Consider the following 288,358-nt stretch of genomic DNA (forward strand, 5'->3'; position numbering starts at 1 on the left):
TGGATGTTTCTTGAGAGAGGTAGAATGGTGTATTAGTTTATAAGCAGTGTTGTAACAAAGTACCACAGACTAGATTAAACAACAGAAATTTATTGTCTAACACTTCGGGAGGTTAAAGTCCAAGATCAAAGTGTTGCCAGAGTTTGTGTCCCTAAGGGCACTGGGGAGAATCTGTTCCTTGCCTGTGTCCTGGCTGCTGGTGATTTGCTGGTAACCTGTAGTGTTCCTTAGATTGTAAACACATCACTCTAATCTCTTCCTTCATGTTCAAATGGCATCTCCATGCATGTGTGTCTGTGTCCAAATGTCTTCTTTTATAAAAGACCAGTCATATTAGATCAGGGTTTGCCCTAAGGATGACTTTATCCTTATTTAACAAATTACTTCTGTAACAACTCTATTCCAAATAAAGTCACATTCTGAAGTACTGCAGCTTTAGGACTTCAACATATGAATTTTGAGGGATATTATTCAATCCATAACAAATTATATAGTAGAAAGAACTTATATTTTGGAGTCAGACAGACTGGGTTTGAGCCTTGCTTCTGCCACTGCTTTTCTGATGCAGTTTGATTTTATTATCTGCAAAAGGAGGATGATAAATTTAATAGAATCATTTGTAAAGTGATAAATCAGTGATAAAATGAAGTACTTTCTTATATCACCAGTTAAGAAAAAATGCTTCCAATTAAACAATGCCATATCATCAATTATAGCATGCATTCCAAGTTTAAATATGTTACATTATGAAATAAAAGTATCTTTTAAAATCAGTGAAGGTAGGGGCACCTGGGTGGCTCAGTCAGTTAAATGTCTGACTCGTGATACTGACTGAGGTCATGATCTCAGGGTCATGAGATCGAGCCCCATATTAGGCTCAGAGCTGGGTAGTACTGGGTGTGGAGCCTGTTTAAGATTCTCTCTCCTCCTCTGCGCCCCCCCTCAAAAAAAATCATAAAATGATATCAATGCAGGTAAAGACTGAAGATGACATATAAAGTGCCTCCTGTGGAAAGGTAAGAAGGTGTGCAATTAGGTGCGTCATTTTTTATTCGCATCCCTTCCTTTGCCTGAGCAGAAAAGTTGTCATCACCATTGGTCACCACCCAACTTGCCATCCATTTTGAGAAGGAATGAGATAATTTACTGGGCAGGGGTCAAAAGAATTCCCTAAGGAGTTAGCTTTTATGAAGTGTGCTACTTCCACAAAATTTTTATGATTGCTTCAAATAGGAGGTATCTTCCAGAATTTCTCTGTAGGACCCCACTCTGTATTCCTATGTTGGCTCATAAGTACATTCATGTGGATGGTTCTGAGAACCAGAAAGATAAGTTTCTCTATTTGTTTAGTTAGGGTGGGGGCAATCCTTGCATCTCTCTTGGGCCCATGATATCTTTCTTCTCCAGTAGCTGTTATCTTTGGGATAAGGGCTGTACTTCTCCAGAAACCTTAGAGCACTCAGTGACTGGCATCAGTTTGGGCTCCTGCCTTTACCTTCCCCCACTAATAACATCACATTGTTTAACCTTCACAGCTCCCACCTCTTTTCCAGCCCTTGGAACCCCAAGGGGGCAGACAGCCATTCTGTGCAGAGTCTTGAACTGTTATGTTTTATTTTTTTAAGATTTATTTATTTATTTGAGAGAGAGAGAGAGAGAGAGAGGGAGGAGGGGCAAAGGGAGAGAAAGAATCTTAAGCAGGCTCCATGCCCAGATGCCCTTTGAACTGTTTCTTGATGACATACTGACTTTGTCCCTTGCACAATCCAGTCTCTATGGGTGGTGTTCAGGGCCCCCATTCTATCCCTAATATGCCCAGTGGACAAACCAGATCTACAGAGGCACAACCACAACGTCACTCACTGACTTCCCCCCTACTTCCACATTTTACATTTGTCATCTGGCTTATGCATTACTCCAAGCAACAGGGTTTAGATGGGAAAGCTTCAAATCTGCATGACTAGCATAAATGTGAAACACAGACTTAGGAGCTTGACTACCTAGGGTTCAAATCCTACCTCTTTCTTGCAAGCTGTGTGAAATTAGGAAAGTTATAGGGTCTTTTTACCTTCTGGTAAGAGGGGATAATAATAGTACTCACTTCATAATGTTGTCATAAGGATGAAAAGAGAATGCCTGTCAAATTATCTGAACAGATACTTCATCAAAGGAGATATACAGATGGCAAATAAGCATATAAAAAGATGTTGAACATCATTAGTTATTAGGAAAATGCAAATTAACATCACAATGAGATACCACTACATACCTATTAGAATATTGAAAGTTAAATATAATGTGTATTTCAATCCTAGGTATTTACCAAAAAAAGAAATATATGTCCATACAAATGCTTGTACATGAATAGTTAATGGCAGTTTTATGTGTAATAGCCAAACTGGAAACAATCCAAATGGCCATCTATGAAATATTACTGAGCAATGAAAAAGATGAACCACTCATGCACATAACAATGAATAAATCTCAGAATAATTATACTTGAATGAAAGAATAAAGACAAGAAGACTATATACTGTATACTATAAGTTTATAGAGGATACAAACTGATCTATTATGACAGAAAGTGGATCAGTGGTTTCTTGGGAATGGGGTGGGGAGGGAGGGGTAAGAGGAAGGAGTTACAGAGGGGCATGAAGAAATTTGGAGGGGCAATGGCTATGTTCACTATCTTGATTGTGGTCATGATTTCACAAGTAGGTACATATGTCAGAATTTATTGAATTGCATAATTTAAATAGATGTGACTTATTATATGTCAATTATACCTGGATAATGCATTTTTTAAGTAAGTGCCTATGACAGAGCAGACTTTTTATTAGTGTTGTATTATACACTTTAATATCATACTCAAAAATGTTTTAGATGAAATTTTTAAAGGGGCATCTCATCAAAAGCAGTACTCAATAATTGACTCTATCACCATCATACCATACCTAGCTGCATTTTCCATTTCTTTCAAGGAATTCTCACAAATAAACTTGAATTAAGGAAAATAGTCCAGGCTGTGAGGTCAGAAGGCATGAGTTCAAGTGCTCATTCTATCATCCAGTACCTTGTGCTGATATTTGTCCTTGATTTTTCTCATATACAAAATACTACAAAGTCACATCACATAATTGCTATAAGAATCAAATAAAAAACTGGACCTAAGCATGTTCTGCAAATTATAAAGCAACATGACTATATCAGTTATTACAACTAGGAAAGAAAGGAGATAAGTGGACTTTTAGAAGACTGAGTGACAGAAGACCACCAAGGTTAAAATAAACCTTGACCAAAAAACCTCACAGAAGAGCAAGGGATAGACCCTACATCTCTGAAATTCCCTTATGCTGATATTCCTACGTCAGAATTGACCGGGACGCTCTTAAAAATGGAGGCTTCTGGGTCCCGCCTTATACTTGCTTAGTCAGAATCACTGGTGGTAGAGTTTTTAAAAAAAGCTGCCTGATGGATTCTGATGCAGCTGGTAGCACCAGTCAGTGGATGGTCTTTTGGAAACAATCACCTTGATCTTCATGCCTCTCAGTGAGGAACATGAGCTATTATTCTAGGCTCTATTGCTCAGATTAAAACTGGCTTCAGTTTCCGGAAAAGATAATGCATCTCCCATAATGGCTGGGAATGCAAACATCTTCTAAATAGGCATTTGGTATTGCAAGCACTTCCTCTACTAGTATCATTCTTATTTTTCTGAGCTTCTCTATGCTCTTAGGATTCTTACTGGCTCTGAGATTATCTTTGGAAATTATCTATCTTGGTAACACAATTGTGTATTTCTTACTTTCTTTCCAACCAGTCATTTCCCTGAAAAAACCAAGTCATTCCATGTTGCATGTTGACAGCTTGCCTTGGATAGACTGTCTGAGGTCAGTGGCTTGATGCCAACATGAACTTATATCTATATGGGATTGTCATCTGAAAATCAAGAACCGATAAGAAAAGCAAAAGGATCGGTGCATATCAGCCCCTTGTGCCATCTGGGGTGGTTAAAGCAGAGGAACAAAGACTGGAATTGGATGGAATTTCCATCTCCTATCTTATCTCAACCCACCTACGACTCTATTGTTACACACATAAGGAGGGAATATTCCTTCTCTGTGTCTTGAGGATGTCAAATCCATCTAGAAGTTAGTTCTTGGGGGCTATTTCAAAATCCTCTCTCAAAAGTCACCCCATGAATATAATTAAATCTCTTATATGGCTCTTTATTCTGTGAATTTGGGCCAGATGTTGCAAAAATGCCTCTAGGAGTCAGGGAAACTCACTGAGGCAGAAGAGCTTGGACAGTGAGTGCCCCATCTGAATGGGGCAGTCCCCAGTTGTTGCCATGTATGAGTGTGGCCCCACATTGCCAGATATTCTTATTTTTTTCCAAAGGTGGGAGGGGCAATAGAATGTATGGGACTATTTTATTTTATTTATTGTTGCCTTTTATGTTGGCAAATTAAGGGGGAAAGTACTTTCAAACGGGACCATAAAACACCTCCAAGTCAGCTTGAACTTGCAGACTGCCAGTTTGTGACCTCTAATTTATACTATTATTCAAAATGATGATCTTTTAACAACTGAAAAAAATTATATCAATATAGTAAATCCTTGTACGTATACAACCAGCCAGTGACACATTCAGTCCTATCCCACAGAATGAATATTATATAAAAATGTAAAATTCTGGCAAACCACAAGAAACTTTAAAAAAAAAGATTTATTTATTTATTTTGAGAGAGAGTGAGAGAGTGAGCATGGGGAAGAGGGAAGAAGGGGAGAGGGAGAGAGAGAATCTCAAGCAGACTCCCTGCTGAGTGTGGAACCCTTCACAGGGCTCTATCTCATGTCCCTGAGATCATGACTTGAGCTGAAACCAAGAGTCAGATGCTCAACTGACTAAGCCACCCAGGCACCCCAAACCATAAGAGACTCTTACTATAGAGAATAAACTGAGGGCTGCTGGAGGGGAGCCAGGTGGGGGGATGGGGTAAATGGGTGATAGGCATTAAGAAGAGCACATATTGGGATGAGTGCTGTGTTTTATGTAAGTGATAAATCACTAAATTCTACTCCCGAAACCAATACTACACTATATGTTAACTAACTTGAATTTAAATTTTAAAAATGTAAAATTTAGTTCAAATAGAAGCTAAGCCTTAAGGAGAAGCCAGAAGAGTCAAATAACCATTGGTCTGAACAATAGCTTATTGTAAAATGCTAATCAACAGTAGGTTGGGATTTGGTTTTCTGTCTGTTGGACAGGGACCTAACCAGAATCATATTCTCCTCCTCACAACCTGTATTGTCCATCCCCTCAGGAGTAGCAGGTGATGTTTCTTACAGGACAACTCTCTCACACATATGGCCCATAGGGACGGTTGGACCAGGGACAAAACACTGAATGCAAGAATGTCAAGGGACTCTGCAGCAAGAATTTTTTCTTTGCTGGATAACATGTATGTGCATGATATGGTTAAAGACAGTCTTCCCTTCAGTTTTTGAGAGAATGTTTCTCTGTACTCTAATGAAAGTGCAGGAAATGTTTTTCCCAGTTTGTGCTAATGAACAACATTTGGGAAGTATCCAATAGACAATGTTTCTATCTGAAAGCCAAAAGTACATGTAGGCTCCAGTTGATTTGTAAAATATGAGTAATGGATATCCCCAGTTAGGAGATACTGTAAGATCTTGGGTGAGCTATAATTTGGGTTAGCTGTCATTAAGATCTTGGGTTAGCTTTCCAGAATATAAATAGTGTTGTAAATGGTGTTTTGACATGTGACAGACATAGAAGAAAAGAACCTTAGTGGTAAGGGTACCAGTAAAAACAGATGGCATACCCAGAGAGTTTCATCTAAAGGGCTAAACTCTTTATAGAGGGACCCTTTCTGGGGGCATGGGCAGGGATAAGGGAGCCAACAAAGGATGGTGATTAGGGATAGCAACAGCAGAAAGTCATTACCACCCCATGGTCTGAAGAGTCTAGAGAAGGAGGGGGCATTGTGTTATCAGAACCCGCAAAAACTCCCTCTGTGGAAGGGAGTCTACTAGCAGGCTGTGTGTGTGCAGAGGCATGGTACTCCTGCCAGTACCTCTCTATCCTCCCACCATCTGATCTCCTGCTAAGTCCTCCCTTTGGCTGATTCAAACCAGAACCTAGAGGGCAAGGAAGTCCAGGGAATTCCATCCATAGAGGTCAGCCTCCAGGGTCAAGAGTAGGGTGGAGAGTAGGAGATATGGATCTGAGAGAGAGGGGCAAATGGAGAGTTATTATCACAGAAAGCAAGGGGAGTCATAACTCATGGACTGTTAGAGCAGGAAGGGGCTTTTCATCTTCCAATCCTCGAATCTTCATTTTGTTGATGAGGAAACTGAGGCCCAGGGAATTGAAATGACTGAGTAACCATTATAAACCCAATAAAAGAAAAGCTGTAGTTGAGACCAAAGGCAGTCATTTTCATCCCCATTCTCATGGCCTTTCCACTTCATTATGCTAGGAATCAGGTGTTGCAAAACTCATGTTAGAGTAGGGTTGGCTAAAATGGGGTGCCTACAAGGTCTTTTGCCATTACTGTGCCCATCAGACATCACTAATCTATTACAGATTTCTTTCCTCCCGAGCCCAGATGTGCTTTCAGACTCCTTTTCATCCTAACGCTCCAGGTAGTCACTAATAATTGATCCGTCTTGTTGCCTTATTACCTAACAATAGAACATGCTCTAAATCTTTAAATGCAAAGCTTCAGATTATTCTGAAAGATTTCCCACCTTGAAACGTGGCTCATTCTCTGAGGGTGCCTCCTTGCAGGCTTTCAAACAGCTAGCTCTGGTGACTCAATGGAGGGCATTTATGGTTTGGAAGCAGGGAAGCACCATAAGATTATTTCACCTAAAGGGTAATAATAAGAAGCCCTAATCCCTGGTGGGGTTTTCTCTTCTTCTCTCCTTGCAGGTTGACAGAACAGAGGTGATTCGCACCTGCATAAACCCAGTGTATTCAAAACTGTTCACTGTGGACTTTTACTTTGAAGAGGTGCAGCGTCTGCGGTTTGAAGTTCATGACATCAGCAGCAACCACAATGGGCTGAAGGAGGCCGACTTCCTGGGTGGCATGGAGTGCACACTTGGCCAGGTGGGTCCACAGAGGTCCTTTCCCACTCCTTGCCTCCTTGAGGCCTCTCTTCCTCCCCTTTTTCCTCTCTCCTAGCATTCTTTCTCCTTTGGTTTTATTTTTCCTTTACATGTAGCATTTTATGAGTTCCCATACACTGTCATATCCATTATTGCTAACAGTTATATTTACATAAGGATGATGTGGCAAATATGGGAAGACCTACTTACTTTGCAAAATTAACCATTTTCTCTTCTGAATTCCTTCATTGTGTCAGTTATTTCACAACTATTTATTGAGCATTTACTACGCTCTGATTGTGTGTGCTACAGTCTTATTCTGTTACATTATAAATTTCCATCTCCCAAATCAACTATGAGAACCCTCATACAGAGAGTATTGCTCAGTTACATGTATTCCAAGCTTCTGGTACCAGAAATAGCCCAAGAGAGGAGCTAAATAGGTATTTGGTGAATGAATAAATGCTTTTACTTAATCCTTACAATGATGTGAAATAAACATCATGATTATATCAATTTATCATTGAGAAAACTAAGACTCAGAATGGTTAAGCCTAAAGCCACAGACTAATAAGTGGCAGAACTAGAACTCAAACCAAGTTAGCTCCACTCCAAACCCCATAATTCTTCTTCATGACACCTTTCCTTTTTCCTTCCCTTACTGCCGTACCCAGAACTTTAGTAGGTGCTGAGGAGAGATCTAAATGAAGAAATAGTCCCTATGCCCAAGAAGTGGACATTCTAATTGGAGAAGGCACACTGTATGTACCTAAAATAGATAATGCAATTTAAGCCATGATGAGATAGAATGTCCTGGGCTTATTTCATAGGATGTGGGCCTTCAGGAAGGGAGAGCTTCCTGCTAGGTAGAATCAAAGAAGGTATTGTGGATTCAAACTTGGGGGGAAAAAAAAAAAAAAATATATATATATATATATATATATATATATATTGTCCACAAATTGAAAAACGAAGGGGAAGGACTTTCAAGTAAGAAATCAATATAAACAAGGCATAGAGGTCAGAACAACCATGGCAGGGGTAAGGGGCAGAGGAGAGCAGATTCATTGAATCAAGGTCCAATGCTGATTTACTGCAAAACCAGTGAAGCTTGAACTTCAGAGCCCCTCACTTGGGTAGACTGCTTCCAAAGATCTGTGTTACATTTTTATTTGTAGTCTTACACTTTTTTCTCAAAGGATTCCAAATTATATAAACCTCAAGCTCCATAAAACCTGCATCAATCCCATGCAGAGACAAGGGTCTGGTTTAGGGATTAGTAAGAAAGAGCCTGCCTGGCAAAAAGATGACAAGCATGCATGTCTGTTTGTTTTTACTGTGCCTCATGTCACTTATCACTAACTTTTCCCATGTGAGCACTGAGTGACAGAACAGACAATGTCCTCAGATACCTTTTTCAGCAGATATAGTGATTACTTTCATTAGATTGTTCTTTGTTCTTTTAATGAAAGCCAAAAGCCTAATGTAGAAGGATGGTGAGGGGAGGCAGAGAAGGAATCTGGGATTTTCTCCATCAATATAATCTCTCTCATGACTTTTGAAAATAGTTGATGGCAGATAGTGCAAGTGCCAGGTACAATGCCTAATAGGTAGTAGGCATTCAATGAATGAATGGTGGATTTGAGGTAGAATTCTGTAATGTATAAATACAGTAAGGTGATTAGAGTGGCATCTCTCATAGATATAAATGAGCCACTCCAAGATTCTCTTTCAGAGGGCGCCTGAGTGGCTCAGTTGGTTAAGCGACTGCCTTCGGCTCAGGTCATGATCCCAGAGTCCTGGGATCGAGTCCCACACATTGGGCTCCCCCTTCTCTGTGGGGAGCCTGCTTCTCCCTCTGCCTCTGCCTGCTACTCCCCCTGCTTGTGCTCACTCTCTCTCTCTCTCTGTGTCAAATAAATAAATAAAATCTTAAAAAAAAAAAAAGATTCTCTTTTAGATTACGGACATCCCCTCATGTATAAAAGTTATATTCTGCCCTAAGAAACAAATGTAGATCCATGTAGGAGTCATGTGAATCAAAGATCTTTTCCATAAAGATTGATCATTTTGTCCTTGTGAATGACCCTCAAACTTGCATCTTTAGTCTCTCACAACCCTCATCTTTCCAGCGGGCAGTAAGTCCTTGACCCTCTACTTTGTGCCAGGCGTTGTACTGGAGGTCAGTCTTTAGTGTTGAGCCAAAAACATTGTCCCTACCTTCAAGCAGCTCACAGTCTAGTTGTGGATAAATATGGGAAGCAAATAATTAATTAAATTACACAAACAATTAAATTATTGTAATTATTGTTAAGGAGAAGTATGGAATAGGAGAGCAAAGACTGAGAGAATGTTGTCAGGTGGAGAGGCGATCAAAGAAGGATTCCGAAGGGAAGTGACATTTACACCAAGACTTGGAGAGTGAGTGCATCAGGTGAGAAGAAAGAGGAAACACGTTCCGTGCAGATGAGAAAATTATATACAAAGACTGTGGATTCAGGAAGAAGTTTGGCATATGGTACATAGTATCTTCATTTGGGTTTCCCAAGAAGCTAACTCTGAGACAGGAAGTCAAAGGAGGTGAAGGAGATGCCATAGCAGAATGAGAAAGTAAGACAGGAAAAGGAAGGCAGCCTGTAAGAGTGTTGTCAAGCCAGCTACCACTGTGGCCTACTGGAACTTAATTCTGCTGGGGAAATTCTGGAAGCCAGTATAGAGCAAACACCACAGAGTTATCTTACCCCAGAGATGATGGAACTTGGGTATTTATATACTTGGAGTATATAGTTCATCAGGCATTGAGGGCTGTTTCCAGGGTTGATTGAACATCAATCCCCCAGTATTTCTGGCTTATTGCATGGGCAGCAGTGCAGGCTCCAAGTAGCCCAAGAAGCTTACAAGCAAAGAAATACAGGCACTGGTGGTCAGAAGTTAGTGATGTGCACTGAAGTCATAGGCCCCGGGAAATGAGCAGGGCATTGATAGCGTCTGTGACACAGAAGCTCTCAGCTGCCTACCCAACAGCCAATCACTCCACTCTTTAGCCATTAGGCCCTGATCATTTTCAGATCATTTCCTGTCATCTGTCCATGTAGAAAATAGCCCTATCTCTAGCTCAGGGGTGAGTCCTGAGTAATCTCAGCTAATCATATGAATCCCATTCCCTTTTGCCAGAGATTGGTTTAGGGGTGGGCTTGTGGCCAGTTCTGATCAGTAAGACATGACAGTTTTTCTTGGAAAGCTGTTCTAGCCTAAAAGAGAGAGAGAGAGACATCCACATATGAAGAAAGAGTTGTCTGCCTGTGATTGCTGGAACCACTGTAGCCACTTTGTAGCAAGGGTGAGGATGAGAGCAGCCCGAAGGTGAAGTCAGAGCCAGAAGAGGTGGAGGCACTGGCTGACATACTGCACCTGGAGCCCACCCTATCTGTGGACTCCTTATCATGAGATAATAAAGTGTCCGATTGTTAAAGTTGTTTGGGGTAGGGTTTTCCATTCCTTGAGCTAAAAGCATCATGATTGATATAGAGTATACCAATGAAAGCATATCAGTGAAAAATGGATGGACTGTCTGGAGAGGGGTGAAGAAAGGGAAACTGGGGGAGTGCATTGGCTTAATTTTTTTAAGCCCTCAAGATGAGGAATATATGGAAATGAGCACTGAGCGTAAGATTACCAATAGTACTTTCTAAATATATCTTGATACTTTTGAAAGAGCTTCCATACTGACCATTTCATTTGATCCTCTTGACAATGCTGGGAAGACAGGTGGCATCATCTGCATTTTATAGTTGAGAAAACTGAGGATCAGAAAGATTTAGTGTCCTGACAGAGCCAATACCAGAAGTCAAGATCTTTTGGTCCCCAGTCCAAAGCTCTTTCTTCTGCCATGATTTAAAGAAGGATAATGGGGAGAGGCCACATGTTCTGAGATCTCTTTCAATGTCTGGCTTAGGTGAAGCAAATGAGAAACAAGTCAAACTTTTCAGTGTAGCCCTAAGCCATGTTTCCCAAGCCACACTGCTTTCCCGCCCACCCCAGGTGACACACTAGCCTCTCTGGGTATCGTGTATATTCATGGGCAACCACCCTTTTATATTATCAGCCATATGATAGGTATGATTGACTTTTCCATACTTTTGGGGTGGGCACTAATTTGCTGAAATCAATCAGATTATCCCATTTTTGTGGCCACAGTGATTAGTTCAGTGAAGGTATATAACTAATCAGAGAGTGAAATGTAAATACTTATTTGCTAGAGCCTTCTGAGAAAGATAAGGTGAGCCTGTAAGGTCTGGAAATGGTACTCTTCAAAGGGAGAACATGGTGCTGCTGGTGGAGGAAAAGGAAGGGTGATAACATGACAAAATGTGGGTGAAAAGGAAAGAGGCTGGCACCTCGAAGGGAAGAACAGAGAAATAGAAATCAGGTCATATTACTTGCATACTAGATGGTGTCCTGTCTGAAGCCAGTCGTTCCTGGGAATTTTGGCCAATAGCTACCCTTTATTATTTAAATCATTATGGGCTAATTCTTTTTGCCACTTGCAACATGGAGTTCTAAGTAATCAAGTCATATCCCGTAGAACCTCTTCTCTAGGCCGTAGAGACCTAAAACCCATCTCCTCTTCACTCATTTAGTAACTTCCTTGAGAAGTTCCTTTTTCTATCATTTCTTTCTTTTTTTTTTTCAGACCTGAGAAGTATATTTTTATTGTTTTAAATTTCTATTTCCCTGCTGACTTATGATATTGAGCATTTTTTGTGTGTGTTTATTTGCCTTTCAGATTTAGTTTTCTACAAATTGCCAGTTTATAAATTTCCCCTAGTTTCTTTTTTTTTTTTGATTTTTTTTTTTATTCTTATGTTAATCCCCATACATTACATCATTAGTTTTAGATGTAGTGTTCCATGATTCATTGTTTGTGCATAACACCCAATGCTCCATGCAGGATGTGCCCTCCTCAATACCCACCACCAGGCTAACCCATCCTCCCACCCTCCTCCCCTCTAGAACCCTCAGTTTGTTTTTCAGAGTCCATCATCTCTCATGGTTCGTCTACCCCTCCGATTTCCCCCGCTTCATTCTTCCCCTCCTGCTACCTTCTTCTTCTTCTTCTTTTTTTTTTCTTAACATATATTGCATTATTTGTTTCAGAGGTACAGATCTGAGATTCAACAGTCTTGCACAATTCACAGCGCTTACCAGAGCACATACCCTCCCCAGTGTCTATCACCCAGTCACCCCATCCCTCCCACCCCACCCCCCACTCCAGCAACCCTCAGTTTGTTTCCTGTGATTAAGAATTCCTCATATCAGTGAGGTCATAGGATACATGTCTTTCTCTGTTTGACTTATTTCACTCAACATAATACCCTCCAGTTCCATCCACGTCGTTGCAAATGGCAAGATCTCATTCCTTTTGATGGCTGCATAATATTCCATTGTATATATATACCACTTCTTCTTTATCCATTCATCTGTCGATGGACATCTGGGCTCTTTCCACAGTTTGGCTATTGTGGACATTGCTGCTATAAACATCGGGGTGCACGTACCCTTTCGGATCCCTACTTTTGTATCTTTGGGGTAAATACCCAGTAGTGCAATTGCTGGATCATATGGTAGCTCTATTTTCAACTTTTTGAGGAACCTCCATACTGTTTTCCAGAGTGGCTGCTCCAGCTTGCATTCCCACCAACAGTGGAGGAGGGTTCCCCTTTCTCCGCATCCCCGCCAACATCTGTTGTTTCCTGACTTGTTAATTTTAGCCATTCTGACTGGTGTGAGGTGGTATCTCATTGAGGTTTTGATTTGGATTTCCCTGATGCCGAGCGATATTGAGCACTTTTTCATGTGTCTGTTGGCCATTTGGATGTCTTCTTTGGAAAAATGTCTGTTCATGTCTTCTGCCCATTTCTTGATTGGATTCTTTGTTCTTTGGGTGTTGAGTTTGATGAGTTCTTTATAGATTTTGGATACTAGCCCTTTCTATCATTTCTTTCTTAATTAACATTTATTTTTATATATATCATCTGGGCCCCCAGCTAGATTACAAGTTTCTTAGGGCAGAGGCCATAATCGGTACTTCATGTCTAATGCAATACCATGCTTTATATATCACACATGCTCAAGCCACATTTATTGATTAGCTTATTTTGAAAATTTTAGATCAGTATGAACTTTTATTTTAAGATGGTAAGTTCCATTCAATCACGTATTCATATATCAACAAGCATTTAGCAAGTGCCCCAGTTATACCAAGTACCCTGGTAGGTGCTAGAGATACAAAAATGAACAAGACAGAGGCCTGTCCCCAGAAGAGCTTAAAATTAGCTGGGAGACACAGACTGGTAAATAAATAATTAAAATGCATGTTACTTTGTGCTACAACAGAGATGCGTGCCAGGGGCTACAGGGGAAAGACTTACCTCTACCTAGAGGGAATCAGGGGCGTCTCATAAGAAAGATGACTCTGGACCTGAATCTCAAAGGATGAGTAGGAATTCACCAGCAGAGAAAAGAAATAAGGACTCTGGGCAAAATGACCAGGACACACAAAGGCATGGCAGCACAAGAATAACAAAGAACTCCTAAGTGACTCAACAGGCCAGATGGTCAAGGAAGGGTGGAAAACAGATAGGGGAGGCTGGAAAGGAGAAGAAGAGTCAGATCAGGAGGATTTAAGTGCCTTTCTCTAAAGTTTGGAGAGCTTGGATGTGCTGCACTGGAGGTCCTGAAGGGTTTTGACTAGGGAGAACAAGATTGGATGTGTGTATCGGAAAGATCACTTTCAGCGTTCCTGTGAAGTCTGGGTGAGAGGGAGTGGATGTGGAGCCAGGGAAACCAGTGAGGAAGCTCCATGCCATAAGAGAAAGAGATGAGAGGGCAGTGGTGATGAAAGTTGAGGAGGCCCAGGAAAGAGTTTGGCCAAGAGCAGCATCAGCAAGCCTTGGTGTGCAGGTAGCTGGCTGTGGTTAGAGGAGGAGTGATTTGCCTCTCTTTCAGGAGAATCAGATTGAGCAGTGGAGTGGGGAATAAAATGTGCTGGCATGTTAAGCCCTTGATGACTGTGGAGAATCCAGAGGAGGTTGCCAGTTGGCACCCAACCACATGGATCTGGAACTGATACAAATTTGAGAGTGGACTCCCTATAGCACAGGGAGCCTGCAAGTTGGTGAGATCCCTCAAAGAGACTGTTTGTTTTTATTTTTAGAAGGAAATTCATTGAACATTCCATATGTGAACAAATCATAAAGGATTTTTTTTTATTATTATGTTCAGTTAGCCAACATATAGTGCATCATTAGTGCAGAGGACCATAGGAGAAGGGAGGGAAAACTGAATGGGAAGAAATCAGAGAGGGAGACAAACCATGAGAGACTCTCGACTCCAGGAAACAAACTGAGGGTTACAGAAGGGAGGGGGCTGGGAGGATGGGGTAATCGGGTGATGGGTGTTAAGGAGGGCACGTGTCGTGATGAGCACTGGGTGTTATATGCAACTAATGAACCGTAAAGGATTTTTTTAAAAACTGTTGAGTATGTGAGGACATCGCTCCACAATCTTTCCGATAAAAGTGTGAACTTGATGTTAAATTTTGGTGTGAATGGGAGCTTTCTCTTTTTTCTAAACTGTTCTCTCTAGGTATGATCCAGCAAACAAACAAACAAACAAACAAAAAACCACCACAAAACACAAAAAGACCAAAAAACATTAGTACTTTACTTCTTCATCACTTCAGTGGTTCAAGATTTTTTTTCCTTGTACTGCTTAGTTAGGCAGGGAAATGGCTGGATCCAGGAGCTGCTGAGCTGCTGGAGGAATGGCACATTCAGGGTCTGAAGCACTGTTTCATAATGCTTAAATGCACCTGCTCTGGAGCCTCATGGGCTAGAGTCAAATCCCAGCTCAGCTGCTCTCAAGTTGTATGTCCACAGGCAAGTTCTTGCAGCCACTTAAGCCTCAGCCTCTTCATATGCAAAGTAGAGATAATAATCGAGCTGGCCTCAAGAAATATTGTGAGGACCAAGTGAGAAAACACATATAAGGTGCTTAGCAGAGTCCCCAGCACAGAAAGAGCATTCAGGATATGGAAGCTGTGATTCAGGATGTGAGAATCTAGGAAATGATGGGGAAGAATCAACATATCTAGGGGCAAGCTTTGTTTTAGGAGTGAAGGTGGAAGCGAAAAGGGTGCAAACGTTATGACAGAACACCCATGTTCTGGGCAATTAGTAAAACCAAACTTAGGATTTTGCCTCAAGTTTGGTGAAAACTATTTAGTCAAAGGAGTCAGTGTGTGTGTGATGTGTGTAATATTTACTTTACTCAGACTATTCTTAAATAAAATTGGTTTCAACTCAGATCTCTGAAATAATTGGAGGTAGGTATTCCAATTCCTGTCTTAGCACAACTAAGGCCCAGAAGGAGAGATAAAGTGACATCCCAAAACCCATGCTGGAAGTCACACATTCAGAGCTGTCTCCTCAAGGCCGTCTACAGGTACTTGCCCTGTCCACGTGAGTTGGCCACATTCTCACTCTGCCATGTGAAATAGAGGGACTCGTGGCTTATAGGAAAGGAAACTAGCAACCCTCAGCATGCTAGAAACTGGCATTGGCCATGAAATTGAGGATAAGCACAGCCAGTGACTTAGCACTGAGCAGTAATGCCAAATGAAGGATCATGTCCTCCAAGAGTACTCCAGGCAGAACTGTGTGTTCTCAGCAGATGGATGAGGGGGGCGAATCACAGAGATGCAGGGTGCCGAGAAGGCTGTGTACTCCTTCTGGGTGAGCTTGGAGACCGTCCTTGGATTTCTGTTGGTGGAAAGGAGACCAGGAGCTAAGCCCCTCTCCTGCTGCACCCAATAGAGGGCATGCCAAGGAGAGCTGAGATGATCCCTCACCATCTAGAACAGCAAGCAGACCTTCTTTTTTTTTTTTTTTTAAGATTTTATTTATTTATTTGACAGAGAGAAACACAGCGAGAGAGGGAACACAAGCAGGGGGAGTGGGAGAGGGAGAAGTAGGCTTCCTGCCGAGCAGGGAGCCCGATGTGGGTCTCGAACCCAGGACCGTGGGATCATGACCTGAGTCAAAGGCAGATGCTTAACGACTGAGCCACCCAGGTGCCCCAAGCAGACCTTCTTTAATGTGGTGCCTTCAGTTTCTTTCATTGCTTACTAACTAGTCCAGTCATCCTTGAAGTCTTCCACTTCTTCATGCACCAAATGCAGTGGGGACACTGAGTCAGAAATAACGAGAACAGTAAATGTAGCACAGTTAACTTTCTCGAGGTACTTGTATTTACCAGTCACTGGGCTGGGCATTTGCTATACCGCACTTAAGTTAATCAGCTGGACATCCCTGGGAAGTAGGCACTACCATTATCCTCATTTACATTTGAGGAAAGACACTGAATAAAGCTGGGGAACTTACTTAAGGCCACACAGCTAGTAAATGGTGTAGCTGGAACTCAAATGCAGATCTGTTTGGCTCCAAAGCCCCTCATAGCTCATCACTAACTAGTATAAATTGGAGTGTAGTATCTATTAATGCAAAGCCAAGTCAGAGTTGACCTTGCTAAGATTTTATTTGGGTTATTTTTAAGTTTGTTTGTTTGTCTTATGCGACGCTGATAGGAATCCTCTTGCAAAAAAGAAAAACCGCCTTGGTCATTTTTCCTCCAAGTTTGCATACTGAATTACTCTAAATACAGCATGGTTTCTTAAATAGTATCAATGTCTCAATCTCCCAAAACCAGAACCTTATAAACTTGATGACTGTGGATCCCAGGTGATGAGGATGCTGCTGGTCAGGGGCCACAGTTTGAGAACCACCCCCCCAGAATCTTGGGGGAGGAATACTAGTAAGTCTTGGGCACTGAATTACTAGTTTGAATTATGAAAGAACTAACATTCAGGGCAATTATCTGGAGAAATTAGAAGGACAAAGAAGACATCTAGAGAGCAGGAAAAAAAGTTGCTTCATAAAGTTTACAGTCCCACAAAGGATCATGTACAGGAATTTGGAATTTACATTCTTGGTGAAGATCCTAACTCCCCTCCACTAAGTATAATTCAATGGACCTATTAGCCAGGCTGTTGGTTCCTTTCCTGACACAGGTGAATGTTAGGATTACATCAACCATGGTGGCCCCTGAAAGGACTGGCAGACCACAAGCTGTCAGTGGTCAATGGGAATTTGGTCTCAGGTGGGTTGGACCCAATTGGTTGACACTGGGGGTATGACGATGCCGAGGGTGCTATCCAAACTCAATGTAGTGCTCACACTGAGATTCCACAGTTTGATATTTTGTTGTGTAACATCTAATATCCTCGTGGCATAAAATTGATGGCCCAGGGAAGTCAAATTTATACGTTACAGCAAGCAACTCATTTCCCTTCTGCTTCTCACGTGAAAAGTTTTCTCTAACTTTGCAGAATTACTGCAAGCAGAAGCTACACAAGTGATAAATGAGGTCATAAATAAATACCATCATCTCATCTATCCTGGACTGGCTGAGAAGTCCCAGGAAGTGGTCTCCCCATGCTGACTGTCTGTTCTACAGAGGCAGGTGGGATTCACATAGGGTGATGGTGGGTAAGCAAGCCCTCTGTTCTCCAAGGAAAATAAAATTAATTCTTGCCTTTTTCTTTGCTGTTTTTGCCAGGCAAGTAATCTCCTTAAATTCAGATCCTAGGAAAATCCTTCTGCTTTCTCTGGAGTCTTCCTTTTGTACTTTTACATTCCTTTATGGTGCCCTACCCTGGAATCTGAGCCCTAGGTTCTGGACCTGCCACCAACTCTTTGTGTCATATTGGGCAGTTTGCTGAGCCTCTTGGTGATGTGGTGACCTCATCTATAAAGGGAAGGTTTTGTACTGATTAATCTCTAAATTGCTTCCAGTTCTAATTGTCAGTAATTCTTATTCATCTCTTTCTTCCCCTTGTCTCTGAACGTAAGCATCCCTTCCTGCATTCTCATCTCTCTTCAGGACAATCTCTGTCCCCTTCTACCCTGCCCCCAGACCCTTCTCACATCATCTGTTAGCATGAAGTGTTTCCCTCATGCTAAGTCAGAGATATCATTCAGCCACAGATTGTGTTCCTACCTAAGTGCCCTGCAGGAAAGCATCTCCTCATGTCTACTTAATGTCAAAGATAGTTTTTAAAAGATATATCTAGTGGCAATTAAAATGGGCCTGTGTTTACAAGCCCTGTTCCACATATTGACAGTAACATGGTACTTCTACTGGCTCCAAATGAGTAAGGGGAGAAGAACAAGAGATCTGGAACTGAGTGAGAATTTGTAAGAACTGATGTGTCACTGCTGAAAGCATCTCTAGGTGTTTGTCCTGGTCCCAACTCTTTAAGCCAGGCTGGTGTGGGGTGCTCAGCCCCCAGCCCACCCCACCAGTTTCCCCTGGGCCTGTTTCCCCACACAGGGAGCCATATAAGCCAACCAACTTGAAGGCCACCTAGGACCTCTACCACAGCACCCACTCTTGCATGTTTCCAGCCAACTTTGATTCCAATCCTTTTCGCTCCCAACTAGAACCAATGACCTACAGAAATCCAAGCTGAACCCTGTCTCCATGGTGTTTACAATGCTCTCCCTACCATCTGGCCCTTGCCTTTCCCCTATAAAATTTGTCTTGCTGTACCTTCTTAACTTACCAGCACCTAAGTGCCTTAAATAAAAATGTCCTGTACTTGTCTCAGCCCTGAAGCATGAGGCACTATAGCACATGAACTGCATTATCAATATGCCAAACAGCCAATTTGCTGACGTCAAATTACCAAAAATCTGATTCACCAAATAATACATAGCACAAATATTCTTTGGTAAATATTTTTATTTACCAAAACTGAGGTCTTCAAACTAATTATGAAGTGTGCTACCATTATTTTAAAACTTGTGAAGATTTCTGCTTTTTTTTTCCATTTAGGCTACTTAGGAAATTTAGTTACTGATTATCATAAACTTTTCTGAATATCAAATGTAAACATAAGAAGACTGAATTCTCTTTTGTCTTCTCTGCTGAAGGTGAGAAAAAATTTGGTACTAGCTCTTAAAGTACCCATTTCTTCCCAGGCCAAAACACTAGGAAAATATATTTTTAAATGACAACAATGATGACAGGGAGATGGGATTATGGGTGATTTTTAGTGTCACCTCCATGTTTTTCCAAAAACGTCAGAGTAAGGCCTATTTACTGACTCCAAAGAACTCATATTCATGTAGGGGAATATGACCCATAAGTATTATATAGATCAACTTCTGAAAAACTTTAGAATGTATAAGGAATTCTACTTTGGGAAGTGTGAGGGCAAGGTATTGGCTGAGGCTGTGCTCTCTGTCAGGTTTTTGAGAGAGCATTCTGTAGATGCTGCAAGTAAAGCCTTAGTTCCCACCCCCCACCCCATTGCCCAGGGAGGAAGGTTGGCTTGGGTAATCTGATTCTGATCTTTTGTAATACCACTTTTGATTACAGGAGAGACCATGGGGGGCTTGAAGCATTAATAAGGAATAAGTTTAGGACGCATCACTGGAACTGCCAAGAGGTTCTGACATTCCCCCAAAGCCTAGAATCTCCAGTTCAAGTCTAATTTAGGAAAGAGAATATTTTTATTTTGAATTAGCCTGATAAAGTTTAAGGGGAGAAGAAACAGTAACTGCTTGGGTTACAAAATCACTTCCAGGAGTCTTGGTTTCAGATTCAAGGACAAAATGAGGCCGGTATGAACTCATTAACTTTGTTTTGGATGGAATATGAGCCTTTGGGGCTTCTCCATACACGAGGGCAGGTCAGGGGAGGCCGTGAGTGCACTGATTCATGTGCTTCACCCACCCTTCCTTGGCATGCCCACAGGAGACTGAGATCAGCACATATTCCCAAACCAGTTATTAGAAACAAGGGAGCAGAATTCCTCCAAACCTCTCTCCCCCCAGTGAGAATCAAACCCAGAAAATGAATATTACAGTAAATTTGCAGACAGAACTCCAGTAGAATCAGCAAAGCTTGAAACGGGGAGGAAAACAAAAGCAATGTTGAGTCTAGCCAGATCAGTGGCTCCTAGCCTCTGCTTAACTACTTCCAAGGAGGGGGAGTTCATCCTTACATATCAGGTATCCTGATAACCTTAGGGTAACTTATGACTGCATTTGCCCCAGGCCATCCTAGTTTTTACCTATTGTGGTGATTTAATTGTTAACACTGTCCCCTTTCATTTTCAAAAGTGTGTCAGTTTAGACAATAGAGTTTATGGTGCCTTTATGATAACAAATCGCTTTCATAGCTAACATTTACTAAGTGCTGATCATGTGCCAGGCATTCCTGAGCTTGGTGCTCTTGACCTTAGCACCATCATCATTGTTAATATCATCACAGGGCCAAGATTACACACGTGTCCTAAGGGGCAAAGTCAAGATTTTGGATTCACATTCGGAGTACTCAACAGTTCCTCCCGTACCCCTAAGCTACACTACCTCTGGGCTTCCATTTGACAAACTCAGGAAGAAGAAGATCCATATCCCTTTACAGACCTCCCAAATCTTCCTGCTGATTTTCTCATAAGCGGTCAGTTGCAGGAGGAGACTGATATTCTGGGGGCCTTTTTATATCCCAGGTATCGTGTTACGTGAGGCCAGGATCTTCCCCACTTGATAGATCAAGAACTAGGCTGGAAGATCTCAACTAATTCATCCAAGATCATGCTGACAGCAAGTTGTGGAGCTAAGATTCACACCTGAGTTGATCTGATTTCAGTACTTTCCTTCCCATTATACCACATTGCCTACCACACTGCATTCAATTTCTACAACCCTTTGCAGATTGGAAAAAGTGGATTAACAATTCTCCCTAAATATTATCACCATAAGACTGCTAACCAAGGTCAAGAAGGAAGCAACCTTTTTCACGAGTTGATGAATTGACTCCTATATCTAAACAGTCTCTTTTTCCCAGCTCAGGAAGACCTGTGACATCCATGTGCAAATAGGCACCCTACTCGTGAGTATTTATCTGAAATACTCCTGGACCAAAGGGTCTGAGCGACTTGCAGCGTTTAGGCCTTATCCTTCCCTTGGCATGGACCTATTGTTCATATACCAATTAAGGATAACAATCAGATTTAAATAACTGGTATGTATTCATTCATGTGTTCGTTCATTCATTCATTCATTCATTATTCATTCACTCAATGAATAATGCACTTAATGCTAGCAGTGATCATTTAAAAGCTTATATACATTTATTCCCTCATCCAAATAATGATGAATCATTCATTCATTTACTGGCCGCTCACTGCATGCCAGATACTCTTCTAGACACTAGGGCATCAGCTGTGAACAAAGGGAACAAAGCTCCATTCTCATGGAGCTTATCTATTCCTACATAATATAATAACAGACAGTAATAGTACTATGAAGGAAAACCCAATAGGATAAGGACTAGAGAGTGGTAGGTAGCAAGGGTGTGGATGCTAATTTAGATAGGAGAGTCAGGGAGGGCCATTTCTGAGCAGAGGCCAGAATGATGTGTGGGTATAAGCCATGTAAAGAAATCTAGAAAAGTGTTTCAGGCAGAGATCAGAGCAACTGTTCTTACTGTACTGCCAGACCCTACGCTGAAAACTTTGCACGCATTATCTCATTTCATCCTCAAAAATCCCTGAGGGGAATGTGTCATTATTTCCTCATTTTCTGTTAACCTCCTGAACCTTGAAGTAACTTGCTTAAGTGCACACCCATTTTTAAGTGCAGGAGCCGTGAATTGAACCCAGGCCTCCTGACTCCCAGACAATATCCCCACTACAACTACTGAGCAGTTGTGTGCCTTGGCCAGTCTGCAACACTTGCCTGCACTTTTTTTTTTTTAGGTAGGCACCATGCCCAGTGTGGAGCCTAGTGCAGGGCCTGAACTCACGACCCTGAGATCAAGACCTAAGCTGAGATCAAGAGTCGGACTCAACCGACTAAGCCACCCAGGTGCCCCTGCCTAAACTTTTAATGCAAGATTGAGAGAATGACTGATCCCTAAGAAACATCTGCAAAGCCTGCCTCATCCCTCTGATTTTGTATCTGATTCTGGTCCTTTGTAATGCTTTTGATTACAGAGGAGACCCGAGAGGGTTTGGCGCACTACTAACCAGCAAGTTCAGGACACCCATGGGTCCACAAGGATGGGGAGTTTAAATCTTTGTGTCCCCAGGTGCACCAGATATTGAACTGTAACAACTTCTAGAGGCTTTTGCTCCCGAGACCCTCCCTCAGCTCTGTTGCAGGGCCCACATCTCTGGCTCCTCCTCCAGACATGCAACAACTTTTTCCATGTGATATCCTTGTAAACCAAGCAAGAGGGCGCCTGGGTGGCTCAGTCGGTTGAGCATCTGCCTTCAGCTCAGGTCGTGACCTCAGAGTCCTGGGATCGAGCCCCCGTCAGGCTCCCTACTCAGTGGGGAGTCTGCTTCTCCATCTACCCTTCCACCTTGCTCGTGATCTTTCTCTCTCTCAAATAAATAAATTTTTTTAAAAAGCAAGATTTTCCATCCCTCCACCCTATTATTTGTAGGGAATGGTTTCATTGTTTTTCTGTACATAAAGGCAAGACAAGCCATTTTTAAAACTACTCAGAAATACACAAAAATACTAAAATCATCCTTCATCGCAACATTGAGAGATAGCTAGTAAACATTCTGGTGCATATTCTTCCAAATTTTTTCTATGTATGCACAAACATACAGTTCTTTTTTTAAATAACCATTTGGTCATTTATACATGCCTTTTGTTGCTTGCTTTTTTCTCATAAAAATATATCATGAACACCTTTCCATGTTAATGTATGTATTTCTACATCATCTATTTTAAGGGCTACACAGTATTCCATGATAGCAAAAATCATGTAAGGTGTCCCATATGGTGGGTATTAAGACTGTTTCTGGTTTTCCACAATTATAAACAACACTTGAATGAGCATTGTATTATATATATCTTCATGCCCTCTGATACTGATTTTTTTAGACTAAATTAATAACTGTGGACTATTCGGGCACGCATTTTAAGGTCCTTGATACAAATCACCAGGTATGTGTGTAGAAACATGGCAGCGACTCCCACTGCCCCATACAGCCCACAAAGGTATTCTTTTTCGTGCATCCTCCATAACACCTCCCACTTTTAATCTTGTTCCTTTTGAAGCCTCAAACAGCACAGGGAAAAGAAGGCCACTGCCCTAAACTGGATGTCACCCCCTGTAGAGGCTCCCTAGCCCCAACCCGAGCAGGGAGGACACAGAGGAGTGTGACCCCTCAGCTCCCTCATGGTCCTGGAGGTGGGGCCCCCACAGGGTTTGTCCAGAGGCTACAGGTAGAATGAGGAAAGGGACATCACCCTGAGTCTCAGCCTGGGAAGGTTGCCTTACTCTCAGACTGTATCCTTTCTCTCCTTCATAGATCCCCCAGCAGCTCCTGCCCTCCCATTTCTCATCCACACACTGGAGACTCCCAGCTCAGGCCTCTCCCTTGAAGCCCAGACTCATGTGTTCAACCCTATCTAGATAGTAATTCCACTCAGATGACTTACAGACAGCTCAGACTCCACAGCTCCAACCAAGTTCACCACCTCCTTTTGCTCTCCCTGCCCCTCCTCCACTGTGCCCCACTCAGGGAATGGCACCTCCATCCTCCCAGATGGGGAGACCCCAAACCTGGGAGTCTTCCCTCATGCCACTCACTCTCTGTGCCCCACAGCCTTCCCATCAATTAATCACAAATCCCCATCAATTCAGTGTGTTAAGTATCTTTATTATCCACCCCCTTCTCTGTCTACTGCCACGACCCCTGTCTAAGCCAGTTAATGACTATAATTATCTCTACGTGGAGATTGATAGGATAGGAGAGCAAAGAGGAGAAAGGAACATTTTCTAAGCACCAGTACTTGCCTGATGCTGAGAGGTTGTTAATACTCATTATGTACATGATAAGCTAACAGAGTAGATAATATCACCATTTTACGGAAAAGGAAACTGAGGCTCAGAGAGGTTAACCTGCCTGGTCCCACACCAGACTCAGCCATCGGAGCCTCATGTGTGATTATATAGCAAAAACGAAGCTAGGGGACCAGTTGAGTGGCTCTTGCAGTGGTTGAGAGGGAACTCCCTCCATGGTAAGCTCCTTGAGGGAAAGGAGTGAGTATGAATCACTTTGCCTATCTGGTAGGGTTTAGCACAGGGCCTGCTTCTGTCATTTTTGGGAGGCAGAAGAGTGTAGCAGTTAAGGGAATGGAATTGGACTGACTAGATTCAAATCCCAGCTCTGTTGCTTCCTGGCTCTGAGACCTTGAGCAGGTTACCTAGCCTCTCTGTACTGGGCTAAATGGTGGCCCCCCAGAAGATATGTCTACATCCTAACTCCATAACCTGTGAATGTGACCTTATTTAGACAAAGAGTCTTTGCAGATCTAATTAAGTAAAGGATCTCAAGATGAGGAGATCATCGTGGATTATCCAGGTGGGCCCTAAATCCAATAACAAGTGTCCTCATAAAATAACTCCAGAGGAGAGACATAGATGGGGAAGGAGAGCACCACATGAAGGAATGGAGTGATGTAGCCACAAATCGAGGAACAATGAATGGCAGATACCAGAAGCTGGAAGAGACAAGCTTTGGAAATCTCCCTTTGAGCCTCCAGGAGGAGTATGGCTCTGTAGACAGCTTGATTTCAGACCTCCGCCCTCCAGAACCAGGAGATAATACATTTCTGTTGTTTTACACCACCAAGTTTGTGATGATTTGTTACAGCAGCACTACATACTAACACTCTCTATACTCAGTGTTCTCATCCATAACTGCGTGTATGATAATACTTCGTAGGGCTGTCGTGAGAATGAAATCAAGACACATAAGGCAACTTAGAACAGTAGCTGGCACATATTAAGACTCTTGAAGTAGTATTTATTGTGACTCTTTAATAGTTGTGTGACCTTAGTTATCTTTGATCCTCTGGTTCCTTCACCTGGTTGAATGGTAATAAAAATACTTACTCTGACAACCTCAAAGTTGGGAGTTTGCTTCCTTAACTTAGAAATGGTCAAAGAGGGATGCCTGGGTGGCTCAGATGGTTAAGCATCTGCCTTCAGCTCAGGTCATGATCCCAGGGTCCTGGGATCGAGCCCCACATCGGGCTCTGTGCTCAGCGGGGAGCCTGCTTCTCCCTCTGCCTGCCTGTCTGCCTACTTGTGATCTCTCTCTCTCTCTCTGTCAAATAAATAAATAAAATCTTTAAAAAAAAAAAAAGAAATGAGCAAAGAATTTCTCTAATCTTCTTCTGTCCTATGAACTACTAATTTGATTGCATGCCTCACTGGAGAGAAGTCACAGACTGCCAAAGGTGCCTTGTGGAAAAGGTGCCTTGTACCCTTGACCTGACAAAATGTTCTATCCTGGGCACTGGGCTGCTTGGGGAAAGCAGCTCTTTCTCTTTCTCCTGATTGCCATGTAGTATGGTTGCAGGCTGGGGAGGGTGGCCACTGAGCCAGGTCATTTGTGATGAGGAGGAGACCTAACCACCATCATCAGAGGCAAAGGTGGATAATTAATACACAAGCAGTCGTTAAATCCCTCTCTGAAACTCTCTCCACTCCATCCCTTGCTAATGAAGTCAGAGAAAGGGTAAAGCCTGTAATTACATTTGAAGCAATTAGAACCCTGCTTAATAGAAAGCTTAAGACAGGAAGCCCAGCCCAGTAGATCATCCATTGCTCCTGTCATTCTGAATCATTCTCCCCAGTGTTCCTTTTGTAGATCTCCACTGGGGAAGCAAGGGCTGTACTGAATTTACATAAAATGTATGAACACATGTGTGTCACATGTCCTCTCCCCTGAATGGCTGAGAAAGCTTCAGCATATACCTTTCTTAGTTCCTACAACTTTACCCATTAATGAAAGTCTAAATCTGCAGAATGGATATATTTAAAAGCCCTTTTCTAGAAATCTTTAAAATCTGATCCTATCATACTAAAATTGCCTACATTCAATTCTCGCTTTCTAGCTCAGTGCTTCTCAACTTTCATGTGCATGCAAATCACCTGAAGATCTCGTTGAAATTCAGATTCTGATTCAGTAGGTCTGGGGTGGGTCCTGAGATTCCGCACTTCTGACAAATTCTCAGGCCATGCTGCTGATGGTGCTGCTGGAGGGAGCCAGATAGGGTAAGTTAGGGAGGATACCCATAAGGAGCAAAGGAAAAGTTCTTATATGTCCCGCAGGTGACCACTTTCCTCCTACACAGCAACTATTGAAAGCTTCTAATGTGGATCTTGAGAAATGAATAAAATTTGCCAACTGAGGAGAGAGGGTATGAGTCATCCTAGGCAGAAGTATGCTCTTTAATATACTCTTTAAAATATTTTTAAAGCTTCCATTTAGTGTTTAGTGCACAGGAGAGGCCAAAGATCTCAGGAGTTACTCTGTGTTCGGACAAGATTGTGGGTCCTTAGGTCAGCAGCGGGAGCAAGGCAACCAGGAAATAGAGGGAAAGCAGCAAGAGAAAGCTCTTCTAGCATAATCTGTATCTTGAGCAGGTCTAATTTCTACCAGGTGTAGTGATATTGCCCAGAAGTCCTAGGAAGGGAAATGGAAAGGTAGGGATTTCCCTAAAATCAGTCATCACTGAGGCATCATTGCATCCTTTCCTGGATTTTGAACCTGATCATGGGCTAACTGAGTCTATTAGTTCCCTGTGTTTACAGTTATAAATTATCACAAACATGGTGGCTTAAAATAACACATATTTATTCTCTCACGGTTCTAGGGGGCAAAAGTCTGAAATCAAGGTGTCAGCGGGGCCATGCTTTTTCTGAAGGCTATAGGGGAAAATCCATTCCTTGCCTCTCCCAACCTCTGGTGGCTGCCAGCATCCCTTAGCTTGTGGCCACATCACTCCAAATGTCCATTGCCTTCAACTCTCTCTGCTCCATCTTCATGTTTTCTTCTCTTCTGAGTGTGTGCTATCATATTCCCCACCCCTGATTCTCTCTTAAAAGGACACTGGGATTGCCAAATAATCTCTCTTAAAAGGACACCAGGATTGCCACTGGGTCCACCCAAATAATCCAGGATAATCTCCCCATTTTAAGATCCTTAATTACAACTGCAAAGACTTTTTTGTCATATAAGGCAATATACAGAGGTTTTAGGCATTAGGATATGAATATCTTTTGAGGGGGGGATCATTTTTTACCTACCATAAGCCAACATTGCTAAAGCACCTTGTGTCAGAGTGCAAAGCCCCCAAGAGCCTAGTCTCTCTAAATTAAAGGTCTTCTTTCTGTCTTCATACTCACCCTCCTCCTCATACTCATTTTATGCCCTTCTGACCTACAGTGCTCTCCACTTGGAGTATCATCCCTCCCCTCTTTGACTATTCAGTTTTCTTCCAGAAGCTTTCAGGTCAGAAGTAGTTTCTTCAGAAATGCCTTGCCTGACCTCCTGGACCAGGCCAGTCTTCCTTCATGGCATGACTGTGCTTCTCCTTGCAGAGTTGGAATTTGACCTGTGTATTGTGTGGCTATTTCTGGGAGGGCAGTGCCCCTGCCTGCATTGTATCTTCACTATATTTTCAATGCCCAGCACATAATATTCAATACATATTTATTCAATGAAGGAATGAATCCTGGCTTCAGTTCTTATAAAGTATGTGTATTAGCTTGTTAGGGCTGCCATAACAGAATACCACAGACTGGTGGCTTAAACAACAGACATTTATTTTATCATAATTCTGGAGACTGGAATTCCAAGATCAAGGTGACAGCAGGGTTGGTTTGTGGTGAAGCTTCTTTTGCTGACTTGCAGACAGCTGTGCTCACTATGTCCTCACATAGCCTTTCTTCTGAGTACATATGCAGAGAAAAAAAGCTCTCTGATGTATCCTCCTCTTCTTATAAGGACACTAGTGCTATAGGATTGGGAGCACCCCCTAAATGAGGGGGGCCTCCACCCTCATTTAACCTTAATTATCTCCTTAAAGTCCCTACCTCCAAATACAAGCACTTTGTGGTTTAGGGCTTGAACATATGAATTTGGGGAGGACACAGTTTAGTTCATAATGTTATGTGACCTTAGATAAACTCCTTATTTTCTCCAAGTCTTGCCTCTCTTGTTCCAATTGCTTGGGGGGAAGAAAGAGTGTTGATCATTAAATGAAAGCAAAGAGATAACATATGTGAAGCACTCAACAGAGGAAAAGTTGTGGTTGTTTTTCCTAGAAGCAGACAAAGACTGGAGAGCAAGTAGAGAATTTGGGAGGTGAAGGAAAAACCAAAAGGGGAGTGGAGATATGAGACGAGACAGGGAAAGTAGCCAACAAAGTAAAGGGTGCATTGTCTAATAAATCACCACTGGAACAACTAGAGCTTCATCCCACTGAGGAAACCCTGGTGCCTCTGTAGAACATATACCACAGAGTCACCCCTGTCCTGGGGCAAAAGACTGGGGGATTTCTGTACCAAAGTCCATCAGTCATTGGTTGATGTTCACTGCCAAGGGTGTTACTTTCAGCCTACTGCACCTGTAGACAACAGGCAAGCATACCAGAGAAAATCTTTAGGTAACGAGATGCCAATGCCAGTGGTTGGAAGCCCAGCCAGCTCTGCAGTAGTAAAACCTGAGGAGATCTGGGCATGTCTTCCTCTCTCTCTGCTACAGTGAGCCATCAGGAAACCTTGGTTGTTCTCTGTAGTGGTGGTCATAGTAATTGCTAGTTTGCAAAACTAGAGATGCTCCTTGACAAAAGGTTCTGGGGCCAAACAAGTGTAAAGAATGCTTCTTAAACATGGTTGTACTCAGGGGGACTCACAAATAAAGCTGTGTTGATGTCTTGCAGTTGAGCTATGGAACTTCTTCTGATCCTGTGATTTCCAGATTTATTTCCACAGTTTTTTCATGCGTTATATACTTACCTTTTAAAAAATAAAAATTCTCTGATACATGCTTTGGGAGTAATCAATTCTGACTTAGACCAGAGATGTGACTGTCAAATATTATAAAGAAGTTTCTCGTCTGCTCACCACAATAGCCTCAGAACAGTGCCTGGCACAGAGAAGTTGTTCAATAAATGTTTTTTGTTACAATAGAGTCTTAAAGAAATTTCAAAAAAGAATCTGAAGACATTTTCAATGAAAATAATCTCATGAAAAACGACTATCTGATCTCCAGAATGACTGTTTTGAAAGACTTTGAAAGAAAGTTCAGCTGAATGTACACTTGTTGAAATATTGGCCAAAGCATTTTTTATTCTCCTGGCTTTCTTACCGTTAATCCAAATGGAACAGTGTACTTTCCTGAAAAATGAGGACCCATGCTGTTAGAATATTTTCCATTTCAAAGGAACGAAGTGCTTCCTCCCCTGATCCATCTGTAAATACAGATCATGCATGGCACTGATGTCCTTCTGGTCCAACTTTGCTAAAAAAGAGTGTTTCAGGGGCGCCTGGGTGGCTCAGTCGTTAAGTGCCTGCCTTCGGCTCAGGTCATGATTCCAGGGTCCTGGGATCGAGCCCCGCATCGGGCTCCCTGCTCGGCGGGAAGCCTGCTTCTCCCTCTCCCACTCCGCCTGCTTGTGTTCCCTCTCTAGCTGTCTCTCTCTCTGTCAAATAAATAAATAAAATCTTTAAAAAAAAAAAAGTGTTTCAACTTCTATTTCCTCCCCCTGTACTTCACCATTTTATTGAATGGTAAGGATTGCAGTTATGACCCCACTGTAGTGTAGAAAAGAATCAAATTAGAGGACTTCTATCTTTAGGTCTAAAATGAATCTCTGATAGGCAGCATATAGATGGGCTTGTTTTTTTATCCATTCTGTCACCCTATGTCTTTTGATTGGTGTGTTTAGTCCATTTACGTCAAAGTAATTACTGATAGATATGTAGTTATTGCCATTTTATTACTTGTTTTGTGGTTGTCTCTGAAGATTTACTCTGATCCTTTCTTGTCTTTCTTTCATGTTTTGCTGATTTTCTTTAGTGATATACCTGGATTTCTTTCTCTTTGTTCTTTGAATATTTATTAGTGGTTTTTGATATATGGTTACCATTATGTTTGTATATAACCTCTTCTGCAAATAGCAGTCTATATTAGGTTGATGGTTGTTTAAGTTTGAATCCATTCTTTCACCTCTCCTCCTGACATTTTAGATATATGTTATTATATTTTATATCCTTTTTTTGTGAGTTCCTTGACTGATATGTTTTACAGAAATATTCATTTTTACTGCTTTTGTGTTTCCTGCCTTTATACTGTCACTTTTTTTTTCTCCTTTCCACTCAGAGTCCCCTTTAATGTTTCTTGTAGGGCTGGTTTAGTGGTCATGAATTCCTTTAGTTTTTGTTTTTCTGGGAAACTCTTTATCTCTCCTTCTATTCTGAATGATAGTCTTAATGGATGGAGTATTCTTGGCTGCAAATTTTTCCCATTCAACACTTCGAATATATCATGCCACTGTCTTCTGGCTTGCAAAGTTTCTGTTGAAAAATATCCCACTAGCCTTACGGGTTTTCCTTTGTAAGTTACTGACTTCTGTAGTCTTGCTGCTTTTAAATTTTTTTCTTTATCACTACATTTTGTAAATTTAATTACAATATGTCTTGGTGTGGGTCTGCTTTTGTTGTTTTTTTGTTGGAGTTCTCTGTGCCTCTTGAATCTGGATATCTGTTTCCTTCCCCAGATTAGGGAAGTTTTCAGCTATTGTTTCTCCAAATAAATTTTTTGACCCCTTTTCTCTATCTTCTCCTTCTGGGACTCCTAGAATATGAATGTTATTACATTTGATGGAATCACTGAGTTCTCTAAGTCTGTTCTCATTTTGTATAATTCTTTTCTCTCTCTTTTTTTTTTTTAGTCTGATTACTTTCCATTACTCTGTCTTCTAGGTCACTAATTCATTCCTCTGCTTCTTCCATCCTGCTGTTAATTCCATCAAGCATGTTTCTCATTTCATTTATTGAGCCCTTTATCTTTGCTATGTTATTCCTTATCTCTGTGTTAAGGGTCTCACTCATGCCTTCCATTCTTTTCTCAAGTCCAATGAGTAATCCTTATGATCATTGCTTTAAATTCTCTATCAGGCATGTTACTTAAATTAGAGGACTTCTAACAAGTGTATCCTCTTGCCAGGCAGTGCTGGTTGGTTTGTTTTGTTTTTTGTTTTGTTTTATTTTGTTTTTTGCCTCAAATGTCCTCTGACAAGACCTAAGGCCTTCCTGAGCCTAATGCAGTTGCTTCAGCTGCAAGAAAGCCTACATGACAAGTGAGATTTGCAACAAATAGCCTTTTCTCTATAGATCACTGGTCCAGCTGGCCATCTCCACCACTTTTGCCCAACAGTCCTAAGAATGGCAACATCATTGTTTGTTGATCTTTATTACAATGAAAAGTTTGAAACCCTAATTATTACTCATTCTTTGGAGCTGAGATGGAGGCGGGGGAGCTGTAAAATAAGTTTGTTTGATTGCCTGCTTGATTAGTCATTTGTATACCCAAATGCTCACTTATTAAACAGGAATATTTCTGGGGAGATTGTTTATCTTCCTAGCATTAGCAAAAGACAGGAGTTGGAACATAATAGCATTCTCCTCACACCCAACAAATGGGAATGTTGGCATTTCTAGATAAGAGTGAGGAAAGAGAATGTGACCATCCAACATCTTGTAAGTTAAGTCTCCCTTGGTCTTGCTTGAAGAATGAAAATGTGGATCTGGGAAGACACAGTCTGTAAAGACAGCATACCCAGGGCGCCTGGGTGGCTCAGATGGTTAAGAGTCTGCCTTTGGCTCAGGTCATGATCCTAGGGTCCTGGGATCGAGTCCCGCATTGGGCTCCCTGCTAGGCGAGGAGACTGCTTCTCCCTCTGCCTCTGCCTCTGCCTCTGCCTCTCTCTCTCTTTCTCTCTCTCTGACTCTCATGAATAAATAAATAAAACATTAAAAAAAGAAAAAGAAAGTGTACCCATACCCACACCTGGTAATCCAGTGGGTTTTTACAATGCTGAGAGGATGGTTGGGGTCACTTGAAGCCATAGGGGTAGGACACCCATGTGGATGAAGCGATGACAATGGACAATAGTATTTCTGGGGCCAAATTTATTTGAGAAACAGGATATGTTGCCTTTCTTTAGTCAGATGTTGGCCTGGATGCTGCTTACCAGTGACCCTTGTTTTGTCATTGATTCATGTGTTTTCCCTATTCCTCCTTGCTGAAAACCCCTGGAGAGAAACTATAAAATCTTCCTAATGTCCCTTTCCTGTTTGTTTCCTGTGTTTCCTCTGTGTTTTGGTTCATCTCAAGTTCAAGAATGATGTCTACATTTTTCTAGGAAATGGTAGCTTTTCTAAAACCTGTGATAATCTGTGAATTGGAAGGGAGAGGGGATAATGATTCTGACTACAGGAGAAGAACCACTTGAACCTTCTTAATGAGTAGGGTGGGAAATATGAGTAATTTAGATTCAGACGTAACTATAGGAAGGGATGCCAATTCCTTTATCATCTGAAATTTTTTCATGTCATTTTATTGATAGCCAGCTGTGAATAAAAAAAAAAACAACTATGTTCTTAATCATTATGCTACACTGCCCTTAACCAAAGCCAGTGTCTTCAGATTACTCCATTCTTGAGGTTTAACTTGATCATTTCTCTTCAGTCTTCTTCATATTTACATATTGAGGGTTAAGCACACAAACATAAGATCCAGGGCTTAAAAGCAAACACATAGAGTCCAAATCCAGCAGTGAAAATTTTCTGAATCTGTTTCATGAGTTCATATACCAGTCAAATGTAGCCAGAGATCAGTTTCTGGAGTCAGACCCATGTTCAAATCTCTGCCACTTCCTCTTAGCCTTGGGGCTTTGGAAAATTACTTAAAATCTCTGTGTCCTATTTCTGTCATCTATAAAAGGAAATTAACAATACCAAATTTGTGGGGAAATAAAATTAGCAATAAAGTGACCACTAAAACAACTTTACTCAATTTCTCATTTCCTTCATATTCTGTGTTCTCTACCTCATTTTATAGCCAAACTTATTGAAATAATTGTCTTCTTGTGTTTGCTCTGTTTCCTTCCCTCTTTCTCTCTTCTTCAACCTACTCCAATCTGCTTTCTGCCCCAAACCTGAATATGTGTTCTTTGCTCCCCAAATTTAATATCCTCTTTCAGTGTCCCTTATCTCAATGAATGGCACAACCATCTGATCCAATGATGCATTTATCATTTATCATACCTCCTGCTCTCTTCATTTTTAATCCATTTCCAAATTCCTTCCTCTTCTCTCCATTTCCACGACCACCACCACCTCTTGCCTGGACTACTGCAAAAGATTCTGAAGTGGTCTACTCTCATCCACCCCACCACCTATCCATTTATTGTTCCCATCACAGCCAATGCATCTCTCTTTTTTTTTTTTTAATTTAAAATTTTAATGGAAAAAAGGCAATAAATCTCAAAAGACAAACAGTAGATTGTGAAAAAGTGTTTCTGAACCATCTAAAAAAAAGGGGGGGGGGACCTTGTACAAACTTATAAACCAAAAGAATTTCCAAAGGATATTGGTTACTAGGCAAGTCACACGGCTAACAGATATAAGATCAACCCCACTTGAAGTCCAGGAGAGAAAAAGTAAAGAAACTGATTATAATCTTTTCATTCAGATTAGCAAAGAAAATGAGGGCAGTAATATCCAATGCTGGTGAGGATAATGGTAAAGTGGTACTTTCAGACTCCTAGGAATGTGACCTGCTCTAAAGTTTTTTGGAAAAGTCATTTGGTACCTCCTATTAAAATAAAAATTACTCCCTTTGACTGTAACTTCTGACCCAGCAACCCTATTTTAGAAGCTCTACTCTTTAGAAATAGCAGCACAGTTATGTAAGGCTATATACACAGTATATTTACTGCAGCTTTGTTCAGTAGAGAAAGACTGGAATTAACTGAATCAATAGGGGATTATATAAATCATGATACATCTGTTCTAAGGAATGTTGTGCAGCCTTTTAAAAAAGAAATGAATCATGTAATGAGCACTGGGTATTCCGTAAGACTAACGAATCACTGACCTCTACCTCTGAAACCAATAATACGTTATATACTAATTGAATTTAAATTAAAAAAATACAAAAAATGAATCCATCTATATCCATCTAAAGACCTAGACAGATGGTCCTGATGCCAATGCATCTCTCTTTTGTGCTGAGTTATATTGGTTTATTTGACCATTTGGTTAATGCCTTTCTCTGCCACAGAATGTAAGTTCCATTAGGTCAGATATTGCGTCTGACTTTGCTTACCACTCTATTCTTAGTGCCTAACACTGAGGCTGGAACGATGAAAGCTAAGTAAATATTTTGGGAATGTGTACTCCTTAAATGGGAGTTCCCATTGCTGTCATTATCATCATTATCTTCGTTGTCGTCATTATCATCATCCATCACCAGGTGATTTCTTACAGAAATACTCTTTTCTCTTCAGATAGCCAATTGAGCATCAGGATCTTTAAATCTGCTTGGCCTAGGAAAGTTCTATGAACTTTTTGCATTTGACACTAGCATAGACAAAATATTTTCATTGCTCTAACACAGAGACAAAAAGATATAAGGATGTCAGAGAATGGGTTTGTATCCTTGCTTTTTACAGTGATCTCCTTTCCTATTCTATAAATCATATGTATGTTGTTACCTGAGCTGCTATATAGGGCTACTCACAACATTGCAACTTGCTCCCTTCAGCACAAGGGCTCTGAGAGAGAAGAATAAGATGGTGATCAAGAAGGAAGTTACATTCGTTTTGTAACTTAATCTCAGAAAAGATACTCCACCACTTTTGTGGTATTCTATTCATTAGAAGCAAGTTATTAGATCCATCCCACACTCAAGGAGAGAGAATTGCACAATGGCATGAATAGGACCAGTGGGAGCCATCTTATATAGAAGCTGTCTACTGCAAGGTATGACTTTGTTCTCCCTCAGCAAGAGCACAGCTGTCATTTGATTAAATCTTTTCTCCTTTGAAAATCATGGATTGCATATCCATCAGGGCCCCAATACCTTGCCATACATTTCTTTCAAAAATGGGCAGGAAGAGCAGGGTGGGGCAAGTTCTGCTAAGAATAGCTCCCAATATAATAGCAACTTTAGTTGTCATTGCATGTTGTGCATTGACACTGAATCATGAAGAGGACCCCAATTACTTCTTTTTGCTTGTCTGGGCATCAGTTTTCTAATAACTGACTTTATAGCTCCCTAATGAATATGTTAAAAACAGAACTCTAGAGATTATAGATATAGAAAGTGTATATTTAGACCTTGGGTTTCTTTTCCTTCCTGTAGCCCACCCCCACTTTGCACAGAGGTTTTAGGGCTAATTTGAGATCATTCTGAAACTTTATCTGTTTTATCAGAAGGTACATATCCAACATTTTCCATCTAATTTTGTTGTAGATGCTTCAGATTGAGTCACCTCCTAATTGACTGACTCATCTATAATTTCTCATGCCCTCACTCTCTTACACCACATGCCATAAGAAGAAAGAAGGAAATAACCTGTATTTAGGAGAGTTTCATGGAAAAAACCTTAGAAAATAAATAGACATAGTGTTATAATTTCCAGTTGAGTTGTGAATACAGAATTTTGTAAAGAAAAAATTAAAAAGTAGATCTACAGTCATATAACTAGTATCTCCACCTTTTGTTTCCTTTTGTGCAGATTGTTTCCCAGAGAAAACTGTCTAAATCCTTGTTGAAGCATGGGAACACAGCAGGGAAATCCTCCATCACGGTAAGCCCTTCCTTAGCAGCCCTCTGTCCAGATGCCCAGATGGAGCATCTGGTCCAAACCTTACAGTAGGAAGCAAACCCTCTGACTATTGGGAGTTGATGCCACAACTGCTTAGTTATCCAAATTACTCCTACCCCTCTTGTTCCTTTTTCCTTTTTGCCAATACAATTTTGACCCTTCTACCCCTAGGGAAAAGGAATAGAAAAAGGATTTGAAAGTGAGGCCATTCACTTCTACTAAGCACTTCTGCAGTTAATATGTAGGTTTTAGTGGGGGACAAAGATGGAGTTGTCAAGAACATTAAGAATGTAAAATTTCAAATCATCAAGCTACCTATCCCTGCCTCTCATTTTTTTGAGAATTAAAAATCTGCTCTAATAGCAGTTGGTCCAAGGTTAGGTTTGTTTCCTAAGGACCAGATAGCTCAGCATTTAACTATCCTCTTTAATATATTAGTTTGGAGTTATGTTATTGTATTTAGTAGCCACTACCCACATGTGATTATTTAAACTTAAATAAAATTATTCAAAATTAAATAAAAGAAAATATCTATACCTTACACTAGCCATATATCAAGTGTTCAGTAGTTACATGTGGCTATGAATGTGGGGAGGGAACCAGAAATCCAGATTCAGGAAGCAGAGAAATCCCCCAACAAATAACCCAAGGAGGTCCACACCAAGACACCTAGTAATTAAATGGCAAAACATAGTGGTAAAGAAGGAATGTTAAAGGTTGCAAGAGAAAACTAGGCAGTTACATACAAAGGAAACTCCATAAGGCTATCAGCTGATTTTCCAGCAGAAACTTTGCAGGCCAGTAGAGAGTGGCACAATATATTCAAAGTGCTGAAAGGGAAAAAATTGCAGTCAAGAATCCTCTATCCAGCAAGGCTATCATTCAGAATAGGAGAAATAGTTTCCCAGATAAACAAAAATTAAAAGAATTCATGACCACTAAACCAGCCTTACAAAAAATGTTAAGGGGGACTGTGTGAGTAGAAAACAAATACCACAAGTAAGAGTAAGAAAAACAGGAAGCACAAAAGCAAAAAAAAAAAAAAAAAGTTTATCCTTAAAAATCAGTCAAGAGAAGCACAAAATAAAAGGATGTAAAATGTGATACCAAACATCTGAAACATAAACAGGAGAGGAGTAAAGAATGAGTTCAAAATTAAGCAACCATCAGCTTAACAGAGACTGCTATAAGCAGAAGACATTATATATAAACCGAATGGTAACCAAAAATCAAAAAACAGTAATAGATATGCATAAAATAAAGAGTAAAGAATCCAAATATTTTACTAAAGAAAGTCAACTTTCTTCAAGGGAAGAAAGGAACAGAGAAGAACTACAAAAACAACCATAAAATAAGTAACAAAATGGCAATAAATACACACATATCAATAATTACTTTGAATGTAAATGGACTAAATGCTCCAATCAAAAGACATAGGGTGATGGAGTAGATTTAAAAAAAAATAAAGGTTCATCTATAGGCTGCCTGTAAAAAACTTATTTCAGATCTAAAGACACATACAGACTGAAAGTGAAAGGACAGAGAAACATTTATCATTCAAATGGAAGTAAAATGAAAGGCAAAGTGACAATACTTATATTGGGCAAAACAGACATTAAAACAAAGGCTGTAACAAGGGACAAAGAAAGACACTATATAATCATAAACAGTACAATCCAACAGGAAGATATAAGAATTATAAATATGTATACACCCAAGATGGGAGCACCCAGATACATAAAGCAGTTAATAACAAACATAAAGGAACTAATCAATAGTAATACAATAATAGTAGGGGGGGGTTAACACTCTACTTACATCAATGGATAGATCATCCAAACAGAAAATCAACAAGGAAACAGTGGCTTTGAATGACACACTGGACCAGATGGATCTAACAGACATATTCAGAGCATTCCATCCTAAAACAGCAGGATGCACATTCTTTTCAGGTGCATATGGCCCGTACTCCAGAATAGATAATCTATTAGGCCATAAAACAAGTCTCAACATATTAAAAAAAGATGGACATCATACCATGCATCTTTTCTGAAACTGGAAATCAACCACAAGAAAAAACATGGAATGCACACAAATACACAGAGGTTAAATAACATGCTACTGAACAATGAATGGGCCAACCAAGAAATCAAAAACAAAATAAAAAAATACATGGAGACAAATGAAAATGAAAATGCAATGGTCCAAAATCTGTGGGACACAGCAAAGGCTGTTCTAAGAGGGAAGTTTATAGCAATATAGGCCCACCTCAAGAAGCAAGAAAAGTCCCAAATAAACAACCTAAACTTATATCTAAAGGAACTAGAAATAACAACTGATACCACAGAAATACACAAGATTATAAGAGAATATTATGAAAAATCCTATACCAGCAAATTAGACAACCTAGTAGAAATGGATAAATTCCTAGAAACATATAACCTCCCAAAATTGAATCAGGAAGAAATAAAAAATTTGAACAGACCAATTACCAGCAATGAAATTGAATTAGTAATGAAAAAACTCCCAGCAAACAAAAGTCCAGGGCCAGATGACTTCACAGGTGAACTCTACCAAACATCTAAAGAAGAATTAATACCTATTCTTCTCAAACTATTCCAAAAAATAGAAGAGGAGGGAGAACTTCCTAATATCACTGATACCAAAACCAGAGAAACACATTGCAAAAAAACAGAACTACAGGCCAGTATCTCTGATGAATGTAGGTGCCAAAAATCCTCAACAAAATACTAGCGAACAGAATCTAACAATACGTTTAAAAAATCATTCACCACAATCAGGTGGGATTTATTTCTGGGATGCAAGCATGGTTCAATATTTGCAAATCGATGTGATACATCACATCAATAAAAGAAGGGATAAAAATCATATGATCACATTGATAGATGCCAAAAAAGCGTTTGACAAAGTATAACATCCATTCATGATAAAATCCCTCAAAAAACAGGATTATAGGAAACATACTTCACATAATATACAAAAAACCTACAGCTAACATTATACTCAATGGTGAAAAATTGAGAGCATTTTCTCTAAGGTCAGGAACAAGACGGGGATGCCCACTCTCACCACTGTTATTTGACATTGTACTGGACTTCCTAGCCCCATCATCAGCCAAGAGGAATGAATAAAAGGCGTCCAAATTGGTACGGAAGAAGTAAAACTTTCCCTATTTGCAGATGACATGATACTATATAGAGAAACCCTAAACACTCCACCAAAAAACTACTGGAACTGGGGTGCCTGGGTGGCTCAGTCAGTTAAGCATCTGCCTTTGGCTCAGGTCATGATCTCAGGGTGCTGGGATTGAGCCCCACATAAGGCGCACTGCTCAGTGGGGAGCCTGCTTCTCCCTCTTCCTCTGCCTGCCACTCCCCCTGCTTATGTGTGTGTGCTCTCTCTCTCTCTGTCAAATAAATAAATAAAATCTTTAAAAAAAATTACTAGAACTGATAAATGAATTTAGTAGGGTTGCAGGATAACAAAATCAACATACAAAAATCCATGGCATTTTTATATACTAAAAATGAAGCAACAGAAAGAGAAATTAAGAAAGCAATCTCATTTATTATTTCACCAAAGAAAATTAAATACCTAGGAAAAATTTAACCAAGGACCTGAAAGACCTGTACTCTGGATATTGAAGATGACACAAACAAGTGGAAAGATACTCCAAGCTCATGGTTTGGTAGAACAAATATTGTTAAAATGTCCATACTACCCAAAGCATTCTGCACACTCAATGCACTTCTTATCAAAATACCAACAACATTTTTCACAGAACTAGAATAGACAATCCTAAAACTTGTATGGAACCACAGAAGACCCCAAATAGCCAAAACAACTTTGAAAAAGAAAAACAAAGCTGGAGGTATCACAATTCCAGATTTCAGTTTGTAAAGTGAAGTTGTAGTAATCAAAACAGTATGGGACTGGCACAAAAATAGGTACATAGATCAATGGAATAGAATAGAAAGCCCAGAAATAAACCCACATTTATATGGTCAATTTATCTTTGACACAGGAGGAAAGAATATGCAATGGGAAAAAGACAGCCTCTTCAACAAATGGTGTTGGGAAAACTGGATGGCTAAATGTAAAAGAATGAAACTGGACCACTGGCTTACACTATGCACAAAGATAAACTCAAAATGGATTAAGGACCTAAATGTGAGACCTAAAACTGTAAAAATCCTAGATGAGAGCATAGGCAGTAATTTCTCTGACATTGGACAATAGCAGCTTTTTTCTAGATATGTCTCCTGAGGCGAAGGAAACAAAAGCAAAAATAAACTATTGGGGCTTCATCAAAATAAAAAGTTTCTGCACAGCAAAGGAAATGATCAACAAAACTAAAAGGCAACCTACTGAATGGGAGAAGATATTTGCAAATGACATTTCTGATAAAGAGTTGATATCCAAAATATATAGGGAACTTACACAACTCCACATCCCAAAAACAAATAATCCCATTAAAAATGGGCAAAAGACACTTCTCCAAAGAAGACATACAGGTGGCCAACAGACACATGAAAAGATGTTCAGTGTCACTCATCATCAGGGAAATACAAATCAAAACTACAATGAGATATCACCTCACCTGTCAGAATGGCTAACATCAAAAACACATGAAACAACCAGTGTTGGTGAAGATGTGGAGAAAAAGGAACTCTCTTGCACTGTTGGTGCGAATGCAAACTGGTGTAACCACTGTGGAAAACAGAATGGCGGTTCCTCAAAAAGTTAAAGACAGAACTACTCTATGATCCAGTAATTGCACTATTGGGTATTTACCCAAAGAATACAGAAACACTAATTTGAAGGGATACATGAACCCCTATGTTTATTGCAGTGTTATTTACAATAGTGAAATTATGGAAACAGCCCAAGGGTCCATGGATAAATGAATGGATAAAGAAGATGTGATACACACACACACACACACACACACATATATGCCTGGAATATTATTCAGCCATAAAAAACAATGAAATCTTGCCATTGGCAATGACATGGATGGAGCTACAGAGTATTACGCTAAGTGAAATAAGCCAGGCAGAGAAAGACAAATACCATATGATTTCACTCATATGTGGAATTTAAGAAACAAAACAAACAAAGGAAAAGATTTTTAAAAAGGAGAGACAAACCAAGCATAGACTCTTAACTGTAGAGAAAAAACTGATGATTACCAGAGGGGAGGTGGGGATGGGGCTGAAATAGGGGATGGGGATTAAAGAATACAGTTACCATGATGAGCACTGAGTAATGTAGAGAATTGTTGTATTACTATATTGTACACCTGAAACTATTATAATATTATATGTTAACTAACTGGAATTTTTAAAAATTAATAAAAAAGTAATTACATGTGGCTAGCAGCTACTGTATTGGATAGTGCAGATTATAATACATTTCTGTCATCACATAATGTTCCATTGGGCAATACTGGAAGTATTTCTAAATAAAACCTTAAAATTTCAAGTAAAACTCCAGTACTTGAAACTTTGGCATCTCGTTTTAGAGCCTGTGAGAAAGGTAGAGAAAGTGGTCTCATCGTTGTGTAGACAAGAGAAAAAAAAAGGTAGAAAAATGTACCAGGAAAATCTGAATTGCTAGGGGGGTAAATTGCCAGGCAGCAAACCTCCTGAGGTCCTTTGAACATTCCTTTTTAACTTGAAAGTGACCGATTCGTTTTTTTAAAAAAAGTTAAAGTCATTTTTAAGTGAAAAATGCAAAAAGATTCCCTGTGGTGTAAGTTATGACCACTCTCACAAGCACTTACCTGAGTTTGTTGCTTGAATATTTTAAATGATGCATTCATATCAAGCTTTTTCTTTTTTTACTTCCACGTTCAATCCATACAAACGATTCCAAAGAATCTTTGAAGACCCCACTGGTGCTCTATAAAGCCGTGGATCCCAAGGCTCACTCCCAAAGTGCACAAACCCAGAGAAGCTTTGGGATGGTGAATCCAGGTTTGAGGTTTGCCTTTGGCCTTTGTTCTTTCCCAGAAGAACAGTACCTCATCTTGCCACCTGTACTGTAAGACTGGAGATTTTGCTTCTCCACACATCCCAGAAAAATTTAATCTCCTTCCTCATTTTAAATATTTAAATACTTCTTTTAATCTTGGGTCCTTGGATCAGAACAGTGGGTTCAAAAGCTTCTGGAAAACACTTGAAAATATTTGAAAATTTTTTTCTTTAGGTGATTGCAGAAGAATTATCTGGCAATGATGACTACGTTGAACTTGCATTCAATGCACGGAAATTGGATGACAAGGTAAAGTGTTTGGCATTAACCTTACTGAAGGAAGTAATAAAGCTAGCACACAAAGTTTAATCAGATTTCCCCCTGCAGCTGTTTTTTCCCTTTCAATCCACATTATTAAACAGATCAAAGATTTCAGAGAGGTCTGCAAAGTAAGACTTTCCCCAAATTGAGAAGCAGTTGATGAGAAGGGGGAGTGACTATAATTAAAAAAAGACAATTTTGTTACACCAAGGCTTCATTTATTCCCAAATGCCCAGGTCAATATGGTTTAACCCCATTGCTAGGGACATTTCATAAGAAAACAAATGACATGAAAGGGAGAAGTGACATTTATGAAGCACCTATATTTTCCAAGCACAGGGTTAAGAGCTTTTCATGCGTTATCACATTTAATCATTCTTACAATTCCCACCTAGCAGGCATTATTAACTTTGTTTTGCCGATGAGGAAATAGATTCAAAGATGAAGTAACTTGTCTAAGGTCACTCCACGTGTTAGTCCAGATAATCCTAGAAACAGGATTAAATATGCAAGGATTTTATTAGGAACATAGGGCGGAAATCTGCAGACCGCAATGCAAATCTGACCATGAGTAAAGGAGAGAGGGAGAAAGGGGTGGGCAGCAATGTCCTGGAATGCCATTCGTCTAAGGAAGGTTAAGCAAGGCCATCAGGGAGTCCTAAGGGCCAATATTGGCCAGCAGGAAAGTTTCATGTCCCCCATGCCTGCCTTAATATCCCCTACACATGCAGACACTGGGAGCCTGGCCTCAGTGCAAGTATGTAAAATAAGGGATGTATTTCAGGGCACAGCAGCTGGGGATCTTGGTCAGTTACACTCCCTGTAGTGGGAGGTCTGCAAGGCGGTTTTCTTGGCTACCATATCCTGCTAGTAAATGGTTAAAACGGAGGATTCATTTCCATGTCAGTTCCAGGGGAATCTGGCTCCCAGCTGTATTCTTTCTATTATATCTGACAACTTCCACCCAATCACAGGCCATGTTAGTCTTGTATATACAGAAAAAGCTCCTCAGTCTCTACCCCTTAAAAAAGGGGGGCGAGTGTCCTTTCCAACCTCACCATATATTTCTGATTTCCCTCCAACCATATCCTTAAGTCAAAAACACATCACATGAATAAGTGTATTCACAAAGGACTCTATCTTCCTAGAGCACAACTAGAGAACAGGGGATTTTTGGAGGTGGTACCACATTTTCAAACAATTGCTGACAGGCATTAGGCTGAAAAAGATAAAGTGATGTATCAGGCAGTTCCCTAAAGTCTTAGGCAGCCGTTTATAGCCTGGTATATCTCATTCCCTTTCACCTATGAACAGTACTCAGACCATTTATGTCTTCATTAATTCATTCTTTTATTTGTTCATTCATTCTTCATTCATCGTTCATTCACTGAACCTTTGTGGCATGCTTGTTATGCATCAGGTGGTGGGGTAAAGACATATTTTAAACCATTCTCACAGCTACAACCTGTAATTCACTGCCTAACTAAGTGAAACATAAATTTAAACTACAAATGATATAAATAATGTCATAGCCATGATGGGATGTGATAAGTGATGTATAACCGCTATCTGGAGAAGGTAAATTCATTCTGCCTGGGGACATCAGGAAAGACTTTATCCTTATGAATAAATTATATTTGGATTTTTTTAGTATCCTGAGTAGATTGTGTGAAACTTTCATGAACTGCTTACCTTTTGCCATTAGCATGAGCTAGGTGTTGAGAACTGCGGTGTGCACTGATGTCAGTTGGATGTAAGCTTTTAACCCTCACTTCCTGATGGCTGTTATGTTCTTTCTCTCCCATCATCTCCCCCAGTTTTGGAATAAGTCACCAAACTGCTTTGTAGTCTCTTTCCTGGTGCCATTATAAGCCATTGGGTCAGTGTGTAGCAGTTTTAAGCTGCTCAGTTAATGGCTTATAATGGCTTCTTTCTACTTCATACTCTCTTAAGCACTTCTAATCTGCCCTCTAACTGACTTCTGTTACAGTGCAAGAGGACTTGGGGGTTTGTTAGAGGGCCCATTAGCTCTGACGTGTTTGAACAGTTTCCCTTCATTCCAGGGAGCACTTGCTCACAAAGCTGAAAAACCCTCATGCAGCACTTAATATGGCTCTAGGCGACCATTCTCACCTTTGTCTGGGTTGATTATCCAAGGCCCTGGTCACTGCTGAGCCTCACTGCCCCAAAGCTGTAGACTCCAGGTCATTCATACTGTGGGGATCTTGCCCAGTCTCCTTAGTAACCCAGAGAGGAGCAGGTCCTGTTCAGCACAAAGCAGAGGCCATTGTTCCTCTTTGGACTGAAAGATAAATGGTCTCAGGTGGAAAAAGGGAAAAGCAGCATTAGGGAGCAAGATGATACCATGAAGATCACCTCAAACAAGTTCTTCAGGAAACCAAGGCTCAGCAAAGTCTGATGACTTACTCAGATACTACTACTGCTGATAGTACTAGTTACTAGGCAATACTGGTTATCTATTGCTGCTAGGAAACCATCTCAATGCCTAGTGACTTAACTATGCTATTACATGTCATGGTTTTGAGGGTCAGAAATTGAGGCAAGATTCAATGAGGCAATTCTGCTTCTTATGATGTTGACAGAAGTCACTCCGTGATACTCAGCTGGGGGAGGAGCTTGTTTTGAGAGTTCAGTCTAGCTTTGCTCACGTGCCTGGCACATGGGATGGCTGAAAGGCTGGGCTCAGCTTGGTTGGTCAACCAGAGTGCCTACATAGTGGTCTTGGGTTAGTCACATTTCCCACACAGTGGCTGGCTTTTCCCAGAGAAAGCATCCCAAAAGTACAGAGAAGCTGTGTGGCCTGTTCTGACCTAGCCTTGGAAGTCATGGAGCATCAGTTCTGCTGCATTGTGTTAGTTACATGTAAGTCATAAAGCCAGCTCAGAGTCAAGGAGAGGGGAGTTAAACTCCACACCTTGATGGGGGAGTGGCAAAGTCATATTATAGAAAAGCATGTGGACAATGGACATGGTGGTTGTGGACCCCCACAGTTTTTTTGTGATCAGAATCAGAATAAGATAGTACAATATTTCATGTCACAGCTGGAAAAATAGTTCTGAGTTTATTAAGGAGGACCTCTTTCTAGCTTTTAGCATTCGATGGAATTATAGCTACCTATGTGTTAGCAGTTGGACTTATATCTATTAATTAAGAATATATATCATGACTAAAAGTGACTGAGATAAAGATCTTAATTTTCTAAATTTTGTTACTTAGTATCATGAGACTAATTTCGATATACATTTGAAAACTTTCAGTATGAATATGTGGGGAAAATACGTTATATCCAATTCAGACAATGGTTATAGGACATCAGGATCCCCAGTCCCCTTGTTATCATTCTGGTAACCTTTAGATATCCGAATATGTCAGGTATAAAACCCCTGGTCTAATGCCATTGCCTTCTTTTACAGATGGGAACATTGAGGTTCACAGATGTGAAATGACTTACCCAAGGCCACACATAAACACACACATACACACACACACACAATCAGTGACAGAATGGACTTAATTGGGTTGCCTTACTAAAATGTAAATTTTTCTTCAGGGCAAAGGGTTAATGAATACATGTTGAATTGGACTCCAGACGTGGAGGACTTGGTAATATTCCCATGTATTTCAGGGAAATAGGAAGCCAGGGAGGAAGGAGGTGAGTAGTCCAGCAGTCCTTCAAGTGTTGTCCAAGGTCCCAAGACCCTTTCAGGGGACTACATGAGGTCAAAACTGTTTTCATAATAATACTAAGATATTATTTTCTTAATTCACTCTCATTCTCTCACATGTGTACAATGGTTTTCTGGAAGTGGCATGATGCCTAATATCACAACAGATTAAATGCAGAAACAGATATGAGAATCCTGCTGCCTCCTATTAAGCCATTAAGTTATTAAACTGATTGTCAAAAATGTAAAGGAATGTCATTTTTCTGGCTATTTTTTACAGTTGTCTTCCATTAAAATGCTATTTTTGTTATGATGTACTGGGTTTGTTTTTATATTTTTAAAATGATATAACAAATGAATGTTTTTTAAATTTCATTTTCAGTTTATATTGGGTAAATATTGATAGATAAAATCTACATAAACAAAAGCTCCTTGGGCCCCTCAGGAATGTTTAAGAGTGTAAAGGAGTTTTAAGACCAAAGAGTTTGAGAACTGCTGTTGTGGGTATACCAGGTGGTACTAAGTACCTTGCAAACCACAGTGAGAGAGAAATACCCCTTTTCTTGTGATAGAAATAGTCATTTTTAACTTGCCTTTCCAATGTTGTCACCAGACCAGCAGCCATCTGCCTAAGATGGAAATCCAGAGTCCTTAAAATCTGAGACATAGTCTTCAATGGCAGGTACAAATAAAATAGATTCGGTTTGCAAGAAATAACTTATTTATCTAATGTTAATGCAGTTCACTTAATGGGGAGGTGGACTTTCTGATTTCTAAAGCACATTTATTACATTAGCAGCTAGCTGGCAATTAATCTAATAAGTAAGTAGAGATATGAATGTTATCATTTAGAACATTCAAGCTAACAAAGAGTACTCTGTCTCCTCTCTTTCCTGAGGAAGTATTCATGTTGGTATGCTGGAACTGATTTTCACACTGATGGTCACCACATCTGTAGCAGTATCATTATAAAGTACATTTTTAGTGTTCCCACAATTCTAGATTGATGGGGTGCTGAATAAACAAACAAATATGTCTCTAAAGCAGAGGTCAGGGGCGCCTGGGTGGCTCAGTCGTTAAGCGTCTGCCTTTGGCTCCGGTCATGATCTCAGGGTGCTGGGATCGAGTCCCGCGTCAGGCTCCCTGCTCAGCAGCAGAGTCTGCTTCTCCCCCTCCCCCTGCTCATGCTATCTCTCTCTTTCTTTCAAATAAATAAATAAAAGTCTTTAAAAAAATAAAATAAAATAAAAAATAAAGCAGAGGTCAGCAAACCTTTACTATAAAGGACCAGATGGTAAATATTTAAGGCTTTGCAGACCATATAGTCTCTGTCCTGGCTACTCTGCTCTGCCTTTGGAACATGAAAACAACCATAGGCAATACGTAAATGAATGAGTGTGGCAGTGTTCCAATAAAACTTTATTCACAAAAACAAGCAGTGAGCAGGAGTTAGGCCACACACCATAGTTTGCCAACCCCTGTTCCAAAGCAACATTGAATCTCTACCTGCTGGGCTGTGATTTTATTATGTTCAAGTATGCCTGCCTAAAAACTAATCTAAGCTGGGTTGATGATAGCAAGTTATAATTAATGAGCATGTACAGTGTACAAGGTGTCAGGTGTCTAACCTGCATTATCCCCAAAACTCAAAACCATATTCCCAAAGGTGGAAATTATTATTTGCATTTTACAGATGAAGCATAGTAAGGTTAAATAAACAGTTTGCCCAAAGTCACAAGGGTAGGAAGCTATAGAGTTTGGGCATGAACCCAAATCTTTCACATAGTCTTTTCTTATTCCAATATTCCATTTTCAAGATCACTGTTATAGAAATGCACTGCTTCCTTTTCTATTCCAAACCTCAGCTGATTGCTTATTGCCCTCTTGCATGACTAAATTTCTTTCATATTGGACTAAAAGGGCAGAGTGATTTGGCCTCCAAGTTATTAAAAATTTCACCATAGCAAAACTTCAGTAAAATGCCTGTATCATTAACCTTGCTTGCACTGAGGGGCCAAGGGCCATCTTAATGCTGAGAGTCCAGCAAAAACAGCCAAAAACTCCAGATTGTGTCACATAACCATACAGTTAGACCAGAGTTGTTTTTAAGCTACAAATTTCTTAGTGTACATTTAGGATATTTTTGAGCTGCTTATGAATCGTTTTTTTTCCAAGAATCAGATGCCTTCTTAGTAGTAATCATCCCTGATAGTTATGTAGTGCTTTACAAAGTGTCTTCATACACTTATATTGATAAGGATCATGGCAGCAACACTTTTTGAGTGCTTATGATTGCCAGGTGCTAGACTCCACATACTGTATGGATCACCTCCTTTAACTCTTCCACAGTGCCAGGAGGCAAAAGGTGACATTCACTCCAATGACTGACCAGAAAACTGAGACCTGAGGAAGTTAAATATCTTGCCCCAGATCATGTAGATTGCATACAGTGGAATCAGGATTTAAAGCAGTTCTAAAGGCAGTGTGCCCATATTAGATTTTCAGTTACTTGAGGGCAGAGATTGCATCTGATCCTACCTTCCTTGATTTATAGTATGTCTTCCTGACAACATCTCTGTGCTAACCCTAAATAGTATTTTAAAAGGATATAAAATAAAATAGAAAGAGCATTGCAATATACTACCAGGAGGAAAAAAAAAAGGTATTAAAGTGTATGTAAAGTATGATTACAAATATATTTTTAAAAGAAAGAAAAGAAAATTATGTCTAGATTCTAGAAAAATATTTACCAGAATGTTATTGATAGTTGTGGAATTATGGGTAAGAGTATGGGCTGGGTCTTTTTTCCTTCCTTTTTTTTATATTTTCTATTTTTAAGAAAAAAATAACAAAAGTTTAAAATTATCAATGAAAGGAAAAAGAAAAATAACCGATAGAGTTCGTCCAGTGTGGTCAGCAATTTTAAGTGCAGTTCACCAACACATTCCCTGAGGGAGCAACAATCTATTTAATGAAACAAAGCCTAAAGTTCCTAGAGAGGAGACCAAAGGCATCTAGGAATAAGCTCATGCAGCTCGCATCCATTATCAAAGGGAGGTAAGAGGGAGGTTCCAATTTTTTAAGGTGAGTGTTGAAGCAGAAATAAGGGAGGTGGGGTGTGAATGTCTTGAGTTAATGTGTAGAGGTAGGAATCAGCTAGCAGTGTGTCTGGAAAGGAAAAGGGCCGTTTTGGTAGACAGACAAGGTTGCAGGACAGGCTTAGTGACAAAAGCAGCCACTGTGGGCTCTTGACAAGATGAAGGCTGTGGTAATTTGGTACCTTCAAAAATAGAGCGGAAGTGTATATTCTGGACTCCGGGTGTTGTGGCACATGGTGTTTAGCTCTGGGTTAGGGTGGGAGGACCACAAAGGGGAAGACAGATATATACCTCCCATCTTTTTTCTTTCTAAGGTGCCCTACTAAGTTTCTAGGCTGATATTCTTTTTTTATATAATATTTTATTTTAAAGTAATCTTTACACCCAAGGTCGGGCTCAAACTTACAACTCCAAGATCAAGAGTCACATGCTCTGCTGACTGAGCCAGTCAAACACCTCAGGCTGATATTCTTTTTTTTTTTTTTTTAAAGATTTTATTTATTTATTTAACACAGAGAGAGACACAGTGAGAGAGGGAACACAAGCAGGGGGAGTGGGAGAGGGAGAAGCAGGCTTCCCGCCGAGCAGGGAGCCCAATGCGGGGCTCGACCCCAGGACCCTGGGATCATGACCTGAGCCGAAGACAGACGCTTAACAACTGAGCCATCCAGGAGCCCCTGATATTCTTTACTATATAGAGCCAGTCGTATTATTTTCCAACTCAAAATCCATCATTGGTTGCCAACTGCTTCCCAAGGCAGGTACAAAGCCTTTAGATAAGCATTTAACGCCCTTGACATCATGGAGCTGACTTGCCAGGGTTGTCTCAAAACCCTCTCCTACACATCCTTAGGCTGCAGTGGAATTAACCTGCCTAGTGTGCCCCTCTGTTTACTCTTTCACACTTCATGCAGTCTGTTTCCTCCCTAGAAATATCCTCCTTACAACCATATTTTCCAGTGCAAATCCATCAACTCCCTCTCTTGTCTGTTGTACATTCATTCATTCATTATTAGCCTTGGGTTATATTTATTTATGTACTTGTCTTACCACCAAACCAGATGGTACTTTGGAGGACTGAGACCAAGTTTTATCCTTCCTTGAATATTAACATCAAGCACAAGACTCTATGATCAGTATATTTCCTGAGAATATTTTGTTGAGCTGAAGACTAGGATGACTATGGGCTTCATTTTGCTTTGCTGCAGGCTAGAATTCTGGGGGGAAAAAAATCACCTGATGAAATACATAATAAGAGTGTGGTAACTAAAGCTGCTGCTCAGATAGCCTCCTATTCTATACCAGGTATTCATGTCATTCATTCATGTATATGTGCATTCATTCATACATTCAGTAAACACTATGTACCACTAAAGCCTAGACATTATGGAAGTTGAGGAAATGGTAGAGATATAAAAGAAAATCAGACATAGTTCCTCCTTCTGAAAGTTTATAATCCAGTGGAGTAAAAAATAAGTTTAAAGGAAGGATATGGATATGATTACTTCCAGTAATGAAGTACTTGCTTGTTTTACATTATTCTCCCACTGAAAGTGACTAGAAACACTGGATAAGGAACAAGAGACATCTGTTTGGGGATCCGAAGGCAGCCAAGTTTTGAGGGGCCAAAAAAGGAGAGGAGAGAAATCCACCGCAGTGATTCAGACATTCTATCCAGATTTTCCACTCAAGTCAATTCCTCAAGCCTGATTCATAAAACACCATGGGTAGAGAGGCTAAGGAACCTAGCAGAAAATAGTTCTAAGAATAAAGAAACTGAGAAGAGGTCTTTGTTGTCTCATGGGCCTAAAGAAGCAAAACTGAAGTTCAGGGATACTGAGAGCTAGGGTTCAGGATTCAGAGATGCTTCAGAAAAACAGTCTGAGTGTCTTTTCCTCCCAAGATTATCACTAATTAGCAAATAGCAGCATAAAGAGAAACTGAACAAAAAGCCAGAGTCAAGAGATTATGGAGATAAATAGAGCCTTTGAGAGTCTCACAAAAATTAACATTGAGGGCATGTCAAGGAACAACAGCCCTTACAAACACAAATCCTTTCAGTTAGAGCCCTTTATTTATTTTTTATTTTTTTTATTGTTATATTAATCACCATACATTACATCATTAGTTTTCGATGTAGTATTCCATGATTCATTGTTTGCATATATCACCCAGTGCTCCATTCAGTACGTGCCCTCTTTAATACCCATCACCAGGCTAACCCATCCCCTCACCCCCCTCCCCTCTAGAACCCTCAGTTTGTTTCTCAGAATCCATAGTCTCTCATGGTTCGTCTCCCCCTCCGATTTCTCCCCCTTCATTTTTCCCTTCCTGCTATGTTCTTCTTCTTTTATTTTTTTTAACATATAATGTATTATTTGTTTCAGAGGTACAGGTCTGTGATTCAACAGTCTTACACAATTCACAGCACTCACCAAAACACATACCTTCCCCAACGTCTATCACCCAGCCACCCATCCCTCCCACCCCCCCCCACTCCAGCAACCCTCAGTTTGTTTCCTGAGATTAAGAATTCCTCATATCAGTGAGGTCATATGATACATGTCTTTCTCTGACTGACTTATTTCCCTCAGCATAATACCCTCCAGTTCCATCCACGTCATTGCAAATGGCAAGATCTCATTCCTTTTGATGGCTGCATAATATTCCATTGTATATATATACCACTTCTTCTTTATCCATTCATCTGTTGATGGACATCTGGGCTCTTTCCACAGTTTGGCTATTGTGGACATTGCTGCTGTAAACATCGGGGTGCACGTACCCTTTCGGATCCCTACATTTGTATCTTTGGAATAAATACCCAGGAGTGCAATTGCTGGGTCATATGGTAGCTCTATTTTCAACTTTTTGAGGAACCTCCATACTGTTTTCCAGAGTGGCTGCACCAGCTTGCATTCCCACCAACAGTGTAGGAGGGTTCCCCTTTCTCCGCATCCCCGCCTACATCTGTCGTTTCCTGACTTGTTAATTTTAGACATTCTGACTACTGTGAGGTGGTATCTCATTGAGGTTTTGATTTGGATTTCCCTGATGCCGAGCGATGTTGAGCACTTTTTCATGAGGTCGAAGACGTTGCTGCCTGTGTTCTCCTTTAGGATTTTGATGGGCTCCTGTCTCATATTTAGGTCCTTCAACCATTTTGAGTCTATTTTTGTGTGTGGTGTTAAGGAAATGGTCCAGTTTCGTTCTTCTGCATGTGGCTATCCAATTTTCCCAACACCATTTGTTGAAGAGACTGTCTTTTTTCCATTGGACATTCTTTCCTGCTTTGTCGAAGATTAGTTGACCATAGAGTTGAGGGTCCATTTCTGGGCTCTCTATTCTGTTCCATTGATCTATGTGTCTTGTTTTTGTGCCATACCATGCTGTCTTGATGATGACAGCTTTGTAATAGAGTCTGAAGTCTGGAATTGTGATGCCACCAGCTTTGCTTTTCTTTTTCAACATTCCTCTGGCTATTCGGGGTCTTTTCTGGTTCCTTATGAATTTTAGGATGATTTGTTCCATTTCTTTGAAAAAAGTGGATGGTATTTTGATGGGGATTGCATTGAATGTGTAGACTGCTCTAGGTAGCATTGACATCTTCACAATATTTGTTCTTCCAATCCATGAGCATGGAACGTTTTTCCGTTTCTTTGTGTCTTCCTCAATTTCTTTCATGAGTATTTTATAGTTTTCTGAGTACAGATCCTTTGTCTCTTTGGTTAGATTTATTCCTAGGTATCTTATGGTTTGGGGTGCAATTGTAAATGGGATCGACTCCTTAATTTCTCTTTCTTCTGTCTTGTTGTTGGTGTATAGGAATGCCACCGATTTCTGTGTATTGATTTTATGTCCTGCCACTTTACTGAATTCCTGTATGAGTTCTAGCAGTTTTGGGGTGGAGTCTTTGGGGTTTTCCACATAAAGTATCCTATCATCTGCAAAGAGTGAGAGTTTGACTTCTTCTTTGCCAATTCAGATGCCTTTTATTTCTTTTTGTTGTCTGATTGCTGTGGCTAGGAATTTTAATACTATGTTGAATAGCAGTGGTGATAGTGGACATCCCTGCTGTGTTCCTGACCTTAGAGGGAAAGCTCTCAGTTTTTCCCCATTGAGAATGATATTCACTGTGGGTTTTTCATAGATGGCTTTTATGATATTGAGGTATGTACCCTCTATCTCTATACTCTGAAGAGTTTTGATCAAGAAAGCATGCTGTACTTTGTCAAATGCTTTTTCTGCATCTATTGAGAGGATCATATGGTTCTTGTTCTTTCTTTTACTAATGTGTTGTATCACATTGATTGATTTGTGGATGTTGAACCAACCTTGCAGCCCAGCAATAAATCCCACTTGGTCGTGGTGAATAATCCTTTTAATGTACTGTTGGGTCCTATTGGCTAGTATTTTGGTGAGAATTTTTGCATCCATGTTCATCCAGGATATTGGTCTGTAATTCTCCTTTTTGGTGGGGTCTTTGTCTGGTTTTGGAATCAAGGTAATGGTGGCCTCATAAATCGAGTTTGGAAGTTTTCCTTCCATTTCTATTTTTTGGAACAGTTTCAGAAGAATAGGTATTAATTCTTCTTTAAATGTTTGGTAGAATTCCCCTGGGAAGCCATCTGGCCCTGGGCTTTTGTTTATTGGGAGATTTTTGATGACTGCTTCAATTTCCTTAGTAGTTATAGGTCTGTTCAGGTTTTCTGTTTCTTCCTGATTCAGTTTTGGTAGTTAACACATCTCTAGGAATGCATCCATTTCTTCCAGATTATCTAATTTGCTGGCATAGAGTTGCTCATAATATGTTCTTATGGTTGTTTGTATTTCTTTGGTGTTGATTGTGATCTCTCCTCTTTCATTCATGATTTTATTTATTTGGGTCATTTCTCTTTTCATTTTGATAAGTCTGGCCAGGGGTTTATCAATCTTGTTAATTCTTTCAAAGAACCAGCTCCTAGTTTCTTTGATCAGTTCTACTGTTCTTTTGGTTTCTATTTCATTGATTTCTGCTCTGATCCTTCTTATTTCTCTTCTCCTGCTGGGTTTAGGCTTTATTTGCTGTTCTTTCTCCAGCTCCTTTAGGTGTAGGGTTAGGTAGTGTACTTGAGACCTTTCTTGTTTCTTGAGAAAGGCTTGTATTGCTATATACTTTCCTCTTAGGACTGCCTTTGCTGCATCCCAAAGATTTTGAACAGTTGTGTTTTCATTTTCATTTGTTTCCATAAATTTTTTTAATTCTTCTTTAATTTCCTGGTTGACCCATTCATTCTTCAGTAGGATGCTCTATAGCCTCCATGTATTTGAGTTCTTTCCAACTTTCCTCTTGTGATTGAGTTCTAGTTTCAAAGCATTGTGGTCTGAAAATATGCAGGGAATGATCCCAATCTTTTGGTACTGGTTGAGACCTGATTTGTGATCTAGGATGTGATCTATCTTACTAATGTCCATATTGATTAGGTCCCTGGCAGTTGGTACTGCCCCTTATTCTTTTTTTTTTTTAAGGTGATTTTTTCCATCTTGTCATTTTGTCCAGAGGAGAATAGATGAATGAAAGAACAAAATGCTAACAGGATAACAACAACCCCAGAAAAATATATACTAAACAAATCAGAAGAGCCCTGAAACCAGGGGAAAAGAAAGGGAAAGAAAGAAAAAAAGAGAAAAAGATAAAAACAAACAAACAAAAAGACTGTATGATCAAATATGATCAGGCTGGTGCATAGATCAGTGCCACACACTAGATTTTGGGTGTATTTTGGTCTCTTAGAAGAAAATGCCTCCCAAAATTTTGAAGAAAGAAAAACTTATATATGTACAAAAATAAGGGTAAATACGATGAAGGGATGGAATATGACTGCAAAGATGAAAATTATAAAAGATTTTATAAAAGGAATTGATAAGATTAGAAGTTGGTTGAAAAAAGAAAGAAAAGGATTTAAAAAAGAAAAGGGAGAGAATGTGATTAGGCAGGAGACTAGAACAAAGCCATACACTAGAGATTTAGGGTATATTTTGATCTGTTAGAAGAAACTGTATCCCAAAATTTTAAAGAGAGAACAACTTATATATATGTACCAAAAATAAGGTTAACTACTATGAAGGGATCTACTACTAAGAATATGACTCTAAAATGAAAAATAAAAAAGATTTTTTAAAAAAGGGATCGATAAGATGTTGGTTGAAAAAGGGAAAAAGAAAAATTCAAAAAAAAAAAAAGAAAAGAAAAAGAAAGTTAAAAAAAATTAACTTTGAAAGACTAAAGAATCATGGTAAAAAAAGCCATGGATTCTATGTGCAGTAGTCCCCTAGCGCTGGAGTTCTGCCGTTCTCATTGATCAGTAAACTTGGTCTTGGCTGGCGGTTCTTGCTGATCTTCTGGGGGAGGGGCCTGTTGCTGTGGTTCCCAAATGTCTTTCCTGGAGGCGGAATTGTCCCGCCCTTGCCGGCTCCAGGCTAAGTAATCTGCTCAGCTTTGCTCTCGGGAGCTTTTGTTCCCTGCAAGCTTTTGGTACAGCTTTGGAGGCGGAGAGTGAAAATGGCGGCCTCCCAATCTCCACCCCCGGAGGAGCCAAGAACTCGGGGCCGCTCCTCAGTGCGCCCCCAGAGAAAAGCAGTCAGTCACTCCCGGCTCCCTGGTCTCCGGCCGCACTCCGTGCTCACCTGGCCTGTGTCCGAGCATTTCTATCTCTGGCACCCGACCCGGTGTGGAGTCTCCAAACCCAGCAGATCCCTGCGGAGCGCTCCTGCGCCACTTCTCCCCGGGGAGGAAGGGGAGTCTCCCCGGATCTGCCCCTTGTTGGGTCCCTGCTGGAGGAGCAGGGGCCCGACTGTGCCCCGGATCATGGGTTATGGCAACCCCGAGCTGAGAGCCCGCTCCTTGGCTCTGTCTCTGCAGCCGGCTTCCCCGCTCCGATACCTGGGAGCTCTGCCACACTCAGGCACCCCCGGTCTTTCTGTGACCCCGAGGGTCCTGAGACCACACTCTCCTGCGAGGGTTCCATGCCCCGCTTAGCCACTGAAGTGACGTCCCTCAGCGGAGCAGACTTCTAAAAGTTCTGATTTTGTGCTCTGAGGCTGTATCACTTGCCAGAAGCGGCCGACGGAGGCCCCTCCGCTGCCATCTATCCTCCCGAATATTGCCTCGGATTCACTTCTCCACACATCCTACCTTCCAGAAAGTGGTTGCTTTTCTGTTCAGAGAGCTGTTGCTGTTCTTTTCTTCAGTCTCCTGTTGAGTTCATAGGTGTTCAGAATGGTTTGATCCCTATCCAGCTGAATTCCTGGGACCTGATGAAATTTAGGGCTCCTACACCTCCGCCATCTTGCTCCTCCCCTCCAGTTAGAGCCCTTTAAAGATAATATTCAAAGAATAAATGAATCAAAAATATATTGTGCCTATAAAGATTTTTGAAGAAACCAATCTCTAAATAGCTCAATGCTAATTGGATTCAGGTAAGTTCCCCCATTCTAACTGCTTACCAGAAGCTAAAGACTCATCTGAAGCCTTTATAGTCTTTCTTACAGTGTCTGGTATACCAAGAGGCAGAACCAAGAAACAGATAATAAAAACAGATCCATAGGTGATCCAGATACTATAGTCATCAGACAGAGGCTTTAATGATAACTATAATTAATATGTTTAAGACAACAGATACATTGCTTTTCAAACATGATCATTGGAATTGATCTTTGAAGAATACTTCGGATTTTACTCAACCAAGAATGTACTTCTCCAAGGACTTGGAGTTCAGATGCAGTTCATTCTAGCCAAGGGTGGATCACAGAGATGAAGAACAAAGCAGGGAAGGGTCAAATCCAGTGGCATTTGATTCAAGGCAGGATCAAATATGTATAGGTGGGGAATAACTGATTTTTGTTTCTCTATTTTAGGATTTCTTCAGTAAATCTGACCCATTTCTGGAAATTTTTCGTATGAATGATGATGCAACCCAGCAGCTTGTACATCGAACTGAGGTGAGAAGAGTCATCTTCAGCTTTGCCATCTTATCTGCTAAGATAATAAATTGACCTGTTTCAAGAAGCCCCTTACATTTCTTGATGTCTGTAGTCTGGAGTCTTCACTGTCTTTAAGAGGACTCTCTGCCTTTTGTAGCTTTTTTAATTCTCAGTTTAGTTATATTACAAGACCCTCTCTCACCCAAATTTTCCAGTGTTGACCTTCAATACATTCAGTCAGCAATTTATTAGTAATAAAAATATGAATATTAGCTAACATTTAATGAGAGTGATTAAGTGCCAAGCATTGTGCTAAGTGATTTATATGCATTACTTTATTTTCTTCTCACAACAATCCCTTGACATGATTATTATTACCCCCATTTTATAGTTGATTAACTGAACCTTTGGGAAGTCAAATGACTTTCCAAGTTCTCATAGTTAGCAAGGGGTAGAGCAGAGGTTTGAACCAAGTTTGTTTGGCCTGAGCTTCACTATAATTTGGGAAGCCATTCTGCCTCCCCAGTAAAAGTTCATACACTGGGCTGATGTCAGGCCTATCATATGAACACCTGCCCTGTCTCAGCTGCCACTTGGTCTAGCTGCATCTCCTTCTTGAGCCCCCTCCTCTTTCTCCCTGGGGCTCCAAACCTTATCCCTTATTAACCCCACCACCACCCAGTACCACACACCCATTCAACGACCAACCCCAATCTCCACTTTTTATTTTATTTTATTTACAAGCTAGTCCAAGAGAGTCTGTAGGGATGAGAAGTACATTGATAAGGGGGATGTGGGGTGATTGTGATGAATAACAGAGCTGAGAGAAGACTGTTGTATACACACACACACACACACACACACACACCACCACCACCACCACCAGTGGTGGAGTAAATGAAGAAGAAACCCTCATGACTTTCATAGGACTATAGTGGGGGTGCCATGTTCCCACTACCTCACATTAGAAATCCATTTCCATTTTCCTAAAGTAATAGAGTTGCAAGTAGCATGAGGGGAACTTTTTGTGATATATTTAAGGTAGACAAGAATTAAATAGTCTTGAATGGGCAAAGTCTATGGATATGGTACATAGTTGGCATTTAATAAAATGTGCTGAATAAAAGAATGGATAATGAATGGAGTTGAGTATAGATAATATGTCTACTACATGTTATAGTACAATGTGATTATCTGGAATTTAATCCCTGGGGAGTAGATTGAGGTGCAATAGTTTCCCTGAGTGGCACCAAATTGCCACCATCAAATAGAGTCCTTTTCACAGATACAGATTCCTTTGGTGGGACAGACTTCTTCCAGGAGAAGTAAATAAACTTTGGTGAGAATTAGACGTGTTGTGTCCATTCATGCTTTTGCTCCGGTCAGTGAATGAGGGCTTTAATGTGCAGACAGAAAGGAGATGAGAGTTGTATTATTAGACTTCTCTCACAAGATCCCCCTCTCCTCTGCTCCTGACAGCAGTCCTTTTCTCATTATTGGTATTGGTAAATTCTCCTATTCCCAAGAATCTCTAGAACTCCTCCCATACCTCCATCCTGAGGGGCTTTTGGAGTCTCACAAGAAATGTGATTGTAAAGTTTTCCAATGAGTCAGCAACATGACATCGATTTTTTTCCTTTCTTATTCAACAGATATGAAATAAATACTAAGAATACTGTTCTCTTAGGGGAAGTGCATACACACACACACACGCAAATTCTAATTTCATAGGAATTTCTAGTTGAAACTTTGATCTGCTATTCAGTTTTTCAAAACTGTTGCAATGAAATATCATCACTTCTTAGTGTTTTTATATAAAGGTGAGAACTTTAAATTAACCCAAACCCTTTTATCAAACTTTTCTTCTCACTATCACTTTGATCATCTCCAGGGTATCAGGGCACAAGACAAAGCCCCACAGGAGCATTATTTTTTGTACCTTAATGCAATCAAAGAAATTTAATAATTAGAGTCCATGATACAATCAATAATTCATAGTTATATTAAGGAATCCAGTATAAGAGAGAATCACCTATAAAATAATTATGTTATTTAGATAGAGAATTAATTTTTTTATAATGCTAAGACTTCTGCTAACTAAAAATTTCATAGGAAGAAAAATCGATATGACAGAATTCTATTTGACTTCAGTTGTATATACCCTAGAGCAGTAGTTCTTGAATTTCATGCATCAGAATCATATAGGCGGCCCACCTCCAGAGTTTCTGTCAGTAGGTCTGGGTACAACCTACAAATCTGCACTTTTAACAAGTTCCTAGGTGATGCTGGTTCTCCTGCTGTTCTAAGGACCACACTTTGGGAACCCCTATCCTAAAGTACACAGTACAATCCTAGGCACAGAGCAAATACTCATACATTCTAAGCCCAGTTGACTTATTTGAATCATAGTGATGGCAGACTAAGATGACTCGTATGGATTCTTGGACAGGATTAATTAGCAAGCTGCTTCCAAAAGGATTTCACTGTTATAGACTTAGTTTGTGACACTGAAGATTTGAAGCTCTGCCCTATTATGCCTTCCTAGGATAGCTGGTATAAGTATACTCCTGGGGTTTTTCTTTTAAAAGAAACTTCTCCTCTGACTTGCAATCTGCTCTGACTCGAGGTCATGAGTTACCAAAAACCATTCAATTCTTTAGCAGTAGAAATGACCTGCTAACAATCTCTACACCAACCAAGGGTCTTTACTTACACTGCATAGGAATGACAGTCCTATAGAACTGGAGATCCTTTATCAGAGGCCAGAGGTAGGCCTGCCTCCTCAATCCTAGCTCCATTTGATATAGAGGGGTCATCCCCAGCATCTACATGCTGGAATATATTACTGTCATTATTTATGAGACAACAGCCAGGCCAGTGGCCACAGGAGTTCTGCCCATAATGACCCACTTAATGGGAACCCTTAAAAGATTTTCTACTCCATGTTTTCATTAAGACATCTATTCCAGGCAATTGTCCTTTTCATAAGCGCCACAATGTTTCTCTAACAGTTTTTATGTTGAAATGTGAAAATGTCAAGCATTTCTTCCCCAACCCACCACTCCTCTTCCTCTCTTTCTTTCCTCAGGTTGTTATGAATAACTTAAGCCCAGCCTGGAAATCATTCAAAGTATCAGTCAATTCTCTATGCAGTGGAGATCCAGACCGCCGGCTGAAGGTCAGAAATCTATTTCCGAGAAATGCAATTGTTTATGTATTTAACTCTCCTCTTTCTCCTCATGTGAATGTTGGCAAACCCAACATTTTCTGTACCACTTAGGCAAATCTCTTAGCATCTTGATGGAAGATGCAGGGGCTATTTCCTCTGCAGGAGCCATTGAAGCTCATGAGATAGTCCAAGATAAATCCTGACTGTGTTATGTCAAGAGGCAAAATCCGTGGCTTCTCAGAGACAAACTGTGGCAATAAGTTCATGGTGCAATTGGGAGATATTAAAAATACAAACACTGTATCAGTTATCTGCTGTTGCATAACAGACAATCCAAAATTTAGTAGCTTAAGACAATAATCATTTATTTAGCTTATGACCCTATGCATCAGCAAATTGAGTTAATCTAGGAGGTTCTTCTCTTGGTCTTGCTTGGACTCTCATGTATTTGCAAGGTGACTCTGCTTCTGGGGCTTGACTAGCTATCATCTGGAATGATTGGGTATTTGAGCCATTTATCTCTCATCATCCAGAAGGCTAGCTTGGAGACTTGTACACATAGTGACCTTAGAGTTCTGAAAGAGCAAGAACAAAAGCTGTAAACAAAGTCTCTTAAGGTCTAGTCACAGAACTCATATGAGGTCACTTCCTCCATATTCTACTGGCCAGAGCAAGTCACATGGCCATCCCAGACTCAAGGGGTGAGGAAATAGACTGCCTCTTGGTGAGAAGAGCTGCCAAGTATGGTGGCCATTTTTTTCAATCTACCATAAATGCTTTTTGGGTATCATGGGAATATATATGTTGGAAGAAAAGACACCTTGTGAGATTGACCAAAGAAAAACAAGAGGTAGAATGCCGGGAGCAGACTCCAGGAAGCATTTTTTATGGTCTAAGCTCTGACCCTCCTTCTGCCTTGGGAGTCCAGAAACTCCATGTTATCCATGCCCCAGAGTTGATTCTACCAACTCAGGATGACTAAGTAAATTCAGTAGAGACCGGAACCTATAAACTGAAAGGCCGATTAATTCATTTTCAGTGAGAAACATGCCCATCAAGCAACCTCAGCATTCACATCAGCTTAATCAAGACACTGTCTCTCTGTGGGCCAGCCATAGGAAAGACAGCTATCAGAAGGCTGCTATAATAGTCTGACAGCAGAGCCAGGGGTGCTGAATAACAGGGATGGTGAATGGCTTCAGACTCCGAAAGCCTAGGGCCTCTACCTCCCTAAGGGAAGATAGGTCCATGAGGCAGACTAACCATTCATGTTGATCTTTCAGCACACCTAATCCCCTGGAAACTGTTAGATGGGCTTTGCCAGTGTTTGTCTTTGTAACTTTACATTGTCTTCACCCTTTTTGCCCCACAAGCCTTCTTCTGATAGAGTTTTTTTGATTTGACAGTATTGTCAGATTAGAATCCTGTCTGGTTGGTTAGTCCCAGCTTCTTTAATGTGACCTTGTATATCTTTGCTTCATACTGTTCTGTGTGGACTCTGTGCTTGAACTCTCAGCAGATACGCTTCTCTCCATGTTCTTGAGGAGCAACTCAGAGTTGTCCCGAATATCTTGTCTCTGATAAGAGCTAAGATATTTCAAGCCTCACTTGCCATCAAGACTGTCTTTCATGTCAAAATCAGGACTCCTGGCTGTTTGGGACTTCATGTGTCAGTTCATATGCAGAATGCCAAGAGCTTCAGCTTCAGGCCTAGGGTGGTGATTGCTGCCTGTATTCTGGGCAACCCCCATTCCATTCCCAGCGAGATAATTGGCCCTACGTGGGGCAGAAATCAAATAATATGTCCATTAGCTGTAGATCAACTTTGTCATAGGGAGTTACGAATTGAATAAAAGGAGAGGGTTGTCTGAAATGGTATAAACAAAAATTCACAAAAGAAGCCCTCTATGGTCCTGTGAGTGTTCTGCTGTCTGTAGAGGAACAAGTGGGAAAAAAGGAGATAGATAATGGGTGATAGATAGATGAGAAAGAAAGATATAGGGAGTTGGAGAGGGAGCGGGAGAAAGGGAAGAAGGAAGGATCAGGGCTTCTCAACAGCTGCACCATTAACATTTGGATTTTGTTGTGGGGGCTTGTCCTATGCGTTCTACAATGTTTAGCAGCATCCCTGGTTACTAGATGCTAATAGTACTCCAGCCCCATCAGTCTTAGAGCCAAAGGTCTATTCAGATATTGCTAGATGTTTCCTGGAAGGTAAAATTGCTCCCGATTGAGAACCAATGGTTTCAAACTTAGCGTGCATCAGAATCACGTAGAAAACTTGCTAAAATGCAGACTGCTGAACCCCATCCTCAGAGTTTCTGATACAGGAGGTCTACAGTGGGCCTGAGAAGTTCCTGGGTGATGTTGCTGCTGCTGGTTTCAGTCCACACTTGAAGGACCCTGGTATAGACATTTACTTCTCTCTCTCTTTTTTTTTTTTAAGACTTATTTATTTATTTGAGAGAGAGCATGAGTGAGAGGGGCAGAGGGAAGGGGAGAGAGAATCTCAAGCAGACTCTGTGCTGAGCATGGAGCCCAACACAGGGCTTGATCTCATGACCCTGAGATCATGACCTGAGCTGAAACCAAGAGTTGGACGCTCAACCAACTGTGCCACCCAGGCGCCCTGACATGTGCTTCTTCATGACCACTTCCCCATGGCCTAGTGTCTTCATAGCATTTTCCAGCACCCAGTCTCCCCTTTATCACCGCTTTTCTGCCTGGCATACATACCTATCTGCACTGTCCCAGCCTTCTCAGCTTTGCACACACCTCTCTCTCTGCCCAGAATGCATTCCTCAGTCTGCTTTTCTTGAAACATGCTACTTCCCTTCAGGTCTCTTAAATTTCCCTCTGCTTCCAGAAAACTTTCCTCTTTCACTTCTGTGGGATGCCTTCTAACCCTCTCCACCTACCCCATTAAAATACCTCTCAAGCTGTGGGATGCCTGGGTGGCTCAGTCGGGTAAGCAGCTGCCTTTGGCTCAGGTCATGATCTCAGGGTCCTGGGATAGAGTCCTGCATGGGGATCCTTGCTCAGTGGGGAGCCTGCTTCTCCCTCTCCCCTCCCCCCCACCTCCCGCTCATGCCCTCTCTCTCTGACAAATAAAGAAAATCTTAAAATAAAATGCCTGTCAACTTGTTTTGAAAGTTTCCATTTACATCTCTGTCTCCTCAGTAGCTGACTTGTCCTTTCCAGTTTGCTCCTTCAGGGTGAGAGCCAGGTTTTGTTCACTCTGTATACAGGTGTCGAGCACAGTGCTTGGCACAGAAATGTCCAGTACCTTTTTGCAGAGTGAATGGATAGAGGAGAGAGGGAAGTACTGAGAGGTCAGCAGGGGGTGTCTAACCTTACTGGGGCGGGGGTTGGGGTGAGGTGGAGAATTGCCCACACCAATATTTGGTATACTGGAGTTTACTCTGTCACAAAGCCTATATTGCACTCACCTGCTCACAATATCCAAATGCAGCTTTTCTGAAAGGCAGGATAGACTTCCTGTATTGCCCTTCATTTGTATTCATTATTTTGTCACAAAGGCCACTGTGAAATTCTCATAATGCTGTCCCTAGCCAGCTTGCTCCAAAATAAAATGGTTCCCTATTGGTAGGCAGCATTTTCATCCATATGGGTGTCATTCTTCCTACCATCAAAAAACTAGAAAGCAAATTAAAAATTTTTTAATTTTACAAACACTCTCAGGTTAGATTTTAAATCTTAGCAAAATTTTAACAATTGGGTCTTTGTGTCAAATGAGGCTTGATATCTTTGATTCTTATTTATTCAGGACCCACATGAACACGAAGTTCAAATAACCAGCTTTTTATTTTGCTTTTATTTATTCTGTACTGTTCCTTTGTGTAAAAAATAAAAACATTCAAAGAAGCCTTTTTTTCAGAAACTGATGCTTTAACTTATTGTGGAAATGTTCAAACATACATAAAAGGAGAAAGATGATATGATAATTCCCCATGCCCAGGCACACAACTTCAACAATTACTGTCTCATGGCCAATTTTCCTTCACACACACCCCTAATATCCATTTCCCTTCCTCTCCCCACTGGATTGTTTTGAAGCAAATCCCAGACCAGGGCAAACACATCCATTAAGCACGGTGCCAGGGCCCAGCAGACTTTCAGGAGTCCACGAAGATGTTTTCATTTCTTTTAAGATTAGAAAGGAAAAAATGAACTTGTAAGACTGAATAAAATGTTTTAATTTTTTCTCACCTCAGAAAGCAATGATATTTTTAGGATCCCAAAAATCTACTATGGTGGGAGGGGACCCATGAAGGCAAAAGTGCTGAGGGCCAATGAAGGTCATGATGTGGCCTTGTCCCTGATATCATTTCACCCCAAAATGCTTCAGTATGTATCTCTAAAGAGTAAGGAATCATTCTATAAACATAACCATAAACCATTATATGATATCTAATTATATTATATATCTAAGAATATTAACTAAGCCTCCTTAATATCATCAAATATTCTGCCACTATTCATATTTGACTGACAGCCTGCCTCATTTATTAAGATATATATATTTTTTTTTTTTTGCTTTTCTTTTTTTTTCAAATTGGGGTCTAAATAAGGTCCAAGCATTGCATTAGACCAAAATATCTCTGAAGTTTCTTTTAATCTGTTAGTTCCTTCTTTTTTTTCCTTGCAATTTACTTATTGAAGAAACCATATTGGTTTATCCTGTGGCATTTCTCACATTCTGTGTTCCCTATAAGTGAGTAGTTGGACTTGATCATATTTGAGATCTGTTTTCTAGCAAGAATGCTTTTTATAAGTGATGCAGCTTTCTTAGGGCGTGAACAGTCATTTGAGGAACATTGCCTACATTCGTTAGTTTGTTAGGGTTTTCAAAATGGTAACTTTCCAATTCTATCATTACTTCTTTATTTATTGTTTAATGTCTTCTGTAAAGAAAAACTTTCCCTTTAATTACTATTTGATTCCCTGAGGTGTGATTCATATAAGAAAGATAGGAAAAATGTTTTATCTTTCCTTCTTTTTAAACCAATTTTCAGAATAATAAATTAATTCTCTTGCATCCTCCATAGGTGACTAGTGAAGTCCCCCAGTATTATTAAGAATTTATGGATTTGGGGGTGCCTGGGTGGCTCAGTGGGTTAAGTGTCTGCCTTCAGCTCAGGTCATGATCCCAGGGTCCCGGGATTGAGCCCCATGCAGGGAGTCCGCTTCTCCCTCTCCCTCTGCCCCTGCCCCTGCTCTCTCTTTTGCTCACTCTCAAATAAATAAAATCTTTTTAAAAAAATTTGTAAATTTTAAAAAATATATCTGAGAGTTTCAGTCTATTTCAGTTATTATTCCTTTGAAATCTTGAATTGCTGCATGTTTAACCAATGAAAATTGCTTTAAGTTAACTCGAGTTCTTTTTATTTTATTTTATTTTATTATGTTATGTTAATCACCTTAACTCGAGTTCTTTTGACATAACTTAATAGTAATTAATAGTTTCCTTGCTTTCTGGTATACATTTCAAAATTCATGAATTTTGAAATTTTGAAATTCTTTTTCACCATTGGATCCATCTTGCAGATGCTGAGTTGTATATTAAAAGTCTTCTTGAAACAGTTCCTCTCCATAGCTAAACCTCGATCCCATAGAACTCTCAGTTCATTTGTTTCATTTTGCGTTCAGTTTCTAGGAATTTTTTTTACAAATTTAATTTTGCTCTATAACTATGTAAAATCTTTACATGATTCTCAAGTCAAAACTACAGAACAAGTAGGGCGCCTGGGTGGCTCAGTCATTAAGCGTCTGCCTTTGGCTCAGGTCATGGTCCCAGGGTCCTGGGATTGAGTCCCACATCGGGCTCCCTGCTCGGCAGGAAGCCTGCTTCTCGCTCTCCCACTCCCCCTGCTTGTGTTCCTGCTCTCGCTATCTCTCTCTCTGTCAAATAAATAAATAAATAATCTTAAAAAAAAACAAAAACAAAAAAACTACAGAACAAGTATATTCAGAAAAATGTAGCTTCCTTTCCTGTCCCTATACCACTTTTTACCATCTTCTCTTACAGGCATTTTGTAGTACACTTTAATACTTGGCAGAGCTAGCTCCTTCCACTTCTGTATTCTTTGTCTCTTTAAGGGTTTTTCTGGACATTTTGCTTGTTTTTTTTCTGTCCATTTAGCTTTACAAACAACTAGTACCAGGGGAAAAAAAAAACCTTGATGGTATTTTTATTGATATTGCAGAGGAAACCTCTTTAATATCGAATCTTCCTATCCTAGAATATGGAATGTCTTCCCATTTGTTCAAGTCTTCTTTTATGTCTACAGGAGTGCTTAATGTTTTTCTCTTATACGTTTCCAATATTTATATTTCAATTTATGCCTAGTTTTTATTTGTTTCTTTGACTCTTATAAAGGGAATCCTCCATTATGCCTTCTATCATTTGTCAATATAAAGTTATTGAATTTTGTTTGTTTTCTTTTTTTCAAAGATTTTATTTATTTATTTGAGAGAGTGAGTGAGAGAGAGAGAGAGCCCACAAACAGGGGCAGGGGCAGAGGGAGAGGGAGAAGCAGGCTCCCACTGAGCAAGGAGCCCGACGCGGGGTTTGATTCCAGGACCCTGGGATCATGACCTGAGCCGAAGGCAGACACTTAACCGACTGAGCCACCCGGGTGCCCTGAATTTTGTTTGTTTTCTTAAACTGCAATTTTATTAAGTTCTATTATTGTTTATAGTAATTTTCTATTACTTTTTCAGCATTTTCCAACTGTATAATTATATCATCTGAAAATAGAGAGCTTTTACCCATACTTACTATCCTGATGGCTCTAGTTATTGCTCTTCTTTATTTTCATGGACTAATACTCCCAATACAGTGTTGAATAGTAAAGGAAAAAGAAGACATCTTTGTCTTATTCATCACCATAGTAGAAAATTCTATAGTGCTTTTCCCTTCATTCTCACTGAAATTAATTTTTGAAGTGATTATGAAGGTGTCAGAGGCTTAGTGCTTTCTTAGCCACATGTACTGAGCCTCAAAGACCTGTGCTGGCATTCAGAGAAGATTCTTGTTTGTTTTGGCAACCCTAGAGACAAAAGACATTGCTCTACTTCCTGAATAGATGTAGACTTGTATTTAATATTAGCTGTTTAATTAATTTATCCATGATTTCTATGATATATTACAGTCCCTATCAAAATCCTAGTTTCATTTACTTCCAAACATACAGTGAGGTAGCTTCATCTTCATTTTACAGATGAAAAAACTGAGGCTTAACACCCCCATGCAATCAAATGTGAATTTTAATGCTCTTTTTATTGAGTTGTACTGTCTCTATTTTGTTATCTTTCTTAGAAAATAAATCATCTTGATAAAGCATATCACTTAACCCTGAACCAACCAGAATGTTTTATTTACCATCATTCTAACAGTTAACAGAAACAAGACTTGTCTGTATATAACATATTTCATGAAGACTGAGAAACTACCAGTTATATAAATCACCACTGAGGGGGAAAAAAGTTCTTAATGAAGTTATAATGCAATGTTTTCTTACCAATGTGTGGTTAGAAGAAAATGTGTGCCTCTTAAATTCCATGAAATGTGATATTAATAATTTCTTTTGATTTCATCAATGCATTATGAATATCCAGTATATATTCTTTAGAAGGCAATGCTAGTATTCAGAATAGATTCTACCAGACAAGGGTCTTAGAGAAGAGGGTGAGAAGGCACTATCACCAGGCATTATTAACACATTGTTAACACCCTAACTGTACCTCATACTATGGGAAGATGCCATGACAGAAAAGTCTAGAAAAACACCATATAGGGGCACCTGGGTGGCTCAATAGGTTAACTGTCTGCCTTCAGCTCAAGTCATGATCCCAGGGTCCTGAGATCGAGCCCTGTATTAGGCTCCCTGCTCAGCGGGAAATCTGCTTCTCCCTATCCCTGTGCCCTTCCCCCCTACTCATGTTTAGTCTCTCTCTGTGTCTCTCTCAAATAAACAAATAAAATCTTAAGAAAAGAAAGAAAGAAAGACACTATATAAGCACCTCAAGGCCATTTCCTATCTCCTTCTCTAATTCTCAAACCACACAGGTAACCTGAACACTTTCTCCATGCAGAGTTCATTAGGTATTTTCTGAGTATGGTTGCCTTGGAGAGGTATCTAGGGTGATCTCTGTATCAACCTGTCCCCACGCCTATGCAAGAGAGAGGCCCAGTTTTTCACTGAGGGCATGGTGCAATGGGCACAAGCAAGAAAACAGGCAGAAGGAAGTAACAGAAAAAAAGGAGAAGCAGGTCCCCAAAGTCAAAGCAGAGGTTATAGGACTCAAGAGCCCATGACAGCATGAGAGGAGGCCCAAAGTCCAAAGCAACTAACAAATGACATTTTTACCCACGATTCATCTTACTCACCCTTTATGCCCTCTCTTTTCTGTAGCCATGCATGACTGATTTAGAATAGCCATGTTCATGAGCCCCCATATGATACCCCCAAAGTTGGATTTCTGGCCAATCAGAAAGGTGCTGATCCTGAACCAGGATCCTAGACCCCAGTGGTCCTGGAATCTTCACTTTAGCAACTTTCCTAAACAATGTTGGTACAAGCCATTTCCCAACCACACATTGAGAAACACTGTCCTCCTACTGATTCTCCAAACCTAGCTGACTTGCTGGTACTTCTCTTAGGTAGGTCAGTATTTTTATTGCAAAGCTGAGTGCATATGTATGCATACGTTCTGCTCTTCCTCCTATATGAAATCCTTACCATTTGTCCTTTGGTTAGAGAGAACTAATGGTATCTCTCCCTTTCTCAAGTGTGACCAGGCCATCTTGAATGGAAATTGTATTTTCACCACAAATTCATTGTCTTTGCTTTGTACTCTCTGAGCCAGACTGACTCACAAGTGCCAAATGGACTGGACTCTAGGAGTATGTTTTTGAGTTTGCCTTGGACCTTCCCCCTTTATTCCCAACACCATGTGACTCCTAACGCCTGGATTCCTAAGTGCCTCTTATTTTTCTTCTGTTTCTTTGGGCTTAGTTGCCAAACTTGTTTTCTTTCTGCTGCATCCTGTTTTTCTCTAACAAACCTTCTGACTCTTAATGCTTGAAAAGGAAAACAAAAAAACAAACAAAAAAACATCTCAGTTCTAACCCCCAGATCTCAGTCCTTGACAATGGCCCCAATTCAGCCCCATAATTCCCCCAAACCCATAGATTCGATTATTAGGTACCCCATGCATTACACCAACATTTTCTGATTCTTGGTGCAAAACACAGGAAGGTGGAAGGAATTAAGAGGTCCATCAATAACTATATTTGGCATTATTGGAAACCCCTATAATAAAGACAGTCTCAGGCCGTTGAAAGCAAATTCACTTCCTTCTCTATCTACCTTACAACTGAAAGGGGGAAAAAGAGCCTGAATGGCCCATGGACTTGTTTTGTTCTCTTGAGATCTGTTAAAATCCAAGTGCTTTTTTTATGGCCTTCTGGGCTCAAGGGCTTCTGGGTTTGTGCCTGTCAATAGTTCACTCAGCCTAAATGTCCTACAATTACCAGAGGATTGCAGACATATAGGTGTCTCTGTATTGGATCGGCATGGCACAGGAATTCTTAACTCCACTTAAGTAAATGGCATCCCAGCCCCAGCAGGCTGCCTCTACTGAGACCTGTAATCAATACTGTGGCATGGGAAAGCAATAACCAGCTTAAATAGTGTGAAATCATGCAGGAATAAAGGGGGCTTCTAAATTAAAGAAAAGTTACATACTCTCTCAACTTTAATAATTCTTTCACTTTTCATTAATATTCCCTCTTTTTTACAGATTGGGAATTCAATATGTGTAAGCAAATTGCTTAAGATTACACAGCTAAGTAGTGCAGCCTAATTTAAACCCAGGTCTCTCATGCTCTGTGGCCCTTGCTCTTCACTACAGAAAGACAGCTAACATTTACTGAGCATTCACCAGCTACCCGGTACTATACTGGACACTTTGCTTAAATTATCTCATTCAACTCTATACTTACCTTAGGTGAAATGATACTGCAGTAACCAAGAACACCCATGCAGTAGAAGTTTATTTCTAGCTCACATAATAATCAAAGATAAATCTTCCCAATCAGTGTTGTTTCTCCTTCATGCAGTGATTGGAGAACCCAGTTGCTTCTCTCTTGTGGTTCATCCATACCTTGGGGCTTCATTGCTATTTTCATTAGCATGCAGAAGGGAAAAGATGTGGAGAGGACTCTCTCCAGAAGTTTTAGCTGAAAACAGCACTTGGCATTGCTTGCCTATATTCCAATGACTAGAACTTAGTCATATGACCACACTGAACTGCAAAGGAGGCTGTGAAATGTGATCTTGTTGGGGCCTAGAAAAGAAAACAAATGTTTGGTGCCCAACTAGCTGGTTCTTCCACTGGAAGATATTGTTATTGTCCCCATTTTGCAGATGAGAAAACTGAGGCTTGAAAAGATAAAATAACGTGCTTAAATTCACAGAGCTTGCATGCTACATAGGCAGGATCAAGCCCATCTAACTCTGGAAACTATACTTTATAGCTGCCCTATCTTTTTTTTTTTTTTTTTTTTTTTAAAGATTTTATTTATTTATTTTGAGAGAGAGAATGAGAGACAGAGAGCATGAGAGGGAGGAGGGTCAGAGGGAGAAGCAGACTCCCTGCCAAGCAGGGAGCCCGATGCGGGACTCGATCCCGGGACTCCAGGATCATGACCTGAGCCGAAGGCAGTCGCTTAACCAACTGAGCCACCCAGGCGCCCTATAGCTGCCCTATCTAATAAAACTTTCTGATAATAGAAATATTCCACATGTGTGCTATCCAGAAGAGTAGCCGCTACCCACATACGGCCAGAGCAATTCTCTCCCAACCTCTCATCTCTCTTTTCCTTTAAGCCTTTTTTTCTATTTTCAGTCCCCTTATGTTAGGATCCCATCCCTTTTTTCCTTTTTCAATCAACACCATCCAAGGAGAAAATTCTACCCCTTTATGTGTCAGGCTTCTGCTGCGAATGGGAGCCCTCCTCTGCCCAGTCTTTAATGATTCCAAAGGAGAAGGAATGGGTCTCCTTCAAACGGGGTCAATGGTAGGTTCTTCAATGCCAAGATAATGTTTCATCAGTGAGAATTAGATCTGATTTCCTTAATATCTATCTGGGAAGAGAGCACACCTTGCTAAAGCAAGTATTCTGGGTTTTGGGTGTTTTTTTTTAAACCAGGAAACCACACAATCTGGTCTTAAATTTTTTTAAAAACGAATCGTGGGAGTTAGTGTTTAATGGATATAGAGTTTCAGTGGGAAGATGGAAAAGTACTGGAGACAGACGGTAGTGCTGGTTGCACAACAATGTGCACTTAATGCCACAGAGCTCTACACTTAAAATGATTTTATGTTACATATCTTTTACCACAATAAAAAAATTTATTACCAAAAGAACCTCCTTCCTGTTACCATTACTTTGAACTTCCCATTGTGAAACAACTACTAGGTATTATTGTCCTAGGAGTGTTTGACATCTGCCTACACCCGGCATACTTTACCTGATGATGGCTCTTGTCTCAGCAATCTGGGATGAGGGTGTGACAGCTTCTAAGAGCTTTCTCACCCCCAGATTCCCCCCTCTCAGAAATCCTTCTAAGGCGGGAGGGGTGGTCCTTCTTTTCACCACCGTTGTGAACAAAGAACATAAAAAAGGTGATGTAACCTGGTCAAACTATTTTGCTGGGACAGTTGTCCCAACAGTTGCTCTGTCGTTGACTAACCCCAAATATGTTTTTGAAGAAATCACCTTTGGAAGATACTTTGACATTCTGAACTAAGAGCACCAAATAAACACTCATCAGTGCCCTGGTGAAATCATTTAAGGTGCAGAGGGAGCCCTCTTGTCACCCAAAGAGGACATTTCTCCACTAGAGAGAACTTCCATCTCAACAAATCACAGATTCCACATTATTTAACCCATCTATGTCCACTTCTGTACTAAAACTTAAGATAGCTAATCAGCTACTGGAAGGATGCTTGAATAAAACTAGGAAGCTAGACAAAGTTGCTGAATGATGAAGTGGAAGGAGTATTCTAAGCAAAAAGTTTGAGAATCTCCTGATGCAACTTTGTGGCATAATTCAAACTGGTGGGGTCCCTGCTCTGTCCAAATGATGCTGTATGCTGGTGACCAAGACATTCATTTCTGCTAGTTATTCTTGGTTGCTGCTTGTATTCACTTGTTTACTTATTTGTTTATTAACGGGAACCACTTCATCGTTCATTGCACCACTTTGTTAATATTGAAGCTGAAAAACTTGCCTCAAGAGCTCAATTTTTATTTTTGCACTTTTGGAAATGTTGTTTTTAAACCTAGCCTTGTCAATAGGAAGGCTTCCACAAACTAAGTTGACATCCAAAGAGGCCATTGCATTGAGTCAGTTTCTGTAGGACATTCAGCTACTCTGCCACATTTCAAACATTAAACAGGAAAATTTTTTAAAGTATTGCAATCTGCAGCCATCCTGGGCATTTCTCTCTGTAAAGTCTTTTCAATAGAATTACCAAACAAAATAGTAAGAGAGCTATCTCTTAGGAAGTATAGCTTTTATAAAGAGAGAGCCCTTGAGCCCAAGAGAAATGACCCATTTTTAGGTACTTGGCAGAATGCCACAGTCCCTCTTTCTCAGGAGCTGGAGGAGGTATCAGCATCTCCTTATGGAGATGTTGCCTGTGAGATCCCAGCTGTCTGCAAAAGTGCTTGGATTTCCAGAAAAGTCTTGGGGAAAGCCAGGGTTTCGTCTGTGGGGAGCACATGAAATTAACGTCAGGGGACAACAGGTTGACTTCATAAGAAATGAATTATTTATTCCCTGAGAGCATATAAATTACCTTTCTTCCAGTGTCCTTTGACTCATTGCAGAAAGGACACAAATGCTTTTGTGCCACACCAATAAGGAGAAGAAAGTTAGAATGATCATCTCCCCTGCCTCCACCCTATAGAGTTAGAAAGAAACGAGATGGAGACACCTCTTCATGATGCCTACAGAGGATGCTCAGGCTGGACTGCTCCAGCCAGAGTTCCATCTCCCCTGGTGTGGTCTGCAGCTTCTTTGCTTGTATAGGAACTCAGCTTAGTCCAATCACCCCAACTTGATGAGACCTGGAAAAATTGATTCATAGTAGAGGTAGATGCGTAAGTCAAGAAGCCAATATATTAAATTACAAAACTTTCAATACAATTTTAATAAATTAATTTAACAAGAACTATAATCCTTCTGCTCCACACAAGGTTCTCCTTTCCTGATATCTGAATACTCATGAAGCAAAATTATCAATCAGAAAGTGACTTGGCAAAAAGATGGAAAAAATCAAGGCAAGGGTGGGTGAGGAGTCTTGAGAGATTCTACTTTGGTTAGCCGTTTGACACGAAGACCCTCTGGAGAGTCTGATTAAGTTAATAGGATATTTGCTTTTAAAATGCATACAATTCTAGGGCTTTGTAAATTCATTAAAGCTGATCTCTGGACTCCAGACCTCTGAGCTAAGCCATGGTGAGTCTTGTCAAAGTATAATTTTCAAAAAGTTAAAAGTATGACATTCATCCAACTATCAAATGAACATATGTCAAAGATTTTATTCACCTCATTCATTAATGAGGAAACCAATAGATGATCAGACTGTTCTCCAAGAGCATTTTGAAGAATCGGGTTTACATAGTCTTTTTCTTTAAACAGGACTAAGAGAGTTCTAGAGATAAAATGGGTTAATGTCCTTCACAGCAATAAATCATAAACTTCAGGGTTATCTTTGCTACCAGACAGAAATCACTGTATCATATACAAGTTTACCATGTATAACTTCACAGAGTCTGAGCTCTTAGTTCATAGATAATAAAGAGGAAAATCAAGCAATGGTATATTCATGTAGAAAAATAAAGCATCCTTGGGCGGGCCTGTTAAAGCTTCAGCATGCCATTGAAAGGACTCGCAGTCACACTTTTGGTTACGTTATGGATATTTTTTTTCTTAGTAGGCTCAGATAGCCCCCGAGTTCACATTTCTAGAACCTGATATATGCCTGAAATCCCTAGGTGTCCCCCTTCACCCCCTCTCCACCTCTGAATGGCTGGCCCATTCTTTTTTTTTTTTTTTAATTTTATTTATTTATTTGACACAGAGAGAGAAAGTACAAGCAGGGGGAGTGGCAGGCAGAGGGAGAGGGAGAAGCAGGCTCCCCCGCTGAGCAGGGAGCCTGAGGCAGGGCTCGATCCCAGGACCCGGGGATCATGACCAGAGCCGAAGGCAGACGCTTAACCGACTGAGCCACCCAGGTGCCCCTGGCTGGCCCATTCTTAACCTTCAGGTGTCGGCTCCAAACTCAGCCACTCAGAGACGCCTTCCAGGCTTCATTGTTTGTACATGCATTCCTCAAGTTAGAATCCATCTTACCACCTTATCAGTCTTCCTCATGGCATCTACACATCATCCATAATCATGTCTATTTGTTTATGTGGTTACTGTTGTGCAAATACCAAGGTCTGAAGGAAAGGAACTGGCTATCTAATTCACCTCTGTCTCCTCAGCCCCTAAAAGAGTGCTTGCATATAGTTATAGCTTGCATATAGTGCTTAATAAATATCAGCTTAATGGACAGAAGCATGGATGAATGTATATGTGTATATATATAGATGCCCATATATACATTAACTAGATCCTATGAAGACATTCTGCCAAGTTTGTGCTATTTGGTCTGCCCTTTTAAAGGCTCTAAGAAAAACAGTCCTCTCATCCATTTATTCTTATCCTCACGTCTATTGACACTACTGATTAATTTATTAGTGTCATCACATCACTTTTGACCTGTGACACTTCCTTTCAAGGCAAGTCTAAATTCATTATGGAAGCTCTCTTTCCTTATTGTTAGTGTCTTAGAGAATCCCCAAATGCAGTCCATTTATCATTATATCCCCCTCCCATAGTTTTTCTATCAAATTTAAGCACATCTTTCCCTCTACCAGCCTCAGAATTGTAAGAAGGAAAAAAAGGAAGGGAAGAGTCTGGATGAGGAGGAAACCAGCAGGGAAAGACTCTCCTTCAGGGGGGAGGGGCTGGAATGAAAGTCACAGAAAGAAGGAACAGTGTCTTGGCCTCACCTGGCTCTCACAGCAGAGCTCTTGGAGGATAAGGGGACCTAAATTCTCAGAAAAGGAATGGGAAGGAAAGCAGCCTGGTAGATTTTCCAAAAATCAGGTCTCTCATTTCACTGGCATAGTTCCCGGTCAGGTACATTACTTCCTTCAAACCATCTCTGAAATAGCAGGGACTAAGACTCCTAGTAGGAATGATGAATGCTGGTTTACCTTTAAGCCATGAGATTTGGAGGGGAGGTGGGAGAGTGATGGGGTGGGTGAGACAAGCAGAATTCAATTAAGTCTTGGAGTGGCTGAGAAAAGAAAGGGCCATTCTCTATGTTCTGATTCTCAGAACCTTTTCTGTAATTTACTTATCTTTTTTTTCTCTCCTTTCCTTCTCCCTGGCAGTTAAACATCTACCCAAATATTATTGTTATTGACCACCTGCATGCCTGGTTGAACTGTCATTTAAAACATTTTATGACAGCTATCCCATGAAAGAGTAAAAATCACTAAATGGACTTGTCAGGAAGCATTACCTCCAGCTCATCTCCCCTGCAGACCAGCTGGCCCTCTTCATAAGCACTCTTGCAATTCACTCACCCCTGCCACTCCCAGTAATGAAACCCACTCTTGAAGGCATACAATGTACCAAACCGCAGCAGACCTTATGACAGGTCAACGTATGATCTAGAACAATGTTGTCAAACTTGAGCATGCATCAGAATCTCCTGGAGAGCTTGTTAAAATACAGAATTCTGGGCCCAAACCCCAGAGTTTTTGATTCAGTAGGTCTGGGGTGAGGCCTGAGAATTTGCATTTCTCACAACTTCCTAGGGGATGCTGATGCTGCTGGTCCAGAGTTCACATGGGGAGAATCACTGATATTGAAGAAATAGTCAAGAGACAATCTCACTATCATGTTTCCCTCAAGTCACCCATCTCCACCTTAAAACTACTCTATATCTGCATCCATTGTTTCCTTCTTTCTGAAACTAGCTTATTCCTTTGCCCATTTCACTCTAGTTCTTCACAATACTCAAAGGCTCTTCCACAGCTGGTCAATGATACAAAGCCAGTAGGAAGTGTTGAGATCATCTAGTCTCTCAATCGGGGTTCCTCAGCTTCAACAATACTGACATTTGAGCCAGATCATTCTTTGCTCCAGGGGGCTGTCCCATGCATTGTAGAACATTTAACAGCATCCCTGGCCTGCACTAACTAGATGCCAGTAACACAACCTCATACCCCAAGTTGTGACAACCAAAACTATCTCCAGACATTGCCAAATTTCCCCTTGGGGGCAAAATTGCCCCTGCTTGAGAACTACTCTAGTCAAATGTATCTCTAATCGCTCCCTCTCTGGTGGGGTTTAAGAATGAAAATTCATGGCATCCCTTCCTGAGTTCGGTCCAACTGAGAAATAAAGATGGAATTCAACAACTTGGAAATCAAACCAGCACTTCATTGCTGCTAAAGCAAGGAATGCTTCCTCTGGGGGAGGTTTGGGTTGTGACTAACAATAGCCGAGGAAGCCCACAGTTAATCTTAGGATGGGCAGAAAACAACCATGTCAATGCCAGGCGGCACTGCAGTAGCATAACTATGGCAGGGGTTCTCAACCTTGGACACGTATGGGAATCACCTGGGGAGCTTTAAAAATTATTGATTCCTAGATCCCCATCTCAGATCGATTAAATAATTTCTGGGCATGAGGCCAAAGCATCAGCAATTTTGATAGGCTGCCAAAATGATTCTAATATGCACACATGGTGGGGAACCACTGCTCAACTCAATAGACTGAGAGGATGGAGCCCCTTGTTGGATTTCTCTGATGGGTACTGAGGGGAAAGCAGTCTGATGCAAGAACTCCCAGCAAGTTTCTTAAGACTCAATGCGTCTTCAAAATTCTGCTGACATGTACATTATGTAAACTCACTACTATAAAGAATACAACATATTTACAGGCTTCAGAGGAGGCTTCCTGGGAGAACATAGCATCTAATCCTGGACCTTGAAAGTATGTAAAAAGGCCCAGAAGTGTGTGATTAATAGACCCAGTGCTGCCACATTTTAACATGTTGGGACAGAGGCCCCAGGGCAGGATAAAAGTTGGCAAAGCTACTGAAGTAATAAACAGCATCTTGTGGGTCATGCTAAGGAGTTACGATTTTTTCCTGAGAGCAATGGTAGGCACTGAGTGTTCTATGCAGTAGAGTGACTTGGTCGTGTTTGTATTCTTGGGATTAGTATTCTGCCTTTTTTGTGGAATTTTGATTGAATGGGGTGAGGCTGGAAGCAGAATATCTGGTTAGAAGTCATAGGACTTTCGGGCGCCTGGGTGGCTCAGATGGTTAAGCATCTGCCTTCGGCTCGGGTCATGATCCCAGGGTCCTGGGATCAAGTCCCGCATCGGGCTCCCTGCTGGGCGGGGAGCCTGCTTCTCCCTCTGCCTCTGCCTCTCTCTCTCTCTCTGACTCTCATGAATAAATAAATAAAACATTTAAAAAAAAAAAAGAAGTCATAGGACTTTCATACAAATTTTAGGATTGTTTGTTCCAGCACTTTGAAAAATGTCATTGGAATTTTGATCGGGATGGCGTTGAAGGTATAGATTGCTCTGGGGCACGTACTGCATAGAGCACTGGGTGTTATAAGAAGACAATGAATCGTGGAACTCTACATCAAAAACTAATGATGTACTGTATGGTGACTAACATAACATAATAAAATTAAATTAAATTTAAAAAAAAAAGAAGTCATAGGAGTAATCCCAAGTAAGAGTTACCAGACGGGGATAACCAAACTCGGTACCAGAGTGGCTATTGGATAGAGAGAGAAGAGGAATGCCTCGAGAATTCGTCCCTAATTCCTGGCATGGTCACATGGATAGAAAATGGCACCATTCCTTAAGATCAGACCATTGAAGGAGCAGGAGTTTTGGGGTGGGAATGATGAATTCAATTTTGTACTTGCTAAGTTTAAGGTGTCTATGGGCCCTCCAGTGGGCTGTTTGGCCCAGGATTGTCTCAGTTTTATCACTGAAAGTTCCGCATCCTAGGAAACCATCAGTCTTGGGCAGACCAGGACAGTTGAATAATCTGGCAACTGATTGTTCAGACACTTTGAGTCTGACTCTCAGAAGAGAGAGCTGGGCTGGGGCATAAATGTAAGAATTGTCAATAAATGGATGGTGTGTGTGTATGTGTGTGCACACGTGTGTGTTTGAACGTGCATGCAAGTGCACATGTATATATGACTAGAGGGAAACACACCAAAATGATAACTGTTAACAGTGCACATTTCTTAGTGGCTAAATAATGAAGCTATTTTTTTTTTATTTTAATTCTGCTTTTCAAATTTTTCTACCTCAAGCCATGTATTACTTTTGCCACAAGGAAAAAGAAAACACTAGTTTAAAATACACAATTTAAACACTAAATAATTAAAAATAAAATGCACAATTGTTAATACCAACACCAATTTTCTATATTTGCTTAGACCTTTTTAGTTCATATTTTAAAATTCAGAATTGAAATTATTTTTCAAAGTCCCAGAGGGTTTTCCTGATGATAGGCAAACACATCCTAATTTTGTATAGTAACATGATACAAAGTTAAGAAATAGACCATGGATCAATTTGGCTTATCTCCCCTTAAACTCCCCCCAAGAAGATCTTAGGGGTAAATAACCTGGCAATAGAGCAATTGCTTGGTGAGGCCGTCAAACAATCAGAGAAGGCTGCTGTCCTTCTATATACTTTCACTGGCTTCCTAAAATGAGTATCATATACCACATTTCTTCATTGTTCATCCTACAATTACAACCTTTATTACGCATTAAGTATATAAGACAGTAAGCCATTATTGTGTGCCTACTGTGTGCTGGGAACTATGCTGGGTACTTTCCCATATTCCATCTACTGTAATCCACACAACAAAATCGTAAGGTTAACAAAGAAGGAAACTGAAGCTCAGCAACCCAGAACTTTCAGAGCCATCTCAGTTTCAATTATTTAAACCATTTATTCCTTAAAAGTGATAACTGTTTGCTGAATATCTTTTAAGAAGCAGCTCCCTTAACTACATTAAATATGTAATCATTCATTCAGTCATGTATAAATCTCTCTTTAAGATCTACTCTCTATGAAGCACAATGCTAGGTTCTGGAGGCACAAAGATGAACGTCTCCCCCATCAGGACATTCAAAGTATAAGCAAAGTATAAGGAGGAAGGCTGATGTCAATGCATAAGCAGAGAGATGTTTTTTGAAGTGTAGTAATACCAACGAAAGAAAAATTCATAGGGTATCTGGGGTGTCAGAGAAGAAAGATACGGTCAGACTTGAATCTCTAATAGTTAATCTGGCTTCATGGTTCTGAATGAGGAAGAGAAGCAGTTAAGGTGCTACTGTGGTGTGTGCACAAGAGATTATGAGGCCCTGAAGTGCAGTGATTTTGAGGGCAAGAGAGCAAAGGAGTCATCTGGAGACCTATTTAGGCAACAAATTTGGCAGGAAATGCTGACTGCCTAGATACCAACTGGGGAAGGGGAGAAGGGAAATGGAGGAATGAAGAGTCTTCTCCAACTTCTAGCTTGAGTCATCTTATTAATTCCTCTCATCAGCCCTGCAGGGTGCCATTTCACTCAGAGAGCCTCAGGATCAAGTATCTAGTAAGGTCTGAGCCAAGATTCAAACCCAGGCCAGCTTGACTCCAAAGCCCATGCTTTTCTACTAGAAACCAAGCCTCTTCCAGGATCTTCATATGAGTGTGACCATGGACCCCTCTTCTTAGATCCAAAAACCCACTCCCAGAACATTAAATGGGAGAAGGGAAAAGAGGGACGTGGCAGGATTGGAGATGGTGGAGGACAGGTAAAGGGTGGGGCCTGACAACCAGACATCCCATTCTTCCAGCATCAGCATCCCTTTCCCAGGGCTCTTCTCCACCAGTAGGTGCATGGTTCTCAAGGTCCACCAGGTAACGGTCCTATCTGTAGGAATCAGCACAGGCAGTGTCTGCAGTGATTGCTGGCAGGCAGATTTACTGGGATTGCTCATGGCATTTCCAGGTTTGGGGAGGTATCGGATGTGCTGCAAAGGGAATCGCCTAAGAGATGAGAGTCCAGGAACTCCAGTTTGCTGTTTGCTTGCCAGCATTCTCGGGCTCCACCCTTCACTCCACCATCATTGGCAGTGCAGAACTTCTCTGTCTGGCCAAAACAGTATCCACACAGTGGAAGGGAGCTATTTTACCCACTCAGAGTTTCCTCTGGATTGGCACAACAGTTATGAGACAGCTGGGGGAAAGTAGAAAACCCTCTTCCCCCATCTCTTCTGAGACTCCGCTCCAACTTCAGCTGGTGGTTCAGATGACAGAATGGTGCCACCTGTGGACCAAAGCTCTGCATCATCAGTGGTTTCGAGTTTTGTTCTCTAGCAGCCAGGAGCCCAGAGATGGTACCCACCTGTCCTCGCTAGCTGCCCAGGCTTTTCCTCATCCTGAAATGCTTGCGTATCTCTTTTTCTTCAACTTACCCATTTACTGCCTGCTCCAAATTGCAGAAAGAAATTTTTCAAGAATCTAATGACCCAGAGTTGAGATGGTTTCCTAGCACTGGATATGTTGTGACTGTCCTCAACAGGACTCACTCTCTGAATTTAGCCCTGTGACATCTGTTTTACCCTGGAGACATAAGAGAGTTTTATGAGGAAGTTTCCTGAGGACAGAATTTAACCTGAGTTTTTCTGCTGTCGTAATATGTAGGGGAAAGAATTTTCATAGGTTGTTTCAGTTAAGCCAATAAAACTACCTAAAGCCAATTTTGTTTTCCTGTTGATTACATTTTGTAATAAGAAACATATGGGACAGGGAGCCCTTTGGCCTCTTTTTTTTTTTTTTTGAGAGCGAGAGAGAGAAAATGAGCATGAGCAGGGTGAGGGGCAGAGGGAGAAGCAGACTCCCCACTTAGCAGGGAGCCTGATTCGGGGTTCAATCCTGGGACTCCCGGATCAGGACCTGTGCTGAAGGCAGACACTTAACCGTCTGAGCCACCCAGACGCCCCTGGCCTGACTTTTAATTCTTGGGGCATTGTATGTTTTGAGAGAAATGTAACGAGGACCCTTCAGTATCCTGCCTGATATGCAATGAGAGGTTTTCTATTATTTTCCTTCTATTTGTGTATAGTTTGTTACCTTTTTTCAGTAAAGTTTGTGTCCTTAGTGACTCTCAAAGAGTGAGATTCCGAGGCTTTCTGTACAAAGTAACCCCTGCATTAGAAATTGGATACTCTGCAGCTGTTGTAAAGAGAGGCTTTTCATGGGCAGGTTCTTGGGCTTCCTGAGTCTTTCTCCAAGGTCAAGGTCTGAGTTCTACTCAAATTTCTGAAACTCTTCTTTGTGACTTTGGATAGATAACCCTCCTGTACTTTAAATTGCATTATCTACAAAACAAAGACTGTAATGCCTGCCCCCACTCACTTCTCAGTGACATTATTTTGCATCAGTGAGAAAGTCAGCACTTTGGGTTGCTCTCAGGGACCTGCTATTTTAGATATGCCTTCTTAGCAGTCAGGGCCACACAGGGCAGCCAGACATATGCCACAAAGGCTCTGAAGGTTGAGACTTCAAAGAAAAAAATCCACTTATTGCTTACTTTCTCAAGACTCTATATTTGAAACTTTGGATCTTGTTTACTTTATATGACAAGGTAAGATACTTCTCTGGACCTCTGGCATAAAATAGTACCTGCTTCATAGCTCTGCAGTAAGAATTAAAGGAGGAAATGCACGCAACACACCCAGCATGGAATAAGGGGTCAAGAAGCATGGGCTAAGTGACCTGTGTTAGATGTTATGATAGATCATTCATTCAGATGTTTTATTGGCCAGGAACCCAATGAAATTAAATGTACACGAGGTACCAGCCACTCCTATAAAAAGCGTCAGGATTTCCAAGGAAAAATGGCTAAAGCTGAAAGATGCGGAGATACTATCTGTAATTAGTAACCAAAAGGATTTTAGCATAGGTGATAACTCTCGCTCTTAGTGCTGAAGGCCTGGTCTCATTTCAGGATAGGCACAAAGTTAGTGTAACATTGCAGATGGATAGTGGATGGATGGCAATAAAGGAAATGTAATTTAAGCTATCCCGTGTCCTTTAAGTTTGGAGAATTTCTCCCCAGCACGATTTCAGTCTTCTGGCTTTTTCCTGTTTCCTCCTCTAGGCAGTGATGGTTTGGTACTTCCAGGATCTGTCTTGGCAATTGATTCCCAGGCCCAGTTCATCAGAGGCTTTTTGTTAGGACAACATCACTCTCAGTCTCTTCCTCCTTATCTGTAAACTGCTTTTTATTGAGCTGCAGCTGAATTATCTAAAGCTAGAATAATTGCTTGCTGTTTCTCTGCTTCTGTCCATTACTGGAAAACCACTGGAACTTTCAACTGTGCCCAGTTTTTCTTCACCTGCCTTGATTATGCCCCTCCTATATTCCTGCTAATTTCATCTGGAGTCCATAGCAACCTTGGACCTTTTTCATTTTCTAAGGTCCAGAGGATGGTACCCCTTGCTTGAGGCTGCAGATACTCAAGCAGTGAGCTTAGACAAGAAACAAGGTCTCCTGACTCCTTATTTTGGGATATTTTCACTTCCCTTGCAGATGGCCTCTTCTGTGGAAGAGGAAATGGTGATTCACATTTCCATGTGGACATGAAAAATGGCCCAAACTGTAAAGAACTATTAGCAAGTACTTAAACTAGTGTTTCTCAAAGTGTGGTCCTCTAACCAGTAGCACCAGCATCACCAAGGAACTTGTTAGAAAGACAAAATCTTAGACTGTACCCGAGACCTAATGAAGCAGAAATTCAGGCCCCACAGGTGACTCTAATATGCATTCAAGTTCGAGAACCATAACCATATACCTTGATTATATATGGCCATTAAATAGCCACTGATACATGAAATTGTGTTTGGATTTCACAAGTAGGTTTGAATTTCAAGTCTGTTGTTTTACCTGGAAGACAAGGCAAACTAATATGTTTAAAGGTCTGAGGTTCTGCTGAAATTAGCAGATGTGTTCTCACAGCCCCATGGGATCACAGACCTATCTGAAAAAAAAGCAGGATTCAGGGTGGAAGGCAGATATTTCTCTGGCTGGAGCATATACACTGTACTGTTCAATTCAACAGAGATATTAAATCTCTCTCTAGTCTTAATTATGTTGCTTTAATGATATATTTTATCTTCCTGGTCTCTGAAGACATTTGAGTTTGCCACCAAACCTTATTTACTTTGTATGCAGGGTATTAGATAGATGCGTCAGCTAGCACTGTCAGGTAGAACTTTCTGTGATGTTCTATTCTGTGTTCAATAGAATGTTCAATATCACTGCTGTCCAATAGGGTAAGCACTAGCCATGTATAGCTATTGAGCACTTAAAATGTGCTTTGGGGCAATAGAGGAACTGAGTTTTTAGTTTTATTGAATTGTAATGAATTTATACTTAGGGGCACCTGAGTGGCACAGTCAGTTAAAGCCTCTAACTATTGTTACCCCATCCCTCCCACCCCCCACCACTCCAGCAACCCTCAGTTTGTTTCCTGAGATTAAGAATTCCTCATATCAGTGAGGTCATATGATACATGTCTTTCTCTGATTGACTTATTTCACTCAGCATAATGGGAGGGATGGGGTAGCTAGGTAATAGACACTGGGGGGTATGGGCTCTGGTGAGCGCTGTGAATTGTGTAAGACTGTTGAATCACAGACCTGTACCTCTGAAACAAATAATACATTATATGTTAAAAAAAAAAAGAAGAAGAAGAAGAAGATAACAGGAAGGGAAGAATAAAGGGGGGAAATCGGAGGGGGAGACAAACCATGAGATACTACGGACTCTGAGAAACAAACTGAGGGTTCTAGAGGGAAGGGTGGTGGGGGGATGGGTTAGCCTGGTGATGGGTATTAGAGAGGGCACGTACTGCATGGAGCACTGGGTGTTATACGCAAACAATGAATCAGGGAACACTACTACATCAAAAACTAATGAGGTAATGTATGGTGATTAACATAACATAACATAACATAACATAAATAAATAAATAAATAAAATTAAAATTTTTTTTAAAAAGCCCCTAACTATTGGTTTGGGCTCAGGTCTTGATCTTAGGGTCCTGGGAATCAAGCCCCACATTGGACTCCACACTCAGTGCAGAGGCTGCTTGAGATTCTCTCTCCCTCTCCTGCCCTCCCACTCATGCTCTTTCTCTCTCAAATAAATAAATAAATCTTTTAAAAATTTTACACTTAGGGGCACCTGGGTGGCTCAGTCGTTAAGCGTCTGCCTTCGGCTCAGGTCATGGTCCCAGGGTCCTGGGATCGAGCCCTGCATCGGGCTCCCTGCTCCATGGGAAGCCTGCTTCTCCCTCTCCCACTCCCCCTGCTTGTGTTCCCTCTCTCGCTGTGTCTCTCTCTGTCAAATAAATAAAAATTTTTTTTAAAATAAAAAAATACAAATACAAATAAAAATAAAAATTTTACACTTAAATCACCACATGTGGCTAATAGCTACCCTACTGGAAATGCAAATCCAGATGTGTCAATCTGATATCTCACAAAATAGTTGATTAAATAGAAAGGTAAGTATACACTTTTCAAGACTATTTAGAAAACTTACAAATTGATCATCTACAATACCCTTTTTAAAAATTGGGGGCCCACTTCTAGGGCCAGTCCAAAAGTGATTATGTCTAAATCATTTATTAGGACAGTTTGATAAAGTTAGGAGTCTTTCATTCATGATAGGGACTAAAGAATTCTAGGACCAGCAAGTTTTCTGAGACTTTTCATAACTTCAGTTCTTTGATAATCTATTTTAAGTGGGAAAATGTTGCTAGATTCAAATTTGAAAGAAATCATAGAATGTGCAAATGACAGTTCTTCAACAGAAATCATACAGAAGTGTTTTAAAAATCTAAATTCGTTTTTGATCCTGAGTAATGTCACCCATTAAAAAGCTGTCATTATCAAGTTTTGCAAAAGGTTATATATCAGTAAAAAAAAATGAAGTTTAAAAGTTCATATGTGACTGAATTTGAGTACTATTTGATGTATTGTCAAGTTCATGTTTCCAGATATTTTTAAGTGTTTAGAAATTTCCTCTCCCAAGAAAAATAATGCCCATTCCCTTTATTTTCCACTTAGGATGATTTCAGTTTATGAAGTAATGATACAAAGCCAAGGAATAGTCTTTCTTAAAACATAGTTAGAATTTTTTTAAACCTTAGTCTCACTTGAATTCAGAAAGAACATTGATTCAACATTACCTTATTCTCTAGTCTCCCTTCCAGTTATAGGGCATTGTCAGGCTTAAGAACAATACTGAAGGTCAGAGTAGGTTTAAGGTAGAAGTAATCATATTTACCCAATCTAAAACATTCACTTCAAGAATGGAGATGAGCAAATAAGGACTGACTATGAAATTATTCAATATTACTAGTCCCTTAACTAGAAACCCAGGTTTAATTGTCCCTAGAATGGCTTTGCTAGCTGAAGTTCAGCCAAATTGGATTGGGATAATAAGTGAGTTTGATTACTTACTTCCTTCATTGGCTCTGACAGCTCTACCTGGGGAAATGATCCAAAGTGAAGCACTCTTTCTAGTCTGGATTTCCTATGGATAAAGCCTTGGCAAAATGTTTGCCAATCGTGGCATTCATATCTTCTAAACTTATTAAGTCAGTTAATGGATGCTCAAGTATGCAAAATTCAAGAGATTATTAAATGTGTTTCCAATACCTGAGGGATAAATATGCCTGTTGATAGGGAGGATACACTGTGATACCTCAAAAAGAGCAAGATCAAGAATAGGAGGAGTATATTGTTATTAAATTTATCAAGAGTCGTGGTATAGCCTGCAACGTTAATTGAGGTCATTGTGGCTAACCATAACAATCCCCAAATGTATCTAAGACCTTAAACGTGTGCAGTTTTTAGCCTCACAGTTCTATTTTTAAAAAGTTATTCTATATAAATCATCATGGATTTCATATTTATAAATGAAATGTTTAACATAGACGAATGGTAATATGAACAATATAACAATACACACAATGGAATCTTCTTGACCCTTTAAAAATAATGTTGCAAAACAGAGTTCCTAGATAGGGCATGCGGGGTTGGAGGGTGGTAATGGAAGGGTAAAGGTTAAACCAAAATCATTTACAAATTGTTTTCCTTCCTTCTACTTTCTCTTGGTTTATTCTATTCTTTTTTTTTTTTTAAGTTGAACATTTGGCTTGTCAGATTTTAAAATTTATTTTTTATTTATTTTTTTAATTCAAGTATAATGAACATCCAATGTTATATTAGTTTCAGGTGTACAATACAATGAGACAAGTCCATACAGTTTTTAGCCTTTCTTCGTTACTAATATAAACATTTAAGGCTTTAGCTTTTTATTGAAGGATCATCTTAACCACATCATACAAATTCTGATATGTAGTATCTTCATTGTCATCTAGTTCCAGGTTATGTTCAATTTCCATTACTATTTCTTTTTTATGAGTGATTTAGATTAGTGAAATTTTTTTAAATTAGATATATGGAGTTGTAATTGTTTGGGTTTTTTTAAGATTTATTTACTTATTTGAGAGAGAGAGCATGAGTGGGAGGGGCAGAGGGAGAGGGAGAGAGAATCTCAAACAGCATCCCTGCAGAGTGCAGAGCCTGATGCGGGACTCGATCTCAGGACCATGAGATCAAAACCTGAGCCAAAACCAAGAGTCAGCCACTTAATCAACTGTACCACCAAGGTGCCCCTGTAGTTGTTTTTTAAAATCAATTTTTTTTAAAGATTTTATTTATTTATTTGACAGAGAGAGACACAGCGAGAGAGGAACACAAGCAGGGGGAGTGGGAGAGGGAGCAGCAGGCTCCCTGCAGAGCAGGGAGCCCGATGTGGGACTCGATCCCAGGACCCTGGGATCATGACCTGAGCTGAAGGCAGTCGCTTAACCAACTGAGCCACCCAGGCGCCCTAAAATCAATTTTTAACTTAGGAGTAGTCACAGAACATGATCTTATACTGATTCTTTGACTTTTCTGAGACTCAGTTTAGGACCTAGCCTTAGTCAGAGGTCAGTTTTCATTAAGATTTCATATGCACTAAGAAGAATATGTTTCCTGAGTGGATTGGCAGTGGGGAGGTGAATGGAATTACTATAGAGGGGCAAGAGTGGAAGCAAAGACACCAGTTAGGAGGCTGTTAATTTAGGCAAGAGATGGTGGCATGGACCAGGTAGATAATAGTGGGGAAGCGATGAGATCGAGTGGGATTATGGATATATTTTTAAAGTAAAACCACATAATTTCCTAAAGGATTGAATGTGGAATGTGAGAGAAGAATTGCCTGAGCAATTGGAAGAGAGGGATGTCATTAACTGAGCTGGGGAGGACCACAGGTGGAGCAAATTTGGGGCAGGAGACTCGAATGGTGTTAGACACCCAAATGGAGAGGTAGAGTAGGCAGGGGAAAGGTCTGAACTGAAGAAATAAGTTTGGGATATAAACTTGGGAATTTGGGACTTATTGGTGGTTTTTAAAGCCATAAAAATTGATGAGCTCACCTAAAGCAATGGTTCTTAACTGGGGCTGACTGGGATGGATGCTACTGGCACCTAGTAGGTAGAGACCAGAGATGCTGCTAAACATGCTATAATGCACAGGATTGTTCTATCACAACAAAGAATTACCCGGTTTAAAATGTCAATAGTGCTAAGATTGATAAAACCTGACCTAGGGCACCAGGATAGCTAGAGAAGAGAATGTGCTCCAGGACTTAGCTCTGGGGCACTCTTTACTGGGAGTTCAAGGAGATGAGGAGAAATAATCAAAGGAATCTGAGGGTGTATGTCTAGTAATACTGGAAGGAATCCAAGAGAGTATTGTATACTAAAAAGCCAAGTACAGAAAGTCTATGGAGGAGGAGAAAGTGATTGGCTATGTCAAATGCTGCTGATAGGTCAAGATAGGACTGAAAACTGATCATTGGAATTTGCCTTGTGGGGTCATTGTCAAGACCCTCACATTGACAAGAGCAGTTTTAGCAGAGTGGTGTTGGCAAAAGGTCACTGGGTGGCCTTGGGCAAGACACTTGGCATCTCTGAGTTTTAGTTTCCTCATTCATAAGATGAAGATCATAATCAACTTGATGGAGTTGAATGAGATAATGTGAATAATGTTTGTAAAGCACCTAGCAGGGAACTGGCACATAGTAGGCACTCATATAAGTAAGGTCTCCTTCCACAACTGTTCCATTCATTTCCAACTTCTCTCCTCCTATACCCCTCCCCCCAAACACAAAACTACTGCTTCAGTGCTTTATCACACTCTAGGTATTATTTAGTATTATATGACGCAACTCTTTCATTAAAACACACTTTATGTTGGGCACCATATCTCAATTATCCCTTATTATGAACTGAAGAAAACGAAATGTGTTAATAATTTGAGTTTTTCTGTATTAGGTGATAGATTTGACTGGGAGAGAAATAGTGGCAATTTGAAAATATACAGAATCATAAAGTAATTTCTCATGAAGTTAAATTTTATATTAAGTTGCATTATGTATTAAGTCTTTCTACAGTTTTGGAATGGTGCAAATCTAAAACAATAGCTCCATTTGCTAGATTTATTATTGCTCTGAATATTTTCCCCACATTAAACTGTTATACTTCAAACTCTCAGTTAAAGCCAAAGTCCTCAGAGAGCCATGTCAAAGTATGAAATGGTTGGAAATCTAGAGAGGTGGAAATTCACTCTTTAAAACCTTTTACTCTGGAATCTTCCACTCATCCTGTATTCTTTGGGGACTCAGGAAAATGATTATATATTACTCTAATGATTGCATAGTAACTTTATAAAAATGAATTTAATTTCAAAAGGTCAAAGGTAACCAAATTATGGAAAAAAGCTGTCCGAAAACATGTCATGCTATGTTCAATTCTAATTTCCACAGAACTGGGGGTCCTGGAAGTTCATCCAAGTAATGAGATTTTGTGCTAATTGCTCAGTTAGTCACACAGGAGCTCTTGGTCCAAGTGGCTCCTGACTGCTCTAAATGCTCAGAAAGCCAAAGAGGAATTCTCCATGATATAGAACTCCTAGATGTTCTGACTCAGTACCAAGTGATTCTCGGGCAGCCTGATTCTCACATGTGCCAAGTCCTCAAAGAGAGGTTTAATTTATCCCCCTACCTCTGCATCTCTTGTATTTCAGTGAGTCTAAGAAATGCATTTTGCTTAAATTCTTATGTCTCAGAAATCAGGTCACAACATACAATCAATGGCATGTTACTCTAGCTGTTGGTCAGCACTATCTAAAAGAATACTTTGTTTCATAGTTCCCTGATGCCGAGTGATGTTGAGCATTTTTTCATGTGTCTATTGGTCATTTGTATGTCATCTTTGGAGAAATGTCTGTTCATGTCTTCTGCCCATTTCTTGACTGGATTTTTTGCTTTTTGAGTGTTGATTTTGGTAAGTTCTTATAGATTTTGGATACTAGCCCTTTATCTGATAAGACATTTACAAATATCTCCTCCCATTCCATAGGTTGCCTTTTAGTTTTGTTGACTGTTTCCTTTGCTATGCAAAAGCTTTTTTTTTCCTTCAACACCACTCTTCATTTTTTTTATAACTTTTTTTATTATGTTCAATTAGCCACTGTATAGTACATCATTAGTTTTTGATGTAGTGTTCAGTGATTCATTAGTTGCTTATAACACCCAGTGCTCATCACAACACGTGCCATCCTCAATACCCATCACCTGGCTATCCTATCCCCTTACCCCCCCACCCCTCTGAAACCCTCAGTTTGTTTCCCAGAATCCACAGTCTCATGGTTCATCTCCCTCTGATTTCTCCCCCTTCAGTTTTCCCTCCCTTCCTCTATGGTCCTCCATGCTATTCCTTATGTCCCACATATGAGTGAAGCCATATGATAATTGTCTTTCTCTGCTTGACTTACTTCACTTAGCATAATCCCCTCCAGTTCCATCCATGTTGATGCAAATGGTGGGTATTCATCCTTTCTGATGGCTGAGTAATATTCCATTGTATATATGTACCACATCTTCTTTATCCATTCATCTGTTGAAGGGCATCTCAGCTCCTTCCACAGTTTGGCTATTGCTGATATGAACATTGGGGTGCATGTGGCCCTTCTTTTCACTACATCTGCATCTTCGGGGTAAATACCCAGTAGTGCAATTGCTGGGTCATAAGGTAGCTCTGGTTTTAATTTTTTGAGGAACCTCCACACTGTTTTCCAAAGTGGCTGTACCAACTTGCATTCCCACCAACAGTGTAAGAGGGTTCCCCTTTCTCTACAACCTCTCCAACATTTGTTGTTTCTTGCCTCGTCAATTTTTGCCATTCTAACTGGTGTAAGGTGGTATATCAATGTGGTTTTGATTTGAATTTCCCTGATGGCTAATGATGTTGAGCATTTTTTCATGTGTCTGTTAGCCATTTGTGTATCTTCTTTGGAGAAGTGTCTGTTCATGTCTTCTGCCCATTTTTTGGTGTTGAGTTTGAGAAGTTCTTTATAGATCTTGGATACCAGCCCTTTATCTGTAGTGTCATTTGCAAATACTTCTCCCATTCCATGGGTTTCCTCTTTGTTTTGTTGACTATTTCCTTTGCTGTGCAGAGCTTTTTATCTTGAAGAAGTCCCAAAAGTTCATTTTTGCTTTTGTTTCCCTTGCCTTTGGAGACGTGTCATGAAAGAAGTTGATGTGGCCGATGTCAAAGAGGTTACTGCCTATGTTCTCCTCTAGGATTTTGATGGATTCCTGTCTCACATTGAGGTCTTTCATCCATTTAGAGTTTATCTTTGTGAATGGTGTAAGAGAATGGTCGAGTTTCATTCTTCTGTATATAGCTGTCCAATTTTCCCAGCACGATTTATTGAAGAGACTGTCTTTTTTCCATTGGATATTTTTTCTTGCTTTGTCAAAGATTAGTGGACCATAGAGTTGAGGGTCCATATCTGGGCTCTCTATTCTCTTCCACTGATCCATGCATCTGTCTGTCTTGGTGATCACTGCTTTGTAATATAGCTTGAAATCAGGCAATGTGATGCACCCAGCTTTGTTTTTCTTTTTCAACATTTCCTTGGTGATTTGGGGTCTTTTCTGATTGCATACAAATTTTAGGATTGTTTGTTCCAACACTTTGAAAAATGCCATTGGTATTTTGATCAGGATGGCGTTGAAAGTATAGATTGCTCTGGACAGCATAGACATTTTAACAATGTTTATTCTTCCGATCCATGAGCATGGAATGTTTTTTCATCTTTTTGTGCCTTCTTCAATTTCTTTCATAAGTGTTCTGTAGTTTCTAGAGTATAGATCCTTTATTAGGTTAGGTTTATTCCAAGATATCTTATGGTTTTTGGTGCTATTGTAAATGGAATCGATTCCCTAATTGCTCTTTCTACAGTTACATTGTTAGTGTATAGGAAAGCAACTGATTTCTGTGCATTGTTTATCCTGCCACATTACTGAATTGCTGTATGAGTTCTAGTAATTTGGGGGTGGAGTCTTTTGGATTTTCCACATAAAGTATCATGTCATCTGCGAAGAGAGAGAGTTTGACTTCTTCTTTGCCAATATGAGTATCTTTTATTTCTTTTTGTTGGCTGATTGCTGTTGCTAGGACTTCCAGTACTCTGTTGAACAATAGTGGCAAGAGTGGGCATCCTTGTTGTGTTCCTCATCTTAAGGCAAAAGCTTTTTATCTTGATGTAGTCCCAATAGTTCATTTTTGTTTTTGTTTCTCTTGCCTTTGAAGACATGTCTAGCAAGAAGTTGCTGTGGCTTAGGTCAAAGAGATTGCTGCCTGTGTTCTCCTCTAGGATTTTAATGGATTCCTGTCTCACATTTAAGTCTTCCATCCATTTTGAGTTTATTTTTGTGTATGGTGTAAGGAAGTGGTCCAGCTTGGAAGAGCTAAAATTAACAACTCAGGAGAGAACAGATGTTGGTAAGGATGCAGAGAAAAGAGAACCCTCTTATACTGTTGGTGGAAATGCAAACTGGTGCAGCCACTCTGGAAAACAGTGTGGAGGTTCCTCAAAAAGTTAAAAATAGGGGTGCCTAGATGGCTCAGTTGGTTAAGCATCTGCCTTTGGCTCAGGTCATGATCCCAAGGTCCTAGGATCAAGCCCCTGTCTGCCTCCCTCCTCAGCGGGAGGCCTGATTCTCCTTCTCCCTCTACCCTTCCCCCTGCTTGTGCTCTCTCTCTCTCAAATAAATAAATAAAATCTTTTTAAAAAAGTTAAAAATAGAGCTACCCTATGACCCAGCAATTGCACTACTAGGTATTTATCCGAAGGATACAAACATAGTGATTCAAAGGGGCACATGCACCCCAATGTTTATAGCAGCAATGTCCACAGTAGCCAAAATATGAGAGCCCAGATGTCCATTAACAGATGAATGGATAAAGAAGATGTGGTGTGTATATACAATGGAATATTACTTGGCCATCAAAAAATGAAATCTTGCCATTTGCAACAATGTGGATGGAACTAGTGGGTATTATGCTAAGTGAAATAAGTCAGTCAGAGAAAGACAAATACCATACAGTTTCATTCATATGTAGAATTTAAGAAACAAAACAGATGAACATAGGGGAAGGGAAGGAAAAATAAAATAAGAGGAAAACAGAGAGGGAGACAAACCATAAGAGACTCTTAACTATAGAGAACAAACTGAGGGTTGCTGGAGGTGAGGTGGGTGGTGGGTGGGGTGACTGGGTGTTGGGCATTAAGGAGGGCACTTGATGTAATGAGCACTGGGTGTTGTATGCAAATGATGAATCACTAAATGCTACCTCTGAAACTAATAATACAGTATGTGTTAATTAAATGGAATTTAAATTTTTAAAAAATGTTTTTTAATTTTTTATTTTATTATGTTATGTTAATCACCATACATTACATCATTAGTTTTTGATGTAGTGTTCCATGATTCATTGTTTGCATATAACACCCAGTGCTCCATGCAGTACGTGCCCTCTTTAATACCCATCACCAGGCTAACCCATCCTCCCACCCCCCTCCCCTCTAGAACCCTCAGTTTGTTTCTCAGAGTCCGTAGTCTCTCATGGTTCATCTCCCCCTCCGATTTCCCCCCTTCACTCTTCCCTTCCTTCTATCTTCTTCTTTTTTTTTTTTTTAACATATAATGTATTATTTGTTTCAGAGGTACAGGTCTGTGATTCAACAGTCTTACAAATTCAAAAGAATACTTTGTGATGACGGAAATGTTCTGTATCTGTTCTGCCCAATACAGGCACCGTCCAGCCACATGGCTCTTGTGCACTTGAAATGTGGCTGGTGCAACCAAATAAGTGAATTTCTCATTTTATTTAATTTTCATTGTTCTAAATTTAAATAGCCATATGTGGCTAGTGGCTACCACATTGGACAACACAGGTACAAGTTGAATTCTTCCAGAAAGGATTTACATTTGTTTCTTCCACTCATCTGAGAAATGACAAACTTGAGACTCCCTTAAATTAAATTCTTTGCTTGAGGCTTGTTTGGATGCTCTGGTAGTATGATTTCAGACCAGAGACCTGAGTGAATACCAGCTTTGGCTCAGATTCTCAGAAGAGGTTTTCCTCCCTCAACCAGTGGCAAGACTGAGATATGTGAATGTTCCTGCTGTCCCTTCCTGCATGATGGGTGTTTTTTTTTTTTTTTCTCATTTGCTCTTACCCCTAAGGGTAACTCTATGGAGTACCAGCATTATGCAGTGCAGAAGTGTCCTATTAAACTCTTCATCTTGAATGTTTTTTATTTTCATATGAAAACCTAAAACAATTATGCCTTCTTCAATCAGTAATAACTTAGAGCCAATGAAATATTATGTTAATGTAATTTTTGATGGATAGTAGAAGTTTAATAAATGTTGAAAGAGAGAGGAGGGAGGGAAGGCCAAATAGGGCCATATAGTTTGAGTGTTTCTTAAAATAATGGTCCTATGACCCCTTAGATGTTTGGGGGAGGGGGAGTGGGTGGTTAAATGCATACTAACTTTTGTTTGAGTGGAAGAAGAAAGGAATTGGAGAGGAAATATACATATGAGACCCTGGTAGAGTACAGGGAGAAAGAAAGGCATAATAATTAGTGTATCGGTCAGAGTCCAGGCAGAAAAAAAACGGCAAGCCATAGATGGATGGAATGGCATCTCCTTTGGCCTGGCTTTTTGAACTGGGCTAGAGCCCTGTTTGCATAGGTGAGATGAGAAGCTAACAACACTGTTTCATGAACATCTTTATGAGCTTCTGTGCATTAGTGCAGCTTTGGGGTTCAGGTAACAATGCAGGACATGCACAGAAGATCCTTCTCTTTAGTTCTACAAAACTCAGTCCTGCTGTGGACCCTGCATCTTGAGGCTTTGAGAGCTTTGAAGGTCACTTTCCTCAGTGCAGGTGTCATCTTGGACACCAATGGCAGCTCCAATCATGAGGCATGCTTAAGTGGCTAAGGAAGGGCTAAGAAAAGTGACTGTGCCCCATGGTGATGAAACTGGACAGGTTGGTTTCTGAGTACAATCAGAGACTCTCTAAGATATTTGGGATATAAAGATGACTCTGGAAATCTGCAAATGACCATTCATTTCTGCTTGAATACGTGGAGCTCAGCTCTAGCAACATTTTAGTAATAGTATTTGTGGGACCTCACTTCAGTTGAAGAGAAGATGAGAACTGGGATATTCAGATCATCGGGGGGCGGGGAGAGGGAATGAAGAAATTGAGTTAGTTCTTCCCAAAACTGAAACTTAAATTATGGAGGAAAGTAACTATAAATATCCCTTTTCATCTAATCCATACAGATTTTATCCAGAAGATGTAAATAAAAACTGTTAATTTCTGGAAAGCTATAAGCCTATTGGACCCAAGACATAAAGCTGGGATTGTGCATAGTCCATTTTTGGCCTCTGGATTATTGGACACCAAAATGTGAGAGGAGTATTTGGCATTATAAAGAGAGTGCCCTGGTCTTGGGTGAGAAAGCATGGGTTTCAGTCAATTCTGGCAAAGCTTCACCACCTTGGTGAATTCACTTAACTTGCCAAGCACAGTATCCTTGCCTGAAAATGGGATATGATACACTTCCTGACCTCAAAGAATTTTTGTATCATCAAGTGAGAGAATAGTAACCAAGTGTTATAGGACTGTAGGGGGTGAACATACTTTAAATAGGGCCAATCTAAGGCAAAACATAATCCCACTGAAGAAAGAAGAAAGCACAAATGATGTTCACCTACTAAAAAATTACCCAAAATTAAGAGCTCTAGGTTCCAGTCTATATCTTTCAACATAATTGAATCTACTTGGATTTGGGGTTGAATTGAACATACAGTAAGCTCTATCAGTGATAAAAGAGAATGGAATGAATATGTAAAGTTAATAGGCTTTCTAAAAAATGTACCCATTTGTTATTCCAGTTTTGTTTCCTTACTCTACTATTACACTTAAACTGAGGAAGAGACAAAAAGAAGCTCTAGAGGAAGGGATCTCCTATGTATGGTGAGAAAATAAGACCTTTTATTTTCCTATGCAAGAGCAAATTACTTCTCTCCAAAGTATAACCCTGGAAATCTCTAGGGGCCGCAACAATTCCTAGAAATTTGGACCCAAGTCGCAGCAGCAGCTAGGATAGTACCCCATGGTTAAAATGAGAAAGCTATATTCCAAGGTCATATATAACAATGGGACATGGTCATGGGGCAGAGAGCCTCTGAAAACTTGATAAATAAAGTGGGAAATGGTGGCCAGAAAGATGTCTCAAGTCAAAATGAGACTCCAGATGGATTCATGATGACACAAAAGATACCAAAATGACATGAAAAACTCAGAAAGACACTCAGAATAGAGCAAAGGCAGGCACCCAAAATTAAGGAGGATGGTGAGAAAGGGTCAGGCCTGCCAGAGTTAAAGGGCAGGACAAGGTGGTGAACAAACGTTGTGGCAAATAGAAAGAAAAGGAGCTATACCCTCTTTATCTTTTATCCACAGAACCTAGGGCAGTGTCTAATACAGAGTAGATGCCCATTAACTTTTGAATGAATGCATAAGCCCATCAGACAGATTTAGGATATTGGAAACTGGTCTTTCTAATTCAACCAACTGATAGCCTAAACCAGCACTTCTCAAACATTAATATGCTCATAAATCACCAGAGGATCTTGTTTAAATGCAGGTTTTGGTTCAGTAGGTCTGGGGAGGGGGCTGAGAGTCTGCGTTTCTAATACACCTGTAATCACAATGCTGTTGATCCACAGATACACTGATCTACACCACTATTTGAGTAACAAATACTCAGACTCAGCAGCTTGTAACAGCTTTTTGTTAAGGTGGAAATCAATTCCAAGAGGGAGGACTGTAAGTGGAAATAAGGAAAGCATCTTTCAGGAGTAAGGAAGTAAAGTTTGGGCAAGAATGCCAGTTCTTGAGAGAAGTGATTTGGAGAACTTTCCTGGGACAGAAGCCGCAACAGCCCCATGGCCAGCAGGAGGAAACCATGATGATCTAGAATTGTACATGTAGATTGGGGGACGATAGCAATTTGGCAGTTCGTAAAATGGTTTTCCACAGGAGCCATCATAACTTTAATGACCTGAATAAAAATCATTACCCAGTAATGGACTTTATTTCAGTACACTCCATCGGTCTTGTTGCATAAAAATAAAAGTTCAAGTTTATTTTTTTTAGTTTGACTATAGAGTTTAGTGATATAGAAAGCTGAATAAAAATAGAGTTGATGGCATGGCAAAAAGATAGAAATGGGAACTCTGTAGACAGAATTATCATATTAACTCTATAGTCTCCCATTAACTACTCAGTCCTTCCTCTATCGTTGTACCTATTGTCTTCTGTGAACTGTAGCATGTGGTCTGGATTTAAAGCATACTTGTGGATTTGAGCATACTTCTATCTCTTCTAGGTGCCCCTAGGTGTAGCCACCCAGTAACAGGCCAAGATAGTGATGCAGAATCAACCCCAACTTGAGTGTGAGGAGATTGTGTTCTAGGACCAGCACCAACACCTTCAGCACCACAGACAAAGGCAAATCCCTGTGGAGGCATATCTCTGACTTCATTATGGTCTTCGCAGATGATCTTCCCCTCGCCACTGTGCACAAGACAGTCATTTCTAACCTGCCCTATCAAGTGCCCACCTTGCCTGCCAATTGTGCCCCCTTTCCTTATGTTATAGGACTATTTCCTAGCGTGTATATACAGGACACCATACTCCTTTTTCATAGGCAGGTGCTGCCATATATATTCCTGGAATTTGACATCCATATATCAAAGAAGTTACTCAGGATGCATCTCTCTTATCATGTCTCCAGGAGTAGGAGGTGGCCTTTAAGACTTAAAGGAGGCATACTTTAGGACAAGAATTCATGCAAATGTAAGGTCATGTGTGGTGACTTTGCTGAGCAAGGTCAAGCTGCCACTCTTCCTTATTATAGTATAGCAAGTCAAACTCCCTTCATAGCAGCAGATCAACTGTACTCCCTGAGACCAAACTTGGGAGCAAGAAAGTAAAATTACAAGAGGTTCCTGACAGTGGTGAAACCAGATAGTAGACAGCAACCAGACCTAGGGCTGATGCCTACAAATAAGAAACTTTCTCTGAGGTACAAAGAGTCATAAGACATGGGGCTCAGCTTAGGAAGACAGTTGATTATCATTGGGAAAGAACACATTGGAATGTGACATGCCATTTAATGGACATATTTCTAGCAAACATTATCATAATTTCCTCAGAATGAGATTTAGACTGTAAGAGTCAATGGGGAAGATTCTCTGAAGCTGGCCATGAGAGCTGCAGTTTCTGATGGATAATGGCCTAGAGGCCACCTGAAGTGATAACACCAGAAGTGAGAGCAGATGCCCCTAGCAAAGGCATTGAGATGGGGCACTGTCACTGGCAATTACAAGGCATAGAAACTCCAGGGATCTCATAGTTGCAGGGATCTCTCAGTTCCTGTCAACATGGAAATAACACAAAACTGATCGCTTTATTATGTTACAGTTCTGGAGGTCAGAAATCCAAAATGAATCTCTTTAGTCTAAAATAAAATATAAGCAGAGCTCCATTCCTTCTGGAGGTTCTAGGGGAGAATCACTTTCCTTGCCTTTTCCAGCTTCTAGAGGCTGCCTGCATTCCTTAGCTTATGACTGCTTTCCATTACTCTGACCTCTGCTTCCCTCATCATATCTCCTTCTTTTTGACATCTGCCTCCTTCTTATAAAGACCCTTGTGATTACATCAGGCCCACCTGATAATCCAGGTTAATCTTCCTATCTCAAGATCTAATCATATCTGCAAAGTCCCTATTGCCTTGTAAAGTAACATATTCACAGGTTATAGGAATTAGGATGTGGACATCTTTGAAGAACGATTATTCTGCCTACCATAGGTAGTATCTTCATTGAAGGCCAAAAAAAAAATATATAGCATTTATGTGGCCTAGTGGTGGCAGGCAACTCTGGAGCCATTGATTTCTGCCTACCATGTCTCCAAGACTCCTCCTTCCTTGTAAGTGGTGACAAAACTCTGGCCACCAGGGACCCCTGACTAGGGTCCACTTGTAACCTCAGCCTGCTGAGAAGCAAATCTGTCATGCTTCTTTTTCTTGTAGAATAAAAGTCAAGCTTTTCCTGGACGCACTTCAATTTTGAGACTTGCCTTATCTCCAGTTTTATACCTAAAATCTCCAATGAGTTGAGCAAACCTGGAGATAATCAGCTTTTGAGTTATGTTAGTATTTTGCCCTACTAGTGGTTGATGTTTATTGGCCACCCCTAGCATTCAAATCATGTTAGAAAATTTAAATTTATTCAAGACTCTTAGTTAGAAGGCTCAGTTCATAGTTTATTCACACCAGAAAGAATTTTAAATGTTGCTTAATTTAAAATTGCTGTCCAGAGCAAATGGACATTTACCTTATGAGAATGTTTGGTTTAGGCTTAAACAAACTGTATATATATTCATTCTAGATTTCAACTCTTGCCAAAACCTGACTGCTGAAGTTTGTTGGGAATGGGTTGCCAGTGAGCAAGAACTTCTGCCATTGCAGTGAACAAATGGTTCTTCAAAATAAATGGATAATAGTTTCATTAAAAAACCATTTTCTGATTTCTAAAGATTACTTGTATTAATTGGAAGGTGACGTCTTAGCCAGCACATTGGTAGCTGTTTAGTTGCCTAGCTGTCAGTGGGAGTGTGCAGAATTGAGCACTGGGACAGCATAGTGGTTAAAAGCCCATTTGAGGCATGATCTGAACAACCGCTGCTGGACAAACAGCCCAAATTCAAAGATTTGGAGGAGTTCTAAGATACAGTGGTTGTTTGCTTAAAATGCAAATGTCTCCAAGGCTAAGGAGCTAGGAGATATTTACTTAAAATGCAAATGTGTGGATTTTCCTTGTCAATCTTTCTTACTATGTAAAAGTGAATGTGCCTTTCTTACTTTTTCTTTCCTTCTTTTCTCTCCTCTTCCCTCCCTTCCCTTCTCCCTCCCATCCTTCCTTCCTTCCAAAATGCTTTCTCTGACTCCTCATTCTGACTTAGAACCTTCTTCTCTGTTTCCACAGCATTCTGTCCTCATCTTTATCATAGCAAGTTCTCAATTCTATCATAACTGTTGGCGTATTTGCCTGTCTTTCCTCTTTACCACTCCTCTGCCCAGCACCTCAACTCCCTACACACACTAAACTATAAGCTCTGGAAAAACAGGTACCATGCCTTTTTATCTTTGTATCTTTAATCTCTAACAGAGAATCTGACACATAATAGTTGCCCAGGAAATAGTGAATGAATGAATGAATGGCTTCAGTGGTAGTAGGTTAATGTTGGTGTCTCACAGAAGCCTTGGAAGAAGATGGTCACAGTGATTAGGCAAAGGCTCAGAATGGTTTGTTGGGAATCAAATAAAGTTACCACCATTCAAAAGGATCCTGTTTATAATCCAGTGGAGATTCTGACTTAATTTGAGGAGAATTCCTATAATTGCAAAGTGTTGCACAGAAAACCAAAGATACAAAGAAGATACTTAAGGATGGACCTTTGTTATAGTCCAGGAAAGGTGGCATTGGGATGAAGTTGAGGGTTATAATAAAGAGCAGCATTTCTATTTCAAACTTTAGCTTACAAATTGTTATCAAGTATACTATCTAGAAAGAAGGCATAGGTGTTAGAAGCCAGAGGATCTGGGTTTCCAAAAAGTGGCCTAGCCTCACTGAGTTTTAGCTTCTTCATCTGTAAAATGAAAATGATAGCTCTGCCCATTTCAAAGGGTTGTTGAGAGGCTCAGTATGTGATAGCAGTGGGACTATTATAAATAGTCCCATGAAATAAGTGATTGAACAGGTTGGTAAGATCAAGTTTTACTGCCTCTGAGCTAAAAGCAAGTAGAGCAAGGCTTTAAAAGCAACACTATCGTGAGTGAATTTTGTGCTGTTCGTCCTCCTACAACCTGCTTTCTTATCCTTAAAATTAGAGTGTCAGAGTGAAATGATCCCCAAATTGCCAATGAATCTAAGATACTAAGATTTCTACGACCAACTTGAGGCAAGGCATGGTGAGTTAAGTTCCCATTTAATGAATCTAAAGATACCAGCGCTCATCAGAAAAGTCCTCAGACCCTATAAATCTACAGCACACAGGGTGCAGGGTGAGTATCTGAAGCACATTGTCCTCTTACAGCTGAGCTTGTTGGCAGTATGTCCCTAGTCCTCATTATCCCTAGTGGACCTGGACCAATTGGCCAAAACCGTACACATATTGGCAGAGATAATTATTGATGTAGCGCATCAAATGCTTTGCACCTTCCTTTGTGGTAAGTGCTGATTTCCCTGACTCTCATTCTCCTTTTTCTCTTTTATGTATTGTCTGTTCCTTAATTCCTTGCATTTTTATGTGTCTTTGGTTCTGATTAACTCAAAGCTGTAAAGATATTAACTTACTAATCCATCAGTTGGGAGTGATCAGGAGGGAGAGGAGAGAAATACTATCCCAATTCTGCAAATAGAAAACCTGAGCCCAGAGACTTAAAATGAAGATTGGAGAGTAAGCATCAGCTATGTGTCAAATCCATCACTAGAGGATTTCCATAGGACTTTATGTTGGTTAGGCTATATTTATTTAAAGGAATTTTGGTGACCTTTAGTTGGGGTGAGTTGTGTAAGAATTCATCTTAAAAAAAAGGAAGATTAAAAAAAAGATTTGCTACAGACCCAGGATTCCAGGAACAGCTGAACTGCCAGTTCTCACAGAGCTTATTAAGTAGTTCAATACTCAATAAATCATTCAGAATTGAGAGCAGTACCAGTGACTGGGTCATCTGGTCCATCTCCAAAACAGCAAGGATTCACAAATATTGATTCTTATGCTCTACCATTATGGCAACTCAACTATTCTTCCTGTGTCCATCAGCTACTATTTCCAAAACCTACTGCTTCTTTCTTTTTCTCTGTCTGAAGTTCTGATTGGTCTAGTTTGTCCCTTTGTCCATGATAAGCAAAAATTCCAAACCAGGTCATCTATAAAGTCCTAGCCAACATACAGACTGGCCATCCTTAAACAAGGTACCCATTTTAGGGGAGGATGGGCATGAGGCACCATTATGGCAAATTATATGAAGACAAAACTTCAGAAGAGGAATGTGGGAATAGATGTTCTGAAGCCTAGCCTGTTCAGCAAAGGGTTCAAAGTCAGTGCCATAACAGAGGCTGAGATGCCTATATAAACCAAATTTTCTTTCCTATAAGTAACTATGATTTATAAAAAACAAACAAACAAACAACTCCAACTTAAAAAGCAGAAAGATTTTGAGAATTCCTTTATCTATCATTTCATTATTTTAAAATTCATTCTATGCTACTCTCTTCTTTGATTAAAGATCATTCAATTAGTGAGGTCTTAATGTGCTAAAATATAATTTTAATTTTCAAAATTTAATGGTCATGTAACTTCTAAGGATCATTTATTGAACAAAGTGAAGCACACATGTTCAAGGCTGTGTTAGGTTTAACTAGAAGTATTGCCGTGGTGTTATTTTCTGTGATTATCTATTGCAGAACTGAGTGCATTAGATTTATTCCAGGTGACCTAGGCTTTTGTGGTGAGCTGGAGACCTCAACTATTTACAACTTTGTTACAGGAAAATAATGTTTTGAGTTCTAAACATTCATTTGACAGTGGGAACTCCCAGAGTATAATCATTTCTAAGTTGGAAATTAATGCAGTTTTATTCCAGAAATCTTATATCAAGCATCTTTGAAGTAGCCACTTTCAGCAAACATTTTTAAAAGGGCTCTGCTCATCACAACCATCTTATGACATTTTAATTCTTTCCATGTCTTGGGAAGTGGTGCAAATATGAGGAGGGAAAGGGAACTGTATATTTCTCTAAGACAGTGGTTCTCAAACTATGGTCACAGAACTGGCATATTGCCATCACCAGAGAATATGTTACAAGTATGAACCCTGAAGCCTTACCTCAAATCCACTGAATCAGAAACTTTGCAGATGGGGCCCAGAAATCTGTGTTTTAACAAGCCTTCTGGGAGATTCTTGTGCATGCTAAAGTACTTCTGTGGGCTTCAGAAACCCCAGGAATCTCCATTTCTCATGAGAACAGTGCAGTATCCCCATGACTTGGTTAGGAACAAGAGGCTATATTATATTCCTAGTTACTTCTGAGTGGGGGTTAAATCTGGGAGGAAGCCCAAAGTAAGGATGAATGTGATCAATTTACACTGGACCTGTTTGACTCTTCTCTGTGCCCTTCTGCTTCAGCAGGCTGCTGCCTACTGTTTCTAAGCTCCTTCAATTTCCTATGTAGAATTTATTCCTACTTCCTCTCTGTCAACCCAAACTCCATTATTTCCTTCCAGATTTGCTTCAAAAATTACTTCCTTCAAGACACTTTCCATATTCCCTCTCAGTTGCATTCATCAAGCATTTATCTAGCACTTACTTTTTTCCTGGCACAAGTTACAAAGACAAATAAGACTCTATCCCTGTTCTCATGTCCAATAAGAGCACACAACAGATCACTCTTCTCCTTTGCTTTTACTCAGACCTTTCTTATAGTTCCTAATAAATCATCACCCAACTTCACTTTGCTTTTAGGTTACTTTCAGTACATGTTTATTTTCCCTACTAGGTGGCAAGTAGGGCAGTGACCCATGTTTTAAACTCACATTGTGTATGGCATGTTTCCTGGCAGCCTACTGAGCACATATTGGGGGCATGCTGTTGGGCTGAATGAATAAGATTATGATTGAAACAATAGTATAGACATGTACAGAATGGAATCGATGCTTTCAGAGTAAGTTTCTCTGTATTTTCTTCCTCTGACCTTTGATCCATCCTTACCCACCAACCTAGGGTATAAAACCAATAAAATCCTAATGACAACTCATTTGAAAAAAAAGTAGGTTCATGTTTCTCTATGCTGGGCTGGAAAGAAATCCAAACAAGTGTTAGGCCAACTACCAGGTCAAATGCCAATCCACAAAATTCTTCATTAAATTTAAAAATAAATCTGAAATATTGTGCCTTATTTTCCTCTTACTTTTGGTTGGACTTTGAAAAAAAATTTTTGTAGAATCCTGACTCAGGGCCAAAAGGACCAAGTAGATGCCATAAATTAGTGAAATTGCAAAGAACCTGCCAAATGAATGATTTGTACATGACCAGAGAGACATAGAGGAGAGCAGTGGTCTGTTTAGCAGTGATTTTATATCTAAATCTTTCAACTGAACTAGATTACATGCCAAGCTGAATTCTCTAAGAGCAGCTGTCTATTGCTTACAAATTCTTTTTGACTCACATGTCAAAGCAATACTTAGGTCTATAAAGCACATACCTGCTTGCCAAGGTGATTGTTTGCAAATCTGAATAATAATATATTAGAAGCTCCATGTTTGTTCATTTGTTCACCTCTTCATATATCAGAGCTCCAGAGAGTATCTTAAAAGCTAAGCTTCTAAGTAAGGACAGAATTAGAAGAAGGCAATGTTCCTGTGGCTCTCTTAGAAACTCATGCTGGGGAAATCATCAACATCATCATTATATCCATGGGATATTGGGCTCTTCAGTCATCAGATTTTGATATTTGCTGTCTGATCATGTGGCTTTAGTGACATACAAAACTGGAAGGACTTGCCATGGAAAACACATGGCTTTGTGACAAGGATAGGTGGGAGGAAGAGAGATGGAATGATAATTTCTGTGAATGAAGTAATTTCTTGCTACCTCATTGTGAGTTCTTGATAGTCTTTTCAAGGTGGCAAAAAAATGAAAGGTACCTTTTTTAATAAAATAACACTCAGGATCACTAAGGCTGTCAGTAGGAGAAAGAATCTCAGAGTAAGGAAAAGCAGCTGAATTAAAAAACCTACACTTCCCACGAGCATTCACTAATTAGCAGTCTCAGATGTACTCTGGCCTCCAGATAGCCCAGCTTTCTATTTAACTCTGTCCTTATCATGGACACATCATTCTCCTTTGGCTAGTCTGTGGCCCAGCTATGACGAGGCCAGACCATTCAAATCAAATGTCACTGAATGAAAGGTGAAAACAAAGAGAAAATAAACCTGAGAAGTAGTATTACATGAAAATTATCTGGTTTACAAGATATGACTCATTCTCCAGGGCTCACAGTCCTGCTCCAATGGATAAGGTGATGATCTTCAGGTAGTTCTTTCCCTCCTAGCACCCACCCATCAGTATAGACTAGATGTATGTACATCCTGACACATCAGACTTGAAAACAACACTAGGAAATAGGTTTTAATCTTATATTCCACCTCTGCTCTATAGACAGTGACCAACTAGGATGCTGGATTGAGGAGGGTTCCAAATTTTTATCCCTATTCAATGAGGAAAGTATAATGATTGATTGGTGATATCTGTAATGGATGAGGATAAGAGGATGGGTAGGGAGTAGTGGGAGGGATGGATGATAATGCCTATGCTGGGTATTTGCCACCCTGGTCCATACCTAAGAGGGTAATTCCAAGAGACAGGTACAGAATCCTCTCTTTCACTGCTCTAAGGACCTCTTCTTCCATGGCTGATACTTGAAATAATGCCTTCCCATTTCAGGGAAGACCCCACCTAACCACAAGGTCTAATTAGCCTCAATACTCACACAGAAGAAACTCATGTTAATGGGCAAGTCCTATCTTTCCATTAACCATTTTTCTTTCTGGAAAAGAAGGCTTCCTTTTGGCCACACAGAACCTGGGGTTTCTGGAAGTTACAAGTAGCTATCACAGGGAGAGAGTCTGACCCTTTTGGATGACTAAAATTTACAAAATGGCCCATAAGTGAGAGGAAAACTCTGACTTGGTCCCACCTACCCAGGCTCATAGTGAATTTAATAGGTATTTTCATTCCTGGTCAGCTCAAAAAGGAGAACGAGTTATAAAATGGCCTTATGGGGGAGGCGGGGTGGTGGTGGAGAGCTACTGCAGAAGAGTGTAAATTGCTTCTTTTCAAGGCAAATGGCAGAAGGAAAACTAAGTGAAAGGAGGGACTAGTGGGCAAAGAAATAAGTCATAGTAGGAGAGACCTAAAAAGAGAAACCATTCCAGATAAAGAAGAGCTGAATGCTTCTCAATATTGGTTACCCTCCCAAAGGGCATCAGTTAAAAATCAAGCTAAGCAGCAGGACTGGACTGAATATAGAGGTGCAGCAACCAGCTTTAAATCTGGATCTTGAAAAAAAGCCCCTATCAGCATTAAGCCTCACAATAAATAGCCCAGAACAACAATTTAGACAGGGAAGCGCCAAAACATCACAAGTCAACCTTCACATCCCATATGTGGCCCGGTGACAAGTGTTTATGCAATAGGATTGATTACCCTGCAATTTACTTTGTCAATCAGTCATGGAGTTAATTACATGTTACTCTTGGGCACTATTATAAATAATGGTATGGCAAACAGTGCTAGATTTAATGGTCCTTAGCGTTCAGCTATTAAATTGATGACACAGCAACATCAGTATTGATGAACAAGGACCTTTTCCATCAAGGATAATTTATATCACTAAACGTAATGGGCTATCCTGCTCCCAGTTTTGCCAAGACATTATTCACACTGATACAAGCAATGAATCCATCAATAAAGGAGAAACAAATAGTATTTTGTTTTCTGGAGTTTTTTTTAAATCCCCTGATAAATACTGATCATGAGGAAATGGGGACTTTGTATCACTGACATAGAACTTAGGGAAATTTGAGATCACCACAAAACTTGCCAAAATGGGAAAGTCAGATGGATTCAGGAGGAATAATTTGCATACAAACACAGACTCCAGGAGGAGTCTTTGAATGTGCTGTCCACCCTGACTAGAACATCCTTCTTTTCCACCTACTCCCCATATACCTGCTTGAATCTACTCATCCATTAGACATCATCTTAAGTCGCACATTGTCCAAGAAGTCTTCTCTGACTTTCTGAACTGGATTAGATGCCCATCATAGTCTGGGTCATCCAGAAATTGACTCTGAGACAAGAATTCATGTAAATGTGTTCCCAGGATTAGCTAATAGGTGAGTGGGCAAATGGGATCAGAGAAGGAAAGGAGGCAAATAAGGATAGGATATCAAGCAGAGTCTCAAAGAGGGGGATTTTTGGCTCAATCCTGCTAGGAATGAATGAATGAATGAATGAATGAATGAAATGTAGAGTTGTCTCAGTCAAGGATAGCACTTAAATCTCTGCATGTGTCAGTCACTGGTTAAGGGCTACCCTGAGAACTCTGAGTACTACACAAACAGGAAAAACAGTCTGGCAGCTTGAGGACAATCCTCTAACAAAGACATAAGTGCTGATGTTGGGAGAGAAAGGATATCAGGAGTTGGTGTGTCCCAAAATGGTAAAGGGATCCAATGTGACATGGGCGGAACACATGTCTGCTGTAGTGGCCTTGCAAAATGTTTCCATAGCACGCTGTACACTCTGTAAGATAGCGTTTATCATGCTGCATTGCAGTTGCTTAGTTAATCGTCTGTATTACCTGTTAGCTCATAAGCTCTATAATGGCAGAAGTCATGACTGTCTTGTTCCACATTTTATCACCAGTGACTAGCACAGTAGCTGGCCCACAGTTAGTCCTCAAACAGTATTTATGAAAGGAGCAAAGAAAGGGAGGGCAGGAGCAAAGTTTGTTTAATGGAAGGATTACACTAGTATAATGTATCACACATTCGAGCAAAGACAAATTGTAATAAAACAGCATTCTTACAGGGGCACCTGGGTGGCTCAGTCGTTAAGAGTCTGCCTTCGGCTCAGGTCGTGGTCCCAGGGTCCTGGGATTGAGCCCCGCATCGGGCTCCCTGCTCCACGGGAAGCCTGCTTCTCCCTCTCCCACTCCCCCTGCTTGTGTTCCCTCTCTCACTGTGTCTCTCTGTCAAATAAATAAATAAAATCTTTAATAAAAAAAAAAACAGCATTCTTACAGGGATTATGTTGATGTAATTTCACTCATTCTGAGCATGAGAATCTTGGTTCTAAAAGTCAGGTTTTGTCCATCCAGCCAGGAGTTCATTTGTAACAGTCCAGGAGGGGCTCTTAACTGGATGAGGGGAAAATAATCAGGTCCATGGTCTGAAATTAAGGCTGTGATCATTTTACTACACTGTCAATCTGAACAAACATAAATATGACAACAGTAGGATTTCTGTTAATTCCTAGCTCCTTTTCATTAAATGTTGAAAATCCTTAGGTAATATGGGCCAGAGATCCAGCTCTATTCTGACCACATCTGGATTGCTTTTTAACCTTTCATTCATTCTTTTACATGTATTATTTACATGTATTCTTTAAAAACTGACTTCTAAGTGGCTTAGCAAAATGGAAGTTTATTTCTCAGTTAAGGAAAATCCAATCAGTGTTCCATGGGCAGCTTCATACAGTAATCCAGAGATCCAGGCTCCATCCACCTTGTGGCTTCGCCATCCTCTGAAACCTTAAAGTCCTTCCCTTTCAGCCAGTGGAAAAGAAAAGAGAGCAAGAAAGCACACCCCCTTCTTAACCTTCAGCCTAGAGGTGAAACACATCACATTCTCTTGCTGGTGACCAGTCACTGGCTGGGAAAGGTAGCCCATCCAGCAACAGCTCTACACTGGGCTCGGTAGCTAACCTACTCTGCCACACAGTCATTCAACAAATAGTTACTAAGCACCTAAAGTACACAAAGTTCTGTGTTCACTGTTGGGAATAAAATGGTAAATGAAACAGGAGTGCTTGCTGCCCCTGGAGCTAATTTACAGTTCATCGGGAAGATAGAAATTAATCAGGTAATCATGAAAAACAAATAATCCCAAATGTGCAGGGAAGAAAAAGTACAGGGACAGAAGAAAGTTTAAAACAAGCTAGATCTAGTTTGAATGCCTGAGGAAGGAATATTTAAGCTGACACCTGAAATTTAAACAGAGCTGTCTAGAAAAAGTTGGAGAGAAAAACATTTTGGTTAGAGGGAACAGCAGGTGTCAACATCCTGATAGAAGAAGGATATTTAACTTCTATTATCCCAGGGTAACCCAGACTTATTTGAGGATCAGCCCTTTTTTATTTTTCACTATACCTATTAACCTCCCATGCAACTGGTGCTCTGTAAAATGAACTTTTAAAATGCTTTGCTACTTAATAAATTTTTATTTCTGTTCTTTCAAATGATAACCTTAATGTAGAATTTAGTTGAATACTTGGGTCTATATATCAAAAACCACCATTGAAAATATAATGACTGGGGAGGGGCGGAGCAAGATGGCAGAGGAGTAGGAGACCTGGATTTCGTCTCCTCTCAGGAATTCAGCTGGATAGGGATCAAACCATTCTGAACACCTACAAACTCAACAGGAGATCGAAGAAAAGAAGAGCAACAACTCTCTCATCAGAAAAGCGACCACTTTCTGGAAGGTAGGACGTGCAGAGAAGTGAATCCGAGGAGATATTCAGGAGGATAGACGGCGGGGGAGGGGCCTCCGTTGGCCACTTCTGGCAACTGATAGAACCACGGAGCACAAAATCGGAACTTTTAGAAGTCTGCTCCACCGAGGGACGTCACTCTGGTGGCTAAGCGGGGGGTGGAACCCTCCGGGACAGTGTGCTCTCAGGACCCTCGGGGTCACAGAAAGACCGTGGGTCCCTGAGTGTGGCAGAGCTCCCAGGTAACGGAGCCGGGAAGCCGGCTGCAGAGGCGGAGCCCAGGCGCGGGCTGTCAGCTCGGGGTGGCCATAAACCGTGATCCGCGGCACAGTCGGGCCCCTGCTCCTCCAGCAGGGACCCAACAAGCGGCAGATCCGGGGAGACTCACCTTCCTCCCCCGGGAGGAGCCACGCGGGAGTGCACCGCAGGGATCTGCTGGGTTTGGAGACTCCACCCGGGGTCGGGTGCCAGAGATAGAAACGCGCGGTCACAGGCCGGGTGAGCACGGAGTGCGGCTGGAGACCGGGGAGATGGGAGAGACTGACGGCTTTTCTCTGGGGGCGCACTGAGGAGCGGGGCCCCAAGTTCTCGGCTCCTCCGGGGTGGAGATTGGGAGGCCGCCACTTTCACTCTCCGCCTCCAAAGCTGTACAGAAAGCTCGCAGGGAACGGAAGCTCCAGAGAGCAAACCCAAGCAGATTACTTAGCCTGGAGGGGGCAAGGGCGGGGCAATTCCGCCTCCAGCAAAGACATTTGGAAACCACAGCAACAAGCCCCTCCCCAGAAGATGAGCGAGAACAGCCAGCCAAGACCAAGTTTACCGATCAATGAGAATGGCAGAACTCCAGCGCTAGGGGAATACTGCACATAGAATTCATGGCTTTTTTACCATGATTCTTTAGTCTTTCAAAGTTAAGTTTTTTTTAACTGTCTTTTTTTCTTTTTTTTTTTTTTGAATTTTTCTTTATCCCTTTTTCAACCAACATCTTATCAATCCCTTTTTTTAAAAAAACATTTTTATTTTTCATTTTTAGAGTCATATTCTATCCCTTCATAGTAGTTACCCATATTTTTGGCATATATATATATAAGTTGTTCTCCCTTTAAAATTTTGAGATAGTGTCTTCTAACAGATTAAAATATACCCTAAATCTCTAGTATATGGTTTTTTCTACTCCCCTGCCTGATCACATTCTCTTCCTTTTTTTTCTTTTTTCTTTTTTCTCTTTTTTGAAATCCTCTTCTTTCTCTTTTCAAACAACTTCTTATCAAGTCCTTTTATAAAATTTTTTATAATTTCCATCTTTACAGTCATATTCCATCCCTTCATCATATCAACCCTTATTTTTGTACATATATAAGTTTTTCTTTCTTTAAAATTTTGGGAGGCACTTTCTTCTAACAGACCAAAATACACCCCAAATCTAGTGTGTGGCACTGATCTATATACCAGCCTGATCATATTTGATCACATTCTGTTTTTTGTTGTTGTTGTTGTTTTGTTTGTTTTTATCTGTTTCTTTTTCTTTTTTTTTCTTTTTCTTTTTTCTCTCTTTCCGTTTCTTTTTCCACTGCTTCAGGTCTTTTCTGATTTCTTTAGAGTATATTTTCTGGGGATGGTGTTACTCTGCTAGCGTTCTGTTCTCTCATTAATCTATTCTCCTCTGCACAAAATGACAAGACAGAAAAAATCACCTCAACAAAAAGAACAAGAGGTAGTACCGACTGCCAGGGACCTACTCAATACGGACATTAGTACGATGTCTGATCTAGAGTTCAGAATCATCACTTTAAAGATACTAGCTGGGCTTGAAAAAAATATGGAAGTTATTAGAGAAACCCTTTCTGGAGAAGTAAAAGAACTAAAATCTAACCAAGTAGAAATCAAAAAGGCTATTAATGAAGTGCAATCAAAAATGGGGGCGATAACTGCTAGGATAAATGAGGCAGAAGAGAGAATCAGTAATATAGAAGACCAAATGATGGAAAATAAAGAAGCTGAGAAAAAGAGAGATAAACAACTACTGGATCACGAGGGCAGAATTTGAGAGATAAGCGATACCATAAGACGAAACAACATTAGAATAATTGGGATCCCAGAAGAAGAAGAAAGAGAGAGAGGGGCAGAAGGTATAATGGAGCAAATTATAGCAGAGAACTTCCCTAATTTGGGGAAGGAAACAGGCATCAAAATCCAGGAAGCATAGAGAACCCCCCTCAAAATCAATAAAAATAGGTCAACACCCCAACATCTAATAGTAAAACTTACGAGTCTCATAGACAAAGAGAAAATCCTGAAAGCAGCTCAAGAGAAGAGATATGTAACCTACAAGGGTAGAAACATTAGATTGGCAACAGACCTATCCACAGAGACCTGGCAGGCCAGAAAGGACTGGCAGGATATATTCAGAGCACTAAATGAGAAAAATATGCAGCCAAGAATCCTATATCCAGCTAGGCTGTCATTGAAAATTGAAGGAGAGATAAAAAGCTTCCAGGACAAACAAAAACTAAAGGAATTTGCAAACACAAAACCAGCCCTACAAGAAATCTTGAAAGGGGTCCTCTAAGCAAAGAGAGAGCCTAAAAGCAACATAGACCAGAAAGGAACACAGACAATATATGGTAACAGTCACCTTACAGGCAATACAATGGCACTAAATTCCTATCTTTCAATAGTTACCCTGAATGTAAATGGGCTCAATGCCCCAATCAAAAGACACAGGCTATCAGACTGGATTAAAAAACAAGAACCATCGATATGCTGTCTGCAAGAGACTCATTTTAGACCCAAAGACACCCCCAGATTGAAAGTGAGGGGTTGGAAAACCATTTACCATGCTAATGGACACCAAAAGAAAGGTGGGGTGGCAATCCTTATATCAGACAAATTAGATTTTAAACCAAAGACTGTAATAAGAGATGAGGAAGGACATTATATCCTACTTAAAGGGTCTATCCAACAAGAAGATCTAACAAACAATTGTAAATATCTATGCCCCTAACATGGGAGCAGCCAATTATATAAGGCAATTAATAACAAAAGCAAAGAAACACATCGACAACAATACAATAATAGTGGGGGACTTTAACACCCCCCTCACTGAAATGGACAGATCGTCTAAGCAAAAGATCAACAAGGATATAAAGACTTTAAATGACACACTGGACCAAATGGACTTCACAGACCTATTCAGAGCATTCCATCCCAAAGCAACGGAATACACATTCTTCTCTAGTGCCCATGGAACATTCTCCAGAATAGATCACATCCTAGGTCATAAATCAGGTCTCAACCGGTAACAAAAGATTGGGATCATTCCTTGCCTATTTTCAGACCACAATGCTTTGAACCTAGAACTCAATCACAAGAGGAAAGTCGGGAAGAACTCAAATACATGGAGGCTAAAGAGCATCCTACTGAAGAATGAATGGGCCAACCAGGAAATTAAAGAAGAATTAAAAAAATACATGGAAACCAATGAAAATGAAAACACAACTATTCAAAATCTTTGGGATGCAGCAAAGGCAGTCCTAAGAGGAAAGTATATAGCAATACAAGCCTTTCTCAAGAAACAAGAAAGGTCTCAAGTACACAACCTAACCCTACACCTAAAGGAGCTGGAGAAAGAACAGCAAATAAAGCCTAAACCCAGCAGGAGAAGAGAAATAAGAAGGATCAGAGCAGAAATCAATGAAATAGAAACTAAAAGAACAGTAGAACAGATCAATGAAACTAGGAGCTGGTTCTTTGAAAGAATTAACAAGATTGATAAACCCCTGGCCAGACTTATCAAAAAGAAAAGAGAAATGACCCAAATCAACAAAATCATGAATGAAAGAGGAGCGATCACAACCAACACCAAAGAAATACAAACAATTATAAGAACATATTATGAGCAACTCTATGCCAGCAAATTAGATAACCTGGAAGAAATGGATGCATTCCTAGAGATGTATCAACTACCAAAACTGAACCAGGAAGAAATAGAAAGCCTGAACAGACCTATAACTACTAAGGAAATTGAAGCAGTCATCAAAAATCTCCCAACAAACAAAAGCCCAGGGCCAGATGGCTTCCCAGGGGAACTTTACCAAACATTTAAAGAAGAATTAATACCTATTCTTCTGAAACTGTTCCAAAAAATAGAAATGGAAGGAAAACTTCCAAACTTATTTTATGAGGCCAGCATTACCTTGATCCCAAAAGCAGACAAGGACCCCATCAAAAAGGAGAATTACAGACCAATATCCCTGGTGAACATGGATGCAAAAATTCTCACCAAAATACTAGCCAATAGGATCCAACAGTACATTAAAAGGATTATTCACCACGACCAAGTGGGATTTATCCCTGGGCTGCAAGGTTGGTTCAACATCCACAAATCAATCAATGTGATACAATACATTAACAAAAGAAAGAACAAGAATCATATAATCCTCTCAATAGATGCAGAAAAAGCTTTTGACAAAGTACAGCATCCTTTCTTGATCAAAACTCTTCAGAGTATAGGGATCGAGGGTACATACCTCAATATCATAAAAGCCATCTTTAAAAATCCTACAGCGAATATCATTCTCAATGGGGAAAAACTGAGAGCTTTCCCCCTAAGGTCAGGAACGCGGCAGGGATGTCCATTCTCACCACTGCTATTCAACATAGTATTGGAAGTCCTAGCCACAGCAATCAGACAACAAAAAGAAATAAAAGGCATCCAAATCGGCAAAGAAGAAGTCAAACTCTCACTCCTTGCAGATGATATGATACTTTATGTGGAAAACCCCAAAGACTCCACCCCAAAACTGCTAGAACTCATACAGGAATTCAATCAAGTGGCAGGATATAAAATCAATGCACAGAAATCAGTGGCATTCCTATACACCAACAACAAGACAGAAGAAAGAGAAATTAAGGAGTCGATCCCATTTACAATTGCACCCAAAACCATAAGATACCTAGGAATAAATCTAACCAAAGAGACAAAGGATCTGTACTCAGAAAACTATAAAATACTCATGAAAGAAATTGAGGATGACACAAAGAAATGGAAAAACGTTCCATGCTCATGGATTGGAAGAAAAAATATTGTGAAGATGTCAATGCTACCTAGAGCAATCTACACATTCAATGCAATCCCCATCAAAATACCATCCACTTTTTTCAAAGAAATGGAACAAATAATCCTAAAATTTGTATGGAACCAGAAAAGATCCCGCATAGCCAGAGGAATGTTGAAAAAGAAAAACAAAGCCGGCGGCATCACAATTCCGGACTTCCAGCTCTATTACAAAGCTGTCATCATCAAGACAGCGTGGTACTGGCACAAAAACAGACACATAGATCAATGGAACAGAATAGAGAGCCCAGAAATGGACCCTCAACTCTATGGACAACTCATCTTTGACAAAGCAGGGAAGAATGTCTGATGGAACAAAGACAGTCTCTTCAACAAATGGTGTTGGGAAAATTGGATAGCCACATGCAGAAGAATGAAACTGGACCATTTCCTTACACCACACACAAAAATAGACTCCAAATGGTTGAAAGACCTCAATGTGAGACAGGAGTCCATCAAAATCCTAAAGGAGAACACAGGCAGCAACCTCTTTGACCTCAGCCGAAGCAACTTCTTCCTAGAAACATCGCCAAAGGCAAGGGAAGCAAGGGCAAAAATGAACTTTTGGGACTTTATCAAGATAAAAAGCTTTTGCAAAGCAAAGGAAACAGTCAACAAAACCAAAAGACAACCGACAGAATGGGAGAAGATATTTGCAAATGACATATCAAATAAAGGGCTAATATCCAAAATCTATAAAGAACTCATCAAACTCAACACCCAAAGAACAAAGAATCCAATCAAGAAATGGGCAGAAGACATGAACAGACATTTTTCCAAAGAAGACATCCAAATGGCCAACAGACACATGAAAAAGTGCTCAATATCGCTCGGCATCAGGGAAATCCAAATCAAAACCTCAATGAGATACCACCTCACACCAGTCAGAATGGCTAAAATTAACAAGTCAGGAAACGACAGATGTTGGCGGGGATGCGGAGAAAGGGGAACCCTCCTCCACTGTTGGTGGGAATGCAAGCTGGAGCAGCCACTCTGGAAAACAGTATGGAGGTTCCTCAAAAAGTTGAAAATAGAGCTACCATATGATCCAGCAATTGCACTACTGGGTATTTACCCCAAAGATACAAAAGTAGGGATCCGAAAGGGTACGTGCACCCCGATGTTTATAGCCGCAATGTCCACAATAGCCAAACTGTGGAAAGAGCCCAGATGTCCATCGACAGATGAATGGATAAAGAAGAAGTGGTATATATATACAATGGAATATTATGCAGCCATCAAAAGGAATGAGATTTTGCCATTTGCAACGACGTGGATGGAACTGGAGGGTATTATGTTGAGCGAAATAAGTCAAACAGAGAAAGACGTGTATCATATGATCTCACTGATATGAGAAATTCTTAATCGCAGGAAACAAACTGAGGGTTGCTGGAGTGGGGGTGGGGTGGGAGGGATGGGGTGACTGGGTGATAGACACTGGGGAGGGTATGTGCTCTGGTAGGCGCTGTGAATTGTGCAAGACTGTTGAATCTCAGATCTGTACCTCTGAAACAAATAATGCAATATATGTTAAGAAAAAAAAAAGAAGAAGAAGGTAGCAGGAGGGGAAGAATGAAGCGGGGGAAATCGGAGGGGTAGACGAACCATGAGAGATGATGGACTCTGAAAAACAAACTGAGGGTTCTAGAGGGGAGGGGGATGGGAGGATGGGTTACCCTGTTGGTGGATATTGAGGAGGGCACATTCTGCATGGAGCACTGGGTGTTATGCACAAACAATGAATCATGGAACACTACATCTATAACTAATGATGTAATGTATGGGGATTAACATAAGAATAAAAAATATATATATAATGACTGCTAGGTTAACCAGAAGAATTTCTAATTAGTTTCCACTACTTTTTCTGGCCTCCCAAAGTAGTTATTGATGAAGCTGTTACTGGGAGGGCCATTCCCATCAGTGAATGGATGGGTTTATACCTCCAGGTAAAGAAGTTCTGTTTCATCTCCCCGGAGACAAATATAGCAATTGGTCTGTCCAGTGATAGAAATGGAATGAGAAGAAAGGTTCAATTACTTGGGTAATAAGGCTGATAAGATAGGTCAGTGGCCCTGCTTACCATTGTCAAAATCTCAGCTCTCTGCTTGTCCATCTTGCAAATGTGTGCCTGGCTCCATCCAGATGAAAAGAATAGGGTGTCTTCCTGGCTAACTCATACAACCAAGTCCTATCTCTCAGGAAATGTTCTATTCAAAAGTCTGTCTATAATAATTATTGTTTAGAAGAGGAGAAATGAGTCTCTTTGACAAATAGAGTTTCACCAGTAGCAATTTTAGGCTAACAACATAGTCCAAACTCTTGGTTTTCTCATTTTATCTAGGAAATTCCAAAGTCTTATTTTCACACTATCTAAGTAAGCATCATAACTCAGTGAGTCACAGATTGACCATGAATGGCCAAGTCTATGGAGGAAGGCTAAGTGACATAGAGACCTTTTCACACATACATACACACAAGAAGATGAAATTTCAAAAAATAAGTATTGAATTTGCCTGAATTTGGCTGGAGTAAGTCCACACAAGCCTCCAGTCAGAAGCTAATTCCTAAATGAGGACTCAAGATCCAGACCTGGGTCAGACATGATAGTTTCCCAAAAGAGTCATGAGTGAGAGGATCCCAAGGATTAGGTAGACCCTAAAGAGTCCTGAACATCAAAGGTTGTATTCAGAGAATAAGCTAGACACCCAAGCAAATCAAAGAAACATTACAGACACTAGAACAGAGCAAGGACAAAGATCAACGGTAGTGATGAGGCGAGAGGATCCAGAGCAATTTTTGTGAATCTGACTGGAATGCCTGAGTTTGTTTTATATTGTCTTACGGATAGATGGTAAATCCGATCTAAATACCCAGAATTGGTTTGGATATGTCAGCAGCAAAACTGTTTTCTGATGATCATTTCATGTGATTGATTAGGAGTGGCTCATTTCTGCATGCTTTTAGGGTCTGTTTTGTTCCCTTGTTTTAAAACTTCAAGGGTTGAACACCTAGGATGGTTGCATAGGCAATAATTAAACAAGAGTAGCAAGTAAATGAGCTTATGTTGGGAATACACAATAATCAGGTTCCCTGGCTGTGCCAAGACTTCCTCCTGGCTGTCAGTGAGTCCTCCATTGCCAGCTTGTGGTTTCCAGACCCATTAAGCCACACAAATAGAGTCATCTCTTCTTTTCCGGTCTTCAAGTGCCTTTTCCTCCTCAGGGACCCAGCAGGAGGTTGTCTGTAGGCATCAAATCATAGCAATCAATAAACCACGAGCAGCATGGCTTATTTAGAAACAGAGACACAGGCATTTTGCTGGAAGAAACAGTGATTACTTACCACAGGTCCAGAGAATCATGGTGTTTATTAGAGGTCAAAAATGTGGGATTCAGCATGGCCCAATACTAAACTATCCCTTGGCCCTCAAACTTGTTTTTCTGTGATTCCTGTCTAGGTGAATCGTACACCAAAATACCTAAGCCAGAAGTTTGGGAACAATTCTAATTTTTTCTTCCTCCTTTTCGTCTCTCTCGACCCCAACATCTACTTAGAGATTGAGACCTATAGTTGCCATTTCCTTACTATCTACATGATCTTCCCAATTTCACAGGTTAAGTTCAGGCCCTCATTGGACTTCTGTTTCTCCCTTTTGTTCATTCTCCACTTGGCAGCCAGAGTGATCTCTCTATATTGCCTGCAGAGGACTAATCCAACCAAGGAATTCTATAGAGTATTCTGCCACTTGATAAATACTGGGGTGAAATGACTTCATAAAAACAGTGAAATAGCACCCTATTCCAATGGTCATGTAATCAGTGCCCAGAGTATCTGCACATGAAACATAGTAGATATTCAGTAAATATTCATTCAATGATGAGTAAATAGGCAGTATGGTATACAGAAGAGCACAGACTCCCCCAAGAGACCAAGGTTCAAATCCCAACTTTACCACTTTCTAACTGAGTAACCTCAAGAAAGTTACCTAACATCCCTGGGCTTCAATTTCTTTCAAAATATTGTTATCAGTACCTACCTAGCAGGTTTGTTGTGAGGATTAAGTGAGATGTGCTTAGAGAACTTGGCAAACAAAAATAACTCAAATGCTAACTGTATTAAAAACAAATAACTTGACAGAACAGAAAACATGTAATTATTAGGCACCACCTATACAGGGTACTTTACAAGGAAAATTGATGATTTGTGACGTCTGACCTCCGGAACTTAAAGCCTACATTGCACATCTCACCCCAGTTCAGTCAGTCAAAGAACATTTACCCCAGGCTCATCACTCAACTGGAATTCAAAAACTTGCCAAAAATCTAACATGGGAATCTAATAGGGAATTTAACACGGGGATACCCCAATGTCAATTTAGTTTGATAACGTCAATACCTATTGGAGTTAGATCTGTATTGGGTAAAAATCAAATGGAAGATTTTAGAATTTGCCTTCCAACTTTGGTGAGTCATTACTATCTAGAATGGAGGCAATGGCACAGGACGCATGATACAATCATTCTTCCCAGAGTTGATCAAGTATGATCCCGCTGGTGGGTGGGAATGACACTAGTGAAGGAGAAGGAATCACTTAATTTTTCAATCGTTTTAAGAGTAGGACAGAAACTTAAGGACATTGAGTCTAATCCTTTCTTTCTCCAGATGATAGCCTTGAGCCCCTGAGAAACAAAGTATCCTGCTTAAAAAGGTAACAGCCATTCTGAGACCAAGAGCACTCATTTCCTGACTCTGTCCAGTACTCCTCCCACTGAGAGCTGTGCTGAGCATTTGTTTCTGTGACTCGGTGAAAAGCAAATCTTTATTCAGAATGTTGAGATTTCCCCCCCAAAGTGCCTCTCTCCCTAGTATCTCTCTAACATGAGATGTAGGTGGGCTTCTATTTCTTTTCATGGCACATATTGTGGATACAGTGTCTCAGACTCTTGAGTCCTGAAACGGCCTTTCTGTCTTACAACTCTGAGGTTATAAAGTTATGACGTTATAGGTTATATAACTAATCTAAATTCTAAATGAAATAGATTATATTCCTAATCTAAAGTCTAAATTCTATATCAGTTCCTACAGATCCTCCAAAACATTAGGAGGGAATTGTTGCTTACCATTTGTGAAAAGTCCTCCAAGATTCTTGTATGAAAGATGCCATTCACATGTTTGTTTCATTCACTCATTCATTTACCCAACTGAGTCCTTAATTTTACACTTTTTCCATATGGGATTAATGTCTGTTTTTATGACTAGACTGTAAGCTTTATGCAAGTAAAAATTAATTCATCTATCTTTACCATTCATTGCTCTATGTATTGCACCTAGCTCATTTCCTGACAGTGTAGATACTCAGTAAAGGTGTGATAATGAACCAAAAAAAATAATAATAAAATAGGAAAAACAAAACCCATAGTCACTTTTTCAATCTCCTATTATCAAATATATCAGATTCATCTGCAATATGCTTCAGGAAATATACAGAGGAGATAAAGATATAGAAAAGAGAGAGACCGGGAGCCAAGAGAGTGCGAAAGAGGTCCTTAGAACTCCTCAAGGAGAACCATACTTCATTATATGTTAAGGATAGTATTCATCATACCCCAACAGCCTACTAGACTGACTTATATTATTGAATATCTGTGCATTGAGTAGAGATTGTGTTCATATTTGCAATTCACATAAGGAAGTTTCCTGAGTCCAACACCCATCAGCCCCTGATTGACTATCAGCTTCTCAGATGGATCTTACACCTGTAAACTTGGTAGAAAAGAGTGGTACAGTTTGAACCAATTCAGAGTGACTTTGATCATGAAGATAGAGCTCTTGTTGAAAGCTTGAGGCATCAGTCACTGTCAAAGCCTGCCTCTTCACTGTGCCCACACAACCACGGGAGCTTCAATCTTCCTAAAGAGTAGCGAGGTGTGAAGTTAAAGAGGTTTGGACAAGCATTTGGGAGCCTCTGAAGCTTATCTGAACTAACCAAGCCTCCCAAAGCCATAAATCTCCAATGAAAGCTTCCAAGAGTGACATACTTCGTTGTGGAATGTCTCAGGGATTGGCTGCAGTCCAGAAAAGGAGATGTGTGAGCTGCAAGATAAAGCCGACGTGCACATCACCCTTCCCTCCTGGGAATCTCTCAGTCCAACTCTCATGAGGGTAACCTTTGAGAATGTTGCTTGCCTGCTTAGAGCAGTGCTGCATTGCATGATCATTAAGGAGTCAGGATGGCTCTTGAATGTTACTTTCTGTTTGTGGTCAGGTTTCTCATTGGATTGAAAAAGACAGTGTGAGCCAGGATGTAAATATAACTATTGCCACTGTCATCCCAGACTCCTGGATTTTCTGTCTATTGCTTCTCAAAGTGTCCAGAGGCCACGTGCATGGAAACTGGCAACATGCTTGTTTCGAAGGCAGATTCTTGGGACTCTCCCCAGAAAACTGAATCAGAATCTCTGATAGGGCCTGGGAATCTGAAATTTAACAAGCTTTCCTTAGGCATACTAAATCCTTAGGCATAACATTTTCTTATCACTGTTCCTTTAATGCAAGCCAGTCACTTTGCAGAAGACGACTGAGGCCCAGAGAGGTAGAATGACCTGCTTAATGTCTCCTAGCTGGTTAGCATCAGAGGCCACGCCAGGACCCACCTCTGTGCTTTCCCAAATCTGTCCTTTTTCACCACCACATCTCCGTCATCATATCCTGGAGCATTCATCATGGCATAGCACAAGTTCCTGCAGGGAAGTGCTCTGAGATGCTTGCAGTGTCTCTGGAGCATGTAACATGAGGGAGACAAGAGACTCAACTGGGCAGATTACATTCCAGTCCCGTGCAGGCTCAAGGGTAAACAAGAGGATGGAGAAAGTAGCTCTGTGTCCTCCAGTTGTCCCTGCAGGCACCCAGAGTGCTCTTCTGCTCTATCTGTCCTTACTTTATGCTCAGAAGAGGATCTGCTTTTAGCCATTTATCCTTCTATATAAATAAATTAAAGAGCTCTTATACTTGCATATGCCGCTTGGCAGGTGCTATTTTCTTATTTGCCCTTAGAAGCCTTCCTGACTGTCCATGGTGACAATCCTTGGCACAACCCCCCAGTTTTGACATGTCCACTGTATTATCTATTTGCAAGTGCATCTCCTGTGCTAAATTGTCAGCATCTTGAGGGTAGGAGATAGTCTTTCATCTCTTTATACCCATTGCCAGCATAATCTCTCGTCCATGGTAGGTGATAAATAATATATATGTGTCAAATAAATTCTTGCAAAAACCTAGTGAATAGAGAGGACTTATCATCCCTACCTTACAGATGAATAGACTAGGTAGGAAAAGGCAAAGTGATTTGGGGATGATTACACAGCTGTCCAGGGAGAGGGAAGAGATTTGAATCAAATTATGAATGACTCCAAGCGTGCTGCCATTTCTCCCCTTATTAAACCACTAGCATGTTACCCCCAAGGTCAAGGTATTCCCTCCCCTGGGGGTCACTACATCTTCAACCAGCTCTCTAGTTTTGGAAAAGGCAGTTTGGCCTGATTACTAGAAATGTAGTGAGACAAATGCAAAGTATAAATTGAGAGCAGATTTGGAAGAAAAAGCAGCAGTTGACAGCAAGAGAGTCGAGAACCAAAAAAGCAGATTGAGTTAAATGGCACTGACCCGAGTCTACAAGGGGAATTCATGCTTTGGGATCTTCCTCCCACTAAGCACCTGGTCTAAATTTCAGGATTAGAGGAAGCTGCATCATTCTGGACATATAGTACTGAAAAGGAACAGAGTACTCCCCCACTGTATCTAGACTTCATGTCCCAGATGCTCTGTTCCTCTTGAGGTGGGGATCAGTGAGTGAGGGCAGGCCAGGCAGGGAAAACAGATGGTGGATGACTATGCACAGCCTCATTTATAGGGTCCACACTGGAATTAAAACATGCCGGCATACCCAATATTTAGTATAGATTTTTTTTTTAAAGACGGGTGCTAGGACCTACATTTTACAAGGTCTTGCTTCATCAACTAAGGCAAGACCTCTGACCTCGCTCCCCTCTACTTTAAAGTTCACTCTTCAATTATTTCTTTGAAAATTTCAAGCAGGTTCTTGCATCCCTCACCCACAAGTCATTTCAGCTACCTCACGGCATGGGCCATGCCCTCCACCCTCCTTTTGTGCATTTTCTCCTGCTTCTGCTACCCCTGAAGCCAGCTGAAGGCCCTTCTCCACTTTCACTGGATCAGAAGCATTAACCCCAAGCCAAGGCACATCATATTCCATGGATCCCAGAGATTCCAGCACCATTTTCTCTCTGCTGCTGTTGCTGCTCCCATTATCCCTCCTCCCCCAGCCCCCAAGCAATACCTCCCCAGCGTGGAGGTGCACCTGAGTCCCTGTGACTGCATTCTGGTACTCTCAGTGCATCAGAACCACTCTCTCTGTTCTCTTGGCCTACATGGACCCTGCTATTTTGTGAAAACTGCTCTTTCAGGCTACCTTTTTACTGAAAGCCCCCTCCCTGGGAGAACTCAGACATGAATCCTCAGGGGCAAAGCCTGTGGAAAAACCTGAGTGATTGTCACCAGACTCTACTTAGCCTTGCCCCACTCCTGTAAAATCCAATTCTTTGTTCCTGGACCCATCTCTCTCTCCTCACCTTAGATTGAGTCCCTCAGATTGAGAGACCCAGCCTACTCCCTCCTCACCTTAGATTGAGTCCCTCAGAAGATACTTGGACTGTCATACAGACAAATTTCCACTAGTCCTGCCCACCATTCCAGCAAAGGTGGCTCCTAGAGATGGACATGGTTGAGGCCTCTCCCCTCCATCTAGATCCTACATATAACCATCCAACTGGATCCAGCTTCAGGCTCTGCTCTGCTGTGAAGCTCTCTGTCTTTACTCCATGTAGCACTCTGCCCTGCCAAACTCAGAAGTCCAAATCAGAGTATTCATGTCACAATGGAGGAACTACTTTTAACTCTTATCCTAACAGCTGGGTCAGTCAGATAGTTATTGCCAGATCTGCAGTGAGCAATCAAAATAAAGTGATTAAAAGATAACCAAGGGAGCTTGGATCCTCTCCCCATGGACATACCCAGCCAAGGTCTGCCTGTGCAAGTCACAACCATCAAATAAACAAATATATATTTGATATTCTTTTTGTAGATATTTAGAGTGCTATATAAACCACTAAACCAATTTTGTGTTAAGGGTTGTCATTGCATTTTTACAAAAAAGAAGTCAACCCAAATACTAAATTATGGGTGAAATTCTCACAAATCCCTAATCATGGCTGTCTTGAAATATGATTGCATGTATTTGCCTAAAAGCCCCATAAAATGATAGAATATTGCCTGATTTCCTAAAAGTTGCAGTTAGAAAACTGATCTAGACTGAGTGATATGAGAACACAGTCTGGTTTCTACATTGTTAGCGTTTAATCTCGATGGTCTCAATTTAAAATTCGACCTTTAAATGAACCCAGTAAGACCCCTCCTGGGTTAATCATTCTGGGCAATTTTAAAGAGTTCTTATTATCAAAGAGAACATTAAAAATGTATATAAGTGTATTCTTCCCTGAGAGAGGTCAGATATCATGAATTAGTTGATTATTTAAAAAAAGAAAGAAAGAAAGAAAGAAGGAAAGAAAAGAAAAGAAAGGAAAAATAAGCTGTCCATTGGAAAGGCACCCGGCAGAAGTATATTGTGAAGCGATGTGGTATAATGACAAGGGCCCTGGATGTAGAGAAATGAAGCCAGGTTCAGGGTCTCATTCAACTCTTGCTAGCTCTGCACTTGGGAATAAGTCACCTTCAGTTGCTTTATTATATTTTAGGATCATCATCTGTAAAAAATGAACCCGTTTTCTCCCAGGGGCTGGGTGGCTTTTGTGAGGATCACCATGAGACAATGAACAATGGACTTTTAGCTCTCCAAGGTGTATAAAGATACCTAGCAAAAGAGAGCAAAGAGAGTATTGTTGAATTAGCCAGGTATTAATAGTTAAATAAGAATTGTATTGCTTTAATATGATAGTCTCAGACTTTGGAACAGAAGGTTGAAAAAGGAATAAAGATGCAATGTCATGTAACTAGGGAATTCTGGATTGGAAAGGAACTTCACATTCCTTCCAATTCTCGTTCCCCAGACACCCATTTTATAGATAAGGAAACCAAGGCACAGAGGTTGAGAAGCCTTCCCGAGGTCTCACGGCACTACCCGCAGAGGTCAGACTAGAATTTAGCTCTCCTGCTTCCCAGCCCCTAGCACCTGTGACTACAATCCTTAAATTATGTCCATAATCCCATTTCTGCATTCCTACACCTACAACCACCAAGGCTTATTTTCTGGTTCAGTTGTCTCCTTTAGTAAAAATCAACGAGATGAATGCAATATCTTCCTTTCCCTTTCCAGTGTAGACAGGACCAAACACTCAGAGAACGCCATCAACTTGACTCAGGGAGAGAGACCTTTTTCATTCACTTATCAAATATTTATCTGAGTTTTTACTTGCGCCCAAGAATTGTGCTAAACCCTGATAAAAAATCTGAGTGTTCAGAGGTTTCCTTCAAGTCGTGGATATAGGCCAGTGATGACCATGTAGCTGGAGATGTTAGAGCAGTTATAAATAGATTGCAATGGAAGCTTAAGGGGATGGTATGACTATGGAGCCAGGAGAAACGTGACAGCAAATTCTGCTTCACCTAAACAAATTAAAGGAGACACAAATAAATGGAAAGACATTCCGTGTTCATGTATTGGGAGACTTAATATCATTCAAAATATCCATACTCCTCCAAGTGGTCTACAGATTCAGTGTTCTCTCCATCAAAATCCCAATGGCATTTTTTTTACAGAAATAGAAAAACAATCCTAAAATTCATATGGAACCACAAAATCTCCTTTATTTTAAAGTCAACTGATTATTAACTGATCAACTGTGTCTATAAAATAATTTCACTGCAACACCTAAATTAGTGTTTGATTAAATAACAGTACTGTAGGGGCACCTGGGTGGCTCAGTTGGTTAAGCGACTGCCTTCGGCTCAGGTCATGATCCTGGAGTCCCGGGATCGAGTCCCGCGTCAGGCTCCCTGCTCAGCAGGGAGTCTGCTTCTCCCTCTCCCGCTCCCCCCTCTCGTGCTCTCTCTCTCTCTCTATCTCAAATAAATAAATAAAATCTTTAAAAAATATAACAGTACTGTAGCCTAGCCAAGGTGACACATAAAACTGAACATCACAAAAGGCTAATGAACAGTAAGTTGGCATACCTTTCTTATAATGGGTTCCATGCAAATATAAAATAAGAACAGGGTGGAGTAATGCAAACTCTCAAGACACACCTATCTATGCAATTCACAGACAGAGCTAAAGACCCCAGAGAGCATGCACACACTGCTGTCTGTGCAGCCTCTTGCATGGGTACAGTGAACATTTTCTCTCTGTTGCTTGGTGCGTTCATTGAGCTTCAGGGAATCTTAATAGTTTATAGTTTCAATCACAGAATGGGTTTTTTTACACAGAGCAAATTAAGAAGACCTCGATTCTGAATTTCTGCTTCCATTAAGAGGCAATATGGTATATTTGAAAATATATCAGCTATGGCACCAGACGCCTGGATTCAAATCCATCTTTGTCACTTTCTAGGTGTCCAGTCAAGTCATTTAATCTCTCTAAGCCTGTGAATGGCAATTACCTATGAATGGTAATAATAGTATTGTCGTTTCAAGGTTACTGTAAAGGATTAAAGACCATAAACCAAATGGCAACGGATTCAGAAAAGATGATCAGTTAAGACAAGCTATGAACTTCTTTTAGTTCAAAGATTATCTAATGTTAGCTGAGTGGTCTTGGGAAACTTACTTTACTTCTCCCTGCCTCTTGTTTCCTTATCCACAAAATGAGCATAACAGTAAATTGTTCTGGGGATTAAATGAGTTGATATATATTTTTTTATATATAAAGTAAATATATATATATATAATAAATGCTCAGAACAACATCTGGTACACAGTAAGCACTATATATGGTTTAATTATGATAATTTGCTATTTGTGTGGTAGCTGTGAAATCAGGGATGTGGGAAACCTGGATTTTAGTCGTAGCCCCGCACTGGGTGAACTCATAGAAGCCACTTCACGTCCCTGCCATAATGGCCTTCTCTGTAAAATGAGGGAGTTGTTTGGACCCCCTGTGGAGCTCAGACATGGTAAGACTGCATACTACACTCTGCTGCGAGACGCAGGAACGTGAGAAGACTTCTGGCTCACAGAGAATTTCCAGCTGCTGATCTCTCACAGGTCGGTCAAGGCTTCCTTATTGATTCACACCAAGAACCCTGCCTCGGTCTCAGTTTTTCTACAGGGCAGCCGATCTGTTTACTTTTCACCAAAATGCGTTCCTCTCTCAACCACATCAGAGCTGTCACAAGCCAGCTTCATGGCACAGAGAGATGGAAAAAGTGTTTTTGTTTTTCTGCTTCACTGTGTCTTCCTTCCTTTAAGGTCCCTTCTGAGAAAGGTCAAAGCAGACTTCTGCATCTGCCGTAATGAGAAATGCTAGCCAATCGAAGAAGCAGGGCCCATGTGAGCGACAGGGCCTGCCCCCCCCCGGGGGGGGGGGGGCGGGCAGGATTAGAGTCCTGTCAAACCTGACTCCTCCTCTCCAACCCGTGGAGGGTCCATGGTCACTCTCTCTCTGCCCCTGAGAGATAGCACATTACAAATGTCCTGAATGCTGTGCATGGAGGGGAGAAGGAGGGAAAGTTACTAACTACAGCATGAGGGGATATCTAATAGTGGGCAAAAAAGGAGTAATGTGGTTTTTGCCTAAGATTTCATGACAAGATGAAGTACTCTGTACATCCCCTCTTGCTTTTTCTATATCCCACTAGGACTAGGGAGGCAGGAGGAAAGGGATTCAACCTCTTCTCCAATGCAGAAGTGTTGAAAAGGCTGCTTCCACTTCTTTTCTCTCCTGTGCTTCTGCCCCCTTTGTCTCTTTATCTGCTCCTCAAGGTAGAAGAGTATCTGAGCGTCAGCCTCAGGTGTCTCAGGGCTGTATTTACTACCAGGCAAAGTTAGGAGCCTTAAGGACAGGGTCCTGAGAACCACCCTTCTTTCTTTCTGTGTCCAGTCCCAGGTCATACATGTGTAAAGAGGGAGAGGCAGTAAGGAGAGACTGGCAAACAAAGAGAAAAACCCCTGTTTATTAGTGACTGCAGATCAATGCACAGTGTTCAACAATGTCATATTTACAATGCACACTCTGAGCCATTTTTCCAAGTGGATGAATCATTGATTGGTTCCACCGTCCATTGGAATAAATGAGGAAGAACTTCGTCCTACTTTGAATTAAAAAGGGGGTTCTCGTCATTCCTACCAAATATTGCAGTGCTTAGCATTGCAACCAGAAAGAGCTAAGCCTTTCATTGACGTTATTTTGCAACCTATACAACTCCAACTAATCTTAGCATCTCCAAGTTAGAGGAAAATTCAAAGAACATCCCACCAAATCCTCTATAACATTGTCTACTTGACTTTCTCTACCACATTTTTGGGGCATAGTCCTGCAGTTTCTTCTTAAACATTTCCAACAATGAAACACTCACTCTTACACAAACAGATGACTATTTCTGGACAGGTGTAATTCCTAAGAAATACTTTTTTTTGTTATTTCTTTGTAACTTCCTCACAAAATTTGTTCTCCTCCTTTTGGAGTCAAACAAAGTAAATTGAAATACCTTTTCCTATGACAGCACTTTAAGGACTTAAATGGTTCTCAGACTGGGTTATGTGGTAGCAATCTCAGTGGCTGAGAACGGCAGTGATTTATTTCTTATACATACAAATGTCCATCCTGGGTCACCTGGGGACTCTGCTGCGCATTTCGCTCACTTAGAGACTCAGACTGATGTAACGGATCCTATTAGTAGTTTACTTTTAGCATCTACCAATTGAGTAAACATGTAATGACCAAAAAGCATAAATTGAATGGTTTCAAACTGAATGTTAATTGTAATTCTCCAACTTCCTGGGGACAAAGATTCATTTCAAAATCTAGATAAGATATCTTGAGTTCTACTTCCATGTACTGCAGAAGTTGACACCCTCCCCAGTGTTTCTGTGGGGTTCCATTCCTAGGAGTCATCTGTCCAGCTCTCTTTCCGCAGCCCTGCTCCCTCAGTTTTTAATCCCTACGGGCCATATCACACTGCTGTCCTATCTGCTTGTCCCAAAACATGGACATAGCCCCTCACCTTTATTCTCCGAGTCACAACAAGCAAAATGTTGTTATGGGTGGCAGATTTACTAGAGTATCAAGGATAACAGGAGAGGAGGAAGTAGAGAAGACACATGAGGGGAGAGATATCCAAATGACTTGACCTTGAAATTTAGACCTCACAGTTTCCAAAGTTCCTTACTTGTCTCTCACCTCTTCCTACTCCAGTATCAGGCCCATCTTCAGCCCTCTGATGAATCCTTGCCAAACTTCTTCTCAACCCACAGCCCTGGTTTATGTATCTAGTTGCAAAGGGAAAACTCAGCTTGACATTACTTTATTCAGCAGAGCAGTGGAGCTCCCTTTGTCTTAACCTCCTCCACTTTGATTTATTCTGATACAATCTCCTTCATAACCAAAGGAGTTATTAATATGTTTTCCAAGCAAAAGAATTATCTACCATAGCTTCCACATTGAAAGAGAAAGCAAAAGTTGAGAAATTCGTTTTTCTTCGAGATGCCTTCAAAAAGAGGCGCCTGGGTGGCTCAGTTGGTTAAGTGTTTGCCTCCGTCTCAGGTCATGAACTCTGGGTCTTGGGATTGAGCCCCCACCCCTGTTGGCCTCCCTGCTTAGAGGGGAGTCTGCTTCTCCCTTTCCCTCTGCCCCTCCCCACTGGTCATGCTTGTGCTCTCTCTCTGTCAAATAAATAAATAAAATTTTTTAAAAATTAAAAAATTAAATTTAAAACTTAATAAAAAAAAAAAAACTATAGAAACCAAAGGCATACTACATCCCACATGCCACACTCTAGGATTGTGGCATCTAGACCAGGCATCTCTCATCAGTTCTTCCTCATAAAGTTCACAATGCCGTCAGCTACTGTGGATGCATTCTTGATTTTTTTTTTTATAAGCTACTTCTTTCCTCTTGCAGTGCATAGTGTGGGACTGGGACTCCAATGGCAAACACGACTTCATTGGAGAATTCACCTCGACATTCAAGGAGATGAGAGGAGCGATGGAAGGGAAACAGGTAGGTGGTAAACCACACATGATATTTCACCCAGACACTTCTCTCATGATGCAACCTTAGCACCCACTACACATGGAACGCCTAGAGAAGAGATATCAATATTTGATTAAATGTGACAAGTAGGAAGCGTGGTGGGATTTGAGTACCTAGATTCTACTACTAACCCAACCAAAGCACCCAGTATGACCTTGGAGATGACACTGCACCCGTGTGGTGCGGTTTCTCTATCAGTAAAACAGAGAGGTCAGAGGAGAATATTTCTAATTTCCTTTAGCTGTGTAGCCCTGGATTAAGTGGCTTAACTTCTCTGTGGCTCAATTTTCTCACTTAAAAAATGAAGGTGGTAAGTGTACCTACCTAATAGAACTTTGAGAAGATTAAATGAGATGATCCATGGTAGGCACTGAGCAGAGTGTCTAGCATGTAGCTAGCACTTCCCAAATACCTGCTTATGGTAGTACTATTCTTTCCATGACTTGGTGACATTAATTACACATTCACTGCTTTGGAAAAATTATTGGATTCCTCCAAATATTCATTATGGCCACTAGATTTTAATTTGGCTCCACCATTTCACTCAACGCACTGGATACTGAGACATGGACCCAAACACTAGCACGTAACAGGGGCATATAGGGATTTCATAGCATCACACAGAAACCTAAACCTCCTCTCCATTTCTCTCAGACACACATACATTCACATATCTATAAATTTATAGACATGGACATGGACCCTAACCATGTAACTGCTGTTCTTACCTGTTCATTGTTCACCTGCCCAATTTCTAGCCATAAAACCTGTATCTCTTTGCCTATGGGCTTTCTCTGGTGATTGGAGCCTGTTCTGCCTATGCCCACAGCAGGCTGAAGTATGAGGGGAGGTGTAGCTCCTTCTAGGGAGCAGCCCTCAACAAGTAACTAATAGGGAGTGAAGTATAAGTATTCCAGCTCTCTTGCCACACAGGGGGCAGAACTCTGAGTGTGTCCTCTATGCAGTTTCCTAGAGCTCCCCAGCAGGAATCGGCCCTGGTTGCCCACAGTGGTAACTGACTTGCACAGCTCTTTGACAGCCTCCACATCTCAATTCCCCACTCCTCAAATGGTGCTTCCTGGTATTACCTCCCAAATGAACTACTTACTTGCCTCAGGGGAACTCAAAACCAAAATACCTGACCTTCTTACTCTGGGACCCACTGTCCCCATGGAACAGAAAAGAGTGACAGCTGAGCATTCAGTGGCTTTGAGAAAGGTCTTTCCCTTAGAGATAATATCCTATACCTGACCTGGTCAGAAGTGCTGATTACAGAGGATGTCCAACAAATCATTTTTCATGTCTCTTCTTTCAGTTATAAGGTCAAGATATACCTAGACTGGATGGGAATAAACATTCTTTAGAACTGGAAGCTTAATCTGAATCAGACCATTTGTCAAGTACTTATATTTGGTCTAGAAAATCAAGGGCAACTTTCCATGTAGTTCCCACAAAACCTGTTGTACATGCTCTGTTAAATATTCAGGATTCCAAACAACTTGTGTAACATGGAAAGACATTCACCACGAGCAAGCATGCAGCAGTTCAGGGCCACAGTCAAAACCAAAACTGAATTGGGACGCCTGGGTGGCTCTGTTGGTTAAGTGTCTGCCTTTGACTCAGGTCATGATCCCAGGGATTTGACCACATCTCATGTGGTCCTGGGATCGAACCCCACATCAGGCTCCCTGCCCAGCGAGGAGTCTGCTTCTCCCTCTCCCTCTTCCATTCTCTTGTGCTCTCTCTCTCTCTCAAATAAATAAAATCTTAAAAAAAAAAAAACCAACACTAAATTGTAAGTGAAGTCACACCCAGGATAGCAAGATAGCCAGAGAAGTTATTGTTCTGTTGAACCAGACCCTACTGGGCTAATAAATTAATGAGTTATCAATACCACGTATTAGAGTTCTAAAAAGTTTCACAAAGTTGTGCCTTATTCTCCTCTACAAGAAGAAAGAGCCAAATCAATAAATGTGGGAAACATTTCATCTTTAGGTTCCTAAGAGGGTAGTACAAGTAAAATTATAGCATATATTATAAGTGAAGAACACCAAAGTCTAATGCTTTCAAACAGAAATGAATCTTTTAAGTTCCACTGAGGAAATGAATCATATGCTATGTACTTTTCTGTATCACCGAGATACCAGAAAGATTTTATTTAGTCCAATCACTCAGCCCCGTATGGGCACATATGCACTATGGGAAATGTTCTCTTATTTATTGATTCTACTAGTATTTATTACAGAACACCTACTAAGTGCCAAGTTCTACGTGTGTCATGACTGTGCATCAGAGTAGAATATTAACATGAATCAAATAAACAAAAAATAAAAATGTAATTACAGCTTTTGACAAATGCTATAAAAAAACTGAACAAGTTTTGGGATGCCTGGGTGGCTCAGTCGGTTAAGTGTCTGCCTTCAGCTCAGGTCATGATCCCAGGGTCCTGGGTTCGAGTCCCACATCGGGCTCCTTGCTCAGCGGGGAGCCTGCTTCTCCCTCTGCCTGCCACTCCCCCTGCTTATGCGCTCTCTCTCACACACAAATAAATAAATAAAATCTTTAAAAAAAAAATGAACAAGTTTAGTATAAAGGTGTGGTATTGGAAAGATAATCTGAAAAGGCAGCATTTAAGTTGAAGTCCCTTAACGATGAAAAAAAGCCAGCCATGTAACAAGCAAGGGAAAAGCCTGCAGGCTGAGGGAATAGCATTGCTCAGTCCTGAGTGAGGAAAGAGCTTGGTGTGATTAAGGATGTGGAGAGAGACCAGTGTATCTGGATCAGAGAGGGTGGATGGGATGTGCTCAAAGACAGAGGCAGGGGCCAGGAAAAGCACATTCTAATAGCTCGAAGAAAGGAATTTGGATTTTCTTCTAAATGTGATAAGAGACAGCTTTGTGCTCACCAGGACAGGAGCCACTAGCTACATGTGAGCGTTTTAGTCTTACTTTTTTTTTTCTTTAAAGATTTTATTTATTCATTTGAGACACAGAGATACAGAGAGAGAGAGAGCATGAGCAGTGGGAGAGGCAGAGGGAGAGGGAGAAGCAGGCTCCCTGCTGAGCCAGGAGCCCGATGTGGGGCTTGATCCCAGGACCCTGGGATCATGACCCGAGCCGAAGGCAGACGCTTAACCATCTGAGCCACCCAGGCGCCCCTAGTCTTACTTTTAATTAATTAAAATTAAGTTTCAATTTCAATTCCTCAGCCACACAAGCCACACTCCAAGTGCTCCTTAGCCTCATGCGGCTTCAATATTGGTTGGTACAGATATAGAATATTTCTATCATTGCAGAAAGTTCTCCTGGACAATGGTACAAAGAGGTCCAAGCCAGAGAATAACATGACTGGTTTGAACTTTTTAAAAAATGACTCTGGCCACTGTGTAGATAATTCGTTATAGTGAGCGAAGACAGTGAAGCAGATCTGTCAGGAAGCTACTACTGTAGGCAAGACAAGAGGCGATAATGACTTAGGTTCAAAAAGTGATGGTGGAGATGGAGAGAAGTGGAGTGATTTAAGATGGATTTTGGACACAAGAGCTACAAGCCGTGTTGAGGGTTTGGATGTGAGGGGGGTAGATGAGTAAACATTGGTGCCATTTCTTGAGTAAGGAAGTCTGGTTTCAGGGAGGTCCAGTTTGTGAGGAAAGTTCAAGAGTGGGGCTGGGGCAACTGGAAGAGAGGCCTACCTAGGGGTGTATTTTAGAGCCATCAGCAAACAGGTAGTTAATGTCAAGAGAATGGGGGATAGGGAGGGAGGATAGAGGAAGTTGGAACTGAGGAAACTCAGTAAGGAGAAACAGAGACAAAAAGAGGAGCCATCCTCTTTAAGCTCCTTCCTGTGAGAGTCATGGTTCTGCAGGGTAAATTCTTGATTAACTTGGGTTAATTCTCGGGGGCCTTCATGAACAACTTTAGTTTGAGGTGGCCAAAAGGAAACTTGCAAGAACAAATAGGAGAGCCCCTCCAAGGCCCTTCTAGGGGAAGCACTATGTTAATAGGCCAGGTTTTGAAGTGAGACTGATGTGGTAAATCCCATCTCCACCAGTTGCCACCCATAAGACCTGAGTGTCATCTTTCACCTCTAAAAGGGAGTTGGGGGAGAGTTAAATGGGATTGTAGATGTAAAGCAAATAACCTATAATAACATTTATCCCAACACAGATGCAGAATACTTAGACCTGGTTCATCAGCACCCCCCTCCCACCCAACAGGCATAAAAGCCCCAAGTACCTGCAGGTTCTGATTCAGCTTCCTTAGAGCCCTTGTCTGGCTGTACCAACCCTCCCCTACTGGTTTGCCTTAGCCTAAGATGGAAATGAGTAGACTTTTCATGGATTATCACTATAATTCTTCAGATAACTTGAAATCTAACTCATTCGAAGTTTCATTTGTTATGTCCCGCTTGATCGAAGAAATTGAGGTTAATAGAAATTATTGAAAATGACAAAGGAATCATCACAGCTAATTTTGCATCTTTTCTTTCCAATTGTAAGGTAAATCCCTATGCTACTTGTTCATATGGTGATATTAGAGGAAGATTTGGGGGAAAGGCAATTTCAGTTTTGATGGGTTTGGGAGGGACTTGGGGTGCTTTGTCTGAAAATACTAGATCTACTTTGAGACAAGCTAGAATTCTTGTTTATCAAGCACTACCCACATGGAGAGCTAATGAGAAGAGAACCTAAGAGAGGGAAAAAAGACAACCATCATCATGATGAAAAGATTAGGCCTTTAAAAAAAAAAAAAACAGGGTTGGAAATGTCTTGATTTCAGATTCAATTTGACTCTTCTTTCTTCCTCTCCTCTCCTCCCACCCTCCCTCCCTCCCTTCCTATCTTCCTTCCTTCCTTCCTTCCTCTTTTTTGTTCCTTCCTCTTATGAAAAGAGTTTTAGAGGACCCTTAGCCAGTACAGGATTCCTTTCTTCCCAACACTTATGTGGTTGCCCAGCCCCTACTGGACCTTCCCCAGTATTGAGAAACTACTGTTCTCAGTTATCTGTTGCTGAGGAACAAATTACCCCCAAACTTCCTAGCTGAAAACAACAATCATTATTTACTCACAGTTCCCTGGGTTGGCAATTTAGGCTGAGTTCACCTGGGGCAGCTCCTCTCTGTTCTACATGATGCCAACTGAACTCACTCATGCATTTGTGCCTCAGCAACTGGGATGGCCGGGACATTTCTCCATATACTCTTTTATTCTCCAGATCAGATATCAGCTTTTTTACATGATAGTAAAAACTCCCCAGCAGCAGGAAGAAGGCAAGCCCCAATGCACAGGCACTTTTTAGTCCTCTGCTCATATCACTTTTGCTAATCTCCCATTGGCCAAAACAAGTCACATGACTAAGCTCATCATCATTGTGGAGGGACCTGCACAAATGGATGAACACTGAGAGGAATGGAGCAATGGGGGTCAAAGCTGTATCAGTCTACCCCACTCACATCTGCCTCAGAAACTGCTTTATTTTCAGATACTCCTAACTGTCAGAGAGAAAGTGAAAATTTGTCTCCTGAGTGGAAATTCAAGGATCTGGCTCCCACAGAATGGTGGGCAGGAGCATTCAGTGGCTCTTGGATGTTTGACTTGTAGTTGGTTTTATCACATGAAGTCTTCTGTGGGCTGAAAAGGTTGATATCTCTTCCCCTAGACACTCCCTTAGTTCCCAGCTACCTCCTCAGTTCCAAGCCACTCCTGCAGCTCTCATACTATCCCCTTTGGAGATCTATTGTGTCACCGTTGTGTTATGTATCACTTCATTATTTCAGTTCTCAGCGAGGGTCTATGCAAACTCGTCATTATTCCCACTAACTTCCTGTAGCCAGCATTCAATGTCTCTCAGTGTTCTGACCTTTTAAGCCATTTCCTAGGCACTAAGACTCAACACTTGTGTTAGGAATGTGTCTACAGACATCTCCTTCCCTCTGTTGCTTGATTTGACCCTATTTAATAGAAAGCATTCATAAGTGCCAGGCACTGTTTTATTTATTTATTTATTTATTTATTTATTTGTAGTTTTTAATTTTATTATGTTAGTCACCATACAATACATCATTAGTTTTTGATGTAGTGATCCACGATCCATTGTTTTCATATAACACCCAGTGCTCCATGCAGTACGTGCCCTCCTTAATACCCATCACCGGGCTAACCAATCCCCCCTCCCCCCTCTCCTCTAAAACCCTGTTTGTTTCTCAGGTCCATAGTCTCTCATGGTTCATCTCTCCCTCCAATTCCCCCCGCCCATTTTTCCCTTCCTTCTCCTAATGTCCTCCATGTTATTCCTTATGTTCCACAAATAAATGAAACCATATGATAATTGACTTCCTCTGCTTGACTTATTTCACTTAGCATAATCTCCTCCAGTCCCATCCATGTTGATGTAAAAGTTGGGTATTCATCTTTTCTGATGGCTGAGTAATATTCCATTGTATATATGGGACCACATCTTCTTTATCCATTCATCTGTTGAAGGGCATCTCGGCTCTTTCCACAGTTTGGCTATTGTGGACATTGCTGCTATGAACATTGGGGTGCATATGGCCCTTCTTTTCACTACATCTGTGTCTTTGGGGTAAATACCCAGGAGTGCAATTGCTGGGTCATAGGGTAGCTCTATTTTTAAATTTTTGAGGCACCTCCACACTGTTTTCCAAAGTGGATGTACCAACTTGCATTCCCACCAACAGTGTAAGAGGGTTCCCCTTTCTCCACAACCTCTCCAACATTTGTTATTTCTTTCCCTGTCCATTTATGCCATTCTAACTGGTGTAAGGTGGTATCTCAGTGTGGTTTTGATTTGGATTTCCCTGATGGCTAATGATGATGAACATTTTTTCATGTGTCTGTTAGCCATTTGTATGTCTTCTTCAGAGAAGTGTCTGTTCATCTCTTCTGCCCACTTTTTGACTTGATTATTTGTTTTTTGGGTGTTGAGTTTGAGAAGTTCTTTATAGATCTTGGATACCAGCCCTTTATCTGTAGTGTCAGTTGCAAATATCTTCTTCCATTCTGTGGGTTGCCTCTTTGTTTTGTTGACTGTTTCCTTTGCTGTGCAGAAGCTTTTTATCTTGATGAAGTCCCAAAAGTTCATTTTTGCTTTTGTTTCACTAGCTTTTGGAGATGTATCTTGAAAGAAGTTGCTGTGGGCGATGTCAAAGAGGTTACTGCCTATGTTCTCCTCTAGGGTTTTGATGGATTCCTGTCTCACATTGAGGTCTTTTATCCACTTTGAGTTTATCTTTGTGAATGGTGTAAGAGAATGGTCGAGTTTCATTCTTCTGCATGTGGCTGTCCAATTTTCCCAGCACCATTTATTGAAGAGACTGTCTTTTTTCCATTGCATGTTTTTTCCTGCTTTGTCAAAGATTATTTGAACATAGAGTTGAGGGTCCATATCTGGGTTCTCTATTCTGTTCCCTTGGTCTATATGTCTGTTTTTGTGCCAGTACCATGCTGTCTTGGTGATCACAGCTTTGTAATATAGCTTGAAATCGGGCAACGTGATGCCCCCAGCTTTGTTTTTCTTTTTCAACATCTCCTTGGTGATTCGGGGTCTTTTCTGATTCCATACAAATTTTAGGATTGTTTGTTCCAGCACTTTGAAAAATTTCATTGGAATTTTGATCGGGATGGCATTGAAAGTATAGATTGCTCTGGGTAGCATAGACATTTTAACAATGTTTATTCTTCCGATCCATGAGCATGGAATATTTTTCCAACTTTTTGTGTCTTCTTCAATTTCTTTCATGAGTTTTTTATAGTTCCTAGAGTATAGATCCTTTACCTCTTTGGTTAGGTTTATTCCGAAGCATCTTATGGTTTTTGGTGCTATTGTAAATGGAATCATTTCTTTAATTTCTCTTTCTACAGTTGCGTTGTTAGTGTATAAGAAAGCAACTGATTTCTGTGCATTGATTTTGTATCCTGCCACATTACTGAACTGCTGGATGACTTCTAGTAATTTGGGGGTGGAGTCTTTTGGGTTTTCCACATAAAGTATCATGTCATCTGCGAAAAGAGAGTGTTTGACTTCTTCTTTGCCTATTTCAATACCTTTTATTTCTTTTTGTTGTCTGATTGCTGTTGCTAGGACTTCTAGTACTATTTTGAACAACAGTGGTGAGAGCGGGCACCCTTGATGTGTTCCTGATCTTAAGGGAAAGGCTCTCAGCTTTTCCCCATCGAGGATGCTATTCGCTGTGGGTTTTTCATAGATGGATTTTATGAGCTTGAGGAATGTTCCCTCTATCCCTGTACTCTGGAGAGTTTTAATCAGGAAAGGATGTTGTATTTTGTCAAATGCTTTTTCTGCATCAATTGAGAGGACCATATGGTTCTTCTCCCTCCTCTTATTAATGTGTTCTATCACATTGATTGATTTGCGAATGTTGAACCACCCTTGCATCCTGGGGATAAATCCCACTTGGACGTGGTGGATGATCCTTTTAATGTATTGGTGGATCCTATTAGCTAGGATTTTGTTGAGGATTTTGGAATCCATATTCATCAGGGATATCAGTCTGAAATTCTCCTTTTTGATGGGGTCTTTGCCTCGTTTGGGGATTAAGGTAATGCTGGCCTCATAGAATGAGTTTGGAAGTTTTCCTTCTGTTTCTATTTTTTAAAACAGCTTCAGTAGAATAGGTATTATTTCTTCTTTGAATGTTTGGTAGAATTCCCCAGAGAATCCATCAGGCCCTGGACTCTTGTTTTTGGGGGAGGTTTTTGATCACTGCTTCAATCTCGTTTCTGGTTATTGGCCTATTCAGGTTGTCAATTTCTTCCTGTTTCCGTCTTGGCAGCTTATAGGTTCCAGGAAGGCCTCCATTTCATCCAGATTGCTCAGTTTATTGGCATATAGTTGTTGATAATAATTTCTAATAATTGTTTCTATTTCCTTGGTGTTAGTCGTGATCTCTCCCCTTTCATTCATAATTTTATTAATTTGGGTCCTTTCTCTCTTCTTTTGGATAAGTCTGGCCAGTGGTTTATCAATCTTATTAATTCTTTCAAAGAACCAACTTCTAGTTTCGTTGATCTGATCTACTGTGTTTCTGGCTTCTAATTCATTGATCTCTGCTCTAATTTTAATTATTTCTCTTCTAATGCGTGGCTTAGGCATCGTTTGTTGCTTTTTCTCTAGTTCTTTAAGGTGTAGAGTTAGTTGGTGAATTCGGGATTTTTCTATTTTTTTGAGTGAGGCTTGGATGGCTATGTATTTCCCCCTTAGGACCGCCTTTGCAGTATCCCATAGGTTTTGGACCGATGTGTTTTCATTCTCATTGATTTCCATGAATTGTTTAAGTTCTTCTTTGATTTCTTGGTTGACCCAAACATTCTTGAGCAGAATGGTCTTTAGCTTCCAAGTGTTTGAATTTCTGCCAAATTTTTTCTTGTGATTGAGTTCCAGTTTTAGAGCATTGTGGGTCTGAGAATATGCAGGGAATAATCTCAATCTTTTGGTATTGGTTGAGACCTGATTTGTGACCCAGTATATGGTCTATTCTGGAGAAGGTTCCATGTGCGCTCGAGAAGAATAAGTATTCTGTTGTTTTAGGGTGGAATGTTCTGTAAATATCTAGGAGGTTCATCTGGTCCAATGTATCATTCAAAGCTCTTGTTTCCTTGTTGATTTTCTGCTTAGATGATCTGTCCATTGCTGAGAGTGGAGTATTGAGGTCTCCTACAAATAACGTATTGTTATCAATATGACTCTTTATTTTGGTTAACAGTTGGCTTATGTAGATGGCTGCTCCCATGTTGGGGGCATAGATATTTACAATTGTTAGATCTTCTTGTTGGATAGACCCTTTAAGAATGATATAGTGTCGTTCTGTGTCTCTTATTATAGACTTTAGTTTAAAATCTAATTTGTCTGATATAAGAATTGCTACCCCAGCTTTCTTTTGAGGTCCGCTGGCATGGAAGATAGATCTCCATCCCTTCACTTTCAGTCTGGATGTATCTTTAGGTTCAAAATGAGTCTCTTGTAGACAGCATATGGATGGGTCCTGTCTTTTTATCCAATCTGCAACCCTGTGTCATTTTATGGGAGCGTTTAGGCCATTCACGTTGAGAGTGATTTTTGAAAGATATGAATTAATCGTCATCATGTTGCCTGTGAAGACATTGTTTTTATAGATTGTCCCTGTAAATTTCTGTTGTAGATCACTCTTGGGGTCTTTCTCCTTTTATAGAACCTCCCTTAATATTTCTTGCAGGGCCGGCTTATTGGTCACATATTCTTTCAACTTCTGCCGGTCGTGGAAGCTCTCCATCATTCTAAATGAAAGCCTTGCCAGATAAAGTATTCTTGGCTGCATGTTCTTCTCATTTAGTACCCTGAATATGTCTTGCCAGGCCTTTCTGGCTTGCCAGGTCTCTGTGGATAGGTCTGACGTTATTCTGATGTTCCTCCTCTGTACGTAAGGAATCTCTTCCCCCTAACTGCCCTTAAGATGGTTTCCTTGGTTCTAAGATTTGCAAGTTTTACTATTACATGCCGGGGTGTTGGCCTGTTTTCCTTGATCTTAGGAGGGGTCCTCTCTGCCTCTAGGATGCGAATTTTTGTTTCATTCCCCAGATTAGGGAAGTTCTCAGCTATGATTTGCTCAAATACATCTTCTAGCCCTCTCTCTCTCTCCACTCCCTCCGGGATTCCAATGATTCTGACATTGGAACGCCTCATGGTGTCACTTATTTCTCTGATTCTATTTTCATGGATTCTGAGTTGTTTTTCCCTGGCCTCCTCTTTTCCCTTTTTATCTATTATACTGTCTTCCAGATTGCTTATTCTCTCTTCTGTCTCAGTTACCCTAGCTGTTAGATTATCTAGATTGGATTGGATCTCATTGATAGCATTTTTGAGTTCTGCCAATTCACCTTTTATTTCTGCCCTTAGAGACTCTATGTTGCCATTAATTGATTTCTCCATTCTAGCCATTGTCTTCACAATTGCTTGCCTGAATTCCATCTCTGACATCTTGGTTATATCTGCATCCATTTGTAAATCTGCAGCATAAGTCATAATCTCTGAGTCTTTTCTGTTTGGGGGGCTCCTCCTCCTAGTCATTCTGTTGATGGGTGTTTGAGGGAATGTATAGAGTCCACATTATTGACCAGAACCCAAGCAAGATGCACCTGTTTTCTTGGGACCTTAGGGTTGCTGGCCTCTTGTTTCCCCAGCCTGTCTTCTGCGGGAGGGGCCTGCCGCACTGTTACTCAGGCAACCCTGTTTGGTTGGAGTTGCCCTGCACCCCTGTGGCGGGGGATGGGCTCAGCGGGAATCAGTCTTTGGGGCTTTTGTTCTCTGGCAGCTTTCCCTGGCGGCTTTCCACGTCTCTTCCACGAGTCAGAGCAGAAGAGACCGTTTCCAACCCTCTGCCTCAGAGCAGAGAGACCTCAGTCTGTTCTTCAGTGAGCTCTCCAGGCCACACCGTCTCCGTCTCTGTCCGTGCTGCTATAAACTGCAGCAGCCTGGGTTGTGCGCCCCTCCGCAGCGCTCCCAGTCCTGCCTCCGGTCGGCACGTCTCTGCCTTTTGTGCTTCTAAAACCACCAGCCGCTCCCAGTTCGCACACGCGCGACTCCGCCGCTTGGGGTTCCGGCCCGGGGACTGCATTTCGCCTGCGCGCAACTCCGCCGCTCGCTGCTTGGGGTTTCCACCCCAGGGGTTGCAGTTCACTGGCGCAGCCCCGGCGCACCGGGTTTGCATCTCGGAGGCTGCAGTTCGCATGCGCGCAGCCTTCGCTCCGGTTTCTGTCCGGGGGGCTGCAGTTCACGTGCGCACGACCACGCTGGTCTGGTTTTCCACCCCGGGGGGCTGCCCTAAAGTCCTTTCCCGATGCTACCGGTCTGCGACTCTGTGCCCGTCCACAGCGCGCGCGAGGCTGTCACTCACCGGCGGTGTAGGATCCCCACGGCCAGGCTCCCTCCTGCTGCCGTTTATCCTCCGATATCTGCCCGCAGGATCATGGCTCTCTGCTTCGTACCTCAAAACCAACCGCCTGTGATATTCTGTTTGTAGAGATCCAGATCTTCTTAAGTCTCAGCCTGGTTTCGTGGGTGCTCAGAGTGGTCTGGTAGATATCCAGCTTAATTCCGGGGACCAGTTGAAATAGGGTCACCTACTCCTCCGCCATCTTTCCCCTCTCATCATAAATAAAATAGTTCTGGAGCCTGGAAGGTGCCGATCCTGGGCTGGCAGGGCAGGTTTCTGGAAGAGCTCTCCGGGGTTGCGGCTGGCAATCCTTCCGCTGTGTCCTCACAGGGTGGACAGCGAGCTTGGCCCTGGGGTCTCTTCTTACTAGGACACTAATCCTGAAGGATCAGAACCCCACCCTTACGGCCTCGTTTGTCCTTAATCACGTCCTCAGAGGCCCCACCTTCAAGTACAGCCACACCAGGGGCTGGGACTGCGACGTACCGTTGGAGGGGATCATTGAGAGGCCGCCAGGCACTGTTTTAAATGTATTACATGGATTAATTACTAAAGCTTCACAATAATCCTGAGATAGATACAATTATCACCTCCATTTTACAGAGGAGATATCCAAGGCATAGAGGAATCAAGTAATTTGCTAAGGGTTGCGTGGCTGGAAATTGGTGGGATCAGGATTCAAACCAGGCAATCGGATAGCACTCACCCATGCCTCTGAACTGGGTTATGACACAGAGACTCAGATCCATTTGCTGCAGCACCTGGGGGCTTAGTCTCACTGAATCGCTCCCCTTCTTCCTGAGCAGGCTCTCTTGTTGCAGGTGCAGTGGGAGTGCATCAACCCCAAGTACAAAGCCAAGAAGAAGAATTATAAGAACTCGGGCATTGTGATTTTGAATCAGTGCAAGGTATGTATGTAGTCCCTCTCTTTCAAGGAGTGTGAAGCTAGGGCTGTCTGGGAGGAAGAGCTCAGGTTGTATGGTCAGTGAGAGAGAATGTCAAGGAGGTGTGGTGTTTTTTAAAATAAAAATCAGGAAGTCAATGTATTAATGGATGTGCAATGAGAAATGTAAGCATGGGTGGTCTTGGAACTGTGGTGGCCCGGTGCCACCATCCCTTCCACAAAGACAGTCATACCCCCAGAGATGGGGAGTCCTGGTCACATGTCAGGCTCTTCTCTGTCCAGAACAGCATCAGAGGGAGATCCCCCCAAAGGGTAAGCCAACATTTCCAGAGCGCCTATTGTATGCTTGTCACAGTGTTCAGTGCTTTCTGTGTGGCGCTTCACCCATACTGAGTGGTACCATGAACACAAAGCAGTGGTGAAAGATCACAAGGGCCTAGAAACTCCTCCCAGAAGGGCTCTAACGTCACAGAAAATCCTACATGCTAACAATCAAATCTCTTAAGTCACATCTGAGAATAACTCTGGCACTGGTTGAGTATTTACTATGTGAGAGTAATGATGATGAATTCTGTTTAACTTGTATCCCAACCCTGAGACTTCAGTTGTCAACTGAGATCATGTAACTAGTCACACACGTGGTAAGTTTAAGAGCTGAGATTTTAACCTATGCCTGTTTGACTCCAACACACAAGACTTAAATGCCATCTAGTTTCTCTCTGTGTTTGTCAGGTTCCTTCTCCCAGATTGGCCTCTCCATGGCTGCCAGGCGCTGCACATCCTCTCATAGCAAGAGCGAGGGGAAAGAAAAGACGGATATGCCCACCTCTTGAACCAATCAGTGGGACTAGGGGATAGTATATTGGGATTGGCCATCTGGGATCATTGTATTAACTGGGATCTTTTATTTTCTACAGTTTTTGATGCTTTAACATCTTGGAGCCTTATGGACCCGCGTAGGGTCTGCACCTCCCAGGGTTAGCTAAATTTCTGGAGATAGCAAACAACTTGCTTGTGAGCCTACCTTTGATATGTAGACCAACCAATCCAGAGCCCATACCCCCAAACACCTCCTTTATAGAGCTCTCACATATGGAGCCAATATTCCTGTGGTCCTATATGACCCCGGGTCCAGGCTTCAGATAATTAGAGACCATCCTTATAGCCCAGAGCCACAAAAATTATTCAGACTCTCCAATACTAAAACAATTTAACTGCTTACCCTGCCCCACTCATTCCTTACCACAAACACACACACACACACACACACACACACACAAAATAAAGACTTCCGCCCACACTTTCCTTTCAATCTTTCTGCCTTCTGACTGACCCTGGTGCTTCCCCATGTGGCCCCTGAGTGGTATGACATGCTTCCTATCCTTTGGGGAGTTGTGAGTAATAAACTCTTCTTCTAGGGATGCCTGGGTGGCTCAGTTGGTTAAGGATCTGCCTTCGGCTCAGGACATGATCCCAAGGTCCTGGGATTGAATCTTTCATTGGGCTCCTTGCTCCACAGGGAGCCTGTTTCTCCCTCTGCCTGCTGCTTTCCCTGCTTGTGCTCTCTCTCTCTCTTTCTCTCTCTCTCTCTGTGACAAATAAATAAAATCTTTAAAAAAAAAAGTCCATATTTTTAAAAAAATAAAAATAAACTCTTCTTCCAAAGGCAGATCACTGGTCATCTTACCTTACAAATCAAATCCCAGGCACATTCAAAGCATCCTTGTGCCCAGGGAAGCAGGAAAAAAAAATCTAGATGAACCACTTCAGTGGTTGTCTATCTCCTTTAGGTGGCTGTGTGTAAGTCTGTTTTGATTCTCCATGAATTGATCTTATAGTTTAGTGCTCAGGGGCCATGTTACTTCGACTCATTCCCAAGTTCTTATTTCCTTGATATACAGACAATAGTAGGGTGTCCCAACCATCAAGCAAAGCATTGCATAAGGAAGCCAGAAGCATGGGGCACCTGGGTGGCTCAGTCAGTTAAACATCTGCCTTCGGCTCAGGTCATGATCCTGGGGTCCTGGGATGGAACCCCACATCGGGCTCTCTGCTTCTCCTTCTCCCTATGACCCTCCCTGCCTGCTCGTGCCCTCGCTCTCACTTATGCACTCTCTCTCTCTCAAATGAATAAATTAAAAAATCTAAAAAAAAAAGGAAGCCAGGAGCAGGCACTGTTCAGGGGGCCAAGTAAACATCAGCCCTGAGAAAAGTCTGCCAAGAGATGTGTGCCACCTGGAGGTGGTACCTAGAGACACCAACATGGGATTTTGTGGGTTGGTCTCTGAGAAGCTGCCCTGAGCATCAGATGGAATCTGAGGATTGAGGGTCAAAATCACAGTTACTCCCTGCCCAGATACAGGGGCCAGTCTGCAAGCTCCACAACTGCAGGGATTGTGTCTGGTTTTCTCATCACTGTATCCCTAGCATCTAGTGCATAGTGGGGGCTCAGTAAATCCGTGTTCAATAAATAAATGGATGACTGTCACCCAGAGTCAAGCAGCAGAATCATAAGGAAGCAGAAATGAAGACCAGAGATCGGTAAGGCACACGAGCACACAGGTGATCATGGTTGGGCAGAAGGCAGGGGCCGTACTGACTTCCGGCACAGAGGTCCAAAGGATGGACTACGCGGTCCAGACTGCCGTCATTAGAGTCCCACCTCCACCGTCAGCTGGGTAGGTGATCTTAGCCTCAACTGCCTCCTCCACAAAATGGCACAATAATAATGATAGTACCACTTTTATAGGGTGGTTCTAAGAATTAAATGAAATTACGGATATTAAGCCCCTGGCTTAGAGTTAGTGCTCATAAGTGTTAGTCATTGTTCATGGCATGGCAGGAATCTAACGAATGGGAAACTCAGGAAAGGCCTTCTCAGGACATTTCAATCCTGAAGCCACCAACCTATATTACTTGTGGGATTAAGAATGTTACCAGGACTGGGACTTAGATACAGGGAGCAAAACTGAAGGCAAGTGTAGTCTCTCGCCGGAGGCTTCCGTAACCCAAAAGAGGGGTGCAGGGCATAGGTAGTTGCAGCCCTCACAGGGCCATCTGAATTGAGCATTGCTTTTTCTTGCCTGTAACATAACAAAATCAGCTGACCCCTCTTTTCCTCACAGATCTCTTTATGCTCTTTCTTCTAGGTTAGCAGCCTAACCCCAAAGATTAAGCTTCCACTTCATAAGGAAATAGATCATGCTGTTACTAAAACGGTTTCCTCTCCTCCTCCTCCCATGCAGATCCACAAGATGCATTCTTTCTTGGACTACATCATGGGTGGCTGCCAAATCCAGTTTACAGTAAGTTGTTTCCATATTTATTCATATTCACGGATGGGGAATGGTGTGGGGAATGGTGCTGGGTTGGGAGAATGAGGAGACAAAAGTTTGTTAAAACCCTGGGTCAGCTTTGTTCAGATCTCATTGCTGGAATATTGTATGGTATCAAGTTTTTAAAGTGACTTCATACTTCTGTTTTCTCCAGTGAGTATGGTTGTCAGGAATTTATATCAGGAAATTCATGCCACTCATCCTCAGGTGGTTTGGGAACCCTCCTAATGCTTCCCATTCTTTCAGTAACTACATGTGGCGTGGGGCAGTGGGCATATTGCCAGGTCTGATCACCTGGTGAGTTGGATGGCAAGGAAGTAAACCATGCCGGCAAGTCCCACTGAGCCAAGGCAGATGCAGGCCAAACACAAGCCCAATGCCCACTGGTTAGTACCAAGAGGAAGCCATCCAAATGGTTCATCAGACAATGAAGAGGTGAATTCCAAAATATTGGAGAACTAGTCTTTCAGAGTTGAGAAATAGAGTACTAGACTCAGTGGGTGGATCAGGGATCATCTCCTACATGTAACCTGTGAGCGCATGGGATTTATACACTCCAAATATGTATTTGGGTGGGTAGGCTGGGTCTTTTTAAGATGCCTGGTAGACCAAGCTTATGAATGCATCTGCTCTGGAATAACTTACTTAATATTCGAAACCCTCCTAGGTTTGGGCAGATGTGACCTCCAGAAAGAGCATCCCCAGATGGCCAGAGATAGATCTGCTAAAACCTATGGGAAAGCCACATGGCAAACAAGAGAAACACCATCTGAACAGCTTTTGTTCCTCATCTTATAGATGTATGCTCATGAAGTTCAGCCCTGTTTAGCTCCCTCAACTGGCTCAGTCATATGAGGAAAGCAAGGCAGATGGTTTAATTGTTTTGTCCAGCTTTAAGCCCAAGAGAGTAGACAGGACCAATGTCTTTCTGGGACAGGGATGGTGGTACTCAAAGGACTAAAAGGGGGAGTTCCAAAGGGGTGAGGTAAGGGGTTGTGTGATAGGCTGACCTGTCCTTACCTAGAGGCTTGTCCCCTAATCTCAGATGGGTCTACCTTTGTCCTCCCTAAACTTTGGGCATTGTTCACCTACCCCTGAATGGTTATGAGTTAATTATAGAATTTGGTCGTTTCTTTAGAGTCTAAGGCTCTCTGAAGGTGCACCCACCCAGCCGTCCTACGTGCATTGCGTGCCGGCGCACACAGAGAGTAGCAGACCTGTCCATCCTGAGTGCGCACATCTAACACCAGCTGTCCTGTGAGCTCGCTGTCATGCTGGATGTACACAAATGGGAGCAAAGAAGCCAGCAATGTCATAAAGGAGAGCTACTGGAGATAGTGTCTCACAATCTTAGGCAAAGGAGCCATTCAGGAAACTATTTATAGGTTTTCAAGGGAAAGCTCTATTGATTTGGGTCTGTTTTAGAGTCTATAGATTCCATGCTCTTGAACAACTCTTTATTCAACCTTCAGGGGCTTGCTCCGCCCTTGGAGTTATACTGCATAGAACCAGCCCCCGTGAATGCCGGAAGTTTAACCCCACAGGGTCCCTAGCTCCACATCCTGGGTCCACAGGGCCTGCCTGACACAGAAGGATGATCCTCCCCTCCTTTGTCACTCCTGCTGATCCTCCCCAGCTGGGAGGCACCACCTTAATGGCTCTCACCACCACCTCCCCAGTTCCAGCTCCTCCTCCCTTACCTTATTGACTTGGTCTCCCTCAGACTTTTTGAATTGTCCTTTTATTAGGCTCTCCTGGATCATCCCTTTTGAAGGGACCATTTGTTTCCTGTCAAGACTCTGACCAGTACACTTTACAAGCAGGAGCTCAGAGAAAGCTTTTACACTTTCCACAGATACCTGGTGCTTCTGACTCAACCTTAAGAATGTCAAAAGTGGAGCATCTTTTCCTTCAGGTACCAGGCTGATGTATATTAGGTACTTTTATCGAATTATAATGGATTGAACCCTAAACCTTAAAGGAGAGGTAAGGTTTAGGAAAAAACAAGAAATGAGATGAATAAATAGTATACTAGGATTTTCCTTTAAAAGCATCCCTACAGGGGCGCCTGGGCGTCTCAGTCAGTTAAGTGTCCAACTCTTGATTTCAACGCAGGTCATGATCTCAGGGTTGTGATCGAGCCCCGCGTCAGGCTCTGCGCTGGGCATGGAGCCTGCTTAAGATTCTCTCTCTCCCTCTCCCTCTGCCCCTCCCTGCCTCCACCTCTCTTAAGAAAAATAAAAGAAGCATCCCTATGAACTTAAATGTTTATGCATCCGTATATTCTAATGATAAATATCGAAACCATATTTGTGTTAATATGCATAAACAGGGTATCTTCAGAGGAGTATTGGAGAAGTGGTTTGGATTAAGAATTTGAAGGGCTTTTAATTTTGAAGTAATGTGGTGGGTAAGGGAACGGTCAGAAGAATCTTGAGCAGGACACTGAAGCAATTGGGCACATGCTTTAGGGAACTAAACTGGGAGTGTTGGTAGAAGGCATCAAAGGTGGTGAGGGGGCTCTGGAAGATGAAGCAAGAAGAGATTAACAGTCCTGGTGACAGGTAACAAGAGGCTAAGCTAGCAGGGCAGCAGGAGGAAGGAACACTGTGGCAAGAGAGTCCAATAAGCCTTGGCCCGTAATCCAGTGAGGAGACGGAAGGCAGAGGATAATGAGTAGTCCGGAGGACTCAGATCTTCTGTGCCTGACTGGCAAAGCATGGCGGGCCTATTCATGGCAACATGGAAATCCAGAGGAGCTGCCAACAAGATGATTTGCTTTTGGACCTGATGGAACAACTTTCAGGCCTCCCAGTAGAGATGGCACTTATAAATATGGCCCTAGGTTTCAGGAGAGGGGTAGAAGTTGCACACAAATGGGTCTGGGTGAGGTGGCCAGAGAGAAGAATACAGAGAGAAAAGATGTCTCAGGAAATTGTAGAAGATCTCCATTGGGCAGCAAGGCAGAGAGGGGCAACCACCAGGAGAAGAAATGCCAGAGGAAAAGGTCCAGGATGAGGCAGTACTTCAAATGACCAGGAAGAAAATTTTATAAGATCAAGGGCAATAATCCCATATGTGAGAGAGAAGTCAGAAGGTGAAGACTAAAACACTGGGTCATGGGATAAAGAGGCACATATCATCTTTTGAAAGAGCAATTTCAACAGCGTGAGACAGGGAGACCCAGGAGTTAGGGTGTAGACAGAAGGTAAGGAAGTGAACACAGCGGGTATAACTATTCATTCAAGAAGGCTGGCAGTGAAGAGGAAGCAAGAGGGGAAAAAGAGGATAGCAACTTGAGGATTAAAAGAGGGGAGGTTTCAGGCTAGAATCTGACCATAAGCAGAGGAGAAGCCCCAGTGGAGGGAAAGAGATTAAGATGCTAAAAAGAGCCCTAGTCAATGATTCTTTTTTGGTCAGCGGCCCCACTTGAGAATCTGATACACAATCTATATCCTCTCACTACAAAATGCACACACCTGATTCTGCATGCAGTTTCGGGAGGTCAAGGGCGCCCCTGAGGACGTTCCGTCTCCTCATGGGAATCCTCAAATCATAAGAACTTGAGGGCAATTGTCACGTGGCAGTCTTGGAGGAGGTGGGAGGGGTGAGCGGACGAGAAACAGACTAGAGAGGGGGAGATGGAGTTCACTGTGTTTGGCACATGGCACAGCAGCCAAAAATAAAATTTGATACTAGAATTTCACACACAAAACACAAAATTATAGACAGCATAGAAGAGACAGACACCATAAGGTATTTGGAAAGAAAATGGTAGAAGAGTTCACTGTTTCCTTTGAAAGTTACTGCTTTTCCAGATGCATAAAAATGTACTTTGTAAAGCAGACTTTTCAGAGACAAGCTGTAAGCAACCTAAATGTCCAACAATAAGGTAATGGCTAGATAAATTACAGTACCTCATTTAGGTGGATTATGATAAAGCCATTTTAAATGATAATTATAATGATTGATGATAACATGGGGACATGTTTATGACATAATGTTAAGTGGAAAAAAAAAAAGAAGGTAAAGCAGAGCTACCCTATGATTACAACCAGGTAAAACGTTTATGTCTTAAGACATAAGAGAGAGGAGAGAGAGAGAGAAAATCTAGAAAGGGAAAAGAAAACATGACTTGTTAGGCTAGTGAAATCCTTGAGGAAGAATTGACCTCAGGGGCATCTTCGACCTCTCAAAATTGTGTGCAGAATTAAGTGTGTGCATTTTCTGATAAGAGGATATAAATCTTGTATCAGATTCTCAAGTGGTCCAGGTGACCCCCAAAAAGGTTTTGTGTTTTTTTTTTTTCTCATATTTTCAGATGGCCATTTTCATATTAGTAATTTTCTAACATTAAGGATGGTATTGCTTTCCTTTATCTCTGATTTTATAGTCTACAGTTTGGTAATACAATATGATATAATAAGCTAAATGTGGCTCCTCCCAGATTAACCTTCCAGCCTAAAGAAAAGTATCACCTATGACAAATTCTCTCAGGAAATCTTCCCAACCCTAACATGTTCAGGGCATCCTATGTCCACACTGTGTCCCAGTTTAAGTTTTAAATCTTTACATTATATCCCATACTAAACACTGGCGGACTCTGGTGTAGACCTCTGAGAAATGAGAAGGAGCCCTGGGTTGAAGAGGGGAGCGCTTTGCAGTTTGTGGGAAATTAACCAGGCAACCTTGGGGTCTCTCCCATCTAGTTGCTATTTCTTTGCCCCCAGCGGAGTTTTGAGGAAATAGAAAAGTACAAGAGTTTAACCTGTCATTTAAGAAATGGTCCAGACTGAACAGTATCTCCACCTACAAGGCTTATTGTATGGGTCCGAATTGTATACAAATATAAAAAACAAACAAACAAAAAACAAAGAAAACAGCTGCCCCAGCAGATGATAGGACAAAGGTTGACTGCAGGTTGATTACAGAGAGATTAGGCCACTAACCAGAGGTTGGTTCACAGTAGCTTGTCTTAGAAAATATCCGGGAGGTTTCAGATGGCTTGTTTGTCACAGGCAGACAAGGGGATCTGAGGAGTGGGCTCGTTTCACGTAAGAAGCTAAACATGTCCAAAGATAGATGCTTATCGTTGGCTTCCAGCCTTTTCCGGGAAGCAGCTCTGCACCGGGGACTTGGTGGCAGTGGAGGGAGCATTTCGCATTCATACTCTACAAGGTTTTGCAAAGCTGTTCCACAGCTCTGCTTAATGATGAGTGAGGCCTCCTGGGCAGAAGAGGAGAGCCACGGGCTCCGCCTGTTCCGGGGCTGCCTGCTGAGAAGATTGAAGTACATACCAGAACCACAGGCTTTCCTAAATGCTTCCTATCGGCCAATGAAAACGTGGCCGCCCCGCGAGCTCACCAGCATTCAGGAAGCCAGGCGTCAGTGGCCACCTCCACAAACTGGCATTTTTCAGTCATTTTCTTGCTTTTATTTCTCAGTTTAATCCCGTCTTTCACTGCCTCCCTGTTGCTTTTTAAAATAAACCTAACCTTTCGCTCTGTTCTCTTTCCACTAATGCTAACTTAAAGAGCACAGAGAATTCTTGGTAGAAGGCCACCTCCTGAAGATATTTTATCTCCAGCTTCGTCAGGGAGACTTGAGAAACCATCACTTGCCAGGAAAAAGATCTTTCAGCTTCATGCCCTTAAGACCATCCATGGCTGTCTAGTCAATGATAAAATATTTTTGTTCTGAGCAGTGGGAACTACAGAAAGGGGTAGGTGGTAAGGATCATTGCTTTATTTCCTTTTTCACCAGGTTACTTTTAAGTTCATACCCTTCCCCAAAGCTCTATCAGAATCTCTGGAGCTAGAATAGCCTCTGTGGTTTTCACAGACACTGGGGCCATCCCCATGGGAAAAGTGGAACCCCACCCCCCACCCCTACCCCCACCCCACTGCCCCCAGAGGCCTGCCTGCAGAAAAAAAGTAAAATTTCCATCAGGCCTGTTCATATGTCTACACAGCACCACCAAGAGCAGGCAGCCCAACACCGACCTTCTAACGGTGATCTTCAGATGCTTCTACTATCCTCAAGATGTTATCTCTTCCATTTCCAAAGAAATGTGGCCACTCCTTTTCCCTAACTGCCATCCATCAGTCACCAAATCCTCTTCATTTGCTATCCTAAATCTCTTCGGCCACAATCCCCTTCTCACTATCACCTCTGCCCCACACTAGTTTGTTAAGCATAAGGGACTTGTTCCAAGCCTGAGGATGAAGAGTTGATAGAAAATGAATTGACCAACAAGGCCAGAATGAGGATGAAGCAAGAGAGGCACCTAGGGTCCAAGATTTAAAAGGAGGCATTCACTCTCAAGATCATGCAAGTGTAGGGTCAGCCGGGAATGAATGCCTTCTTGAATTTGTGCCCTCGTCATCTCTCTTGCCTTCCCCTAGTCCCAACCCTATGATATGTTGCTCTATTTTAAAATACACTGTTGCCAAAATCTGTGTGTGTTCATCTAGACATTGTACACACTTCTCCCTATAACACAACATATTCATTCAGGTGATACACCCAGGCTTGGATGCTGTCACTTGGTGCCTGCATACTTGGAGGATCATGCCATGCCTGGGGAGGATAAGAGGAACATTTATGTTTCTTGAGTTGTCATTTTTTTTTTATGGAGGTTTTCCCTTCTGGCCTTTCTATTACCTGGTTTCATCCTCTGGTTTTATATCGAGACACCAGCATGTTTTTGTCACCATGGAATACCCTTGACACTCAGGTAATCAGCACATGGGACAATTTTCAACTGCAGCATCAAGCACAGGCAGAGGATTGTGGCGATCCATGATGAAGAGCATCTTAAACAGAACTGATGTGAGCCACAGGTACTGGCTATTGATAACAACATCTTGACACCTGCCAGTGATTTGCATTTTAGATAAATTGGAGCAAAATCAAGGTTATCTCCATAACAACATTCTCACATTCTCTAGAATTCTCTAGAGTCCTAAAATGCTTTCTTCAGTGAAAGAGGTGGCTTTACATCTGGCCTTCCCAGCACTGTTTTTACCTTATAAAGGCCATGTACACATGTGGGAGGGGCCACTACCCCTTAGTGTGTTCTTATCAGGACCAAAAGGCTGAGAATGGTGACTCTGCATGCTTGAGCTTCATAAACCAGGAGGACCCTAGGTGTATGGTTTCTTCAGACACTGTCTCTCAAGCACCTCCTAAGGGTTCTCCTTAGAGAAGTTTTCCAGAAATAATCTGCATGTATTTGGACCTCTGTCTGTTTGAGGCCCCATGGGTGGGTCCTGGAGTGCTTTACATCTCCTTCTTATTCACAAAATACATGGAGGCCCCTGACACATGACCTTTGCATCACAGTCCTTGATTAAAAGGACCTTCACCTATTGTCTTCCTCTTTTTTTCCGGTGGCTTCACTTTTACCTTGTGGCTGGAATCTATGTCAGAAGATGCTGGATTTTACTGGTCCTCTTAGATCACCTCCAGTCATCCTCAGTAACACATTCTCCCTATTACACACACACACACACACACACACACACTTTAACTGCTCTTTTCCTACCTTTTACAACTGTTCTGATTACAAATAGCTGTTCATTCAAAGCCATTCATCTTTCCTAAATTATCTAGTTGCCTCTAGCTAGTCTCCCTACTTCCAGGCTAAATCGCCTCTGTTCTTTCCAGGAATAAACATAGCCATGTGACATCGTGGCATGTTAGCCGCAGCCATGTATGTTCTCTTGGGTGTATAATGGCATAACGGAGGAGCAGTCTTCAGAGCCATACAGACTGGGGTTTTAACCCAGCTCCATCCCCAGCAAACTTCATCACCTTTGGACACCAGGATCTTCATCAATAAAAAGGAATAGCAATCTCTGCGCCCCAGAGTTTTTTAATGAAAATGAAATAACACAATACCTGGAAAGCAGATCGTACAGTGTCTGACACAGAGTAGGGTTTTAACAAAGGTTACTCCTCTCTTCGTCCCTTTGTTATCTGGGCTAGGGCATCTCAGGGTTAAGGAAGTACTGTGTGATTTTTCTCCACATGACCTTTCTTTTTGAAACACTGTTAGTACTAGCATTTTATCAGCTGGTACTCCCTTTGTTGAAAACATCGGGGTATTCTGAAAATAGATTTTGAATCCTGCTTAAATTTTTTTCAACACAGTCCTGGGGAGGGGTGAGGAAGAAAAGGGGACACAAAATCAGTGATCAAAAAAATAACTTCACGAAAGAAAAAAGAAAGGTTGTAAGTGAACTGTTAGTCTATTGCTCTTTCTCTTCTAGTCACTTGGATTCTATTGCAGCATTACAATATAAGGTATGGGGGCTATTTTTGCCTATCAACCTTACTCTTACAGGCTGATCTTTCAGGAGCAGAAACAAAACACATAGCACCTTTTCTCTGTCCTTCCAGAAGTAATATCCCCCCTAAATAAATCCAATAATAGGACATTCCAATTATGTGTCATAATGGAATTTTGTCAAATAGTATACAAATAACATTTCCCACCCACAAGATCATAAGAGAAAATAAAGCCTTTCTGTCATTAGTAAGCCCATGAGTGGATTCTGGCAGGCCCTGAAGAAAAGGAGAAGATATAACATGAACATTTCTTTCTTTTCCTACAACTCCTTTTATTTTAATACCCCATCTTTTCTCTACCCCTCGCCACTCCCAAGCTGAAGCTTTTTTTTTTTTTTTTTTGAGAGGTGTTTTCTGGGTTAACTTTTATTTAAATGGTAATCATGTTGGAAATCAGAAGAAATGTTCCTTCCCATTTTAGCACTCTCCAGGCTTGAGCCTTTAGTTGTTGTTTGTTGTTGTTAAGAGTGTTAAGTGAGTCAACTCTTATTTAGATAATGATGCCAGGGGCCAAAAAAAATTTAAGAAGTTCAAGGATAACATCTACTCAGTGGCAAGACAGAGGTTTCTCTTCTCTACCTCCCAGTCATGATGCCATAGCACTCAGCCTTCTCTGTTATAGGCAGGACTTCTCACATGAGTGGAAACCAAGAGCTGAATGTCTCACTCAAAGCTGCTGCTTGTAGAAAATTTATTATAACCACTTCAACACATCTCTGCAACTCACCACACACGAAAATATGACTATGGCTTTTGGAGATAGACCACATCTTTTTTTTTTTAAGATTTTATTTATTTATTTGACAGAGAGAGCACAAGTAGGCAGAGAAGCAGGCAGAGGGAGAGGGAGAAGCAGGCTCTCTGCTGAGCAGGGAGCCCCACATGGGGCATAGACCACATCTTTAGCACAGAATTTAGTTTTTAAGGGATTTTACCTCTGCCTCTGAGATGGAATTGTCCTGCCTGGAGAGCAGAGAAGTCTTTTCCTAGTGAATTAGGAACTGGGGAGCAGATATTCCACCCGTCCTCATGCTGCTTGGTGATGTGGATCAGCAGTGGCTGGCCCTTCGGACCGACATGTCCATCTCAAGTTCTGTTTTGGCACTGGGGGAGAGGACAATTGAAGACTATGGAAATGGCCTCAACCACATTAATAACTTTCCTTTTGGGCAGGGTATGTGATGTGCTGCTTTTTTCCATCTCGAGCCATGTCTTTTGTGTGGCTGATCACAGTTCCTATGAGATGCATTCACTTTAATCTACCCATTCTCCTATTTTCTCTTCTAGGTAGCTATAGATTTCACAGCCTCAAACGGGGACCCCAGGAACAGCTGTTCCCTGCACTACATCCACCCTTACCAACCCAACGAGTACCTGAAAGCCTTGGTGGCTGTGGGGGAGATCTGCCAAGACTATGACAGGTACAGGACTTCCCGTTGGCTCAGGCCTTCTCTCTCTGTGCATTCTGATGGTCCCTAGCTGATCCTTGGCAGAAAAATGGAAATTAAGTCCAGCAGCTACCCATACTGAGGCTCATGAAGGAACAGGATAAAAGCTTGCCCAAACATTTTATCCTCTCCACACCTAGAGAAACTGAGTTCAAACACACACACACACACTCACACACAAACACACACACACACGCACACAAAATCCTTTCTCGGCTTTCTCTTCATATTTGTCTTACATTTTGTGAAGTTTCAGAACGTGTCTTGCTACTCAAAGTTTGGTCCGGGGACTAGCAGATAGCACCACCCAGGAACTTAGAATCTTGAGCCCCTCTCCAGACCTATTGAATTAAAATCTGCATGTTAACAAGATTCCCAGATGATTTGTGTCCACTTTGGAGTTTGAGAAGCACCAGTTTATTGGACCTTATTGCATCTAATCTTCACATTCCACCTTATGGAGTAGGCACTATTTAACAGGAGAGGAAAACTGTGCAGGGAGGTTAAGCAATCTGTGCACTCACTCAGCCCAAGGCAGGATTTGAATGCAGATCTAATTCATTCCACCGCTAAAGCTCATAATCATGGTGTTTCACTGACTTCAGAGCTATTGGTAACATTAGCAGAGGGTGTGAGTCTGCTCATGTGCATGTGTGTGTGCCCGTGGAAGTGTGTGTGTGTGTGTGTGTGTTTGTATGTGTGTATATAGAAAACATGATTTGGGGATCAGATCGATATTACATTTATTTTTTCTTGATGGTAGATATTGACCTTTCCCACCAAGAGAATTGTGATTTATGTAAATTACATTAAACTGAATTTATTTTGCCTTTTCAGTATTTCCAGGTTGAGGTGCAGTTGTTCACATGTTCAAGAAGGTTCTTTGAGGTAGAACCGAAGTAAATATAAATATGGGTAAATCTCAGTTGAGTCCTTAGTGTGATTATAAAACAAGGCTAGTTAGTAATAAGAAGCAACAAACTAACTAATCCTTTAAATCAGGAAAATAAAGTGATTCTATCCCCCAGTTTCAGAGAAATTGTATAGGAGAGCATGATTTCTGTTCTTCTTAGTCTCATAATTAGTGGTAGTTACATTAAAAATCGGTTGCCCCAAGCACTATAGGGAATGAGACAATCTAGTGACCACAATGTGCAGAGAAACCAACAGGACAGGTGATAAGAAGGGTGTCATCAGCATCCTTCCTGCTGGTGATTTTCTGGATTCAGCTTGGTCATTGCAAGTAACTCAACAGGGTATAAGGGCAGCTGGGGACTGAATGAACAAGTCCAGTAAAATCAAACAACTTTAAACACTCTTTAAACACTCAGGCCCTTGCTGACACTTGCCCTCTTGTACATTTAGAACAGAGGGCAATAGCATTTTAAATTACCTTGTTGAAGTGATACTTCTTATACTTAACCTTGAGATATTGACTACGAAGACAACTTGAATTTCAGCTCTGATTTCTTTTGGCCCAAATACACGGAGTATTCCTAGAGAGGGTATATATCGTATGGAGAGTTCCACCAAGGAAAGAAAAAACTGACAAATTGCATCCCCACTGCCAGAAACTTCTTCAGCCATCCCCAGGACACCAAAACAGTCATCTCTCCTTTCTAATATGCACACGAATGTTTTGTTGTACTGGTGTATACATAAGAGGCAAGAAAGAAGGGGGAGGTGGATATCTACAGGATTCTTAATAACTTTTAAATCTTGACATGCTCATCGAAGAAATAAAGTAGTTAAAGCACTCGGTACAATATAATAAATAGATGCTTAACAATAATGTTGACTCTCTTCAGGGGACAAGGCAGTGTTCTAATGCATTCCAATGAGAGGATTGGTGGGTTGACCAGAAACTAAGCTGCCAATGCCCGGAGCCTTGGCTGTGGTTCTGCAGCAGATTTATGGGATGATCTGGAACAAGCTGCTGAACCTCCTCTGTTTTCTGGTGACCTCACACGCAAGATGCAGATACTACAATCCCAGTGACCCATACATCTTTTAGAGCTATTATCCCCTTAAAACATAAAAGCCAGGCAAAGGCAAAGCCCAGAGAGTGTTTTGTACTCATGAGAAAATACAGATTCAATGTAAAACTAAGATCTGACACCTTAGGAGTTACATGAAGAATTATTGTAAATGATTCTTTTAAAAATTTTAATAGGATAATCCCGAAGTTATCACCCCAACTGTCCAGGAAAATCAGGCTGCTGCAGCCCAGTGGAGCTTTATGTATACGTATACGTATATGCAAAAAGAAGGCAGCTCCGCATGAAAGGGGCAAATACCTAAGGGGGAAAAGGCCTGAAAAGCCCAGGCGCTCTTTTGAAAGACTCCCTGGAAGAATGTGTAATGCAAGCTGCTCACTTGAGAACTGACAAGCTTCCGCAGTTTCTCCTTTGCGTGGGTGGATAGACAATAGACAGGCAGAGTCAGGAAATTTCAAGTTGGGGCTTTGGAATTAATTTATTCTCACATCAAAGTCACTGAGGTTGATGTTCAAAAGAAACACTTGAATAAAAACTGACAGAAGGCGATGTACCCCCTCCTGCAGCGACAGAGAGGTTTTTAATCCCCATGAGCCTTAGAAATTGCTCCCAGCCTCTGACAGCCCGGGGTTTTTCTTTCTGCCTTGTACAGTCATTGCTGAGGGGTCAGTACGAGGTGATCAGCAAAGCAGAACAGCTTGAGAGATGCATAAAACCCTTCTCAGGGTGGCCTTGAAGGGGAAGCTTTTCCACAAATATCTAGGCCTAAGCCCAGAAGACAGTCCTGCGAGCCCGCTTTGTCTCCCTGTTTCTCTGCCTTGGAGAGAGAGAACACTGCCCATACTCTCCCCTCGGACTCCCCAAGCATGCACACATGTATGTGCGCTCACGCACGCACACACACACACACACACACACAAGCTCATATATTCCCTGTTGGTTGTAGCACTTGCCCAGCTCCTGTGAACATCCTGCTCAGGCTGCTCAAGACCAAGGTGACATCCATTCCTTGGGCCCAGCAGAGATGTGGGTCTCTGACCACCTGCCGTGTCCTCCAACAAAAGGCTGGTCTCTCTGCTATCAAGAGAGTATAGATACTGAATCTATTGCTTGGAAGCATAGACTGCCATTTCATGGATGTGGCCACCCCACATCTGAGGCAGGAGACCTCCTGCATGGTGTGCTAGGAGGCAAAGTTAGGGCTGATGCCCCATCTGACAGGTATTGGGGTTAGAATCAGAAGATAGGTTTGTATCACAGTGCCATTCCTTCCACTCTACAAACACCAGTCGGGGGCTCTCAGCCTTGGCTGCGCACTGGAATCATTCGGGAAGTCTTAAAATACGCTGATGCCCGGGCCCCACCCCAGAGCCTGATTTAGTCTGGTATACATCCTGAGGAATCAGGATTTTTCATGGGCATTTTCCTAATGGGCATCCCAAGTTGAGATCCAGAGTTAAATCAGTTAGATGGGTCAGATGCAGCCACGCAGCACCGGATGGCTGCCGGGCGCCTCACATGGTGCCGTAAAGACAGAGACAAACTAAGAGAGTGTAATTTCCCCCCAGCTGCTTCACAGTCTCAGGGAGAAAAAGCCATGTAAATGAGCCACAGCCCGGCATAGTCAGGGCAGCTTGCCCTGTGTAAGGACAGGGACTGCATCAAGAGAAGGAGTAACTTTCCTACGTGAGTTTCCAAGGTAGTCAAGGAGGGCCTTCCGGGGATGGCAAATTCTGGGATGTTCAGAATTCTGCTAATTCTGTCCTTTGTTGTTACTAGAACGTGGATGGACTTATCTTTATTATTCTGAGTCTTTAGACCAGACCAGTTTCCTACAAAGGGCAGAGTCAACAGGGGTGATGGAAAGAGCATGGGGTCCTAGTGACAGGTAGACCCTGGGTTCAGACCCCAGCTCTGCTGCCTCTGTTCTGAGGTTTCCTTCCATTCCATGGGCCCTGATGTCCTTGATTTCAAATGGAAGATTTATCAAACTTTTCTTGCAGAGCAGTTGTAAGGATTAGATATAAAGTGGCTAGCTAGCACATGTTCTGCCTGTGATACTCAGTAAATGATAGAGGCTATTATCTTCGATACTCTTAATTAGTTTTAAAAATAAACTGAACACAAAAGGAAAAAGGGATTACAGTGTCAGATCTAAAGGACATTTTGGACCGATAACCTTTAATTTTTAGTTTGGGCATATACCCCTAATAAGAATTTTATAAAAATGTGTAATTTCACACATTTTTACATTGAAATCTAATGTTTTCCATCATGAGTTTAAACAATGACAAAGACCGAAAATCCTGGTGTATTGTAAATATGGACATTTAGAAATAAAACTCTTACATAACTCTTGTGAATACATTTAGTAGGATCTAAATGCCATAGCTCTGTGATACTCACCATCACCCATTTAAAAAATGCATGAACAAGTTCTTTAGCCGGAGTTGAGAATTTATTTATTTCTTCTTTTTCATGAAACTGTATTTCCAGTCCCCTCCCCCAAAGAATTTCATCCTAATGTTTCTTTTAAGATTTTGGTTCAAAACCCTTTTATTGATTTCTACAATAAAAATATGAATATAAATTTTAAAATTTCTAATTTCTAAAATTTTCTGTGTTGAAAAGACTCAAAATATTTTTTAAAACCTTCTGTTTGAGTCTTTATTACAATCATCATTAATGCATAATTGATCAAAAGAACATAAATATAATTATTGCCTATAAAAAATAAAACCTTTTAATGAAACAAAATAGTGGGGTTTTTTCCCCAAGTAGTTTACATATCTGTAGATGAATGAATGGTACTAGAATAGAAGAGTCTAGCATCAATTCTAATCCAATTTTTTGTTTTTATCAATATAAATACTGAGAAAACTTGTTCTTATAAATAAGTATATGGTAATGAAAAGAGTTTGACTAGCAGCATTACTTATTTCTTTCTGTTCGAGGTTATATATCAAAAAAAATCACATAATGGTTTATCACCAAAATGTATTTTTAATGATCTACCAGCTGATATCAGCACTCCCTACAATTTTTAAAAGCAAAAATTAGCAACTGGGACGCCTGGGTGGCTCAGTCGGTTAAGCATCTGCCTTCAGCTCGGGTCATGATCCCAGGGTCCTGGGATCGAGTCCCGCATTGGGCTCTCTGCTCTGCGGGGAGCCTGCTTCTCCCTCTCCCTCTGCTTCTGTCTCTCTCTCTGTCTCTTATGAATAAATAAATAAAATCTTAAAAAAAAAAAAATTAGCAACTACCTGACTTGCAAAAGGATTTGTTTCCTAGGTCTCTTGTTTTCTACTGCAGAGTTTTTGCACTCTGGAACAACGCACCATTGTGGTTAAGATTCAGAGTGGGTAAGGAGAAGGATAATTGTGAAAGGGAAGGTGTGAATGGAGAGCAGGTCTTTCTATCACAGGTGTTCCCTGAAGATCCATTTCAACAGAGAATACATATGCAAGTAGAGAAACTGAATACTGATTTCCTTTAAAAAAAAAAAAAGCCATGCTCTCTTACCCCAGAAGGGCTTTGCATTTCCATGTACCCCAGTGTTAAGACCACTGTCTTAAAGAACAGTCTTAATTAAATGTCTAGGTGTTCCGAAATGCTGTTTTGCTCTGAGTCAGTCAGCCTCTGTTTCCTTATGGATGAGGTAATTTGTCTTTATTTTTATTACTCTCTTTCTTCATCCCAAAGTCTTCCTTAACAGGAGGGTAAAAATGGTGTTTGAAAATGAATCTTCCATCTGGACATCATTGGACCAAGATCATTCCCTAACAAGTTCAGGAACGCATGCTCATTACCACTGAAGACTATGGGCTCTTTTATTGTATTTTATACTGTTTTATTCCAATGGTACGAATAAAAGATTGCCTTTAGCAATGTGGCAATATTGAATTTTCCAAGTTGGCAAGTTCCACCGATCATTTTCCCAGTAGTTGCAGAGTGGCCCCTTTTCTCGGTGCTGAGTGGATTCAATCTCAAGTTCTTTGATGCGCTGGCGTACCGTGCATGTGTGCTCAACCTGCCTTCTCTTGCCTCTTGCATAAGACTCCTCTCTGCCTAGTTTTATTTTTAGTCAGGAAGCATGGACATTTCAATCTATTGTGCTTAGGCTTGAAAATTTTCCTTTGGTATGTTTGTTAGTTAGAGACTTTGTGGTGGCTAACTTCAGAGAGTTGATGTCCTCCTGGGTCATTAATTATTCCTCTTGTAGGTGAGGCGTTTCCCCTACCTCCCTGCTCTTGAAATTCAATTACATAACAGTGCATCATGCTCAGCAAACTTCACATCCCCCAGGGTAGCTTAGAAGGTATTAAAAAAATATCATTAAGGCTGGAACATTGGTTTGGTGATTAGAAATGGATGGAATATTAGATCTCACCCTTTCTAAACTCATCAAAAGGTATGGAGCCTCCTAGGTTTCTGTTTTGACTTCTGAGCCATCTCCAGGTTGGAAGAACCAGAACCCATTCTCCACCCTGGACAGTTTTCTTCCAGACTTACCCCGAAAGCACCTGTGAACTCTCTCTCATAGATTCCTTTTCATACCTGCTCACCCTTGTCTTGGTTAAGGAGGAATTACTGAGGCAGTGTAAGTCAGTATTTCCAAGGACCAGAAGTATTTTTTTCTCAGAGTTGTGGCTAATCCTTCATAAGACGTTGTGTTTTTCTATTTACCAATATTAATACCTTTTCTACTACATGCCAGATGCAATGCACCACAAAGCCTGTATCTACACAATAGTGAGGAAAAGGGAGAGCTGGTGGTTTTCTAGAGAATTTGACTAATTCCAAAAATGCTGGCTTCCTTGTATCTCCCAACCCCTACCCCAAATTTGCTTGACTTGGCTGCATTTTGGTGAAGTGTTATCAAAGCCATCATTGGCTACTAATGACCTCTACATCTGTCGGGTGGTGATGGCTTTGGTACTTTAGTACTTTGATTTCTCTGTCAGCCTTGGGAGGTCCCCTTTGGTTGACAGAGCCATTCAGGGACAGTGAGCCCTAATCTGAATTTCCTTTTTTCCTTGACTAACTCTGCAAAGAACTGTGAAATGTAGGAATTGTTCCAAGAACAAATCTCAGTTGTATTTTTAATGGGAGAGAACGTAAAAGGTAGATGGCATGCGAAGGATGTGCCTTTGCCAAGAGCAATATTCCAGAGCCCCACTGCAACAGTTTTCCTAAAGAGAGTCTTACTTGTCTGGTCAGGGGGCCCCATTACCGGAAGTTCCAGAAGGAAATTACATTTAATGCCAAATAAAATCATTGAATTATAATGGGACAACAGAAAAGGCATGGGCTTTAGAATCACACAGTCCTCCCAGGTAAATACCTTCGGCCATTTTCTTAGCCTTTCTGAGACTTAGTTTATTCATCTATAAGCAGGAATAATAAGTAGGTGGAACTTCAAGGGTTGCGTGAGAATTAAATAAAAATGTACATTGCCTAGCATCATGCCCAGCACATTGTATGTACCAATTAAAGTTAATTCTTCTCCCCATCATCTCACCTATAGTACAGTAAAGTTGGAGTTAATATAACATATGTAAATGAATAAATTAAGAGAGAAATTTCAATATGCATAAGAGAAACGAAGCCATGATTCAATTCATGAATTGTCTAGTCATTAAATATTTATTGTGCACATACTCTATGGCAAGTATGCTGAAGGAGAGGGTCAAGGGGCAGTTTGGGACAGAGGCAGTGGAGATGTAAAGATATTAATACCAAAAAAACCCAGCATCTCTTTGCATTCAGGAGATAAGAAAAGACATGTAAACAGTTTATGTTGTTTGTATGAGTTAAAGTAATGGACGCAATGAGTCCTGTAGATGGAATCAAGTTCTGACAGTTAGCCAGCCTTCCAAGCTTCCCATTGATTTTTAATATCTCTTTGGATTTAGACTCATCTGGATTTGAATCCTCGCTCTAACTAGCAGCCTGATCTTGGATAAGTCACTTTACCTCCCAAGATATTTCCCCACCTGGGAAATGGGAATAATGGTCCCTCCCTACAAAGATTTTAAAAGATAATATATATGAAAAACCCTAATAGTCAACCATTGGAGTTACATAATTCATAACCACTTTTCAAAGACAGAAAACTGGGGTAGGGGAGGTGAGGCAATCCTGGGCCATTTTATTCCTTAGTATCAAATCTAGCAAAAAGTTATGGGAAGAAATTGCAGACTAATGACTATAAAGAACTTTGTGGATTCCTTCTTGATTTTAATTACCCATGCTACTGCTATCCCCTGTTACCACAGATAATCAAGAAGCATGAGTCAGCATTTGACATAGTAACATGTCCTACTGAGGTGATGCAGGTTCATGTTTTTCTTCCTCATTAGATGAACAATTGAAGCAACTTCTTTTTTTTTTCCAGTGACAAAATGTTCCCAGCCTTTGGGTTTGGTGCCAGGATACCCCCAGAGTACACGGTGAGTGAGTAGAGAACCTTTGCTGTAGCCAAAGGATGACTTGGGTTTCCCTCATAGGAGTTCACTCTTTTGGCCCTTGATAAAATTATGTAAGTAGAGTGCCAAAACTCAGAAATGGTCTTCAGAACCAGTGGGATTAGCTCACTGGAGCCTATCTTTTGATGAAATTCAATCTCCTGTATTCCGGATGGGTCTTCTCAGAGGTCCAAATGAAGGGTCCCATTGTTGAGCTTCTTAATAGATACGGTCAGAGACTGAGAAAACACTCAGGAAGTTGATCTCCACTGGCTCAGAACCTATCTATCCAGGTCTCCTCCAGAGAAAGGTCCTACTGACAATGCCAACGGTGAAAGTTCATGACAGGGATATCTACAGACTCCCTCATTCCAAGTCTCTGAGCCCCAGGCCTATGTGGGGGAGAGACACAGTGAAGTCCTGAAGGAGAATCACTCTGGCTTCGAGTATTGGGAAACTGAAAGGTTTCTGTGAAAACACTGGAGTCCTATTTGATACTGATTTCTCATGAACAAGGAAGGCAAAGATTGTGAAGAGAGATTTGTACTGCAGTGGAGCTGAGGCATTGTGCTGTGGTATACCAGATGCTTCTGTGGGACACTCTCCACAGAGAACTCTGCTCCCACTGGTAGAAGGGCCTTGGAGAGACAGCAAGGTCCCTACCCCAGCCTCACCAATTCCTCTGAGGTACAAGCTAAGTGGAAGCAATACTGCTCAGTGATCAGTTTTTCTTTTACTGATTGAGTCACAGAGCAGGAGGAAAATGCTGACATTTGCTCCCACAACAGAGCTGTCAGACCAAGGGCTTTCCCCTCCTGTGAAAAAAGGGAATCCATATCCCTGTTACTGCTGGAGTGAGCAGTGGATAGAGTGGCATGTCTCTCTGACCTGTCCTTTTTCTTGTTTGCCTTATATCCCACACTGCCTTCCCTGCCAGGCATGGCTACAGAATTTTAGAAGCATTTGTTGGAAATTGAGCACATGGGGAGGAAGAACATAGAACAGGAGCTGCTGACTGGTGGCCTGTAGACATTATTCAGGCCACAAGTGTATTATATCTGACACACATTTTTTTTAAGAATTATACAAGTTCATATACAATGTCACACTTCTTGCTTCTCCAGAAAAACTAAAAGACCTGGCAACACTACGATTAAAAAATTACACATGCAAGAATTAGTCAGAACTGAGGAGATGCAGTCCCCTTTAGATGGGGTATCAATTCCAGAATGTGGGCAAATGGGTGCCAACCTTCTTCCCAGAGCTGCTGAGCTTTGAGAATGAAATGCACCTCAAAAACCACCAGTCCATGGGGTGCCTGGGTGGCTCAGTCAGTTAAGCATCTACCTCTTGATTTCAGCTTGGGTCATGATGTCAGAGTCATGAGATCGAGCCCTGTGTAGGGCTCCTCACTCAGCAGGGAGTCTGTTTGAGATTCTCTCTCTCCCTCTCCCTCTGTCCCCACCCTCCCCATCTCTCTCTCTCTCTCAAATAAATAAATAAATCTTTAAAAAAAACAAAAGCATAAAAACAGTCCAACTACCCAAAGAAGGGTATTTTTTCAGGCCCTCCTTATCTCATCTGTGATATCTGCCTGGCCCCCCTCCTGGAGTAACTCATCCTTCTTGCTGTTTTCTGAAGTCCTCATGCTGACCTGATCCCTTGGCTCCATGCTGCCTGTCAGCTAACTTATTCTTCCTCCTGTCTTAACAGGCATCCCTCCCATATCCTCATTGCTGTTCTTGAAAAGTCATGCAAATGCCCCTTTCCCATGCATAATTTCCCCTCTGCCCTGACAGGCACTGATGGTCTCAGCCTGTCGGATGCCCCCAGAGAGTTTATCACAATTGACTTCTTTAGGATAAGATCTCAGAGTTTGCCTTGAAACTGAGCCACAAGCACCTCTGTCTTAGTTTGCACTCTCTCGGAAATAGACCTTGAGACAAGGATTTGGATGCAAGTTACTTATTTGAGAGGTGGAGGAAACCTCAACAGAGGTGGGGACATGGGGAAGTCAACATAGGGTATGCTAACAAGCCAGTTACCACTGTAGGCAGCTGGAACTTAATTCTGCTGGGGGCGCCAGGGAGATAGTGTAGAGCATGCACAGACCCCAAGAGATAAGACAGCTGGGGTATTGATACACCATATCCTGTCATCCAGTGAGTGATTAAGGGCTGCTCCCCAGGTACATGAGTTTCCCAACACTTACAGCTAGGCAGGCAAAGCAGGCTCTGGAGGCCTGAGAAAGACTTAAGACTCAATAAAGCAAGTGAGATCGTTGGAAGTCAGCTGACTTGCCTGGAAGTGCTCAGGGCAAGGAAATGTGGAGTAGGGCACCAACACTAAGAAAAGAGGGGTCTTTTAACACAATGACTTATCTTCTAGCCCCCAAAAGAGTCAGTGCTTGGAAATAGCCTTTGAAATGGAAGTCTGTATAATTCCAGATGATCCAATAAAAATGTCCAGATGTCAGAACATCCCTCTTGTTTTATCAGGTTTTAGAAAGAAAAAAAGTAAATAATATCCTTTTTGACCTTATGCATAGGTCCTGCCAGGTAGAGGAAATTGTGTTGGAAGAGTAAAAGTTGTATTACTTTATTACTTTTCCAAGAGTAGAGTCTATTTTAACCTGTGTATATGTGAAAAACCTTCTGCCCTGTATTTCTGCATATCATGTTAGAATGATTCTTAAGTGTCAACAGCTTAGCTGGAGCCTTCATAACCGTCACCATGTTGGGCAGACAGCTTGCGTTATTGAGCTATCATTGTTTTTATCACTGGGTCCAAATAGAGCTCAGCCAAATCTAAGCCTCCAGGCTGTGGCCAGTTCTATCTGGAAGCTATGTGGAGTTACATTTTTCAGAAATCTTTTCTTCGATTTCTTTTTTATTTGCCTTATTCTCCTCTCCTGCCAGCATTTATCCGATTTTAGAAAGTCTTCCTGTCACCTCAACTCCACAGGGAGCTTAGAATTCACCCTCCATCTCAGATTGATTGTGTAAAGGCTTAAAATGGTTCCTGCTGCTTAACACATGATGAATGTAATGGGCATTTGTTTGCAAACTCTAAACTCCAGTGCCTCCTTACTGGATTAAAGTTATAATTCTCTTTTCTTCCTTTTTTAAATTTTAATTGGTGTCTAGGTCTCTCACGACTTTGCAATCAACTTTAATGAAGACAACCCGGAATGTGCAGGTAAATCACACATAAAAGCAAGCTGAGGTCTCACAGCCCTTTCGTGGGTACCTTTCCCATTTTAGTCTCTCTGCTCCGAGGCAGCATCTCAGTTAGCCACGGTCATCTGTCCACAGCAGAGAAGTAGGCCTTCTGGATCCAAATAAACCATGCTACTCCAAAGGCAATGGAGAGCCATAATAACAGAGTGGAAAAATAGCTATAAAAGACAGAATGCAGAAGAGATCTTGAGCTTACAGCAAGAGTATTGATACCAATTCTGGATTTCTCTGGCCAAAAAAAACGTGGGGAAGAAATATACCCAATGGGCAATGGTTAGCTACCCCTCTTTCTGCTTTCTAAATTTTCCTTATGTATTTTTTTATCACAACTTCCTCTCTGTGAAGGAATAAGGAAGGGGGAGACGTGGAAAGCATTTGACACTTTCTGCATGCTAGCAAAGGTTATGACTTCAAACAAGTAGCTTTATGCTTTTGTGCCAGAAAGAGCCTTCTCAAAGGCTTTGGTCAGTGTTGCATTATTTCCAGCTAGAAATTCCTCAACATATTCCATCAAATAATGATGATGAAGCGATGTGCACATGACTCCTACAGGTGTCCCAGGGTGGTATATACTAGAGGAGACTTAGCAGGTGGTGTGAAAACTAGAGAAGCATTAAAGCTGACTTGCCTAGTGGCTGAGAGCACAGCCCTTAGATAGAGCCAGACAAGACCTGGGCGTGAATCTTGAGACTACAACTCACTTGCTGTGTGACCTGACACAGATCATTTAACCTCTCTGTGCCTCAGTTTCTTCACCTATAAAAGGGTATAACATCTATTTCGTTATGCTATGAGGATCTAATGAAATCATATGTGTAAAGGGGGACATTAGGGAAAAGTTTGTGTAAATGGTTGCTTTTGACTTGAGCTTTTAAAGAGAATGATTTCAGTGGGAGTGTAGGCAACACCAGGGACGTGGTATTTTCTTTTTTACCTTAAGGATATAAATGTGATGTTGATAAGGACTATTGGGGGCAACTAAATGCTTTATTTCTGTGTGTGTTTGATTACACCTGTATTTGAGGGGACTACTGAACTACTGATCTTTGCCAATTTCACCTTAGGAATTCAAGGAGTTGTGGAGGCCTATCAGAGCTGTCTTCCTAAGCTCCAGCTTTACGGTCCTACCAACATCGCCCCCATCATTCAGAAGGTCGCCAAGTCAGCATCAGAGGAGACTAACACCAAGGAGGCATCGGTAAGGAGAGGCTGGTCCTCCTGCTAATGGGCGTTTACCTGGATATTGGCCTTAGCACCCATCCCACTCTGACAATAAATCCAAACATTTCTACCTGTGTGAGTTTGGACAAATGCCTTAACCTTCCCCTATCCTCAGTCTCCTCAACTGAAAAATGGAGATAATCATACCCAACTCTGCTGGGTTATTGTGAGGCTTAGCGAGGCCACATCTCAAATTCTGCAACATTACCTGAACGCAGGAGACACTCAACAATGGAAGCTACTATAGTCACCAGAGTATGGGTCATACCCACCTCATGTTCTTGGGGAAGAAAAAACTATCCAAAAGTAAGCTTCCTTTCCAATGTACCCATACTACAGATGAAAGCAAAGCAAAACAGAAGTAAAACAATGGATGAATCTGTCTCCTGGTGGTCAAATGCGACAACACAAAACATCATGGCAAAGATTTGTTTCACATTCTGTTCGTGGTTTTCTTTTTTTTTTTTTTTTTTTTAAGATTCTATTTATTCATTTGAGACACAGAGATACAGAGAGAGAGAGCATGAGCAGGGAGAGAGGCAGAGGAAGAAGGAGAAGCAGGCTCCCTGCTGAGCCAGGAGCCCGATGTGGGGCTCAATCCCAGGACCCTGGAATCATGACCTGAGCCGAAGGCAGATGCTTAACCATCTGAGCCACCCAGGCGCCCCTGTTCATGGTTTTCTTAAGAAAAATGCAAACCAAGCAAAAAGACAAAACAGAGTTTGGTGGGGTTTTTTTCCCCTAAAATTTTAGAGTTAAATATATTACCATAATAACTTTTCTATATATCATTTTTAATGATATCAATATATTCCTTTTCTAGCCTTCTTAATTTTTTTTCAGATTTAGTAGAATATTACCGATGTCTGAAATTTTCTCTAATTTTATCCTGGGTTCCAAGATACTGAACTTGCATGAAGAAGATTATATACTTCTCCCTCATCTGCTGACATGAACTCATCCAAGCTATTTGCACTGTACCCAGGTTTTCAGCCGTCCTCATATTAGAATGGATGGAGGACCATGCTCATATCTGATGTCAAACTCTTGTGTACTGGGACACATTCCCTCTCAATTATCCAAGGACATTGACCCAGCAGTTATGTTCCCCTTCTCTCCTTATCATCTGTTTCCCCTTTCTACTGAAGACTCATTCCCATTAGCAAATAAAACAGGCTATAATACCTATGAATTAAAATCTCTCCTTTGATACTACTTAACCCTTTAGCTACTGTCCCTTACTTTACTGTCCTTCAAAGCACAAGGAGAGTCTCCCTCACTGTCTCCATCCACCCATACCAGTCAGACTTTCCTCCCCAACATTTGTCTGAAAATTATACTTCTCAGAGTCAATGACACCTCCAACTTGCCAAACGCACGAGGCCATGGAGCAAATTTGAATCCTCACAGATGCAAGATTTAGAAATAAGGGTTGAACAGGATCAGTATTTCATTTTACGGGTTTTTTTTGTTTTTTTTTTTTTACTTTTTTTCATCACCAGAACTTCAAATTCAAACTCTTCAAATGATAACTTGGCTCAGAAACCCAACATATAAAGTATATTTTAAGGAAATAGACTGTCCTTGCTAAATCTGGACTAAGGGGTGGGGTTAGGTGGGTCTGCTCTGAAAGGGCAGGTCAAGAATTAGTGGAGGAAGCATCTAATCCACACAGCCCCAAATAATTTACCCTATAGGCCAGAAACACTGATGTTTTGCCCCAGAGATTTTCCCTGTTCTTTGAACAGTGCATGGTCCAGGGCCCCTTGCTATTACTGATTGCTAAGGATCCTAACCTTGAACCTCTTTGGCAGGTTGTGCGGGGAGTCTATGGCTGTCAGATTTTCTTCTCGATTTTTGTGGAACTCTTGTACAAATTAAAAACAAACAAAAAAAATCCCCTCCTTATCTAAACAGGACCTCAAGTTCATTCAAAGATGGTACTATTTCATCTGTGAGCATTTTCTAGCCTGACTTTAGAGGCAACTACTACTGATCGCTTTATTGGAAATTTCCATCAGGATTTCAGTCCAGCAGTCTGCAGCATATTACCTTTAGCTAGATTGAACCTTGAAGGAGCAGATTCTAGAATCCTGACAATCTCTTCAGATCAGTGGTTTTGGACCTTTTTTGTTCCATGAACACCATTAACAGCTGGTGAAGCCCATGGACCCCTTCTCAGAAATGCTTTTAAATGCACAAAATAAAATATATATTATAAATAAATCACATATATTGAAATGCATTCAGCAAAATATTTTTAAATGTGGCTAAGAAGCAAGATAAATATAGCAATAAAATGCTGCTTTTATTAATATTAAAGTATGAGAACCAGTAACTAGTCTAATAATTCTGTCATTTCTAAGTAGTGTTGATATAAATGGTATAGTAAGATATTTACAGTCACTGTAATATAATAGGAAAATATTCTGTGATTTCTATTGGTGACTAAGTCACAAGCACAGTTAAAACTAATTTTATTTGTTGATTATAATTGAAAAAAATTATAAATTTTAGTTAAAGGTTAGTGAAACTAAAATATAATTTACCCCAAGTTCACAGACTGTCTGAAATCTTTCAGTAGTCCACCGGCCCAGTTCAAGAATCCATGCTCTAGGGGCTCCTGGCTGGCTCAGTTGGTAGAGCGTGTACCTCTTGATCTTGGGGTTGTAAATTTGAGCCCTCTGTTGGGTGTAGAGATTACTTAAAAATAAAATCTTTAAAAAATAAAATAAAATCCCTGCTCTAGATGAAAAGTCAACAAACTGCATTCTATAGCGTGTTTATCAATGGCTTGTAGGCTAAGAGTGGCTTTTACATTAAATTGTTGAAAAAAAAATCCAAAGAAGGATAATAATTTCATGGCACATGGAAGTTATATGACATTCAAACTTCAGTGTCCATCAGTAAAGTTTTACCAGAACACAGCCATGCCTGTTCCCATTAAGTAATGAATATAGCTATTCTCTCACTACACTAGCAGGGTTAGGTTGTTGGACAGAGATCACTATGGCCCTCAAAGCCTAAAATATTGATTATTGTCCCTTTACAGAAAATATTCTCCCAACCGTGTCTCTAGACCATTCCAACTCTAAAGTTTCTTGATGTGGTAGTGTGGCTATCAGGTGTTTTGTTCCTGGAGGTATTGAGCAGGTAGGAGCGATCCACCCTCTTGGACCACAAAGATCAAATCAAATGGGAGTTGGGAGAGGTAGAGAAAGGAGGAAGAGGACACAGAAGTGTGACTCACACAAGGGCCCATCTGCTCTTGAGTCAGAAGTGGTCTCCCTCTAGGTGTGGCATCCACCTGGCCTTCCAAAGTGTACCCTGGGAAGGGTGATATATGATTCTGGTGTATTCCACACTCCTTCCCCCTATCCCCAACAACCAAGCTGCCTCCTTCTGCCCCTTCTCTGCACCTCCCTAGCTGCACCATCAGGTCATCCTACTGAAACCTTCCTCCAAACTCCCAGGCCACCTTTTTTGTGACTGTATATGACTCAAAGAGCATGGATATGGATGAAAATGTACAACTTGAATGAATTTGAAAATTGGTTGGTTAGCTAGAACTAGGGATGGGTAGTTAGTGGACATGGAACAGAATTAGTCTTTACATTAAACTATATAGAAAGCATTTAAAACATATGGCTGTCTTCATCATAGTGTGAATTTCTGTTCCCTCCAGTTGCACTTCTGACATGTTACTTTGTTTAAAATATTTTTTCTGACTTACAGAGAGAAGCGGGAACCTTTAACACTAACAGCCTGTGTGCAACCTTTTAAGCATGATTCTCAAAACCAGATGTTTTCAGAATGTGGCTAGGCTATCCAGCCTTTCTTCTTTGAAATATGGCAACTTAAAATGGCTTACTAATCCCACATTTACCCCCTGCAGATGTTGGGCATATTGCAAAAATTACATTAGATTGGCATGAATTGGCATCCCAGTGGCCTGCTTCCCTCCCATCTCACAGTAGATGCTCACAACTTCTGATGGCCTTCCTTCTCCAGACCCCATAGCAGGTCCTGAGCCCTCCCTATGCTGATGGAGACAGAATGTCTTCTCCAGTTTCACTCTCAGATGAGCCCCTCCAGCCTATCAAGGTGGAAAAAGGCCAACCAGGCTGCAGGCAAGGAGCTGGGACTTGGAGCAAGAAGCCACAGGAGCTCAGCACCACAAGCACACTCAAACTAGACCAGACTATGGTGTATGGCCTTTGGGGCAAGAGGCAGCAACCCACACCCTCTGCTAGCAAGGCTTTAGACTAGTGCTGTCCACTAGAAATATAATGGAGTTGTATATGCGATTTTAAATTCTCTAGTAGCCACGTGTTTAAAAGTTAAAAGAATCAAGGGAATTCATTTTTTTTAATTTTATTTTATTATGTTATGTTAGTCACCATACAATACATCATTAGTTTTTGATGTGGTGATCCACGCTTCATTGTTTTCGTATAACACCCAATGCTCCATGCAGTACGTGCCCTCCTTAATACCCATCACCGGGCTAATCCATCCCCTCACCCCCTCCCCTCTAGAACCCTCAGTTTGTTTCTCAGAGTCCATAGTCTCTCATGGTTCGTCTCCCCCTCCGATTTCCCCCCCTTCATTTTTCCCTTCCTTCTCCTAATGTCCTCCATGCTATTCCTTATGTTCCACAAGTAAGTGAAACCATATGATAATTGACTTTCTCTGCTTGACTTATTTCACTTAGCATAATCTCCTCCAGTCCCATCCATGTTGATGTAAAAGTTGGGTATTCATCCTTTCTGATGGCTGAGTAATATTCCATTGTATATATGGACCACATCTTCTTTATCTATTCGTCTGTTGAAGGGCGTCTCGGCTCTTTCCACAGTTTGGCTATTGCGGACATTGCTGCTATGAACATTGGGGTGCATATGGCCCTTCTTTTCACTACATCTGTGTCTTTGGGGTAAATACCCAGGAGTGCAATTGCTGGGTCATAGGGTAGCTCTATTTTTAATTTTTTGAGGCACCTCCACACTGTTTTCCAAAGTGGCCTATACCAACTTGCATTCCCACCAACAGTGTAAGACAGAATTAATTTTAATCATATATTTTGTCTAACCCAATATAACCAACATATTCTCATCTTAATAAGTCTTCCATATAAAAAATTATTAATAAAATACTTTAAATTCTTTCTTTTGTACTCAGTCTTCAAAATCCGTGTGTATTTTATAATATATCATCTTAATTTGGATACTAAATTATCACCGCAAATACTTGATCTTTTTAGGTTTTCTATATTAATAGCTGAGAAACTAGAGTCACATGCCTGAGTTGTTCCAAATGTATTTAAAAGGTTTTCCAATAACTGAATCAAGTCTTCATTTTGAAGGTTAAATTTGAATTCATTAAAATGAAATAAAATTCGAATTTCAGTGCCTCTGTTACTCTAGCCACATATCAAGGGCTCAGTAGGCACATGGAGCTAGTGGCTATTGTATTGGGCAGTGTAGCTGTGGACTCTGCAAATTCCCCGAGCTGAAGAGGTCTGGTCCCACTCCTCAGGAGATGAAGATGGTGTAGACCCGGAGGAGGTAAGTTTTCCCAGGAACTCAGAGAGTGGAGGCTTTGAGGCCAGCCTGTCCTGACTCCCCTCCACTGCTCTGTCCCCCACACTGTGCCCTGTAACTGTCACTAAGGTGATTCTTAGAATTAACCCACAATTACTCTGCCTGCATTGAAGCTCCATTCATCATAGCCTTAAGTCTTTAGGGCTGCCAACACAGGACTTATTAAAGTCTGTCGGCATGGTCGCTGTGGTCAGTACGCACGGAAGCCACCCGGGTGCATAACAGGTATTGTCCTTGTCTCCCCCACCTCCCTGTCCCCATGCTCACCTGGCCTCCGGTCAACCCCAGCAATACTTCATCCTGCTGATTCTCACTGATGGTGTCATCACAGACATGGCCGACACCCGGGAGGCCATTGTGCACGCCTCCCACCTGCCCATGTCGGTCATCATCGTCGGGGTGGGCAACGCGGACTTCAGTGACATGCAGATGCTGGATGGAGACGACGGCATTCTGAGGTCACCCAAGGGAGAGCCTGTCCTTCGAGACATCGTCCAGTTCGTGCCCTTCAGGAACTTCAAACACGTACGCATATCTCTGGGGCTTCCCATGGGAGAGCAGAACCAAAGCAAGCTCACTCCCACAGTTTCCTACCAGTGTTTGGGGTAAAGCAAGTGGTTCTTAAACAAGCTATCTCTGCCCAGGCCAGGCTGTCTCACACCCAGGATATGTAGAGCTTCACTCTCTGGAGAAAGACGTGTAAGTCAAGTAATAGCCGAGGAGTCATGCAAACTGTGGCAGCCAGCATTTCACTGGTGCTTGCCCTCATCCATGTAATTTAGGCTCTCTAGTGCATGCAGGGCTCCATGTACAGTTGGGCGGGTTGCTCTCTGCCTAAGGGTGCCTGGCTGAAGTAGCGAAGAGAAGCTGAAAGTCAGCGTGGGTTCTCTTTGTCAAGCCATGTACCCTGGGAGAAGCCTGTGTTTGCCTTGGGAAAGTATATTTTTGAAATCATAGTAACCTAAATCCTCTGTAAATATACAGTAGGCAGCATCAAAGATTTATTTAACTCATTAATGAGGGAACCAGAAAGACGACAAAGCTAGTTCAAAGGAGGGTATAAAATAGTTGATTATGGTCGGGGAACGGGGGGGAATACTGGAATAAGTTTCCTAAGGCAGATTCAAACTGGCTAATGACCAAAAGGGTTAAAAAATCATCATCATCATCTTTAGATTACCTTGTCTACCGGGCAGAAATCTTATCACTTTTCTGCAAGTTAACATTTAGCTTTACAGTCTTGGATTCCCATCAATAACAAATAGTAGGTCAAGCAGTGTCACAATCCCCAGATGACCCTGAAGCATCCCCAAATTTGGGATAATTATCAACTCCACAAAAGAAGAGGTACCTTTATTTTATTTTCTTTTTTAAAGATTTTATTTATTTATTTGAGGAGAGCGTGAGAGAGCACAAGCAGGGAGGAGGGGCAGAGGGAGAGGAAGAAGCAGGCTCCCCACTGAGCAGGGAGCCCGACTTGGGGGCTTGATCTCAGGACCCGGGATCATGACCTAAGCTGACCTAAGCTTAACCAACTGAGCCACCCAAGTGCCCTGAAAAGGAACTTTTAAAATTTACACAAAACCCTGCACCCTTAGGGCTGCAGTGGGCGAGGGTGACACCCTCTCTGATTCTCACAAAGGCTCCCTCTGTGCTCGGTAGTGGCCCTGAAGAAGCCTTCGGAGCCTCCTCCAGCTGTATCTGGGAGTCACATAGGGCGTCACAGACAGTCCTCTGTGTTCTTTTGTTCTATGCCCCTCATGGCAGCCACTCCAGGGCAGAGCATCCCTGACCCCTGCTATCCCTCTGCTCTGCATGAGGTGCCAGCGAGCCTGCTCCCAGGGCTGGTAACTGAACTGGAGCTGCCCTGGCAGGAGGGAATCTCCAGAACCCTCAGTGCCCTGAAGAGACCCTGCAGTCCCCTGGGAAATGACAGGAGTCCCCTCCTTTCCATGCTCCAGAGACCCTGCTGTCACTTGGACCATTAATGCGGTGAAGGCCATGTCCCTACACCTCCAGGATCCCTGCTGCAAATGTCCTTCACTTCCTCTCCAGCCCCCTCTGTGCTCAGGCCTGAAGTCAGTTATTTAGGGTCAGGGTGAGGAAGGGACAGGCACTGAGCCATCCACTCTGAGCTTTCCCTGACATTTTCTGGAAAAGCCTTTCTCCTCAAGCCAAAAGCCCTCATTCAAATGAATCCCTTTCGCTCTCCTAGCCATTTTATCAGATCTGTCCAGAAATCCCTGAATTCCAATTTGGGCTCAGGCCGGGACCCCAGCTACGCTGGGTAAGGCAAGTATAGGAGCAGAACAATGGCTGGATCATTGCCAATTATCGACAAGTCCCAGCGCCAGAGTCAGAGCCTTTGGCATATGCTTTTTGTAAATTGTTGTTTGCCACCTTCTTGGGACATGCTTTAAAGCAAACATTCAGATAAATAATGAGCCCAGCAGCCTCCAGTGAACCCTACATCTCTTGGCCTGCCAGGACCACTTAGCGAGATCCCTGAACACTCCAGGGCTCCCTGAGCAATAAGGTATTGCTCATAATGGTACTGCCACACAATTGCAATTCTCCTTTTAGGGAGGACTGTGTGTGATGAGCATCATTAGAGGAGTCTAAAATCAATCCCTGCCTACAGTGTTGAATGCAAAGGGAGTTCCAAGTAACACCCAAGCCCCCAGCAAGCACAGGGGCAAAAGCGTGGGTGAGGGGCTGGCTGTGCAACCACAGCTCCCCTTCAGTTTTGCCTGGGGGTAGGTGGGGGAGTGTTTCCAAATGAAACCACTTGCTAAATAAAAGAGGCTCACCAAGCCCTCAGATCGTCTGCACGTAGGAGTGGTATCCGCTATGTGGAGGGATGTCCTAGAAGAGGTGAAATTTGCTGCAATCGTGTTCATCACGACTGAAGTGATATGAAGTGACTTACTTGCATAATGCCCAAGGTGGGGAAAGGGGGTTGTTCTTCCAGATTTTCATGTCCTGCCCCATTTTGTCAGCCGGACAGAAGTAGCCACATCACTGACCACCACCCATTACTTTGCATGAGTGAAGTGGGGTCAAAGAGCTCGCTCCCTAGGAGATTCATGCACTTCCCCAAACCACCATCTTTCTGTCCCTGCATGCACGCACACGTGCAAATGCACACACACACACAGCCGCAGAGCCATGCACGTTACAGCCTCTCCCCCAAACTCCTCCTGTTCCTCAAACACTCATGGAGCGCCTGTTGTGGGTGCAGCATGAGCTCGCCTGGGGCCGCGGTGAGATGATAAAGCCATGGGTCCAGTCCCCAAGGAACATACTGGAGAATTACATGGTTGGGACATAGGTGTCAGCAGAAACCTCCTGTGCTAAGCAACCTATGGGTGGTGAAAAGGGGCTCAAATGTTGCTACAGGACTTGAGAGCAGAGAGGAGCAGCCGTGAGGGAAGCCTGGCAGCTTGCGCTGGTAAGAGGAAGGACAGACCGTTGGTGCGCAGGGAGTTGAGGGGGCCTCAGCAACAAGGGAAGTGCCCTGCCCAGGGCAAGGGAGTGGGGCCCTGCTCGCAGGTGTCTTCTACACAGTCTCCAGCTGTTCTGTGGGTGACGAAAACAGCACCGGGAGCATATCACGCCACTTATCTTCACGGACTTCAGCTTAGAGTTTGAAAACCATATCATTATCCAAACTTATCTATTCTGAATTCAATACACAGTAAAGAAAATGGAAGGTGAGCTAACATCCTTTCATATAAGCCAGTAACCCATGAATTGCCTCCCTTTGCGTGATAACGCACAGCTTTGAAGTGGACAGGGCACAGACTCTGAGCTGTGTAGCTCCCCGCAAGTTATTTAACCTTTCTGTGCCACAGACTTTCATCTGTGAAATAAGGCAAATGACAGACACATTAGAAGAGTAAAGGTGGTGCCTACATAAAGCTTAGCACGGCACCTGGTCGTCGCAGGTGGTTAATAAATACCACTGCTGCTACCAGCTGCTTTCCCATTTCTGGCCTTTTCCCAACCAGATAATGCCCCCAAGTCCTAATTGCTCACCAGAGCCACCAGCCCAGATACGCAAAGGAGTGGGAGAGTCGTTTAGAAGCTGTCTAGATACAGTGACAAATAGCTACGTGGGGCTATTTAAATTTAAATTAACTAAAATGAAATTTAAAATTCAGTTTTTCAGTCACACCAGCCACCTCTCAAGGGCTCGATAATCGTGTGTGTCTAGTGACTACCGCACTGGACAGGGCAGACTCAGAGTATTTCCACCACTGGACCAAGTTCTATTTGACAGCACTGTTGAGGGATAGCATGGCTTCACATAACAGCAGATCCATCTCACAGTGGATTGCACAAGTGATTCTTAGCCGAGGACAACTTTGGCAACATCTGGAGACATTTATGATGGTGACAGCCTTGGGGTGCCATTTGCATGTAGTGCGTAGAGGCCAAGAGTGCTGCTAAACGTCCTACAATGCTCAAGACAGTTCCCCACCCAAAGAATTATCTGGCCCAAAATGGCAATATTGCCCAAACTGAGAAACCCTAGATTGTATAAAGACAAATACGTTGTTCTTAGGTAACTAGATGCTAGGGACTGGTGGCTGCCCACATCTTTTTTTCAGTGATTTGATAGTATCAGGGCAAGCACTTGGTGATTCCCCTTGCTGTGTGCTCATGATGGTAAAACAGTTGCCATAGCTCCAGGAATTACATGCTAGTTCAAGGAAAAAAGGAAGAGGAAAGGAAAACAGAACCAACCATGTCTCTCCCCTCTAACCAAGAAAGAAAAGCTTTCCAAGAAACATCCTCATGTCTTAAAGGATGAAATTGGGTCATATTGGGGCGCCTGGCTGGCTCTGTCAGTGGAGCGAGCGACTCTTGATCTCAGAGTCATGAGTTCAAGCCCCACGTTGGGCATGTGGCCTTCTTAAAATAAAAATTAAAAAAAGAAAGAAAGAAAGAAATTGGTCATATGGCCATCCCTGGGTGCAAGGGAGGCTGGGAAATTAAGTGTTTGGCTTTCTAGCCTTTATATGAGATGCTGCCAGAGAGAAAATGGTAGGAATGGCTTTCATAGCTACCCTAGTGTACGTGTGGACCATGCTCTAATCCACAACCCTGAGCAGACATTTATAAACTAAAAGAGCATTCGTGGATGCCAAGTGCCCAACATGCTGGGACATCTTTGAAATGTGAGGGGTTACTTTTGAAAAACCCCTCACCGTGTTTTCAGATTGTTTTTAAGATTAGTGTCTCTCTTTTGAGCCTCCTAAAAACTGAGATAAAACCAAACCCTGTTCTTTGCTATTTCATCTCTGAGAACACTGGGGCTTAGCCAAGTCGAATGGCTGAGTGGCAAGCCACATGAGGAAGGAAAGAGCAAGAAACCAGGTCATTCGGCATTTAGTCTAGCCCTTTCTTTACTTTGCTGAGGAATCTCAAACACTCGTTAACTGGTCCCTCGGCTTCAAGTTTTCGGCTTCAATAATAGTTAATAATGAGGCTCAGGCAATTTTACTTGCCCAGGGATTGGAAAGTTAGTACCGAATGCCAGAGCCAGAAGACAGATCCAGCTCTGCATGACTCCAGAGTCATGCAGAATACCAACCTCCACCTTCCTCTGCCCCAAATCAGACAGTGGGATCATAATGCTGATAGAATAAAGGCTACATTAATCAGTGGTATTCAAGACCCTCCATTGCCTGGCCGCAAGCTTATTTTCCAACTGAATACCCCCACAATCCTAAATCCGCAACACACACACACACATACACTTTCTTTAGCCCCATCAGATGACTCACTGTACCTAAAATGATCAAATGTCATTCCCCCTCTCTACATTTTAAAACATGCCCAACTTAAACACCACCTCCCCTTGGAAGCCTGCTGTGATTTCCTCTAAGATGACTTAGTCTTTTCATTTTCTGTACTCTGGTCCCAGGGTGCTTGTGACTCTAGAGCAGTGCTTCTCAAATTTCAGTATGCATAGGAATCACCCTAGCGCATCGAGTTAAAATGCAGATTATGATTTAGTAGCTCTGGGATGCTTCTAGCCTTCCATATTTCTATTAAGCTCCCATGTGATGTGATGCTGCTGGTCTGTAGCATGTAGCAGTGTTCATGTGGGCCACACCAGTCTCCCCTCTCATGATTATAACTCCCTTAATGGCAAGAAACACAAACCCATAAACCCTAGCACAGTGCCTGGAATTGAATGCAAATTGGGAACAAAACAAAGAAAATTCATTCTGCCCTCCAACTTTCACCCATCTTCAGATGTGAATAGTTTTATATTTTGAGACAAGCATGGGAAAATATCATTATGAAATAAAAGGTTCATTTTCCAAGAATCTGACAACTCTTGGTTGGAGTAGATGCTCAACAAATATCGGATGAATGAATGAAGGAAGGAAGGAAGGAGAGAAAGGGAGACTAGCTGCTCAGAGCAAGACTGCAGTCTTTTAGGCTGATTCTGGATCAGATTCCTTTGGCCAGGTGCCAAAATCACGGTGATTTCTTCTTCCCTCCAGGCATCTCCAGCTGCCCTGGCAAAGAGCGTGTTGGCTGAAGTCCCAAATCAAGTCGTGGACTATTACAATGGCAAAGGGATTAAACCAAAATGTTCATCGGAAATGTATGAGTCTTCCAGGACACTAGCACCATGAACTCCACATACTTTTACAGAGTTCTGAAATACTATTCCTGCTAATATTTAATACTTCTACTACTCCTGTACTTAAAAAAAACACACACACACACACTTACACATTTAAAAAATAGCACGTTTTGGTGATTTTTAACTGACGATTTTTTTTGCATGTGTAGCCCTGAGGCCTGGATCTGTTCAGCTCTTGTATTGTTAAAGACTTTTTACAAAGAAACATGAATAATTATAACTTACTCTTTACATTACAGCATGTCGCCTTGAAATAAAATGTTATCTGTATCTGTTTTTTATACAGGTTTGTTGAAATTTTGCTAAATTTCTTATTATCTTTACACTGTAAAGCATTTTGACACATCTATTGAACGTTGACAGCCAAAACATAATTTGGTTTTATCTGCTACAGGATGAGAGACTTTTCAAAATGGCAGATGCATGGACTGTATTTTGCATGTTTAAAATAAAAAAAAAAAAAAACACTGTTTTTGCAACTGTTATCTATAATCCCTCCCTGCTAAGAATGGTCTCTTTATTGAAGAAGAGGTTTACCCACCTAGACATAGTCTTCTAGAAGTGGGTCTGGAGCACTTAGCCCAGCACCCCTCAGACTTTACTGTGCACACAAATTACCTGGAGATCTTGTTACAAGTCAGACTGTGGTGCAACAGGTGTGCGTGGGCCTGAGATTCTGCATCTCTAACAAGGTCCCAGGTGATGCCATTGCAGTCCACACTTAAGAGTACTGAGGTTCTAGACTCTGGGGTGTCGTCCCAGAGACCATCTGACACAGGGAAGCACCTAGTCTGCTTGAGAAGGGCACTTTTCCCCTGCTAGTAGCCCAAAAGTCCCGCCTGTCTCCGAGGTGGGAATAAAAAGTAGTGAGACTGATTCCAGAAGCTGCATACCCCACATCAGTCTCACTGCTTTATAGTCACACCTCTTCCTTAAACAGACTAGGGAGTATTCCTCCTCACCAGCCTCCACCCTCTCAAAGGAGGCATCCCACAACCTCAATGGGAATGGTTCCATTTTTATGTCGACCCCTTGGAAGGACCTCAAAGAGTCTTTGGTGGCACCACAACCACAGAAACTCGTCCATGGCAAATGGCCATGCGGTATGGCTCCCCAGAAACCTGGCCCGCCAAGTTGATCTTTAAGCTTAGTGTGGGGCGTCTTGTTGCCTCTTTTTATCACTCCTGAGAACAAAGTCTATCAGCAGAAATGCCTAGGATCATTGTTTTGCGTGGAAGTGTTTTGTTTTGATATGAACTGGCCAGTCTTGAACCAGAAGAATGAATGTTTCCCTTGTGTAATGTTCTCACAGAGAAATGGACAAGTGTTTTGCAGGTATAAAAGGCACAAGGAGGAATTTATTTTTGGTGAGAGAGATAGGGAGTAAATCACAAGGCAAAATAGATCTGTTTGTTGTTTGTTGCGGGAGGAAGTATTAATAAGCAAAGCAAATGCCTTGTATGATTTCCGGTGTTATAGATCCTAACCTTGCAAATACATGTCAGCCAAATGCACAACATTTTGGGAATGATGGTAAAAAAAAAAGTGTATGACTGAAAAAAAAATCATAAATATTTCAACTGTATTGTTTTATGAATAAATTGGGTACTTACAGAATTTTTTCTGAGAGTTATAGTCTTGTTTCTCTTTTCAAGGCAATTCGCTAACAGTGATTTATTTCATGTAGACGACATGCCCTCAGATTAGGACTAGCTCTTTCACAGTCCCACAGAAACAAAAAGATTGTTTTTAACAAACAGGGGATTAAAATATGTAGGCCCTATTGTACAGAATTATCTGATGGTGGTTTCTAACCCCAAAGGAGGACACGAGCTTCCATGTAGATGTGCCTGGAATATAGCAAGCACTCAATAGATACTTAATGAATAAAGAGATGACTAATTGAATGAATGAATGAATGAATGAATAGACTTGTTAATGTGCCTCTTGAGTGATCTCAAATCTATTGTCGATTTAAGAGGTGAATTAAGTGGCTATGCCTGTCAATCAAAATGATGCACCACTATGTCATTCTCAAATATCTGTTGGGATCTATTACATTCCTGTCAGGATCCCTGGGATCTGTGAGATTGGGTGACAAGTACAGAGTCCAGTTTGCCTAGCCAGAACCTTATAGCAGCTTACGTCCTTTTTCATAGCCAGAATGAAGCCCGGCTCAAAAGAATAATACAATTAGTAGCTAACAATTATTGAGGGCTTACTGGTGCCCCGTACTGTTCCAAGTGCTTGCTATATACTATCTCATTTAATTCTCCCGGCAGCCCTATGAGGTAGATAATATTATTAGTCCCATTTTGCAGATGAGGAAACTGAGACATAGAGAGTTTAGGTAACTGATGCGAGGTCACACAGCTATCAAAAGACATAGCCAGAATTTGAATGTAGACTGGCTCCTGAGCCCATTTCCTAATCCTGATTTCAGCTGCCCTCCTGGCCCTATACCTATTTGCCATATCAAGCAGTAGATAATTAGGACATTTGAGAGAATGAGGCTTAACACATAACCTTTGCCTCCATTTCAGAAATTTCTCTCCCATCTGGTGATCTCCGCTTCTTGATGTAGGCTCTGCAGCAGTGGAAGAGCGCCAGGATTCAGCCAAGTCTTCCCAACTTCCTGCCACCAAGGAGACCATGTGGATCAGACATTACAAACACAAACACTCCCAGGAGCTGAGCGAGCCATGTGAGCAACTGAGGAGGAACAGGTTTAAACAAGGGACATAAAGAGTAGAGTGTGGTGAGGATGGAGAGAAACTGGAAAGCACGTGTCCCAAAGAGGGTCCGGCCCCGGGGGCCCTGCACAAGTGTGGACCCAATGCAGCCAGCCCATCAGTTTCTCAAGTGAATTGGAAATTGTGGTATTTCATATTTATTCAGGATTCAACAATTGTTTTAAATACTACAAGGGCCAAACTGTAGAACTCAAAGGAAAAATACCTCTGGGCTTAAATTGGCTTGGAGGGCAAATATGGACCCATGTGCGGTCTGCGGACCACGGGGCCTCAGTAGATAACATACACTCCAAAATTCTACACTCCAAAATTCTTGGGGACCCCAAAGAGATTTTATTTCTGTGGTTTATATCTAGCAATATTTGCTGTATTCAAAATATTTATTAATTCATTTACATAACAATAACAAACCCATTACACACTAACATAAATAAAATATTCATATTTTAAAAACTATATTTCAAAATAAAATAAAATAAAATAAAAAACTGTATTTCTGGGGTGCCTACTGGCTCAGTCAGAAGAGCGTGCAACTCCTGATCTCAGGGTCATGAGTTCGAGCCTTACGTTAGGCGTAGAGATTACAAAGAAATGAATGAATGAATAAACGAATAAATAAATTTTCAAAACCAAAAATAGCAAGGCAAGCAGCATTGTACGTCTTGCTTAATAAAAGCCAGCTGGATTCTCATATCTCCTTCTGCACTCACCCTGTTGTATAATGATGTTTTGGTTGAGGTACAACGAAGAAACTCTAGCCTTGCGTGGCTAGGTATGTGGTAAGGGGAAGAGTATTTTCAGCCTTCTCAAATAACTGTGCTAATTCTTTTCACCACACCAAATCTCAACAAGTTTCTTAAAGGTTAGTTGCAATGTGAAATACGAAATCACGTCAATAAACCCTTCCTGGCATTTTCAATGTTCTTTTACCCATGCATGACTTTGTAACATCGTGCACCAGTCACTTGGGAAATATTGATCCGCTCACTTATTTAGATGTTCTAAATGCTTACATAGTTTAGTTTACCACACCAAAAAACTCACATTCTTTTGCTGTAGAACATCTCTGCTATCTCATCAGACAGACTATTGAGAATCTGTCAATTATAGTGCCGGATTCAGGTTTTCCAAAATTCTAATCTTTGCTAGAAAGCTCAAATGTTTTCACTGGCAACAAATACTGTCAGTTGTTTTTGTTGAAGTGACAGATGCATTTCATTCATTTTCAAGAAAGTATCTCCCAAATACCCACATCTGAATAACTCTAGTTTATATCAGTCTTTTTTTCCCCCCCAAGTATAAATGGCGTTCTGTGAAAAAAACAAAACCAAAAAAAGTAGCCAGTTCAGGTCACAACAGGAAGGCACGCATGCCTTCATTTGAGGCAACCGTCTTTGGTCGGACTGCAGTAGGTATGCTGTATGTGTGCTTTGCATTTTGTCACCCAGCATATGAAGAAGCCATGGACTCAAGGATCAAGACTTGCTAAAACTATTCACTTTTCTGCTCCATCAAGAACATCCTTAAATGAAACCGTGCATTCTTTCCTGGTCAAGTGTGGTACCATCTTCTTGAAGTGAGCTAAGATTCCAACAGTTTGCCCTCCAATGCTTTTGCAACATTGGTACAAAGATCAGCACAGTGAAAAAGGCATTTTATATCTTTGTGTTATTATGAAAAGAGTTTTGACATCACAGACTCCCTGGAAGGGTCTCAGGGACCTTTGGGAACCACACTTTGAGAACTGCTCGCTCTAGACCACTTGACAAATAGTATATTAGTTTGCTCTTCCTGCAGTACGGATTACCACGAGCTTAGTGGCTTAAAACAACACATATTTATTATGCCACAGTTTCTATAGGTCACAAGTCCGGGAAGATAGCTAAGTCCTTTGCTAAGGCCTCATAAAGCTGAAATCAAGATGTCCACAGGATTGCATTCCTTACTGGATGCTCTGGGAAGGAATCTGTTTCCAGGTATATTCAGGAGGTTGGTTGCCGTTGTAGAACTGAGGTCTCATTTCCTTACTGGCCGTCAGTTGGGGGAGGGGGAGTGCTCTTGACTCCTAGAGGCTTTCCACATAACCCCTCCAGCACCGGTGGGTCAAGTATCTTCAAACATTGAATCTCTCTGACTTCTGTGGCATCCCTCTGACTCCAGCCAGAGAAAGTTCTCTGCTCTTAAGCGTTCACGTGATTAGACCGGACCACCCAGGTAACTCAGGGTTCACTATCCTGAGACCAGTACCTTTAGTTACATCTGCAAAGCCCCTGATGTCATGAAATATAACATGTTTATAGTTTCCAGGGATTAGGAGTTGGACATGTTTGAGAGGCCATTGTGCCTGCCACAGAGAGAATGCAAGATATTGCCAGATGATTCAAAAACAAAATGTGGTGTGTTCAAGAACTGTAAAAGGGTTGCCCGTGGAGACAGAAGGAGACTATCGACGAGGTCAAGGAGTGGTGGTATAAATACCTGCCGATTCCAAATCTCTGCCTAGGAGAGCTCATTCTAAATATGTTTGAATAGCTCCCTTTTTCAGTCTTTCCAGCACTTGCTAAATACCAACCCTGCACTAGGCTTGAGGGCGAGGATGAGGAATGGGCGGGGGGTGGCTTGGAAGAAGCAGGAGGAAAAATACATGGTGTCGGCTCTGCTCGCAACCTAGAGCTGCCTTCTGATTCTAGGACTTTGGAATCTTATTGCACATATTTTCCATGCCTTAGCATTTAAGACCTATAATATCTAAAGACTTCCTCATGAGGATGTTCTTCAATACTAGAAGTAGAAGAGTAGAGGGAGAGAGGTAGGGACGCATGTGAGAAGAAACCGCAAGCCTGCCAGCCATTTGCAGCATCATCCTCCGCTTTGCCCCACACATGACCTAGACCTTCAAACTAGTCCTAAACAAAACTAAATACCTCTACACTCTGTGCCCTCCTCTTGAGCACGGTTCAGTGGCAATACTGAGTGTTTTCAAGCCAGGGTTAAGTGGATCCAAGTCCAATCTTTGCTACGTAAGAGTTGGATAATCTCTCGAGTCTTCAGTTTTCCCATCTGTGAACACAACATGCATCTGACGTCCACTGTCCCCTATCTGATCTTTGCCCACCTCTGGCCACCCCACCTCACACTGTGATCTAGCCACCTCTTCTCGCTGCATTTGTTGAAGCGTCCCCTGCCATCCCTTCACTCAGTTGACTTCTACTCATCTTTGAAGCCTCGGGTCAGGCACCAGCTCCCCTCAGAAGCCCCTGGATTTGGCCAAGTATCCCTCTTGCCCCTTCCCTCGTTTAGCCTGTACATGCCTCTCTCAGAACCTTTCTCTCCAGCTAGAACTAAGTCTCTCCCACAGAGCAGAGTGCTGTCTCACCCACCTTTGCACCCCAGGTCTTATTATTGGTGCCAATTCATGATGAGAGCGTGCAGGAATAAATCAGGAAAGGGGGGTACATTCTGATGGGAGGGAACGAGGTGTGTGATAGAACCTCACTGAGGTCCTCTGAGAAATGCAGCTGCTGAGCACAAATCAGAGTCCGGTGCATTAAGTTCCATTACACCAAAATTCTCAGTATAACACAAAGATTTTCAGGCAAACACCATTAAGGACAACAAACTTCCAAAACAAGAGAATGTAGCCAGTGCCTTAAGGTTTACGTAATGTAATTACATAATCCAGATGTCTCCCAGACTTCTCCAGCCTTTCATTAAAACCCCCAATAGAACAGAGTCATGGAAATGTCTTGGAGATGGTGGTGCACCACAGTGTGAATGCACGAACCGCCCCTGAATTGTCCAGGTTAGAATGGCTGATTTTCTGTTGTACGTGTTACTTTATGTGCATTTCACCTCAATTTAAAGCAAAGCAAAACAAAACAAAAAAACAAACGTTCTAATACCCCAGCTGATTAGATTAGCAGGCAGTCCAGCCACTCACCAGGCTGCCCTCCCAAACCCAGCCTCACTTCTCACTTTGGACCTGGCTCCAGGTCCTTCTGCTAATCACCTCCTGCCACCCGAATCTCATTAACACATTTCTGGGCTGCTGAGTTTTTCTTTAAATCATACTTCACCCCCCACTCCCCACTCCCACCACCACAGACACAATTCCCTCGCTGAGCTCCCTGAAGTCAAGCCAAGAACACACAGCAGTTACTTAACCGAAGCTTTCCTGAATACTTGAACAGAACAAAGGAAATTTTAATGCAAAGAAGATACACTTAAAACTGGATACCTTGTTTGTGTTGAGAACTCGCGGATTATAAAATGCATCATTAATTTAACAACTCATTGGAGGAAAAGAAACACTTCATTAAATATTTACAAAAATTTCATATTCACCAACAATGCCACACATTTATCCTCACAATCCCATTCTCCTTTCTTCTTCGGTGTCAGAATACATCTAAGCCTTCTTCATATTGTGGCTTTAAAGGTTCTTCTGCCATTTGCAGTTACTCAAAGAAATGTTGGGATTTGTAACTATGCCTGGGACCCTGACCTTCTCGGGTCTTCAGGGTGAGTAATCTAACTCTGAGGTTTACCCAAGAATGCTGAGGTTTTGTATGCATTTCCTATTTGATTAAACTTACAGCGGTTTCTATTTTCAAAAGCCCAGTGTGGACTTACAAAGGAGCACCATGCTGCCATTCTACTCCTGTCTGTGTTTCTGATTCCTGGGAGCATAAGAGGATCCCAAAACTGCAGCCTTGTTGACAGAACACAAAAATACTTTTCCCCAGAAAGTAAATACAGCTTCAAGTTCTCGCATGATGAATAATGTCTCTAGTCTTACCCAAGAATTTCTGAAAGAAAAAAAAATAGCTTCAAACAGACACTGATTTCTCATAGTCTATGGAGTGCTCTTTCCCTTTATGCATATATGTATATATATTCATTAACTTTCACTTTTATAAAATTGAAAGCAGAACCCAAGGCTGGCAGGCTCGCTCTAAAATGAACAGACACAATTTCCCCTGTATTGCTCCTATCCTGAAGGCCAGGGTGAGATTTCTAAGAAAGGAAGTTCTTTTGCAGATGATTAAAAGGTATGAGGTTTTTCAAAAGGAAGATCTTTTCTTCTCTCTCACATACCAAATGATTTTTCCAAGTAACCTAAAAGTGCTAAGAGGGACCTCCAGCATTCATTAACAATCCAAAGGTAAATCCTTGGCAATAAGCTGGGATCCACTGGGATTGAAATCCTTGCATCATGGAAAGCAATCAGAACACCAAATGTCAAACCCAGGTGGACCAGAATGTGGGATATTAAAAATACGTACACCCAGAGAGACTGGATTAGGCTGAGAAAATAATTTCATAATTGCAACTAACTCATTTAGAGTTTAATAGAAATTAAATGAATTGAAAGTGGCTAAAAATATCATTAAATATAGCCACGGCCCAGAAATTACCACCACATTCCGTCTATGTCTCTTTATTTAATATCCGCAAGAACAGAACAAGCTTAGCTGAGCTGCCATTCTGCAGATCTCAGTTCATCCTAGGATGCACATTTATCCATTCCAGCAAGGATAGTTAACAAGCTGGCCTGATCCTCCTAAAGAAGGCAGAACTGTGATGGTTATGAGCGAGAGCTTTGGTGTCAGGCAGAAATATGTTTCCCAGAGAATATTAAATTGAGTTACCTTCTCTGAAGCTCAGATTCCTCACCAATAAATGGAAGCAATACCCTTTACCTCTTAGAGTTCTCGTGAGGACTTAAGGAGATAATATCTTATGAATGTCAGGCTCTGGGGCGCCTGGGTGGCTCAACTTCTGCCTTCGGCTCAGGTCATGATCCCAAGGTCCTGGGATCGAGCCCCGCATCGGGCTCCCTGCTCAGCAGGAAGCCTGCTTCTCCCTCTCCCACTCCCCCTGCTTGTATTCCCTCTCTCGCTGTCTCTTTCTCTGTCAAATAAATAAATAAAATCTTTAAAAAATAAAATAAAATAAAATGTCAGGCCCAACGGATGGCACACAGGAAGTGGTCTCTAAGTCGTTATTTATAGCATACCAGGCAAGTTGTGTAGCCTAGAAGACAAAAGCATGGCAATAATAATAATTATAATAATAATAATTAAGGTAGGCTAAAAAAAAAATGTGAAACCCTGAGACATTCAATGGTCCTCGTCACAGTGACTGGCTCAGGGATGTACATGTGACCTGAGCCAGGCCAAAAAATCCCAACCCAGAACTTGCTGGAGCTCTCAGCAGAAGGTAACTTTCCTTTGATGTGGCTACACTGAGAGGACAGGAAGCTGCGTGGGCAAGAAGGCATCCGCCATCTTGTGGGAATGAGGCCAAAACAGAGGAAATTTTAAGAGATAAAATAACAAAAAGAATAAGATATCCACTTGATGACCTCCATCAGCCTCTGGATCCCGCCTTGACGCTGGAATTTTCAGCCACCAAAGCCCATAAATCCCCTTTTCACTTAATCCAGTTGAAGTGGGATTTCTGTTGCTTGAAACCAAAGATTTCTAATGCAGCTTGACCTTGGGCAGACAGGGAAGATGGCAGGAGAGAGGGAGGGGGAAAGGGTGCAGCCCGGCCGTTCTTCTCTATTCCTACCAGCCACAAAGACAACCCGGTTCCCTGACTCCTTTCTGGTTGCTGAACTCTTGTAGGGAGGAGAGGTATCTAAATTAATACAATATTACTTATCCATTAATATTTTATTGTAAGTATTCTGCCTTAGGACATTGGAGAACAGGTTCGTCTTTGATTTTCCTGTAGGATTTAGCACACAGATAGCAGATGGAACATAGGATTTGGAACATGGAAAGTACTTGAATATTTGTTGAATGAAATGAACATTCAACCAGCCTCTACTTCCCTTCTTACATGAGAAGGAAAAGGAACAGGAGAAACGGATCATTTTGTTCCTAGACTGGATAAAATCATTTGAGTTTCCACCGCAGGGAAAGGGCAAAAGGACAGGCAATTATAGTCCTCCACCTCTGGGAAACCCACTGTGTTCCTTCCTGATAGTCTATATCTAACCACTTCTTACTATTTCCCTTTGACATTCATTATATGATGAGCCACTGCATTTTTCATTTCAGGACTAGGAATAAGAGTACTCAGATTTATATGCATGGAACAATGGAGAGATTAAGATCAAATCTCTCTCACATTCTTGGAAGCAGAAGGGAAATGGTGATTAAGGTGTTCTCTAAATTTGCTGGAAGTTTGAGGCAAGGGGAAACCGAGGGAACTTTGAGGAAGAATGGCTCCTTGTCCTGTAGGCTGACCTTTTTTTCCTTGGGAAAGACCACTCTGCTTTTGAGTCCAAGAGAGCACCCATTATGACCGCCAACTATTCTGCTTGAAGTCTCCCCACTGCCCAGTACTGGGACCTTACCTGTGCCCCTGGGAGAAAGTGCCAAGTTTAGGTGACAAAATCAACTCCCCCAGGAATCCATTTCTAATGTATTCTATTTGGTTGCCTGACCAAGTCCCAAACTCCCTTTTGCAGAAGGACTTTCGTACTTGAAATGACATTTCACATTAGACACTTCCAATCTGTTGATATTTTGCTTTAAAGATCATTTTTCCCCTCTCCTGCTGGCCATAACTTAAGCAAGGAGACATTTGACAAATAACTTCTCCTTTCACTCATCCAAAACAGCAAACCAAAGGCCCAGCATCATGTAGACTGGAAAAATAGAATGGGAATTGGGAGACCTGGGTTCGAAACCAGACTGAACTAGGTCCATGGCTTTGTTAGGGATGTTTACTAGATATGTGATCTTGGACTACTTACCTAACCTTTCTGGCCACAGTGCTTTCCTCATAGATTGCTCTGGGGATTAAATGAAATAATATTTGCAAAATATTGAGCGTCACACCAGACACTATATAAATGTCCTTAAAATTAAATGTATTATGAGCATTTTTCATTCCTAGTATAACAGTAGTTTCATTTCTGGAGAACACATGTTCTCTCAAACACATGGCTGTTCCCATCATGACTGACTCCCTTCAAGGAGACTGTTTTCCTTTACGACAAAGTTTGCAGACCTACATCTAGCATTCTCTGTAGTGCTCCTGGACTGGGGATTGTGAATTCCAAGGAGAAAGAAAGGGATAGAAGGAGATGAAAGGAAGAGAGAGGAGTGGGCTTGGCATGAACACCTTGTCCAGATGATGACAATGGTGTCTTTAAATAATGGTAGCATTATTCTTGTACATGTTACATCTCTGTAGTCTTAAGAGGTGATCAGCAAACATGGAGATAAAGGAACTTGAGGCCAAAGAATGATGAAGAGATCCCCTAACGTCTTGTTAGGAATCTGGCATAATTGCATCAAGATGAAATTGTTCGTGGAGAAAATACCAATGGGAAAGTCAAAAAAAGGATGAGTCGAGATTTTTCATGATTATTGTAATATCTAACAGAGTGAATGTGAATATTTTTAATAATAAAAGTAGTCAGCACTTGTTTTGTTGTTACTATGTGCCAAGTACTGTGTTAAGCACATTGTGTGCATCATTTCGTTTAATCTGTACTGTTGCCTGGGGAAGGAGGCATTTTTTTAAATCATATTTTACCAATGAGGAAGCTCAGAGAAACTAAGTGATTCACGCGCGTGCATGGAAATAGTAGCAGCAACAGGGTCTGAACCCAGACCTTCCCACTTCTAAAAATAAAGAGTGCTGCTAGCCATTACGTGGGTGTACCAAGTCCTCTGCTTCTCCTCCTGCCGGTGGAGGAGAAGGTGGAAGGAATATGTTAGACATTTGGTGACTCAAGGTCAGGCTCTCTCACCCCAGCCATACACCTCACGATGTACAAAATCTCGGCTCCAGTGTTGCCTGTACTCTGATTAGCATGGTAATTCTGGCCACTCTCAGGATTTCATATCCGATTTCCACAGATTTCCAAATTTCTTGTTAATGAGGTATAATTCACATCCCAGAGAATTCTCCCTTTCAAAGTGTACACTTCAGTGATCTTTGGCATTGTCACAAAGTTAAAATTTCCGACTATTTCTGGAGCTTTTATTATAAATGTAGGGTTTCTGGGACAGCTGAGGAGCTATGCATGACCCTGCCTTTAAAGAGTTTGCAGTCTTGTCGCGAAGACTCGGTTTCTAAACTTGCGGCTTCTTGCTACTTATACTAAAGAGAATAATACCATGTAAGAACATGTGTGCATAGGGTCAGGGCTAAGAGAGGAGAGGAATTCACTGCCAGGGCTGCCATTATGAGGGGATTGTCATGGAGGAGGCAGGCGGAAAGCAGACCTTGCAGATGAGGGAAAATCAAAGAGGTGATATGAGCTGGGAGGGTGTCAGAGGTAAGGGCTGTCAGGTTAAATGGCCCAAGCGGTCGAGTCTTGCCAAGCATAACTACTTGCCCTCTTGAGAGACTGGGGGAGACTTCAGTAGGAAATGGAAAAGAGACTAGATGGAGCCCAGTGATTTCAGCCAGAGATCGCCTGGTCTATTTGAAGGTAATTTATATAATAGTGACCAGCAGCAACTCTCAGAAACTCGGCGGTGATGCTCATTGGTCGCAGCGGGATGCGTGCTCCATGGAGTGAAGACAGCATTTGGCCCTGGGTTGGAAATTCCTGCTTTAAAAAGCCATTTTGTTCCATTTTGAAATAAAGTGGGAGTGAAAGCCATGCCCCGTGTTGCTTCATGGCTAATAAAACTGCAAAGGCATTTCTGCCTGGGGATAAAAGATTATTTTAAGCATCATCTCCCGGGCTCCTCGGTTACTAAGGGAATCCTGTCTCAGCTCAGCCACGCGGACAGGCGAGTTGCCATGACGACCCTGCCAGGCCTGGCTGGAGTCTAAATACCACAGAGAGAGGAACCACTGTCCCTTCCTGACTCCAGAGCAAGTCTGGCCGCGCCCTCCCTGCCCCTCGCAGTTTGCCGCTCCTCCTCCCGGACACAGCCCACTGCCCAGGCCTTGCCACCAGGGGACACAGGCACAGCAAGAAGGGCCCTCAGGGTCAGTGGCTCGCCCCGTTCGATGGCCAGTCTCCCCTTCTGCTCCAGAGTGTGTTGTTCACGTGGGTCATATCCAAGTCCTCTTGGGCACACACAGTCCTACAGGCCTTTGTCTCTCTGAACAGAGGATGTACTAGACTCTTACCCAGAAGCTGTACGAGGGAGCAGAGGAAAACCTGGAATAAATCTGATTTTCTTTCCTGTAAACCAGCCAGACATAATCTGGAACTGTTTTCCAGGGTAAATCTGTCATGGTAAATGTGTCAGCCACTGGTCAATTCCTGCAACTGCCCAGATGCTTTCCTCTCTTTCACGTGGAAATAAACATGGTGTTTGCGGCAGATTATATTCCCAAAAGATGGCTGTCACAATGTCTCCCATCCCACCTGCTCTTCTTACAAGGTGATCTTGCCATGTTCACATTGAGGAGTGGGTTTATGTTCTTTCCCCCTGAATCTCAGCCGACTTGTACCTGAAGTGAAGGAATACCATGTCATTTATGACGATAGGTCATAAAAGGTGACACAGCTTACATCTGGTTCTCTTGAGATGCTTGCTCTTGGAACCCAGCCACCATGCTGTGAGGAAGCCCAAGTAAGCCCATGGAAAGACCACATAGAGATGTTCCATGATTTCAGCCCCTCAGCTGACATCACCTCCAGTCTTTGAGTCATCCCAGCTGAGCTCCCAAACATCAAGAAGCAGAAACAAGCCATCCCCTCTGTGCCCTTTCTGAATTCCTAACCAACAGAAGCCCCACAGATAATAAAATGGTGGTTGTTCTCATGCCAAAAACTTTGAGGTAGCTTATTACCCAGCAATAGTAGCTGGAACCATGTTCTCTTTCCTTGGAATGTCCTTTCCCTACTCGGTCCCTGAGCACTCTTATTCTCCCCCTCAAGGAGTAATTCAGATGTTTGCTCCCCTGTGAGTATCCCACCTGGGGAACTTTGCACATATACCTTTGCTCTGGCACTTATCCTTTTGGTTCTTGACCTCCTCTGCCTTGCCTGCTGCACTGTGTTCTCCTCAAAGACTGAGCTTATTCTGTCTTGCTTATTTGAATTAGAAGCAAAAGAGTAGAATGACTGGAGATTTTGGAGTCAAACAGACCTAAGTTTTGGATTCCAGCTGGACTACTTACTAATTGGGCAAGTTATTTACTCTCTGAGCAGTCTCATATACAATCACCTATGTAAAATAGTGACCATGTCTATCACTATTGTCAGGAGCAATCTTGACGGTATCTATTCTGAGCCCAGTGTTTGGCATGTAAAATGCCCCATACAGAGCAGGTATTATCATTATTATTTTATTACCCCCTGCATTTAGTGCAGTATGATTTCAATTCATTTGATCATTCAACCAGTATTTGCAGAGCACCTAACATGTGCCAAGCACTATATGTTTCATAGTTGATATTCAATAAATATTTCTAACATATGTGTGTACAAAATAATGTAATTGGCAATGGACATGAGGCTTCTTACCAAGAATTCTTTTTCTGACTCAAAAGTAAACTTGAAGATACAACAGGGATTTTAATCTTTTTGTCACATCTCAAAACGGTCCAAAATCAAGGTCTGTTTATTCTATGAATTGTCAGCCTTTAGGACTTTGGGCTTAAATGTTTATATTCATTTTCTATTGCTGCCATAACAAATTACCACAAACTTAGTGGCATAAAATGACACAGATCTATCAGCTTATAGTTTTAGAGGTCAGAAGGCCAACACAGGTTTTACTGAGCTAACTTGCAGTTGTTGGCAGGGCTGCATCCATTTGTGGGTGAGAGCACCCACTCCTTGCCTTTTCTATCTTCTAGAGACCATTCACAATGCCTGACTTGTGGACTCCTTTCTCCATCTTCCAAACCAGCAGAGGCCGGCTGTACCCTTTCCACATTACATCTGTCTTACATTTTTTTATTCTCGCAGCCAGGAAGGTTCCCCGAATTGAAATTGAGAGACTCACGCGATTACATTTAGGGCCCACTTAGATAACCCAGGATGATTTCTACATCTTGAGGCCCTTAACTCTAATCACATCTACAAAGTCCTGTTTGCCATGTAACAGAACACATTTACAGGTTCCAGGGATTCAGATGTGGATAACTTTGGAGAGCATTATTCTGTCTCCTACAAAGAATTTCACTTAAAAAGCCTGGAAGGAGCCTCCGCCGGATAAACCCTGCTCCTCTACCATCTCACAGATGAAGAAACAGAGAGGGAAGTGGCTTACTCAGTGTCACTTTGCTAGTTCAGTTTAGAGCAGAGGTTGGATCCCAAGTCTCTTGACTTTGAGTTCAGAATTCTTTCTGCTACTCAAAGTTGGTCTGCTCACCAGCAGCTACATGCATGACCTTGAGCTTGTTAGACATGCAGACTTTCAGGCCCCATGCCAGACCTACAAAATCAGTCTCTGCATTTTATCAAGATCCTCAGGTAATTTTTAAGTACCTTCAGGTTTGAAAGGCACTGATCTAGGACATCACAGAGCCTCCTGTTTCTTTCCTGACAAGAAAGTTGTACACAATCAATAGGTAAGTATCTCAAGAAGTTTGGCCTCATTGCTCCCTCCTGAGCCCAACTGATTTTGATCCAGGCTAATCAAATCTCTAAAGATGCAGATTTAACACAACCATCCCCAGTCCTTGTTTGTCTGGGCAACCTCTGAATGCCAGGTTCAGCGTTCCAATGTCGTGCCGTACAGCTTTCTCTTTTTTTTTTTTTTAAGATTTTATTTATTTATTTGAGAGAGAATGAGAGAGAGCACATGAGAGGGGGGAGGGGCAGAGGGAGAAGCAGACTCCCCGCTGAGCAGGGAGCCCGATGCGGGACTCGATCCAGGGACTCCAGGATCATGACCTGAGCCGAAGGCAGTCACTTAACCAACTGAGCCACCCAGGCGTCCCAGCTTTCTCTTCTTGAGAAAGAGGCAGTACAACAGAGAAGTTGGCACTTGGGCTCTGGAGTCACCTTGCCCGGGCGCAACTCCTAAAACTACCACTTACTTAACAAACTTAAGGTCTGTGACCTTGGATGAGTTGCTGGTTTTCTCTGTGCCTCAATTTCCACATCTGCAGATGAGGATGAGAATATAGTACCTACATGATAGGTGAGTAGGGACTTGACATATATAAAGCACTTAGAACAGTGCCCGCCACTCAGCAAGAGTGATGTGTTAGTTCTTTCTCATTCTTCTGGGACCCCTTCCAAGAATAATCAAAATCCCAAATGAACTCAGTCTCTAGGAATTTCTCAAGACTCTGTATCTTCTGGGCTCAGAGGAGGTTCCAGGTGACATGACCATGATTCCAGGTGACAAGAATATTCACTGGTTTAGAACCACACTCCAGCCATCAGAACTACACTGGCATCGGGAGAAAGACCAGGAAAAAGGACCTGGCTTTGGGTTAGAGTATTTGGTCCCCTCGCATGTGATGTTCCACTGTCTATAGCTAACGCTTCTGTTCAGTCATCAAAGAATTTTAAAGCAACGTAGATGGGCTTAATTACATTAAGTTTCAGAACAATTCTGAATAAAACAGAGGAGGGCAGGATGCTGAGAAACTTCAAACCCACATCACTACAGGGGCACACTCCTCTTTTTCCTCCTTCTCCTCCTCCTACTTTTACTCCTCCTCTCTTCTTCTTCTTCTTCCTTTTTTTTTTTTTAGGCTTTCCAGTATGGTCATCTCTTGGATCCCTATAATATCTGGGCTGAGTTAAGAATTTATGAATAAAAATTATGTCTTTAAAAGCACCATATTGAAGTTGAAAATTGTAACTTGGCCTTACTGGAGGACACTGAAACAGAATTCATCATCTTACTGAATGAGCATCTGTAGGTTTTGCAATATGGCCTTTTAAGTTTTCTATTCAGCTAGCAATGGAATCTCAATGTTCAAAGCTTCTTAAAGTTCATGTTATCTATTCCCCCAACCAATGCTCAGATCACCTTCATAACATCTTTCTTGATTTTAGAACTTGCTAAATTCTCACAGCTTTTAGAAAAATGGAAGAAAGCCAAGGATAATTTAATGGAAAGTTTAAACTCACCTCAAAAAGATTTTTAATTTCAAATATGAGGCATGTTGTGAACTAAGAGACAGCATAAATGAATGTAAAATGTAAGTTAAACAACAATGAATAATTAATTAGTCTGCAATAAGCCAACCATACAGGATATATCACAAACATTATAAGAACTAACTAAAGAGGAGCGCCTGGGTGGCTCAGTAGGTTAAGTGGCTGCCTTCGGCTCAGGTAATGATCCCAGGGTCCTGGGATCGAGCCCCGCGTCAGGCTCCCTGCTCCACGGGGAGCCTGTTTCTCCCTCTCCCTCTGCCTGCTGCTCTGCCTACTTGTGTTCCCTCTCTCTCTCTCTGTCAAATAAATAAATAAAATCTTAAAAAAAAAAGAACTAACTAAAGAGCCTAAAAGCAGAAACACGTAGAAAAGATATTTCTAATAAACCATTGGTTTGAAACCTACTGTGATGATTCCCCTTTGTTGGACATGGCTTCAGAAATTCAGAAATGAATCTATTCTTAATGTTTTACTTAAAAAGGGGAACATTTGTTAAATCAGCTTTTTGAATTATAGAATTGTAGTACTAAAAAGAGATTATAGAGGTTATCTTTGTTCCAATGTGGAACTGACGCCCCAGAGAGGCAAAATGGTGTCCGAGGTAGGGCAAGATCTGAGTGAGTTCTACCCTCATACCAACATCATCCCAAGTCTCACTTTGTTCCTCCTGCCTCCAGAACAAAATTTCCCAGATGCCCAATTGCTGAACTGCCCTTGCTTCTTGATAGTGTCCCAAAATAAGTCCCAGCTTCCCTGATGCCAACTTAAAATTACCTGGCATAAGTCCAAATCTTATAACAAGCCCCTCCCAACTCATAGAGACATCATCAGGTGTATGCTTTCTCTTGTTGTCACAAGCTTACTAAACTTAACCTTGTATGAACTCAGGTGTGCTCCCAGTGGTCTTTGATAGATTTCCACAAGAGTGAAGACATTCCATATGCACAAGAAATGCTAGCTATTGGCAGTGATAGGAAAGTCGTCTTTCCTCCAGCTTTGTACATGTACCATGCCTCGAGGTATGCTTGTTCAATGAAGAGCCTTTCTTATGTAACTGGGAAGCCAGGTAGCCTGGCTAGAATTAAGAGATGCAATTTTTCCTCCAAGGCCCAAAATATTATTTGGAAGTGTCCAGGGTAACCGCAATAGCAATTGGTTGAATGGAAGAGCAAACAAAGCAAAGATTTTGAGCCTACTGAATTCCAAGTAGTAACCAGGAATTGCCCATTGCCTGGAGATTTTAAGTCAGGCTAGCCAGATCACTAATAAAAAAAGACGGTTGAAATAGCTAAATTCTTAAGTTCTTGTGTCCAAATTTCTACAAACACCCATTTAACAAATAAGGAAATGGACTCTTGGAGAAGTAGAATGAGTGCCCAAGGCACACGCATGCTGATTAGGCTGGGTCTGGAACACAGGACAAGGCTTTATTTCTACAGAAGGTATGTTAGCTACTTACTGCTGCATCACAAATCACCCTAAAACTTAGTCAAAATAAGAGTCGTCATTTATTCTCTTTGGCAATTTCTTCTGGTCAGGAACCTGTGAGTTCCTTGGCTGGGCAGTTCAGGCTCAAGGTCTTTCATGAGATGCAGTTATCTGAAGGGTTGCCTGGGACTGGAGGATCCACTTCTAGGTGGCTCACTTCTGGCTGGCAAAGAGCCTCTCCACAGGGCTGTTCGAGGGTCTGCAGGACACGACCGCTGTCCTTCCCCATAGGGAGCAATCCAAGGGACCAAGACAGAAGCAGCAGTACTCTGTATGATCCAGCCCTGCAAGCCACGCATCATCACTTTGGCCGTATTCTAAAGTTAGTACATGCCGGCCCGGTTTCAGTGCCAGCTCTGTCCGTCTGCCAGATGTACTATTTTGGACCAGCACCAAAAGTCTGAGTCTCTGTTCCCTCATTTATAATATAAAAATATCAATTTCCTTTTGGGGCTGTTTTCAACATAAACCAGTATAACAATATCGGGGTTTGTTTAGTACAATGAGCTGCCCCACAATGCACATTAGTTAGAAGTGATTTCGCTTCCTTAAGGAGCCTGTCTCTAGTTCGCCTCATTCTTGCAAAGTTTTAACTCCAAACATCCCCTTTTTTCACCCCCTGGAGAGACTAATCAGTCGTCAGTCCCTGCCCAACCATCTACTGATCTTAACCCGGATCCACGGTAGGACTATCCGGAAGCGGAACTCTAGTTCCAGGGATGCCCCTGGTGCCCGGAATGCATTGGGAAACGGACCGGAAGTGGCTCCGGGGCTCTCTTCCGATCACTGAGGGCAGCGGGAGACACCGGGCGGGACGCTCCCGGGAGGCTGTGGCGGACTTGCGGCTGCAGCGTGGGGACGCCTTGAAAGCAGAGCGGCGGGGCGCCGGAAAGAAGAGCGGGACAAGCCCTCCCCGGCCACTCTATGCCTGGTTGGAGGCTGCTGGCTCAGGCCGGCGCCCAGGTGCTGGGTTGCCGCGCGGGCGGCCTGGGTGCTGCCCGGGGCTCGGCAAACAGGTGGGTGGGCTAGAGACAGGGTGTGGGGTTGTGGTCCCTGCAAAGCACAGACCTGGAACAGTGACATGGCCCAGTGCGGAGGGGTCTGCCCCGGGTGGAGGAGGAAGGGGCGCAGTACCAGAACGCAGGCACGGAGGAGTGAGGAGCGTTACTCCAAGGAAGTGCCCGTTAAAGGAGTGAAGGGGTGATTTTTTGTTTTTAATGTTTATGAGCCAGCGACTGGTAGAGAGCATTACCAACAGCAATAATATCTACCAATTAGTGGGCGTTTTCTATGTACTGAATGCTTTGTTAGGTATATTAGGCGCCTTAGCTCGTGTAGCCTCACGAGATAGAATTGCTATTGTTAATCGTTTCACAGACACTGTCATTATTCCGTACTGTCATGATTGCAGTTTGCAGGTAAAAGGAAAGCTTGGGGAAGTAACTTACCCAGAGTCACTCAACTAATTCGTGTAAAATTGGGACTCTAACCTGGATGTACCTGACTACAAAAGGTGGATAGGCGACAGAAAGCCTTACTTCTTTTCTGACCCTCCGTGCAAGAATTACATACCTCCTTCCGACACAAGGTCTTCCTTGGTGTGTTCACGTGCTCAGAGATCATGTCTTTAATGGATCTTCTGAGCCTAGGCCTTGTCATTGCTGGGAAGAGGTGAGCTTATCAGAGATCAGCATCCCACATTCTGCCACCTCCACTGGATGTAAACTATTAAAGTACACATACAAATGGGTCAGCTGCTCCTCTGTCTAGGTAGGACATCTCTGTTAGAAATTCGTTTATTCCAGAGGAGAATGAAGACCTTTTACTCTAGAGTAATCATTAACAGTTAAAGTGTGAACCCCATTATTATCATAAGGAATGTCAGGGAAAAAAAAAAACTTGCACAGATACCAAATCCTTTCCTAAGGCCCAGACTACACTTTCCAACTCATGTGACCTCCCTTCCCTACATTAAATGGAGGAACTTTTTATATTGTGATTTCTTTTATAATTTTTATTTTTACAGAACGGTCATCTGGCTTTTGGTTAGAGGTCTCCATGGCAGGAGTGGTACTTGGTGGGATGAGCATCTTTCTGAAGAAAATGTCCCATTTGTTAAGCAGTTGGTCTCTGATGAAAATAAAGCCCAGTTAGCAAGTAAACTGTGTCCTTTGAAAGATGAGCCATGGCCTCTACATCCTTGGGAACCAGGTAGTTATTTTATATTTGATGGTTTCTCATTTCCTAGTTACTGTGTGACTGGAACATTCAAAATCATAGTGACTGCTTGATGAATGTATCATCTCTTGAATTTACTTTTCGTGTCTTAAGTGTGTCTGTTTCATTGTGGTTTGGTTTGCAAGGTTATTTCTAGCATGCTAGTCTACTATTAGCAAATGTCTGATGGTAATCAAGACTTCCTCAAGAAGCTGTTTTGTAGGTGAAAGGAAAATCATTCTGCATATGTTTTCTTATTTCCTTCAGATAAAAAAAAGTTATATAAAATAAATCAGGGAAGAAAAGCTGGAGAAGTATGATCTAAACTACACTGTGTCACACAGATGTTTTCAGTTGGAATGTTCTAGCACTCCAGGTTTGCCAAGCATAACCCCAGAATCAGCTCCTTGTGCTTTAGTAGAGTAGTAAACCCATGTGTAGCCAGACCAAAAATAAGACCTGTCCTTATTTGAGGTTGAGAGTGGTCTTTGCTTGGGGTTTATTGTGACAGTTGAATTATATAGTGATCAGAAATTCTAGGGATGCCTGGGTGGCTCAGTCGGTTGAGCATCTGCCTTCAGCTCAGGTCATGATCCCAGGGTCCTGGGATCGAGTCCCGCATCTGGCTCCTTGCTCAGTGGGCAGCCTGCTTCTCCCTCTGCCTGCCGCTCCCTCTGCTTATGCACTCTCGCTGTCTCTCTGACAAATAAATAAAATCTTTTAAAAAAAATTCTTAGTGGAGCAGCTTTACTAACTTAGGCAAGAAATCTAAGTGGCATGGTGGAGGCTGACATATTTTAGCAACTTGACCACTTTTGTCATCCCTTAACGCCAGCTAAGTTCTTAGAATTTGAGATGTTTTCTAATTAATGACGTTAGATATGACTTGATACTAGGAAAGCAAAGCATAATGATGGATTTATCATGTCCTCTATTAATACCATTATTTTAAAACCAGAATATATCAGTTTACCTATTTTCTTTGTTTTGTACAGTTACCATATATTTATTCATTATACAGAGATTTATTGAGTAACAGTGTGTTACCCAGCCATGGTTGAAGTCTTTTACAGCTCTGAGGAATAGTAGTGTTTTACTCTATGAATATATTAGCATGTTTCTTAACTGTCTGTTGCTCATAATGAAACCACAGTGTAGAAATACTGTTGCTTCATGTTGGCGAATGTTGAAAAAGTTCGTAATAACACTGATTTGTTTTTAATTACCAGGTTCCTCTAGAGTAGGCCTTATAGCACTGAAGCTGGGTATGATGCCTTTATGGACCAAAGATGGTCAAAAGCATGTGGTTACATTACTTCAGGTAAGAAAGAAACAGAGGATGTAACAGATCTGTATGTGTGCAAGATCTGTTTGTGCAAACCTGCATGGACAGTATTTGTATCCTGAAATACATGGCTGTGATGAAGAATGGGCTAATGTCAAGCATAAATGCTATTAAAGAACTTTACTTCTGTTTCAGTGAATGTTTCACTCTTGCCTGAGGGATGACCTTCTTGATACTGGCATAAGGATAACTACAACCATGAATAAAAAAAAGATTGTAACCTAGCTTCTCACAGCTGTACCAGTTGAATTTATAATTGGAAAAAATCTTAGTTCCATCTTATTTTCATTCTTTCAACTCAAAAATAAAATTTTGATCTCTTTGCTAACTTAGAATGTAACATTCTTGTCTGGGGAAGCAGCATTTTGTTGTCTGAGATAAGACAAACTAATGGTTAAGAATGTGGTCCCTGAGACCAGAATATCTGACTTTAGATCTTGTATCTGCCACTTCCTCGCTATGTTCCTTGAAACATTCTGCCTCCTCTGCAAAAGATATAATTGTATTTGGTAAAAGAAATAGTTATTACCTGCCTCAAAGGTTTTTGTGAGGTTTGCACAAGGTAATAAACATCAAACACTTATAACAGTGTTAACTGTCCAATATATGTTAGCTGCTGTTGTCTTTATGATTATTATTAGAGAAAGATTACTGAGTTAGGAGACCATCATTCCCCAAATCAGTTTGGACACCTGAGTTCATCTTTGGGGCCTAGTCTTAGACAAGTGATTAGACAGATGTTGGTGATCGAAATGAGAGCTCATGCACATAGGCCCAGGGGGCCTACAAGCCTTAGGACATTTTTATTAACTCCGAATGATCAAAGAGAAGATTACAGTTTCTAAAACTCTAATGAACTTGGGGAGTTTTCAGGAATGACTGGTGGAATTGTGCATTGGTACAACCACTTCAGAAAACAATTTAGCATAATTATGTGGTAAAGTTGAGATAGGTGAATCTTGTAGTCTAGCAGTTCCACTCCTGAGTGTTAATAGAAAACTTGAATTTTATTATTTTACAAGAATGTTTATAGCAGTATTGTTCTTAATACTCCAAAACTGGAAATAACCCAAATGTCCAATAGCAGAATGGATAAATAAGTCATGGTATTCATGTAATGGAATGCTGGATAGCAATGTAAATGAATAGAAGAGAGTTACACACAGCAATATGGATGAAACTTAGAAATATAAACAAGTGAAAGAAGCAAAACATGGAAAAGTACATACAATCTGATTCTGTTTATACAAAGTCTAAAGCAGGCAACAATAAACCACATGCTTTCAAAGGTAGCAACTGTAAGGAAAAGTAAGTAAATGATTACCATGTGTCAAGAATAGTATTTATTTCTAGGGCAGTGCTTCTCAAACTTTAGCAAGCCTTAATCACCTAGAGGGTTTGTAAAACAAGGAGATTCTGATTCATTTGGTCTGGGCTGGGCATGAGGATCAGCATTTTCACCAAGTTCCCAGGTGATGTTGATGCTGCTTGTTTGAGGACCACACTTTGAGAACCACTGCTCTAGGGGTTAAAAAAAAAAAAGGTGGGGAGGGAAATTACTAGAAAGAGACAGAGGCTTTGTGGATTCTACTTCTTGACCCCGGTTGGTGGTAAATGCGTATTTTCTTCACAAATACTCATTCTGTTGTATATTTATGTTTTAGGCACTTTTCTGTATGTGTTGTCTGTATGCTCTGTGCTTGACATTTTTTTTTTTTAAGTTTACTTCTATATTTTAAGATTGTGATTGGTGTTAGAGGAATGATGAGATAACTTTAGGGAATTCCTAATTGTCCTATGGCTTCAGTGTGACTGGTATGATATGTTAAAGTGTATCTTAGCACATACTTAGTTTTTTTTATATTTGTTTCCTTAGGTACAAGACTGTCATGTTCTAAAATATACTCCAAAGGAAAACCATAATGGAAAAATGGCAGCCCTAACTGTAGGAGGAAAAACTGTATCACGTTTCCATGTAAGGATGTGTTTTCATTCTTTAGAAGAGTACATTTCATTAGTTTCAGATCTGAGTTCTTTAGGTTTTGAGGCTATTCCATAGTCACAAATTTGTGTTTATCCATGAGGTACATTATGGATTTGAGGGAAGGCAGTCTAGTGAAGCCATTGAGCCCGGGATTCTGAGAGAATCTGAGTTTGTTCCAGTACCTCTCCTCAGTATTCAGAACAGTAACTTTATCCTCTAAGCTGAAGTATTTGCCCATCTGTACAATGGGGATAAAAATACTACTTACCTAAGAGGTTTGTTACCAGGATTAATAAGATTTTTCGTATGTGCCTAGCATGTCACAGACACTTAGTAGATGGTAGCTATTTTGTCATTTATGTTTAATTTCTCATTTTTTTCTAAGTTGTCTCAATACCTGACACCAGCAGCATGTGGGGATTAATTTGTATATATTAGAAAGAACTTTCTTTGTGTGTATAATTTTTTTAATCTGAAATCATCACTATAAATATGAGAATACAGTACAGTATATCATACAATCAGTAAGTTGTTTTTATTTTCACTGTTGTACACTGTGTATAGCGACAAGGAAAGGGCAGTTTTGGAGGAAAGACGTGTGTGAGGTGTTTACAGAAAATTCAGGTGGAGTTGTCCTATAAATAGTGGGATATACTGATTGGTGAGTTCAAGGTGGTTAAAATCATTGGAGTCCTATAGTTTGATAGGACTAGAGGCCATTTAGCCCTGTCTCCTAAGTGTTAGAGAAGTTAGCTACTTTGCATATTATGGTAGTATAGTCTATATATATTTTAGTCTGCTATTGATTCTTGACAGTTTATTGCCTAATAATTTTAGGGTTTAAATAGTTTCACAGTAATGAAAAGCACAGTGAGGTATTTATGAAAACTGTAAAAAAATGTCAGATTTTTTTCAAATGTTTGAACTTTTTAAATGTGTAAATACATGCTAGTCTTCATGTGAATAATTCTTTGATTTGATAGGTGCCTGTTTTCTCATTGATTGTACTTCTGTGCTTTTGTTATGTTTAGCACAATCATCTTTATTTTCATTACCAATTTTGTAAATTCATGACTTTATTGCCTTGATATATGTAAATCAAACATGATGTTGGGGTAATCCATTCTTGCACCAACAGATCTGTAAACTACTTCCCAGAACTATGAGATAGTGGAAAAACAAGTGGATGTGGGGTCAGAAGAGCTGAGTTCTAATTCTGATTTCTCGCATTAGCTCCCTTCACTCCACTTTTTTTAAATAACCATTTTCTTACACATAAAAACAGGGAATTGGACTTGATGGTTGCTAAATCCTTTTAGTTCTAAAAGTCTCCTTTGGTTCTCCAATATCTTAGTTCTCAAGAAAAAACAAAAGTTCCCCCCCAAAATGTATTTGGCTGCTCAATTTATTCTATTTTACTTAGGAAAATGTCCTACAGAGTTTATGAATACTAATAATTAAAATATTTCAGAAATGGGGAGCCTGGGTGGTTCAGTTGCTAAGCGTCTGCCTTTGGCTCAGGTCATGATCCCAGGGTTCTAAGATGAAGTCCCGAGTCTGGCTTCCTGCTTAGTGGGAGCCCCTCTCTCTGCTTGTGCACTCTCTCTCTCTCAAATGAATCTTTAAAAAAATTTCAGAAATAATAGTACTTTCATACTTGAGACTGTGATCTACATATTTTCAGCTTTATTCTCTTTAGTGAATATACTGCACAGCAAGATGATTTGGATGCCTTATTATGTTGTGGTGGATTTCCACCCACTTACTTACACACATTTTTTATTTACTTCTCTGGTATGGAGAGTGCTACAAGGGTCTTTCTTGTTCTTCAAGATATACATTTTCTAGGGGTGCCTGTGTGGCACAATTGGTTAAGCAACTGACTCTTGGTTTTGGCTCAGGTCCTGATCCCAGGGTTGTGGGATCGAGCCCCCCGTCAGGCTCTGCCCTCAGCGTGGAGTCTGCTTAAGATTCTCTCTGCCACTCTCCTCTGTGCATGTGCGTGCATGCGTGTGCACTCTCTTTCTAAAATAAATAAATCTTTAAGAAAAAAAGAAGACAATAAATTTTCTGGGTCCAGAGGACATGTATTACAATATTAAGAAAAAACTTTGTCTTTGAATGACCTTTCTTCAGAATTAGATGTGAAAATGAAGTTTTAGAATTCTTCATAAGTAAAGAATTTTGGTTCAGAAAGGGAAAAGATTTTCAAAACTAAAAATATGCAAACTTCCTCTTGCATATTGTAACCCTCAGACAAACTGCAAGTAGAATGGTTATAGAAGGTTTTAAAAACAAATATACTGGGGCGCCTGGGTGGCTCAGTCATTAAGTGTCTGCCTTCGGCTCAGGTCATGATCCCGGGGTCCTGGGGTCGAGTCCCGCATCAGGCTCCCTGCTCACCGGAGAGCCTGCTTCTCCCTCTCCCACTCCCCCTGCTTGTGTTCCGTCTCTCGCTCTTGCTGACAAATAAATAAAATCTTAAAAAAAAACAACAAAACAAATAGACCTTTGAATATAATATATCAAATAGTTAAGTATTCTAAAATGAATTGACTGAATCAGTTTTATTTATAATAGGGCTAGAACTGTTTTGTTTTGTTTTGTTTTACCCTGTAAAGAATTTAGACTTCCCAGAAATTACACTGTTTTGCTTTTGCTATTTTTGTAACTTATTATAAATATAAACATAGGAAGTTAAGTGGCCTTAAAAGTTGATTAAATCAATTCATCTTAGGAGCAGAGAAGCATTTTCATTGTGAGAAGGATAATTGCAGAGAACTTTGAAGAGGGAGAAAAAAAATGCAGCCTCATAGATGGGATTATCCAAGTGTGACACTGCTGTCAGTCTTTTTAAATTGCCTTTTGAAATCATTTATTTGGAAGTTAAAAAAAAAAACCTTCAGTTACACTGCTGCTGCTTTCAACTCAACTTGAGCATTTGGATTTTCTCATGACTGATACCTGGTTAGTTTTATGATATTTTGATTTTTAAAAGAAAAAATTAAAGTATTCAGTTACAGTGAAATTGGAATATAATCAAGAGTATGTATTACCTTTTATGTCTCAGTCTGTAGTTACTTAGATCAAGATGTTTATCTTATCTATGTTGTGTTTCTGAAAAAGTAAAAGTTTTTTCTTAGAAGCTTCCTCACATACTTAGAAACTGATATTAATAAAAGAATATGCTTTTAAAATCATCAGGTAGAATATGTGAATGTCAAAAATAAATTTAAAGTGTTCTAAAATGTAATAAATTTAAATCTGATACATCAGGAAAATAATTGCAAGGAGGCACATTTTTAAATGAGAACTTATGTGTTTGCTTTTGATGTGAAGGAAGTGTGCATGGTTGAAGATGAAATAGGGGCCTAGGGACACCTGGGTGGCTCAGTCGGTTAAGCATCTACCTTTGGCTCAAGTCATTGATCCCAGGACCTGCGTCAGCCTCCTTGCTCAGCGGGGAGTCTGCTTCCCCCTCTCCCTCTGCCCTTCACCCTGCTTGTGCTCTCTCTCTCTCTCCTCTGACAAGTAAATAAAATCTTTTAAAAAAAGAAAAGAAAAGTAGGGGCCTTGATAAAGGTGGTGTTGACTATCAGTGTTAGATTTCAGCATGTGGGAGGCAAAACTATAGGGAATGACAGGGATGAACTTATGTTATTACTCTTGGAGGAAAGGAGGAAAGGATAACTTCTTGAGGGAACACTGTAAGGTACAAAACAACCTTTCGTGGGCATCCAGAGCAGGGCTTCTCAGCATCTGTTGCATGGGTCCACTGGAGGGCCCCAAGGACATTCCCAGGGCTTGTGGGCTGATCCAGAAATTAACTTTCTATGCTTACAGGCCAGTGCCACCCAATTTCATGTCAACCAAAGGCAGCCTTCTCAGTAAGTTACAAAGTGGCACTAACAGTTTACATTTTAAACTGAAATCATCAAGTAACTGAAGATTGCTACATATTCATATAATCTATAATTAAGACTGGCTGTGCAGATACACCATTGGATTGGGGCAGTGATGCTTGGTTATCAGTACATCATCAGCATCGTCTTAAGTTGGTTAGGGTCTTTCAATTGCTGCTGTTCTTGCTTTTTTTACTACAAATTACTCTTGGTTTGGTTTCATAGTAGTTTAGTTTCTTGAAGATTTGTTCATCCGCAGAATAAGATCTTTATTTTAGGCCTACAATTTTTTAATAACTAGACTTGAAAATAACATTGTAGGGCGCCTGGGTGCCTCAGTTGGTTGGGCGACTGCCTTCGGCTCAGGTCATGATCCTGGAGTCCCGGGATCGAGTCCCCCATCGGGCTCCCTGCTCGGCAGGGAGTCTGCCTCTCTCTCTGACCTTCCCCCCTCTCATGCTCTCTCTATCTCATTCTCTCTCTCAAATAAATAAATAAAATCTTTAAAAAAAAAAAAAGAAAATAACATTGTAAACACAGTAATGTCATGTGCTAAGAACTGATGCAGCAGCAAGAGTGGAAAGGTGTGGTGACTTGGAGAGGCAAACCAGGACTTTACACCCAAATGGATGTCTGTCCTCCATCTTTTGTGTCTTCACCATTCATTTAGCTCACTTCTGCAGTGTTTGACTTGCCACTGTGCTTAGCTCTAAAGTTGTAGACACAGGTGAATAAAACAGTTCGCCATCCAGGTGCTCCAGCAGGCGGGCAAACATTCGTGTAAGTTGATAAGTGTTAAGGTAATGTGGACAATAATTGAGATATAGGCAAGGTCTAGAGATAGCATAGACCAAGGAGTAGTCAGCTCTGGCAAGGCTGCCCAGGCAGGAATCTGGACAGGAAGTATTACTGGAGCTGAGACTAGACATATATTTGATTTTTAATGAGCTTTGGAGGTACAGGGGTGGGAAGAATTACAGGCCAAGAGACGGACATAGGCAGACATAGGTAAGCATACATAGAATACTGTGGTTCCTTGGGCACCTGCAGGTGCTTCTTTTGTGATGAGAGGGGAAGTTGAAGGGGAAAGAGCATCAGGAAGATAGATACACCTGTGTTGGTTATAGTTCCATGAAAGAGGCACTATTCACATCAGGAAATATAAAGCGGTACAACTTTTTTGTCAAGTCTTCTAGCAGTCTGTATCAAGAGTCTTAAGAACTAAGAAAAGAAAAAAGACGCAGGACATTATTTTAAGGAAATGAGATATTCATAAAGTTTTCTATTCAAAGATGTTTTTTATTCAAGGATATTTACAGTACAGAAAAAAGGGCATGAGTGGAGGGAAAAGCAGGCAGCAGGACCTACCAGGAGCTGGGGATGTAGCAGCAACTAAAGTTTCTGTTCTCAAGAAGCTTACATTTTGGACACCTAGGTGGCTCAATTGGTTAAGCGACTGCCTTCAGCTCAGGTCATGATCCTGGAGTCCCACATCGGGCTCCCTGTTCAGTGGGGGGTCTGCTTCTCCCTCTGACCCTCTTCCCTCTCGTGCTCTCTGTCTCTCATTCTCTCTCTCTCAAATAAATAAATAAAACCTTAAAAAAAAAAAAAGCCTACATTTTGGTGGGATTGGGGATGAAACAGGGAGGCCGTGGCTTAGAAGATAAACAAACAAAAAAAAACATTTCTATTTGTATCACAACAAATAAAAGTGCTTTGTAGACTAATAAAGTAAGCTGAGGGGATTGCAAGTGACAAAGTGGTGCTATTTTAGATAGAATAATCAGGAAAGGTAAGTTGATATTTAGATGGAGGCCTGAATAAAATGTGGGAGCAAGTCCTGCAAAAATCTGAAAAGCATTCTAGGCAGGGGGAATAGTATGTGCAAAGGACCTGAGATTATTGTTTATTTTTATTTTTTTAAATATTTTATTTATTTGACAGAGAGAGACACAGCAAGAGAGGGAACACAAGCAGGGGGAGTGGGAGAGGGAGAAGCAGGCTTCCCGCTGAGCAGGGAGTCCGATGTGGGGCTCCATCCCAGGACCCTGAGATCATGACCTGCGTTACGGCAGGCGCTTAACGACTGAGCCACCCAGGCACCCCCTGAGGTTTTTGTTTAATGTGTTCTTGGAATGTGAGGAATGCCTTGTACCTGAAGCAGGGTGAGCCAGGAGGAGAGTAGTAGATGAGGTCAGATTGTATAGAACCCTGTAAACCATGTTAAGGATTTAGGATTGATTCTGCATGAGATGGAAGCCATTGTGGAGACATGATTTAGCTTGAGTTTTAAAAGGATCATGCCAGCCTGTGACTGGAGAATAGACCATAGGGTCAGGAGTGTGGAAGTTTGGAGACCAATTAGGAGGCTATTAATATAATCCAGGCAAAAGATGGTGGTTTGAGGTGCAGAGGAGAAGTAATTGATGTGGGCTTTATTTTTAAATAGAGTCTGCAGGAACTGCTGGTGTGTGGGACATGGGATGTGACAGAGAAAAGAGTCAAAGGTAACCAACCACAAGATTTTGGGTCCAAGCAACAGAAGTATGGAGTTGCCCTTTATTGAGGTTTGGGAAACCAGAGGAAAGCAGGTTTCTGGGGGTGGGGGGGGAGTTGAGTTCAATTTTAGACATATCAAACTTGAATTGCTGTATGACATCAAAGTGAGATACTGAGTTAGCGGTTGGACGCATGAATTTGTAGTTCAGAGTAGAATTTGCAGTGGAGGTTAGAAATGTGGGATTGTTAGCATATGAAAGAACTGAGAGAGAGTGCAAGTCTCAAGGAGAGAGTGGTCACCTGTGCCAAGCATTCCTGGTAGAGCCAATGAGATAAGTATTGACCTGTGTATTTGACCACATAGAGATGGTTGGTGACCTTGATGAGCACTTTGCATTGACTATTTAAGGGCTGCAAGCACCGGGTTAAAGTGGGTTTGAGAGAATGGGAAGATAGAAAGTAGATTCAGCAGAAGTTTTTCAAGGAGCATTGTCATAAGGGGGAATGGAAAGGAGACTATGTGGGCAAGGGAAAGTTTTGTTTTAATGTGAGTTATTGTGACATCTTTGTATACTGATAGGATAATTCCGGTAGAAGGGGGGAAATTGGTGATTCAGAAGGCAGTAGAGACAATTTCAGGAGTAAAGCCATTGAATAGGTGGGAGAAGGGTGGGATGAGTACATAGTGAGGGATTTGACTTCTAATAAGAACATGGACAGCTTACCTGTCATTGTGATTTCCAGCCCCAGTTTCACATCAGAATCATAGGGAGTGCTTAAAAAACACACTGACACCTGGATGACACCTTAGATCAGTGAAGCTGCAGTCTCCAAACAGAAGGCCCTTGGCATTGGCATTTTCTAAAAGTGCCCCATGTGCATCTCATGCAGTCTGGCGGGGGGTGGGGGATGGCAGTAGGTAAGTGCTTGTGCAGGAAGTTTGATTGGGTGATAAGACCTTGGGGAAATGCTCCTGTTCTTCTGGTTTTTTAGTGAAATCTGAAGCAACATGGTCAGCTCAAAGAGGGGAGAAGGAGGGAACAGTGCTGGAGGTTTTAAAAGAGATTGTGAAAAGGGGCTTTGGAGAGTGTGAGAGGGATTTAAGTAGGGAAATGTAGGTTGGCCAGATCACGTTTGGGACTCACTTTGAAGTTTGTGATCATACATTTGAATGTGACCCGGTATGTTTTCTTCCAGCTGCTTGGAAGCAGGTGCAGAGTAGACAGAGTTGAATTTCCCAGGATTGGGGTTCTTGATATTTAGTCTCCAGTCAGAATTCAAGTATGAGCACAATTCTGTTTTTTTCCTACAGAATAAAGATCTTCCACCATGTAATGTATATGAGCTCCGCCATGCACCTGGTTGGATCCTGGGTGAAATGGATTATAGATAAAAATCTCACCTCCCTTAAATAAGAATATGGTGCTCTTTATTCATTAGGGGAACAGAATGCTCTTATTGATTTGTTCTCTGGGTTGTTAAGGACTTGGTTTAGATCTCTGTGCATTGAACTCCACCTTTAGTATAATGGGTTACTTACGTATGCTGCTTTTCCTCTAGAAACCTACGTCTATATTGGAATTTTACCAAGAACTTGGATTGCCGCCAAAACAGAAAGTTAAAATCTTTCATGTAACAGATAATGCTGTGATTAAGCCAGGTAATCCGAGGCTGGGGAGAGGAGGGAGACAAAAATACCCAAATATGTGATTTGTTTAATGTTAGGCCTTTCAGTAAAGCTGAATCCACAATACAAAGTCCTAAACATTTATTTTTAAATACAAAGCGGTATCTGATTTAATCACTAGGGACAAACAAGCCTTTTTCTTTTTTGAGTGGAAAGAACTGTAGAGAACTCTTTGTTTTCATTAAAGAGGGAGGAGCGCTTTTGTTTTTAATGTACAGAGAGTTTCACATTTGGAAAAGCCACTACAGATAAATACACTAACTTTTATTTTTTTATTTTTTAAAATACACTAACCTTTAAAATGTGAAGTTCACTCTGTGTAGGCTGTCATTTTAATGAGTGAAAAATAGCTAGACTCTCACTGAGATAGAATTTTCATAAAACAGGAAAGTGATTGACCATAGCACTTCGATGTAAAGATTCTAACTTAAAAATTTTGAAGTATTTTACCTACTCCCTGAAATGTCAAAAAGTAAGATTTGGCAGCATGGTTTTATTGGTTTATGTAGTCAACAGCATTTCACATCTTTGAACTTGAGAAAAGCTTCCTGATCTCTTGAACTTGAGTTCTAACAAGTAGATAGTGGAAGGATGTTTTAAGATTTGGTATTTTAATATCTGAACTGAATTTCATGAAGTAAGTAAGCCTTATTAATTGGAGTGATAGAGGATCAGCCTTGATTTAAGCTAGAATTAAAAGTATTTATTGAAGTCTAAGTTTTGTAGTTTGAAGCTAAAGTGAATGGAATTAAGGTAACAAGTATAAAAATTAAGTCCCTGTTAACTTTTGTTGTAGCTCAAACTATGTGGAATTGTTTTTGTGGGTGAAAAGTGGTCAGGTATCAGCAGTTCAAGTTATTCAACCTCCTGGAAATTCAGTCAGTTTTAATCTCCCCTATTTTTCTTAATTCAGGGTTTTTCTTTGCCCATAAAAATCTAGGTTAGGTCCTACCCTCTGAAATCCCATAGTACCTTACTCCCTGTTTTAAGTAAGCCATAATTAGCATTCAGTTGCATTCTCTACTCTATTATGGCTTTTTTTTTTTTTTTTTTTTGAGAAAAAAGTCTCTGATGATGTTAATGTTGAGTCTTAGATAAATTCTTGAGGTCAGGAGCTTTGTCTTACCTTTTATATTTCTAACTGTACATATGGTAAGTGCCCTATTAAATATTTGCAGATTGTCAAATTAAATAGTTCTCATAGTGTTAATTCCAAATTGTTACAAACAAAATGTTGTGAAGGGCTTTCACTTACAAAATTCCTCTAAATAACATGTTTTCAAGTGCCTTTTAAGTAAGATTCTATTTACATACAACTAGTTTTGGAAATGTTAGTATATAAAACTAAGGGTATCAATAATGACAATTTTTCAGAATTCAAAATTATCCAGGCATGTGCTAGAATAACAGGAATTTATTGGCACAGTGACCAATCTACCAAAAATCTGATATATATGGGCTTTATGTGGATATCACACATACTGTAGTCACTGCCCAGTATACAATGGACCTGGGATCAAAACAGTTAAAAGTTAAAAAAAGTTCCTATTTTTGGATAACTTATCTCTAATGGTTAAAAAAGATTTGATCCAGCCGCAGCGTTTTTTGAGTCATTCTTTTGTTTTTATTTTGTTATATGAAGTAGGAAACTTATCTTAAGTCAGTATATTATTATTCACTAAAACAACAAAGAATCATCAAATTCGTGTATTTACCAGCAAGAACACTGTGTTTGTCTTGTGAATTGCCCGTTTCAGCCAGTACCACGTTGCCTCTGTGAAGGCACAAGCCCATCAGCTACCCATGGTCTGTTAGCCTGACTCCAGCACCGTGGGCCTTGTCCTGGGACATGTTGTTCTTCAGCCCACGTACAGTCCATTAAGGCATGTTTGATGAACAGTTTTATTTTATTGTTGATGTTTCTAATAATTATAATTGTGAAGAGAATCTTCTACTTTTTTTGAAATCTGACAGGCTTCCTAGATGTAGTTTATGTTTAGTGAAGTTGGGCTGACAAATTTCATATCGATTGTTTGTTTTCTTTTCATAAAGGCACCCCTCTTTATGCTGCTCATTTTCGCCCAGGACAGTATGTGGATGTCACAGCCAAAACGTAGGTCCACATAACAGGTTCTTTTCCTTTTGTTTTCCTCATATATTAAAACATAATGGAGCGAGTGAAAGTATAGTCTTTCAAGGCAGTGAATAAAGATTAAGTAACCATTATTCTCATTTGTAATTCTATAATGTTACTGACTATACTAGATTTTAAATTGCACTGAATTAGTTGTATGTGAACATCAAGTTACAGGTTTGAAACTGAGATGTATGCTTCTTGAAATGGGACTACAAGAAAGGTCACATTACTTAGGTTCTTTGTGGGTTGGGCCCACTTCTATTTTTAAGACCAAAGGCTATATACAGTTTGATGGTGATCTATAAATGAACAATGCTATGGAGTTCTTTTGAGATTGTGTCATCTAGTAAATGCTGGTTCTTTCCAACTCTAGGAAACATACTGTTTGTGATGGTTGTTGTGCTTAAGGTTCCCCTAGGGTAACTGTAAAACATTTTGTTAACTGTGTTAAGAGCCTATCCGAAGCAGGAAGAAGTAGTGTTACACCTTAAGCCTCTGGTAGCATGGCATTGTCTCTCAGTACTAGACAAGTGAGACAGTGAGACTTCATAAAAACAAGATATGTTTTATCCGCAAACAAGGGTTTAATTTGGGAGAAATCAACACTTAATTACACTTAATCACACAAACAGAAATGCTGACTGTGAGTCATATTCAGACTGGGAGGAGAAGCAGTTTTTCAAAATTTGGTTAAGGTTACTTCACTAGAGAATGAAGTAACTGAGCCCTTATATATGTTTATGTAGAAATTGCTCAGTATATGTTAGTAGAATCTGCATGACTAGGCTAAACTAAACTCCAAATATCAGCTCTTGGCTATTCCTGTTTCTTGTTCCGTCAACACAGATGATGATTTACTTCTCTGTGTGCCTTGATTTCCTCCTTCTTTGTCATTCAACAAGGTCTGCAGCCTATGTAATTCTGACAGTGGTCCACATGTGCTCTGGGATTGTCTTACAATCACAGTGACTGAGCCAAAGAGCTTTTATCCAAGGAAACCAGAGCCAGCATTAGTTTCCTTAATGGAGTCAGTTAGATACACTTTTATTTCCACCCCATCATTGCCCCCACTTTCAAATATGAGCCATTGCAGACAGCTCTTACCTTTGATTAGCTGTTTAGAAGTGAAGTCAGATAGATTGACAATACAGTGGGTCCTCTTTTTAGAGATTATGGACTTCTCCTTTTTTTCCCCCCGCATCCTGATTGTTGCAGATTCATTCCTACTGACTGGGGCCTCTAAAATCACTTGGTAACTTTTCTTGTTCTGCCTTCCCTTGTCAAGAACTCAGAATATTAGAGCTGGAAAGCTTTGGTTTGGTTAGTCGGGGAGATGTGTGTGTGTTGTGAATCAGATAATTTTACTTTTTAATTTCTGAATTAATTATTACATATAATAAAGTACCTCAGTAATTCCATTAATTTGCACAGAGGTAATAGTGTGTGAATTCCATTACATAGTTTACAGAATATATGAGATATTCCGAGAAGTCCTACAAAGTCAGAGACCTTTGTTAGCAGATGCTTTGTGGTGGGATTCGTGACTAGCTTGGATTAGAGCCAAGCTTTTCAGATGCCTGTGTTCAGCAAATGATTTCATTCATACACTACCATTGGGTTTCTGGCTTCTTAAAAAGTTATTTTTAAAAACTTCATCTTTCTTCTTGTGAGTATAAAGTGAAAAGGAAAGTATTTTAGTTTGTTTTAAGATCATGTACCTAGAAAACAAGACTGTAAAGCCTGGTGCCAGCCTCAGGCCTAGGTAGCTGATAAGAGCTGGGAGAATAACTAGCCCTGGGATTTAAAGTAGTTGCCATACAACTCTGGAGAAGGGAGGACCTTCATTTGAGAAGATCCTCACTATTGTGTGGGCTGCAATACAGTGTTCTGTTGACTAATACCTGAGAATTTGCATTTCTCTAACAACTGCCCAGGTGATGTGGATGCTGCTAGTCCATGGACCACACTTTGAGAACCACTGGCCTGGAGAATAGTCAAGGGCTCACCAGTGGAACCGTTTTTCCTTCCTACTTCTTTCCTCAGCTTAGAATCCTAATCCCTTCCTTTCCCTAAACCTGTACTCAAATTATAACATTGAAACATCTGTTTTAAAGCAAGCAAATTTAATCAATCCAGTTTCAAATAACAGTGTCAATAAAAGTAGGCCTAGTTAGTACTCACATTTTAGTTAGCATAAAACTGAAAATTGGTCTCTTTAGTAATCAGTTGGCTTCATCATCATCTTTCCATTAGAAAAGAAAAATCTCAAATTAATCTCTAATTGAAAATCTTCATTTTTCTCATGCTGTAATAATTATATTTGTTAAATCTACACTTATATTTTGAGTATTTCAAGTTTTTTTTACCTTATACCTTCAATTTTAATTGCTCGACTAAACGTATTTTAGAAATAACTAAGAAAATTTAAAACAAAATACCATATAATTTAAGAAAATAAAGTGTTAATAGAATCCACTTTGAGAATGACATCATCTGCATTTTTTTAAGGTGACTAGTGACCAACAGTAGCAGCTTCTTGAAGACTTCCCTAAAATTTTTAAATGTTTCTCTGTTAATAATTGATTGGGAACTCTGCTTGCATTGAAAGATACAATTTACCTGTGCCAAGTTTGTGTATTATTCTCTATACAACTAAGTATTTACCAGTGTTACTTTGGAGTGTGAGGTAAATACATATTTACCAGAGTTCATTTTAATTTTTACTTTTATAACAAAAATAATTTTTCATCCAGAGGGTTTGAGAATCTAAATTCAATTTAGATTAATGGGAAAGATTTTTACATTTAATATATAAAACCATTCTAGCAGAATAACTTTTTAGTTGCATTATTCTGTTAACAGCTAATAAAGCGCTGTCTTTGAAATCTGACCGTTTTGGGTAAATCATTCTAAATAAATTTTAAGACTAGCATGTATCATGTGTCCCTCACACCCTCCCCTAGCACCCTTTTAAAGTTTCTATTCTTGTTCTGTAATGGCAGTTACATTCCGGCGTAACTTCTAATAGATGATGGTTTGGGGTCTAGTGTTCTCCTTTCTTTCACTCTCAGGTTTGAGGAGGAAACAGCTATGGATAATATATAAATAGTGTGTGAGATGGGGTGTGACTGTTGAGTCTATCCTCAACATAGCCCATTGTTTTCTGGTGAATCTTAGTGGTGCTTTTATTATATGTTGTAGGTTTTTTTTTAAAAAAGGGAAGAAATCAGAAAAGAATGAAAGAATGAATAGACAAAAAGAAAACTGTAAAAATGCACTCTGCATTATTAGGGGGAAACGGTTAGGTCTTTGTCTGAAAGGACTTGAAGGACACCGATGGTGGTGATATCTCCGTAACAGTGGGTGTGGTGCACTTTCCTGCCAGGTCTTTTATTAAGCTTTGAAGTCATGACAGTGGCATACCTGAAGTAAGGGGGTTTTTTTCTGGTTGTCTGGAATTTATTTATTTATTCCCTTGTTTAAATTCTGAAGCCCACATTGAAGTCAGAAAAAGTTCATTCAGCTACTTTAAAAGATTCTTTTCTTTCTGGGTAAAGGATAATCTAACAACCTTGTCTCCAAGTCTGGGCTAATTAGGACTACCCATATATTTTCAGATATAATCTTATTACTTGAAAATTATCAGTGCTCTTTCAATTCGTACTGCCCTTTGGCCTCAAAATAGAAAAATAGGCACTTACCTTGATAATGTTATCCCTGGTAGTAGAAATGAAAGGAGTGGGGGAGATTAGATGACTGGTAGAGCACCTTTGCACATTTACTGAGATTTGTTTTTTGGGTTCTTTCATTAAAATATCACATTATGCACAGAAATATGGTTGCCCATCAAAGTCTTAAGGTGATTAAAATGCCAGGTGGATTCTTAAAAGAGCAAAGACTCTTTGAGCTCTATGCCCAGTCCCTCCCTCTGTCAGAAAGCTTCCCCACTAGCCCCCTGTTCTTCTGTTTCGCAGATGTTTACTCAAACACTAGGAGGGAAACAAGGCGTGTGCCGCCTTCAGGACACTGTTGCTGTTTGGCCCTGTTCATTTCCAGTTTTATGTCATTTTTAATAAGTTACTTTATTTTCTATTCAAAGCAGTACATTTTTAAGCATAGTAATGAAACAGTTTTCAAAACGAGTGATTAAGTGTAGAAGGAAATCATCTCTATAAAAACTAATCCTTTTTAAATCAGTCAAAAGTGAATGTCTGTTTCAAGATAAAGGAGAGTTTGGAGGGTGGTGTTTTATATTTATATTTTGTTCTTTGCTTTAAAAATTTGTATAATAATCATTTATAATAGCCTCACTTTTAACTATGAGATAGCATTTTTTTTTTAACTCAAAACCAGCAAAATTAAGGCCTAATGAGAGGCAGTATAGGGAATGGCTAAAAGGATGGGCTTTGCTTCTCAGTAGCTGTGTGACCTAGATGGCTTTCTCAACCTCTCTGTTGCCTCATCTTTAACATGAGAATAATTATAGCACCTGCCTCATAGCCATGTTGTAAAGACTGAATGAGATAACACACAGATAGCTATCAGCTCAAGGCCTGGCACATATTAAATGCTCAGGAGTATTGGCTACTATCACTATTGTTGATATTACTGCTTATTAATTTGTTTCAGATTTTAGAAGGAAAAATCTTTTTTTTCAATAGGAAATATCTTTTAAAATGAATAAAAATCATGAAGTCATTAGGAATTCTATTGTGGGATTTTCTAATATGTCTAGTTATTGCCTCCTTAAGACTGACTTGTAAAGCAAAGTTGTAGCTTTCCAAGCACTCTAGGTAATTTTAAGATTGCATACTACCTGCTACATCTAAACATTACTGAGTAATGAGGATGCCTTTGAAATAGCTTCAGGCCACTCCGATGTGCTGGACATTTTCATATTTTTGCTCTAAACTGTTTCCCAAGAGGCAGTATGACCTGGGTTGAAAACATGGCCAGATGCTTCCATTTACCAGGGATCTGTCCTTGGGCAAGTGGCTTAACATGTCTGAGTGTAGATTTCATTGTCTTTACCATAAGGGCATGGGACTGTGTGGTTTCTAAGATTCCTTTTGTTCCAAAAAATTATTTACAAAAAATAATCCCTCAGTTTTCCAAGTGGCATAACTCACTCTTATCTATATTAATGAAGAAGTAAGACATAACAGTAGATTCAACAGTACACGGCAGTATGGTCTTCTGGTCTACTGAAGAAAGTGGTGTGGCTAACAACCTGCAGAAAACTGTTATGTCCTTCCATGATATTATGAAATTATTTAGTTATTTGAGTTTTCTTTTTTGAGAAATGCACACTGAACTTAGGACAACGATTGTGGTTTTCTGGGTTTATTTAGGACAGCCAGGAAATGCTTCCTTTTTAAAGAGGACTCAAAGGAATCACTGCACATTTGGCTCTTTGTACTATTGAATAAGCTAGATTTGAAGTCGGGAAGCTATAAGCAGTGCACTCTTAGCAGTCACTTGTTGATAAAAATGTTCCCAGATATTGATGGGAGGTTTATGGTTTTTAGACAGAAACAGAATGCATTCTACATTTCAGGTCATGCTGTCACAAACTCATCCTAGAAAGTAACAGCTATACAGCTATTCCATGCCAGCTTTTAACTAAATGTGATAGAACACAAAGCAACTGAAAAATTCCACCATGCCTTACTTGTGGGCTCAGGAGCTGTACGTCGCTGATTAAATAGGTTTAGACAACAGTGAATCAGTAGAAATTGACTCCCAGGGTTTGCAGGGGTCTTCAGAGAGATGCTTTATCCTTGGGATGTGTGGAGATGAAAGTAGATAATATCTATCTGCATGAGTTTGTTGAAATGAGAAGCTATAATTAAAGATTAAAACATTTGTGCCTTATTTATCATAAATTAAAAGCTAATCCTGATGGAGATAGTGAATTAGCTAATAGGGCCTTTTATATGCATGTAATTTATTTTAGTAAAAATTGCCCTTTTTTGTTTACTAGAAAAAAAAATTTTAATTGAAATCTTTTTGGGTGTTTTGACTCTAAAACATAGCAAAGTAATGTTAAATTATATCCTTCAAGAAATTCTTTTGATTGTTGATTTGTAATATTCCACATTACTTTTTCACAAATAAAGATACCATCTTACTCTAATCTGTTCTCAGTGGTTTAGCTTCATAAAGAAGCAGCCCAGTCGGGCGCCTGGGTGGCTCAGTTGGTTAAGCGACTGCCTTCGGCTCAGGTCATGATCCTGGAGTCCCTGGATCGAGTCCCGCATCGGGCTTCCTGCTCGGCAGGGATCTGCTTCGTCCTCTGACCCTATCCCCTCTCAGGTGTTCTCTCTCTCTCATTCTCTCTCTCTCAAATAAATAAATAAAATCTTTAAAAAAAAAAAAAAAAGAAGCAGCCCAGTCATGATTTTGGCCAGAACCTGATGTGAATCTCCATTTCCCTGTATTCAGTGTTTAACCATAGAGAAGCTGGTTTTAAACCAATGATTTCTTCATCTTCCCATCCTCACCTCCATAAAAAATATGACCTGATCTTGGGGCATCCTTAGAGAAGTCAAGAGTCCTCTCTTCCATTTAGTACTTAGTTACTGGCTCTCTGAGAGATTATGTATGAGTGACTTAAACTTTTTACAGCTTTAAATCAGCTAAAGAGAGAACATGAAATCTCAATTTAGAAATGGTTCTGATACAAAAACCTCTACTTAGAGTATGGATTTTGATTATTTTTAATAAAGAAAATCAAGTACTTTGTAGCCCATATGACGCTTGATGACAAACACTTTCGGTTCTCTTTTCGTGGTAAGAGTAGAAAGACAGTGCAGTAAGATGGGCGTGTGAGGCTGAGGCAACAGAATGAGCAAAGACAGGAAAGAGAGTGGCATACTTAGGGGTTCGCGGAATAATCTGCTATGATGAGGAGTTGTGATAGGCAGTGTTTGAAAGGTCGACTGGACCCAGTTATAAAAGGCCTTATATGCCCCAAGCTAAAGAAGTTACTGGGAACCACTTAAGGTTATAGTTTAGTTTGCTTTTTTGTTGTTGTTGTTGCTGTTTTGCTTTTTAAAGCAGGGGACAGCTTGTGTGAAAAGACTGTCATCTTGGGAATGTCACTCTAGTGGCGAGGAAGGAGGATAGCTTGAAGAAAGATGTTATGTTTCTATTTCTGAAACATTATAATTGAATGGCTAGGGTGCTTCTGGTTGGATATGGTCAGTACGTCTGTGGAATAGGATAGTAGCAGAATTCTTGCCAAAGGGCAAGGTTTGTGGAACTCTGGCTTATTAGTAATAGGCTCAAGAGTCAGCAGACTTTTTCTCAACAAGCCAGATACTAAATATTTGAGATTTACAACCATTATGTTCTCTGTTGAAACTAGTCAGCTCTGCCATTATAGCTCCATAGCAGCCGTAGGCAATGAGTAAATAAATGTACAAGGCTGTGTTCCAATAAAACTTTATTTACAAAAACAAGTGGCCACTGCAGGCCATAGTTTGCCAACCCCTGATGTAAACTCTGTTGAAAAGAGGGTCAGCAACAGGTCTCTAAGTCCATCTTTTCATGTAGCAGCAAAGGGAAAGGAATGTCTCAAGGAGCATTAGGGAAGCAGGAAAATAGGGAGGAAATGATGATTGAGACTAATTCGGGAGAGGGTGGTAAACAGGAAGAATAGAGGACTACTCTTTCTATTTTAAAAAAGGCCATAGAAATTTGAATACTGACTAGGTGTTTGATAGTAAAGAATTACTAGTTTTTTTTAGATTATGATAATGGTATTGTGGTTTTGTTCTTAAAAAGGATCCTTAAAAGAGACCCATGTTAAAATATTTTTGCATGAAATGATATGGTATCTGGGATTTGTTTAAAAATAATCCATTGGAGTTGCAGAGGAGGGGAATAGATGAAACAGAATAGGCCTTGAGTTGATAATGTTTGACCCTGGGTAATGGGGTGCATAGGGATTCATTGTACTAGTCTCTCTGCTTTCCAGTTTGTTATTTCATAATAAAACATTAGTTTAATAAAAGGCTTTGGATTTGGGAATTAACAAAGTGGAGAAAGAGGGATACCAAGGAGAGAGAGATAAAAGAAGCCCATGTCAAGGGAAAGCCTCAGTGATGAGAATTTTAGGGGAAGTTTTCCAAGTACTCAGAATGAATCGAGTTGAGAGCACTCTTCACCTTTAGACATTTTGTTTTATCCCCTATACAAATATATCTAGAATCATGCAGTCAAGGGCACTTTCCCACAAAATGGGGAAATTCGTGATGGGTTTGTATTAAAACCTGTGTGTCTGCTGGTAGACATTTGTGCTTTTGACGCAGTGTACCAAGGGAATGAAATTCACATAGCAGTAATCTCTAGAGACTTCAAGAATGCAGTGGGAAACATGAAATTAAGCATTTTCTTCTGTGAGATACTTATGACTGTCATACCTTTAAGCCTCTCCTCCCCTTTTCTTAATACCATCTTCTTAAACTTTATAAAAGGCATGCGCATTACACAACATTTGAAAACTACAGGACAAAATAAAGGAAACTAATTATCTTTCTTCCTAAGACACAGCTATAGCCAGTAACAAAATAACTGACTTTTCTAGGTTGGACACAAGGGTTAAATAATCATAATCCCCTGCCCTTCCTGAGGTTAAAATGTACTCAGGGGCAGTGGACTGAGAACAAGGACAATAGAGTCTCCTAAATTTAAATAAGATCTCTGAGTTTTTTAATGAATTTTTGGTTTATCAAGTATAAATGTTCTAAATATATTTTTATGTTTTCCTAATTTTCTGATCTGTCTCACTAAATGTGGAACTTCTCACATTGTTTTCTTTCTGACTTGAATTTTCCTTTATTTGACTTTTTTTCTGCTAACTAAAAACTGCAGCAGGAAAGGGGTAGGGGAGATAAAGCGTGTGTGTTATGTGCTGTGTATCATTGTTATATAAAGGTTTCCTTTTATGTGACCTTTGAAAACCTTATATTTGAAGTGTGCCTGGGTATGCTAAGTATAGATCAGTTCTCTTCTTGGCTTTTGTTTTGTTTTTGTTCTCATGTTGGGTGACAGCTGAGAGAACTAGTAGAATAGATACCTGAACCACCCATGGATCAACAGGTGCACTCTATTCTCCATAATCTGAATTAAGCCAATAATTTGTCATATCATTTATCCTTTTGTTTAAAGGTTATTTATTGAAGACGTTCCCATTGTACCCAGTATAAAAACCATGATGCATTCTAGAGCTAGATTGAAAAGCAGTCTGTAATTAGCTGACAGATAATTAGCCCTTTCAGGATACCACTTTCATCTTATAAGCATTTACTCTTAAAATGAGCTAAATTGTCTTCTGTAATTTACCTGGCATTTGTTTTATTGGTGTACACACTGGTGCTCTTTCTTTCTAAGTAAAGCAAAGCAATTTGAGAACTCAGAAGGTACCAGCAAACTTTCTACCAAGAATGGCCAGTGTTAGAATGTGGTATTTTTAAAACATGTTCAGTTTAGATTAGTGTTGCCAGTCCCCTCTTTTTATCTTTAAAGTGTTATTGGCCAGACAATATCCGTAGGCTAAAATGACTTTATAGGTATTTCTTCTTTATTTTTAAATTGCCAAGCTTTTTATTTTTCAAATATGTTCTAAAATTCAGCATTAACTAGAAATATTTAAGTTTCTGAAGCAAACTTTCAGTAAAATATTTGCTTATTATAGTTTCTGTCCTTAGATGTTAATCTCCTTGCAAAATATATAGTGGGTTTTTCATTTAATATATGTTAAATTACTGTTTTAGCTCTTTGACCAGGAATAAGCATTATTTTGAGTTTTTGGGGCAGAGCAGAATTATGTGCACACCATAAGTGATGGTTCAGTTGATTAATGTGAAGAAAATGATGTAAACTACATTTAAATTATTCATATACAGGTAACTTTTGACATGCAGTTTGATGATCTGCTGTTAGGTTCTACATATAGTTTACATTGTTTTTATGCTGAATTCTTGACTTATTTAAAACAATTGTTTGTATGGGCTTACTTCAATCCATTACTCTCTGATAATTCTTTGTTAAAGGCTTAGCAAAGTCCTTGTGGAAATAAGATGGTTTTTATTATCTTGTACTTTTGGTCCTTTTCGTTAGTGGCCTGCACTATGCGCTGTCTTATAATAGCTTTGTTAGAGTTAGGAAATATGACATTAAAAATAGGTTGACTTCAGGGGGCCTGGGTGGCTCAGTTGTTAAGTGTCTGCCTTCGGCTCAGGTCATGATCCCAGGATCCTGGGATCGAGTCCTGCGTCAGGCTCCTTGCTCAGGGGAGCCTGTTTCTCCCTCTCACACTCCCCCTGCCTGTGTTCCCTTTCTGTCTCTCTTTCTCTCTCTCTCTGTCAAATAAATAAATAAAATCTTAAAAAAATAAAAATAGGTTGACATATTATCTAGTGAAACGTGAAGAAGGTATTATCTTAAGAGTATAAAAATATCTCCGGTACAGTCTTAGAGTTTATTCTAGCCCTTTTATTGTATCTTCGTACTGATATATTTGACAGAGACAAATTTTAATAATTCTTGAACCTTAGTATTTTCCGCTTTCTACCTGCATCACAGAATGCTTCTCTAGTTAGTGGACTTTGAAAATAGAGCGGTTTCATTTAAAAATTGAAATTCTAGATTTTTAAGAAATTGCTAGTTTCTGATTCTATTTCTCTATTCAAACCTTGAGACCAAGATGTTTCTGATATCTTATAAAAGTAAAACTTGTCCAGCATTAGGGCATTATTGTTTTATTTATTGTTATATTATCTACTGCCACCTAACACATTACCCCAAAACCTAACAGCTTAAAACAACGAACATTTATTACCTCACAGTTTCCGTGGTCAGGAATCCCAGTACAACTTAGCTGAGTGCCTGTGGCTCAGAGGTTTTTACAGGGCTGCCGTCAGGCTGTCAAGGCTGCAGTCATCTCGGTTCAACCTGGGGAGCACTGCCTCTGAGCTCACTAATGTGGCCTTTGGCAAGCCTCAGAACCACAGTTATTGGCTGGAGACATCTTTGCCACATGACACTGTATGGGAAATGGCAGTTGACTTCCTTCAGAGCCTCGAAGGAAGAGTGTGCCAAGTTGGAAGCCACAGTCTCTTTATAACCTAATGTCAGAAGTGACATCTTACCATTTTGCCATAGTTTATTCCTTAGACATGAGTTCCTAAGTCCAACCGGACTCCAGGGGAGGTGATTACCGAAGGGCATGAATACCAGGAGATGGGGATCTTAACGATTGACTGCCCCATAGTTATGAGTACTTGGGAATGTCTAAAAATTTACCACTTTTACTGTGTTGTTCCACAGGATTATGATGATAAAACTCCCTGCTCAGAAAGAACTCCCTTTGCTTAACTTGTTCTTATCTCATCATCTTGAATTAATCATGTTGTATGGAATGAGGCTCCAGGAAAGGGTGCAAACTAGGACATAGATAAAGAAATGTTCATTTGCAGTTTCTCTTGCTTAGCTTTTCCTAGGTGTTTAGATCAGCAGTGTTGTCAAAACTCTAAGGTACTATTAAGAAAATGTACAATTGGGAATATTTTATGCTCTGTTTATTATGTAAATTCTAATGTTTATCTTGTTCAGTATTGGTAAAGGTTTTCAAGGCGTCATGAAAAGATGGGGATTTAAAGGCCAGCCTGCTACTCATGGTCAGACAAAAACCCACAGGAGACCTGGAGCTATTTCAACTGGTGTAAGTATAACTTAGTGGCCCCCCTTTTAATGCTAAATACTCAGCTTCTACACATAGAGTGCTTTAGTCTGTCCTTGGGGTCAGGTCACATAATTTTAATCTGACTCCAGGTGGGTCACAGTACTTGTCACATTTTTATGGGTCCTGGCCTCACTTACTTTCCAGAACCAGACTTGAATCATTTAGTAACAACCCCTATACTTACAGCCAGTATTCTCAGTACATTCCTGCCTACTTTCTCATTTCCATCTCTGTCTCCCATCCTACCCTCTGAAGTCAGCTGCAAGAAATCAGGGATTAGAATGTCCTTCCATCTACCCCACCAGTTCTTTCACAAATTAATTTTTGCCTAACATAGACAGTTGGGAAAGATTGTCAAGGACAGTATCATGGTGCAAGGGAGAAGTAGTAGAGAGGAAATGGGGACACAAACAATAAGAGCATAGAAAATGGAGAAGGACTTTTGTATTCTGAAATAATTTTCTCTAAGTTGTAGGATTGAATGGATAAGTAAATATATTGATAATGGGAGCAAGTTTCTTACTGCTGGAAAAGGATATTCAGGTATGAAAAGGAGGGAAATCAGAACAAACCGTGTAGTGTTGAATTCAGATTGCAGGTATCCATCATTCACATTTACTGTATGTGTACATAAAGAAAGAGAAATAGATATAGATAGGTATGTGTGTGTATATTTATTCCTTAGCTATCTGCTGAAAGAACCTAAAAGCAAAAATATTCTATATCAGCAAGCCACACCTAGAGCCTAGATCTTAGTTTCTGAATATCATTGCCCACTGAAAGAACTTGGACTCATTGGAGAAATGGCCAATTTCATGCATGGGGCAGGAAGAGTATAAGATGAACCCAAAATAGCTTGTTCAAGAAAGTGAGGAATGTAATTTACAGCGTGGTAACTATAGTTAATAATGCTGTAGTGCATATTTAAAGGTTGCTAAGAGAATAGTTCTTAAAAGTTCTCATCACAAGAAAAGAAGTTTTTTGTAAGTATGTATGATAATGGATGTTAACTAGACTTACTGTGACCATTTCACAATATATACAAGTATTGAGTCATTACTTTGTACACCTTAACCTAACTTAATGCTATATATCCATCAGACCTCAATAAAAAAAATAATTCTTTTAGAAATTAAAATAACAAGGAAGAAAGGAAGTGCTTTAAAAATGATGGCACATGAAAAGGACACAGCAGCCAGCTAAAATGAGCTCCCGCTTGTAAAGCTTGGGATGGTTTAATCTGGAAATGTAAAAAATGACAGAAAATGGAATAAAATTAGAATTGATGATCTCACACTGGTACAGATGCATAAAGTGAATGGATAGGTTAATAAATGGGAGAAAAGGGACTTCTCTTCTTTGCAGTATAATATTAGCAAATAAATGTACAAGGAATGATGGAGTTAGAATTTCATTTTGACAGCCATTGTAGGAATAATTGATTCAGCCAGGAATTATCAGTGGATGCTGAAACAAGTGCTGAAAACTTGATGGAGACGAGTTTATATACAGAGTCCCCAAAACAACTCATCGATTAATTACAAAGGGAAAGATAATAGCCTTAGAGTGGATTAACCTAGTGAACACAAAAAGAACAGAAAAGAACACATCATCATTTCTGTGGTGATTCCTGCCAAAAATGCATCACCTGAATCTGATCATGGGAAAACATTAGACCCAAAGTGAGTGATAATTTACAAAATAATTGGCTTCAAAAATGTCAAGATCATGAAGGACAAAGGCTGAGGAGCTGCTCCAGATTTGAGGACACTAAAGAGACATGACAACTAATTACAGCGTAGAATTCTGAAGTGGATCCTGGACTTGGGGGAGCATTATTGGGGCAAAATTTAGAATATGGACTACAGAATAGATAATAAATTTTTTGAGTTTCATAAATTGTACTGTGGTTATATGAGAGAATATTCTTGTTCTTAAGAAATACACACTGAAATACTTGCAGATAAAGGAGCATCATGTCTGCCATCAGATTTTTAGATAGTACAGGGGAAGATGTGCATATATAGAGGTAGAGTGAATGGTAGAGCAAATGGGGCAACATGTAAACACTTGGTGAATTTGGGTAAAGAGTATGAGAGTTTTTTGTATTTTGCAACTTCTTTATGAATGTGAAATTATGCAGTTATAAATTATGTGGAAATAAATTGTTATAAAAATTAGGTGGATCATAGATGTAAACTTAAGAGCTAAACTATAAAAGTCTTTTAATAAAATGTAGGAGTAACTCTTTATGACCTTGGGTTAGGCGAAGCCTTAGATAGGATGCCATAAATACAAGTAACAAAAGAAAATACCGGTAACTCAGGCTTCATCAAAATGTACTTTTCTGTTGCAAACAGTACCAATCAAGAAAATGAAAAGGCAACTCACAGAGTGGAATAAAATATTTGCAAATCATAAATCTGCTAAAATTTATAATCCAGAATATGAAAAGATAACCCAATTTGGGGTGCCTGGGTGGCTCAGTTGGTTAAGCATCCAACTCTTGATTTTGGCTCAGGTCATGATCTCAGGGTTCTGAGATCGAGCTCCACATTGGCCTCCACACTCAGCAAAGAGTCGGCTTGAGATTCTCTCTCTCCCTCTCCCTCTGCCCCTTCCCCTGCTCCTGCAAGTGGGCTTGTGTGCTCTCCCCCTCCTTCTCTCTCTCTCTCACTCTCTTAAATAATTAAATAAATCTTAAAAAGATAACCTAATTCAATCCAAAGGATTTGAATAGGTATTTTTCCAAAGAAGATATACAAATGGCCAGATTAGCATATGAAGAAATAATTAACATCTTTAGCCATTAGGGAAATACAAATCAAAACCCAGTAAGCTAGTACTTCAGCACCTACTGTGATGACTAGAATTAAAAAGATAGATGGATAGTAACAAATGTTGGCAAAGATGTGGAAAAATTGGAACCCTCATACATTGTTGATAGGTATGTGGAAATGATAACAGCTGCTTTAGAAAAGTTTGGCAGTTGCTAAAAATGTTAAGTGTAAAGTTACCATATGACTCAGCAATTCCACTCCTAGGTATATGCCCAGAAGAAGTGAAAACATGCACAAAACACTTGTGCGTACATAGCAGCATTATTCAAAATAGCCGAAAAATAGAAACAACCCAAATGTTCATAAATTGGTGAATAAATAATTAAAATATGGCAAATTCATAGAATAATGTTTAGCAATAAAGAAGAATGAAGTATTGATACATGCTGCAACATGGGTGAACCTTGAAAACAGTCACAGACTACATATTATATGATTCCATTTACATAAAATGTCCATCCTAGGCAAATCTTCATGATGAAAGTAGATTAGTGGTTGAATAGAGCTGGAGTTGGAGGGAGTGACTACTAACGGATTTGGAATTTCTGTTTTAGATTGATGAAAATGTTCTAAGATTGCTTGTGGTCATACACAGCTCCCTGTATATATTAAAATATTTAAATTGTATACTTTAAAAAGAGTAAAATGTATGGTATGTGAATTATACCTCAATAAAGCTCTTTTAAAATTAGGCATGTAGAAGAACCTATTGTTATGACTCAAGTTGGTCATTTGTCATGAAATGCACCATTCTGTGTTTGTAAATACTGCTATTAAGTATTAGCTAGTCAATACCTTTATAATACTAAGAGGGTGTACTTTTTTTTTTAACTCTATTTTATTATGTTAGTCACCGTACATTACATCATTAGTTTTTGATGTAGTGTTCCATGATTCATTGTTTGCGTATAACACCCAGTGCTCCATTCAATACGTGCCCTCTTTAATACCCATCACCAGGCTAACCCATCCCCCTACCCGCCTCCCCTCTAGAACCCTCAGTTTGTTTCTCAGAGTCCATAGTCTCTCATGGAGTTTGTACTTTCAGTGAGAATGTAAATTTAATTGGGGAGGGCAGAGTCCTTTTTTAGTAATGTTAAGCAATGTGTACCTATCACAGAATATGTTTATAGAATGAATAAGAGTGATATTTAGTCTATAACACACAGAATTGTCTTTTAACCTGAGTCGTTTACCAACTCTCATACTATGGTGAGCTACTTCCACTGAGAGTTTTACCTGTTGATGTCAGAGTAGTGATACAGAAGTGTTTATGTTCCAGGAATTCATGTGTCATGAGAAGCTTTCCCATTTTAGATGTAATTCAAATATGCTTCTTTAGATACAGTATTATCCATTATCAAAGCCAAAATCAGAGAGACCATGTGAAGCTGTTTGATTTATGTGAATCAGAGACAACCAGAGCTAGACAAACAAACTCAATATTCCAATAACCAACTCTGTCCTTTAATCATTCCGGGGAAGGAAAGTAACGTCAAAAGCGAGGGTGGAAGAGTAGGCCATCCCAGCAGCAGGGGTGTAGATGGAGTCCATTAAGTCAGTTAATGCAGAATATTAGTGAAAACAGACCAGGCAGTCAAGTTTGTTCTTTGAGTGGTGGTGTGACGTGGGTTTACATTTTGTAATTCTTTTCTTTTCTACTTCTCAACCAGTATTAGCGAAGTTGCTACTCTCTTGTTACCGGTTTTTCTCCTACAGTTGTTTCTTAGCCTGTATTTATTTTGTTGCTGTAATTTAGAAGGGAAATCCTCTGGGGTAATTGTGTCCAAATCCACATTTAGTTCCTTACTGGGGCCTAGCAGAATGAGGAAAAAATAAAACACTTTAATAACTCCTATCTTGCTTTGCATTTCGGTTTGATCAGTGCTATTGGAAATTGAGAGTACTTAAAAGTGCTAATTTTGGTTTTCTTATGTAGGATGTTGCCAGAGTCTGGCCTGGAACTAAAATGCCTGGACAAATGGGAAACAAAGATAGGACAGCATATGGACTGAAAGTAAGTTTCTGAAATGGCTGTTTTAGGAATAATCAAATTAATACCTGAATGTAAAGCCACCAGAGGATGTACCGCATCTGTGTCTGCATAGGGTCGTTCTGATACCTGAAGTGTGTGTGTGTGTTGTACCCATAATCGTGGTAGTGTGTTCATTTAACACCCAAGCTATGGATGTGCAGTCATTGAAAAGAAAGTTAGTCATTTACTGTTTGATCTGGAAGATTTCCACAAGATGGTGCATGAGAAAAGTTAGATTCTAAAGCATTGTGTATAATACTATCCTTTTATAAAAGAATGAACAAAAGCTCCCTCTGTGTATATGTTACTGTGCCATTATATAAGCACAGAGAAAAGTGGAATTCCGTGCCAGAGTATTTTGGATTATATGTCGAATGTGTGGGAAGATAGAAGTAGATGTGGAGGAGGAGGAGAGAGGGAGACCATGAAAACAGGAGGGAAAAGATAGTATTAAAGAAAGGATTGTGGTATATATCCATCTTTATAAAATAACTATATGTATTTAAAGGGGGGGTAGTTAAATTCAGTCCCTACTAATTTGAGGAATTTGCCAAATAACTGATGTTTATATGTGTATGTGTATATGTTTCAAAGTATAGAAAGTACAAAGAAGAAAATAGCTCCTCCTAAAAACAATACCTGAAGATAAACACTGTTAACATTTTGGTTTATGTTCTTCCAGCCTCTATTCTAGATACTTTTTTTTTTTTAAAGATTTTATTTATTTATTTGACAGAGATATAGCGAGAGAGGGAACACAAGCAGGGGGATTGGGAGAGGGAGAAGCAGGCTTCCCGCTGAGCAGGGAGCCTGACGCGGGGCTCGATCCCAGGACCTGGGATCACGACCTGAGCCAAAGGCAGACGCTTAATGCCTGAGCCACCCAGGCGCCCCTATTCTAGATACATTTTATTTATAAATTTTGACCAGCAGAGTTTTTTAAATTTTATGTAATTAAATCTAAGATTTTTTTCCCTTCTATTACTTTTACATCTATGAGAGATCACCTATTTGTATCTTTCTGTGTATTTTCTGTGCGTGTGTGTGTGTATTTGCATGTGTGTACGTGTGCAATATTTCAGTTTCCATAGTATTTAACATTTAGCCACTAGGAGCTATGAGCTGTGGGTCAGACTTGATTTTCCCCCCACATGAGTTGTTCTTTCACTACCATTTCTTGACCATCCTCCCCCATTTGTATAAGCTTTACTCCGCATGAAAGGCCACCCACATGAGGACCATCTGCTCAGCACACTTATTTTGAAAATTAGACCCAGAAAGGTTGTGGCTTCCCCAGTTTCTAGTTACAGCAAGCTAGTATTAAATAAAAATAAAATAAAATTGAATTTCCACTTGTTAATGGTGCCAGCAGAGTCCATTGAGATATCCAAGCAGTCTTGGTTGTTGAGTCACATTTATATTTAAAATGATGAGAGTTTGCGGGGTGCCTGGGTGGTGCAGTCAGTTAAGCATCCGACTTGATTTCAGCTCAGATCATGATCTCAGGATCATGGGATCAAGCCCCACGTCTAGCTCTGTGCTCAGCATGGAGTCTGCTTGAGATTCTCTCTCCCTCTCCCCCTCCCATTTGTTCTGTCTCTTTCTAAAATAAATAATCAAATCTTTTAAAATGAGTGTTTGCTACCACTTCCATAAGACATATCTGTTATAATCATATATTACAAGTCCTCAATAGGATTTGAATTTTTCCTATTCTCATTCAACATTTTGAAGTGCTAATATGATGATTACTTCATAGGCTACTTATAGCCTCAGTTTTTAGTAACATATTGCTTGTTTTAATACAAGTATATTCCCAAATTTTTAACTCTTTTTTTTTTTTTTTTTTTTAAGATTTTATTTATTTATTCATGAGAGACAGAGAGAGAGAGGCAGAGGGAGAAGCAGGCTCCCAAGGAGCAGGGAGCCCGATGCGGGACTCGATCCCAGGACGCTGGGATCTTGACCTGAGCCGAAGGCAGATACTTAACCATCTGAGCCACCCAGGCGCCCTCAAATTTTTAACTCTTAAAATTCTATTTCATTTCTTCCTTTAGGTATGGAGAATAAACACAAAGCACAATATAATCTTTGTAAATGGCTCTGTACCTGGACATAAAAATTGCTTAGTAAAGGTATGTATGTAAACCATCTTTATTTTCCATTGTTCAGTTACATGAATGTGTGCTATAAATTCTTCTTTAGCTCATAAATGTGGCTTGAAGATAAGGGGCCGTTTCTCCACATTATCTGCTAAATTAAATTTTTTCCACTTTTCAGTAGCACCTGACTGAAAAAATTGTACAAAATAGCCAAAACCTATGTTTGTAAAACCATGAATCTGCACAAAGGGTAGGACCAATAAATAGAGGCTCTTTAGAAATACAAAAAGGATATTAGGATAACAATTGCCAAAATATCAGTATCCTTCCAAAAAAGAACTTTTAATTTTTTACAAAATACTTTGACACAGGCACTGGAAATACATGAAATGGAAATTCAGTGAGAGAGTCAACAAAATAGGTGATAAAAGGGCACCTGCCTGGCTCATTTGGAAGAGCAGGTGACTCTTGATTTTGGGGTGATGAGTTCAAGCCCCACATTGGGTGTAGAGATTACTGAAAGAAAAATAAAACTTTAAAAAAAAGGAAGGTGGTAAAAGTAGACATTTTAAGGAGAGATTGATTATAATTGTTACTAACATTGCTCTGATTATACTTTTTAGTGTTTTTCTTAAAAATATACATGTTCATTTTATGTTCAAAAACAAAAGAAGAAAAGAAATGTACAGGAAAATTTTGAAGAAAAACTCTTGCACTCTCACAGACTTACGCCTATCAAATAAAATAGAAAATAAATATTCTGCCTGGGATTTAGACCAACATAATATAACATGAGAAATCACTTTTGAAATTTGAATCTTCCATTCTGAAAATAAATTTATAGTAGAAGTGATACCAGATATTCCCAGAAATATATTCTTTATTAATTTTCTAACAGTAACAACAAAAATAGGTTAAAAACTTAAACCTCAAATTTTTCAGATTGGGTCTTTATGTATTCATTTCTCAAAGTAGATTCCATTACTAGTCTAAAGTATGATACTTGTTTTAATCTTACAGTAATTAAAATTCCCTTTCTGCAATTAACTTTTTGACTGGATTCTCATTTTTCTTAAAGAAAAAATACATCTTATGAATTCTTACAAGTTTTTCGGCTTTTTTTTTTTTTTTTTTACTTTGCATGTTTTTAGATTTAAGTAGGTTTCCAGTCTCCAGGTGGCCTAGTCATAGACACAATGACAGGTTGTCAAGTTTGGCAGGTTGTCATTGTACTTCTTAGAACATATTGGCTTCATAATTAGATGTATCCTTCTACATTCCAGGCTTATTGCATGTTTATAAATATCACAACCTAATAAAAGAGAAAAGAGGGAAATGATTCTTTTCCATAATGAAATCATACTGTATAGCAGATGAATTTTTAAAGTTTGACAAAATGTTGTCACATCTCCCGTTTGTCCCCATTTTACTGCATACACGGTTCTAGGCTGGCTTTCCAGCTGCACCTTACTGCTGCTATGGCTTCTCAGGTACACTCGGCATTTTCTTGGATGCCAAATATAGATGAGTAGGTCACCTGTCTTGAAAAACTGTAATATGTGCAGTGATATTCTGACTGGTTGTTAGAAACAGTTTATAGGCAACAACATTTAGTACTCTTCCACCTACTTCAACAAAAAAATTGCCTCCAAAAACTCCGCTTTCTGAAAGAATGATGGCTTGCCATTACTGAAGACATTCAGACGATACACCAAAGGCAATTCCAAAAGAGGAGTCCAAATATATTTCAAGAAGCTAGCATAGGGGCTCCTGGGTGGCTCAGTCAGTTAAGGGTCTGCCCTCGGCTCGGGTCATGATCCCAGGGTCCTGGGATCGAGCCCCGCCCCTGCATCGGGGGGGTCCCTGCTCAGTGGGGAGCCTGCTTCTCCCTCTGCCCCTCCCCCTCCCCGTGCACTCTTAAGCACGTGCGCGCACTCTCTCAAATAAAATCTTAAAAAAAAAGAAACTAGCATCAAAGAATGTCTAGTCCATTTTGAACTGTTAACACACTAATGAATGTATTTGCAAGAAACGTATTTTGGGGCTCCTGGGTGGCTCAGTAATTAAGTCTGCCTTCGGCTCAGGTCATGATCCCACAGGGTCTTCGGATCGAGCCCTGCGTCCAGCTCCCTTCTCCACGGGAAGCCTGCTTCTCCCTCTCCCACTCCCCCGCTTGTGTTCCCTCTCTCGCTGTGTCTCTCTCTCTGTCAAATAAATAAATAAATAAACTTAAAAAAAAAAAACACCATATTTTGATGTTTAAAAACTCATTTTGAAAAAAAATCTTTGAAACAGAGTGTCTAAACAAGTGTCTTTTGTAACCTTACACAAATGTCTGTCCCAGACATTAAAGATGGGTTTGGTGAGTGTTTTGTGGGCTGTGTTTTAAGTGTCAGAAGTGTGGTACACTTTTTGAAAACATTCACCCCACTTTTTCTGTTCCTCCAGGTGATTCCATAGCAAGTGATAAAACCCCCTTGCCCATGGGGATTGAGGCACGTCCTAATGGACAGGCAGCCTCTTTAACATTCTCTCATCCCATAGGACCTTTTGCACCCTGCCCCCGCCACCCTGCAGAGTACAGGGCTACCAATACCTTTTTTTATTCTAAAGTTAGTAAAGCTAGTCTTAGGGATGACCAACCTGTTTAATCAATGTAAGCATTTTTGTTGTTTGGATTCACTAAATCTATTAAGAGAGCCTAAAGAACTTATTTACAACATTATGTAGTGTATGTTATTATTTGTGTATGCTCATTCCTATACCCTAATTTAGAATTTAAGTTTATTCTAGATTTCCTGGTTTGTATGTGTGTCTGCTTGTGTGTCCTACCCCTCACCTTTCCTCAAAGGATTTGAACTGGTTTGCCAATATACAGAAATATAAAAAGAATGAGCTGGAGAGTTGAGGGAGTTTTGGCGAGGGCAGGGAAATAAGGAAGCCAGAGGTTAGATTAAGTGCACAAAAATACATACTATAGAGTCTTACACATTTGTTAAAGATGGGTTGCAAGCTTTTCGCCCTCAGCCTTAGAGCCAAGACAAAAGAGATTTAAATAAAGTGTCATCATTTATGTTTCAAACCAATGAATTTATAGTACTGTAGCATTTACAATTAGAATATATAAACAGTGCTTTTATCTGAAATGTTCCTCAGGGAGGAGAGATCTATCAAAATGTAAAAGCAACTGAGAATTTGCTACTTAGATCATTTATGACTAAATTTTCACATTTATCAAATTAGCACAAAAAGTTTTGCTGTTGTTGGTTTTGTTGTTTATTTGCTTGGGTTTTCAGTTCTAAATTTTGAGACAGTTTAAATTGGTAAAAGAATAGGACTTTTTTTGGGGCGCCTGGGTGGCTCAGTTGGTTAAGCGACTGCCTTCGGCTCAGGTCATGATCCTGGAGTCCCTGGATCGAGTCCCGCATCGGGCTCCCTGCTCAGCGGGGAGTCTGCTTCTCCCTCTGACCCACTTCCCTCTCATGCTCTCTCTCATTCTGTCTCAAATAAATAAATAAAATCTTTAAAAAAAAAAAGAATAGGACTTTTTTTCCCTCGAGTTAAAGTTCAACCCAAGATTAGTGAATTGGAAAAAAAAAAAAAAATGAGTTTATTTTCTCCTGGGCAACTTACTGAAAATTTCTTGGAACAATTTTAATGAGAGAGATTAAAATAGATGTTTTTCTGTACTTAGCTGTTCTTAGCAGCTGTGTACTTAATTTCAACCAAATTATTCATTTCTTATTGCCAAAATGATTATGCCTTATTTTACTCTGTGTGTATAATTACATGTAATTTTTTTTATTTCTCTCTGAATGAAAGCTGTAGAGTGAGTCAGAAGCTTTAAAGAATCCAATAATGTTTTCCAAAAATAAAGCCCAACATTTTAGATCATATCAATATCTGAACTGTTCCTTGGTTTACGAATTCACAGATATAATTAGCATATTTTTAGAATATAAAGAGTTAATAGAGTTAATGTAAAGACGTGTGGATTATTTTTATTTTTGCTAAATACTATTTTGTCCTTATTTTCTCAATGATAATACTTGTAAAATGTAAGCTTATTTCCTTAATAAAACTTGATATTTTTGGTTATGTGCCCTTTGACTTAAGACTAACAAAAATACTAGGTACAAGTTATTTTTTTTAAACTCAACTTAAAAAATCTATGATAGAGGGGTGGCTCAGTTGGTTGGGCGACTGCCTTCGGCTCAGGTCATGATCCTGGAGTCCCTGGATCGAGTCCCGCACTGGGCTCCCTGCTCGGCAGGGAGTCTGCTTCTCCCTCTGACCCTCCCCCCTCTCATATGCTCGCTCTCTCTCATTCTCTCTCTCTCAAATAAATAAATAAAATCTTTAAAAAAAATGATAGAAAATAAAATAATAAAAATATGTAATAGGAGTAGATAATAAAATCAATAATATGGTAGTAATAACTTTTAGGTACATAGTTTGGATATAATTGATATCTAAGTAATAATTGTAAAATATAATTTATCCTATTGGGCAGTTCTAGAGATTTATAAGTTATGGATAAGATATAAATTAATATCAGTAATTTTATTTTGAGTAGATGATTAACTTGAGGAAGGCTATATTTCTGTCATTGGATTAATTAAATTTATTGGAATAAAAAGAATACATTGAGTTCCTTTTACTTCATATAACAGTTGTGTTATTCACATTAGAAAATGTAGGAACACATATTCTTTAATTAATAATTAAAACAGACCTTATCTTTAACTTAATTGGTAATACTTATTAATAATATCTTTGTCTCCTTACCCACAGATCAGAGATTCTAATCTGCCTGCATATAAGGACTTCTGTAAAAATCTACCATTTCCTACATATTTTCCTGATGGAGATGAAGAAGAACTACCAGAAGATTTGTATGATGAAAATGTGTGTCAACCCAGCGCACCTTCTATTACATTTACCTAACCTCATTGGACGTGGCAGAACCTTAACATATTTTATGAGCTTTGATGAGCCAGAACAGTAATATAACCAGGAAATATGTTTTCCTTTCTTAATCACAATACTGTACTTGTCATCTTTGTCAAGGGCATAGATAGATCATTCATCCCCCAAACTAAATTATGTTAAAAAAAAAATTACCACGTTAAACAGATCAGTTAAGTAGATTGAATATGCCAAATTTAAATGGACTGGCAGTTTGCACATGAACAAAATCTTTGTAATTTGTGAGGTTCATTCTTTTTTTACTGCATATTTCTCAAGTTACCTTAAGATGCTTGTAAATTAAACTTCTTTTATTAAAGATTTGTCTGTCTTTGTGAAGGAATCGCTGTGGAACAGTGGCAAACCATTTGGGAGTTATGGTATAACCTATTCAGAAAAAGAAACCATTTCCTAAAATTCATTTTTATCATTCTTACTTTTAGAGCCCTAAACAGAGGAAGTAAGATTTTTATTTAAATTACAGAAATATGTATGTCATAAAGGCCTGATGAAGGAAAAACAATAAAATCATAAATTTTGGATCCTGTTTACACTTCTGTTGGGAGGAATATTTTTTAGTTTGATCACTCAACTATAGATAGGTTTAATCATTTTTCCTGATACCTTCCCAGAAGGATTTGAAATGGCCTGGGATTGTACATTCAACAAACTTGTGAATCACCTATTTCTGAAAATGTTAATGGCCCCTGGGTTTTCCTTCATTGTATGAAATTAAGATGTATTTACTAATGGCTACTTAAGCCAAATAAGCTTAACAATATAAGTATAAGCAGGCCTCATTGAACTCCTGGATTTCCTCTGTACCAGATTCCTGAGGACCCAGAGAATCCAACTTAACTCCAGACGTTTTCTGAGACTTGATTCATATGGTCACCCAAGAGACTTATTAATCATAATGTTAGGTCTCCATATAATTTCCTGATAACTAAAAAAGTATTTTTTTTGCTTATATTACATTTCTCTCATTCTCAATTTTAAATCCAAATGTAGCCACATTTTCTTAAAGTTTTCATTTATTGTTCACCTAATTCCACTAAGATTTGTTGCAAATGACAGGAAGTCCATACAATAAAATAGTAAATGAAGAGGAAAAATACCAAGGATAATATAAATCAGAATAGGTGGGAAGGGGTGCCTGGTGGTTCAGTCAGTTGAGTGTCGGACTCTTGGTTTCGGCTCAGGTCATGATCTCAGGGTCATGAGATTGAGCCCTGCACTGGGCTCTGTGCTCAGCACAGTGTCTGCTTGTCCCTCTCCCTCTGCCCACCACCACCCCCCTCCTTGCTCATGGGTGTGCTCTCTCTCTAAAATAAATCTTTAAAAAAAAAAAAAGGTGGGAAGTTGGGAAAGAATAGTGACAATACAATACAGATGAGCAGAGTACGACAGAGTTACACTCAGTTTGACTCTGAGCTGCCTGGGTACCAAAGTAGAACAACATTGATCTTTTACATATTTCTCTTTAATCACGAGTTCCTCAAGAGGAACTATTTTAAACTGGAGTATTCTTGGTCACTGTACCATTTTTTATTAAGAATAACTTATCAAACTACAAATTCCTGGACTTGTTAAAAGATTATCTCAAATGTATTCAGGGATAAGATACTAGACACATTCTTGTCAGAGATCAAACAAGGATACCCTTTACCACCGCTATTCAACAATGTTTTTGGTCCTTGTCAGTACAATTACTAAGACAAGAAAAAGTAATGATAAAAATATTACAAAGTGATAACAATATTATTTGTAAGAAATATCTACCGAGATCAAAGACAATCAACTGACAAGCCATCAGAACCAATGAAGACAGTTCAGAAAGGTGACTGAAAATAAGATAAATATCAGCAATATTCAATTGAGAAATTTTATGGGGTGGGGAGGGAATGGATATCATTCACAATAGCAGTTTTTTAAAACGTTACCTAGAAAAAAAAAGCCTAACGATTGTTCTGGGGTCCTATTGGAGAAGATAAAATTTTATTGAAGGATATAAAAGAAATAGTGGAGAAGAATACCATGGTTATGAGTGGGAAGTCTTAATATTGTAAAGAATTCAATCCTATTTTTAAAATATCAACAGGATTTGCCAATTGAACTGTTCAAACTGATTCAAAAATGGATGTGAACGTGAAAATTTAAGAATAGCCAAAACATAAAATCATAACCATTAGTTTGGTGTGCCCCATACTACGCTTAGGGACTTACACTTACTTAACTTTGAAATTCGGTATACCATATGCCTAATTCTACTACTTCAGTTGCATTTGATCAAAAGATTTTAATGAACTTAGAGATGCGTGAAATTTGCTGATACACCAAAGGAAAGCAGGTGTTCCCTTGCAAGGCAAATGAACAATCATTGCTGGGAGAACATAAAATCTTGTTTCGCTCTGAAGTATTTGTGGAGATGGAGAGAATCCTAGCACCTGAAGGTAACCAGATGACAGATGACGGGGAGAGCAAGGGGCCTTTCAGCAGTCATTTGCCCAGGACATGCAGTGTTTTGAAGAAGGCAGGGAGCCGTCTCCACTGGAGAGCCGGCCCTAGAACCATCACCATTTGTCTATAGAGTCTTCAAGTGGTCTTTGGATCTGCATTTGAGTTTTAAGGAGAAAACTTCTGATCCTCTTTTAGGATAATGAGCATGAACCCTATCTTCTAAGAGAGCCAGGGAGCAAAGCATCCGCTTCCACTCCCCACCTTCATCCACCTACTCCCCATTGCCAGGACCCTGAATAGATACCTTACCTATTGAAGAAGATCTGGGCCCCGTTCCTGCAAAATTCTTCAGTAGCCCAGAAGAAGTAACACGAGTTGTAGTCTACTGACCCAAGTGGAAAGGGAAGAAGCCTCGACAGTTACGGCCATTTCCTTCCTCAGGAAAGCCGACTGGTCAAGGCCCATCTGCTTTACTAGTTACACTAAGCTTTGGTTGTCCTGCTTCCTTTCCAGGACCATAACCTTACTAGAGTAGCTGAAGCTGAAATGCTAATGCTCTCTAGTCCTGTCTCCACAGTGGGCCCTGGCATGGGGGGAAAATTGGATGGTGACAAGCTGTCACAAACACTAAAATGTCAAGGAAAGCATTTCTTACCTACAGCAGATGTGAGGATATAATTTGCAAGGAGATTACATTTTTCAAAGTCAATAAATAGTGCTTTCTGTAACATTTAATGCTGAGATACAGACTTGCTTTTCAACTTTTCACAAGGGGGGGGGACTATGACTTTTACAGCTTATTTCCAAAGGGAAATTTGTGAATGGAACCCGAGTGCATCTGAGAAGACAGGATGAGATATGTACAGAACTACGGGGTTTGGGTTTTGGGGGCAGGGTTAATGTGAAGTGTTACGACACACGTGAGCTAAAGCAGCCGCTCAGGGTTCCTGATATCGCAGGGTAAGTTCCACCAGTCTGTGGGAGCTTTGTCTCCTGTTCAGCAGCTTCTGTTTTAGTAATCAAAAGAACGTGTCTTTGAGGGAAAAAAAAGTGTCAAAATGAGAACCCTCGTTTCTGCAGTGAAATTGGACCTTGGTCCTAAGCCACTGCCCACAGAGATTGTGTGGGCTGTTCGCAGCCAAACCCACTGCGGGGGTAGGGGGGCATTCAGACCGCTGCCACCCGGTCCACTGTTTGGCTCTCTGGGATGGATACTCACGCAAATGCCTTTTTTTTTTTTTTTTTAGGATTTTATTTATTTATTTGAGAGAGAGAATGAGAGACAGAGAGCATGAGCGGGAGGAGGGTCAGAGGGAGAAGCAGACTCCCTGCCGAGCAGGGAGCCCGATGCGGGACTCGATCCCGGGACTCCAGGATAATGACCTGAGCCGAAGGCAGTCACTTAAGCAACTGAGCCACCCAGGCGCCCCAATACTTATCATTTCTTTTTTTTTTTTTTTTTAAGATCTTTTATTTATCTGAGGGAGAGAATGGGAGACAGAGAGTATGAGAGGGGGAGGATCAGAGGGAGAAGCAGACTCCCTGCCGAGCAGGGAGCCCGATGCCGGACTCGATCCAGGGACTCCAGGATCATGACCTGAGCCGAAGGCAGTCGCTTAACCAACTGAGCCACCCAGGCGCCCCAGGTGAATGCCTTTAAGTATCTGTATCACTCCTCATTCTCGTTCCAGGGGAAATATCCTGCCATGGCTCCTTGGGCCGTTCCACCTCGCAACGTGGTCTAGCCTGCAGTGTGATGCCTTCCATCAACTGTAGTTTGCTTTTCCATGGCTGATTTCTTGCCCTTGCGATTATTCCACAAATGCCCATTCCTGCCTGTGTCGTCTGAGGTCAGTACTCTGGAAGTTCTCCCCAACTCTTGCAGGAAGCATGGCGGGGAGAGTGGACTTCAACTGTTTACCTTGTTTTTATAACTAGTTCTGTAGTGGAGCACTTTAGTGATGAGGAAGGCCATGTTGCTGATTTCAGTTTTGCTGAACCAAAAGCAAGCATTTAAATACAGACAGAGGTAGGTCACTGTGCCATGAGGCGCCTTGGGCAAACATTTTCAGGAGCTTTAGAATCACATGGGTCACTCCATGGCTACTTGTTTTCTATACAGGAAGCAGTTCTTCACATGAGATTTACTTGACTAATGATGGACAAGGTTTCTTCCGCTTTCAGGAATTTTCTTTTTTTTTTTTTTTTAAGATTTTATTTATTTATTTAACACAGAGAGAGAGAGAGAGAAAGAGAGAGAAGGAACACAAGCAGGGGGAGTGGGAGAGGGAGAAGCAGGCTTCCCGCCGAGCAGGGAGCCCGATGCAGGGCCTCCATCCCAGGACCCTGGGATCGTGACCCAAGCCAAAGGCAGACACTTAACAACTGAGCCACCTAGGTGCCCCACTTTCAGGAAGTTTCTACCAAGTTGACTCTACTGTAATAACACATTTCTCCCTCAGTTTCCAGTTTTACTGCTGTATATGCTTTTAGACCTCATCTGCCAGCTTCTGGTAATAATTCCTGGCTCTAGGAGGGAGCTTGGCCCCAGAAATGGCCATGGTCTCTCAGAGCATGCCTTACAAGACAAATGTGTCTGCCATGCAGAATGCCATCCATTTTGCCTCTAGCAATTGCCTAGGAGTCCCTGAAAGAAGAGGACCCAAATAGGGTGTCCTCACCCCCTCCAGAAAATAGCCAGAGTCCTGAGTGTGTGGGTTGCCAGCCTTCATTTCATCATTTGGTTTTCTGCTTTCAAACCTCAGAACTTAGAGGAGTCCACCTCATGCCTTGTTTTTCATTCTTTTTAGACTAATGAGGTGGCCCATGCAAGTTAGACAAGCCAAATTAATCTTAACGAATGCAACCCGTAACCCCATAAAAGCACATCAGTGACTTTAACTCAAGCTGGCCAAAGCATCTTCTTGGTGTGAGAGGCACCTAGTTGTTCTTTCCTGGCTTTGACTGGAGGAGTGAAAGGGACAGTTGTGACCTCGGTCCTCCTAACACGGACTTTATACGATCACCAAGTATGTGTTGGGACAAAAGTCCATTGTTTTTAAAGAAAAAGGGATAAGATATCAAGTTCAGACAGTGCATCAAATCTGCTTTGAGAAGGAACGAATTAAATACTCCATCACAAACTTCCTGACAAAGAGGCATGGATGACTGTATAAAGGGACTGTGTCAGGATGAACAATAAAAGATGGCTTTCTTGGGCATCCAGCATAAATTGCCTCATCTACAATGATGTGTTTCAGTGGTGAAGCAAAAATGGCCACAGGGCTGTTGGCTCATGGTCCATTTTGCTCTGCCAACAGCAGAAACACTGAAGCGATGCTTCCCCTCAAGCAGGAGAACTGGTGCCTATAAGGAGGGCACCCTTCCCCTCCTTGGAGAGTTTCACAAGCTGCTGGTAACAGCCGGCCTGCTGCCAAAATATCTATGAATGAGAACCAAGGCGACAGTATCCACAGAGAAAAATGGGTATTTAGGAAAACATGAATCAAAGCTGAGGAAGTAAGCAAAGGAAAAAAAAAACGGATAAAAAGAAAGTAAACAGGAAGAGACCTGTTCTACAAAAACTTGAACCTTGGGGCGCCTGGGTGGCTCAGTCAGTTAAGCACCTGCCTTCGGCTCAGGTCATGATCTCAGGTCCTGGGATCGAGTCCTGCATCAGGCTCCTTGTTCGGCAGGGAGCTTGCTTCTCCCTCTCCTTCTGCTGCTCCCCCTGCTTGTGCTCTCTCTCTGTCAAATAAATAAATTAAAAAAAAAAACAAAAAAACTTGAACCTTTTTCTACCTGTAAAATTAGAACAGGGAGGCTCTCTTCCATGCATGCATGGCTCAATTCCCTAACCAGTCACTGATAAGGACACCTCTGCCTAGGAAGAAGGTTGTTTTAAAGATCCAAAGCCCCTTGTTAGACGCCACTTCCCATAAAGAGGGTCAAAGTGCTGTGGCCCAGGAGCCCTTGAGCTGCACAGTGATGATGAGGCCCAGCCAAACACCAGGACCCTGGAAGGGAGCCCATCAGGCACAGGTAATTCTCACAGTGGTTGACAAAAGCAGGTCTTACCTTCACTGGACACAGTGCTCCTCAACCCTGGCAACACATCAGAACCACGCAGGAGGCTTTGAGAAGTCCAGTCCAGTATTCTTGGAATCTCTGGGGCTCAGCCCCAGACATCAGTATTTTTTAAAGTTCCCCAGGTAACACCAATGCACAGTCAAGGTTGAGAACCACTGGCCGAAAACAACATGATGTATAGACGGGCAAGTCATTTGTGGTACCAAGGCCCGTTATTTGGGAGCCTCCTTAAAGCCATTCACATTGGAGAAATGCTTATAAAAATGTAATACTAGTAATGTTTCATATGTGTATAGTACTTTATATTTTAAGGTGTTTTTATGTTCTTATGAGAGTACTGTCCTGGGAAAATGCTTAACATCTTGTAAAACTATACAAATGTTAGATACTGTCAATCTCGTATAACTGAGAAAATAAGCAGAATGAGAAATCTAGGACTTGTATAGGACCTCACTAAACAAGTGATGAGCAGAGCTTGTACTAAAATCAGGGCTTCTGATTTTCCCCATATCCCTCTACACAGCTGAGATTCATGACTATCTTTAAAGAGAACCTATAATATTGATATGTTTGGTTTCCTCTATTATGAACTGTGATTTAGCCTCATACACAAGTATGTATTAAATTGTTTCAGGCGCCTCGGTGTATCAGTTAGTTAAGTGTCTGCCATCGGCTCAGGTCGTGATCCCAGGGTCCTGGGATCAAGTCCCGCATCGGGCTCCCTGCTCAGCGGGAAGCCTGCTTCTCCCTCTACCACTCCCTCCTCATGATCTCTCTCTCTCTCTCACTCACTCTCTCTCTCAAATAAATAAATAAAATCTTAAAAAAATAAAAATAATTTGTTTCAGCCTCCTTTGGAAATGTGTTACTTCAGTATCTCACCTCAAGGATAAAAAAAATCACAAGTGAAACAAACTGTCAATCTTAGTAAGTCTGAATGTTTCAGTTAGTTATTGTTGTTGTCAATATTTGCTACTTATTTATTTCACTTGTCCTGTACCTGCAGCAAGTATCAGAGGTTCTGGAAAAATTACTGAGAGGAAATCTTGAAAGTGGAGAGAATTATATGCACAAACTTAGTTTCTTTTTCTACAAGTTGGGATAGATGAAGACTGTTCTTTTCTTTTCGTGGCTGAATGCTTTAGAACAACTCCAGAGAAGGTGATGTGAAGATGGAGTGTTGGGTGTAAGGTGAAGCTACACCAGCACATTCCTAAGGGTTGACATATTGCTCAGTGAATCCTCCTCTCAGGCCACATCAGGGCCCCTCCTCCTTCTGACTTGAAGGTTAGCAGTCAGAGCTCTGAGACATTTCTTGAACACCCACTAAGTGTCAGATGTTTCACACATAGGGTCTCGTTCAGTCCTTTCAACCACTCTGCCAGGTATTTGTTATCACCTCTACTTTGTACATGAGGAAATTGAGACTCAGAGATGATATAGCATTTCCTAGTCCAATACCCAGGGAATGGCTGAGCTGTGAGACAGGAACTGAAGGTCACCTCCGGACTCCAAGTCATGCATTCTGGGCAGAGTCCCAGCTTCCAGGCACCCAAGTTTCCTAACCATTCTGGAGGATACCACTGAGTTCACCCACTTTTCCACCATGAAGAGATAGGAGCCCCGTGTGCCTCCTCACTGCACCTGTAAACATGTTTAGACAACTTTCCTGAGGAATAGTTTCTCCCACGCAGGGTAGAAGTCAGTGTGAGAGGAAGAGCGGAGTGTGAGGGTGGGGTCTTGCCACCAGACCGTGGAACCTTGGTGGAGGCCCCTCTTAATTACGACGGGGTGAAACTGCTCTCTTGACAGGGCTATTTCGCCATTCTCAGAGGAGAGGGTCGAGGGGTTGGGGGCATGAGAGCTTCTGCCCCTTCACTCCCAGGACAGGTCAAGACAATCGTATTACCCTCTCATCCAGCTCTAGAAAGATTATTTTGAACTGAGCAAGGGTCTTAAGCCTGACTAACAGATATTGATTAGACCTGCAAATAGCTTCAGGCAGTAAGACAGTATGAAACCTAAAAAAAAAATCCTGAGTTTCCAGAATATCAAAGAGGTCATACCAACTAAAACTGCTGAACCAACTTTTTAAAAAATAAGCATTGATTAAAAATTTAATTGAATAGAGAACTCTCACAGCTTTTTACAGACCATATCCCAATTTTCTCTCCATCTCATGGGTGGTAAGGTGCATTGGACCCCTCTTCATGGGTGGGCAGGCCTAGGAAGAATGTCTGTGGAAGTCATTTCTCCTATTTGGTAAGTTGGGTTGATCTAATTTATCCAACATAGAAGGTCAAGGATCTGGCAGGGTTTTAAAAAATGTTCTAGTGATCTTTTTCTTTCACCATCAGGCAGGAAAGCACCTGAACTTTCAGGATCTCGGTGCTCCCCTCAGCATGGAAATTCCACTGTTTCTTCTTTGCTGGTCTCTGTATGGAATTATCTGTCTGGCCAAAGTTGGGGTCCCCTCTGTTACCTCCTAGGATCTTGGTTTGTTGAGTCTATGTTGAACCAGGGTTAGTTTCCTGTTTTCACTGAAATGATAAAGAGACATTCAGAAAACCCACTGAATGAATAAATAAAGATTGGGAAAAGGTCATTATGGATCAATCACCCAGTCTGATTTTATGGGGACACCAAAGCAAATGAGTAATAAGATTTTTAAAACAAAAATAGATGATTTTGCATTATAAAAATAATATTTGTTTATTGTGCAGATTTAGAAAATGAGAAAAACACTTCATGATCCCATCTTGCATAATTACCAAGGCTGTGGACATCTTCTAGAGCTTTCCTGCCTGCATATGTGTATGTTTGTATAATAAATAAGATTATACTGTGCATGCTATTCCATGAGTGTTTTATTTTCAGTTGATAATAGATCTTTTTGTGTCATTAAAGTTTGGGGGTTTTTTGTGGTTTTTGATTTTTTTTTTTTCCATTTGGAAACAATGCCATGATGGACATCTTTATAGCTAAACTTTTGTGGACATCATTAATTATTTCCTTAAGTAAATTACTGGAAGCAAAATCACTGGTTCAAAGGACATGTAATACTGAACTGCCCCTCAGAAACATTGTTCCAAGTTAAATATGTTCAAAATCTCCTCTATTTACTTAAGACAAAAATGGCTGGTCCCTCACTTCCTGACGTGAGGTGTGCACAGGCATCCTCCTCAAGCAGGCGCCCTAGTATTTCTCCCCTGGTTCCAGCTGGGGCTGTAGCTTCTATCCTTTCCTTTCCCAAGCGCCAGGGTAGTCAGTGCCCAACCTTCCTTTATGTCACTCTTCTCCCTCCACCCCTAGGGATTTATCTCCTCAGTGAGCCACATGAGGTCTCTTAATACCAGTTTGGAATTTCCAGAATCTCTAGGAAGAGCCCATCCCTGAGTGATGTTATTAGGCCATTGCATGGCAAGCAGAAGGGAATGCAAAAGCACATATCACTTCAACCTGTGATATTGGGTGGATCCAAGTATCGCCATCAGAGCCCCAGGAAGAGCGGGGAGGAAGGACAGCTGGGGAGGAAGGAGGCTGGCTTCACAGGGCCTGAAGGCAGCATTCAGGCTGGCAGTGTTGAAATGGTATTAACCCTGGTGTGGGCTGAGTGTCTCTGCAGCAAACCATGTCTGTAAGGTCCAAAGAGGGCAGGTGTTGTCATGAGCCCTGCTGCTGAGGACAATGTCCACTTTCATATAGAGGACGGCATGCTACTTCCCCTCAGGGAGTAATGTGAGGAAAGATCTGTTGCTCTCCAGTCAAAATGAGCATGATTCTTTGAATCAGGTAAAGGAACGTTTTATCCTTCATGTGCTTCTACCTTGACTGCCCCCAAAATAGTAAAAGTGAACTGACTATTCTTAGCCCGATTTCTGGGATAATTATCTCTCTTTACCCCCTCCTTCCTATCCATGTTGCATGCAACTAATATTTAGGTTTATACTTCCAGGTATATACAGTGCTACTCTGTATATATCTCTTAGGGTAAGTCATATCAGGTTTTCAAAGGAAGGAAAGAATAGTTAAGCTGGAGGATTTCCCGAGAGGTTAATTTGAAACTGAACTGTGAGTCTCAAGTTCCACTCTGATTTACTTAAATACTGGAAAGAATTTACTCTCTTCCATTTATCCAGAACTAGACGGACAAAATAAATGTTCATCAAACTCTTGTTTACTGAAGAGAGAAAAGCAGATAATATAACCAAGGAAATGTAAAGACAGACAGACAGAGGGAGAGAGGGAGAGAGAGGAGACTCAAGACTCTTCAATATGCTAATTTTATTCGCTTACCAAATCAGCCTTCTGGAGGTTCTACACTACTGGAGGTTCTACACTAGAATGTTTCCTAAATACCTGTGGAAGGGAGGGAAGGAGAAATGGAAGGAAGGAGGAGGGAAGAAGAAAAGAAGGAGGGAGAAATAAGTTATGGCCTGGGGACCTCACCTGAAACCACAGATGGCGCCCAGGACTAGAATCATCACTGCATGGTGACCTGGGCCATTTCTCCCCACCGGGTGCATGATGCTTGCGTCTGGGAGCTCAGGTCTAGTCTGGCGGAGCCACAAGTGATCTAGGCCACATCCCAGGAGTTGACAGCCTCCTAAAAGGTGCTGAGAAGCTAACAGAGCCAAAAAAATTTGCTGAGCACTTTTCAGACCCCTTCATTGTAATGGCCAGTGGTGTCCAACGATCTTAGTTGTGTATTGCAGAGCACAGAGAGCAGAGGTCTGAATGCTTCCAGGTGATGCCCCTGGGAATCCCTGCCCTTTCCCCAGACAGCTTTGTCCCTTGGAGCAGGATGTAGAGAGTGAAACTCTCAGGAAGAGTTTCCAGATTTTAAATTATATTTTTCTCAAGAATATGTTAAAAAAAAAATCATCATATATACTCTCCTCGCTTTTTTTCTGCTCCATGTGCTCTTATTTGGTATGTGTGCAGCTTTTCCAGGCTGTAACTTAACACATTATGAATTAGTCATATAACATTTTATTGAAGCTCATCATCAGACTACATTAATAATTTCCAGCCAGCACTTTACCACCTGCTGTGTTAAGCAAGGTTTCCTATTACCTGCCTAAGACCGCTGTCTTCAAGCTCCAGGAAGCCACACTATAGTCAAGACTTTTGAAATTTGATAGAGAAGTTCATGATCATTCTGTCCCCACTTCATTAGGTATCAACCCTGAGGCCCCTTAGTCTCCTGTGGACTCCCAGAGGCAAGGCCTGTGGTTTACTCATTTCTGTGTCCCCAGGGCTGGGAGTGTCTCAAGGGTGACATGGGGGGGTCTCCAAAAGGCCCTGTACAAAAAGGGAATGAAATGGGCATATTGAAGACTTTGTTTTGCCTTCTATCCATTTGACTTTATTTACTTTTCTCTGGTCTGGTTTCTCCTCTGTGTCCCCACATCTAATACAATGCCCGGCAGGTGACAAGTAGAACCTCCAGAAGGCTGATTTGGTAAGCAAATAAAATTAGCATATTGAAGAGTCTCGAGTCTCCTTTCTCTCTCTCCCTCTGTCTGTCTGTCTGTCTGTCTGTCTTTACATGTCTTTGGTTATTTTATTTGCTTTTCTCTCGTTTGACCCCAGCACCATAGTGACAAAGTGACATGCTTGTAAAAGTCTGAAATCTTCTGAGAAAACACAGAGCAATAGCACATCTGTGTACCCTATGCTTATAGAAATGTGTTCATTATAAACGTTGTTGATCAGATTAAAACTTGAATTAATGGAGAGCAGACTTGTTCATGATGAAAGGACTACATATCACAAAATTGCCTGTTATTTCTAAATTGGTTTGTAGGTCCAACACAGTTCTATCATAATGCCACCAGAGTTGAGGGAAGGCAGTGAAGAGAAAAGGCATAGGGAGTAAAATTTTGTAAGAAAGTTTCTAAAATTCATCCAGAGTAATAAACTGGAGGAAATATACAAAAAAATTCTAGATAATGAAAAATGGGAAAAAGATTTATCTTTTGAGATTCTAAACCATTGACACTGCTTTAAGAATGAAAAAAGCCCTGAGATGCCTGGGCATCTGACTCTTGGTTTCAGCTCAGGCTGTGATCTCACAGATCATGAGACCGAGCCCTGCATCAGGCTCCGCACTCAGCGGGGAGTCTCCTTGAAAGATTCTCTCCCTCTGCCCCTCCCCCAACTTGTGTGCACTCACACTTGCTCTCTCTCTTTCTCCCTAAAATAAATAAATAAAATTTAGGAAAAAAAAGAGTGAACAAGGCTCTTGTGATACTGGCGTAAGATATAAACAGATTTTTAAAAATTAAAACAAGTATAGAAAGATATTTTTGAAAGTCAGCTTATTAATTTGAAACCATTTGAAAAAAGTCCATACCAATAATAAATATAAGTAAGTGAGAGAAGGGAGGATGGTCACTTGCAATAGAATGTTGAATGGCAACATTCAGTAAGTGAGGCAGGAGCGCCAGAGGTGGAAAATCATCATTTTATAACCAACACGATAAAGACCGGTTCAGACAAGAATCATCAAAAGATACTAAATCAAAGGGGATGGGGATAGGTTTTGATGGGGAGCAAGATATTGGCCTGGCCTTAAAGTGGCTCCCCAGAGATTGCTTTAAATTAATTGAAAGGGGAAATACCAACTATAGAGTGATTGCCAGCTGATAAAAATGAACATCACCAATGACGGACAGATGAACATCATATGTCACCAGCTATAATACACTAAGAAGGACATAATATCATTTGTGTAATAGCCCAGCTGAGAATGCATAACCTGAATCTATTCATTAAGGAATGTCAGGCAATGCCTCCAAAAGAAATAAAGGACTGAATTCTTCAAAAAAAAAAAGTCTAATTTTATAAAAGACAAAAGGAAAAAAAGGGAGCTCACAGGAGCCCCCTGTGGTGGTGGAAATGTCTCATAGCTTGATCTCTGTAATGGCTACGTGAGTGCATATGTTTATATGTAAGAATGCCGTGAGTTGTTGACTTAAGATGTGTGTGCTTATACACATTATACCTTGGTTATAAATTAAATTTTTAAAAAATTTAATGGGGAGTTGAGAGCAAGTCACCTGTATGAGAGGGTAGGAACAGGAAGTGAAGGATGCAGTGACGGAGGTGACATGATACCAGGAAATAATTACTTCAAAATTTGCCTCAGAGCTTTCACACATGAAACAACAAAACTATCCTAGAGTACCAGAGAACCATGTGCAACAGGATGATCTAGCTTACCCATCGCTGCTGAAGGAATCCAAGTCAGAGAAGGATGGGCAGGGAGATTGGTTAGGAAAATGTCCAGGGTACTTGCAGTGAGGCTTGGCCGGAAATGTAGGAGTTGGAGATGGAGAGGAGTGTACAGTATCCGTCTTCCTAATTTCCCTTCTTTGACCATTTATGTAAGATTTTACCTTTGGGTGGCTTTCATTTGAAACTGGTTTGGTCTTCTTTTTTAATGTGCAAATACAGAACTGAAGAAAGCCATACCTATGGGACAAAGAAATCAAAGAGCATATATGTTATCTCTCTGAGAAGAAGTTTTTTAAAGGACTATGATGAGCACTGGGTGTTATACGCAAACAATGAATCATGGAACACTACATCAAAAATTAATGATGTACTATATGGTGATTAACATAACATAATAAAAAAGAAGAAAGAAATAGAAAAGAAAAAATACATGAGACATAAAATAGCAAAATGGCAGTTATAAATACATTTATATTATAATCAATAATTATATTAAATGTAAATGATATAAGCACTACAATAAAAAATAGATGATCAGACTAGATTTAAAAATGGGATGGGGGGGCGCCTGGGTGGCTCAGTCAGTTAAGCGTCCAACTCTTGATTTCGGCTCAGGTCATGATCTCAGGGTGGTGGGATTGAGCCCAGCGGGGAGTCTGCTGGAGTTTCTCTCTCCCTCTTCCTTTGCCCCTTCCCGCCTCTCTGTCTAAAATAAATAAAGAAATCATCTAAAGAAAAAAAAAAAAGGACTATGATGATAGATTCTCAAACCTGGGCTGCAAGAGAAGGCAGGCATTACCCAAGTCAGCATACTTAATTAAATCCACATTCATGGAGGAGCCTCTCCCATGTCCTCAGCACTGGGCTAAGTCTGGGGACAATGAGTGAGCTGTTCCCAGCCCTGGCCCTTCACGAGCTTACGCACTCACGGGCTGATAGTACAAAGGGCAAGTTAGGACCTCTCATCAGCAAAGTTAAACGAGGTCACATTTTTCCCACCCCTTCTGCTCCAAAACACAGCAGTGAGAGTCAAAATGTGTAAATCGGTATAGCCGGGTTTCACAGCAAATAAACTAGAAGGTGGGGGGCGGGGGGAAACCAACAACATAGAACAGAGAACAAACTGAAGCATATGCCTCTTAAGATATGAATAAGAAAGAAAATGAGAGCATGGGGCTAAAGGGATCAAAACGCTTGCCCCAAGAGGGGAGACCAAAGTGAGCTTGTTACATGAAGCTAGGGGAATGGCTTTCCCATTCCAATATCTTCCTCAAATGAAGACAAGGGAAAAGAAACACAAACAAAACTATTGTTTCTTATGGGGTGCCTGGGTGGCTCAGTCGTTAAGTGTCTGCCTTCAGCTCAGGTCATGATCCCAGGGTCCTGGGACTGAGCCCTGCATCGGGCTCCCTGCTCTGTGGGAAGCCTGCTTCTCCCTCTCCCACTCCCCCTGCTTGTGTTCCTGCTCTCGCTCTCTCTCTCTCTGTGTCAAATATATAAAATCTTTAAAAAAAAAAAACCAAACTATTGTTGTTTATGACATTTGCTGTGTCAGAGATTCCAGTCTAAGTTTTATAACCAAGAGATATACCAAATTCCCCCTGGCCCAGTACCTGGATTCGCAACGTCTCCATTAGCACCAGAGATTAGGATCTTCTGAAATCATTTTGGATGAAGGGCCCAGAAGCAAAGTAGAAGCAACTACAAAACTATCAGATGAGGACAGATGAGCAATGAGGTAAAAATAGAAAGAAAAAATACATTTTAAGAGGAAATCAATGAAATGTCTCCCTTTCAAAACCAAAATTCTAAAAACACAAGAAGAAACCAAACACTAAGAGAAAGCCAATACAATCAACAATCAGAATGAATCCCCCCGACACGAAATTAAAGTTATAAGCAGTACAACAAAAATCTGAAAATTAATGCATCTAGGATGCTCAAAGGGATGGCTAACATTTAAATTCTATTCAGCATGGTAAAAAATAACAAAATAAAAACAGACAGAAGGGAAACAAAAGTGGATTGCTTTATCATGACATGCTATGCACCTCACAATTTAATCCAGCAAAACAACCCTCCTAATGCCTTCTCTCTGAAATGCCTCCTGGCCCTTTGCGGTGTGCTATTTCCCTCATTGCTACCATCCACTAAATCAACTTTGTTCCCCAACAGTGTATTCCTAATGGTCCTTAGCTGGAGAGCATTGGCAAGCCCATTTAACAGATAAGAAAACTGAGGCACAGAGAGGCTAAGTAATTTATTCAAAGTCACACAGATGACAGGGCTACAATCACTGCTCTTCAACCCCACCTGTATATCAGCATCTCTGGACATGGGACCCAAGTAGTCATACGTATTACAAAGCTCCCTGCCGTGATAGCCAGCCAAACTTGAGAAACGCCAAGGGAGATATGCGTACCCCAGCACATCTCAAACTTTAGCATGTTAATTGCTGCCCTGGGAAATCTTGTTAAAATGCAGATTTTGATTCAGTAATTTGGGGTGGAAGTTGAGATTCTGCATTTCCGACAAGACCCCAGTAGATGCTGATGCTGCTGTCTTGAATAACAAGGTCTGAAGTTCCTTAGAGCTGACTTGGCAGAAACGAGCTTTGCTTGTCTATCTTTTTAAGTAATCTATTTATTCATTTATTGAGCACCTACAATTCGTTAAGCACCACGCTAGGCATTGGGAATCCAGCGGTGAAGCAGACAGAACATGTCTCTGCCCACCAAGAGCTGCCTTTCTAGGGACTGGGAGGGAAGTACCCCATGTGGTTGAAGCCGGGAGTTCAGTTTGGAGACCTAGGACCAGCATTGTGTGCTCCCACTCTAGCCTGGTGATTTGGGTGATTAGGACCCCGATACCCTCCTTTGGGCATCAACACTGTATTATTTGCTTTTACCCTGAATAGTATGAATTTGGGAATCATATATTTATTCCAGATGTATTCATTTGCTACAGTAACTATAATGTTGGGAGGTCACTACATATTCAAGATTATGAGAATAGGAAGTATGTTGTTAATAAAAAACCAGCAACTGTAATAGAATTTAAAAGTAAATTATTCAGTATCCAGGAGTTAATCCCCCCAAAGATTATCAAAATTTTAAAGTAGGTCAGCTTCTGAGACTACGTGTCTCTAGACTATACCTATAATAAGTGAAACTCAAATGTTTCATTGCTCTTGCATGTAAATGGTTTTGACATGAAATTTTAATTCGTCTTCAAAAGTCATCGTATGTCAGCTGCTGGGAGCTTGGGAAATTTGTTAACCATTCTCAGGAATGTCAGAATCGCAGAACCCGTTTAGTGAAAGCTGGAATTTTCTTTCTCTTAACATTTGGTCAGTTGCGTGGGGCGAAAGAGAGAAAAGCGGTCCTTGACACTCGAAGGCTGGCTTGGTGCCCTCCCATCGAACATAACATGTGCGCAGAGCATCTGCAACAGACGGGATCTCTCTGCGACCTTGAAGGATAGAGACAAAAACAGAAACACCCTACAAATGTGTCTGAACACACACAACACATGAACACTGTCCAAACCACAAAGATGACCACACATCCCACTCTCCTGGCTAAAAGGAGTGACCACTGCTTCTTTGTCAGGTCCAGCATTAGCCTTGGTCTATTCCTCCCTCCTTCTAGATAAGATTTATTAAGGCACCTGATCATAGAATTCTCCTAGCGCATAGCGCATAGTAGCCACTTAAGATAGAACGGTTGAATAGACCTCCACATTCCTGATTTCAGATCCCTTCTTCTCTGACCACGACTTCCTGTTCTAGCTCCGAAGTCTTATCTCAGAGGCCTTGATCTCGCCAAAGCAGAGCTGGCCTTGCTGTCTTCCCAGGCCCGGCCTCAGCAGCTGAACACTGCTAGACGAAATCACCGCAGTGGGTTGACTGCTTCCCCTGAATTCGTGAACACGGATGATGGCAGACTGCTCACAAATGGTTTCAGGTGATGGCACAGATCCTGCAGGGGGTCTTTCTGGGGGTGACATTGAGCAGTGTTAAAATCTAGGGAAGGGAAGAGGCGTTTGAAGTAGAACTGAGAGGTCCTGAGGGAGAAAACAAGGAGCAAAGGAGAATCAGGAATGGGGGTGTCATCTTCAGAAGCACTGATGTCTAGTGGAAGCAAGTGGCATTTTGAATGTCTCTGGAACAGAAAGGAACCAATTCCTGTTGGGAGCATGACCTTTTATTACCCATCCCCCAAGATCCGAGTCATCCTATTTATAAGCCCTTTTACAATAATTTAGAAAATTCATTTAACAAAAAAGTGCCACCAACTAGCTTAGTGCTGTGTTTGCACGTAGTGGGAGGGAGTCTCAGAGTGGCCTAGTCTCTGCAGAGTCCTGCCTCACTGTTGCCCAGACCATGGGCAGGCATGGAATCTTCCTCCTCCCTGTCCCACAAGCCCTCTGCCTATCCTTTGTTCTGTCCTCTGCTCCCACCTGTCGTATTTTTTTCTCCTATTTTGGGCCATTCTAGAATCTTCTCCCAAGAGATGCCTGTTTTCTGAGCACCAGCCCCCTTCCCGCCCTGTCACCTGCCTCGTCCCTAAATACACCTTCAGTGTTAATAAAGGAAGCCTTTCTGCTCAAGGCAGAGCCTCAGGGCAGCTAGTTTTAATGCTCCCACACAGAAGCAGGGAAGCATTCTTTCGGGGGGAGGGTCGCAGGGTAAAAAACAGTGCCTCAAAAGGTGCAGGGGTCGTGGGGCGCCTGGGGGCTCAGTCAGTTGGGCGTCTGCCTTCGGCTCGGGTCATGATCTCGGTGCCCTGGGATCAAGCTCCACATCAGTCTCCCTGCTCAGTGGGGAGCCTACTTCTCCCCCTCCCTCTGCCCTTCTCCCCCTGCTCCTTCTCTTTCTCTCACTCTCTCACAAATAAATGAAGTCTTTATATATATATATTAAAAAAAATATACAGGAGTCCTAATCCTTACGCTACGTGGCCAAAAAGGACTTTGCAGATATGATTACGGTAAGGATCTTAAGATGAGGGGATTCTCCTGAATTGTCCGGGTGAACCCTAAATGCAATCACATGGGTACTTATAAGAAGGAGGCCGAGGAGAAGGCAGTGTGACCACTGAGTGATGTAGCCACACGGCAAGGAACACCAACAGCCACCAGAAGCTGGAAGAGGCAAGGAACAGATTCTCCTCTAGAGCCTCCTGAGGGAGTGCAGCCCTGCTGTCACCTTGAGAGTCAGACGGTTGCCCCAGAACTGAGAGAATGCACCCCAGGTTTGTGGTAACTTGCTATGGCAGCCCTAGGACACTAATGCAGGAGTGGGGGCACCCTTCTCTCCCCCGGCTGTGGCATCCACCACAAGTATGATGTGGAATTGAGAAATCGCCTTCCCAACTTCTTTCCTGTTGGGTCACAGAGCTGAGGGAGCTGGGGAGCAGCCACCAGGGAGCACAGGAATGGGAGCGAGACACAGAATGACAAATAAATGAGTTGGAGAAGCACGGCGGATTCTAGCCTGTTCTTTGCCAGCATTTCTACTCTTGACCTGTCCTTGGGTGATGTGGGTCACTACCCAATGGGAGGCAGAAAGTTTGTGGCTTCACACAAACCCAGAAGCCCTCAGCTCCAAAATAGCATTTCTTGGCAGGGTTGGAGGGACCGTTTTTGGAGTAGAAGACATTTTCAGGGAATGCCTTCAGGGAAGTGACCTTTTTTGAAATGTCATGGCCTGTGCAAACTTCCAGTGTTTGATTAGGCAGACATGGCACCTGGGCTGACAGAAGAGGAAGGCCCAGGGGAAGACCTGTCCTGGGTTGGCCCAAGGTAAGCTGACATTACTAAGGGCTGTCAGTATAGAAGGGGCTAGAACCACCGGGGCCTGAAGCCTTTTGCAAAAATTCCTTTCCTTTTCTCAAACAATCCCTGAGTTCACCTAACTTCAATGTTGTCGGGTGCTAAGGAACCAAAACTTTCCAACAGAACAAAAACTCTTCGTGCCTCTGAGACCTACCCCTTCCCCAGGCTAGTGTGAACAGCAAAAACGTCCCTCCCAGAGTGTGAGCCATGCTGTGCCCAGGAGGAGTCTGGGATCCCTTCAACCAACTGTTCTTTCTCTCTCTCTCTCTTTTTTTAAAGATTTTATTTATTTGAGAGAGAGAGAGAGAACGCGCACAAGCAGGGGGGAGGGGTAGAGGGAGAAGCAGACTCCCCACCGAGAAGGGAGCCCGATGCGGGGCTTGATCCCAGGACCCCGGGATCATGACCTGAGCCAAAGGCAGACGTTTAACCGACTGAGCCACCCAGGCACCCTGTTCTTTCCCTTTTGAATAGTTGTTTTCATAGTTAAAATACATAAGGATTTTACAAAAACTTTTTAAAATAGAGACTAGGAGAGGGGAAAAAAGCATACAGTCTTCTCTCTAGTGGACCCACCCACCATTAGGATTTTGGAGTATTTCTTTCTTTCTTTTTTTTTTTTTAAGATTTTTATTTATTTATTTGACAGAGAGAGAGATAGCGAGAGCAGGAACACAAGCAGGGGGAGTGGGAGAGGGAGAAGCAGGCTTCCTGTCGAGCAGGGAGCCCAATGTGGGACTCGATCCCAGGACCCTGGGATCATGACCTGAGCCGAAGGCAGACGCTTAACGACTGAGCCACCCAGGCGCCCCCGGAATATTTCTTTCTTTACGTGGTTTTCCCTTGGTTTCAGAAAGCTGCAATCAGAGCATTATAGCTCTGCACCACCACTCCCGATGGCTTGTCCTGACCACCCCACCTGGAAAGGCCGCACCTTCATCACTTTGCCCTGCCTGCTTTTATGTTCCTCATCACCCTCACCACAATATGAAAGTCCACGTATGATTCTTGCCTCCTTATCTACTGAAAGTGTCTTCCCTTTGGCTCCTTGGGGACTCTGTCCCGGGCCCCACCTCAGAACATTCCCAGGACCTAGAAGAGCGCGGGTCACAAATCTGAGTGCAATGCATTAATTGGATGGATGGATAAATTCTGTATATTGTCTTTTCTTTTAACTGTTGTATCTTAATTGTTTTTCTTCTGCCTATACATTTGGTGAACCTACAATTCAAACTTGGTTTCCGAGCACTGCCTACCCACAGTTCTTCGTCTGTCCCTCGTATTTACCCCACACGTTAAAAATAAAACCCAAGGCATCATCAAGGAGGTTGAGGGGAGAAGCTGCATAGGCCGAGTGAGGGCAAGGAAGGCAAGACAAGGCCTGGAAGGAATCAGAAATCTTACGGTAGAGTAGACTGGACACGGGGCTTTACCATCAGATTGGCCTGGTTTTTGATCCCAATTCTGCTGCTTGCCCACTATGATCATGATCCTGAGTAAGTAACTTAACTTCTCTGTGCCTCTGTGCCATCATTATCCTGGGGAGACCTTCTCCTTCCACTTGTTGTAAAGGTTAAATAAAACCATGTATGTAAAGTTACAGGGATCTTTATTGGGGTGCCTAGATGGCTCAGTTGGTGGAGCGGGCGTCTCAATCTTAGGCTTGTATTCAAGCCCCACATGGGGTGTAGACATTACTTAAAAAAAAGAAAAGAAAAATAAATAAAGGTATCTCACCCCCCGATCACTTGGTCTTGCTGGTCACTCGCCCCAGTGAGTGAAATGGCTACAAGAATAGTTGCTAATTAAATAAATTACTAAATTATCACTTAATAAGCTACTATACACACTTCCATATCATGCTGACATGACAATCCTTCCCAGAGGGATGACTTACAGGGTAGGCAATTATAAAGCTCATGGTTGATAATACAAAATTTTTTGTATAGAAGCAATATGTCCCCAGTCTGTATGTATACCCACTAGTAATGGGCACGGAACAACAGAGCATAAATAACAGCTTTATGCTTTGTTTTCTTTTCTTCTCTCTCTCTCTCTCTTTTTTTTTTACAATTTTCATATACAGAAGTATAGGCTATTCGAATTCATATGATGTCATTCTGCTTCAAATGGTGCTGTTTACAAACATGCAGAGTCAAAGAAGGAAAATGTTATTTGGTTTGTGCCCCACCAAATACACACATTTGACTTGTAAACACTGATAGAGATACTGTTGCAAATACTTCTAGAAAGAGAGATACTCACGTTTGCACACTAAATTCTGGCTGCCTTAAAGAGCAAATGAAACGTAAAGGGCTCTTTCCCTAATTTGCCCCCGGCTCTCGCACACCTTCTGTGCCGGACTGCGTTTCCATGGACTGCCTGATCTACCCCGACCATGACAAGGAAGATCCTATCACTTCCCAAACCATACAGATGCTGGTGGAGTCGGATTCAAACCCAGGCGGTCAGGTTCCAGAATCCATTCTCTTTAGAATCAGACTTGTGCTACCTTTGTAAAATCTTAGGCAAGCAAAAGAAAAGTTATTCAGTGACAGAGAAGTGACATCAGACAACCCTCTACCAGTGCACACGATCTGTGGTACAGTAAGAAGTATATGTGGTCCTTCCTGGAACAGAGCTCCTAAAATCCCTGAAATTTCCCGAGTGAGAGGAGTGCCCTTCGTTATTCATGATGCGTCTCTTTTGGTCACACCTGAGTTCCTGTGAATGCGGTGACTTAGGGGGGGTCCCTAGACAGTCCGAGGATGGGGTGAGTGACCAGCGAGACCAAGTGATCAAGAGGTGGGAACTCTCAGCTCCAGCCCCACCTCCAAGGAGGGGAAGGGGATGGAGACTGAGCTCCATAAAAACTCTTGAATAAGGAGATTCCAAGAGCTTCCGGGCTGGTGACTATCTCAGGGTGCTGGGAGGCCCAGGGAGGACATGGAAGCCCCATACCTTGCTTTACACATCTCTCTCATTTGGTTGTTCCTGGGCTGTATTCTTTATCAGAAACCAGTAAACGGTAAACATAAGTAAAGTGAGCCATTCTGGCAAATGATTGAGCCTGAAGAGGAGGTAAGTGGGGACCCACGATTTGCAGCCACTGAGAAGTGCAGGTGGCCTTCCAGGACTTCAGCTGTCCTCTGAGGTGGGGCCAGTCTTGTGGGATTGAGCCCTTACCTTGTGGGGTCTGCGCTAACTCCACCTTTTAGTTATTGTGAATATGCCCCTATAAACAGTGGTGCACAAGTATCTCTTGAAGTCCCTGCTTTCAGTTCTTTTGGGTATATACCTAGAAGTGGAATTGCTTGATCATATGGTAATTGTATGTTTCATGTTTTGAGGAACTGTCTGGTGGTAGTTCTGAGAAATCCCTTTAAGAGGGACTGGTGCTGTGGGGGACACATCTTTTCTTTTAACCCCTCCGTTCTACCTTTACTTCCTTTCTGGAACATGGATGCAATGGCTGGAGCTTCAGCAACCATCTTAGAACCTGAAAGGATTCTGAGGCTGGAGACCAGGAGCTAGGAGGGAGGAAAGTATCCTGATTAGATTGTGGAGTAGAGTATAGAAATGGATCCTGCTGATCTTGGGATTCGTTCTTGTGAGAGAAAATTTGTTTTAGGGGTGGGTGGGTTAAGAGTGGTCTCTGATACTTAGAGAATACAGTTCCTAACTGATACAACCCTCTTAATACTGACTTATTAAACTCTATCCTGAGGTAACATCGGTTCAATTTTGTTCTCCTGAAAGTTATCTGTTCCCGAGAAATAATGCTGTTGCGCCATATATGCTCCAGAGCTCCCAGAGACCAGACTGGCTGTGGCTTTATCAGTCAGACACCACAGATCTCCCTCCCCAAGCCCGTCCTGCTTCCTCTCCTTGCTTCAGCAGGCCTTGAGCTGATAAACACCATTGTGAGTTAAATAAACACAGTCTGAATCCTCCTGCTTCCCGCGCTGTGTGGCATTCGGTAAACTACTTGAATTTTTACATCTACAAGAGGCAAATAACCATCTCTCCTTTGGACAGTTATTGCGTGACTTCAGTGAGCTAATGCATGGGAAGTGTCTGGAACTTGCAATGGCATATGCTAATAGTATTATTATAACTTCTTTTGGCAAAAATCTCATTGTCCATTCAGCTTCACACAGTGATTCATATAAGAGAGCTACATATTGAGTGTTTGTTAAACAACAGACAGTAGGATCTATGTGTATTTCCCCTTTTAATCTTTGTGGGAACCCTACAAGGGGTTATCATTAACATCTTCATGTTAGAGGTGAGGAAGTTGAGGCTCAGACAGATGAAGTAACTTGCCCAAGGTCACACAGCAAGTAAGTAGTGGAGTCAAGATTCAAATTTGGGTCTCTCTGTATCCAGAAGTGTGACATAATAAGGAATACCTGTATTGGTCTCTGCCCTTGGTTCCTGACACAGAACCCTGAAAACCCTTATAAATAAGGGTGCCATGAAAATCTTTTGTTCTAATATTTAGTCTTTGACCCCAGTTCCCAACACCAAGCTCAGAATGTCCCGGGTGATAGGAGCGTCTTTGGTTCTAAGGAAGTGACTCATGGTGGGCTCCTGGATGGGGGCAGGTCACCAGAAAGACCAAGCTGTGATTAGAAGCTTGGAACTTTAGTGCCACCCCCCATTCTCAGGAGAGGGGAGAGGGGCTGGAAATGGAGTTCATAATTGATCATGCCCACATGATGAAGCTCCATAAAAACCCCCATAGTACGGGCTCTGAAAGCTTCAGGGGTTGGTGAACACATCTATATACGGGGAAGGTGGCGCACCACAGCTCCCCCGAGACAGAAGCACCTACGCTCAGGACCCTTTCAGACCTTGACCTATGTAACTGGCTGTTCATCCATCTTTCATCATATCTTTTATTCTATAATAAACTAGCAAATGTGTTTCCCTGAGTTTTGTGAGCTGCTCTGGCAAATGATGGAATCCAAGAAGGGGATCCTGGGAACCTCCAACATGTAAGAAAGTTGGACAAAAGTTGTGGGTAACCTGGGACCCACTCATTGCTTGCGAATGACGTCTGAAATGAGGGCTGCCTCGTGGGACTGAGCCCTTAACCTGGGGGGTCAGCACTAACTCCGCTTAGTGTCAGGATGGAATTGAACTGTAGGACACCCAGCAGGTGTCACAGAGAATTGGTTGGTGTGGGGGAAACTCCCACATGTGGTGGCCAGAAGCATCAAAAGTGGAGTGTTCTCTGTGAGTTGTAAAGGATGGATGGACCCAGGACTGTGCTTCTCCTGGGCAGGAACCCAGAGGTTTAACTACGTTGGGGCACAGCCTTCTGTCCTGTGGCTCCTTCTCTGCCTTCAAACCCTTACTAAAGCAGCAAGGGCTAAAGTAGTGATTGTTAGTTTAATATTAGCAAGGGGAGATCTCGGGGAGAACATAGATTTAGATATTTACTTATCTATCTTAAAATTTATTTTCACTGTGGAAAAATAACCCTCAGTACATACTCTAGACCAAACTAGGGCATGACTGAAGAATGAAATTGCTCTGCATGTAAAGTTGGAAGAACTTTGAGCTTCTGTGGGAATCCCAGAGGGAGGAAGGGAAGGGGACAGAACCAGGGAAACTGGATGAGCTGACTGGAAGTCAAGCAAGACAGTGAGAGGAAAGGTATAGGGAACAGGTGTGGCTGAGGGCCTTCTAAGAACAGGGCTGCCCAGTATCTGGTATTAACTGACTTGCTATGCTGGTCCAAGGGCCCCCCAACCCGACCTACGGTCATCCACAAGTCTTTAGTAGCAAAGATTTCACCCAGTGTGAGTGGTGCTGAGGGAGGCAGAGAAAGGAAGCCGGGTCCGATGGTTGGGCAGATATGCAAGGCAGAGAGAAGGCAATGGCCACAAGAGCCAAAGTGGGATCCAGAAATCAGCAGAAGCAGGAAATCAGAGCAAGCGATAGCCAGGAGAAACTTGTGCATTTAAAATTCTCACAAAGTATGGAGGAAAAAGTCAGGATTTTGGAGGACTTGAGCCTTCCGGGTAGTGCCGGCTCAGCCTGACTGGAAACTGGCTGATGCTCATGTCCCTGCACTAGGAGAGCCAAGACCCGGGACAAGCAGAGCCTGGGCCTCCTCCAACCAAGTCCCTTAGAGAATCCTACGGGAGGGAGAGACCCCACCTCACCCCAGGTCACCCGGGAGCTTGTGTGCCTGTGTGCGCGGGCAGGAAAAATTCTCCAGGACTGGGGCTGCCTCTACCTTCCTCTTCCCTGAAGACCAGCCTTGGGGTGCTGAGGCAGGAGAACCACAGGATGGGTTGCCCAGGGCTGGAGGAAATCATGCATATGAATGGACTCTGCACAGGACCTAACCTTTTCCCTCCCCCCACAACACCGTAAAAATAAATGCTCCTGACATCAATACTTAATGGGACCAGGCCTTGCATACTAATGAAAATCTCTGCAGAGCAGCCACCTGGAGGGAGAAAAACATGGGGACTTATTAACCCTCAAGCAGCAAGACCACATTCCTCCGAAAGGCCTTGCCGGCCAGGCAGGGAAAGCCTCACATCCTCTGCCTGGAAGTGAAGCTGTTTAGTTTTTCTGTCTTGTCGGGGGCAGGGGGGCAGGGGCGAGGGTCTTGGGCTACCCGTCATCCAAACAGACACCCCCCCCACCTGCCTCTTTCCCACACACGGTGGCAGAAGCCAGAGGGAGGAAACGCAGCTGTCATGGGACCCCTCCTGTGTGTTCACTTCCCACTTCTCCCAGCGAACACCAACCTAGTCCCCCCTCTGAATGTTGTCTTCCAAGGTGTGGGACGTGAAGAGGACTTCCACTGCCTCCATTCTGACCTCAAACTTTCTAGTTGGTTCTCTTGGCTCAGACAGAAGACTCTGAGGGTAAAGCATCCCCTGATCAGAACCAAACTACCCTGTCAAGCAACACAGATTGCCCTGAGCAAGCCAGACCCCACCCCACCCATGACTGACTCCAAGGCAACGATTGATTGGACCTTCACTGCCCACTTGCAGGCAGCCATCCACCTTTGCCCCGCCCTTTCCTTATATAAACCTGGAAGGATTTCAGCACCTTGGAGACAGTCTCAGAGACTCAGTCCCCTGTCTTCCTGGTGTCGGTTTCACTGAAATAAATTCCTTTCTTGTTTCACCACCACTCATTTCTTTCTCTGCCTTTGCATTTTGTCAGCAGCAAATGGCTGAACCTGGTCTGTTGGGGGCCCTTGGAGCCAGGTGCTCTTGCACCCCAGTGCCTGGCTCCGAGGCAGCAGCTAGAGTGGAAGGACGAGACAGCCTTGGGTTCAAAGCCTGCCCCCAGCACCAGCAAGAAGCAGCGACCCGTTTCCTCCCTAGCAAGTTGGGGATGGCAGTCCTGTGCTTACAGGAAAGTCCTAAAGAGGGGGAGAGGAGATTGTAAGCATAATCCAAGATTGCTTGGAACGGAGCATGTGCTCAGCAGATGGCAGTTTGCATTTGCTCTGAAAGAACCCAGAGCCCTTCCCCACAATTTGCTCTTCTGCCCAAGTCAACAAGAAAGGGAAACAGGAGGCCTGTGATGTGATGTCAAGGAAGAGAAATATTTGCAAGTACCTCCCAAGAATCCGACAGGGGCTGAGGGCTTTCCTGAAACAAAACAGCAAATGTGTGGGAGATCCTAAGAAGGAACCCAGCTGCCCATCCCCAACCTGTGGCCCCCGCCTCACCCTGCTGGGGGCGGGGCTGCAAGCTTGTTGCCTGTGAGGAATGAAGGCCAGTTGTATCTGGGGGAAGGTTGGAAGAAGGTAGGGTTGAAACAGTCTTGGGGGGGAAGGTAGCTGCCATGCTGAGGAAATACTCAAGCAACCCTGTGGAGAGGATGGTGTGAAAAAAAAAAAAAAAAACTGGAGTCCTTGGCCAACAACCAGTTCACCCCACCAGCTGCATGAGCGAGCCACCTTAGAAGTGGAATCCTTGTATCTTGCTGCCCCAGTCAAGCCTTCAGTAAACCAAGGCAGAACCACTCAGCCAAGTTGCTTCCAAATTTTTTCAACCCATGGAACCTGATCATAAAGTTATTACTTTAAGCCACGAAGTTTCGGGGTGATTTGTTATGCAGGACTAGAAAATCAACACACTGTTTTACATAGTACAATTCCAAGTAAAATTTCCTTTGAAAAACTGTTGCTTAAAACAAAACAACAGCAAACAAGAGAACTTATAAAGTCATCATCTAATCAAACTTCTCAATCCATTGATAAGAAACGGAGCCACCAAAGGTCAAGATGTGGTGATTATAACCAAGTCACGGCAGAACCAAAATCAACTTTGATTTGTATCTCATTACATCTCATTCAACAAGATCAGGTATTCAAGGAGTACCAAGTACCGAGGTGTTCATGATTTACCATTAGGTGAATAGGGTCTTCAGTTTTGATTTGATGTCAAGAGTTGATATAAATGATAAAAGAGGTCACTGTTTATCACTGTCCTGAACATATCACTATCCTCAATGATGACTTGGAACTCTAAGGACCTTTAAAAAAAAAGCATTTTATAAATAAGTTTGAAACTCATCAATCCATTAACTAAAAGTGTTGCTGCCCAAACATGGCAATTTCCCAAACACCAAATCAGTGATTTGCAACATAAATAAAGCAATCAGAGTGATGAAAATAGATGGCTTCCAGCAAAATCCATTTCTGAGAGTTGCTGTGACAGGGAGAAGGAAAACAATTTTCAGGCTAAAATCCTGAGTGAGCTGAGAATACACTGAAAATTATCACCTCTCTCTGAAATCCAGTGGTTAATTATGCTGTTCCACAGCAAGGTGGGTACAGATGCAGCTGGGATAAAGAAAATAAATATACAGAGGGAATTCAAACCACATTTCCTCTGATGGTATAGTACTATTTTTTTTTTCCTACTACACACCAGGTTGCAAATGCCATGCTGACTTCTCTCCACAGTGGACGCAAAATTGCTAGAAAATGGCAGAAGACCTTTGCCCTGTCTCTTCAAATGATTAGTTCTCAGATCTCTCATTTGAACACTCCCTCTTCATTGCTATTTATGTTGCCGTCTGGAAGCATATAGCAGCATGTAGGATCGACCCCAGAATTTGCTGGCGTTCCTGGTGCTTCCTCTAGCTCTCTGAAGAGCAATGACATGGAATGTCTCATGTGAGCAACAGCTGGGTCACTACAACTCTAAATGGATATTTTCCCCCCTTCCCCTCAACTCAAGACATGATTTACATTACGCTGTAATTTATGTAAATACCACCTACTTTCAGTCAAAGACTGATCAGATGGGACCATTGAAACAATCTAAGCCTCAATGTAGCTCATGCAGCAGTGTCTTTCACTAAGGTATCAGTCTGTGGATTTCTGCAAGCCTCTCCTCAACTTCTGAACAGGTGTCTGGACCCTCAATGTTTCCTTTCCTCAGGGATTATTGACAGAGGAGAAAAAGGAGCTGCTTAAAGTTGAAAGCAACTCCTGCATTTTGAAAACTGGAAGATTTCAAGGCATGTCAGGTTTTCCTGCACAATCTGAAAGAATGATCACATCAGTATACCTAGAAGCCATTTCTATAGCCAGTCACATACAACAGACCCTCTGCTAAGGGTCTGGTTTCACATTTGGGCCAATGTCCTCAAAGTTCTCCTAGGAAGAATGGCTTGCTGCCTGGCTGATGGGGCCCCAGCCTCCCAGGTGGTAATGAAGCTCACGTCATGGCAGGTCAAGATGTCTAGAACATTGGGAGGACCTCAAGAAAATAATTTATCAGATTTATAGGTTCTCCAGGTTAAATGTGGTGGGTAGACTTTCTTGGGCTTGTTCCCCAGCCTCAAGATAGGAAAGAAAATAATACTTTTCAAAGCCCAATAGTGACGCCTACTCAGTAGAGTTGTCGATACCACCTGGCTCTAGATTTGCAAAGCAAGCCCAAGGCAGTCTCTATGGTTATTTAACACTCTGACTGCACCTCGTAATTATCAGGCCAAACCTAATGAGAGCAGCCTTTGAAGATTATTTATGATCAGGAAGGGGGAGACTGTCTAGAAAAATTACCTAAATTTGAAAATAAGCAAAAGAGGTTATGAGGGGGCACCTGGGTGGCTCAGTCGGTTAAGTGTCTGCCTTCAACTCAGGTCATGATCCCGGGGTGCTGGGATCGAGTCCTGCATCGGACTCCCTGCTCAGCAGGGAGTCTGCTTCTCCCCCTCCCTCTGCCCCTCCACCCTGCTCGTGCTCTCGCCCTCTCTCTCAAATAAATAAATTAATTAAATATTTTTAAAAGAGAGAGATGATGCGGTATTCTTGCAGAGTATGTCGGGAGGGCACTTTTGATTGGCTTTCCAGTGACTATTTTACAGCCCTGCAGGGGTAGAGGTCAACATGCAGGAAACTGGTAGCAGTGCAGATGATGCCCGACAGATGCAACTGTCATCTGATAGTGAGACAATTGATTTCCATTGGCAAAAATGATAACACCCCAAATCCTTTGTTTGTAGAATATTAACCAGTTTCACATTTATGAACAAATTCATTTTGACTTTTTTTTTTTTTGGTCTGTTGTAAAACTCTGTTCTTCAAATTCTCTTTTGAATTAGTTTTATCATATTATGGTTCCCAATGAGTGGAATAAAATCTTTGACGTTTATTTGATATGTGTATGAAGGTCATGTATTTAACTTTTGGAAAAGTATTCTTCAGCACATGCACTAACATATTCCGGAAGTTCTGTAATGAGCCTCCTTAGCCCAATTTTACCCTCCAGTTCATACTGTAGAGCCAGATTTAGCTTCTCATCGTGCAGCTCTCACTATATCACCCCTTCTTCCTCTTGATACAAAAAGGTTCAAATACATTAGATTTGTATTCCAGGCTTTTTACAATCATGCACCAACCTCTCTAGACCTACCCTTAGCTCCAGGTAGAGAGTAGGTACCCAATAATGCTTGGTAACAAATGGATGAATGACCTCATTGAAACTATTTTCCTGAAGGTAGTGGTTTGCTTTTTGTTGCTAAGAAAGAGTGAAAGCATCCCACTTAAAATATTTCGGCTATCCTTGTCTTAGTTTGGCTATTTCCAGAGGTAGACCCTAAGACAAAGATTCAAGGACAAGTAGTTTATTTGAGAGGTGATCTGAGAAAACACCAGCAAAAGAGTAAGAAAGTAACTGGGGAAGAGAAAGAAAGCGATAAAGGGTGTGTTATTAAAGCCAGTACCCACAGGAGGTAACTGGAGGGCAGTTCTACTGGGGTGCCTTAGGGATAGAGCAGGACCCTCCTCAGAGATGTCCCACCCAAGAGGTGAGGACACAGAGGGTATTTATCTCCTAATTCCCCACCTGTCATTGGTTGAGTGTTGCTTCTAGGGACATTATCTCCTGACAGTTGTAAGCGTGCTCCCTCAGCCAGACAAAACACCTCAGGCAGAGAGCCAAAATCTTCATGGTACCCAGCCTTCAAGGCACCTACAGCCTGAGCTACCACACTGGAGAAGCTTCCAGCCAAGTAACTCAAGGTGTTTCCTCTAGATTAAAAGACAAACTCCATTCTCACACCACCTCTCTGTCAGAAGCTGGATTTTTTCCTGACTCTATTCTCATACTACTGAGTTCCATGATGATCCTAAATTTAGGCATTATAGCTTTGAAATATATTGAAGGGTCTCAGGAGTCTGGACTCAGTAGTATCAAAAAAATAAACAACTGATTAAAAAATGGACAGAGGACCTGAATAGACATTTTTTCTGAAGAAGACACAGATGGCCAACAGACACATGAAAAGATGCTCTACATCACTCAGCAGGGAGATGCAAATCAAAACCACAATGATATATCACTTCACACCAGTCATAATGGCCAGTATCAAAAAGACAAGAAATAGTAAGTGTTGGCGAGGATATGTAGGAAAAATGAACCCTTGTGCACTTTTGGTGGGAATGTAAATTGGTGCCGCCACTATGGGAAATAGTATGGAGTTTCCTCAAAAAATTAAAAAGAGAGCTACCATATAATCCAGCAATTTTACTTTTGAGTGTTTACCCAAAGAAAATGAAAACACTAATTTGAAGAGATACATGCACCCCTATGTACACTACAGCATTATTTATAACAGCCAAGTTATGGAAGCAACCTAAGTGTCCATTGATACATGAATGGATAAAGAAGATGTGGAATATTACACATTCAATACAATGGAATATTACTCATTCATAAAAAAAGAATAGAATCTTGCCTTTTGTGACAACATGGATGGACATAGAGGGTATAATGGTAGGTGAACTAAGACAGAGAAAGACAAATACTATATGATTTCACTTATATGTGGAATCTAAAAAACAAAACAAATGAACAAACAAAACAGAAACAGACTCACAGATACAAGAAACAAACTGTTGGCAACCAAAGTAGGGGAAGTTGAAGGGGCAGGCAAAATCGGTGAATGAGATTAAGAGGTACAAATTTCCAGCTATAAAATAAATAAGTCATGGGGATATAAAGTACAGCATAGGGAGTATAGTCAATAATATTGTAATAACTTTGTACGGTGACAGATGGTAACTGGACTTATCATGTGGATCATTTCATAAGGTATAAAAATACCGAATCACACCTGAAACTAATAGGATACTACGTGTCAATCATACTTCAATTTTAAAAAAAGATCGTATAATGAGATTGGTTGCGGATCCTGCTGCCCTTTGTGGCATTACTTCTCCATGCATTTAATGTGCTCCCTCTGGGCTCTGTTTAGCATGCAGGTCACAGTGTGGGGAAGCAGAGGGGAAGCTGGGAGATCAACCGCTGGAAATCAGAATCATCCTTGTTAAAAGATATTCTACATGCAAATGGGGAAGGCCAACAGGAGGCTCCTATCTCTCTGCAGGAGGCGCTTGAAAAGCAATTAGAGGAAGCTGGTCACCTCTGGAACGGAGGCTGGAATGAAACATAGCTTTGGGAACCCGTTGGGCCATGAGAAATTTTAATTGGTGGCAAAATATAACCACCATTGTGATGCGATACAGTCAGAACAAGGTTGACTCCCAGTTCAGGCTGGATAATTATATTGGAGAAATGTTATAACCCATGAACTTACCACACTACCAGGCCACTAGCACATCCCTCTGCCTCTCCTCCCCATTTTCAGGAAGTGCCTTATCTCCCTGGATTCCCGTGTTCTTAGAGCACATTCAGATTTGCAGTGATACTTGTGAACGGTGGTTCTTAAACTTTAGCTGCATCAGAATCACCTGGAAGTTTGTTGAAATACAGTTGCTGGGTCCCACCTCCAGACTTTCTGATTCAGTAGGTCTGGGGTGAATTTACAGCTCTAAGAAGTTTCCAGGCACTGCTCAAATGGCCGGACCAACCAACACACTTGGAGAACTACTGCATCCCTAACCTACTGGTTTAGAGTTTCCATTTTGGCAAGATTTTTCGGTGATCCATGCGCCCACTGAAGTATGAGAAGCATTATTTCTTTGGTTTTCCCAAGGATGGTACCATTCTAGATGCACAGAAGAGAAGTTAATTTATTATATACAATGGATGCTTTAACCATTAGAATTTAATTTTCCCCTAAAATGGTTGGTAAAAGCTGAAATGTCTAGAAAAGGAGTTCCCAAGTTTTTCAAGAATGGAATCCCTTTATAAGGTCGAAGTATTTTATATGCACTATTCTTCATGTGAATATCCACTTAATAGGGAAATAACTGGCCCCTTAAACCATGCAAGCACCCAATGTCCACAGCATGGGACACCTCCCCCGTGGACTCGTGGTCAGACGAGCCACAGGGACAAGTAAGTAAAAGCCACCAAGCTGAGACAGGAAAGGCAAAGCAAGCAGGCAGGAGCCAGGAAGCTCTAGGAGTTCTGAGAGCTGGAATAAACTGGAAAGTTAAGAAAGCCACAACATAGGCAAGAAGTTTTGCCACTGAGGGAGACAGGGTTATCTTGCTTCAGCCAGAAAGTCTTCTCTACGCCAGTGCCAGTGGCTGAGACAATGTCTTCTGAAGCTAGGACTTAGCCCTCTGGGGCCCAGGACCCGAAGCAGAGCTGAGTGCAGCAACCCTCCACACTTCGCAGGGTCTGAGGATGTGAGCCTGGGAAAGAGAGGGCTGGGAAGCAGCAAAGCAGTTAGGAAGGTTTCTGGAGCCAGGCTGCCTCAGTGCCAACTCTGCCTCTGCCACTTACTAGCTGCGTGACCTCATCAGGCCTGCCTTGAGCGGTGGGTTGTAGGCAGGCTGTCTGGCTCCTGAGAACCCACTGTGCACAGCCTTTCCCACTCTCCGCTGGGGGGCAGCCTAGCACCCATCCCAAGGAATCCACTGTGGTGGGCGTATTCCCGTGTGGAAAGAGGCCCGCTAGGCCTGCTCCAAATCAGGACTTCCTCCACAGCTCCCAGTCCTAAACATCCACCAGCAAACCACTGCTCACTGTTAACTTTATGGGGATCCGAGTAAGAGTATACATGTAGATACAGAGATGTTTAAATATTGAAAAATTATAGGGGCACCTGGGTGGCTCAGTCGTTAAGCGTCTGCCTTCGGCTCAGGTCATGATCCCGGGGTCCTGGGATCGAGCCCCGCATCGGGCTCCCTGCTCGGCGGGAGGCCTGCTTCTCCCTCTCCTGCTCCCCCTGCTTGTGTTCCCTCTCTGGCTGTCTTTCTCTCTGTCAAATGAATAAAATCTTAAAAAAAAAAAATTGAAAAATTATAAATCGCATTAACCCACTGTTATATAGAATAGCTCCACCCTCCAACCCTGGCAAATAGATCTTTATGATGACTGGAAAGCTATGTTCAAATTTAGAATTCTAGTGCTCTTCAGAATTCCCTGTTGGGTGGCAGTAGGCGACAAGCCAGCCCCCACCTGCCTTCCCTTCCCATTCTGTCCCCAGATCCATCCCACTCCATGTGAGGACCCCCAGCCTGTACATTCAAGCCCCCCCAAGCCCCCAAACCACAAACGCTGCTCCTCAGCCCCCCTTCTGGCCTAAGCGTGCCCATGGGCTGGGGGAGGTCCACTCTCAGTAGGACGACCCTGGGGAAATGCCTGCATGGGACCTAGAAACATCCTCAGGGCTGTTTGGCAGGGAATTCTGGAGTTCTGGGTACCTGGCTGTGGTCTAGAAGATAGAGCAGAGCCTCCAGGCAGACAGCAACTTGGCCCCACTGATTCCTCATCCCACGGGGAAGGAGAAGGCAAGAAAAGGCCAGTGTAGGGATCTCTAAAGCAGTGCCCGGGCAGGGGCCCCTAAGCTCTGTGCCTCTGTTGTCTCTTTTCACTGCAAAATGACAGTTAAAATAGCCCTAGGGCCACCATAAAAATTAATATGTTAATATTTATGTAGTGCTTAGTCTTGGTCCATAAATGGTTTATAAGGGCTTATTATCTAAATTAAACATTTGTTCCTTGAAGAGCACACTGGACGCTGGGAGTCTAAAATCCTAGCCTTTAAACTCTGCTCAGCCATCTATTAACTCAGAGATATCCCCTCACCTCTCTGAGACTGTTTCCTTGCCTTAAGTATGGAATTTGGACTGGATATGTTCCGTAGCTAACCGTGGCTTATTTTTCTAACTAGCAAAGAGATCTTATATTCACAAAGGATGGAAAGATAAAATGGTTTCCATAGGGGAGGGGGAAAAAAACCTTATCTCTAGACCTAGCATTGCTGCCCGAATTAGAATTTTAACCACATGTAATCCAGTGCCGCAGAAATTTCTCCCTTGTTGGGATGTGTGGTTAGCAGGGTTTCTTTGTATTCATTATGGGAGTTTAGCATTTTGAAGACATTTACATTTGAAGAATCCCAGGCTGGCCTTCCCAGGCCAGGGCCACGGGAGTGAGCTGCCCTTCAGCATGGCGGCAGACAGTGTGACAGTGAGGTCCCACATGGGTGACAGCCATCCCCCATGGCTCCCCTGGCCTGCTCTCCATCTCAGCAGTGCTCAGAGGTCTGTAACAGTTATCTATTGCTGTGTAACAAACCAGCCCAGATTTAGTGGTATAAACGGCAACTGCAATTTATTATTATGATCTTCCATGGGTCTGGGGGCTGACGAGGCTCAGCCAGGTGGTTCTTTTTCAGGATCTTTCGTCCATTTGTACTCAGATAATAGCTGGGACAGGAGTCATCTCAAAAGCCTCTTCATCCATATGACTTGGTGCCTCGGCTGAGAAGACTCAACAGCTGGGCTCCTCAGACATCCCTCTCTGTTTCTCCAGTGCCATAGCTTACAGTACATGGTCCCTCCATCTCTCCAGTACAATGGCTTCAGGGCAGCCATACTTCTCACATGGAGGCTCAGGGTGCCAAAGGTGCATGTCCCTAAAAGAGATCCAGATGGAGGCTCTATTAATTTTCATGACCTAGACTTGGAAGTCACAAACATCACTTTTATCACATTCTCTTTATTAGAAATGAGTCATTAAGGTAGGCCTACTTGAAAAGGGCAAGAAATTAGACCCCACCTCTTTTGGGCAGGAGGGTCAAAGAATTTGTAAACATGCTTTAAAACCACCACAGATTTCTCCCCCTCACACAGAGATTGGATGGAGATAGAATTTCAAGAAGTAGACAGGGCCCTCCCTTCCCAAGGAAGCTCCTTCCCAAAAGGAAGCCAAACTGAAGTGCACAGGGCCAACTCAGGAGCCACACTCCTCACAGGAGGCTGGACAGCCTCAGGCAGAGCGAGGCTTCATTGACCTCTCTCAATCCCCCAGGTTCAGGTGAACACATATCTTAAGACTATCTATTTGAAAAGATACTACATTATTAGCCTTACTGGGTACCCAGATGCCTCTGTACAGACTTACATGTCCACTCTCCTATGCCCTGAAGCTTATGGCAAAAGGAGAAGGCCCAAGTGGTCACAGAAGTCCACATCTCCCCGAGAGACTGAATATACAACAGACAATGGCCACACTATGTAGAAATAGAACTCTGATCCACAACTCATGCAGTAACCAGTTCAGGATCCAAACCACACCCTCTGCAGCAACTGGCCCCATATGGTCAGGACTTGGTCAGGGACTACCAGCTTCCCTAATATTGCAGCCACTTCCAACTCAAGACCAACAAAAGAAAGCCAAATATGCTCCTCAAACTAATCACATAAGACACTCTGCTTCTAGTTAGCCCATGTCCTGCTTCCCCATGCTAAAGCCTCCAATCAAGCACACCCAAAGCCTTTCTTTAATTCGCTATAAATCTTTCCCACTCCCCTGCTTGCCTTTGGGACTCCGACAAATGCGTGATGGTGGCTGATTCCCTTGTTACAGCAAATGCTGAGTAAATAGCATTCTCATTTGGGTGGTCTTTGATTATTTCCACAAACCCAGGAGTTTTCCTCAGAAGGGGACTACACAGTCGGTCTTGTTGAGAAATGATGGTGGCAGGGCCTAATGTGGTAGCACTGGAGCAGGTGAATAGAGGTTTCCGAAAATACTTTTGAAAGGAAGCCATAAGGGGGTTGCTGATGGATCAAATATGGGTGAAGGACAAAAATGGTTAAGGATGACACCAAGTTGGGGCCCTAAAGCAACAGGAATGATAACACCAGCTTATGAGATGGCAAAGATGGGGATCAAAAGTTGAGCTTGGGAATGCCTGCGTGGCTCAGTTGGTTAAGCATCTGACTCTTGATTTTGTCTCAGGTCATGATCTCAGGGTCGTGGATCTCAAGCCCGCCATAGGGCTCTGTGCTGGGCATGGAGCTTGCTTGAGATTCTCTCTCTCCCCCTTTCCCTCTGTCCCCCGCCCACCCCTGTTCATGCATGCACCCACAGTCTCTAAAAGAGAGAGAGAGAGAAAGAGTTGAGTTTGGGGTATGCTTATTAGAGTCGAAGGTATGAATTTGGAGGTCACTAGCTAATAGATGGGGCTTAAAATCATGAGACTAGATGAGATCATACTGGGAAAAGGATGGTTCTTTCAATTAATAAGTACATATTGAGCACCTACTATATGTCAGGCATTATGGTAAGCTTTGTGGATTTAGTGGGAGAAAACACAAGACACTGGCCCAGCATTCAGAACTGTATGGTCTGTTGGAGATTCAGATATTTTTTTAAAATTTTTTTTCAAAGATCTTATTTATTTATTTGAGAGAGAGAGAATGAGAGAGAGCAAGTACATGAGAGGGGGGAGGGTCAGAGGGAGAAGCAGACTCCCTGCCGAGCAGGGAGCCCGATGCGGGACTCGATCCAGGGACTCTAGGATCATGACCTGAGCCGAAGGCAGTCGCTCAACCAACTGAGCCACCCAGGCGCCCGGAGATTCAGATATTAATCAATTATTCATGCAAGTGAATAGGGGTCAAGTAGTATGAGAACAAACAAAAAGGAGATGTGATCCAGTCAGAGACTCTTGAGCTGAGACCTAAATTATGAGTTGTTGTTAGCAAGGTGAAGTGGGGAGGAAAAATCATGCAGGGGAAGAGCATGTGGTTCTGTAAAAGGATGGAATTTGGCTATTTGGGGATGAACTGTGAGATGGAAGGACAGCCTCATGGGAGCTAAGCAGGTAAGGTTTGGTCTAAGCAGGACCTCAGAGGCCATGGAAATATAGAGTTTGGCTTTTTCCTAGAAGCAACGGGAAATCATTGGAGGAAATTAAGTGTGCTTAGTATAAGATCAGATTACTTTAAAATACATGTACCTAGAACCCACCCTAAAGATTTTGATATAGGAGGCTTGAGTTGAGACCTAGGTAATCTGCATTTCTAGCAAGCACCCCAGAGGATGTCACATGCAAATGGTCAGTGAACCCTTATTTAAAGAAGCACGGGACTTGCTGATTCTTCAGAGGGTTGTTAAGCATCCAATGACACTAACCGAGACTTGGGCATTGCAGAAATTTGTCTCAGAAAAAGGTACCAGAAGGGTAGGTAGTGTTTGATTAAACACTAATCAAACAGATGGCTTGATTAAAATAGAACAAAATGCACAGAGGAACATGCTATTTTGCAGGGACAGAAAGCAGGGGACTCTGTCAGTCTGGTAACCCTGTAGTGGGCCCTGAGACTGCCAGGCCTTGCACTGTTCTTGGGGGCTGACCCCAGGTTGACTTTTCAGGAGCCAGATTTCAAAATGGTATGTTCACGATTCCCTGCTCGTCCTGGGAGCCCAGCAGAGGGCAAGGCAGGGCTTTGGCGAGCAGCAGCTCCAAACTCTGGGCAATCTCGGTCCAAGTTTCTCCCCCACCCTCCTTGGTGCTAAGAAGTCAATGCCTGTGATATTTTGTATTCAACTTGCTCATTTGTGTACCACTATCACTGTAGCTTAGCCTAACCCCCGTGGAGCGAACCAACCAGGTAGAGGCCAACAGCCGGCTGGTGGTGAAAGAATTCTCCCAAGGCAGAACAAAGGAGACAGAAGTTTATTGAATACACCGCAAGGGAGCAGCGAGCAGGACAGCAAAGGAGAGACTGTCTGCCAGGAGGTGGTGGTGAGGGCTATAGGTATAGGGTGGAGTGAGGAAGTATGGGAACGTGTGGAATTTTTCTTCTCTGGTAACTGTGCAGGACGTGAGTAACCTATTGGTTTGCTAGGGCATATGGGTACTTTGAGATGGGTCACCTAATCAGCCTATTTGCATTCAGCGTGGCGGTCACTGTAGGCCCTTTTACCTTACTTGGATTTCCATTTTCAAGCCTATTGCCTAAAAGCAGCCTCCCCAACCTCAGTCTTCCAGACAAATCATTGTGTGAATTGAATTTTAGAACTGAAAAATAGCCAGCAGAGCCAATGAAGAACAATTGTGGCCCTCTCTGTTCTCTGCCATGTGAGGATATGACAAGAAGTCAGCAGTCTGAAACCCAGTAGAGGGTCCTCACCAGCACCCAACCATGTTGACACCTTTATCTCAGACTTCCAGATACTTCTAGAACTGCATGACCCCTCATGAGGTGTACTGTTGGATTTTGCTTTGTCAGCAAATCTGAACACTACTCCTTAAATAGATCTAAGCCAGTACAATATAGGAAGCAAAGGAAATAAAAGGTATCCAAATAGTAAAGAAAGTCATTTTACTTACATGAAACATGATCGTCTTTGTCGGATATCCTATGGAAGCCCCAATAAAGCTACTATAAGTGGTAGTGCATTTGGCCCCCACCCAGGCCAGAGAAAAGGTGATGAGCAGAAGCCGTTTTCCTTCCCCCCCAGAACATGACTCAGCAGCTAAACGCAACAGCTTAAATCATAGAAAATTGATGGAGATACAGTTGGATAGTATCATTTTTTCTTTCAGAAGTTTAAAATATATAAACTAAGAAACAGACTTTTGCAACACCTAAAAATCCAAATAAGAGGAGCGGTAGGCAGAAACTATTGATGTAGAGTGAAAAATAGAAGGAGAAAGAAATAATCATAAGATTACTGATAGTCCTTGTTCTCTCTGGATCATTTCCTAGTTTTCAGAGATGAAAGAAAGATGGGTTAAAAGTAAGCAAAACAATAGCCACAAGTAAAAAACCACCAAGGCCAAAAAAAAAAAAAGACCCCCCAAGTTTGAATATTTATGAAGAAAAGTACTTGAGAAGAAGGGCAGAATTGAAGTCAGTCAATTATATATATATATAATATTTATATTTATATTTATATTTATATATATATTATATATATATATATATCCCTTAGCAAGATATTTTGTATTTATTAAATTAATCAAGTACTTTTAAGGGGAATATGTCCTTAGAAGAAAAATAATAAACTTCTTCAGCAGCGGGTTTGGGGGATGGTTTATCATTCAAATTTGGAAAATAATAAGAGCTATTTTTTGAAAAGATGTTCTCATGGATAATAACATTAAAAAACCAAAAAATGTGAATTCATTACTTCTAAAATATGAAGTATTAAATAAAAAACAAACACTATCCACAGAAACTGTTAAAATGCTATATAATGAAACTGACAAAATGTTATGGTAGTTATACCTCGATTTAAAAAAAAAAGGTGATTGGAATAAATTACTAGATGTAAAAATGGAAAAAAAAAAGAATTAGAAAAGAAAGACAAGTTGTTTTAACACCCTTTCCTGGTCTCATGAGAATCGGGGCAGTGGTGGTGGCTTGAACGAGGGTTACCGCGGTGGGGAGGGAAATAGAACCGTGAAATAGACTGGAGGTAAGAGCTTCTGCCACTCACGACTGGTCCCTTGCCCACATGCCAAAAAAGTTCTCACCTCATTACTAGGGTTGTTCACGGTCAGAGTGACAGGATTAGGACAGGCCTTCCCCTAAATCCCATCAGAAGGCAAATCTCCCAGAGAAAGATAGCCATCACCTCAGTCCTTATCGAGCTTTCCCACCTTTGCGTGACTAACTCGACGAGACCTGACCCCGAGAAGCCGGTGCACCGTGGGATGATGCTAAATGCCCGGGCAGGAGTCCCCGGCTCAAAGGCCTGCCGGCAGGTGAAGCCACCAAAAAGACCCCGCTGCGGTCAGAGGACTCCTGGCGGCCAACGCCCAGCAGAAGCGGAGATCAATGTGCACCTGCCATCCTGCACCCCTGGGGTTCGGCCTTTCTCCAGCCTAACCCCTGGCTAGCGCAGGACAAGGTGGGTACAGTATTGCTAAAGTTTCTGGTTTTCTAAGAAATGGCAGAAATGTGGATTTTTTTTTTTTTAAAGTGTGAGAACTCTCAATGTTTAAACATTGGAACTAATTCAAACTTTTTAAAAAAAATCTGGGGATGGGGGAAGAAAAGAAAAATAAGATCCATAGGTCAAACCTTGCCGTAATTTTGAACTTCTAGCCTCATATGTTAGATATTAACTCATTTAATCCCTACATGAATCCCGGGAGGTTAAGTATGAGTGTCCCTGTTCTACAGGTGAGAAAAATTGAGGCTCAGAGCGCATGGGATTTGTTCCAGAGTCAAAGATTGTCCTTTGGTTTCTTCTGGCAGCTCCTCTTGTCATTTCCCCCGGCATTCTTCTTCAAAATTTGACTATATTTTCTATGGAATTGTCTTTTTCTTTACTTTTTTGGTAGCTATTACATTGTTCATGGGCTTCTCCACAAGGAACAGTTTTAAAGGTGCTTCAGAATACATTGTTCAAGGCTGATTCTGTTTGAAAAGATGATTGTATCTTTTTAATCTCAAAAAAGAAAAAATTGCATCCATCTAGCCTGGCTTATTCTGACTCTCCCATGGAAGCACAGGAATGTACTGCAGGGGTTGGAGACACAAACCGCATCTAAAGTGAGCTAGAATTACTGAGAACCATTATAATTTACATTTTTAAAAAAATTTTTTATTATGTTATGTTAGTTATCATACAGTACATCATTAGTTTTTGATGTAGTGTTCTGTGATTCACTGTTTTCGTATAACACCCGTGCTCCATTCAGTACATGCCCTCTTTAATACCCATCACCAGGCTAACCTATCCCCCCACCCCCTCCCCTCTGAAACCCTTAGTTTGTTTCCCGGAGTCCATAGTCTCTCATGGTTCGTCTCTCCCTCTAATTCCCCCCCTTCATTTTTCCCTTCCTTCTCCTAATGTCCTCCGTGCTATTCCTTATGTTCCACAAACATTGTTAAAATATCTATGCTGCCCAGAGCAATTTATACCTTTAACAACATCCTGATCAAAATACCAATGGCATTTCTCAAAGTGCTGGAACAAACAATCCTAAAATTTGTATGGAACCAGAAAAGACCCCGAATCACCAAGGAAATGTTGAAAAAGAAAAACAAAGCTGGGGGCATCACGTTGCCCGATTTCAAGCTATATTACAAAGCTGTGATCACCAAGACAGCATGGTACTGGCACAAAAACAGACAGATAGACCAATGGAAGAGAATAGAGAACCCAGATATGGACCCTCCACTCTATGGTCAAATAATCTTTGACAAAGCAGGAAAAAACATGCAATGGAAAAAAGACAGTCTTTTCAATAAATGGTGCTGGGAAAATTGGACAGCCACATGCAGAAGAATGAAACTCGACCATTCTCTAACACCATTCACAAAGATAAACTCAAAGTGGCTGAAAGACCTCAGTGTGAGACAGGAATCCATCAAAACCCTAGAGGAGAACATAGGCAGTAACCTCTTCAACATCGGCCATAGCAACTTCTTTATAATTTACTTTTGAAACAAACGTGTGTCCACATATGTTTGAGGCCAGTCGTGTAACTGGGATTTGAAGCTTACACATTATTAAGACTCAGTCACAGCAATAGCTTAGAATTTTGGCCAATAAAAAGTTTTTGAGGGGACCAGTGTTGTTAGAATGACCTGTGTGTGGTGACAGTAAAAAGGAAACCGACTTTTAGTCAGTTTCTTATTTTTATATCCTTTTCATAAAATGGAACCTTTTAATTGCTTTACCTTGGGCAACTGCTCTCACCATCTACTCTTGTTAGGCTGCTGTAGAGGGATATCGGTTTCCAATCATAATTCTAGAAGAATCCAGAGGTGTGACAGAGTCTAATGTTGGACAAGATTTGGGGTGTCTGGAGGTAGAAGGGAGACAGAAGGGAAAGGAGAAATCAGAGTATACTCACATGCTGCTGGAGGAAATGGGGATCCCTGGTAATGGTTATGAAAATTAAACATAAATATACCTTTCAATTCGATAATCCTACTCCCAGGAATCAATTCTGTGGAAATAAAAGTCCTAATTCATAAGGAGCAATGGGCGACAACATTTGTTGGTCATTGTTGATGGTAGAAAAAAATGGAAAAAGGTTGAATGCGATCAAAATATTGTCACATATCTGAACCATGGAAATTCCACGTGGCCACTAACAAGCTCCATCTGTACTGGTTGACTCAGGAAGATCTCCATGATGTTGTATTAACTGAAAAAATGCAAGAGGGCCAAAATCGTTCACCACCAGCAAGGCCCTCTGCATGTGAATATGTAACTGTATGATTGTAAGAGCCAAGAGAAAAGCATAGGAGGTTGCGTACACATCTCGCTTTCCAGGAGAAAAGAGGTGAAGAGTCAGAAAAGAAAAAGTGTGCTTTAGCTAAGAGAATAACGGAAGAGTCCCCTCATAAAAAACAGCATGCAAAATATTTCCATATATAACACTGCATGTACTTGTTCAGTGTCCCAGGGGACTATGGAAATAGGCCCCCAAACTCCTCAGCATTGTCCATTAGAACTTTCTAACGTGATGGAAATGTTTTATATCTGGGCTATCCAAAACAGTAGCCAGTAGACACATGTGGCTATTGACACTCGAAATGTGGGAAGAAATCTTTCATCTTATTTAATTAAAAAAAATTTTTTTATTATGTTCAGTTAGCTGGCATGTAGTACATCATTAGTTTTTGCCGTAGTGTTCAACAGTTCATTAGTTGCGTATAACGCAACACGTGTCCTCCTTAACCCCCATCACCCGGTTACCCCGTCCCCTAACCCCCATGCCTTCTGTAACCCTCAGTCCGTGTCCTGGAGTCCAGAGTCTCTCATGGTTTGTCTCCCTCTCTGATGTCTTCCCATTCAGTTTTCCTTCCCTTCCCCTGTGGTCCTCCGCGCTCTTCCTTATGTTCCACATAAATTTTAATTAATTTTAAATAGTCAGTGCAGCTACAATGATTTTCTATAAGTGGTAGAGTAGCAGTTTATTTGTATTTTCTCTCTTCTACTCTTCTATGTTTGAATGTTTCTATGAGGAACAGTTATTTATATATTCAGTAAACAAACAAAAACTGGTGGAGAAGCAGTATGTGTAGTGATTAAGAGGTCAGATTTAGATCCAGACAACCTGGTTCAAATCCTAGCCTTGCTACTCATTGCTAATAATATGGGGCACATTACTTAACCTCAAATTAGTTTCTTCATTGTGTCTCAGTTATCTCGCCAGTAGAACGGGATTGGTCATGATACCTGCCTCAGGGGGTTATTGTGAAGTTTAAATAAGTTCATCCATGTAAAAGTACTTAGGACAACTTCTGGCACATGGTGTTTGATAATATTGGCTGAACTTGTCAGGGGTCTTCACTGTAGATGGTAGAAGACACTGGCTATGGAATCTACTAGATACTGGTGGGTTCACAAAAATGTTGAGATATCTGGGGACCAGGTTCAAGGCTAAGACAGCAGGCCCCAAATAATGTTTCCCCACTGGTTCTTATAGAGAAGCCTCTGATGCCGACATAGGTTGTCTGGGAGCAGCTGCTTCCCTTCTGTTCCCGGGTGGAGTTCCTGCCTGGGTACATGAGACTGGCAGAGCCTAGAGCCCATGCGCAGGCCCTCGCTGCGAGGAAGTCTGGGAAGGCGAGTCTTCTGCTTGGCACTCTCGGCTTCTGTCGGGCAGGTGGCCATCAGATGGGAGGCTCCCCACAAAGTAAGAAGGACTTCATGTGCTGGACAGCCAAACACAAAGATAGCAAATACATGATGGATGCTATTTAAAATAGGGCAAGCCTGGGGGGAAAGGGCAACTAATGGAAAAATGCCAAGTAGACCTGGGTTCTGCACTCATTAGCTCCAAGTAGCCTGGCAGCTTTCTGAGGTACCGGTAGCTGTCTGGACCATGGTGGTTTTCATATCCGTGAAATGAAAGGGTTGGATCGGTGTCTGGATGTTGGCAGCTGTGAAATGTCACATTCTCTGGTCATCTCTGTGACTGACATGATTTGAAAACAAAGAATATCAAGAAGATCTCATAATTATGTGGGGAAAAAAAGGGGGGGTTATCCAAAGTTGCTTCAATGTCCGTTTTTGGAAATGGGCAAGGTAAACCTTTTTATAGGCATTTTTATTCCTTTCTTTAAAATAACTTGCCAAAGGGACACTGTTAATTATTGGAAGAATTGAGTGGACACCTTCAATCTCTAGATCCCAAAGGCTGAAATGGACCAGGCCGTTTGTAAACAGGAGAGGCAAAGGTGCCATGAGGTGGGAAAGGCAACCCAAAAAGGTAGACTCTGCTTCTGTAAAAATCCTTTGGAACTTGCTGGCTGTTTCTGTTTTAGCCCCATTTAGAAGTTGAGAAACAAGACAGAGCATCATAGGGGAAGGGAGGGAAAAATGAAACAAGACAAAACCAGAGAGGGAGACAAACCATAAGAGACTCTTAATCTCAGGAAACAAACTGAGGGTTGCTGGAGAGGAGGGGGGTGGGGGGATGGGGTGGCTGGGTGATGGACATTGGGGAGGGTATGTGCTATGGTGAGCACTGTGAATTGTGTAAGACTGATGAATCACAGACCTGTACTCCTGAAACCAATAATACATTATGTTAATTTAAAAAAAAAAAAAAAGAAGTAAGGGGAAGAAAGTTCTTGCTGCCTCTGCCATTTGCCCCATGAATGTTGCTAAGCCTCTTTCAGGCTTTCTTTCTCTATTACTATGATATAGTTTTAGGCTGATTTCCATTTCATTCGAAAGTTTTTCTTTGGATTACAGTGTATGTGCATGTGTCTAAGTTTGGCTGAGACCTCAAGTGGGATTCCATGGCACCTCAATTTCTTTCTCGGTGGGGGATGCATCTCTTATTTTGTAAGCCTAATTTGGGGGTTCCCAAAGGTTTTCACACCACGGCACTCAGGAAAATGCTATTTGTACCGTAGACGAGGTTACTTCAGATCCTGAGGTGGCCATCCAGTGGCTCCAGCCTTCAGCTTCCCCAGTCCTAGCCCAGCCACCCCGAGGACTGACAGCATCAGTGAGGCCACTGTCTGTATCCCATTTGGGGCTCACCCGTGTGTGAGGCTCTGCTCGACAAGCTCTGGCCGAAGCCAGGAGGCAAACTGCATTTGATATACCAAAGCACTCTACACACAATTTTCCGGGAATGGATCTGTTGAAGTGCGGAACGGATCGGAAAGGGTGGATCTCATGAGTGGACAGAACAGTGGAACGGCCTGACGTCATCAACAGAAGAATGGTTAAGCAAACTGCGGTGTATTCAGATGGTAGACTTTACTTCTGAATAAGAAGGAAAGACTGTGGATTCCATGCGGCCACATGGATGAAGGTCAAAAACATGCTGAGTGAAAGCCAGACACAAAAGAGAACATACTTGTGTTATTCCATTTATATGAGGTTTTAGAACATCCAAAACAAATGGGGGGAGCTGTGGGGGGGGATTGGCTGGAAGGTACGTGAGGCAACTTTCTGTGGTGTGGTCCTGTTCATCTTTTTTTTTTAAGATTTTATTTATGTATTTGTCAGAGAGAGAGAGAGAGCGCACACAAGCAGGGGGAGTGGCAGGCAGAGGGAGAAGCAGGCTCCCCATCGAGCAGGGAGTCCAACGCAGGACTCGATCCCAGGACCGTGGGATCATGACCTGAGCTGAAGGCAGACGCTTAACCAACTGAGCCACCCAGGTGCCCCAGTCCTGTTCTTTATCTTGACAGAGGTTTGGGTTGCACAAGTGTATGCATCTGCCACTTAAGATTAGTGTCTCTCGGGGCGCCTGGGTGGCTCAGTCGGTTAAGCGGCTGCCTTCGGCTCAGGTCATGATCCCAGGGTCCTGGGATCGAGTCCCGCATTGGGCTCCCTGCTCAGCGAGGAGCCTGCTTCTCCCTCTCCCTCTGCCTGCCTCTCTGCCTACTTGTGCTCTCGCTCTCTGTCAAATAAATAAATAAAATCTTTAAAAAAAAAAAAAAAGATTAGTGTCTCTCACAGTACATAAGCTTTATCGTAAAGATAAATAAACAAATGTTGAAATGCTAGTTAATACTATGCATGCTGAAATGCTTAGGGGTGAAGTGTGCTGACATCTGCCACTTACTTGTGATGGAATGAAGGCCAAAGGAATAGATAGATGAATAAAAATGTGGCAGAGTGAGTAAAAGAATATGTTAATGGTAGAAGCCAGGTGGTGGGTGTATAGAATCTAGGTGGCTGGTCCCTGTGCCATTCTTTCAACTTTTCTGTATATTCAAAAATTTTTATAATAAAATTCTAGAGCAGATATCAGTAAAATCATATTACTGTGAGCCATTCATAAAATTATTTACTGTACTTAGGGTAAGGATGGTCCTGTGCATTTGTAGCTGCTAACGAATCCTAGAGCAGGAAAGAGTCTTAGAGGTCAATTCTAGTGACCTCGTGTAACAGGTGGGGAAACAGGCCGGGAGAGGAAGCAACTTGCCCCAGGTCACATAGCTAGTTGGGAGCAGGCCAGGCCTAGCACTGAGGACCTTCTGGGGTCTATCATTTAGGAAGGGTGTTTGCCTCAAACCGAAGCATTGCAATCAAATGCATTTTAGAATCTCGGAGGTTTTCTTCTATCTAATAAAATACTTCTACAAATGATAATCTGTGGTATGACCCAAGCAATTAGTTCAAACACTGTATCTTTAAAGTTTGTAGACACTGGGGGTAAAAACAACAAAAAAAATGAAATGGTATTTTATTTTAAGCGGCTTAAAGTCTTTTGCTACTTATCTCTTTATTGCTTTATTCTAAAGTGTTTTTCCGTGCCCAACTGCTTTGGCAGAGCATGGAGAAATACAATTATTAATTACTGTTATCATAACCACTTCACAAAGCAGTAAGTACAGAGAGCTTCACTGTACTTCCCAGGAGCAAAAGTTTCACATCGACATTCCTCAAAGACAAGAAACTCCAGAGTCAAACATTACTATGAATCATCAAGAGCTGATAGTACAGCCTTTGCAGACTTCCTGAGCGTTTACCTAAAAGAAGATTTAACTTGGGTTTAATTTGAGGAGAAAATAGAGGGCTAAACTGTAATATTTTTCTTCTCCCTTAAAAAGTTCTGGTCCTTGACCTCGTTTCCTTGTCCCGCACTGCCCATCACTCCTAAGAGAGAAGTCTCCCCTGTAGGGCTGAAGTGTGTCTGTAAGGAATGTGTCGAGCCCTCTTCTTCACTAACAATTCACTGACTAATGCCCCCAGTCTTTCCCTTGTCTTATCCACTCTTTGCTAGGCAGTTGCCATGATCTTGCTAAAATAATTCATATATATAAATTATGATTGCATTTATATGGAGCTCCAGAAAGTGAAAATTCATCCTTATTGACAGAAAGCAGATCAGTGGTTGCCTAGGGGTAGCAGCTGAGGAAAAAGGGAGGACTGAAAGGGGCAGGAGAAAACATTTGGGGGTGAGGGATATCTCTCTTGATAGTGTTTGTGGGGTCAGCAGCATAGTGCATAGATGGAAACTTATTCAAATATATACTTTAGGGGCACCTGGGTGGCTCAGTCAGTTAAAGCATCTGCCTTCGGCTCAGGTCATGATCTCCAGGTCCTGGGATCGAGCCCCATGGCAGGCTTCCTGCTCAGCAGGGAGTCTGCTTCTCCCTCTCCCTCTGCTCCTCCCCCCTACTCATGCTCTCTCTCTCTCTCTCTCAAATAAATAAAATCTTTAAAAAAGAGAGAGAGAGAAATATATACTTTAAATACATGCAGCTTACTGCATGCCAATTATGTCTCAATAAAGCTATTACAAAGAAAACTGAATAAAAACTTATTGGTGAAATAAAAAGCAAATATGATGTCGCCCTATTTAACACTTCAGTGCTTTCCCAATTCTCTTTGGGTGAAATCCAGTCTCTGTAAGGTTGGCTGGGAAGGCTTGATGATGTGGTGCCTGGCTCAGTCTCCGTGCAACCCTTACCATGTCCAACCTCTCAAATAGGGGCCCCAGACATCCTAAATTTCTTCCAATTCATGGGTCCACTCCAAGCATTTGCATCCTTTTGCTTCTTGGAACGTTCTCCCATGCTCCACTCCTACACACACATACACACACACACACATTTACCTGGATAATTGCTTTAGGCTTCTGCTTAGATGTCCCTTCCATGAAGCTTCCCCTGACCATCCTCCCCTCCCCCCATGACTGGGCTAGGAGCCTCTCCCATGTGCACCTGTGGTACACGGAGAGATCACCATATCTTAGCACTTATTCCTCTGCCTTGTAAGCACTTATTTGTTTCTCTGAAGCCTCTTATTCCCCCTTACAAAGTTGTGACGGCCATAAATGTGTCTGTCTTATCTCTCATGGCCCCAGTGCCTTGAACACTGTACAGAATATGG

At 41.3% G+C, this 288,358-nt stretch overlaps 2 protein-coding genes across 3 annotated transcripts; both read left to right on the top strand.

Moving 5' to 3' along the window:
* The first annotated feature begins 7,016 nt into the window (after positions 1-7,016).
* Positions 7,017-182,633, top strand: CPNE4 (copine 4). The gene is made up of 14 exons (XM_064587888.1): positions 7,017-7,144; positions 35,898-35,969; positions 42,219-42,293; positions 56,986-57,069; positions 60,140-60,229; positions 129,658-129,756; positions 142,557-142,643; positions 145,885-145,944; positions 155,614-155,747; positions 164,169-164,223; positions 167,385-167,436; positions 168,542-168,675; positions 174,590-174,826; positions 180,823-182,633. Exons 1-14 carry the CDS (start codon positions 7,124-7,126, stop codon positions 180,955-180,957), a joined length of 1,335 nt encoding a protein of 444 aa, XP_064443958.1. The 5' UTR covers positions 7,017-7,123; the 3' UTR covers positions 180,958-182,633.
* A 17,398-nt stretch (positions 182,634-200,031) lies between these two features.
* Positions 200,032-239,055, top strand: MRPL3 (mitochondrial ribosomal protein L3). Of its 2 annotated transcripts, XM_045903788.2 has the most exons (10): positions 200,032-200,287; positions 201,298-201,482; positions 202,718-202,809; positions 204,710-204,808; positions 212,779-212,878; positions 214,958-215,018; positions 226,662-226,770; positions 231,571-231,648; positions 233,724-233,801; positions 238,563-239,055. In XM_045903788.2, exons 1-10 carry the CDS (start codon positions 200,196-200,198, stop codon positions 238,713-238,715), a joined length of 1,047 nt encoding a protein of 348 aa, XP_045759744.1. In that variant the 5' UTR covers positions 200,032-200,195; the 3' UTR covers positions 238,716-239,055. The 2 variants fall into 2 exon arrangements, with proteins under 2 accessions (XP_045759744.1, XP_045759745.1); XM_045903789.2 differs by lacking the exon at positions 233,724-233,801 and having other exon boundaries at positions 200,034-200,287.
* The last annotated feature ends 49,303 nt before the right edge of the window (positions 239,056-288,358 follow it).

The sequence above is a fragment of the Mirounga angustirostris genome, unplaced genomic scaffold (genome assembly GCF_029215605.1).
Source record: "Mirounga angustirostris isolate CCGP_5_RB_7025 unplaced genomic scaffold, mMirAng1.0.hap1 SCAF_1, whole genome shotgun sequence".
NCBI classification, from domain to species: Eukaryota; Metazoa; Chordata; class Mammalia; order Carnivora; family Phocidae; genus Mirounga; species Mirounga angustirostris.

Bases quoted from the DNA above. Each gene is read 5' to 3' on its own strand.
- CPNE4 (XM_064587888.1), top strand. From the start codon at position 7,124: ATGGAGTGCACACTTGGCCAG. The intron at 60,230-129,657 runs GTCAGAAATCTA...TTCCTCTTGCAG, and splicing joins ATCCAGACCGCCGGCTGAAG to TGCATAGTGTGGGACTGGGA. The intron at 174,827-180,822 runs GTACGCATATCT...TCTTCCCTCCAG, and splicing joins CCTTCAGGAACTTCAAACAC to GCATCTCCAGCTGCCCTGGC.
- MRPL3 (XM_045903788.2), top strand. From the start codon at position 200,196: ATGCCTGGTTGGAGGCTGCTGGCTCAGGCCGGCGCCCAGGTGCTGGGT. The intron at 215,019-226,661 runs GTAGGTCCACAT...TATCTTGTTCAG, and splicing joins GTGGATGTCACAGCCAAAAC to TATTGGTAAAGGTTTTCAAG. The intron at 231,649-233,723 runs GTAAGTTTCTGA...TTCTTCCTTTAG, and splicing joins GGACAGCATATGGACTGAAA to GTATGGAGAATAAACACAAA.